The sequence below is a fragment of the Lissotriton helveticus genome, chromosome 4_1 (genome assembly GCF_964261635.1).
Source record: "Lissotriton helveticus chromosome 4_1, aLisHel1.1, whole genome shotgun sequence".
Taxonomy (NCBI): Eukaryota; Metazoa; Chordata; class Amphibia; order Caudata; family Salamandridae; genus Lissotriton; species Lissotriton helveticus.
In genome coordinates, this window is record NC_136063.1 from 3983670 (window position 1) to 4272027 (window position 288358).

Below are 288358 nucleotides of genomic sequence, written 5' to 3' on the forward strand. Positions count from 1 at the left end.
GGACAGGATCTTTGAATAACAAAAAGCGGAAAGAAGAGCAGCAAGAGTGGATACACATCAAGCCAATGCATCATCCAAGCAACAAGAGCAGCAACAAAGCAGACCAACAACACATGTAATGTAACCAGGACCTACAACAAAAGGCACACAAGAATCATCAACCACACCACCCCACAGCAAGTGAGTAAACGGAAATACTGCAAAATGCCCAATAAGAACATGACCTATATAAGTGTTACTTTTTCAGGTTATTTATCAAATAAATTATTTTTATTTTATATAAAAATACCTCTTTGTACATGTAATGCGCTCATCAGTTTAATAACCATGTGTATCAGAAATGTGCAAAAGTATTCAGCTCATGTCTGTCGCATATATTCATGCCCCAATTTAATAATCCACAGGTTTTCAGGCTTAGGGAACTTGTGGGAATGCTCAATACTCCTCAAAGGGACAATTCAGAATATCCACTTGTTGGCAGTTTATTAAAGGTTATCTTTCTGTTAATGGAATATTCTCCAAATTCTAAATTTCAGTTTTACTTTGCCACTGCCTGTGTCTATTTCTCCACATTCTTTTAGCAAGAATGCAGTCTTAAAGACTGCCCTAGATGGTGCCAATGTAAGCAACAACAATGGATGCAGTGTCCAGGAAGGCTATTGTAAAAATGTTATAATTTAATCTGAAATTGAATAATCATCTAATACGTTTTTTTGTGGAAAGAGAGATACCATTTATACTTTTGAAAACTGGTGTAGGAAATATTCAACACATATATAGGTTTGCTGATATATTTTGAAATTGAAGAATAAAAACTGACCACCTTATTACATATGCATGTCAGTGTTTTTATATATTATAAGTGTTATGTAATTGAGCAAATGTATTTTTCAATTTTGCTTATTATGTAGTATAATTCATTAGTTACAAATAATTCAAGTAAAATAAATAACTCATACTAAATACCAAAAACATAAGTACTTCCTTAAATATTTAATTCATATTATAAATACATTCTAAAAAGTTAGAATTGAAATACCTTCATGCTCTAGTGCCCTACAAAGCTAGCAGCCCCCTGGTTTATGTAAGTGTTTTATTGGTGAGTGAGTGGGTGTATGAGTGTCTGTTTGGGTCTGTGAGTGGATATGTTAGTGGCTGTATGGGTGACTGGGTGGCTGTGTTATGGGATGTATGGGTGAGTGGCTGTATGTTTAAGTGGCTGTATGGGTGACTGAGTGGCTGTTTGAGTGGGTGTTCGATTAACCGATTGGTTGTATGAGAGGCTGTATTGCAGTGTGAGTGTTTATGTGAGTGGCTGTATGGGTGAGGGAGTGCACATGTGAGTGCCTGTGTGGGTGTTTGAGTGGTAGTATGGGTGTGTGCTAGTGGGTGTATGAGTGGTTGAATGGGTATTTGAGCGGATGGGTGAGTGGTTCTGAGGATGACATCATCAGTGATTTCACCAGTTATGTCATTCGAGATGTCATCAGTGATGCCATGAGGGATGTAATATATGAGGCCATGAGCAGTGCATTGTGAGACGTTAGTTAAAGGTAGCTCAGCTAACTATAACTGAAGAATGTCACTGGTTTCATACGAGTATAATCTGTCCCTAACTATAATTTGCATCAGGTTCCCTCCTCAAGAGAGTCATCAGTAATGAAGAGCTACTTTTAAAAATAGGGATTCAAGTTACAAGGGTGGTACCTCACTGCTTCACAGCCACAATCTGCAACAACCACACTCATAAACAGGGTATAGTGAGAGGGAGAGTCGCTTGAGTGCTCATTTCAAAGTTGTGCAGTCTGATTAACAGCAGTTGAGACTTTGCAGTAAAAGGGACCAATGGTAGCAATCATATATTCAGAGTACATTAAGAAATCTATGTCAACACTGGGATTTTTTTTTACTAAGTGTGAAAGTTCCAGAGATAATGACTCGACGGATCTGTACTTTAGGTGGTAATAGTTTTAAAATATAGTTAATAAGCATGTGGTCATAGTTGCAAGGGAAACTAGTTTTTACATATAAAAGGAGAGCTTCCTACACTGTATTGGTCTGAAGCTCCCATCACTTAAGTGAACAACTGTGGGTCTGATTTATGGTTTGACGGACAGTACTCTGGTCATCCAGGAAGTAGAGGACATGATCTCAACAATCCTGCCACACTAGCATCTGTCACTTTCAGTGATGTTCACCAGCAGCTATAGAAACTCTGTACCTTGAAAGGTGCCACCTTCACATTGGTTTCGTCCAAGATACAAAATGTTTGGCAAATGGATGCACACCAAACTTTTTCAAAGTCTTTGTTTTTCAGAAACAAAACATGAATCTGGGAGTGTTTGGTGAATCTTGATGACTCCCAGGTGGAAGGGGTAATATTTGTTTTGTCCCTCACTGCCATGTTTTCTGTGGTTGTGAGGGACAAAAAAATACATTACATCATCTACACAAAATAGTGCTCATTAGTGTAACGTCCTCCCTTTGACTGCCTGCTATTGGTCACCTAGGATTCCCTCATTTATAAATAAGATCTGACAGACCAAGAGTCTGGCAGAGAACCCTGCCTGTCAATCAATAAATCCAACCCTATGGTTCTGTGTGAGTCCTGAGGTGCTCTACTTTCCCCACTGCCTTGATTTCAACTGTGTGCATGGAGTTTTGTCTCTATTATCCCATCCATTCTGCCTGTAATCACAGAGCAGCCCGGCGTTGAAGGTAATCTCACCCTTCTCTGAACCAAGAATACATTGCCTCATTTAGCTTTTTTGGTGTTTCCTCTCTGTTTATGTTTTATGCTGTACCAATTCTGAGCCTGTGTATCCCTTCTACCTGTTACCTGCTGTAGTTGTGAAACTTTTTGTTTGGTGCTCAGATTTCCACCATTCCTAAAATGCTACTGTGACCACATTAGGTTGTACCAAACCTTTATGCGGTGCATTGGTACATGTACACCTAAGAAACAAGACTATATCCAGGTGCATTCTCAAACTATTACGGACTGTTCAAGTCCAACCACACACATAAGGTCCATAACCTGTATCACAACATGCTATTACTGCACCCTGTAATATCACTGGCATTCCCTGTCACAAATACATACCAGTGTAAAAGCACAGAACAAAGGGGAACAGCATTTGAGAATCATTCACAGATGACCTTGCAATACTGGGAGTTTTTGTGGTATTTCTGGATTCTTGGCCCCAAATCCACAATGGCTGGTAAGAGGGTTGTTAATGCAACATGGTCAGGGTAATACTCTGAACAATGTTACACCCCTAATTCTTACCACCAGCTTGTAATGAGGTCCACGGTGTCAAGGCCCATATGGCCATTTTTGCAAAGGTAAACTTAGACTCACTACAACTGCAGATAGCTCTGCAAATATAAAGTTAGGACGGTGTCTGTAATTGTAAAGACATTACACGTAAAACGTCACTTGTAATTTGTGATTAGCAGATCAGTCCCGCTGAGAAGTGCCCACATGGTGCCACTTAGAAGACAACAGCTTTGCTAATAAGTGACTGGACAACCTGACCCATATTAAGTACATTGTGCGTTTTCATTCTTTGCACCAAGAGCATCTTTTAAATGGTGTGCCAAGCGCAAACAATGATAATGCACCCTATTAGGGGGAAAGTGCTGTGATAAACATTTAAAGGGGATGTCTGGAGGGTCCCTTTTACTCCCCTCCAGAGGGCTGCTCTAGGGGGCACACTCACAGTGTTGCACCTTCCAGGTGGTGCACTGTGAGTACACATCCTGAGAGCTTCTTTGCCTCTGCGCCTGTAATACGCTGTGGTGCAGCGGCACATGGATTCCCTCATTTGCATGGGGCAGGCCCCCATGCAACTGAGAGAATGCTCCCTGCAGATAGCACTGGCGCTTTATGTGCACCAGCACTATCATTATCACAGTCGGGTCCGCACAAGAGTCTGGGACCCCTTCGGTTATACCAAAGTGCCCCGGGGCACTTTCTGCAATATTGTTCCTGATGCTCCATGGACCCTTTAACAGCACAGATGTCTGGCAGCGATTTTGGAATATTACAATATCAATCCTTTATACGGACACCTGCCCTGAAGTGGTGGTACTGCCCAATCTAATGAACATTGCAGAAAAGTCATAGTTGTACATACATATCAGGAACCTAGCTAGTAGACATATCTTGGTATTTTGCCCTCTCTTCTCTGTTGGCCAAATAAAGTGCTAAAATCCCAATTCACGACACACAAATGTATCAGAAACACTGTTGACTAGTATTTGTATGAACCAGGTACTCAAAGAGCACATTAGCACTCATGAACATCTTTCTCTCAAAAAAAGTTTAAAAAAATAATCAGAGCTTGATAAAATCAAAACTATAAATGGAAACCTTGATGCCATATCCAAGATGGGGTTGCCATAAACCACAGTTGAGAGCAAACCAGCAGGGTTTGTGAGGACTATGCTGTGTTAGGTTTTTAAGGGTAAATCACTGTCATTGATGCTCTCAGAAGGATATGCACATATGAGATTTGGCCAGTGCTCAGTGCCTGGTGCCCCTCTCAGGTCAGTGATAGCTAATGTTTTAAGCTACCAAGATGCCATCCTCAACATGGCATTAGATAAAAGTGAAATTAATTATAAAGTTTTCCTTGTGGCTATCTACCCAGACTTCACTCAAAGCAATCAATCAATCAATCAGTGTACTTGTAAAGCGTGCTACTTACCCGTGAGGGTCTCAAGGCGCTGAGGGGGGGAGTGCTGCTACTGCTCAAAGAACCAGGTCTTTTAGGAGCCTCCTGAAGGTGAGCGGGTCTTGGGTCTGCCGTAGATGGGTGGGGAGGGTGTTCCAGGTCTTGGCAGTGAGGAAGGAGAAGGATCTGCCAAACAATCTTGGATGCCTGTCGCATATTCCTCCCAGTCAAAAATAAACTACAATCCATGGGAATAACATTTGCCATGTGGTGACTGGCTGGAGTGAAGTTCCAAATTGCTTTCTAACCTCATGTCATAGCTGACTCTCAGCTAGTAGCCTCATTGCTAAATAAACACCAGAATAAAAATCAAACCAAGAAGATGGACGACCACCAGACACAAACACAATCGAAGGATGAAGTAGAATAGCTGATCAATAACATCCACAGTATCCGGTGCAGGAGGAGCCACGGGTACCCACATTCAAATGTGTCTAACACAAGAACTGCAGGAGATTACTCTATACATTAAAAGTATGAAATATTATGTAACTTGTCTGCCACATCGGGACATAAAAAGGATAAAGCAGCAGTGTGAACCAGCAATGAGGCTTGGAATTGATTCACTGATGACACCCTCAGAAAACTATAATAATTAATGTATTGTATGCACCTCAAATGCAACAATGAGCACACAAGCTGTAGGGCAGTTTACCTATAACAGTTACAGTGTGCACAACGGGAAAAAAGGATATGTTCTCAAGTATAAAATAATAAGTTCGGGCCACCACCCCAGGTGCTTTGCTTGGTAGATGAGTTTATAATGCGGATCACCACTTGAGAGTTTGGGTCATATGTGGGGAGGGGCTGGAGGGTGTACAGCGTAAGCAACACAGATGATATTCACAAAACTCTCCCCTCCCTTTAAATTACTCCAATGCAGCATTGGGGGCATATTATCAAGCACGGCGTTAACATTATCGCTGCTGTAGCGGCAGAAACTGCCACTAAAGCGGAGATAATGAGCTTGATAATACACCCCTGTGAATTCCCATAGAAGCCCAGGTTCACACCAGAACATGGGCTTCTATGGGAATTCACAGGGGTGTATTATCAAGCCCATTATCACCGCTTTAGTGGCAGTTTTCTGCCCCTAAAGCAGCGATAATGTTAACGCTGTTTCTTGATAATATGCCATATAGTGTCTAATTAACTTGTGTAAAACTACATCTGCTAGTTCTCACCAAGTAGACAAATTGTTCCTTACAACAAAAATGCCTCTAAAACTACAGTGAAATGCGGGGCAGACAGATTCTTTTCTGCACATTCTACATACATAGAGTATTCGCTATTATATTAAAGAAAGGTGTATTGTTCAAACATTATACACTGATGTGACTCCTACAGTCAACCTATATAATACTAATGTATATGAATCAGGATGTTCCAGACTGCTTGTCTTGAGCAGTAAATAGAAATATTATTAAACTCTGCGCAAATAAATGAGGAGGTGATTATAATGGTACACTCCACCCCACCCTAGACCTAGATAGTTCAATTGACATATCCCAAAGACCCTTGAAAGCTAGAGAAATGCTGCACAGCGTCATGGGTCAATAAGCCCTCGTAGACACAATGCAACATATACTCCCTCACAAGAACACTTACATTCACCACACTCCCCTTTCATGCTAACAATATATGTTCTGGACGCGTGCATAATAGCGATGCCATGGAGAAGCTAGCCGTATAGGCTACCAGTTAGTGTCTTCAGTGACAAGATATGCCCGACCAGTCAGACATAGTTTGTCAATAACCAGAGCTCAGTGGTAGCATGACCCACACTCTAGCAAGTATTCAAATGAGTTGTGCAGGGGAAGTGCATTACTAGAGTCAATGAGTAGAAAGTGCCCTCTTTATATGGTCATTCCCACATTTTTTTCTAAAATGCTAATGGTTATGACTCTGAAAGTACACTGGAGCTTGCTAACCATGCCTCATTGCCAGTCCCCCTTATACGTCTCTGATAATGGTACAGGTCGTAGCCAGAGAATGGGAGTTAAAGGAGTTACCAGGGCATGAAGCACTGATTGTGCCACTCTGAGCGCTCCAAGTAAACATAAGACAGCAGGCCTGCAATTGCTGACTGCATGAGCAGTGCAAACTGCTCAAACTCAACTTTGCCTTCATCATGATTGGCAAGGTAACAGCACTATTTTTATGATATGCCAGTCAACTCTAATAGGTCTCTTGAGCCCAGGAGGCAGGATGCATTATTAAAGGTGTGCAAGCTTATATGTCCCTCTAGTGGCCTCTTTCCATTAAGGCCTACAATGAGTGTACAGGGGGCGAAAGGATCACAGGGGCTGTAACTTGGGCATCCCCAGGTTGCCAGCTCCATTATGGCCCCACTGAAGTCTGTCATTTTTGGTATCAAACACTTTTTCTCATCAAACCCAACAATTTACTAAAGTTGAATTGGATGTAACATTCACCCAGGTGGCTACATTAGAGGTTGCCCACCTGGGTGCATAGCGTTAATTGGCCCAGCCTTTCCTGTGGCCTGGCTGACAGCCTACAGCTGCTGCCCCCAAGACAAGAATCTGACCCGCACCAGGAGCTGTAAACTCTCTCAGGAGACAGAAACAAAGGGGTGCATTGGCAGGAAGTAGTACAACCCTCAATGACAAGATGGCTAGTGAAGTGCTCATCAAGGTGGTGAGCTTCAAAGCAACCACTAACACTAGTATCCAAGTAGGCTTCCTACGAGAGCTTCGAGGGATGCCAGAAGTTCTATAAGGAGCTGCTCTGGAGAGTGACCTCAACAATGTTCACAACCCTGCTCTCGATCGCTTGTCCACCACAGCGGCTGAGGTGCTGCAGCCAACTTCCCTTCCAACCTTCATGTGTAATGTATCCCTGCTTTATGTCTGGCAAGCACATCACCCAGCTGAGTGCTGTTATACTTTCTATTCCCAGACACACATGCCCACCTCTTGGTTTGATTATTTAATGCTTTGGATGGCAGAGACACATAAAATTCCAAATGCTCGCACCTTGGCGCAAGGCTTATCAAACCACTCCACTGTGCAAATTACATTTGCATGGAGGCCAAGGAGCATTGCAGTGGGATGGTACCTAAGTCGCTGGTGCCTTTAGGATAGGGACTTCTGAGAGGGCTGTAGTCATATGCGGAAAGGTATATAAAAGAAAGCAAAGGAGATGTGGGATCCCTGGAGGTCCTCTGCAAGGCCTTGAAGGCCCCCATGCATGGAGACATTATCAGCTATTATAGTGGCCAGAAACACTGGTTCCAAAAGACAATCACAGTTTTAGAAGACTGCATTAGCAAACTGGATTGGTGGTTCCTTGCAGAGGAGTAGCACAGATATAGCACAAGCATTTGACTCTTATTAAGGGTGACTGTAAAGTGTCCACTCCACGGGAAGGAGGGATGACCTCCTGTGCTTCACAGCTGATTTCCCAATAACAATTATAGATGGGGCAGTTAGGGAAATTCTGGAGGCACCATCACTGAAGAGGAAATGGAAGCATCCCTAGCACAGCTCTGGTTGGGCAAGGTGGGCAAGGTGCCATGTGGCCCTAAGTAGGCCCGCTGTTACTATGGACCTTCCAAGAGGCTTTGAATCTTGAAGCAGAAGACATTGCAGAGCTAGCAAAGCCGGGTCAAGTGGATACCCATTATGAGGAGTTTGGCTGATCTCATTGCTAAGCACACAGGTAAAAATCTAGGCTAAAGCGTTGACCAATTGGTTCCTTAGGGTGATCGGGAAGTTATTACACCCTGATCAGTCTGGTTTTATGCTCTGCAGGGTCACACAGTATCAGACCAGTCCACATTTCTATTGAGATGAGTGCCAGCCAGACTGGACATCAAACCCTTCTTAGGGTTGACTTCAAAATAGCTTCTGCATTTGTGGTCTGTGAATATCTCTTTGCACTATTTTCCCACCTACAACCTAGTCCCAAATTCTTTAGCTGTGTTTGACTACAATATGCACACCTCTACCCTAGGGTAAGACTGGAAGGAGTTGTGGTGGTACATATGGGGTGAGGCCATGTCAGAGCTGGAGGAATCCCAAGATTAGGGAACAGTGGAGTTGAAACTCTATTTAAAAAAACAGGTATTGAGGATTCTGTTCTTGAGGATTCTGTTCTTGAGGACGTACCTGAGCATTGTGATGCCAATAGCATCCCACTTGTTGACCATTGTAGTGCTACCACTAGGGACATTCCTATCCCCTAGCACAAGGGAGTCTAGTGTGTTTCTGCCTTCCCATCCTGCAGCCTTTGTGACTTCCAAGTAGCTAGCACCACTCTCCTAGGGCTAATCATTTTGCAAGGATCTTCACCACCATATAGCAGGAAGCTATTTTGCCCTATGACCCATCTTCCCACTGCTTATACCAGATATTCAAACTCCTCAAACCACCAATCATTGAGCACCAACAGGTATGCTTCCCTAAAATATAGCACTATGTCTGCAATGGCAAGGTGTAGGAGTTCCTGCAACCGATCATTTGCCCTCACAAAAAATTGGTTTGGTCATTCTGCATGTTTCAGACACCCATTTTCCCCATGCGAGCCTGTGTTCGTGTTACAGGCTCCAAAGTCAATGGAAGTACTATCAAACGGTGTGTGGAAGCATCTTAATCGGTCGTTAGGATCTGCCGACCCCATTCTGTTGGAAACGATTCCGAAACTGAGTTGTTCAAAAGAGTTTCCCACTAACATTGTAATTGGCCCCTTAGTTGTGTTTGTACCAGGACACAGTGGTCTCCTGTTTCCTGGTCAGTGTTGACAATTGTTGGCAGGAGAGCTGCGGACACCTTTTTTCTGACCATGGGTTAAGATTATTGGTCTGGGTCTCCTCGAAGATCACTCATAGTTCTAACAGTACCTTTCCCCTGTCCTTCTTCTGTCCTACGTATTTGGTGTGTATGTGTGCCCTCATTTGTTCGATTATGTTAATATCAGAGGTTCTCTTCTTTGGCCAGGGAAACAGGTGTGCCATGGTGTATGCATGCCACTGGTGGCAAAAGTTGTCTTGCTTTTTAAACTATGTTGGCAACCTGGTTTGCATGTGTTTTAGTGGTGATTACATGATAAGTTGGGTATATTTTAAGGGTCAGATACACCCTAGTTTTTTGTTTTTTTATAGAGAATTTTAAGTCCCTCTATGGTCATGGGGAAACATACACAGGGATTACTGGCTTAAACAACATACTATGAGATCAATGCTAGTAGCTGAGGCACCATCATGAACATTTCACAGACACAAATGTCTATGTCAGCTTTGGGGCAAAGAAAATGAATAACTCAAAGAACCACAGGCCCCTCTTGACAAAACCCATGCTACACCTGATCTCCTAGATCCAAATCTTTTTTTCCCCTAAAATCCAAATTGCATCCTATTTTACACCCTGTACAATCTGTGTCACACCCGATGACCCAGGAGAACAACGCCTCTCACTTTTTTCAAATACCAACAATGTTTAAGATCCTGGTAGCACTCAAAAAACCCTTTTAGATAAAAAAAAAGATTGAGGTGCCGGCCCTATATCACACCCAAGGACAATGTGTACCATCGATGTCATACCCAGGGGTCCAAGTGGTGCAGCATCAACCCTGTATCACTCCCAGGGGTCAAGCAGACCATCTACATCATGCCCAGCTGTCTAAGCAACAGCTAATTTCACCTTTCCTAGCATTCTACCTTCCCTATAGGCGACTGAAGCCTGGCAACACTCTTTACACGCTGCCTCTGACTACTGCGCTTCTCTTTTCTTTAGCACCTGAGGCGGAAGCCGGGTGACAGCTCACTTGTGTGATTTTAATATTCCACTGTTTAATTGTTTATTATTTGCGGCGTAATTTGTGTTTTAACCTGTTCTTGTGATACTCTTACCGCACTGTCAGCGCACGTTCTCCGTGCTCACAGACGATTAGGCTCTGTGGCAGGAGACGCGTCATTAGCCCCCGCTCGCTCTTCAGGTCCAAAGACTACAAGTCTCAGCACCCTTGCGCGATCAGAGGGACTACAAAGGGAGGGGTCATTCTTTGCTAGCGAGATACCTTTCCCCATAGTCCACTGAAGCCTGGCAACACTCTTTACACGCTGCCTCTGACTACAGCGCTTCTATTTTCTATAGCACCTGAGGCGGAAGCCGGGTGACAGCTCACTTGTGTGATTTTAATATTCCACTGTTTAATTGTTTATTATTTGCGGCGTAATTAGCGTTTTAACCTGTTCTTGTGATACTCTTACCGCACTGTCAGTGCGCGTTCTCGTGCTCACAGACGATTAGGCTCTGTGGCAGGAGACGCGTCATTAGCCCCCGCTCGCTCTTCAGGTCCAAAGACTACAAGTCCCAGTGCCCTTGTGCGATCAGAGGGACTACAAAGGAAGATGGCCAGCTCTTCGCGCAGCGAACGCGAACAGCGAACGCGCCAATGCTGCGCCGGAGTCGCGCCAGAGTCTAGCCCGTCTGCGCTCGTCTGCGTCTCGGAGGTGGACGGTGCGGCGGGGAGGGCTAGACCCAGACTTCGGTATTCGGCCTCTGATCTTCTTTTGTTGAGAGGTAGTTCGGCTGCATGTCATGTGGTCTTTCCTGGTCGCTGTAGAGGTAAAAGACGGTGTTCGGAATGTGGTTGGCTACCAGGTAACCTCCCGGCGCTTGGGCTCTCCAGCCCTAAGACCACTGATAACTATAGATGTCTTCTACTTAACACTCGCTCTTTGAGCAGGAATGCTCTCGATATCTTCGAGCTTCTTACGGTCGAAAAACCTGTGTGCCTAATGCTTACTGAAACATGGCTTGGAGATTCCTCTAACCCTGATATTACGTCTGCTATCCCTCCTGATTATGCGATTTTTAAGACATGATAGACTAATCGGGAGGGGTGGAGGGGTGGCGATTGTGGTACGGAGATCTGCCACATGTACGGTTATCCCTATGGAGCCCATTTCTGGCTGTGAATCTCTGGCCTTTTCGATAGCTCTATCCCCTCATCAATCTTTTTCCAGGCTCCTTGTCTATAGACCACCTGGTTAGCGGGGGTCCTTTTTTGAGGAGCTGCAGGTGTTAATTTCGTCACTGTGCCTAAAGACGGAACACTGTATTGTGCTTGGGGATTTTAACATACATATGGATGCAGTGTCGGATGGGGACACAATTACAATCAATGATGTTACTGCCCCCTTGGGCCTTACCCCCCACCTCTCTGTCCCGACCCATGACAAGGGCCACACCCTGGACCAGGTGTTTTCCACCTTTCCACTGGTTATGGCTAGTCCCGTACCTGTGCTTTGGTCGGACCATTTCCTGATTAGCTTTGAGATCTTGGGTATCAGCAAATCTCCCTGTGTAACATCATGCCACCGTAGGCAGACTAGCCGGGCATACCATTGGGTCACCCCTGAACTTTTGGCCCAGGCCTGTGTGGATCATCCCTGTCCTTACTCAGGCCACCTTGAGAGGGACCGTAACTCATTACAGAAGTGGCTAGTGGAGCGATTAGATGAATTAGCTCCGCCGATTGTTCCTCGGGCAACTGCCATGCGGACCTCAGCACCATGGTTTACGGACGCTCTCGCACTGTCTCGGCGCAACTGCAAGGCTGCAGAGAACCGCTAGCGCCATAAGAATGATTCCGAGGCCAAGGCTACATATAGAGCTTTAATCAAGGTCTATCATGCGGACATTTTGACCGAAAAGAAGAACTATTTCTCTGCAAGAATTGAGACTGCTTCAAGCTCCTGCAGGGAAATTTTCACTATTGTGAAGGAGTTTATTGCTCCTAAGGCAAATGCGTTGCACTATGAGTTTCCTGAGCCATGGGTGATCTCGCTGGCGAATTTTTTCACCACTAAGATCAAGTTGATTCAAGATTCTTTCTTTTCCATAGGCCCGAGTTGTGTCACCACCTCGAGGGACCAGCGGAATAGGACAACGGGTTTTGGACCCTCTCTCTCGGAGTTTCCATCCATTTCTATCTCCACCTCTCAGGACCTCCTGGCTAAATTCAAGTCTGGCTCACCGTCTGACCCTTGTCCTGCAAAATGTTTGGCCAGGGTATCGGAGTCTATAAATCTGCTGATCAATCCCATTCTTAATATGTCTCTGACTAGTGGTGTGGTCCCTGCGGTTTGGAAACAAGCTATGGTGGTGCCACTCCTTAAAAAGTCAGGCCTTGACCCCGAGCTCCATGCCAATTATAGGCCGATTTCCCTCCTGCCTGCTCTCGCTAAAATTGCAGAAAAGCATGTTCATACTGTGCTTTCCGCCTATCTCGAAACCCATAGTCTGCTGCACTCCACCCAGTCGGGTTTTCGATCCAATCTTAGTACCGAGACATCTCTTTTGGAGGTCAATGAGGCCATTAAGGAAGTGTTGGACGCAGGAGGAAGGGCCATGTTGGTTATGTTAGACCTGTCGGCGGCCTTCGACACCGTCCCTCATGAGGGCCTCCTCAGCAGACTCCATGAGATCGGTCTGAGAGGGACGGTGTTGAGTTGGTTTCGATCCTATTTAGCGGGTCGCCGACAGGTGGTCTGGGCCCCCCCTTACTCAGCCGTAGTACCACCACTGGAGGTCGGAGTCCCTCAGGGCTCGGTGTTGAGCCCGACTCTTTTTAATATCTTTATGACCCCTCTGGCGGTGCTGGCTGAGTCTTTTGGGGCTCAGATCATTTCATACGCCGATGATACCCAACTCCTTTTTACATGTCATAAGGGGGCAGAGTTTGACGGAGAGAGCATTCGGGGTTGTCTTGGGGCTGTTTTCGAATGGTTTCAACGAAGCAGCCTCAAGTGCAACCCTGATAAGTCAGAGGTGCTTTTCTTCGGGTGTCAGGCTGATCTGAGTTGGCAGGATTGGTGGCCTATAAACATGTTCCCTCCTGCGTCTTCTTCCCTAGCTGCTAAGAACCTGGGGGTCAAAATTGACAATGGCCTGTCACTTAAGTCCCAGATCCTGGGTCTGACTGGCACTTGCTACGTGATGTGCAGATCATCCTGGAAGACAGCTCTTTTGCCAAATACAACACCAGTAAAGCGGAGAAACTTGCATTAAAATCCTTGAGGGACAACATCGGAATAGTGGTTAAACCCGCCGACAAGGGTGGTGCAATTGTAATACAGGACCAAGACAACTATACCAATGAAATTCTACGACAGCTAAATGATGGGATCAGTTATAGACAATTGGGCGGTGATCCATCACAAAGTATAATGGCTGAAATCCTGAGGGTCACCCAAGATGGCCTACAACAAGGGTTCCTATCGGAACACGAATTCCAGTACCTGAATCAGAAGCACCCACGGCTTCCTACCATCTACACGTTACCCAAAGTCCACAAGGATCTCCAAAAGCCCCCGGGACGCCCTATTGTATCTGGATGCGGCTCCCTGCTGGAACCTCTCTGTAGGTATATAGACTTTTTTCTGAAACCGCTGGCGGAGGCTACAACCACATACCTAAGGGATACCACCCAAACTATCAACCTGATCGATGGACACCCTTTCGATTCCACACGAGACCTCCTGGTAACATGTGACATTGTGTCATTGTACACTAGCATACCCCAGGAGGAGGCCCTGGCCGCAATGTCGATTGCGCTTGACAAACGGGAGGCACCAGTTCAAGTACCAACATCATTCATTATTCTATTGCTCAAGATTGCAATGATGAGGAATTTCTTCATCTTTCGAAATTGCTTTTATCTCCAGATAAAGGGTGTGGCGATGGGGGCGGCCTTCGCTCCTGATCTGGCCATAATTTTCATGGCAATGTATGAAGACACCTTTATACTTACCAACGCCAATCCATTCAGATCCCGAATAAACCTATGGATGAGATACATAGACGACGTGGTCTGTATCTGGTCAGGTTCTGAGGAAGATATGAATAATTTCTTCACCTGGCTCAATGGAAGATCCCCTGACATAAAGTTCACAACAAAATTTGACAAGAAATCTATCGATTTCTTGGACCTAACAATTTTTGTGGAGAATGAGACCCTAAAAACCAACCTTTTTAGGAAAGCCACGGAGAGGAATTCCCTTCTTCTGTACTCCAGCCACCACCCAAGGGGCCTTCGGGATAACCTCCCCTTTGGCCAGTTTCTGCGGATTCGCCGTAATTGCAGCAGAAAGGAGGATTATATGGATCAATCTTCCATATTGATGGGCAGATTACTTGACCGGGGATACCCTAGACGCTTGGTAAAGAAAGCCATGAAGAGAGCATGGTTCAACCCCAGAGAGACTCTACTGGAACCAGGAGAAAGACAGAATAAGAATGATGATCGCATGATCTGTGTAACAACCTTTTCCACAAAGAGTAACAGGATAAAAAAAACTGTTAACAAATATTGGAATCTGGTATCTGAGGATCTTAATATCGTTTGCCCGCCCCTTCATGCATTTAAAAAGGCAAGGAATATCAGAGACCATGTGGTGCGCTCCTTTCTCCCTAACCCAACCACATCAACAATCACAACCATGTGGAATCTGCCGCCAATTGTGGGACATTTCCGGTGTGGGTCCTGCAAAGCCTGCCCGCTGACAATTCAGACTAAGATATTCACCCATAAACAACAGCAAGTACTGCTCAAGTCACATACCAATTGTAACTCCACAAATGTGGTGTATTGTATAATATGCCCTTGTGACCAGATATATGTGGGACAAACTCAACAGCGTGCGAAAGTTCGCTTTCTGCAACATTGCAGCCGGGTGAGATGCAAGGTCGTAGGAGCCCCGTTGGTTGAACACTGTAACACACACAATCACCTCCCTGAAAGCCTGAAGTGGACAATCTTGGAACAGGTCCGACTGGGCCCAAGGGGTGGCAACATCGCACCCATCCTCAATGTAAGGGAGATTAAATGGATCCGTTTCTTTGACTCAGTGACCAGGGGTTTGAATGAATCTGAAAGCAGTTTTGCGCAAATGGCCACCTTGTGATTTGGTTGTCTACACTAAACTATACTAGCCTGTAATACACCTAACTGATTTCTCTTTGCACCCTCTTCTGAGTGTTTCCAACCGATCCCAAGGCGTCTGACTACCATGCTTGGTTGGTCCACGCTTTGGCAGTACAGCCTTTTCAGACAAGTGAATCATGCATTTTTTTGATAATACAGTTTTAATAATGACCCTTAGACGTTTGACTACCATGTGTGGTTGGTCCACGCCTATGTAGGGCGTTAATGTGTCTCGAGGGCGTTTAACGGGTCACTACACTGCACTATACTATATTATGTTTGCCTTCTGGACCTATATGCCTAAATAATTGATTTTTCTACTGCATTCCATGCATTCATTGATATGAGTCAGGGACTCAGTATTGCAGACCTACAGTACACTTTTGAAATGTTTTGAAATGCTTTGATGATTTTGCATTTGCATTTGGGAGTGATGTGCGTTTGACCGCCATGTGTGGCAGGTCCATGCCCTCATCGTTATTCATATTTGGCAATTTGTACATCTAAAATGTCAATTGAATTATGCAGTTTTTTTGAGGAAACATCTGCTAATTGCCCTTTATGATTCGTCACATTTAGAAGCTTAATGCAATCAATATCTGCATCAACAACACTGCCCCCCCGTCGTCCAAAAAAACCTCCTGGGTCGGTATGTCTTCCCTTAGTTTGTCTCTCGGTAACCTAGCAACGCCTTCGAGTCTTTCTTCTAGGAGGTTACAAAAACGGGTTTGGTTACCAAGGTAACACTTCCCGGTTTGACACGCGCTGACGCTGGCTCATTCTCTGACCGACCACGGGTAAGTCCGTTTGTTGGAACCGCCGTTATACCTCTAAGACTATTTGCCCTTAGTACTCTTAACTCTCGGTAATCCGCTCTTTCAGACGGCGGTCCACGGTGCGCGATCCACGTGTTGGACGCGCTACGAAGCATACTATGATGCGAAGGTGATGTGCTGTGACTGCTCCTTCTTAGGTTTTGATGTACCAATCCCCTCGGGTGAGTCTTTGCACAAGAACAATGCGTGTGACACGTTTTGTCTGATCCCAATCTGCAATTTCTTGATGTTCCGTTTTTACTCGATTTTTTGTAGATAATCGCCCGTGTCCCGGTAAAAGCGGTTACATATTCATTTATCCTGTCCTGGCATCAAGACCAGGTGATTAAATCCCTCCCTTTTACTAAGGTTATGTTTCTAATGTCACTCTATTTCAGCTCAAATAATAGGCCAATGTGTGTCTTTTCAGTGGCCGATGCCACGGTACCGCCTTTTAATGAAATGATTTTTAGACGCAATGTGTATCATCTGGCATTATCCTCCGTAAAAAAAACCCACAGGGCAGCTGCCCGGGCTACCCATTTTTTCAAGTCCTCAGTGTAATTCAACCTCCTTTTATTTTGAAAATGTTTTTAATTGCTAATGTCTTGTCCTAACTGGCCCCTTGGCCCCTTGTTATCCAACTATGTCGGGACTCTTCTGAGACCGTTTGAAATAATTCAGCGCATTTCGTTTTTCTTACTTAGGGCACAGCCCCACCCTTCCTTCACCTCCCCCCACGTCCTGATGAAGACCCGCGAGTAAGGATCAAATATCCTACACCTAAGGGTCGAAACGTAGACCACCATCTACCTACAAGAACTCCTTAACCCAAGATTGATAATAATAATCATCACAGGAGTTTCTGTTCTATGTGACATGTTCTGCTGTTTAACATGTGTGTTTTCTTGATCTCCAAAGTATGGATCAATGATAATGTTTTTCAGCTTGTGTATTGGTGCTTAATGATTTTTTTGATTAGTGATGTTAACTAATTGAAACACACCCCTTTCCCCTGCACTCCCCCTCCCCTCCCCTTTTGTGGGCGCACTGAAATTTTGTATACTGCACCAGCAATCGCAAAAATAATATATGTTTTTTCTGGTACAGTGATAATAAAAACACTGTTTACCATCATTTGTGTTTTGTTTAAATAATTAAATAATATCTCTTAGTGTTGTATGTTTGGTCAGGGACCCCTTTACATATCATAACGTATTACCCAGGTCCCATTGACCACATGGGTCGAACCCCTCTATTCATAATATACTTCGAGCAGACGCTGGTCTGCGAGGTTCTCTTTCTTTCATACTTTGTATATCCATTCCTATTTCATTTCTGTTTCCTAAACGAATTTCTCAACCATCATGGTTGACAAGGAGGTTCTTTCGTATACTGAGGACTATATCAAACAATTTCTCTCAGACTCTGCTAATACTTTCCTGTCCTCAACCACACCTGTGATTGACTTTTCTCTTAATGACAAACTTAATCAGCTGGAGCGCCTAGAGAAAAAACTGATTAGAACCAAATTGCATGGACATTTTCTGGCACAGTGTCTACAATCCAATATTATCCCTGTAGGCTTACAGGTTAAAGTGGAACCCGCAATTTTTATCGACGTTCCTAAGTTCCGAGAAGGTTTCAGCTTTGTCGCGAACAATTGTTCGCGACATTGGATGGTCCTAGGCATTGAAACAGCCGGTGAACAAATTACCATTCTAACAAAGCAGATAGCTGACCTTAAAGCTGCGATCAGTGGGGACTCCACTCTCACTAACTCCAAAGAGGCATTGACTAAACTGGTGGCGACCCTCCAGGATTTCGAAACGACCACAATCAAAAAGAAACTTGAGAAATTAGCTCGCGACGTGAGGTCGTACGACAAAAAAAGAACTTATCCCTACCTGCAGGACGAATACTACAGACAGGATAACCAAGGGAGATTCACCAACCGGGGCCGAGGGGCCTATAGGGGCAGGAGAAACTTTACTACCTTCTCAGATTCCTCGTACAGTTCGGGTGAGGACACAGAATGTGCCGGTCCCAGTGGCACATACGGATATCAGGACTCCTACGGTCCTTCCTACCAACCCCCTTTTTTAGGACAGGGAGGATGGAGACCGCCACGGGGCAGAGGGAACAATTGGAGCAGGGGCCCTGGCAGGGGCCAATCCAATGCTGGCCAGGAGTGGGACTCCGCGAGAGGCAGAGGCACGAAGCAAGTGAGTTTCCCCCAGGAGGAACACGGGGAGAAGTCAACGCGCAGGAAAAACTACAGGTGGTAGAGGTGACTTCCCCTGTGATTAACATCTCGAACTACACCCTCCAGGAGAATGAAACGAAAGTATTAAGCCGTGGTTTATCCTTTGTTCCCACCTCCACACCTGATGCATTCAACACTATGGTCGAACTCCACAAGTTCTTCAGGAAAATAAGATTAAGATACTTCTTCAAGGATAAGCCCCACCAACAAGCCTCCTCAACCACCAACTTGAGGCCACCGTCGACTTTTGTACCATCGACGTATGCCATGACCCAACGCATCTTGGCGTATGAAAGTCTAGTACTACGTGATGTGCAGATCATCCTGGAAGACAGCTCTTTTGCCAAATACAACACCAGTAAAGCGGAGAAACTTGCATTAAAATCCTTGAGGGACAACATCGGAATAGTGGTTAAACCCGCCGACAAGGGTGGTGCAATTGTAATACAGGACCAAGACAACTATACCAATGAAATTCTACGACAGCTAAATGATGGGATCAGTTATAGACAATTGGGCGGTGATCCATCACAAAGTATAATGGCTGAAATCCTGAGGGTCACCCAAGATGGCCTACAACAAGGGTTCCTATCGGAACACGAATTCCAGTACCTGAATCAGAAGCACCCACGGCTTCCTACCATCTACACGTTACCCAAAGTCCACAAGGATCTCCAAAAGCCCCCGGGACGCCCTATTGTATCTGGATGCGGCTCCCTGCTGGAACCTCTCTGTAGGTATATAGACTTTTTTCTGAAACCGCTGGCGGAGGCTACAACCACATACCTAAGGGATACCACCCAAACTATCAACCTGATCGATGGACACCCTTTCGATTCCACACGAGACCTCCTGGTAACATGTGACATTGTGTCATTGTACACTAGCATACCCCAGGAGGAGGCCCTGGCCGCAATGTCGATTGCGCTTGACAAACGGGAGGCACCAGTTCAAGTACCAACATCATTCATTATTCTATTGCTCAAGATTGCAATGATGAGGAATTTCTTCATCTTTCGAAATTGCTTTTATCTCCAGATAAAGGGTGTGGCGATGGGGGCGGCCTTCGCTCCTGATCTGGCCATAATTTTCATGGCAATGTATGAAGACACCTTTATACTTACCAACGCCAATCCATTCAGATCCCGAATAAACCTATGGATGAGATACATAGACGACGTGGTCTGTATCTGGTCAGGTTCTGAGGAAGATATGAATAATTTCTTCACCTGGCTCAATGGAAGATCCCCTGACATAAAGTTCACAACAAAATTTGACAAGAAATCTATCGATTTCTTGGACCTAACAATTTTTGTGGAGAATGAGACCCTAAAAACCAACCTTTTTAGGAAAGCCACGGAGAGGAATTCCCTTCTTCTGTACTCCAGCCACCACCCAAGGGGCCTTCGGGATAACCTCCCCTTTGGCCAGTTTCTGCGGATTCGCAGTAATTGCAGCAGAAAGGAGGATTATATGGATCAATCTTCCATATTGATGGGCAGATTACTTGACCGGGGATACCCTAGACGCTTGGTAAAGAAAGCCATGAAGAGAGCATGGTTCAACCCCAGAGAGACTCTACTGGAACCAGGAGAAAGACAGAATAAGAATGATGATCGCATGATCTGTGTAACAACCTTTTCCACAAAGAGTAACAGGATATAAAAAAAACTGTTAACAAATATTGGAATCTGGTATCTGAGGATCTTAATATCGTTTGCCCGCCCCTTCATGCATTTAAAAAGGCAAGGAATATCAGAGACCATGTGGTGCGCTCCTTTCTCCCTAACCCAACCACATCAACAATCACAACCATGTGGAATCTGCCGCCAATTGTGGGACATTTCCGGTGTGGGTCCTGCAAAGCCTGCCCGCTGACAATTCAGACTAAGATATTCACCCATAAACAACAGCAAGTACTGCTCAAGTCACATACCAATTGTAACTCCACAAATGTGGTGTATTGTATAATATGCCCTTGTGACCAGATATATGTGGGACAAACTCAACAGCGTGCGAAAGTTCGCTTTCTGCAACATTGCAGCCGGGTGAGATGCAAGGTCGTAGGAGCCCCGTTGGTTGAACACTGTAACACACACAATCACCTCCCTGAAAGCCTGAAGTGGACAATCTTGGAACAGGTCCGACTGGGCCCAAGGGGTGGCAACATCGCACCCATCCTCAATGTAAGGGAGATTAAATGGATCCGTTTCTTTGACTCAGTGACCAGGGGTTTGAATGAATCTGAAAGCAGTTTTGCGCAAATGGCCACCTTGTGATTTGGTTGTCTACACTAAACTATACTAGCCTGTAATACACCTAACTGATTTCTCTTTGCACCCTCTTCTGAGTGTTTCCAACCGATCCCAAGGCGTCTGACTACCATGCTTGGTTGGTCCACGCTTTGGCAGTACAGCCTTTTCAGACAAGTGAATCATGCATTTTTTTGATAATACAGTTTTAATAATGACCCTTAGACGTTTGACTACCATGTGTGGTTGGTCCACGCCTATGTAGGGCGTTAATGTGTCTCGAGGGCGTTTAACGGGTCACTACACTGCACTATACTATATTATGTTTGCCTTCTGGACCTATATGCCTAAATAATTGATTTTTCTACTGCATTCCATGCATTCATTGATATGAGTCAGGGACTCAGTATTGCAGACCTACAGTACACTTTTGAAATGTTTTGAAATGCTTTGATGATTTTGCATTTGCATTTGGGAGTGATGTGCGTTTGACCGCCATGTGTGGCAGGTCCATGCCCTCATCGTTATTCATATTTGGCAATTTGTACATCTAAAATGTCAATTGAATTATGCAGTTTTTTTGAGGAAACATCTGCTAATTGCCCTTTATGATTCGTCACATTTAGAAGCTTAATGCAATCAATATCTGCATCAACAACACTGCCCCCCCGTCGTCCAAAAAAACCTCCTGGGTCGGTATGTCTTCCCTTAGTTTGTCTCTCGGTAACCTAGCAACGCCTTCGAGTCTTTCTTCTAGGAGGTTACAAAAACGGGTTTGGTTACCAAGGTAACACTTCCCGGTTTGACACGCGCTGACGCTGGCTCATTCTCTGACCGACCACGGGTAAGTCCGTTTGTTGGAACCGCCGTTATACCTCTAAGACTATTTGCCCTTAGTACTCTTAACTCTCGGTAATCCGCTCTTTCAGACGGCGGTCCACGGTGCGCGATCCACGTGTTGGACGCGCTACGAAGCATACTATGATGCGAAGGTGATGTGCTGTGACTGCTCCTTCTTAGGTTTTGATGTACCAATCCCCTCGGGTGAGTCTTTGCACAAGAACAATGCGTGTGACACGTTTTGTCTGATCCCAATCTGCAATTTCTTGATGTTACGTTTTTACTCGATTTTTTGTAGATAATCGCCCGTGTCCCGGTAAAAGCGGTTACATATTCATTTATCCTGTCCTGGCATCAAGACCAGGTGATTAAATCCCTCCCTTTTACTAAGGTTATGTTTCTAATGTCACTCTATTTCAGCTCAAATAATAGGCCAATGTGTGTCTTTTCAGTGGCCGATGCCACGGTACCGCCTTTTAATGAAATGATTTTTAGACGCAATGTGTATCATCTGGCATTATCCTCCGTAAAAAAACCCCACAGGGCAGCTGCCCGGGCTACCCATTTTTTCAAGTCCTCAGTGTAATTCAACCTCCTTTTATTTTGAAAATGTTTTTAATTGCTAATGTCTTGTCCTAACTGGCCCCTTGGCCCCTTGTTATCCAACTATGTCGGGACTCTTCTGAGACCGTTTGAAATAATTCAGCGCATTTCGTTTTTCTTACTTAGGGCACAGCCCCACCCTTCCTTCACCTCCCCCCACGTCCTGATGAAGACCCGCGAGTAAGGATCAAATATCCTACACCTAAGGGTCGAAACGTAGACCACCATCTACCTACAAGAACTCCTTAACCCAAGATTGATAATAATAATCATCACAGGAGTTTCTGTTCTATGTGACATGTTCTGCTGTTTAACATGTGTGTTTTCTTGATCTCCAAAGTATGGATCAATGATAATGTTTTTCAGCTTGTGTATTGGTGCTTAATGATTTTTTTGATTAGTGATGTTAACTAATTGAAACACACCCCTTTCCCCTGCACTCCCCCTCCCCTCCCCTTTTGTGGGCGCACTGAAATTTTGTATACTGCACCAGCAATCGCAAAAATAATATATGTTTTTTCTGGTACAGTCATAATAAAAACACTGTTTACCATCATTTGTGTTTTGTTTAAATAATTAAATAATATCTCTTAGTGTTGTATGTTTGGTCAGGGACCCCTTTACATATCATAACGTATTACCCAGGTCCCATTGACCACATGGGTCGAACCCCTCTATTCATAATATAATATGGCACTTGCTATGGCCTGCTCAAAATGCTACGCAAGTTTCTCCCCTTGCTCCCAATTGTGCATAGGAAAACTACTGTCCAGGCTCTTATTTGTTCTAGGCTGGACTACTCTAATGTTTTATATCTAGGTCTTCCGGATTATTTACTTCAAAGACTTCAGGTGGTCCAAAACTCAGCAGCACGGGTGATTTTTTGCCTCCCTCGCCAAGCTAGAGCTTCGGATCTTTTACACTCCTTACATTGGTTGCCTATTCGCAAGCGGATTGTTTTTAAAACACTGACACTGGCACATAAGGCACTCAATGCTACGGGAGCTGAATATATTCAGAAACGTCTGGCCTTCTATAGACCTACTAGATCCCTTAGGTCGGAATCCCTTTGTCTTGCCACTGTCCCTACTGTCAAGAAAGCTAGGATTGGGGGACGCTCTTTTAAACGCTTGGCTCCCCAGCTATGGAATAGCCTCCCTCTGTCACTCCGCTGTACTTCAAGTCTGCTGGCCTTTCGAAAGGGTTTGAAGACATGGCTGTATGGACAGTAACCTGTCTTTTCTTCTCCTTTTTGCCTGCTCTCTGTAGTCTGTTGTGGGTTAGAAAAAGCACCGGGACACTCCATGGAGTAGCTGAGCGCTATAGAAGACACCCATAACATTAACATTAACATTCTGACTGTAGAATAAAAGATGACCTCCATAGGAACACCTCAGAGGGCGCCTTGCATCTTCTCTGTTTGGACACATATAATAGATAACAGGTCAGATTTCTATCAGTGGCAGGACATTGAGGTTACATTTTTGAGCTTCTTCCCAGTTTGCTACTTGCCAAATGATGAGGCTAAGGATCAGACATGGTCTCTTACCCTCTGATGGCCGCTTCAGGACAGACCCTCTTCCCACAAATTCAGCATTTTATACAATTTTTGGGGTATCATAAAGTACTTCCTGAAAATCTTGTTATGTAAAAGAATGGGGGCCTTGTCTATGGAGTTATAAAAAAGGCCCCTGATGACAATTTCAGGTGAGCCTCGTCCTTGCTTGGACACATATGAACCAGTGGGGAACATGTCCATATGTCCGGTATGAGGGGCATGTGATCACTGCATGTACAGTGTGTGCTGTGGGTTGATTGACTGTGTGTTCCTTACTTCATGTGGCATCTGACTTTATGGTGCTTTGGGAATACATGGACCACACTGACCATAAGTGCCTTGTTGGGTCCAATTTCCTAGGACCATTGCGCTGTTGCTGCACTTTTCTGAGGGATGGACCTGAGTTTCCTGTTTGTGCATTTGTCTCATCGGTGCTTGTCACCCCAATTGTGACCTGTCGATCAGTATCCTCAGTTCCAGGTCACAGAAAATGACTGACCATATTTTTGGTGCAGACTTACTTACGACTCCCCTGGGCTTCTGTCAGCAGCAGCAGATGGAAATTATTGGTTTGACGATCCGAATGGCACGATAGAACAGAAATGGAAGTAAAATGAAGCACTGACTAGGGCACTAATTGTGGCATTGTTAATGAAAGTCCAAAGTAATTTAAAAGCGGCATGTATGTGTGTGTATGTCTGTGGGGTTGTGTGGACGGGTGATACAGTGAATGTATGGACGGAGTCAGTTTTATGATTTCTGCCCAAAGGAGGAGATGTCGAAATAGTATTCTAGGACACTTGATCGAGGAAAGTGTGGAAGGAAAACTTTGCCTTCACTTCAAACTCTTTCTGGCATCAAATGATAATTCTTTGCAGCTCCTTGAGACCATCACTGGCGAGTAGTGCGCTTTACAAATCCCTGATTCATTGATTGATTGATTTGTACCTAATTCTTGAAGAATGAAATTAGAGCATTAGTGACAGACATAATTTACATTTTATTTTTGGCAGTTTTATATAGAGTGATATCTACAGTGAATCTTTCACATAAGCGTGCTTCACAAAGGAACACAGACTCGATGTTGAATTTTTCAGCACAGAAGTTTTGTCAAGATTCAAAACTGCTTCCCTATGATCCATGGCCAGAAGTTGTAGCCACAAGGCCACATCACCACCCAGATTTTTAAGCGTTACCTACCCGCTCTCCAGTCTCCTGACAACGATGCCATTGTTGAGCTACAAGTCAAGCATGTTGTGATGAGCACCCTGTATGACGCCTAGGGCCCGATGTAGGTAAATGTAATTTACCAACACTAAAATACTGAATTTTACCGATTCGGTATTTTAGAATCGGTAAATGCTATGTAGGTAAAAAATCGTTATTTTTTACCTATTCGATAAAATTCGGTATCTGTCATTCGGAATTTACCGAATCGGTGTTTACCAAATCGGTATTTACCGAATCGGTATTTCCCATTTATTCCTATAGGCCTTTTGGCAAATAGGAATGAATGGGAAATACCGATTCGGGAAATACCGATTCGGTAAATACCGAATCGGAAAGCAAGTAAAACTATAACTGAATCAGGCAGCCAATCAGGTGCTACCACCCTCCCCCTCCCTAGCAGGAAGTGGCTACACAGGCAGCTGCAAGTAATTAGAAGGTTCTGGATAGTCAGTTGGAGCTGAGCTGAGTGCAGGAGCCACAGAAAGAATTTTGCACTTTTAAATTGTGAAAATGGCAAGCAGCAGTGAAAAGGAGCAGCCAGAGAGGAAGAGGAAACTAAAATTCAGCTCCATGGAGCAAAAAACAGGTCCTTGTGGAGGAGGTGGTGCAGGAACACCAGCATTTATTTTGCAAGCTGTCCCTGACTGTGCCTGAATCTGCCAAGAGAAAGATTTGGCTGCACATTTAAACAAAGGTTAATACTGTTGGAGTGACTCCAAGGGACATAGAGGACCTGAAGAAGAGGTGGTATGACCTCAGGAGCCTGACCAAGAAAAAACTCTCTGAAATACACAAACAGGCAAACAAAACTGAAGGAGGGAAGAACCGTGCACCCCCCCTGACTGACCTGGAAGAGCTGGTGGGGTCCACCATTGAACCTGAGAGCGTCTGTGGACTGGGAGATGCAGACAGCTCAGCCAGAGCTGCAACAAAAAAAGGTAAGATGCATGCACAGCAATCACCTCCACCCCATAAGCCTTCCCTTTTCCACAAGTGGCATAGTTAACCCCAGTCCAGTAGAGGTTGCACTATACAGGAGCAATGCATCATGGGACATGTAGTCAGTAATTGAAAGACCATGTCATTCAGCACAGCAAGCAAAAAGTCAGGCAAATCATGTCAGACATAATGAAGAGCAGGCAACATATAAAGTGTTTAAGTGTGAAAAATGTAATTGTAGTGATTGTGAGGCAGTAGCACTGAGCTAATGTTCATTTATATGTCCACAGGCGAGACATCTCGCAAGCACACCAGGGAGACGGAAGGCATGGCACCAGAGAGGAATGACAGCCAAGATCCAGGACCAAGTGCAGGGAATGTCACAGAGGACGCAGGTGCACCAACTACACAACCACCATCCCAAGACACAGAAATGGCTCCACAACTGCATGCGTCCCCAGAACGTTCAGGATCCCCTCTGCTACTGTCCTCACCTGAACTGCCTGCATCACTGCCTCTGACACAAAAGAGCAGGAGGCATGTAGTTGCCCCACTAGTTCAAATAGAGTCATCAGCAGGTGACATGGAGGGGGATGACACACCAACCATGGCAGGTGAAGGTAGCCCTGCAACACAGCAGTCCACTGCAGAGGTTGCCCGTACTGGTACCAGACGCCGCAGGCACAGAGAAAGCATTGTACCAGCACATGTTGAGGGTCCCAGTGTCTTCTGTGGCCTTGAGGGGAGCATGGTCAAAGTCCAGAGGATGCAGGGGAAGGCCATCCAGTCTGTGCAATGCCAGATGAGGAACCTAAACACACATATGGAAGGAATAGGGAAGGGCAGTCTGGCTGTCGTGTTCTGCAGCACCTGCAACTTAGACAGAACATTCACATTTAATGAGGCAAACAGTATGTAGTTTTTTCATAGTTCAACTGGAGCTCATTATTGCTCATCCAATTGCTGATGTCCAACATAAATTTTTTGAACTTACAACATTTTTCACTGTAGTCCGAATTGCAGGTGATGAGCAATTGGGTATCATCAGCATAACATACTGTATCAAAGACGTGCAATTTTATGATGTTTGATAGAGGGGTTAGGTACAAATTAAACAGTTAGAGACTTTAGATAGACCCTTGCGGGACCCCCACCTTAACAGGCCGTCTATTGGACGTTAGTGACTCCACCTGAACCGTATTAAACCGGTCCATAAGATAGTTTTCCAGCCATAGGAAAGCCTTGCCTCTGATACCTATCTCCCACAACCGATGTTTCAAAACTGGACCAGGACATGGCAGCTAGGCACAAGGAGAGGCAGCGTGCGCAGCAGCAAAATAAAGCTATTAACCGCCTGGCCACAGCCACCTCCCTGCTATGCAGAAGATGCATTAACATGCAGGATGGACTCACACACAACAGCAATGAGGTGTCTAGGGGCATTGCTAGTTTTACAAGTGCTGTAGAGGTGCTGATTAATTCTCAGACAGCACAAACTGCTGCTATGGATGCACCAGAAAGTGAGGAAAGCACCAGTAGAAGCATCATGACAAGCCCCCTTGTTGTGGAGACACGGAGGAGCAGCAGGCGCCATGGTGAACCAGCAGCCCAAACGCACAGTGAACAGAGCCAACCACTTACATCTGGCACTAGTAGGCGTGGGCGTAAATGACTTGTTCAGTTAATGGGGAAGTGACCCAGGACTACCATTATTGCCTGGATGACGTTTGTGTTGCACATTTGTGCTTTTGACCACTTGCGTAGTGACAAATATTAAACTACTTTGGGTGCATACTCCACCTGTCTGTGTCTCTTTACTAACTTAAAAGTAGTTGCGTGTGATCTCTTCCCGTCTGTGTCTGCCATCTGTTGGTGTTGCAACTCCAGCTGTGTTGGGTTCAGGCAGTGCTTGTTCGTCATCATGGTCCTCATAATCAGATAATTCCACCTCGGTGCCCATCTTCATGGCAAGGTTGTGCAACATTGCACAGGTTGCAATCATCTTGCAGCAGGTGACTGGTGTATACTGGCGTGCCCCTCCACTTTTGGGAAGGCAGCGGAATCTGCTTTTCCACAGCCCAAAGGTACGCTCCACAATGTTCCTGGTAGATTTGTGTTCCCTGTTATATCTCCTCTGGCTGGGGGTTGAAGGGTTGAGTTAGGGAGTAAGGATGAAAGACCGGACCCCATATGCACTATTCCCTATTTGTAAAAGAAAAAGACATTACTCACATGCACACCTATTGAAAAAACCTAATTTGGACCCCCTCACCCACTCTAATTTTAAACCGATTTCGTTACTCCCTGCTTTTGCTAAAATTGTGGAAAAACATGTCCACTCTACCCTCTCGAATTTCCTCGAAACCCATGATATTCTCCATCATACTCAATCTGGGTTTCGCTCGAACCTAAGCACGGAGACTGCGTTGCAGGAGGTTACTGAGTCTATAACAATAGAGGGAAGGCGATGTTGGTTCTACTCGATCTTTTGGTGGCTTTTGATACCGTCCCTCACAGCCGTCTACTTTCAAGACTCCAGGAGATTGGTCTGAGAGGGACGGTATTCAGTTGGTTTGAATCTTTTCTATCTGGTCGCCAACAATCGATTTGGGCCCCTCAATTCTCTGCTTCAGTTCCTCCACTAGAGGTGGTAGTCCCACAGGGATCGATTTTGAGCCCCACTCTTTTTAATATTTACATGTCTCCCTTGGCTGATTTGGTTGAATCTTATGGAGCCCGGATTGTTTGCTACGCCGACGATACGCAGCTTCTATTCACCTGCGATAACACAGACTTCGCCGGCGATATCATCATGAGCTGCCTTGAGGCTGTTTTCTCGTGGTTCCAACTGAACCAGCTTAGATGTAACTCGGATAAATCAGAGGTCCTTTTTATTCGGCTGCTCCCCTGACGCCAATTGGAAATCTTGGTGGCCCACCGATATGTATCCTCCATCGTCGGCTACTTCTATGGCGAAAAATTTGGGCGTGAAAATTGATAATGCCCTAACCCTTAAACCCCAGATTCTTAGTGTAGTTGGCAACTGCTTTGGCCTTCTAAGAACTCTTAGGAAATTTCTTCCCTTTTTGGCACTTGCCCACAGGAGGATTACAGTGCAGGCTCTGATCGGTTCACAGTTGGACTATGCCAACATACTCTATCTAGGCCTCCCGTAATATCTCCTTACCCGTCTCCAATCTGTTCAGAATTTGGCGGCAAGGGCCATTTTTGGTCTTGGCCGAAGGTCTAACACCTCTACTCTTCTAAATTCACTCCACTGGCTACCGGTGCGCAAACGCATTAATTTCAAGACTCTCATAAAGGCGTTTAAATCTCTTCATGGCACCGGCGCTTTCTATCTAAGGAGAAGAGTGCGGTTCTATTTTCCCACTAGATCTTTACGATACACCTCTCAAGCGCTGGCTATTGTTCCTGCAACCAAACAAGCGCGCATTGTAGGACGCTCATACAGACTGTTGGCACCTCAACTATGGAACAATCTGCCTCTTTCCCTCAGGAAACTAGACAACTTGCTCTCCTTTAGGTAAGGGGCTTAAAAACTGGTTGTTTGGACAGTAGTTCGCCTGTCTTTGGCCTACCCTCTGCAGGTCTTTATAGCGCCGGGACACTTTGCCCGAGTAGCCGAGCGCTTTATAAGACCACCATTAACATAACATAACATAACTTTTACTACAGACCTTCCAAGAGGCTTTGAAAAATGGTTGACTATCTAGGAATATTAAAGCAGCAGACATTGCAGAGCTCCCGAAGCTGGGTGAGCTGGGTACCCGTTGTGAGGAGTTTGGCCGATCTCTTTGTTAAGCACAGAGGTAAAAATCTTAGCGAAAGTGTTAACCAATAGCTTCCTGAGTGTGATCGGGAAGTTAATATACCCAGATCAGTCTGGTTTTATGCTCTGCAGGGTCATACAACATAATATCAGTCGGGTCCACAATGCTATTGGGATGAGTGCCAGCCGGCCTAGACATTACGTCCTTCTTATGGTTGATTTCAAAAAAGCTTTTGACTCCATGGACTGGGAATATCTCTTTGCACTTTTGTTCCATCTACAATTGGTCCCAAATTCTTTAGCTGCATTTGACTACAATATGCACAACTCTATGCTAGGGTAAGACTGGCAGGAGTTGTGGCAATACATATGGGGTGAGGCCGTGTCTGAGCTGGAGGTATCACACTATTTGGGAGCAGTGGATTTGAAACTCCAATTGCAATTCTAAACAGGTGCTAAGGAACCACTTCTTGAGGATGTACCCAAGTACTGTGATGCCAATAGCATCCCACTTGTTAAATCCTTGTAGTGCTGCCACTTGGGGCATACTTATCCCCCAGCACAACAAAGTCACCAGTGTCTTTCTGCCTTCCCATCCTGTAGCCTTTGTGACTTCCTTCCATGTAGCTAGCTGCACTCTCCTAGGGCTCATCATTTTGCAATGCTTTTTACCACCATACAGCAGGTGCGGGAAGCTATTGTGCCCTAAGACCCATCCTCCCACTGCTTATGGAGATATCCGAACACCTCAAACCACCGGTCATTGACCAACAACAGGTATGCTGCCCTACACTATAGCACTAAGTCTCCAGTGGCAACGCATAGGAGTTACTGCAACAGAGCATTGGTCCTCAAAAAGAATGGTATAGTCATTCTGCATGTTGCAGACGATGTGGGGTACACCAGATAACAAAAAGGGCTACTTTAGTGGGGCCTAATGGTGGCTAAAAAAAGTATCCCGAGGGCATGGGAGAGCGCTGATGCCCTACTAAGGAGAACATGGATTACTAAAAGGGCAGGAACACCTGATTTATCAAGCAAGGGGCTGCCCTCAAAAACACTTAAAAATATGGAAAGACTGGGCTGATCACAGAGGGATCAACATAGTACCTTGCTCATCTAAGCCTTGGCTCTTTAACAAAAAGTTGTGCTTCTACAGGCCTACATTGGGTTGGGCTTTGAGGGGGAGATGTCTTGTTGTTTCAGATCACAGCAGTCCTCTTGTCAACTGTGGGCGACAGGGACGGACTATTTTAACTTTTGGATAATCCATAAGTCCGGTTATACTAATTTGATCATCTTCATTTTATTGTATACATTTATATTAAAATCTGCTTTGATGTATTACTTTCGCAACATGTTAATTTCCCATAGTTCATGATGGCACTCTGAAACGCTTCAACACATGTTCCTCCAGTAATGCCAGACTGCTCTGTGCCACGCTACCAGGAAGGAGCGAGGGATGTATTAGCGTGAATCCAGAGGACCTACTTAGAGTAATGTGAGCCTATCACATAGTGAAGCCGAACCAGTCTCTCTGCATAACACTCTACTTTCCAACACCATGGCATATTGAAATGCATCTGTAGCAAACTCAAAATGTTAGAGACTGAGATACATACGCTTGAATATATCTATATGAATACCCATGATTGAAGGAACCCTGCATGACTGGGCATATCTGTTGCGTTTAGGGCACCACACTGAAGTGTACAAAAAAGTGATGAGTGGATAGATGAGAAACATTCAAAATTTTTGTAAAACAACCATTACAACACAGTCAGTAAAAGGCACAACCTTTACAATGCAGTCATTACAACGTAACTGTCTTTATATCACATGCCACTATTTGGGACCTTTTGAGCTTTAACTGGGCCAAGTCATCCATTATGTTGGACATAGTTGAGTTGTAGTGCTCTGTGAGATATATTTGGGGGGGGTGTAGGTCGTTCTCGCAGCGAGCAGTCAGCTTCTCGAGGTCAAGGCTCTTAGTGTCTTTAATCAGCATTTTGTTTTTACTGGATGTCCAGGTCATTTTATGTGGTATTCAGGTATTAGGAAGGTGATGGCATGGTGGTATGACAAGTCGCATGGATCTATTGAATTCAGCCTGACCGCCGATGCCTTAGTGATGATCCAATGCAATGTGGCGCATTACGACTGGGTTCTGAAAATCAAAGGTATGATTGACCGTTTTTTAACATCCTGCAATGCAGGAACTGAACAGTCAAATCCAGGTGTCAAACACTTGGCCTGGTAAGATCTAGGAATCCTGCAACTTGGTCATGTTATGAACAGTCTTCCATCCATAAAGTCAGGTTGTTCCGCACTAATGTACTTTTAGTTGGATCATCTTGTACTGCGTACTGTACCTGCTTAGACGTTTACACCTGAGGGGATGTGCATCATAAAATGTCCTATAAATGTTTTTTTTTCCAATCAATTCCATTGCAGTACCGGTTTGTGTTTGGACTGTACCCAGATGACCCATTAAGAACATTTACTAATACAGTAACAACTATAAACATTTTTATGATGTCTTATAAATGACCTGTGTGTCTTTTTCACATTTAAGGAGATATTTACTCAACTATAGCACAACAAACAGGTTGCTATGCTGCACTGATCAAGAAGGAGTGAGCAGGAGACCGCATATCTCCTCAGTGCTGGTAGCATCATGCATGTACATTAGCATTATATTGGAAAGGTGTTTTTGTAATTTCTTGCATTGGTTTTACTGGATGGTTACCGTTCCTTTACACAATACTATGCTAAAGCACACTTTAAGACTTTTAGCACATTGGATATGTGCTGTACAAAGCTGCTCACATTGAAACTGGGAGTATTTATAAGAAAAAAACATATTTTCGCAGTTAATGCCTGATTCAAGGTAGTGTTATTTTTAGCACAAATCCCTGTCTACAAATGTTATCACATTAATGTTTGCATCCAAAGCCATGGGTGGTAGTATGGGTAGGCCCATGTACCACCTGATGCAAATCCATGCAGATCAGTGCAAAGAACTATTAACTTTCCAAAGCAAAATACATTTTATAATAGAAAGTAAATAGGTGATAAAGACATTGAACAGGCTGCGTCATTTTGCGTGAGTTTTGAACTGGTGCAAATCTTGGATAAATTTACCCTTTAGTTTCAGGGTTATTCCTTGCTGAATTTGTAATTGCTCTTCAAATTAGTACTCATACCTTCCGGCCAAACTGTTCATTCAACATATTTTAAATCTGCATGGAATTCCAAAGACTTTAATTTCCGATCGGGCCGCAATTTGCGTCCCATTTTTGGAAATCTTTCTTCCAAAAAATGGGACGCTGGGAGTAGATTCACGTTTGTCCACCAGTTAACATCCTGAGATGGATGGACAAAGAGAGAGTGAATCAGGATCTTGAGCAGTATTTGTGTATTTACTTAATGGTTTAGGAGGTAGAGTGGCTAGTTTTGCATTGGACAGCTGAATTTGCCTATAACAATTCAGTGCACTCCTCTACAGGATACTCTCCATTTTACTTGAATTCAGGTAGACACCCCAACACGTTAGTAGGCAAAGTAAAGAGTGATGTCCCAGCAGCTGAAAAGGTCATTCATGATTTGCAGGGAGCCTATCAATTAGCTTCCCAAAATCTGGCAAAGGCTAAATATACCTATAAGAAACAGGCGGACAAAGGAAATCCCATTTTCCAGCCTAGAGAACAGGTTTGGATCTCTACTCAAAATATGCGGTTAAGAGATAATAGGAAGTTTCAACCACTTTACATAGGTCCCTATCTAGTTGAAAGGATGGTGAATCCTGTCAGTGTAAATATAAAACTCCCCAGTAAGTTCAAAGTACATTCAGTTTTTTATGTCTCCTTGATCAAAAGAAGCACCCCAGATGTAAGAAAGATTTTATCTCCAGCTACAATTCAAGTGCAATCTGAAGAAGAATTTGAGGTTCAAAGAATTATTTATTCAAGGGTCAGTAGAGGGAGATTATTTTATTTAATTGATTGGAAGGTTTTTGGTCCTGAAGAAAGATCCTAGGAACCTAGTACTAATGATCACGCCCCTAGGTTAGTTAAGAAATTCCACAAGTCTCATCCTTAAATGCCTAAAGAGGGAGGAGAAGGGGTTTTGTGGGGGATACAGTCAGGACTTATAATCTACATCCCTTAAGCATAGCTGTCCTGGGCCCTCATTTAGAGTAAAACTAGGGTATTCCTTTTTACATGCTCCAATTAAATGGAGCCAACTAGTGGCAAGACGTTTGTGGAATTATATTGATTCCTAGGTTTCCTCCTCTGCTCTGCAGTATTTTCAAGATGGTCGGTGCTGGGTTTAGGTTAGTGCTCTAGTGTTTTCCCCCATCAGTGAGGCTGGCGGTATCGTGCGCGAGCACCAGGAGTGCTTCGCACTTCAACCGTCTTTTCTGAAGCGGTGACGGAATTGCTGAAGCACTTCTAATTTTGACATTTAGAGCATTCTTAGCGAGGATTTATTTGCTCATATTTCTTTCGTTTGAATCAGCAGTACACCTGAAGGGGTCTGGTTGGACTTTTGCAGCGCGTCTGGACTTTGATGACAGAAATTCAGCAGAGCGCCTGGAGATTGGTGACAGTAATTCAACAGCGAGTCTAGAAGCAGGTGAAAGGAATTTCAACATCGTGTTTGGAGGTTTGTGAATGGAAATACAGCAAAGCTTTTGAGGTCTGTAAAGAGGAATTTATGTCATTATCCAATGGTTTGGTTCTGATGCTAAGAACTACTATTTGGAACTTCATTTGATAAGAGCTTTCATTACCTTGTCTGGAATATTATTTTTGGGGAGTCATTGTGCATAGACTGCCTATTTTTATTTATGCAGTTCCAGAGTGCTCCTTATTGGGTGGGAACGGTTCACTGTTGTCAGTGATTTTGTGAGGCACTTCCGAAGTAGTATGGGATAATAAAGTAGTAGAGGGGTGGTTAGGGACAGTATTAACTCAATACAGTCGTCACAAGGTGGTGGAAAGGGATGATGAAGGTAAACATTGTTTTTATATGTTGTTCCGCAGAGGAGGAAGGAATGACTGCCAAAACTTCTACTTTTAATGCTTCATAGCCAATGATCATTAAGCTTTGTAAGGTCCTGCTTGGAACATGTTACCCAATGAAATGTCCCTAATACTCCATGAAGAGGGAAGAAATAGTTGACAACACTTCTACTGTCAACAGTTTACAGCCAATCAACATTAGGCTTGGTAAAGTCCTCTTTGGAGCACGTCAGCAAATTAAATGTCCCTCCTACTCCGCAGAGTGGAAGCGAATGGCTGGCAACACTTTTACTTTCAATATTTCACAACCAACCAACATAAAGCTCAGGAAAGTCCTCCTTACAACATGTAAGCCAATTAGATGTCCTTGCTACTCTCCGGAGCAGAAGTGAATTGCTGAAAACACTTCTATTTTCAGTACTTTACACCCAATGAACGATAAGCTTGTTGTTGGAACACCTTAGCCAATTAAACATTAAATTTGTTCCACGCACACATACAGAACACAACGTCCTACATATTAATACATTTTCTGTAACAAAGTGACTCTATCCGTAAAAAAAAGTGAACACTGCCTAATAAATAAACATTATTCCACATTATATTAAAGAAAAGCTGCAATAAGCCCCATTGTTGTTTCCCCAATATAATTTACACAGCCTACTGCACCCCCCTCCCAACATGAGTGAATCCCCGGGACTGTGGGGTCCCCAGCAAACCCCTGCTATTATTTTTATTATATTTTCCACTGACTTCTTCTACGACTAACGGTTCCTATGGAAGACTTTTAAAACTCCAGCACAGTAACTGTTTCGATTAGCAACATAGTGTGGTGAACTTCTAACCTCTGTGCTCACTTAAGTGTTCCCTGAACTGTTACTTTGGTAGCAGGCAGTAAGCAGTTTGGGGGTAGGTTTGAAAGGTACTGGCTGTACAGAAACCGTTATATTTACGCAGGATCCTCTACATGACAGAGAGGAAAGCAAAGTAAGACAGAACACTGTGAAGCAGATTTACAAGCCCCTTGAGCCATTTCCGAGTCACTTTTCCCATCTTAGCAATGATGCAACAGTAACGCAATGAACTTGTAAATCTGACCTTATGCACATTAAAAGCAAAAGAAGTACACAACACAACTCTTTCAATTCTTTATCGATCACAATCAGACAGTGTTGCTTCACGATTCACAATGAACGGTGAAATCTGTTCTCACATTCAAAATTCAAACCAGACAACTTTTCCACATGCAAGTTAGCATCTCCCCATGAGGAAAAGCAATGCCGGCTCCCGAAGGACGCGGGTAGCCGGCTGGGACCGTGAGGGCAATTAGGCTCCCCCCACAGTCCCCAGCATTTTATGTAAGCCCCGGGGATGGGGTCCCCGAGGATATTAGAAATTACTGATAGGGGCTATTTTTTACGGTAAAATGAGAAATCGCGCACCCAGCATGGCGCTCAGTGCGGCCCCCTGGTGTGCACACGCTGGATGCACGATTCATAATCTGTAGGGTACACAACTTCAGCGCCTTAGCTGCACAACTTCTACGCTTTTGGGAGCCGGCTTTGGTATTCCACATGGTGAGCTAATAACATGCAGCTTCCCATGTGAAAAAGAAATCTGATTTAGATTTTGAAAGAGAGAACAGAGTTTCTTGCTATGGGAGTGTGGGATGGACAGCCAGGGTCACTGCAGGAGCCGGGCCACCCACATTACATAAAGCACCTGGGAGTGGTGTTCCCCGGGGTTTTGGAGACCTTGCAGCCCCCCTCAACCATTTTCTTTGTAGCCGCGGGGGGTTACGGGCCCTCTAGTGCTCCAGGAGGGGGCCACACAGTCCCCCTCCCACAATACATAAAGCCCCATGGGGTGGTGGTCCCCGTGGATTTTGGGATCTTGGACCCCTCCCCCCAACATTTTTATTTTGTAGCCTCAGGGGGTGATGATCTCGAGGGCTGGGGGCCTCTCTGGGCCCCCCATTAAATTTTATAATTATAATTTTGACACTGGTATTTAGCCCCTCTAGGGGCTAATTATAAAAAAAACTCCATTTTATTTATATATTTATTTTTCACGGCAGCACCCTACACGCACCTGCTGGGTATTTATAAAAAAATTGTGGGCCCTGGGGTTCCTTTTGGGACCCCCTAAGCAGGTCTGGAGGGTAAATGTATTTACGTGTCCACTGACTTCTTCAGCCTCGCTTCTACCGAGGCACAAAATGGCTGCCAACAGTTCCTGGTTTCGAATGTTGACAACCATTTGACAGCCAATTAGCATTCAGCGCATGATCGGAAGAGTGTGCTTACAATACACCCACGGTCCACTGATAGTCCGCGGATCCCCCACGCCAATCGATATATAAATGCTTATAACTGTAATTTTCTCAGAAACTACTGAACAGATTGACACCATTTAAGCAAAAGGCACAAGTCAGAACTGAGGATTACATATGTGCCAAATTTGGGGTAATTCCATTTAGCAGTTCGGGCTGTAGCTGTGGCTAAACGGCCTTTGGAAAATTGCATGTGGAAAACGAGTTTTGGGACCCCCCTTTTTTCTCGGCCCCTGCTTGACGAATCACTGTGAAACTTTCAGGTTAGGAGCTGACTGTAAATTTTGAAGATTTCGCTGAAGATTCGTCAACCGGCGCCAAAGTTATTCCAAATAGAATGTTGTGGATTTCCTATGGAAAATAGGTCCTAACTATAACTACCTCCTGGCGACCCGTTGTTCCCGGGGTTTGAGAGGCGTCATTGAGGCCCACATACTTTTGATTTTGTAGGGGGAGTCCTTGGACGCGAAAGTGGCGCAAGGGGGTTGTAAATCTGGTTCACAGTGTTTTGTTTTACTTTGCTTTCCTTTCTGTATTGTAGAGGATCCAGGGTAAATATAATGGTTTTTGTACAGCCAGTACCTTTTAACAATACCTCCAAACGGCTTTCTGCCTGTTACCATAGTACTTCAAATTAGAAATATTATTTCTATTGGGGACGGGGGGGCTGAAGCCCGGTGAGCCCAATGGGTGTTGCGCACCTGCTGCACACTACCCAATCTCTCCTTTCACAGATAACCTGTTCTTGTTTTGGAAACAAGCTTCTTTGCTCACCTTGTGCCATTGGTGTGATTCAAAGAGGGTGCACTACGTGTCGAAACAGGCTTCTTAGTTGTTGTTACAATGGCCGCGCATCATCGCAGAATACACAAACGTAGAGCTTTGTAGGTTTTTTGTGGGGGGGTGATGACAATTTGTGAAACACAACCTATAAGATGAAAAGGAAGTTAACATTGTGTGTAATTTTTTTATAAAAGGAGAGAGGAAGTGAGAAAGTGACTGCAAAGAATATTCGCAGCTCAACTTTTTGTCTTCAGTGTGTTTTTCACTACGTGCCGGGACATAATGCACCCTGAAGCTCTACATCTAAAAGATAGTAAAAAAGAAGATGGTATGATTGGTAATTGTTACTATCTTAATGTGGAGTTGAATAACATCGCCCTTTCGCACACGTTCCTTCTCATATTTAAAATAACTATTTGTATAGTTTATATTCCGGACGTTTGAGCGATTATAAAAACATTCCTGCTATTGGCAAAAAAATATATACTTGTAATTTGATACACTATATAGGACTGCATTCATCTAAATCGCTGCATCACTTTTTTGTATCCAGTCTGCTATACATTCCCATGCGCACCCAGGCCTCACTGCTCACCTTTTCGTGGACAGGACACCATCATGTAGTCCCGATCTGCCACCAAGAAATCTGATGTATGGTGCCGAGACTTGATATTGTTATGACTAACGACATACTCTTGCTCCCATCATCATCATCGAAGGTTCTTCACCTGCTCAGTGCTTCGGTACTACTAACTCAGTGACCAAAGAGGCCAGGCACGTCGTAGTGGGCCCCTTTGTTAGGTAGTTGGGGCCTACATGAGGTGTCTGAACCACTAGGACGGACCATCACAGCGGTGCGGATGGGAGCAACTCTAAAATGGCGTAGAGCACGTTCGCCTCATCTTATTTATAGGTAGGGTCACGTGTGTTGTGACGCATGTGCTGGATGGGTATGGTGTGGGTGTATACCAGCCATGAGGGAGTGTGTGTGTCATTCTGACAACTAGACCTGGAACTAAGAAATCACTACAATGGAAATCTGGGCCATGTAGTGTTGTTGTGTTTTCCTGGTAGCGTAAGTGGAGTGGGCTGGCCTGATGTACACTAGTACTGCGCAAGGCTCTGAAGCATGATTCCAGAGCTATGGGCATGATTCGGTCATGAGCTATATGAAAAATCAAGTGATTCGGGTGTAGTGCTGATGTCACCCGGGTCTTAAAAGTAAATGTGTCATTATATTTGTAAAGTTCTACAACCTGGCCAACATGGAAGGTACGAGGTATCACTGACTGTATATTCGTTTAAAGTTGCACACATAAAATATGGTAGACATGACGTATTTCTGCGATTATGAATGTTTATTGTACATTCAGTGGAGTGTTGTAGTTGTAGTAACATAGGGCTGTGAAAGGTTTAAGTTGTAGTTTTTGGCACATGAGGGCAGCTTATTTATATACGTATATTCTCATTCAGGTATAAGGTACACTGTACAACTTGATGCTGGAAATCAGTGTCCGAGTGTTGGAGTTGCATGCACATCCTGTTATTGTAGAGTAATCACATAATGTATGCGTACCCTGTGAAAAAGAAAAAAAAAAACGAAGCCCCTTTATTGCTAATTAGCCCCTGGGGGGCTAAATCTCGGGGGTAATGTACTTATTTAAAATGGGGGGTCCAGAGGGGCCCCTCTACCCCAGGTACCATTGCCCCCCAGGGCTTTGACATTATGTGTGCGGGAGGGCTCATGGCCCCCCACAGCCCCAGGGACCGCCACCCCCTGGGGCTTCTTTTTTTTACCCAGCCCCGGAGATCGCCACCCCCTGGGGCTTTGACATTATGTATGCGGGGGGCTCATGGCCCCCCTGAAGCCCCGGGGACCGTCACCCCCCCCGGGCTTCTTTTTAAAAAAAATAAAAAATACCTGTGTGTGGGGGGGGGGGTCAAGCCTCCCCACACACTCCAGGGACCGCCAACTCCCCGGGGAACTACATTTTTAAATTGGGAGTCCGTGACAGACCGCCCAGCTTCGGGGACCACCACCCCCTGGGGCTTTTAAATGTTGGGAGGGGGGGCCATGCGGCCCACCTCCTGGAGGTTTGTGGTGGCTCTGGGGACTTCTGATGTGCATGCATTGGGTACGCGTACCGTACCCCGTATTGTCGTGTATTTCTATAGGTTCTGAATCGATCCCCCTATTCCTGACCCTATTCTGGTTAAACTAACTATCAAGTTAACTAACAGTCAGCCCATGAGGCAAGAAAACCCCCATGATGCAGATACCGTTATCTGACGCAGTCACACTACGGCACAGGAACGTGTTATCTGATTAGGTCATAACGCTTGAGATCTAATTAGACAAGCGACATTCCTCCAGCCCCTGATAAGGCATACGACGTTCTCATAACAAATCAAACCTATGACAACCTGGAAAATCCGTGCGGCCATTGTTTTGATTTCACAGAGAACTTTAGTAAAGAATGTGCTAACGAGCAAGTCGTATGACATCTTTATTGACGTATCTATGTCCATCCTTACGTCAATCTCGGCACCTTTAAGGTATAAATATTGCCGACCTTGCCCTATGCAAACACACGCATGGTGACAAGACGGAGCAGCCATACTTGCCGAAGCCGAGAGCAGAAGCAGACCCCGCTGGCAGCAGCCCCGCCTTCCTGACGCGCTGAGAGACGCGCTGCTATCTCAAGCCGAGAGACCCAGCACCGGCGCTTTCGGGCAGCCCTCGCAGGCAGCCTGGAATATCGAGAGCAGAGAAAGAGATACTATTCCTCATCCATCCTAAATTCCAGGTACAGAACTGAATAACCCCTCACAGAGAATTCTTTAGTTATTCACTTGGCAAAAACAAACTTAACTTAAACTGTAACTTTCTATTCCCGCCCACGCATTAGACTTAGGTCAGGTATACGGGGTAGGCGTATTTAGAAACACCAGTTGAGTACGTTTAGTCAAATGTATATGTGTATGTAAATATATTTTAATCATTTTAAACATCATATGGCTCAGAAACCATATCAATGTTTTTACAGTATTATTTTATACTATTGCTTTTAATGTATGCACTTTACTTAACTATAAGTATTACAATAATATCGATCCATTTCTCATGTATGAGAAAAGAGACTGATCAATAAATAACACCTTTTTATTGAACACGCCCGTCTCTTCCTTTTCTCTACATTCTGATGAGACTAAGAATGCACGTACTGACTGAGTAAAATAATTGCCTTGTGCTCACACGACTCTCGAGATTGACTCTTGATTAGGGGAGAGCAAAGTTGTCATGTTCTATGGTTGTCAGAAACTAAATCCCTTCTTGTCTAATCAGGGAAGTTAATTCCTCCTTGAACATTCGAGAAAGTTTCTAGCGAACTCTGAGCTTAGCTGGCAAACCCAAAAATTAAGTCTAGTATCGACAGTAGTAGACCTAGTTAACGTCTGGCCTAGGCCTTTACTGCTGTAGGTACTATTCCAATGCGCAGAGCCTATTGGGAAAATAGGAGCTACACTACATGGCGCCCAACGCGTTTGGAAAGGGCGATAAAACTAACGTAAGACATTTAGAGTAACTCAGTCGTGCTTTCTCACTCAGACCCCTTTTCCCAAATACTCCAAAGACGTCTGGAGTGGGTGAAAGGTTATATCCTCCAAAACCTCGCAGGAGGGAACTCCTATGTATGGTTCTTGGTCAAGTCAACGTTGAAGGATAAACAGTTCCAAAATATTGTGCATCTAATCTTTGTTCCATAAAGAAACCTGATCTGCAAATAGACATAATACCATCCTGTCTGTAAAATGGGAGACAGTGATGAAGAAAGAGAGGCAGTTAGATTAGCTACTGAACTCGCAGATGCTGATGCTACCATGCAAGCAGCAGACCCGAATATAACACTCATTCCGGTCATTAAAAGGAGATCTATAACCTTAAAACTTATAGAAAATGGACTGACACCTAGAGGTGGCACAGTCATATTCGTAATTGAGGCACACGAATATCGGCAGACAGAGGTATACTATTCATGGATACATTTTCCAGCAGCAAATGCTGTAACAAAGTACTTCCACTATTACAAAGTAGAGGAACCTCCTGAAACATACACTCCTTTCGAGGAGGTGGAAGTACCACTCAAATTCCAAGAGCATTTGCTCTTATTTGATACAGCTAAAACAACTACTAAAAATTCATAGACAATTAGTTCAGTATGTAATGCGGACTTCAACAATTCAGCCAGCGATTAAACTTCCACAGCTGACCCCTCACCAGGGGAACACAAATAAAATCACACCACAGAACATCCAATCCTGCCTAGGTAAAGTTCCAGCTAAACGGGAACAAATACCATTCGGGTTGGCACAGAAAATCACCCAAATAGAGGCGGTGTTTCCTGACACCACCCCGCTGGAAAAACACAGGATTCTGACTATATGTCTCCCAATGGGAATCGCACCACACATTGAGGACTGTGACACTTGGGGTACAGTCTTTGCTTCCATCTATACAAAAACGCACGGTGTCCCATCCATTTCGGTAATACCAGATGTGCTAAAACAAATTCAAGATGAATACGGTCCAGAACCTGCTTTAACCCTTGGTATGAAATTACTAAAAGACTTCAAGCAGGTCTCGGCTATATTATTAGCCAACATAAAAGGTGAAGCAGCCAACGTGGCGATCCGCCAGAGGTTAAAAGAGACAGATATAGCAGACCAACCAGCTGAAATTGCCAGAATCATAGAAAAATCCTATGAGGAACTAGGCAGAGATAGCCTAGGTGGAATACCAGTAAAACCGCAACTGACTACAAGTCCAGAAAAAATATTTTTTAATAATAATAATTCACCAAAAAAGAACTGGGATGGAAACAAACAATCCAATCCTAAAGAAAAGAAATTCCAGTCCCGAGGAAGGTCTCCTAGGCGAAGAGAGAAATCTCCAAACCAAAGACAGAGGTCACCGCAGAGTGACCCCTCTGGGAATAGATATAACCTTAGAAATAGGGATAATATTAAAAAACCTGATAGATATCAAGACATTGATACACGTCCCTCTCAATCTTTTCAGACTTCCTCGCAGAAATCGGAAAGAAGAGGACGATCAGAAGAGCACGCCAAGTCCAAAGACAAGGAACCTGCTCAGCTAAAAAAGAAATTACAATTTCCAAAAAAGAAGGTAGCCAGTATCAAGGTAGTTAAAAATGCCGAGAATACTGAGGACACAACTGAAAAACGGAGAATGGGCTCAGACAATGCTAGACAGCGCAGCAGAGGTGAGCATAGCTCGCAAAGTCCTTATGAATCATCTGGAGACAGTGGACACGAATGAATACCTTCAAGTGGAAACTGCAGACACCAGAGTTAGCAAGCCCCACAAGATATACGAGATAACATTACGTATAGAGGGAGATAAGACTAGGAAAATAAGGGGACTATTTTGGGATAACCTCTCCAAAGGCTATGATATCCTTCTAGCTGAAAAAGACTGGCCACCAGAGTTTGTCAGGGAGTGCCCTCATGGCGAAGAAGTAATTATGCCTGCCTTCTCGAATCAAATCCCGATTCATAAAAAATACACACTTGCTAGAAAGTGGGCAGTGGCCTTAGCACCTGCTTTATATAAAAATCATGTAGGATGGGATGAGGATTCTCCTCCTCACAAAATCCAGTTAAAATCACAACCTACTGCACAAAGGCAGTACCCAATTAAGCAAGAAGCTAAAAAACAAGTAAATGAAATACTAGATCAGCTAGAATACCAGGGGGTGATTGAAACTTGCACCTCACAAATGAACAACCCTTTGTTTCCGGTCTCCAAACCAGACAATTCATATCGTCTAGTTTTGGATTACCGACACCTTAACACATGTTGCAAAACCTTTGCAGTGCAAAACTCACACAGTGCTGCACTAATGAATAACATAGTGCGCAAAAAATACAAAACAACCTTGGACATCTCCAATGGATTCTTTTGTCAAAACATAGCACCAGAGAGCAGATATTTAACTGCATTCTCAGTAAATGGCACTCAAAAACAATTCTGTCGGTTAGCCCAGGGGTACAAGAACAGCCCAGGGGTATTCTCAGCGAGAGTAACAGAATTACTACAACTATATGATGATGAAGCATTATCTTATGTCGATGACATTTTCTTAACAGATGATGACTTGGAGACTCACTTGAAAAGAGTGAACACCATAATACTTGGGTTCGCTGCAGAGGAATACAAATTCAACTTTAAAAAGTCCAGAATTGCCCATCTGACAGTCCTGTTCTTAGGATATGAGTTATCAAGTGAAGGTAAAAGCCTGGCAGACAATTTCCTAGAGAAATGTGCCGTAATCCAAGCTCCTAAAACACTAAAAAACCTACAGTCAATTCTAGGCTTCCTAAATTTCGGAAGAACTTACATTGCAAATTACGCAGAAAGGGTCAAACCCCTTTATGATCTAATTAAACCAGACTTTAAAAGATCCAATTGGACTCAAACACACACAGAAATTTTGAGATCCTTACAAACAGACATGCTAATTAAAACAAAATTAGAAACACGTGATAACACACGCAACCTTGTGATCCGAGTCATCCCAGGGAGATGCGGATTCACATACCTGACCTCTAATGAGGGAGAAAAGGTACCAATTGCATTCAAATCACACTTGTATACAGAAGCTGAACAGAAATTCAGTAATACAGAAAAAATAATTCGTGCAGTTCAAACCGCAATAGCTAGAGAAAAAGACATAGCTGACGGTAGACATATCACAGTCAGAACAGCAGAATCAGCCTTTGAGGCACTAACAACACCTTGTAATTTACCAACAACAACATTGAATCCGGAATGGATACAATGGGTGAATTCAATCACAACGGACAAAGTATACTACTACTTTGATCCAGAACTTGAAGAATTAAAAAATCTAAAATATGAAAAGACGTATCCTCTGCCAATCGACATTCTGCCTCTACGACATTACGCCTGTGTAATCTATACAGACGGACATGCTCAACCCTCCGTTTGGGGAGAACAAGCATACAACCCCACATGTGAGATTACAAAAGAAGTGTGGCGCGGAGGTAAACTAAGACCTCTATTAACAAAATCACACTCAGTAGAAACTAATTCAGAACTACAAACTGAAATAATAGCTTTGAAAATGGCGCTAGATAATGCGGATCGCGAATTCCCGACACTTATAGTGTCAGATTCATATTACTGCGTCAAAGCATATAACAAGGATTTGCAGACATGGATTCAGAACGGTTACAAAGATGACACAGATGCACCAATAAAGCAGAAACTGCTCTGGGAACAAGTAGCTCTTTTGAAAAAAGAACTACCAAAGACTCACGTGACACACTCACTGAGTCATCAGCGTGATGGCGTTCACGTTGTGGGGAATTCATTGGCTGAAGCAGCCGCAGCGGCAGCCACTAAACCGGCTCCCGTAGATCGAAAAAAACGTACATTAAAATACATTGACGGTGAAACAATGCTGGCAGTGAAAACGTCATCAAAAGGCGACTGCTCAGCGTTACCGATCAACTATCCACTCAATTATACATACATAATCGATGCAAACTCCGTCCCTTTTGCTCGAATCCCTGGAGTGGGGGATAGAGTGATTCCAAACATGGACAGGAGAAGCTTGTTAATCGCAGACGCACACATGGGCGAGGGTCTCAGACACCTCAAACTGAAAAATTCTCTGGAAGAATTACAATCACGGTACTGGTGGCCAGGCATGAGCCTGCACTACACCATGTTTGTAAAAAACTGCCCAAACTGCAACAGAGATCGCAGTGGGGAGAGAAACAGTTTAATACCTCGTCGTATCAAGGCAGATAATATTACCAGTAAAAAGAATGGCTTGCGATTAACATATACAGGCTAGTTTCCACTTATAATGTAGATCCTCAGCACTCGGCTGACGTCCGGACTGTTATACAAAGATTTGCGAGTCTAAATGGCATATACGCTAAGAGCATGTTACGTTTGACCATTGTTTTCACTTAGGCATACCAGCCTGGGGGGAAATATGGCCAAATGAGCACAGCCCAGCGGGAATCTTCTCACTTCCTTCCTGAGGGTACGGGATGGTGTAAAGAAAAAACCAAGGCAGAAAGCAATCTATAATAGAAAGGATATTAGGTTCGGGAGCTGGGTGGGTCAAACATCTAATAAGTGTCCAACGTAGTCTAAATAACTTGCCAAGAAATTCTCTGAAGGGATTCAGTCCGTACGAATTATTATTCGGAACTAGGATGTTGATCTCTGACCTTGATAGTCAGACTTCAGTGGTAATAGAAAAAACCTTTGATGTCAAAGACCGTTTGGCTATTTTGCAGGACTTAAACAAAACAAGAAAAGACCTGAGCAACATACAGTTGAAACAACAGCCAACAACCACTGAAGAATCACCACCTGTCCCAGCAAGACCTGTCTGGATTCCAAAAGTCGGGGATCTAGTCAGGGAGAAGATCGCGGTAAAGAAGGAATTTGGGCCTTCTTACAGAAAAGCAGTTCCTGTCTTGTCTGTCAACGGGACAAGATCAGTTGTACTACCGCCACTTGCTGGTAAAAAGGAGAACCGAGTTGTATCCATCGACCTGGTAAAACCACAAAATGTGGCCGATAACAAACAGTAGGCCAAGTGGACTCCCAATAAGTAGCAGAACACCAAGGTTTGCTACCAGTACAGAGGTCCTAACAAAAAGGCTCATCACATTCGAAACGCCTAAAGAAGAACAAGAAGGACTATGCAACAATGCAATAGAACTCAGACCTCTTAAAACCCAAATAAAGACATTTAGCAGAGACACACCAATCTACAATGAAGTGCCGAGTGACAATGCAAGAAACAAAAATCCTGAAGCAATTGGAACAATTGACAGAACTGCATCCGGGTACTTCATCAACTTCGATGATTCCTCTGAAAGCCTCAGTGAATCAAAGACGCAGCCATCATCAAAATCCTTTAAAGACAAAGCTAAGGAACTTTTGAAACATCTGAAAGAAACATATCTGGTTTCTCCATGGATTGAATTTTGGGTGGGTTTTGGTGCATTTATCCTCATACTTTGGCTCATCATGGTATTTACTTTGGGACGCTTCATTGAGGGAAAATATGCTAAAATGGACACAGCAAGTCAGAACATCAACTTGATCCTCAAACCACACACATCTTCACACGTCGAGAAAAGAGAACTCTCTTCAGAACTTTCTTCAGCCAACTTCACAGCCAATCCGATACCTGGTGGGGTAGCCTGGGACAACACTGACTATGAAATTTATGGTCCGGTCGAGATCCTGAAATATCCACACCAAATCAAGATCTCATTGAGTGATTTTGCAAAACCAAACTCATTTGCTGATGATTGGGACTTCGAAAGCATCAACAATATGATGTCTGACTTAGTAATGTCTGCTAAATTTACAAAACATGATTATTTGCAAGGTTCTACAAATTATGATAGTATGTATTGCTATAACCATTATGGTAACCATTTTTTGCATAAATCGGCACAACCTAGAAATGTTTTAAATTATAATCAATGGGAACATTGTGCTACACCTCCAAAAGGGAGCTCTAGAACCGTTTATGACAAATATTCATATTTTTCAGGTTTTAACATAAGTAATGCTGAAACATTTTATTTTAAATTGTCAAACAAGACAGGGATGAAAACCATGATAACCAACACAAAATTGATATATTCAGATTCATTCTTTGAAAAAATGAATACATTTGGATTTGATTATTGGGACAAAAATGTTGATTTGAAAAGTGTTTGGGGTACAAAAGAATGGCAAGTACAGGGTATAGAAGCTTTGTTTAGAGCCTGCATGATCCCAGAACAAATGATATTTTTAAATGACACTGTTCAACAAACCACCTGTCTTGGCTTAGCCAAAATCAAAGATTTAAATAATCCGTCTATTCCAAAGCCAACAATGTTTAGCAATAGCTCTGATACAGATGAAGAGATAGACGTAAACCATATACTAAACCAAAACAGAACACATCCTGATTGGAAACAATGGTTGATCTGGCCCACAGATACAAATCACTGTCAAGATAGATTCCTGAATAAAACACAGGGTTTCAAAATGACCAGGCCAGACCCTAGATATCCCCAAAGACATCACCCAGGGATAATAACAACCTACAGTGTGGGCAAATTATGCCTTCAATGGCTACAGACTTCCACACTGCCTGAAATTAAGCAACACCTAACTTTACTTACTGATGGTGCTGACTTGCGTGATTTCATACTGGGACCACGCAAACAGCGTCAAAAGCGTTTCATAGCAGCCTCTGTATATGCAGCATACAATGAGGCCTGGAAGGTTACTCAAATTGAGACAGCAGAAAGAATACGGGAAATTGACCGTATCAATTTGGAAAAATCACTTTCTGTAGTGGACAATGGGTTAATGACTCTGTCCTCCAGAATTTTTTCATTGGACAGCATTGTGTCGTCAGCAATCGATATATTATCGCAAGACTTACTGTTATTACAACATGGTCAGTCACAATTGCGTTCTATTGTACAGCTTGGCTGGACGTTACAAAATCTGCGTTCAGGCTATGTGCCTTGGCGTTTAATCAACACAACGTCACTATTCCAAATCTTTAACCTTACTGATAGACAAATCGGTATGGCGCAAAAGGGTGCTGATTATACAATCTTGAGCATTGAAAAACTAGAAAGATTACCGTTGACAATGTCAGAACGACCTGTCAGTGAATGGATAATCCACGGAATCATAAATATTCCAATCTCAACCTTCAGGTTTCAATACTGCCAAAAATATATACAGGCTGGCATGTACGAGAAATTGGGAAAGGGGTACCTTAAAACAACTTGGAACCTGCCCTATTCACATGCATGTGTCAGTAATAAAGGACAGAAAGTGTTTCTTAGTGGCAACAATTGTGCTATGTCACTAAGCGGCACGCTTCTGTGTAACGGAATTAGTTTGCATGGAGCCTGTGAAGGGAATTCATACAACCTTTCATGTCACCAGCAAGGCGCACCTGCAACTGAAATAGAACCATTCTTTCAAAGACTCTATAATGGGAGTTACATTCTTATTGTAGACCGCAGATGTTGCAGTCTTATGCCCGGGACTCCTTATCTAGTAACTACAACGGCGAAGGTCAAGTGCTGTGGACGTTCTTTATTCCCCAGCTCCTTTCCAGACAGGGAGGCAAGGGCATGGCCCAATTTGAAAATTACTTCTATTCGAATAGATACTTTAAGCAGAATGAAAACAGTGCTTCTTCAGACGCCTACAAGGCTCACGTCATCAAAAGAAACGTATGATCTACAAGTCGCAAGGACGACTGCAGAGATACATACATTATTATCAACTAATTCCCCCGTACATTTCGCGGAAATCCTAAGCGAAATCTTAAATATTTCTGATACCACTGGGGTCTCAAAGGTATTTAAGACAGTATTTTCGATGGCATTAACACCATTCAAAGCCATACTGGGTATTTTTCCAGATTTCGTCCATTCGATTTTTGGCGGACTTCCCCTGATCCTGGGACTGATTGCAGGAATCCTATTCCTAGTCCTTATTTTTCGTTATGGCAACCCATGTCACAGATCAAACTCTCGCGACAATGGAAGATACGATCCTAGCCATTGGATACCGGGACCGGATATCAAAAATCCTGGGACTCTCCCGGCTTAGAGACCTGAACATGACTTGGTTTCTATCATTTCGACCAATGTGGCAAAGGTGTGTTTTACCTGTACTAAGGTGTCTGCTATGCGGAGAAGAATGCGTGTTAGACACCTGTCTGACGCTACAATCGGATGCGCCAGTGGATGCAGATACACTGGTGGTTCCTACCAAGGTTCAAGCTTTGTGCTGCCCTCAAAGGCTGCCAATCCTGATGACGGCATTCCTGGAATCTTCACCACTACGATTGAAGAGTAGTGAAGTTCAAGGTGAAAGCAGCATCGAACAGGTACAACCTTCTGTCAGCAATGCGAATCAGAATGTCAATGGAGACAATCATGCGCACGAATGCATGGTTACCCCTATTTCCGACTTAGTGGAACTTTCCCATGAAGCTGTTGACAGTTTTTTCGAAAGCCTGAATGATATGATGTTCTCTCCAGAACAGAAATAGAGACTTTTTGAGTAAACTCGCACACGGCGTTCCCTGAATTCGGCCTTCAACTTTAAAAATAAAGTCACATGAACAATTTCACTCCAGCTCACGGACAGCAATATTTTTCAGCAAGCCCCTTAAAATATTTTTCTACATATTTTTTTCCCGGGACACTGATCTTCTGCTTAAAGTAAGAAACTATTCCTAGAGAACTAAAATTTCTATTTTTAGATACTTTATAGACTTTAGCTGCTCGCTGGGATGTTCACGAATATTTTATTATGTGATGAAATGGTCTCGAACTTCCTTTCTGTATAGCCATATTAAGAGCCATTTCATGTGTATTTCTCATATACCAATAAGCAATAATGCATAAAAATGCGTGTTTACTTTTGCGTTTAATTCATAGCTTAAGTGCATACAATATATATGACTGCAATTTTTTAGTATATTTGAAAATTTCGAAATGCATTTATGTATTTTGGGGTGGTAAGGTATACACTATACTCTATAGTATGTTGTACTATGTTATACTATGCATAGATTAGTAGATATGACCATAGTTAGCGTAGAGTGGGTGTCGTGTATTTCTATAGGTTCTGAATCGATCCCCCTATTCCTGACCCTATTCTGGTTAAACTAACTATCAAGTTAACTAACAGTCAGCCCATGAGGCAAGAAAACCCCCATGATGCAGATACCGTTATCTGACGCAGTCACACTACGGCACAGGAACGTGTTATCTGATTAGGTCATAACGCTTGAGATCTAATTAGACAAGCGACATTCCTCCAGCCCCTGATAAGGCATACAACGTTCTCATAACAAATCAAACCTATGACAACCTGGAAAATCCGTGCGGCCATTGTTTTGATTTCACAGAGAACTTTAGTAAAGAATGTGCTAACGAGCAAGTCGTATGACATCTTTATTGACATATCTATGTCCATCCTTACATCAATCTCGGCACCTTTAAGGTATAAATATTGCCGACCTTGCCCTATGCAAACACACGCGTGGTGACAAGACGGAGCAGCCATACTTGCCGAAGCCGAGAGCAGAAGCAGACCCCGCTGGCAGCAGCCCCGCCTTCCTGACGCGCTGAGAGACGCGCTGCTATCTCAAGCCGAGAGACCCAGCACCGGCGCTTTCGGGCAGCCCTCGCAGGCAGCCTGGAATATCGAGAGCAGAGAAAGAGATACTATTCCTCATCCATCCTAAATTCCAGGTACAGAACTGAATAACCCCTCACAGAGAATTCTTTAGTTATTCACTTGGCAAAAACAAACTTAACTTAAACTGTAACTTTCTATTCCCGCCCACGCATTAGACTTAGGTCAGGTACACGGGGTAGGCGTATTTAGAAACACCAGTTGAGTACGTTTAGTCAAATGTATATGTGTATGTAAATATATTTTAATCATTTTAAACATCATATGGCTCAGAAACCATATCAATGTTTTTACAGTATTATTTTATACTATTGCTTTTAATGTATGCACTATACTTAACTATAAGTATTGCAATAATATCGATCCATTTCTCATGTATGAGAAAAGAGACTGATCAATAAATAACACCTTTTTATTGAACACGCCCGTCTCTTCCTTTTCTCTACATTCTGATGAGACTAAGAATGCACGTACTGACTGAGTAAAATAATTGCCTTGTGCTCACACGACTCTCGAGATTGACTCTTGATTAGGGGAGAGCAAAGTTGTCATGTTCTATGGTTGTCAGAAACTAAATCCCTTCTTGTCTAATCAGGGAAGTTAATTCCTCCTTGAACATTCGAGAAAGTTTCTAGCGAACTCTGAGCTTAGCTGGCAAACCCAAAAATTAAGTCTAGTATCGACAGTAGTAGACCTAGTTAACGTCTGGCCTAGGCCTTTACTGCTGTAGGTACTATTCCAATGCGCAGAGCCTATTGGGAAAATAGGAGCTACACTACAGTATGCTACCTAGTTATAGGTCGTCCCGTAAGCATATGCAAGCAAGAAATAGAAAAATATTTTTCAGATATTTGTCAAGCTTATGTGTTTAGATGTTGAGTGGCTCTAAAAAGAGCTCTTGTGTTTATTGGGAGATTTTAGTACCTACAAGTAAGTAATGATGCAGAGTCTAACGTTCAAGAAGAAGACTCTGTTCCCTTCATCTGTAAAATGTACACCATCTCTCCTGTGGATGCCATGCATATTAAAACGCAGATTGTTGTGGCAAATGGACCCCATTCTATAGTCTCAGAGAAAAGCAGAAACAGATTTATTCACTTGTTTCCTAGCTTTCTCAAACTGTGGACAATATTGGTTGGACCAGTTCCATTTCTGCCTTTGGAATATATTAGAATAGACAAAGGCAGTTTGGGGGAAAAGTGCCATCAATTCTCCAAAGGTGTCCTTCATAAGCCTTTCCATACCTACCCCAGTCAAAGTGCCTAGGTCATTGCCACCACAGTGCACAATTATGAGGTCAGGGTGTTGGAGATGTAAAAAGGATATAACCAATGGTATCAATTGCTGCCATTTTAACCCTCTCTGTGCAATCCATTTAATGCCAACATTTGGTAAACCTAGGTCTTTGTGAATTCCTTTCTGTTCTGCGTACTTTTGGCTCCAGAAAATATAGCTGTGTCCCACAATCTACACTTTAAGCATGTTGACGAGAGGTCAAGATGCACTCAGATGGTCTCTGAAAATGAAATGGCAGTTTGAAAACTAAGATTTTTCTAAAATGGTGGATAAGATACAGTTTTGAAAAAAGATAAGAACTGATTGTTTGTTTGAGAAGGTGAACAGCCTTTACAACGAAACTTTTACAACGCACTACCATTACGACGCAACTTTTACAACGCAAACTATTACAACGCATAGCGCTTGGGGGCGCTCTAGGATAGGGAATAGGTTTAATGTACTATCCAACACCTTCCCTACTATCCACGGGGACTGGAGTTGGAATAGTAAATTAAACTATTCACTATCCAGCGCCCAAAAGCATTATGCGTTGTAATGGTATGTGTTGTAAAAAATGCGATGTAAAGGTAGGCGTTGTAAAAGTATGCGCTGTAACGTCATACATCCGTTTGAGAATATTCTACACTGAAAATTAGGGTGCATGTTTCTGTTTTTTAAAAGCATTTTTCTTATTGGTTAACAAAAACTGATTGAAAGGTACATTACATAAGATAAGCTAAGTTGAAAAGTCAAGCATACTTGCTGTTTTGATTAGTAACATTGTGTGATGAGCTTTTGACCTGTGTGCTCAGTAAAGTGTTTCTATGGTAACAGTCAGAAGGCAGAATGGGGGGAGGGTTCAAAGTTATGTCAGTTGGATAGGGTACAAAGTTCAACTAATAGAAATGTGTGTTTGCTTTTGAATTAGTGTGAGAAGAAATGTGATTTGTTATTTACATGTATATGTGAGTAGTATGAGAGGGAAACCTTGCCATTTTCTGGTTTTCTTAAGAACAGTGAAGTACAGAGATTCTGTATAAGAATATCTGCTGTGTGACTGACATTCTTCTTAATCTACAAATCAATTTGAAAGGTGAGTTGTTAACTTGTAAGGGATGTATGTGGTGCATTTTGTTTTTAATAAGACTAATGTGTTTATCGTTGTAAATTGCAAGGAGTAGTTTAGTTGCGTAGAATCACATTCTGAGTTTATCTGAATTTCGATAACCATTGTGATGAAAGTATTTGATAAGTTAATGCGTTTGGTAGGTCACATTTGTACAGTAAAGTGCAGTACTAAAAAATGTAGAATGTGTGCAGTTACTTTTCCAGTTGAAGGGTCGGTCAGCACCCTGCATCTTCTGGCTGGGCTATGCACTCATGTGCTTTCCTGGGCATAGTGTTTGTAACTTAGATGGGTCGTTCAGCACCCTGCATCTTCTGGCTGAATCTGGTTTAAATGCTCTGGTTTGTTTTGTTTGGCCTAAGGTTTTAGTTAGACATATAGGGTTACATTTCCTAAGTATTTTGGGCTATGGATTCATGTGCTTTGCTGGGCATAGTGTTTAATTGATGTTGTTACAGATCCATGGTGTAGTGGCCCGGTTGGCGGCAGTTGAAGCAGAGTCTAGCTACTTCTTTTACTCTTCTCAGCAGTGTCTAAATATCTTTCTTTGGAGCCCCATTACAACGCGGGACTGCAAGTGCTTGAGAGTGACAGATGATGCTGGATACATACGTTTACAGATGACAGATGTAGCGTGGATGAATGATGGATAGATGGATGTGTGAAAAGGTGGATGGATGATGGATGGATGGATGGAAGGGTGGTTGGGTGAATAATGGATGGATGGATGGAAGGGTGGTTGGGTGAATGATGGATGTATGGATGTATGGATGGAAGGATGAAAGGGTGGATGGATGAAGGAAATATGTAAGGATGAAGTATGAAAGGGTGGATGAATGTAGGATGGATGGATCGAAGGATGCAAGGGTGTATGGATGAAGGATGATGGATGTGTGAAAGGGTGGGTGGATAAATGATGAATGAAAGGGTGGAAGGATGAAGGATGTATGTATGGATGAAAGAGTGTATGGATGAAGTATCGATGTATGGATGGAAGGACGAAAGGGTGGATGGATGAAGGATGGATGGCTGGTGAAAGGGTGGGTGGATGAATGATAGATGGATGGAAAGATGAAAGGGTGGATGGATGAAGGATGGATGGATGTATGAAAGGGTGGGTGGATGAATGATAGATGGATAGATGGATGAAAGGGTGGATGGATGAAGAATGTATGTATGAATGGAAGGATGAAAGGGTGGCTGGATGAAGAATGGATGAAGGATGCAAGGGTGGATGGATGAAGGATGGATGAAAGGGTGGAAGGATGAAGGATGTATGTATGGATGAAAGAGTGTATGGATGAAGTATTGATGTATGGATGGAAGGATGAAAGGGTATATGGATGAAGTATCGATGTATGGATGGAAGGACGAAAGGGTGGATGGATGAAGGATGGATGGCTGGTGAAAGGGTGGGTGGATGAATGATAGATGGATGGAAGGATGAAAGGGTGGATGGATGAAGGATGGATGGATGTATGAAAGGGTGGGTGGATGAATGATAGATGGATAGATGGATGAAAGGGTGGATGGATGAAGAATGTATGTATGAATGGAAGGATGAAAGGGTGGCTGGATGAAGAATGGATGAAGGATGCAAGGGTGGATGGATGAAGGATGGATGTATAGATGAGGCATTGGATGGATGTAGGGATGACGCTATCTTAATGCACATTCAAATATTTGCACTGTGCGGGATAAGTCCCTCTTTATCAGTTTATAAGAAAAATTAAGTATTCATATAATCATATACACTGCGATCTTTTAGCTTTTCTGTGGCTATCCTCAAAAGGCTGTTTCTGAGTTGGGAAACATTATTTGTTGGAATCAAATCGTTGACTGCAAGAACTGCAACTGATTACATAGAGATGCCGCGTAACAGTGACAGATTGCCGCACACATTTTATCTCTGACGATTGCGCTGGGGAAGAGTTTAGTCAAGGACACTTTGCTGAAAGAGGCTGAAAATATCCATAAACTGTCACATGGAAATTATGGTAGCAAATGTATTTGCACACTTTCCTTCCTCACAAATCTCTTCCATTGGACCAGCTGAACAAATTATTTAACCTTCACTGTCCTTCGATGCTAGTATGACAGGTGCGTGCCGAAGATGTTTAATAGCACATGGAAATGTGCTGCTTTTCATTCCGACTGATCAAACAGCGAACACCTATCACTGCGGAGCGTGTCTTTTCGGGTTAAGGGTCAGATCAGGGGGCCGTAGTGTAAGGTACTAATTAAGGATTTCGGAATATGGGTTTAGGGGGACGGGCGTAGGGGGTGGTCTCGTGCTGGGGTTAGTGTGTTTTATTTTGGGGGGAAAAATGCGATGTTTAAGCATGCGGGGTGTTTGTGTGCCTAGTGGTTGTATTTTTTATGCATTTCAATCGTGGAGCGAAGTAATGGGTTGCGTTGTGTCAGCGTGCTTCTGTTTCAAATCTACAATTTCTCAGTCAGTATACATACACTGCTGCATACAGTCTGGGGCAGATTTACAAGCCTCTTGTGCCTCTTTGTGGTTGTATTGTGTCACTTTTTTGATGAAATGTTTGTGCCAATAATGCAGTAAATTAATTATGTATTTGCAAAATGAATCAGGATTGTATAGTAAAATGCAGCAGTCATATATATAGAATGTGTTTACTCACTTTACTGTTTCTAGATTATCAAATGTGTTTTGGTAAAATACAAAGCGCTGGGATGTCTCCGGATAGCCATGCGCTATACAAATGCGTAATTCATTCAAGGTCTAATATTTGTTGTCTAGAAGCTCTCTGGAATGTGTGCAGTCATATTAGTCCTTCAAGAGTAATTAATGGTGTTGTTTGTCTAGAATCAGACTTGTCTTTCAAATCTACAATTCTCCAGTCAGTATACAGACACTAACTATGGGCTGAAAATCCGTTCCGCTCGCAGAATTTGCAAATTTCTGGCAATTTCGCGGTCCACGAATCGCGCGGAATTGTCAAAGAATTCGCAATTGGCAAGCTGGCGGATTTTTTTGCTTGCTCGAGCTTCAAAAATACAATCTTGCGCGCACGGCGTTGACTTACCGTGATTCTGAGTTCGCCGAGTTGTTTTCCACCTGGTTTGCGTGCGCTGCGCCATTTTTGGATCTGGCTGCGTGATCGCGCAAGATTTTTCGACCACGAGTACGTCATAGCGGCCCGCCATCTTGCACTGCCAGAGTTTGAGAATGCGACCACATCATAAGGGCCCGCGATCACGCATCGTGAGAGTAAGCAATTGCGAATACGTAGATGTGACGCGCAGTTGACTTCCGACGGGAGATTTGAACAGCTCGCTTACCCGAACTTGCAAAAATTGCAATTATGCACAAGAAATCCACCACAGGCAGCATAAACATTCTGAAAATGATGATTAGGATCAAAATAACTCATTGACATTTGGCTGCACTTTTTTGTGGAAGGAGTCCATTTTTGGGGTGGTGGGAGGAAGGAAGTGCCCCAGAGTTTCCAACTTCCTGTTCCTGTCCAGCAGGCTCCTCCCAGTGCTTTGTCCATGTCCTGGTCACTTTATTTGGATCTGGAGCTGGAAGGATTACTCTTTGTGGCTGCTTCTGGATATTTGTATCTGAAGACTTTTTGTTTGGATCACTATTGAATTACTATTGGATTTGAGATTTTACAAGTAAGTTGGTGTTGTTTGTTTGGGGCATTGCAGTTGCTGCAACTACAATTTTTAAACTTTTTCACAACTTAAAAAAATATATATTGTGGGTAGCCACAGTAATCATTAGGCCCAGGGTTAGTCATGGGTACATGATACAACTGTTTCTGTGAGTTTTGATGAACTTAAATATCATTTTGACATGTCATGAATAGCTCACTGTTATTTATATGTGGATTTTATTTTTTATTTTGGGGTGCGTGTAAAGCCCCACTAGCCAGTAGGCCCAGGGGTAGTCAGTGGTGCATGGACCAAGGCTTCCTGTGTGTTCTCTTAATTTTAAACATCATTTAGGGCATGGATGGCATTGGATTGTGGTGATTTCTGTGTGTTTTTTCATTTTTTGGGGTGTTGTTGGGGCCTAGCAATGTGGGTGGGGGCCATTTTGAGGCCTTGTCCAGGCAGGGCCTGGCCGTGTGGGTGGGGGCCATTTTGAGGCCTGGTCCAGGCAGGGCCTGGCCATGTGGCTGGCGGTCAAGGGGCCATTTTGAACAGTAATTCTGAAGCATTTGTCGAGGTGATAGTAGAGCAGAGCAATGAGTAGGGGCTTGATTACGTAGTCTGAAATGCATTCTGGGACAAACAAGTAGTATAAAAGAATGAAAGCGGGACAAACACGTAGTATAAAAGAATGAAAGCGGGACAAACACGTAGTGTTTAACAGTTAGTAGTCCGTCTTTTGAACGTGGAGTGAAATGTGTACGATATAAATCACCTGCGGGGAAGGGGAGGAGTGTGTAAGCAATCAAGTTTATAAGTGAGCTCTGTTTACACTGTGTCACGTTATGGAGCAGAAAACACGAGGACCGGGAAGGAAATCACGTTCAGAGAACGTAAAGAAAGATTGAGATCGAGTCCTTTATTATGAAGCTAGCAGTTTTTATCACGGTGAGCCAACTGTGTGTGAATGAATAAGAGGGATGATAGTGATGAAACGTTTTCAGGCGTTTAGAAGGTTAACAACATAAGACGGGAGGTATCAATGGGAGGTATGTGCGAGTCCGTTTGGGAATTGGGCTTTAAACTGCGGTGTATCAATTATCAACACAAATAGCAGGTTAGAATCATGAAGGGATTTTTTACCTTGAAGAGTACATTACACAGAGGGTAAAGTAAACATGAATTTAAGTTGATGTTCAAGGTATACAATCATTTATGCTGACGGCAGTACATGTTTTAATCTTTTATTGTAGATACCCCTGACGAAGGGAAGATGGCTTCCCGAAATGCATTGGGTTATTTTAAAAATAAAGATGTGAGATGCGGAAAAACTTGGCGTCCTTCACGTTTATATGAAAAATCGCTACATGGTTATGGAATGAATATAAGAAATTGAAAAGGAAAACATGGATGAGAAGTAATATGGAAAAAAGTTGCGGAGTCAAATATGGTGTCAAAAGAAGACAAACTGTCAAATTTAATTAATTTGATTCATTCAGTCCTTAAAAAAATGGCTGTGCAGTTTGATCTGAACCAGAATAGGTTCCTTCGTGTTTCGTTAATACTGCAGCGCAGGAGGAGGAGCTTGGCGGGCATCCGAGATGGCCGCGTGAGCACAGCGCTCCCCGGACCCCTGCCACTCCCGGCATAATATCCTGAACAAATCCTGATTTTCCATGAGGATTTGTATAGAGGACGTTGGGCTGATCTACCTGGACCTTTCAGAAATTTATTTTGACACCGGGTGCCGGAGTTACGGTGATTCGAACTTTTGGGCTCCGCCCTTGAGGTGCGCCCGGGACTGGGTGAGGTTCAGTGGCCGTCTTGGAGTTGAACAACAACGGCAGGGGGATTGGACTTGTGGGTCCCCCTCTTAAGTTTCGGTTTCGATTCTGCCTCAGACTGAGACATCGGCTAGAGGGTCGGGCCAGAGCTGGGTCCAGGGCACGAGTCGGCTGTCGGGCCTTTGGCTGGACTATTCTCCTATTTGGCTGTCCCTATCCTAGCGGAAACTTTGTGGCGGTCCTTTGGTCCTGAGGCCTCCCTTTCTGGTGCCCGGTCCGTTGACCCTGGTGAATCTCCTTGTGACGCATCTCCAAAATGGCGGGCAGAGGGGACCGGGAGACACGGAAGACGAAGACACCTCTGCGTGGGGGTCCGGTCCAATCTAACGTCATGGACCGTTATACCCACTCTAAGGGGTCCACCGGAGCTGCCCTGCCCGGTTCCAGCGCATCTGAACACATCGTGGATGCGTCGACGGAGCCTTCCTTGCAGGACATCATGGGCGCCATTTCTGACATGAGGGAGTCGATAGGCCAACAATATGAAACCTTGGCCCACAAAATTGACACCGTGGCCATTGATGTGAACTTAATTCGAGCCGATCTTTCAAAAACCAATGAAAAGGTGAAATCGTTGGACATCAAATCCTCCAGCCTCACGACAGACGTCTCTGAGATACAGACGGAGATTGGCAACCTCCGTAGGGTGAACGATTTCATGACCCGGCGCTTGGAAGACTTTGAGAACAGGGCACGTCGCTGTAATGTTCGCGTGGTTGGTGTTCCGGAGAATCCAGAACCCCACTCGGTTGATCTCCTGGTTGAAGACCTGATCCAAAACCACCTCTCTCCATCTGGACTCAGTAAATTTTTCACAGTGGAGCGTGCACATCGTGTTCCGGGGGGCCTGGGTAAGCCAGGTGCCCCGCCGAGACCTATTGTTGCAAAACTTTTCCACTATAGGGATCGGGACGCTATCCTGCAAGCATCACGAGTGAAGGGCCCGGTGGCCTTTGAGAATGCCACGGTGAACTTTTATCCGGACTTTTCCCAACAGGTCCAGAAGCAGCGAATGGGATTTCGTGGTGCCAAGAAGCGTCTTAGGGACATGGGGATGCGCTATGCTATGCTTTTTCCGACCAGGCTGCGGGTTGAGTACAATGACCAAACTTTTTTCTTTGATCGGCCGGATGCTGTGAATGACTGGCTGGACTCCTTGCCTGACCGACCTCCTGAGACTGAGTCCGATGCCCACCCGGGCGGTGCTGAAGGTGGTGTAGAGAGCTGAACATTTCGTCTTCGCCTGGTGCCGTGTCTTGAATAACTTTTTCCAGGAGTGTATGCCTACGCTCCTCTATTGCTTATGTGATTTGATGTATGTTTTTTCTCGTTATTGGTCTTGATCGGGGTGGCGGGTGGGACGGAGCCTTTCCTCCTCCGGGGTCTTTGTGTAGAATGGGGGTTCTTGGGCGACAGGCACACTGCAGGTTGGGGTGGCTTTTTAGCTTTTTGCAGGGGTGCAGGGTGGGGGGTGTTCTCTTGTTAGTTGGGGGGTGAGCGGTTGGGAAGTTCGTTGTTTGTGTGTTCTGTTCTCAAGGCGACTCTATCCTGTATTTGATGATGTTTCTTGTGTCATGCTCATTGGTGGGGGGTTTTGGCGTTGTTGGGTGGGATGGGGGGTAGCGGGTTGAGATTTGTTTCGTGGAACGTTAACGGTCTGGGGGACCGTATCAAACGGAGTGTGGTGTTGAAATGCATACGACGTCTATCTCCAGATATTGTTTTCCTGCAGGAGACTCATTTGGTGGGCAATAGCTGTCATGCGATGAATAGGTGGGGCTATCGCCTCGTAGCACATTCGGGGTTTACCTCGGGTTCTAGGGGTGTGGGTATCCTTGTTCGGGCTTCCCTCCCCCTAGCTATTGATGATGTGATTCTGGATGATCGGGGGCGATATGCTGTCCTTGTGGGTTGCTATGAGGGTCGTGCCCTCTCCTTATTTACGGTTTACGTGCCCCCCGGCCTGCAGACTTCTACCTTTTCCGATTTGGGCCGTGTGTTGTTGGACCTCCCTAATAGTACTCTATTTATGGCTGGTGATTTTAATTCGGTGTTCTCCGGTCTACACGATCGCCACCCCCCTAGAGATACTCCTGCGGCCCAACAGTGGTTGGGTGGGTTTTTGGATACATTTGGCTTGGTGGATTGTTGGAGGCTTTTTCATCCTACTCAGCTTCAATACACCTTTCACTCTGGGGCCGATGGGAGTCTGTCTAGACTGGATTATTTCCTGATGCCTGCGGCTCAGTCGCCAGCGGTGCGTGAGATTGTACACCTACCCAGGGGCATTTCTGACCACTCTCCACTCTGGCTCCGTTTTGAGGTTGGAGTGGAGGCGGTGGGCCGGATGGCTCCTATCAACCCGTGGTACCTTACCTCCCCCGAGACCCGCAGCCTTTTGCTTAAGTCTTTGGACGCATATTTTCTGGATAACGAGGGGTCGGTTTCCTCTGCGGTGTCCCTGTGGGAGGCTTTTAAGATGGTGATTCGTGGGTAGGCCCTCTCCCTTATTGTGGAAACTAAGAAGGCGAGGAATCGGGAGGTGGTGGACCTTGAGGGGGAGGTTTCTGCATTGGAGGCTGCTTTGGAATCGGGGGTCACGTCTGCGAAACTCCACGCCCTGGGTCTGAAACAATTTGCCTATAAATCTATGGTCACGGATGCTGCTAAATTGATGTTTCGGGAGCAACAGGGTCGTTTGTATGATGTGGGGGACAAAGCGGGTAAATTGCTGGCATGGTTGGATAAGAAGGAGAGGGCTAATCGTGTGGTGCCCGTGATTCAGTCATCGAGTGGTGAGAGTGTGACGGACCCGATTGGAATAGTTGACTGTTTTGCTGAGTATTTTCGCGTGGTTTATACCCCTGTGTCTGTGAGGGATGTGGCTGACTCTCGCCTTCTGTTGCGTGATATAGCTCTGCCCTGTGTTTCCGACTTGGATCGTGTAGCGTTGGATTCCCCTTTTACTGTTGATGAGATAGCTACTGCCATCCGTTCACTCCGTTCGGGCAAAGCATTGGGCCCGAACGGGTTGCCTATTGAACTGTACAAGCTACGTCCCGACAGAGTGGCGCCATATCTTCGCGCCATGTTTCTGGAGTCCCGGGAACGGGGTATTCTCCCATATGATCAGCGTCTGGCCACGATAGTTGTCATCCCCAAGGATGGTAAACCGCGGGACCTTTGTTCATCCTATAGACCCATATCCCTGCTGAATGTTGAGCCCAAGGTATTGGCGAAACTCCTGGCGACCCGCCTTCTGACGGTCATTAGTGACTTGGTCCATCCAGATCAATCCGGATTTATCCCGCATCGCAACACGGCTCTTAACCTACGTCGTCTCCACGGTGCGATTGCGAGGGCGGGGCTTCTGACGGAGCCGGCCATTTTGGCGTCGTTGGATGCCTCGATGGCTTTTGACACTGTGGAATGGCCTTATCTTTGGGCGGCTCTTGAGAAATTTGGTTTCGGGCCTGAGTTTATTGGTTGGGTCAAGTTATTGTATGCTGAACCCCTAGCACAAGTAGTGGTAAACGGTAGAGTTTCGACCCCTTTCACCCTTGGCAGGGGAACCCGTCAGGGTTGCCCCTTGTCTCCGTTGCTTTTTGCACTTTCCTTGGAACCGTTAGCTGCATGGCTTCGGTGGGAGCCTTCGCTTAAAGGGATTCGCTGGTCACCGGACTTTGAGGACCGCGTCTCGCTTTACGCGGACGACATTCTTTTATATCTCACCTCCCCGCGTAAATCTCTGACTGTTTTATTTGATGTTCTTACTTCATTTGGAGCCAACTCAGGCCTTGTTATTAACTGGGCCAAGTCCTGCGTATATGTTCTTTCGGGTGTTTTACCCCCATTGCCGAGCAGACTTCCTATACAGGTGGTCCAGTCTGGCTTCAAATATTTAGGGATCTTCATTACGTTGGACTCCTCGCTCCGATTTGAGCGTAATCTCCTCCCCCCGTTGCTTAGATTGTGACTGGACGTGGCCCGTTGGCGTAAGCTCCCTTTGTCTCCTCTGGGCAGGGCGGCTCTGTTTAAAATGATGTCCTTGCCGCGGTTCCTCTATGCGCTCCAGAATTCCTATGACGACATCCCCAAGACCTACTTCCGAGAGATCGAGAGTCTTCAAAGGCAATTGATTTGGGACGGGCGTCCACGTATTGCTCTCGCGAAACTCACCATCCCTTGGTACGACGGGGGCATGGCGCTCCCCGACATCAAGAGATATTATTGGGCTTCCCAGTTGTCTGCTATTAATCACGTGATGTTTTCACCGGGTCGAAATCCTGCATTTGAGAGGGATAAACTCCAGCTGCCGGGTGGGGACTTTAATAGAGCGCTTTATTCTCGATCAGCCGGGCGCCATCTTGTGGGTCCGTCCAGGATTGCAGTCACTGTGTGGCGAGCCGCGAATGTGAGTTTGGGATGGGAGGATCGAATGACATTGGCGACGCCGCTTTATGCCTCTGAACGTTTGGGGTGCCTCTGGTCTACTAAGGGCTTTGACCGCTGGGATATGATTGGGATATGTAAGGTGGGTGATGTCTGTTCGAACGGTAGTGTGAAGTCGTTCCAGGCCCTCCAGGCGGAATACGGTTTGAATGGTAGAGAATTTTTTCGTTATCTGCAGGTCCGACACGCTCTCGCCTCAGTCCTGACTCCTGATGAGACCCTGCCCGAGTCTTCCCCCTCGAAGATCGTGTCCTTGATGGCTACCTGCCTGATTGCACTATTTCCCTGATCTATAAGAAGCTGATCAATAATCGGGCAGACTTATTGGTCCGACTTCGGGAGGTTTGGGTCGGCGATGGGTTGGAACTGGACGACGAGGATTGGCAATCGGCACTCTCTTCTCCGAAAGAAGTAGCCATCCCTGCCCGTCTCCGTTTGGTTCAACTTAAAATCCTTCATCGAGTGTATGTCACTGGTCCGCGTCTGGTGACAATGGGCTTTTCCCCTGATGGGTTATGTAAGCGTGGATGTGGGTCGAGTGCTACTTTTTTACATATTCTTTGGGAGTGCCCAGTGGTGGCGGCCTACTGGACTGCTGTGCTTGAGGTGATGACTGCTGTGACTGGTGTTGCCCTGCGGCCGGAGACACGACGGTGTCTGTTGAATGTGTGGGAACCCACTGACTACTCTGTAGCCCAGACCAGATGGGCTACCTTGGGTTACATGATTGCCAAACGGGATATTGCGCAACTCTGGGGCGCATCCAGACCCCCTGAGGTCTCGAAATGGGAGGACAACATGGACTGGTCCATGTTTCGTGAGAAAACTGTTTACGTGGCCAGGGGCAGACCCAGGGCGTGGACGAAGATTTGGGGCCAGTGGAATGAATATCGTGGGGATATCTGTACCCCTCCCCTTGTTGGCACTACTGATGTTACTCTATCTCCCTAGGCGAGCGTTCCCGGAACCTTTTCATACTGTCTTGTGCATTTCCGGTTCTCCCCGCTGCTTCCCCCCCCCCAACCTTATTAGAGTCTCAGGGCTCTTGTTATGTTCTCCTGATTGCTGACCATCCCCTCCGTTCTTTGGGCTGACCTTGATTACTATGCATTCGCATTTTTAGTGTTTGTTGTGTTTATGTATAAAACAGAAAATCAATATGCTCTGTGATATGTTTGGAGTACTGCTTGGTACTTGATTTGTGCCTGACCACGGGAGTACATTTCTATTTATTTCTTTGTGCCTTATTATTAGCGGCCAGCCCGTGAGGTTGTGGGCCCATTTTTGTATTTTTCTATGCTTGCTCAAATAAAGGTTTTGGAAAAAAAATAAAAAATACTGCAGCGCAGATGGGCGGCGCGCGGAGCAAACATGCACGCCTAAATAGCTCGAAAAGTCAAGCATGAATAAACACTTAGTACGCAGGTGTGCTTTTCCCAACCCCCTATGATGTTAATTGTAATAATAATAAATGCCTAGTTGCAAATATTAATTGAAGCACGAAATATGCAACATTTATTTAACTGATGTTCCTCTAGCTTCCTTTGCTTTTAGGTGCACAAAGAGAACCACGAATCATCCTCATCGTTCATCATCAGTGCCAGGAAGAAGTCCTGCTGTGGTGTGTGCACAACGTCACGTGACATCACATGTGGCCACATACAACTCTGCAACTCGTGCAACTGCGACCTGCTGTTCTGACATCTGAAGAAGATGGGCCCAAAGAAAGGTGACCGTAGCTCCACTGTCGTAATTTAGCAATGATTAGGTTAAGCATTAGCATTAGCAGAAGACATTGTGTATTTAGAGACGATCTTGTACGTTTACGGAATCCATTTTGTATTTCTGCGGGCCATTTTGTTTGCCATGTGCTCTGTCCTACCTTCCTGTTAACTGCTCTTGAAATCTGCCTAGAGACAAGATATATTTATCCTCTTCTGCTTTGCACATGCTCAGTTGAGCATGCAGATGTCTCCAATTTGTAACTGTCAAGATGTGTCCACCATAATTAGCTAACTGTCAGCCCTTCCCACTTGTTGCTAGCACACTCTCTCTATGACCTTATATGTATTTGAAACTCTGTGCCTTGTACCGCCTTCATTTCAGCCCCTGTGTGGGTATAAAAGGACCAAGCTCCTTCTAGTCAGTGTGCTATCTCATACTATACCGAAGGGTGTTGTGTGAATGTAGTTCCACCTCATGAGGTTTAATAAACTCTGTCTTTTCTATTCCAGTGTCTGTGCCAACTTCTTATTATTGGTCTGAGGACTCTAAGCAAAGACGGGTGAATCCCTTGCACTAGTAGGCCTGGCTGAGGCTTGCTACCACAAACTGGCGCCCAATGTGGGGCTCATTGGCGACTCAGATGCCCGAAGGACTGGTCGAGACGAAGGATTGGAATCCCGCTTTGGACGTGATCACTGCCGGAGGAGATCAGAGTCTTTGCATCCACGGCGTTTTCCCTTTCTTTCTGATCTGACCATCCAGGTGGCACCGGTCCTCGACTGAGATCTCTTCTGTTGATTCGCCGTGCAGTGACCATTTGGTCAATTTGAGAACTTGGCAGTAGAAACCTGGACACCATTTGATTGGTAAGAGCCGTTTTGCGGCACTTGCTGTAAGTTTGACGCCTTGGATTGGTAAGGTAGTTTAGAAAAGCTTACTGTGGCATTTGTATATGGAATTGGCCAAATATTGAACTCCTCCTATGAATTTGTATATATATGTGTTGCAATACATATAGGCAGGTAATGAGGAGATTTTTCTCTAGTTCAAAGAATATTTGAACGGCGCAACGTACAAAGAGTACTTTAAGCGCTACTTTTGATTATAATACTGCATATTTTGCACTATTTTTGGCATGCCTGTTTCTAGCACACTTCGTAAGATGTGTTACTTTTGTAGTGGTACCAATTTGAGAATCGATGAAGCACAACCGGCCCCCTCAGAGGGGACGCCTAATAGGGACATGTATATTAAATATGGTATTTCGTCCATATTGTACAGCACATTGTGGAATAAATACACCTGCAAGTATCCTGAGTTGCGTTGGCCTATGCATGGGTCATTTGATTTGCGATAGATTCAGTATGTGGAGCAACGGATGTTCAAGCGAAAGGCTAGGCAAGACATGTTTGACTGTGTGCAAAAGTGAGAGAAAGAAGTGCGTGAGCGAATGAAGGGTGAACAGGCCTTGATTGAAAAAGAACAGTGTAAAGGTGTGCATGCAATAGCATCAGAAATTAAAAATAAAGAGATTAAAGAAATTAAAGAAAGGGAAGATAGGGAGCGTCAAATACAGGTAAATGGCCAATACGCTATTCATAGGCCTCTTTATCCTATTCTTAATAAACCCCAAGATGATTCTCTCTTATTAGATCGTTGCCCACCTCCGTATACTCTTCCCTCTGCTCCTGATGAGTCAGATGAGGACTCTCCTACGGAGCAGGATAAAGCCCGAGACACTCGCTCAATGTTAAATACCGAACGTTCCTCTCAGATTAGATCTGCGGCGCGTAAAGCTGATCGTAGTACTAATACTGCTTCTGAAATCTTAGACACTATTCAGAATTGGTCGGAAAGGGAACACAAATATTTAACCAAGATATTTGCTGGAGAGGATCTTGAGCGATTTAGGAAATATTTGGTGGAAGTAGAACCACATGATATAGCAGCTGATTGTAAGCAATTACATGTAGGTTCTTTTGTCTTCTCCCAGGTGGCTGACACGATCAGGCGCTTGGTTAGACTACGTGATGAAGCAGTCCGTTTGCGGGAGGAGAAAAAGGCAGCGTGACGCAGCTGCACAAACATCTCGAATCAACATGGCACGAGCTCCAACGCTCGAAACAGATAAGAATGTTGTAAATGTGAAACCTATGCGGTAAGCCGCACCTTTATATGTTCCTCCTAAAGGAACAGGTACAAGCGATGGTAAGACTTCTATTGACGCGAAATGGTATTTTATTTATGATTGGGTTTACACTCCTTGGAATAGAGCAGATGTCATGGCTCTTAAAAATGCATTGCCTGATCCGCGAAAGAATCCAACAGCCTTTTGTGAGGAAATTGAAGGTGCCATTAGCTCTGTACTATGACTTTGTCTGACATTGTTTTTTTGGGGTGATTAATATTACCGCCTGATATGTGGAGAACTGTGCGTAAAGTTGATAATCCTGTGGTATTTGGGGCATTGTGGCTAGATATAGAACAATTAGATAAAGATCGGGAACCTGCATAAAAACTGTGTCAGCTAATTTTAGATCTTCCAGCAGCTATCTCGGTTAAATTAAAGACAATTATTCCCCCTAAAAAGATAGATTGGACTATGTTAGCATCTTGTAAGCAAAAGATAGATGAATCAGTTTCAGACTTCTTCACACGCTTTGAAGAAGCATTCAATGATTTTAGTGGCCAGTCATTGACAGATTACACGGGTAGGCATCTGTTTGTCGATAAATATGTCACAAACCTTTTGCCACAAATAGCTAGTCAAGGCGAGTGAAAGTTCATGGACTACCTCCTCTCCGGTTTCTCTCCTAACTATTGCTCAGTATTATGAACGACAAGAATTAGAAGCAAAAAGTAAGGAGGATAAAAAAATCTAAAGAGTTAAAAACAAAGGTTATGATGGCTCAAGCTTATGGCCCACCATCTAGAGGTAATAATAGAGGTGGACATGGATCTTATGGTTCGTCTTTTCCTCCCTAGCCTCGTGTAGATTTGTCTGTTGATCAGTATGTGTATTGCAGACAATTCAGGCATTGGATTTCTAATTGTCCAGTACTACATGCTCAGCAGGGTTCATTTCGTGGGGAACAAATGAGAAATTGTTCAGGATATCAAGGGCCTAGATGAAATACAAATGATCGTGCTAGGTTTGATGCTAATACACGTGGACAAGAGGGGGCTAATACTTTTGACAGATGGAACCAATATCAAATGTCCGACTATGAGCCGTCTAATTTGCAAGATTGTGCTTAGGCATAGGATTGCCTAGGATGGGGTAAGGAATCAGTTGAAGTTCCAGTAGCTCAGAAGGGTCCCTATGTTACAGCACATATTTTAGGTTTTACTGATCCATTTCTGGTTGATACAGGAGCTACTCGTAGCGCCTTGTCTAAACACTTTATTCCAAGGGCTCCCCTGTCTGGCTTTACTATTACCTCAATAGGTTTCGCTGGAACATCCACCCTTAGCCCATTGTCACAACCACTTGCACTCCATGTTGATAAGTTTACTGCTCCATGTCCATTTTTGTTTCTCTAAATACACCAGACAACATTGTGGGTCTTGACATGCTCAAATATTTCAAGGCCACGGTATGATGTTCTCCGGAAGGAGTACGGGTTATTTTAAATGACAACCACCCCATGATTGAGAGATCCTGTATTGTTAAAGAGGATATTGCACTAGCTACACTCCCTAGTACTTTGTGGGCTACTTCACACACCGATGTGGGACACATGATTATTCCACCAGTACATATTAGTGTCAAGGAGGGTGCTATGCTGCCGAGATTGTCTCAGTATAAAATTTCTCGAGAAGGAGAAGAAGCTCTTACACGTATTGTACAAGATTTGATTAAGGTGGCAGTGGTGGAAGAAGTTCCTAATAATGTCTGCAATAGTCCGATTTTTTTTTCTGCAGTTCTTGATCCTGTTGCTCGTGCGTTGCTTGGACGTTTTCGTTCAGTTGCAGCAACAACAGTGTCCATACGTTAGAGTGAAGGGATAGTTTTGTCACACAAACTGTTGGTGCTAGTACCCCATGCAGTAGATGCCCTTTTGAACCAGACTAAAACTCAGCATTCAACTAGTGCTCGCTTGACAGAATATGAATTGACATTGTTAGCACCTCATATTACATTGAAGAGGTGTGCTACACTAAACCCAGCCACTTTGTTGCCATATCCTGCGACTCAGTCTCAATCAAAGGAGCCTCTTGATTGCATATTCCTTACTGAGGAACAGACAAAGGGTCGCATTGATTTGCAAGATACGCCCCTTCCAGAAGTAGATGGGGAGCTGTGGGTTGATGGGTCCTGTTGAAAGTTACCGGATGGCACAATCTCTGCTGCATATGCAATCACCACACTTGAGACAGTAGTGGAAACTGCTCGCATACCACAGAAGTCAGCTCAAGCTGCAGAACTAATAGCCTTGACACGAGCATGTGAGCTTAGTACTGACTTATGTGTGAACATTTACACGGATAGTCGCTATGCTTTTGGAGTGGTTCATGATTTTGGCCTACTCTGTAAGTAAAGAGGCTTTCTTACATCCTACGGGATGCAGATAATGCACGGAGAATTAGTACATAATCTCTTGACTGCACTTACATATCCGAAGAAAGTTGCCATTATGAAGTGTAGCGCATACAAGAAGATCACTGACAAAATAGTCAAGTCAAGTCAAGTCAATTGATTTATATAGCGCGCTACATACCCAGAGGGTCTCAAGGCGCTAGAGGAAGGATGGGGGATTACATGTCAAATATCCAGGTTTTAAGTTGCTTTCTGAATGCTAGGTGGTTCTGAGTGAGGCGAAGGTGAATGGGAAGTGAGTTCCAGGTTTTAGCCGCCAGGTAGGAGAAAGATCTTCCTCCCATGGTGGTTTTGTTGATGCGAGGTACAGCAGCAAGGGCTTGGTTGGAAGAGCGTAGCTGGCGGGAGGGGGTGTAGAAGGAAAGTCGTGTGTTGAGGCATTCGGGTCCAAGTTCATAAAGTGCTTTGTGTGCGTGGGTTAGGAGGCGGAATGTTATCCTCTTATTGACGGGGAGCCAGTGGAGGTTTTTCAGGTGACCAGAAATGTGGTCTTTACGCGGGATGTCTAGTATGAGTCTGGCTGATGCGTTCTGGATGCGTTGGAGTTTTTTCTGAAGTTTTGTGGTGGTACCGGCGTATAGGGTGTTTCCGTAGTCCAAGCGGCTTGTAACCAGTGCGTGGGTGACCGTTTTCCTAGTTTCGGTGGGGATCCAGCGAAATGTTTTTTTGAGCATGCGAAGAATGTTAAAGCAAGATGATGAAACGGAGTTGACTTGTCTGGTCATCGAGAGTGAGGAGTCCAGGATGACGCCCAGGTTCCGTGCGTGGTCCGTCGGGATGGGTGCTTTACCAAGGGCCTCTGGCCACCAAGAGTCGTCCCAGGCGGAGGGGGAGGTACCTAAGATAAGGACTTCTGTTTTGTCTGAATTCAATTTCAGACGGCTGTGTTTCATCCACTCGGCTACTTCTTTCATTCCTTCATGTAGGTTGGTTTTGGCGGTGTTAGGGTCTTTGGTGAGTGAGAGGATCAGTTGAGTGTCATCAGCGTAGGAGATGATGTTGAGGTTGTGTTGGCGTGCGATGGCCGCGAGGGGGCTCATGTATACGTTGAAGAGGGTGGGGCTGAGTGAAGATCCTTGTGGCACGCCGCAAATGACTTCAGTGGCCTCTGACTTGAATGGTGGGAGGCGGACTCTCTGAGTTCTTCCGGAAAGGAACGAGGTGATCCATTCCAGTGCTTTTCCTTGGATTCCGATGATTCTGAGGCGTTGTAACAGGGTGCTATGACAGAATGTGTCGAAGGCTGCGGAGAGGTCGAGGAGGATGAGGGCGACTGTGTCTCCATTGTCCAGTAGAGTTCAAATGTCGTCTGTTGCTGCGATGAGTGCGGAAGCCGGACTGTGAGGAGTCGAGGGATTTGTAGGTTTAGAGGAAGGCGGCGAGCTGGTTGTTGACAGCTTTCTCGATGACTTTGTCCGAGATGGGGCGGTAGTTTTTGAGTTCGGTGGGGTTTGCTGTGAGTTTTTTCAGAAGGGCGCTGAGTTCGGCGTGTTTCCAGCTTTCCGGGAAGGTGGCAGAGTTGAGGGAGCAGTTGATGACGTCTCGGAGGTGTGGTGCTATGATGGAGTCTGCTTTGTTGAAGATGTGGTGAGGGCATGGGTCTGTTGGGGATCCTGAGTGGATGGAGTTCATCAGGCGGATGGTGTCCTCAGTGGAGATTGGGTTCCAGTCATTAAGGATGTTCAAGGGGGGTGTAGGTACTGTAGAAGGTTGGGTGGGTTGGTCTCCGGGTTGGTTGTCGAAGCTGTTGTGGATGTCTGCTATTTTGTCGTGGAAGAACGACGCTAGGGAGTCGCAAAGGGTTTGAGAGGGAGTGATGTCGTTGAAGTTGGCAGTGGGGTTGGTGAACTCTTTGACGATGTTGAATAATTCCTTGCTGTTGTGGGCGTTGTTGTCTAGTCTGTCTATGAATGCGGCTTTCTTGGCAGTCCGGATCAGTTGGTGGTGTATGCGGGTGGCGTTTTTGAAGGCGTCCCTGGTGCTGGTGTTTGGGTCTTTTTTCCAGGCCTTCTCAAGGGAGCGACAGAGTATCTTGAATTTCTTGAGATCATCGTTGAACCAGGGGGCGTTTTTGCTGCCTAGTTTGATTTGACGTTTTTTCAGAGGTGCTAGGTTGTCAGCGCTGTTGGTTAGCCATTGAGTGAGGTTAATGGCTGCTTGGTTGGGGTTCGAAGAGTGGGCAGGGGAGTTTTGAAGAAGCGATGAGGAGATCTGGTCGATGGTGATTTTGTTCCAGTTTCTTCGCAGAGTAGGTTGAGGATGGTTGTGGGTTGTGGTCTTTTTGTAGACAAAGTGAACGCAGCTGTGGTCCGTCCAATGGAGAGCTGTGGTGTGACTGAAGGAGATATGTTTGCTGGAGGTGAAGATAGGGTCGAATGTGTGACCTGCGTAGTGAGTGGGGGTATTAACAAGTTGTTTGAGTCCGAGGTTGGCGAGATTGTCCAGAAGGGTGGTGGTGTTGCTGTCATTGCTCTTTTCCAGGTGGAAATTGAGGTCTCCCAATAGAATGTAGTCCTCGGAGGGGAGGGCGTGTGGGGTGATAAAGTCAGTGATGTCTTCACCGAATTGTGCACGGGGTCCTGGTGGCCTGTAGAGGAGGGTGCCTCTGAGTGTGGTCTTGATGTCGGTGTGGATCTGAAAGTGAAGGTGTTCGGCGCTAGCGAGGTTGATGTCTGAGCTGGTTGAGATGCGGATGGAATTCTTATGGACGATAGCGATGCCTCCTCCTCTTTGGTCGGTGCGGTCTTTTCGGATGATTTTGTAGCCTTCCGGGATGGCAATGGTGATGTCTGGGGCTGAGGAGGCGTTCATCCATGTTTCTGTTAGGAAGGCGACGTCCGGAGAGATGGTGTCTAGTAGATTCCAAAGGTCGATGGCGTGTCTGTGGACCGAGCGGGTGCTGAGCAGGATGCATTCTAGGTGGTTGGGGTCAGATCTCTGTTTGGTGTGAGTGGATGAGGAGTTGGTCTTGGTGCCATCATACTTGCAGGAGTTGCATGTGAAGGGTCCATGGGTGTGTCCAGGAGCGGTTTGGGCGCAGTTGGGGAGTCGGCCGGGGTTTAGGGCTATGAGGGTGGAGGCGTCGTATGTAATGCGGGTGGGGCGGGTGGGGTGGATGGGGCGGGGGCCAGGGGGTCTGGCGCAGGGCGCGGTCCAGGCACAGACGGGCATAGACGGGCTTACCTTTGGCGCACCTTTGGCGCGGCCGTAGCGCGTGGACGCTGCGCGTTGAGACATCTGTCTTAAATGGACATTGGAGGGGGTGGAGCGTGGGAGGGGCAGCTGGGAGGCGGGGAGTCAGGTGGAGTGACGGTGTGGGAGGACGGCACTACAAACAAAATGGCGGCAACAGTAAACAAACAAATGTTGCAAGGCAGGACGAAGTTAGGTACCAGCTGTAAATATAGTGGATCGTTAATGGGGGAGGATAAAGCGCTACGAGGTATGGCAGTACTTGGGTAAAGTTCACTAAGCTGTCTAATTGTGCAGCCCGTAGGTCGAGGCTAGACTAATTCAGCAATGATAAAGTGTACTCGGTGATCAGTGAAACGCACCAAGCGCTGCAAAGCCCAGCAGTTCAATAGTATGAGCGCTACAAAGCCCTGCAGTTCAATGTTATGAGGACAAGGAAATGCCTTTGCAGATCGTGTAGCTCGTGAAACTGCAATACAGTGAAGCACTACACCTATGTACGTAGTAAAATCACAAGCTGATCCTTGGCATGATGCTAGAGAGGAAGTATTGGATATACAGAGATGTGCCTCTGTGGAAGAACTTGAGCAGTAGTCCAAAGAAGGAATGTTAGATGATGAGGGTTGTTGGTGTAACAAAGAAATGAATAAATGGAAATTGCCTGCAGCCTATTTACAACCTATGGTTCAAATGGCACATGGGCTGGCACATGTTGGAGCTCCAGCAATAACTAAATTGCTTACACAAGTCTGGGAGAATCCTGAAATTGCCAGCACAGCTAAAAGATTGGTACAGTCCTGTTTGATCTGTTGACAGTACAATCCTGGAAAAGGAACAAGAACTCCTACAGGAGGGTTTGCTACACCAACCGCACTTTTTGAAGTTTTGCAGATGGATTACATCCAACTTGAACACTGCAATAATCTAAAATATGTCCTAGTGGTGGTATGTGCATTCAGTAAATGGATAGAGGCATACCCTACAAAGGATAATACTGTTTTACCACAGCAAAGGTGCTTCTGAAGGAATTTTTTCCTAGGTATGGTGTCTGTAAAATTTTGTGGAGTGACATCGGACCTCATTTTATTGGACAAGTTGTTGATTATGTCATGAAAGGATTAGGGATCAAACAGAAATTCCATACAGTCTTCCAACCACAATCAGCAGGATTGGTGGAAATGTATAATGCAGTAGCATAAATTCAGGACCCCCTCTAATCTTACTTTATGACCAGGGAAAAGAGAGGACAACATCTATCAGAACAAAATAAAGTTCCCCCATGGCCTTAACATGCAAAAGTATGTTAAGGCCATGGGGGAACTTTATTTTGTTCGGATAGGTATAATGCTACCTTGAAATTGAAGCTGGCGAAAATACTGGCTTCCATGTCCCTAAAGTGGCCGGATGCATTGCCGTGGCACTGTTATCCATAAGATCAGTACCACACTCACGATCAGATCTTACACCGTATGAGGTAGTATTTGGAAGACCGATGAACATTTGGGGAGTTCCTTAGCCACGCCCCATACATGATGTACCTTGTGTTATGTTGAATTATTATTTGGCACAATTAACTGACAGTTTGACCTCTATTCATCAACAGGTTCGAGAAGCTCTTCCTGACAGATCTACAGGTGTGACCCATGACCTCTGTCCAGGTGATCACGTGATGATAAAAGCATTCGACAGATAGAACAGCTTGGAGCCGATGTGGCGATGCCCGGAGCTGTGCTGTTGGCTACAAGGACAGCGGTTCAAGTGACGAACAGAAAGAACTGGCTCCATACCATGCACTGCAAGCGCGTATTGCCCACCTTGGTGGAACCTGCTGTGCTGACCGACCATCAAGAAATTATAGAGACGGAGAAGGGTCAAGCTATCTCATCTGACGAGTCTATGGAAGTCTTCCCGGACCACACGATTCCTGGAACATCGCAATACAATTTGAGACCGAGGAAAGAATCTGCAGTTTTGAATGAGACTGGTTGAGCTACCGCCCTGGGTTTGTGAAATGGAGAGCCAATGATGCAAGGGGTGGATCAGCCCTGCATTAGTGTAGTGACACCCGTCTATGGCCCGTGGTCAAGAAATCAACGGCTACCCAAGGGAGAAGAGCTCCAACGATTGTTTTCGACAGGTTCTTAGAAAGATCGATCATCGCTGTCATTGAAATGAAAATTAGGAAAATGATTTGTGCTGTATGGTTTGTTGTTGCCCTAGTGGTTTTGGCAATAATCACTTGGTTCATTGAGAAAGCATTTCCTGCTCAACAGCTTTTTGTTGCAACTACTCCAGCTCCACTGGAACACTACTATTACAGTCTTCATTATCATGAGCAGAAACGTCGACAGTCCTATCTGAATAACACATTCATTCAGATGTTGCATCATACCCATAATGCTACAAATACTACCAATTGTTGGGTGTGTGGAATGATACCTGCACACCAGAAGAAAGGAGGAACACCTTTTATTCCTCTACCTTTTTCCCATAATGGTTCATGTCAAGTTTGGTATGCCCTTTTGTTTGCTTATGGAAAGCCTTCAGTAGGTGGAATCATTTTTTAATTAAATAAAGAATGTTACCAAGATGAAAATGGTTATTCTCAAGCTAAAGAGACTAAATGGGAATGGGATGAATACCAACCGGACAATATTTCAACACCATATGTCTTCACAAATGTGAGGAATATGAAGAACAGTGGACCCTTTGTGATTTCTGTAACCAGAGCAAAAGCAGATTTATGTATTGGCAGTATTGGGAGAATTCCCGTAGGACGATGTGAATGTATAACTACGCTGAACATTGAGGGTGTTAATAATAGTAGTTTTATATCGTTGCCCAACACCTACTTTGTGTGTGGTAATAAAGGATATTATCAATTACCTGTTGGATGGTCAGGGGTATGCTACATATGAGGGAGAGGTGTGGCGCCGCGGCCAGGGCGACTGACGCTGGAATCTGGGGATCAGGGTTCGATCTCCGGCGGCAGGTTAGCCCAGCACCATGTGACTCTGGGCAATAGCTCGCTTAATCTTCCCGACGGCCCCCAGCGCCTAGAGACCCTTACGGGTGATTGTGCGCTTTACAAATGTGGATTATATACATATCATTTTTGTTACCACCTGTGTTTTTAGCGCATGCATCATATCATCTTGACCTGAAACTGTACAATGATATTTCTAAGAATAGATATAAACGGACAACAAGTACTGATGAGATTGACCAGACAGACATCGCTCTGCAACAATATGTCGATTTCAATTTGGGTTTGTTTTTCTTTGTGGGTGCTGCATTGAATAGCAGAAAGATCAGACGATTGACTCGTGTAGTGGAAGCTGTCACCAATCAGACAGCTATGGCACTTGGGAACATTACAGAAGAACTGCAAATTGCACGAATTGTAGCACTCCAAAATAGGATGGTGCGCAACGTGATTTTGACTGATCGAGGTGGTGCATGCCGCATCATCGGTAGCAGTTGCTGCGTCTTTATACACCACTCACCTTCAGTTTATGACACAATCTCTAAGCTGCATAAGATTGCTGCAGACATTCACCCAGAGACTGGTACATGGACATTTTCAAACTGGATATGGACACTTTTTGTTACTTGGGGCTGGGAGCTACTGACTATTCTATGTATACTACTGGTGATACTATTTACATGCTGTACTTGTATACAATGCGGTCCTATGCTTTGCTCCATGTGCATCACTGCATGTACACCTGCCAAAAGAATTATTACAAAAGAACAACAAATGCTAAATAGTGAAGTTACTGCGATGATGAACATCAATGTACAGGATGCAGATCCAGATTACCCTAGACAGACGAATGTCTTCAGCAAATGCTGAAAGGGTCATCTGTCATAATTTAGCAATGATTAGGTTAAGCATTAGCAGAAGACATCTTGTATTTAGAGACTATCTTGTCCGTTTACGGAATCCATTTTGCATTTCTGGTGGGCATTTTGTTTGCCATGTGTTCTGTCCTACCTTCCTGTTAACTGCTCTTGAAATCTGCCTAGAGACAAGATATACATATCCTCTTCTGCTTTGCACATGCTCAGTTGAGCTTACAACTGTCGCCAACTTGTAACAGTCAAGATGTGTCCTCCAGAATTAGCTAACTGTAAGCCCTTCCCACTTGTTGCTAGCACACTCTCTGTATGACCTTATATGTATTTGAAACCAACACTCTGTGCCTTGTACCGCCCTCATTTCAGCCCCTGTGCGGGTATAAATGGACCAAGCTCCTTCTAGTCAGTGTGCTATCTCATACTATACCGAAGGGTGTTGTGTGAATGTAGTTCCACCTCATGAGGTTTAATAAACTCTGTCTTTTATATTCCAGTTTCTGTGCCAACTTCTTATTATTGGTCTAAGGACTCTAAGCAGAGAAGGGCGAATCCCTTTCACTAGTAGGCCTGCCTGAGGCTTGCTACCACAAATGTACCAATAAAGTTGCCCGTGCCACTGCCAGTAAGAAGGAGCAGAAGAAGCAAGTGGCGCCACTTACCAAGGAGACTGGTGTGCCCACAGACACTTTTTTTGGGGAAAAAAACTACACCTGCAGCAGCGGTGTCCGCCGGGGACCAAGCTGGGAGAAGCACCTCAGCTTCATTGGTCTCAGTGCCACCTCGCCAAGTTAGGGCCAAGGCCATGAGTGCTGCAGAGACAGCCACTTTATTCTCTCAATCACCATCGACCAGTGATGTTGGCATTCACTAATCGCAAGAAAGTAGCATCCAATCAATGCAGGGTGTAACTTATCTGATGAGTGTTCAACCACAGCCGCAACAACAACCACAGGTGCAACAAGGAGAGGTGCACGGAGAGGCGCAAGGAGAGGCGCAAGGAGAGGCGCAAGGAGTGGCGCAAGGAGTGGCGCAAGGAGTGGCGCAAGGAGTGGCGCAAGGTGTGGCGCAAGTAGAGGCGCAAGGAGTGGCGCAAGGAGAGGCGCAAGGAGAGGCGCAAGGAGTGGCGCAAGGAGTGGCGCATGCGCAAGGGGTGGCACAAGTAGAGGCGCAAGGAGTGGTGCTTGGAAGAGGCGCATGGAGAGGCGCATGGAGTGGCACATGGAGCAGGCGCATGGAGTGGCAGAACTGCTCAAAATGCTTGTTCCTCCAGAAGTAGGGGCACATCAGGAAATCGAGATTCAAGCTGAGGTATCATCCGAGGAAGCCACTCCTCCTGGTGAACATTTGTCTTCCAGATCCCCAGCAAGAAAAAGGTCAAAGAGGGCTAGTACAAGTTCTTCAAGCCCCCTTCCTTCTGATGATCTAGATGTTGATTGGAACCCACCATTGCAGTCTGAGAGGGAGGCACGCCATGAGCCGACAAAGGTAGCTAAGCCTAAAAGGAAGGTTCCCGCAAGGCTTTCAATTATGGATGATGACGACGAACAAGAAGTAGAAGTGGTGTATTCTGCTGCTGATGAACAGTCTGATGATGACGACCCAGTCATCACAGTCGTCACTCCAGCCCCAGCGGGCATGCAGCAGACAGAAATTTTTACCCTATCCTGAATTTCTGCTGAGCGGGATGTGAGCGGCGTGGCACTGGTACCACCACCAACACAGGTAACCGCTACACTAACACAACCTACCGTATTTTCTCTTCAGAAGGGCCGGCAGGGACCTCCATCCAGCTCGACCTCCGTTTTCTCAAGTAGTGGTGCTGTAACTGTAAGTGCACAACAGAGTCAAATTCGGCCACACCCATCCTTCACTACATCTGGCATTGAAAGTAGCACCTCCACCACCACCACCAGAAATCTCAACTCCCCAGTTTGGGACTTCTTTAGTATTAGCAAATAAGCAGAAAACCTAGTTATTTGTTCGATTTGTAAAAACTGTAGTTAGTCGGGGTAAGCTTAGTACCAGCTATGGTACCGGAGGCCAGAGAGGTCATCTCCAAAAACACCACACTATCCAGTGGGAGGCGCACCTATGTAAGATCTGGGCAGCCAAAAGTACAACATATCCAAATGTATCCATTGATATTGCATCTGATGATGATGAGGGGCTGATCGTGCAGGGGGGAGGTGAAAAAGCGATAGACATTTTTTCTGGTACACACAGTACCCCTGGCAGCAGCACTGCAGTGGTAGCGCCAACACCCTCTACCCCATCAACATCTATGAGGCAAACTAAGAGTCTGGGAGAGACACCAATGCGTAAAAGTACATCAATGAACCTAACTGGGTTGAAGAGGTCTGGATCCTCCTCATCACATATGAAAACGGTCCAGACCACGGTCCAGACCACCATTAAAAGCATGTTTTGGTTGGAGGCGCCATTTGAACGCTGGACCTTCTCTCTTTTTCTTTCATGGAAGGGGTGGGTTTTCGAGAATTTGTGGCAACAGTGTGCCCTAAATGGAAGGTTTCTAGCCGGTCCCATTTTGCCAGAGTTGCGGTTCCAGCACTACATCAAGATGTGCTGGAGGTGATTGGGGCAGCTTTTCAGAAGAGTGCTGTTCACACTATCCACCTGACAACAGACATGTGGACCAGTTGCCATTTTTGCCATGGAGAAATCTCATACTGCAGTAAACATTTTTGAGGAGTTTAACAGTAAGGTCTTTGAATGACTGGTGCCAAGAAAGCACATGATTGGTTATGTTCCAACGGATAATGGCAGTAAATTAGTTAAGCAATGCTGTGAGGAGCGCGAAAATCACGCTCTGAGAAACATGCTGTGCATACCACCACGTACATTGTTATACATAATTGCCCCAAACCTTGGTTTTGCACCCAAGATAAAAAGCTAAACTTGAATGATTGCTCCTACATATTTCACATATGGCGAGACAGCAATGTTTTTGGTAACAAGAGTGGACATCCGAGGATGTTGAAAAGAAGGAGTTAATTAGAATGGCTATGCTCGCATAATATGTAGAAATTAATTTTGTGTACACACACAAAGTCATAATTAGCGATGACTAGTACTGATCCCTACATGTGCGATCAAGTGTACTATGGGTATTGTAGTTGTTTGTAGGTCAGGTGATTAATTAGTTGACACGTATAGGGGAAAGCACGTGGGCTTAAAAGTGGGCTGTAACGGAAGGGTGGTTACACGAGATTAACAATAGCCTGAGGCGCACGCCAAGCGGTGAGATTACATAATGAGCAGGTACGCGCAGAGTTGGTTCATTTGAACTAAGGGGTACATGTAATGTACAAATGTTTTGCATACAAAGAGTGTTAGAGCATGTGAAAAGGTTTATTTGGCATCTCGTAGGGAGAGAAGTAAATGTGATGATTGTTTTAATTAGAAAGGCGGAGTACAATGGGATTTGGGAGACGGGTGCGGGAGGAAGTCGTAGGGAGTGTGGATAGAAGGACAGCTTTTACAATAAATGCAACGTAGGTCCATGCAATGCTGGTTATAAAGGTATTTCGTTCGAGGGACGAAAGAATAATGGTTAGAGGATCACGGGAGATCAGCATTTAGTGTTTTTCACTCCGCACATGTAATGTGTCACACTGATTTATGCGATTATTGTCGATAATGGTACATCCTAGTAATGTTGATATTGTTAACTTGCAGTTACCCCTGACGAAGGGCTTGAAATATGCCCGAAATGCATTGGGTTTTTAATAAAGACATGCTGCTCGCTCTGAAATACCTTGTGTATTTGGATCGTATTTACAAAAGAAGTCTGGATGGGCACACGTGAATATGAGAAGCATTCCTTATGCACCACGTCATATATGTAGATAAGAAAAAACAACAAGAAAAGTATATTTTGGACTATATTGGACTATTGTGAACAAGGTTTAACGGAGAACTATTTGTTGGATTTGCAATCCATTAACGCAGTGCGTTTGGGAGTGGAGCGTGATTTTCGCGCTCCCCACAGCATTGTATTGATTATAGTGTACTGAGGGCGATGCACAGCCTAGTTCCGCACGCAACTAGTAAAGTCCACCACTTTCATCATAGTAATATAGTTAAGGCCATGAATGATGGTGGCTATTTCAGAGTGCCGTGTTTGGCGCACAGTATTAACATTGTTGTTCAAGATTTCTTGAAAAAAGAAAACACAGTCAGCAAGTTACTGACCACCTGCCGAAGAATCTGCACACATTTGAACCATTCTTTTAAGGCACGGAAGCAGCTGAGGATCAGTCAACGTGACAGTAGAGTGCCAGTCAGCAGGGGTGTGGAAATTTTTAAAAAATCTACTTGGCCAAGGCACAAAATGTTACACAAATCTACTTGTCCTGGGAAGGTCACTGCTTGCCCCGCCTATTCCATAAATTACTAAGGGAGGTCTACACGAAGAGAACCTGCAATGCAATCAGTGCAACATATTATGCAATATATATTTCAAGTGCAAGACCAATGATGCAATGCATGGTCATGCACTCTTAAATGCAATGTTGTAGTGGGTGGTTGTACAGCATGCGTGCAGATGTGTCAGTGTGCACTTCACCCAATTATCAACTAATTTGCATGTAACACATTTTCATATGAAGAGAAGTAGTACTTAAAGGCAGTGTGCAGACTTATAATTGACTACATTTATTGAAGTTTTTTTGGCACAGACAAGACTTTGTCGAAAAATGAACCTGTAGGATAGAAGGGTGTTCTCCATCATAGGGCGAACTCCTAGCTGTCCAGCTTCAAAAATACTCGGATGTGATGCCCTGATAAACTTGTGAATGGGACTAGCTGCACTTCTTGGCAGAGTTTATGAACAGTTCATGGGGCAGCAAAATCGCGTAGCAGATGTGCTGTGGCTCACTGCGGCAGTATACGCAAGTACAAATACACAAGAGGCAGTAATAGGCAGTTAAATCAATCTATCCTTTTATACTTCTGGTCAGGTGTGGTGTGTTTATATTATTGTGCACTCACCTGTACATCTCTACATTCTTCTCCCACACAAAGAGCATATGCAGCACTGGCAGTAGCAGTACAGGGTTCTCTCTTGCATAGAGTAATGGCAGCAGCTGAATAATCTACCCTAACATGAAAAAGTGCAGCTCACCACTTGATGTTCAAGTTTGTCTCTCTTAGATATGTAGGACATGTAGCACCAGTGAAATCATTATACTCACACAGCTGGAAAGCAAACGTTAGTCTCATAGCGAAGGGAAGGAGTGTTACTTTGAAAAGACAGTAAATCAAGAAGTGCAGAGTGTAACTGGGGAGTTGGGAGCTGGGTAGGTATCTGTGTGTGAAGGGCATAAGGATGGTGGTTGGTAAAATGGTGGGGGCAGCCCCACTCTCTTTAAAATAAGGGGACTCTTTGCTCCCTTCACTCAGTCTGGAGTCTATGACAGGAGGCCCTCCACCTACCTCTTCTCCTGCCCTGCTCTCCAAACCCCATGGCAGCAAGTCCTGAATACTGTATTCAGAGGGCAGTGTGAGTGCAACAGTGGTAGCAGGCACAGCCTGCGAGCTGTCTGCTCAGTGGTTGAAGTGCATAAAAAAAAACATGGGAACTGTGATGCTACATGAAACTGAGGAGGCAGGGTTAGCGAGTCTGGGGCGGGGTCAAGGTAGTGGCTAAAAAAACAAATATTTTCTAACTTTTTGTGGTCTTTGACCTTCAGGTAACTACATGTATAATAATGGACAGCTTTAGTTGAAATTAAAGTTATGTTAATCAGTGTGATTTTTGTTTATTTTACAGAGTTTTATACAGCGTGAACTTGACCCGAATTGGGTATCAGGGCGCTTTACATAGCACCAGTTGCGTTACATGAGGACACATTAATTTTTGTCAGGCACGGGGAGATTGAGTGCTTTGCCCAGAATCACAGGATGTTCAGCGTCATTGCAGAGACTTGAACCCAGTTCCCCAGATTCGAGGTCGACCGCCCTGGCCGTTAGGCCAACTCCTCTCCCCAAATATTATGAAACCTCTATTAGTTCATGCACTGACCAACCCATTAACATTTAGCAGAGCAGGATAGAATCTCTGACAGACCGTCCTAGGCACTGGCACCCACATGTGCAGACTGCACATGCATCCCTGTGCAACGGTGACTGTGCAGGTTTTGCTGCAGAGTTCTGATGCTAGCCACAAGCCTCCATCTTGCAGGACACTCAACTCCACCAGAGACAAACTGTCAAAAGAGCCGGACCAGCCCTTGATTAATTGGGGTAGAGGTGGAGGCTGTGAGATGCATGTACACAGGGTCTCTGCTGAAGGAGTTTCTGGTCACCGCATGTGAAAGGGTAAATGAAACAGCTCTTTATCCGCAGGGGCCTGTCCTGGAGGCTTTGATGCCACCTAGTAGTGACACTGAACTAGTGACAATGTGGGGTTATGACCCTGAGATCCCCTGAAAAACATTTCTGTAGTCAGAATAAAAAAAGAATGTGGCTGGGCGAGTGCAAGCATCGAGAGTGATTTTGTGCTGGGCATGAGGTTCAGGGGCAGCAAGCAATAGGGGGGGGGACAACAGTCTAAACATTCGTAATGTACCTCTAACGTACCCAAGCATTCAGGGCTCTATGCCTAAAGATAGCTTGAGAAAATCTGATTGCATCAAAGGCAAACTGTGACACTTTCTGATAACAGCCTCCATTCCCGATAGGAGGGCAGCTAAGGAGGTTGAGAGTCTGCTGCAGTGATTGGTTTATAACCTACGTGCCATAGATATATATGAATATGGTAATTTGGTGGGCTTTTGAACCTGCTGTCACATACAAGGTAAAGAGACACCTGCAGTTCCCACATGCTCTGACCCCAGTGGGTTAGATCATCAGGGTCGGTGTTTTCTTCAGTGATCTGTTTGCAATGTGCCTGCCTCAGGCTCCAAAGCAAGTACGCTAGTTTGAAGAGTTGATGCACCTGCTGGAGAGGGAGAAGGGGAGGGGGAGAATGTGAGCAATATGACTGCATGTGAGCCTGTATTAGTGCAAGGAAGTGTGGAGTGGTTGGTATCTTTATTGCATGTTTTGTAGTTGATATAGTCTAACTCCCTGGGTCAACAGGAGGGATTAGAGAACATTTATATAACATCAGAAACACCCTACGTTGAGGTGCTTTAGCAAGAACCGAATTGTGTGCATGGAGTCTGTGAAAACGGTGCAGGGACTAGTAGTTAGTGGGGTATTACTGGGTTGTGCACTCATGCACAGTACATTTTTAATTTTTTTTATGATGCACACAGTCCGAGACCAGGGAGAGAGTCGTTTTAGAGCAGAATTGCACCTGCTAAAACCAGAATATAACTAAGGTTTGCGGGTTCCAAGACTGAAAGCAGTACATTTCACTATGCTACTCCAGAGTACTATCTTCACATTCACTAATCTTGCACATTCTGCATGCCTTCTGTGCGGCCCACAGAAAGAACATTCTGTGTCAGGTGAGTGTTAGGGGAACGTGCCCGATTTTCAATGCAATAACATGAATTACACCAATTCCGTCTTAGCTCGTAAATACACACAATTATCACAAATGACTTTAGGGCACTAGTTGGAAACTTTTTGTAGCCTCCTGGAAGAAAGCAGACAATGTGTTCCCATGAACACTCAACACGTAATGTGCACAAGGGGGAGGGGTGCCAGGCCTCCTCTGATCGGACTGAAGTGGTTTGAACAATACAAGTCAAACTGTTAAACTGCTAGTAATGAGGTGTGAGAAACAGTTTAGGAGGGGGATTTGGGGCGGAAGAGACAGGGCCGATGTGCTTGCAGCATGTGGCTGCAGGCAGCCCTTTCGATCCTCACGAACCAAGCATTTATTTTAAAATGAAGTTGAACAGACACATGTTCTGAAAAATAGCAGGAAAGAGAGAATGAAACCTCGGCCCGTGAGAGAAAAATAAGGCGAGGGAGTGTGAATGTGACTGATAGTGTTAACTCATGTCACAGAGTGTGCAATGTGAGGCGCACACTCTATTAGCCCACCAATTAATGAGTTTCTGAGATATGGGACTGATTCATAACACTGGAATTTCAACAGCTTTTCGTCTTTACATATATTATGTAACAGCATACAGCGGTTCACTGTTCACCACCTCAATTCTCATCCAGGCAAAAAGTAGCAGACTTCGATCAGGCACTTTACAGGTAACAGATAGCAGCTTCAGTCCCTAAAGGAAATGAATATAAATCACCCATCTGCCCTTTCACTTTTAAAATCCACCAGCTGTTACGGGCAGTACGAGATAAAACAAACATCTTGCTCATTTGCTTTAAAGCTATGTGTGGTGTAGCTGAGATACTGATCACGGGAATTTGAAATGTTTACAACCCGGTACAATTCTTTAACACCACATTTAGTATAAATGAGCCGCTGCATAGCAGAGCTCCACTTGCAGAACAGTCCGCTCCAAACCCCAAGTTAGCGTGCTCTGTTTTCTCTCGTGGAATCTGAACTGAGCAGTAGCATAATGCATTATTTTAACTGCAATCTGTTGAGCTCTGAGGAGAATCTTTGCATTTCTTCTTTCCTTCACGAGGAGAGAGGAAAAAGTTAACTGTACTCCTACGCCCCGCGCCTGGTACCGCAAGCTCACTTGGCAAGTGATAACATTAATGCCACCCTTTCTCCTCACCTCTGTCTCGGGTCGCGCCACCAGCACCGAGATATTTCTGCTACCCTCGTGTGTTAAAATTGAGACCGCTTCCTCGTGGTTCTGCACGTCCACCCCATTGAGCTTGAGAAAGCGAGACACCCGATTGCCGAGACTACCGCTTTCTGCGACTGACGACTGACGTTTTGGTCCCCCATCCAATCACTGGCTAGAGCCTAGTCATGGGCTGCTAGCCAATCACAGGCCTCAAAATCGTCTCGGCTCTCTGGCAGCCTTTCTGATTGGCTGCGAGTCCCAGAGTGCCCACAGCCTGTATTATGTATGCGGTTTAATGTCTAGTTGTCCATCGGACAAAATTGACATTAAATCTTCTTGCCCGTGGTCAAAATCAACATGGCTCGGGCGTCGGGCGATATGATTCCCCCACCCCTGCAGTCAAAAGACTCATCCAGGAGGTGGCAACACGTTGGAACTCAACCTTCTACATGCTTGAGCGTCTGTTTGAGCAGTGCTTGGTAATCAATGAGTATGTCTTTGCACTGGGTTCTTCTATGAAAGACATGAGGCTAGAGGTGGAGGAATGGGACCTAGTTAAAAGCCTGAAAGACGTGCTATGTCCTTTTGAGGTCTTCGAGCGTGAAGTCAGCAGGGAGGACTGTACTTTGGGCAAAGATATCCCAAAGCGGTGTCTTCAACGTTCAAAGATGATACTGACAAGCAAGACGCATATCAGTTGGCGGAGAGCTTATTAACCCACCTACTTGACAATGCAAGGCTTAAAGCAATACATTCAGAACAACATTACATTTGTGCCACTATTCTGGATCAACGGTACAAAAAGGCAGTGGCCAGCAATAGATTCATGCCTTTTAAAGAAGCAGATGTTTCAAAGTACAAATATTGGCTAGCTCTGTCAGCCACTCGGTTCGAAAAAGAGCAGCAGGATATTGAACAAAATGCCACAAGCACTACTGAATCAGCAGGCCATCCGGCGTCAAGGTCCACTTCTGTGGCCGAAGGCAGTCACTTTCCCTCAGAGCCGTTACCAATAGCAGCAACCGTATCATCATCATCCCCCTCACCTGCACCAGGCCCAGCCATAATATTGTCGGAAAGCAGATTGGATAACTCATCAAGGTTTTCCTCTTTCCAGTGCTGATGCAAAGGCCACAGATGGTATGCAAAGTGGAGCACCCCTGGAATCCCTGGATGGCCTTGAGTGGATGGTGCAGGCCTATCTGGATGACCCACAGAGGTCTACATTGATCACAACCCATTGATGTATTGGTTTGGGAAAAGGGGTCAATGGCCACTGATCACCAATCTGGCTCTAAATTATTTGTCTTGTCTGCTCACCAGCGTGTCTTCTGAACATGTTTTCAGTGCTGCTGGTGCCATTGTAACTTCAAAAAGGACCCGCCTCTCACCCAAAAATGTGGAGAGGTTAATAATGATCAAGATAAATCAGCAATTCATACCACCAGATTACAAAATATGTGAATCCATGCAGGAAGAAGAGGAGGACACCCACCTAGGTGGCCGAAGTTCTTCTCTTTTAGCTGACCTACTCCAGTTGAAGTCACAGAGTTTGAGGACGAGCTCTATTTCCCTGACACCTAGGTCTGAAATACTGACTTCCTTTTTTTTGTCCTTATTCACTTTTTATTCCTGTGTGTCTTTCTTTGTTCACAAGAAAACTCTAATCACAACAAATCCATCACCAGCACTGTCTTCATCTTATTTCCTTATTGAAGGTGCCGCTGTCTGCATTCCTGAAGTTCACAATTTCACAACTCAGTCATGCTCCTCTATCCTCCTCCTCCAGACTTCCCCTATCCATTTCCCTCAAGGCAGATGGCTGGATTATGCTGAATCAAGAAACTGTCACTTCTTAGACGAGTCCCCTCAAAAGAAGTGGGACTGGAATTACTGACTATATGCTGATTGCTGATGCTGACTGTTACTTCGGAAATAGACACTAGAGGGTGCCCTGTGGGGCTTAACTTTAAGAAGAAGATGCGGACAAAAAGTGGAACAGGTAATGAATAATAATGATGAGATGGCATGCACTGCAGTGGACAACACTGGCTGTCTGGCTCTGTTGAAAGCAATTGCTGTTTGTTTGTTGTGCATGAAATGAATCATAATTAATTAATTCAAATTGTGCTTCTACTGCAGGGGCCACTACGTTGCATTCTTTAATATGGAAAATGTCCTTGGACTCACTGTGTGTAGACTGTAACTGCATGAACAACATTGAGTTTGCCAATATACCATGATGATGATGAGTCTTGATGATCAAAGTTACATAATATCTTTATTCTTTACAGTCACTCACTGGAATGGATGCTGGATCATCTTCGTCGGTTTACGGAAGAACTATGGCTATTTCGTGAGTGGCAAACAGGTAAACAAGTCAACAACAACCACAGCAGAACTACATGTCTGTCTAGTCGTGGTATGGAGTGGTCGAGCCAGTGTAGTGTTGTTATGCCAGAGTCCAGACAGCAGTTCATGTAAAATTGTGGATATGTGGCTCGCTGCATACAATTAGATATGCTTTGTCTGTCAGTGTCAAAGAGGTATGCTACATGGAAGTTGGTTCACTAAGTGGTGCCTGCCTTGACCGTCTGCATGGCCCTGGCCTGCTGTATGCTAATTATATTACTATCCTTGAAAAGGAGACTGAGAGTACGCACTTTTGAAATGATGCTTGTTGTATGTAATACTGTTGCCTCTGGAACTGAAAGTGTTATTTTTGCACTACACAGCCTACCTAATATTTTTTCTCTGTGGTGGTTTTTAATATCACTTCCTGTTTTTCCCTCAACAATTACAGGCTGGCTTTTACCTGTTGCAATGGGAAAAACAATCATTAACTCAGGCTAACCATTAGCAATCCGCAATTCCGCATCTGCCAGCAGGCAGTGGACAGTGTGTCTGGTCACCAAGATTGATCAACGGAGCGTCAGATGGAATGGAGGAGTAACGCGAATAAGAGGACTGGCTGGAAGCATGCAACTTCCCAAATTGAACAGGACAACTACAACATACAGTTACAGTATCCTCTTCACTTCTCCTTATCTTTTAAATAATGTTATTGTTGTGAACTTCTATGAGTGTGACTCTGTGCGTTTGTTTGCTCTCTGCTTCAAATTAATCCCTCCAGCTATTTGATAAGTTTCTTTGCTATTTTTAAAACTAATTTAATGTACTAGTAAGTGTTTATTCTCTCTAAGGGCAGATAGGCAAGTGAAATTGCGTAATTACTGCAGCCCTGAACTGTCAAATTGTTTCTTCATAGTCAGTAAGTTGTATTAAGTAAGTACTACTTTGCAGTAACCTTACCATCCATTTGGCAAACAACTTCATGCATGCAGTAGTGTACTTCCTTTATGTCCCTTAAAAGATTTATGGATATCTTCGTATCCAAAGATTTGTTTTTCTTCATTTGTTGTTTGTCCATGCTGTGTTTTTTTCCTCTCTCCACAAAACTTTCCGAAAACCCCCCATTCCCATCCAGTTTTCAAACCCTAACCCTCTTCCCCCGGGCTGTGTGGTTTTCATTGAGGTGTGACTAAATGACAACAATATTTCCACACACTTGCTGGGGAGGATAAGGTCAAAGAAGCAGAGAATCAATTTCAAGGCTGGTGAAGGAATCCGAGGATATATTCTTATTCTGCTTGACACACACCCATGAGTAACTATTTGAAAATCAAATCAGAATTTCATGTGTGCCATCAGGTGGATTGATCATCAACAACATCCTCCTCCTACACGTGACGAATCGAATGATTACGCTGCTGTGTCCTTCACCTTCAGTATTATTTCTTGTAGTACCATAATCCACGCAACTAGTATTTATATTTTGAATACTTTAGCATTGCTTAGGCTACAATGGCACTGTTCTTGTGTACTGTACTATCTATCGTACTGTTCTAATGCTACGCTCAGGCCACTCAATGTTTCATTTCCTTTGTTTCATATGCTGCTACTGCCAGTGTGTACCACTACTACTACCACCACAACAATGCCATTTCATCCGTCCAGGCTTCCATTGCCAACCTTAATCGACATTTGCCATGCAGCCAGCCCTGTACCTAGCCCTATTCTCAAACACTAATGACAGGTAAGGTAAGCATTTTGTGGGAGGAAAGATAATGGAGTAGGAGGAGAGGAGAGACTGACGGTAGTACAAGTAAAGTAGTAGGACAATTGAATTCACTAACTCTGTCAGTGGCACTTTTGTAGAAATTTGGGAGATTACTTAGACAATTAGAATCAAGCAGCCAGTTAAGTTTCAGGAAAACAAACGTACAGTTGAGTTAACCCCACCCTGCCTCCCCCACAAAACATAAAGCGCATATGATATGTTTCAGTAGAAAATAAATAATAATTTTTTCCCTAACAAAAATAAACTATCCCGCAAGACTCAACCCACCCCCTCCCTAACCCCTACCAATGTCCATGAAATCAAATGTCCCAAAAGGCCAAAAACCCCAACGCCCAATTCCCAACCCCCCCCCAAAGTCTTTAAAAAAGGGGCAAGGGACAGTCTCTCTCCATCTACTTCCGCCGGCGGTGTCCTGTGGCCAGGTGCTCTTGACGGAATGCCTTGAGCTGGGCTTTCTGCCTCGACAGTTGGGCCACTCTCAGGGACAAACGGTGGATCCTTGCCTTGCAGGCACTATGGGGGGCACTGCTCGGCGGCGGCGGGTGGCTGCCAGACCACGGCACCGTACCGCTGCAGGATTGCGCTGACCGGATGACCCAGGGGGAGCGGAGGAGGATGTAGCTGTTGTCGATGTTGACTGTGATTCCTTCTCCTCCTGGGCCACCAGCCGCCGATATTCGGTGACAATTGCCTCCAGCTTCCGGCGCCTGGCCTGGATAGCCAACTACTTCCAAGATAGTTTAGAAGAAGGAGTATCTAGATGAAGAAAAAGAAAAATACTGTAACAAAGTCCAATACTCTTTAAGATTAACACAAAATAATTCAACAGAAAGTTGTGTCACAGTAGCATTAGCAACTTGCAAGCACAGTACGTAACATTTGTGTGGCATGTATCTATCGAACCTCCAACTTCGTCGGCCTCTGCTCTAACATTAGTGGGAGTTTCAAGAATTTTACTAGCACTATATGGACTCACTACATTAGACTTAGACAGTACACCAGTCTTCTTCTTCCCTCTTGTTTAGCGAAATTGGTATGTAAACTTGTGGAAGCCGGCATAATGCCAGCACAGTCAACTTGCACTCGAAAAAAACAGACGCAAGCCATGATGACACAGACTTGCGTTACTGTTACCAGTCCAGTACATGCAGGTGGTGAAGCTCTTACTTTTCTATTACGGGTGGCACTGGCCATTCTCTGTTACAAGGGCTACTGCTCAATTAATTTAACTTTCACCCTGCCCTGCCCCTGACTACTACAAATGGAAAATGAAGAAGATAATATGATCATCTATCCCTTCACAGGATATTTGCTTATGTAAGGGATGACTTTACGTGCTTTGTTTTTATTGATTGAGTAAACACCGATAGGCCACACATGAATGACAGAGTTGAAAAAAATTATTAACAGAGGTAGTGAGTGGTCCCCGTAATCGCAGGAGGACGGCACTTGTGACTTGACTTGATAATGTGAACTATACAATATAGATACACAATATATGCTGTGCTTGCAAACTACTGTTAGTCAAGGGAGTATTCTGAAAAATTACAACTTCTACTTTCCTCGGCTTTGCTACTCTGGCACGACCGTGCGGTGTTACATGCTCTACAAAGTAACACTCTTAGTCTTCATCCAGTGACCATCTACTCTGTCTACTCTACATACACCTAGGCTATCTATGAAGAAGATACCATCCAGACATAAATCCATTCAAAGTAAATGTCAATCATTCTTCTTAATGGACAACCCTTACTTTTTCCCACCAAAAAAACACCCTTTTTATTTGTTTTTTGAAAGCCGCCAGCAATGCATCTGTGCTTGACTTCCATTTGAATTTGCATCAAAGGATATATTGCGCACACATACATTTTCTGTTTCACCCACTCAGGCAGTCCTCTTTTATTTCTCCTTCCACCCATCCTTGCTTCAGCCTTCAACCGGCCATGCATCAGATTCACAGCCACCTGTGCCTGCATTCAAAAACACGTATCATTCTTTGCCAGTCGTTAATTTAACTCGCTCGTCCTTCCTTACACCCTTCTTTCCCTTTTCGTTCATCCCATCCATCAAGTTCATCTCTAGTCTGACTTGGCTTCTCGATAAAACTTTCACAGCAGAGTTGAAGTCAAATTTAGAGTAGGCCATAGGTTACTCGTCAACGCCTGCCGCTAATGCTAAAGTCAAGGGTGACTGTCTTCAGTTCTAAGTTCTACCTGGTTGACAAAAATTTACTTCTAAATTTGTAAGTCTTCTTAACAGTAAAGTGTACTTACTTGTACTGTACAACATATACACCCCTGCAGCGAGCCTACTCTGCATTCTCAATAAGGAAGGAATTTAATAGCTTAAGCTTACCACTGCCCCCCACCACCATGGCACCTCCCAAAGCAGTTCCTGCTCTCACCGCATCTGCCCCAGGAGTGACCACCTCTGCGCTGGCCCCGGCACTGGTGGTTTGGCTGTGCCGATGGTGTTATGCCAGAAAGAAAACAAGTTACTTACCTGTAACTGCAGTTCTCCAGTATTGGAAGCTTTCATAGATTCACATACATGAATCATTCCCCGTCGTCAAGATGGGAGTCTCTGGTATATAAAAAAGCAATGCTCAGTAGTATAGCAAACTGAAAAGAGGCCTAGGCCCATTTTCCTTTTGCAACCCATGACCTTCGTTATGTAAAAGAGACCAAACGTGTCCCTGAACCAATCAGAGCCCCTCACCCTCTAGAACACTCCTGAGAGAACCTTTTGCCCCTCAGATTTTCGTGCACTTGTGCCATAAACACCTTTTGTGCTAAATCCGAGGTGAGCCTCTCAGGGGAGGAGGGTGGGTGTATGTGAATCTATGAAAGCTTCCAATACTGGAGAACTACAGTTACAGGTAAGTAATGTGTTTTCTGACTCCAGTTTTGGAGCTTTCATAGATTCACATACCTGAATCAGAATAGCGAGAAGTAAATTATAGCACATTTTGTTTTGTCACCTACAACCCCAAAATAAGCAACATATGTCAGTCCACCATCGCAGTCACTGTCTATAAATACCCATAGACAGAGGTTTATAAATTACGTATAATACAGCATACGACAATAAAAATGTGCTTATCTTACCACAAAGGAAGGAGGGATGGAAAAGAGAGCTCACCGCTACTGGAAAAGGTTACTCAGTACTGCTTCCCACCACTGCCACATCCTATCTACAGGTGCATCAAGGCAGTAATGTCTGGTGAAGGTATGAGTACTCTTCCAGGTAGCAGTTCTGCAGATATCCTCGATAGGTACTCTTGCAAATAAAGCAGTGGAGGTGAACACTGCTCTTGTAGAATGTGCACGAACAGGTGCATTCCACGGCTTCCCCGCCGCCTGATGACAATATTGTATTGTCTTTGAAATCTATCGAGAAATTCCCCTTTTACAAGGGAAAAAAAACCTTCCTGGGGACACTATAAGCAGCCAATAGTTGGGAAGACTTGCAGAAAGGCCTTGTTCTTCGCCCGTAGAATTCCAGGCACTGTTGAACATCTAAGGAATGAAAAGCTTTTTCCACTGCTGTTGACCGTTGATGGTAAGACCACTTAAGAACCAGTGGATTGTTTAGATGGAAATCTGTTGACACTTTTGGAATAAATTTGAGATTAGTCCCGAGGGTCACCCTGTCCTTCTTTGAACTGCAAAAAACAGTTCTTGTATCGTGAGAGCCTGTAGCTCTCAAACTCTTCTGGCTGAAGTGAGAGCTCTAAGAAGAGCTAGTTTACCAGATAAGAATTTCTGGGTCGAAACAACCCCTTCATGAATTGTTTCATAATTCTTTCAGACTACAGTGATGAACTCAAGGAAGTTGTCTATATCGAGAAATTGCTGTCAGGTGTACTTTAATAGAAGCATGGGCCCAACCAGATTTTGCCAACATCAGAATATATGGAATAATTTGATGTGCCTCGGAGTTTAGAGGATGAATATTTTGTTCTTGGCACCACAGACTGAATCTCTTCCATTTCATCCTATAAGTTCGGTTTGTAGTATCCGCTCTGGCATGGGCTAGAATATCTCTGTAGTCTGCAGAAATATCTAGGATGCGGAATTCGCAATATTCAGGAGCCAGGCTGCTAAGCGCAGCTATTTCGGGTCCGAATGAAGCACTTGTCTCCGGGACATTGTCAAAAGTGATGATATTGGTTGTAGACGAATTGGGCGATCCTCCGATGGCAGGAGCGCCTCCGTGAACCAGTGTTGTCTGGGCCACCACGGAGCTATTAGTATTACTTTGCACTGTTCCTTCTTTATCTTTGTGAGAGCATGAGGCCGGAGGGGGATCAAAGAAAAGGCGTAGGCAAAGACGCCTGACCATGCTATCAAAAATGCATTCCCCCAGATTCCCCCTGGTGATGCCAACTTGCGAAGAACCAGCATTCTGTGTTCTGAGCTGCGGCAAACAGATCCACTGCTGGAACTCCCCCCTTGAGGAAGATGATCTGCAGTATGTCCCTGATATTGCCCGCTTTGACGTTCCTATTTCCTCGAAGGTGTTACTCCTTTAGAGATACTCCATGTTGGACAGCCCACTTCTATATCTTTTGTACTTTCCACCACAGGGAAAGGATCTTTTAAATGTAAATGTAAATGTAAAATGTAGCCAGTAGTGCCAAGCCTACCGCTCAGAGTCCAAGCCAGATGATGTGAAGCTGTTCTTGCAATATCCATTGACCGCTGACCTGCAGGTCCTGAAGGAATGCTCCCCATCCTTCCAGAGATGCATCAGTGGATAGACTCCCTGAGATTTTTTTTTTACTATGCCACTGCTTGCATCATAGCCAGGGTGACCTTCAATTTGTTGTCGAAGGATCCCTCTACCTGGTGCTCTCGGCAATCTAGTTTCTCCTGTCGGCATAAAGGACTCAGAGGAATGCAAAAGGACACTGCCCCTAGTAGCGACTTGTATATACGTACTGAAAGACACTTTTGTCCTCTCAAATTCCTCCCAGAAACGTGATCTTCTTTGACCGTTGAAGGGACAATTTCTCCATATTTAAAGTCAGTCCCAGTTCGGTGAACCACTGTATACATGCCGTAGTGGAAACCTGGGCTGAATTTTCTGATGGTGCTTTTACCAACCAGTCGTCCAGGTATGGAAATACTTGGTGTTTGTGCCTACTGAGAAGAAGCTGTCACTGGTGTCAGACACTTTGTAAAGATTCTCGGGGCTAATTTGCAAACAATTGGTAGTACTTTAAACTCAAAATGGTCCCCGGCTACTGCAAATCGAAGATACAGTCTAAGGGAAGGATGAAGGAGATGCGAAAATAGGCATCCTGTAAGTCTAGAGTGGTCATATGATCCCCTGGGTTTAAGAGTAGCCGAATGTCTAGGAGGGTCACCCTTTGGAAAAATTGCTTCTTAAGGTAAGTATTCAGAGATCTCAGGTCTAGAATAGGACGCCATTGGAGAGCATTCTTCCGGACTAGGAAGAAAACAGGAGTAAAAACCTTTTCGTTTTTGGAAGATCGGCACAGGTTCTATTGCTTCCTTTCGGAGCATTGTCCGAATCTCCAAACGCCTCTGAGATAGATGTTTAATCTCTTGATTTGTTGGCGGTGTTGAAGAAGGGAATTGAAGAAAACTCAAGAGTGTGCAAATTGTAGTATATTGAAAGCCCATCTGTCCGTTGTTATTTTCTGTCAATAATGTAGATGGGAAGCAACTCTCCCACCCATGGAACTCGTGGAGAAGAAGAGCAACATGTAGCCAGATCCAGGAGGTTGTCATTGTCTTTTACCATTGTTTTTCCTTTGACAACCTCCTCGTCCTCTAGGAGCCGACTTTGTATAGTTCCTTGTTTGTTTCCTACCCTATTGCTGACAATATGGTTATGATGATGAAGAATAAAAAGGGTTATCTTCCCTTGTTGATAAATACCTTTGTAGGATGACTGTCTCTTTCCCTGGCGCCTCGGAAAGGCACCTTACGGTATCGTAGTGTACCCAGGGTATTTGTAGTATCTGTATCTCTTTTGATACCTTGAAATGCCTCATCCAATTGTATCCCCATGAATCTGCTCCATTAAAGGGGAGATTCAGGATCTTAATTTTGGACTTCTGGTCTAAAGGCAGTCGACCTTAACCACACCTGACGCCTTAGCGCCGACGCTCGCCTCATTTCTAATGTCCTCTGGGAAGAGGTCCATGTTAGGCGCCATATCACACCACATATGCCTGTCTTATCTGCCCAGAATAGCAATGGCATTATCTGCTATACCTAAGAGACCAGACATGGATGAGAATCTCTGCCCCGCGTTGTCCAAGCATCTCCCCTCCTTGCCAGGAGGTGTTGATATAGGCACAGATGGATTCTTAGATTTCTGTTACGCCGCTTGCTAAAACACAAAACACGGAATCAGGTTATGGATGGGCAAGTAAACACGTTGGTGCGTCTAAAGGAGCTTTATATTGTTTCTCCAATCTAGCAAGCACAGGCGTAACTGTCGCCATTTAAATGGCTCCTGGAAATCGTATAAGAAGCATTCCGTTTGTATAGTCGACATAGGAAGCTAGAATCTCTCGCAGCTCTTTCCATTATATTATAGAACATGCGAATAATCCACCGGTCCTGGTGAGGGAGATGCCGGAGATGGATTCAAGAAATCATCCCATTTTTTGTTGGGATCTGTTATTTCTCCCTCTTCCTGGTCATCATCTTCCGTGGTGACCGGATTCTGGTGGTGTATTACTTGAGGAGTTGCTGGCCTAACTTCTTGTTGTGGCTCCCTGTTTCTAACTGGAGTAGTAGGGATGGGATTTCCTGAGAAGCTGGTGTCGGCGGAAATATCTATCCATAGTCTGCCAGCATAAACTGCAGATCTATCATCATGAACGATGGTGTACCAACCATTCCTTCCTGGTACTCATGGCGATAGTGCTGTTGCTGAGGATATTGGTACTCCCCATATCCCTCCTCGGTCCTTCTCCTCATACTTAACATGTAATTGTGAGGGACTACTAGTGTATCCAAAGGGTCCTCTTCCTATGAATCCTGCTCTTCAAGCAGGTGCTGATGATTTCTAATTTTGGAATTTTCCTCGATGAGCCGGTTGACGAGATCGCCGTCAACACCACTGTTGTCTATGCCATCGTCGACACTAGGCATAGAGAGCTATCCGTCGGCGACGACCACCATCGTAGACGACCACCGTCGTAGACGACCACCTTCGTAGACAACCACCTTCGGAGACGACCACCCTCGTTGACAACCGTCGTAGATGACCACCCGTCGTCGACCACTGTCGTCGACGACGGGACCACTGTCGTCGACGACGGGACCACTGTCGTCGACGACGGTACCACCGTCGCCATCGACCACCGTCGTCGACCACCGTCGTAGACGACGACCATTGTCATCGACCTCGTAGATGCCGCCGTCATAGACGAAGCCGTCGTAGACGCATTCGTAGACGGTGCCGCCGTAGAGTATGCCGTCGTCAACTGAGAGGTTGCAATAGGCAATGTTGGTTTCTTAGTCCTTACCTCAGAGGTATAGAAGACTGCTTCCTGAAGGGTTCTTTGACCAGAGGAGGTGAATTTGACAGCTCAGAAGTCGTCTTTGTAACATGATCTTTCCCCAAAAGCATGTCCTTTAGTCTTCTTTTCCATAGAGTGAGGAGGTTTTGAAGGACTGCGTCCAGAAGACCCATGAGTGGTCTTTTTTAGGGCCTTCTCAGGACGTTCCCATGAGGAATGAGTTTGAGGAGATTTTTTTCTCTTTTGAGATCTCCTAGATTTTGAGGACACCGCCTCATCACTGTCACTGGAGAAAACCTCCTTTCTGGCCTTAGCGTTTGACACCCTATTAAAAGGCCCCCCCAACGACCTCTCAGAACTTACTTGAGAAAATGCGACATACCTTGCGGTCTGTGGCCGGTGGGTATAGACAGTAAATGTAGTCAGTGTGAGGATCATCAGTGTAGAGCAACCTCTTGGAACAAGTTGTACAGGCTGTAAATGATCCTTTTTTCTCCTTTCCAGACATTCTTTGAAGAATGAATGTGAAGATAATCCATAGTAGAACAGAATCCAGAAGAATTCCTAAGAACAAAGTTCTTTAATGAAGTTAAAAAAACACTGAGTTTGAGCAGAGCTTAAAGGAGACTCCCTAGCACAACGTGCGGTAGAAGATCTGAGGGGCAAAAGGTTCTCTCAGGAGTGTTCTAGAGGGTGAGGGGCTCTGATTGGTTAAGGGGCAAGTTTGGTCTCTTTTACATAATGAAGGTTATGGGTTGCAAAAGGAAAATGGGCCTAGGCCTCTTTTCAGTTTTCTATACTACTAAGCATTGCTTTTTTTTATACCGGAGACTCCCGTGATATTTTTAGATGCCATACACCACTCCCTATTTTGTCTAGGAATTAAAAAATATGTTAGTAAACACATGTAATTATTTGTGACTCTCTAGTCTAAACTAAAAATTCTCCTTTCGGAAGGGTAGGGTGTTTTTTTTTTATGCTTAGCCATGATAAGAAGCTACACTTTTGGCACAACTGATGAATGCTTGCTTTTTAACATGCACCATTTTTCTCATAACAGACAGAAGCTTCCCTTCTACAAGTACTAACAAGAAGATGTTATTTGGAGTCGACTCGTCATCATCGCCACCAAGACTTTAAGTTCCAACCAGGTGAGGGGTCTCCCAAAATTAATGTGTAAAATAAATGAGCCACTGTTCAGTTTCAAAGACTTCACCGTTTAACTTATATGAATGAATTTAATTGTAATACATGTTTTTATATAATGCACAATTGAAATGTAATGTACTGACTACTGAGTACACACAGAGCTAGTTGTTTTACTTTTAATAAAGCTTTAAAACTTACATAAACTCTGTGGATGTTTAGTCATGAGTGAGTGAGCGAAACGGTTTGCAATTTGCAAGCATGAGTCCGTGGCTCAGAGAGGTCGGGACTCTGACTCCGTAGTCTTTTGTTCTGGGTTGTATAATCATTGGGGATCATCGCTGCATTCGGGAGCTAAATAAAGACTTTGACACACTAGCTAGTCTCAGTATAAGGAGATTGGGGGTTCAACTTCTGTTATGACTGAGGTATGTGGAAACTGGAAAGTCTAACTGTGCCTATTATCACCAATGCCCTATTTCTTGTCCATAGTTCTGTATGTGCAGAATAGTCCCTGCAACAGTAGTAGTATGTCCACCTATGAAATCAAAATGTAAAGTAGTATCTTATTCTTGGTGGCCACTGATATTTTATTGTTGGGAATTGTCGAAGCATAAACATTAGGAAGACTTCAATAGACATTATGGACAACCCAGAAGACTGCACTCAGTGCCTAAAGCTATTGCTGAATAGGAGTTTTGTTTAACACCTTTTGCCAACTGTGCAAGCTTAGCTAGCAACCCAGACAGACTAATAATAATAATCTAGTAGTAGCAGAGAGAGTCATGATAAGAATTTAGAAACAGTCTACAAGAAGATCAAAGACGATTTAGGAAAAAATAGAATTATGAGGAACGTTTGGAATAAATAGGTGTTGTAAAAGATAGGGAAGTATAGTTAATAATATTAACAGGAAAACTTACTGGGGCCAGCAGAGGAGCCCTCGGCGGACCTATCCTGGACTTCCTGTTGTTGTTCCTGCTCCGCCGGCGTCGCTACCTCCTCCTCTGTCCTCTTGCCCCTGGGGGGATCTGATGTACAACATGAAAGAAAGACACAAACATGGATGATTGTTGTCAGCCAAATCAAACATTTCAACAAAAACAATAACAAATTATTTCAGGGAAATAGACAACAATTGCACAAAATATATTGATCTATCTGATGTGGTCTACTAGGATATTAGTATTGCTGGATTCGTGGACCGTCTACTTGGAAAGTTATGTAACTCACTAAACCAACTACAAAAAGTTTCTACTAGGACTGGCAGGCAGCACTCCGCAGCACGCGAAGTGACAGACACAGTCTGTCATGATTGCGGGCCACTAAAAAGTTTCCTACTAAATAGTAAATAACTAGTCATAATATACTCAACCTATCAATCCACCACCACTATCTCTTCTTAGTGGCAGGAGTACAAAGGAAGGACTGGATTTGAGTCTCTAGTGTCTAGCATTACGCAGTTCTGTAAAGTACACTCATACATAATCACTCAGGCCAAACGAGCACTATATTGAAAACAAGTAAGCATAGTAGCACCGCCAGTGAGCAGGCGAGCACCTGCAATCACAGAAGCTTTTGAAACATAACTTACCTGCAATGTAATCTCTAGTGTCTAGCATTACGCACTTCTGTATAGTACACTCATACATAAATAATCACCCACGCCAAATGAGCACAAAATTGAAAACAAGTAAGCATAGTAGCACCGCCAGTGAGCAGGCGAGCACCAGCAATAACAGAAGCTTTTGAAACATAATTTACCTGCAATGTAATCGGCAGCATTATTGCTCTTCGGAAAAAACAAATATTTGCAATATCATAACACAGAGCAGGAGAAAACAAAGTAGAGATAAAATACTAGCTACTACTACTCACCAAGGCCCAGGATCTCGACTCCAAGCAGGTCTTCCTCCCGGTCCTGGATGTCGGACCACTCGTGAGTCGCCTGGTTGTATGTGCGCCAGACCCCAGACTCCCGATACATGGCCCGGCACACCTTCCCCCATAGCTGGCAACGCTTCCGGAGCTCGTACCCGGTACCGGGCTTGCCACCTGCCGCGACGGTCTTGGGGAGGTGGCGCTGTACAAAGAAAACCACTGCGGCCACCTCTACCACGCAGAAGACCTCCCGGGCAGTTACTGCCTCCACCCCTTAATTGCCAGCAAGGGAACCGGGTACGGGGTGCGGGACCCTTCTCCTTAAAGTTCTTTTCCGGCTCCCTTTGCCATGATCCTGGACAGCTGAAGAAAAAAAAATAGGTAAGAATAGGGAAAAAGTAAAGAAAAGAAAAGAGAGTTAAAAAAAGTAGTTTTAAAGTAACCAAAAGTAGAAAAAGAACCACAAAATATAGATGTACAAAAATAAAGAGATAGGTAATGAGTAAAAAAAAAGTTCAAAGAAACAAAGGATTGCAGAGATTAAGGGAGGATTGAAAAAGCATGCCCAGAACCATAGCAATGAATGAAAAACAAGATGGCCACGCCCATTGCGGCCACGTGGGTTTGTTTGTGCGATATTTCCCCCGCGAGCACGCAAAAATGGACACGAGCAAGCAATTGCAGCCCGCACATAGGAAATGCACAACGCGAGCATGCAACAGCTGCCCGGAAATAGAAATACGCAACGCGACCACTGAAAACAAGATGGCCGCGCTCATGTACAACCGCATGGGTAACTTCGCGGTCACCGCGCTGAAAAAAAACCAGCGAACACGAAGCACCCCACGAACACGCAAAAAAAATCCACAGATTCGCACATATTCGCGGATTATGCGTACCGCGAATTCGCTTTCGCGTGAATTTGCGTACCGCGAATTCGCAAATTTCGTCCATAGTTAACATACACTGCTGCAGACACTCTGGGGCAGATTTACAAGCCCCTTGCACCTCTGTGTGGTTGTATTGTGTCACTTTTATGATGTAATGTTGGTGCAAATAGTGCAGCAAATTGCTTATGTATTTGCAAAATGGGTTAGGGTTGTATACTTAAATGCAGTAGTTGGATATATATAGTAGGCCTTAGGACATGGACTGCTTCAAACTCCTATGCACTATGTATGCAGTCTTGTATCTACCTGCACACTTGTCATTCACACCTTCAATTCCCCAGTCTGTATCCTTGCACTTCCACTAAACACCCTGTCACTGCTGTTGCACTGTTGTAATAATAACAATAAAACAGCTTGTATAGCGCCTGGTTACACTAGGAAACAGTGTGTCCCCGCGCTGTGTAGACAATGAAGTGAGCCGTATCAGAGAAATTACAAGAGACTGGGGTCGGTCCGAGGGTTTTAAAATTTCGGAAAAAGATGTGTCTTTAGTTTTTTACGGAACCTTGTCTCCGATGGTTCCATGCGGAGTTCAATGGGTAGAGCATTCCATTGTTTGCTGGCCAGATATTTAAAGGACCTTCCCCCCTTACGCGCCCGGTAGATTCTGGGTACTCGGAAGAGAATACTACCCAGAGATCTCAAATGGCGCTTGGGTTGATACTTGGTCAGTAGTTTTTGGAGATAGATTGGCCCCTTCCCTTGCGCAATACGATGAGCCATACACATTGTTTTGAATACAATGCGCTCACGAATAGGCAGCCAGTGAAGGGTGGCTAAGGCCTGTTTCCCTGAGGACTTTCTAGATAAGTTTAGTGCCAGTCTGGCAGCTGCGTTCTGCACACACTGTAGACGATGGAGACCTTTTTTTCTCAAGCCCATGTACAGTGAGTTGCTGTAATTTATGTGGGGAGTCAAAAGGGTATGGATCAAAGTACTCCTACTGGTTGTAGGGAGGGAGTCCAGTGTTCTACGCAGGGTTTTCAGGATGCTGTAGAATTTACCTGCTACCCCTCTAGTGTGGTGTTCAAAGGACAGACTAGTGTCCAGTCTGACCCCTAGGTTTTTCACTTGCTCCGAGGGTATCGGGATGGAGCCTAGTTCCGGTGGCCACCTTGCGGAGGACCAGATGGATGGTGCTTTCCCCAACACAAGAAGCTCAGTTTTATTCGCATTGAGGCATAAGCAGTTATTATTCATCCAGCCAGCTAGTTTGCCTAGACAGGCCGAGAAGTTTGCTGAGGTTTCTTCGGAGGGCTGGGACAGTGTCACCACCAATTGGGTGTCATCAGCTTAGGACACTATATCCACCCCATAAGTCTCTACTATCTTGGCAAGTGGCTCCATATATAGATTAAATAATGTAGGGCTCAAGATCGAACCCTGCGGAACCCCGTGCCTGAGTGATCACACTTCCGACTTATAGGGGGGACAGTGTACTTGAAACTGTCTGTCTGCAAGAAATGAGAGCATCCATTCATGAGCCAGACCCTTAATCCCTGCTTCACTGAGACGGGAGAGCAGTATGGGGTGCGAGACAGTGTTGAATGCCGCGCTAAGATCTAATAGCAGTAGCGCGGCTGTCTTTCCCTCATCTACTCTTCCTCGTAGTTGTTCTGTGGAGAAGAGGAGGGCTGATTCTGTGGAATGGTGCGCTCTGAAGCCAGACTTCGAGGGGTGAAGACAATGGCCCTCTTCTATGTGTTTCATCAGCTGAGCATTAACTATCTTCTCCACTACTTTAGCACAGAAAGGCAAAAGTGAGATGGGACGAAAGTTGTCTAACTGGGCTACACTAAGATTGGCTTTTTTTTAATGGGGATGACCTCTGCTGTTTTCCAATCTTGTGGAACATTGCTCGTCTGAAAAGACAGTTTAGCCATGTGGCTTATATGATTTACAAGGAGTTCAGCCTGATTCCTAAAAATCTTAGGTCGAGCTACATCTTTGGGGGAGCCTGATTAAATGCTGCAGATGATTTTCAGCAACTCAGTGTTATTCGGCACTGTGAACTGATTAAGGCGGTAGGTATTTGTCAGTTCGGTAAGAGTAATGTGGTCTATGAGCGGACCTTCAGTTTCCTCTGGAAAGGTTTTGTAAATGGTCTCAACTTTTTGGACAAAAAAGTCCGCAATTGCCTCACAAGCTGCTATAGAGTGGGCATCTGGGGCTATGGTCCTCTCAATTGAGGTGAGTTCCTTATAAATAACAAAGAGTTCTTTGGAGGAATTCTCGGCGGATTCAATTATTTTATTTAAAAAGTTTCTTTTGGCCTTTCTGATCATCCTATGATAGTCTTTTATGTTATTTTTATATTCGAGTTTAGCTGTTTCCTCTTATTTTTTTCGCCAGCTACGCTCTAGCCCTTTGCACCTCGCTTTGGCCGCTCTTAGATGAGTGTCAAACCACTGTGCCGACTTAGAGCACCTAGCTGGCGCCTTAGTTGTCCACGGTGCAGCTCCACCCAGCGCTCCAGTTAACCAATTCTCATAGTCCATCCAAGCTTCATAGAGGTTTTCCTTCAATGGGGGGCTTCCTGCTCTTAAGGCAAGTTCTAAATCGGCCTGCTTAAGTTTCCCCCATTGCCTAAGCTTGACTGCCATTGGCTTAGTTCGTAGGGGCTTTTTGGACAATCCTGGAATAGTAAACTGAATCAGGCAATGATCTGACCACGCCACCTGGGTAGGGGCTGGACCACTACTCCCTACCAGTTGCCAAATATCGGATCAAGAAGGTGACCCGCCTTATGGGTGGGTGTTTGGGATTGAGGATCGGGTGCGATGTAGAGCCCAGCTGGCAGACCTGGTGGCCCGTCGACATGTTCCCACCATCCGGCTCCTCCCCTATGGCTAAAAACCTGGGGGTTAAGATGGATGTGGGGTTGACGATGAAGGCCCAGATTCTGGGGGTGACCGGCACCTGCTTTGGCCTATTAAAAATGCTGCGGAGGTTTTTGCCTCTTCTGTCTGAGGAGCACAGGAGGTTGACTGTGCAGGCTCTGATAGGCTCCAGGTTGGATTATGCCAACATTCTTTACCTGGGCCTACCAGAGTATCTGCTACAGCGGCTTCAAGTGGCGCAGAATGCGGCGGCCAGGGCCATTTTTGGTCTAAATAGACGCAGTAGCGTCTCTGGGCTACTGCTGGCGCTACATTGGCTACCCATCCGCAAGCAGATTGCCTTCAAGGCTATGACTTTGGCCTATAAGGCGCTCCATGCGGTGGGGGCGAAGTATCTCCAAAAGAGACTGGCCTTTTACCATCCGGCGCGGTCGTTGAGGTCTGAATCTCTACTCTTGGCGACGGTCCCTCGGGTTAAGAGGGCCCGCCTGGGTGGCCGTTCTTTTAGTTTATTGGCCCCACAGATGTGGAATTCGTTGCCGCTCCCACTTCGGGGGGCTACCTCTCTTTTTGAGTTTAGGAAAGGGCTTAAAACCCTGCTGTTCTCGCAGTAGGTTTCCAGGTTGTTTCTTTTTTATTGTCTGTGTGCTGTTCATTTCTTTTAATCTGTGTTATGTTATTCTGCATTACTTCCCCTTACCTAAAGCGCCGGGACACTCTTTTTGAGTAACCGTTGCGCTATACAAAACTACAAATAACAAACTACAAAAATAACATAACAGGTTTGAGATTGAACATTTCAAGGTATGCGAGCAGTCCCCGGGCTTCCCTATTATTTTCATCTTCAAAGTGAAGGTTCAGGTCCCCTAGGATAAGGAACTTGTTATATCGTAACGCAGGTTGGGCAGTCATCTCTATTAGACTATCTGCAAAGTTCATAGACCCACCAGGTGGACGATATATTAAATAGCCATTTATGGTAATTTTTGGCCCATATTTTATCAAGAAGAATCCTGCTTCGCTATCCCTGATAGTAACTGCTTCCAGGGTACATGCAAGCTCTAATTTATAGATCACTGCAATTCCCCCTCCCCTCTGTTTATCCCGATCAAGTTTTGATATGCCATATTCATGAGGGAGGGCCTCCAGGATATCAGGGGTGGATTCCTCATCTAACCAAATTTCCGTTAGAAAAAAATACTTCTGGTTGTTGGTCTATTAAAACATCATATATTTCTAGTTTATGTTTCCTTAAGGAACGGCAGCTGACCAAAATCATAGTCAGAATCTCAGCCTTGTACTCAGGCTCATTTCTGATCTTGGGATTGTACGAGCAAACCTTCAGCTTTGAGGCATCTTTTCCGCTCTCAATGTATGCCTACAAGCTATCTGAGTAGGCGGGCAAAGTCGTTCCAACTGTTCTTTAGAATATTTTATCTCTCTTGGGACTTCTGGGGAAATTTGAGTAGGGATTTGAGCCCCTAGCCCCGTACAGCCGCAGACGGGCACAGACGGGCTTGCCTTTGGCGCGCCTTCAGCGCGCCCGCTGCGCGGGTCAGCTGCGCTGCCGCTGTTCCCTATGCATTAAATAGGGGCAGTACGTCCAGAGGCTAGAGCGCTTACCCTCCTTCCTGGCGAAACTGGAAGTGGTGGGCTCCTCAACCCTCCGCTACAAACGCCCACAATGGACGCGGCGGAACAGGGCCGGACCCATTCAGCAGTATTTGCAAATCCATTTACTGCACTTAAACTCAAGCACTTATAAATTCAGTCAGGTACTGTCCTTGAAAAACTGTAATAATTCAGTCAGTACCCAAGTACTCATGCAGCGAAGTAGGCCTTAGGGCATGAAGTTCTTCAAACCGCTATGCACTATGCTTGTAGTCTTCAATCTACCTGCACACTTGTCTTTTATAACTTTAATTGAAATGAAATGAAATTAAATGAAAGGAGGATTTATAAAGCGCATGGCTGCCCGGGAGCGTCCCAGAGCTGGTGAGTGAGTAACGGAAATGTAAGAAGAAAGTTTATGGGAAGAGCCAGGTTTTTAGGAGCCTGTGGAAGGCAAGAAGGTTGGGTTCAGCGCGCAGAGTCAGGGGCAGAGAATTCTACAGGTTTGGGGCGTTGTAGGAGAAAAGGCGGCCCCATGTGCGAGCCCTTTTAATTCTAGGTATGGAGGCTAGATGAAGAAGTGCAGACCGCAGGTTTCTAGATGCTTTGTGGGGTCTGATCAGGTTTTTTAGAATGTGGGGTCCCTTGCCATGGAGGATTTTGTGGGTATTGCAAAGGGTTTTGAAGTGTACTCTTTCTTGAATAGGGAGCCAATGGAGCGATCTTAGGGCATGTTTTGCAGAGCTCCGACAGTTAGTGCCTGTTACGAGCCTGGCTGCGGAGTTTTGGACAGCATGCAGATTGGCAATGACTTTCTTAGGAGCCCCAAGATAAAGGGCATTGCCATAATCCAATCTGGATAGTAGGAGGCCCTGAATTAGGAGCTTCCTGGATTCCGGGGGAAGGATGGGAAGGATTTTACGGGTGGTCCGGAGGATGCCATAACAGGCCCCCGCAGTTTTCCTTGCTTGGGTGTTGAACGTGAGGTCCTGGTCAAGCCATATGCCCATGCTCTTAATGTTTTGTTTTGGGGATGGAGCGGGTCCCATATAGGGCGGCCAAAGAGATTTTGGTAGGAAGTGTGATTGGTTGCCCAGTACCAAAATCTCAGTTTTATCACTGTTGAGTTTAAGGTGTGAGCTGTCCATCCAGTGGGTTATGTCTTGAAGACAGGAGTGAAGTTTGTCGGGGAGGCGGTCCAGCTGGCTCAGAGAGACTACAAGCTGGGTGTCGTCAGTGTAGGTCACAAGTTTAACACCATGAGGAGTGACTATCTTCTCCAGGGGGACATGTAAACGTTAAAAAGAGTGGGGCTCAGGGAAGAGCCCTGAGGGACTCCGCAGTGTACAGGCGTTACGCGGGATCTGGAAGTTCCTTCAAGCACTTGAAAGGATTGGTTGTGGAGGAATGATTTCAGCCAGGAGAGCGTGGACCCAGAGATTCCCAATCTCTTGAGCCGGTGAATCAGGGTGAGATGGTTTACCGTGTCAAAGGCTGCACTCATATCCAGGAGGATCACTGCCACTGATCCTCCGGAATCGAGGATCTTTCTCGCCTCTTCCACCACCGCGATCATAGCGGTTTCCGTGCCCTGGCCCGGGCGGAAGCCCATCTGGGAGGAGTGTAAAAGTCCACTGGCTTCCAGGAAAGCTAAGAGTTGTTAATTGACAAATTTTTCGGCCAATTTGCTGACTCCGGTCAGCAAAGAAATGGGTCGAAAATTACACATCTCAGAAGGGTCGAGGTGGGGTTTCTTTAGGAGAGCTTTTAAGATGGCCTTTTTCCAGCTCGGGGGAATGATGCCTTGAGATAGGGAGGTGTTGATTAGTTTGACCATCGGGGGAATTATGGTGGAGGCAACTAATTTTAGGATACTTGGTGGAGCTGGATCCAGTGGAGAACCACTATTGATAGATAGAAAAATTGGAAGAAGAGTGTCCTCCGTAATGGGAGAGAATGAATTTAGGCAGAAATCACTTTGCGGATGTGTGACAGAGAGGGGTTCTGAAGGACATTCTAATTTATTGGGGGGGAGAAGCTTGAGAATGTTTTAAATGTTGTCATTAAAAAATTCGGCCAGCTCATTGCAGCGATTGCCTGAGGGGTCCATGGGGGGTCTGTATATCCTTACACTTCCACCAAGCAGTCTGTTACTACTGTTGCACTGTTGTAGTGACCCATTCAGCAGTTTGTTCTAATCCAGTCACTGCGCTAAAAGTCAAGCACTTATAAATTCAATCAGGCACTTTCCTTACAGGACTGTAGTCATTCAGTGAGTACCCAAGTACTCATGCAGTGAAGTAGGCCTTAGGACATGAACTGCTTCAAACCGCTATGCACTATGCTTGTAGTCTTCTATCTACCTGTACACTTGTCTTTTATACTTTCAATTCCCTAGTTTGTATCCTTACACTTACACCTAACACTCTGTCACTGCTGTTGAACTGTTATGGTGACCCATTCAGCAGTTTTTCTAATCCAGTCACAGCACTAAAACTCACGCACTTATAAATTCAGTCAAGCACTCTTCTTGCAGAACTGTAATCATTCAGTACCCAAGTACTGATGCAGTGAAGTAGGCCTTAGGGCATGGACTGCTTCAAACCCCTACACACTATGTATGCAGTCTTGTATCTACCTGCACACTTGTCTTTTATATCTTCAATTCCCCAGTTTGTATCCTTACACTTGCACCAAACCCTCTGTCACTGCTATTTCACTGTTGTAGTGACTCATTCAGCAGCATGTGCTTATCCATTTACTGTGTTAAAACTGAAACACTTATAAATTCAGTTAGTCACTCTCCTTGCAGAACTGTAATCATTCAGTCAGTACCCAATTCACCATACTACAAAGTAGGCTTTAGGGCATGGACTGCTTTAAATCGCTATGCACTATGCACGGAGTCTTGTATCTATCTGTACCCTTGTCTTTCACACCTTCAATTCCCCAGTCTGTATCCTTACACTGCCAGTAAACACTCTGTCATTACTCTTGCACTGTTGTAGTGAGCCATTTAGCGGTATGTACTGATTATTCAGTGTCTAAACACTTATACATTCACTCAGACACTCTCTTTACAGTACTGTAATTATTCATTCAGTACCCGAGTACTCAGGTAGCGAAGTAGGCATCAGGATAACGACTACTTCAAACCCTTATGCTGTATACATGCACTCTTCTATCCACATGCACATTTGTCTTTCACACCTAGAAATTTCCAGTTAGTTACCATGATGGTGCAGCAAATACTCTGTGTCTCCCCTTGTTCTGCGCCATTGATGCATTGAGCACCATGTACTAATCCATTCACTGTTCCAAAATCCAACCATTTATACATCAATTCAGGTACTCTTCTTGCAGATGTAGTTCTTGAAACTCATATGCAGTATGTATGCACTTCTGTTATCAGTTACACATTTGTTTTTTATACTTTGTCATTGTAGATTGTATTTGTTTAGTAATAGAATCGTATATTTTATAGATTTATTTTTATAACATTATATATATATATATATATATTTTATTACAGATTCTATTTATCAACACTAAAAGAAATTCATCATGCCTAGAAAAAGTGAAAAGAGGAAACAACGTAACGAAGCTTAATATTTCAAGAGAAGTCATACACAAGATTGACCTAAACAACAGTCTGTTGTGAAAAAGAAAAAATCTCCTGGTAAGAGAACTAAGGATTTTCTAAAAAAAAGCAATCAAAGACTAGGAATAGTGTGGATAATGTGAAAAATAAAAAGAATGTATCTGCAAAAAAAAAGAAAAAGAAGAGAAAAAACATAAATGATGGGATATCATATTCTAAAGAAACAATGTAAAGTAAAAGGAGAAAGTATCAATTTCAGGAAATTAGAAAAAGAATGTTTTACAATAGAATTGTTTTAAACTTAATGAAGGATATGAAGAAATGTAAAAGAACATCAGCATTTTACAAGAAGAAGAAACATATTGAAAGTATTGTTGAGAAAGCTTTTGAGTTAAAAAATAAATGATTCATTTTAATAATCAATAGAATTCAATCACTAGATAAACCAATCCATTTAATGAAGGCCAAAAGTAAGTGGAGAAGACTAATTAACAGAACTAATTTTTCTGATGTTTTTTTGGGTGAATGGAAACACAGTTATTTATTATTATTATTTAAAATCTTATATAGCGCGCAGCTACCCTTGGGCATCCCGGCGCTTTCCAGACAACATCCGATGGTAATGGGGACAAAGTTGACACATTATACAGGAAACAAAAAGGTTTTAAGACCTTTACGGAAACGCAGTGTGCAGGGCTCAGCGCGTAGTTTTAGAGGAAGCGAGTTCCAGAGCTTTGCCGTATTAAATGAGAATCTTCTCCCGCCCGTACGGGCCTTTTTAACTCTAGGAACTAGTAAAAGATGTTTCCCTTCTGATCGCAGCGTTCTGCTTGCTTTGTATGGGGTAACTAGGTTTTTTAGAATGAGGGGGCCTTTACCTGCGAGGATTTTATGGGCAGTACAAAGTGCCTTAAAGGTCACTCTCTCCCGCACAGGGAGCCAATGCAGCGCCTTCAATGCCGGTTTCGCTGATTGCGTCCTTGGAATGTCCATAAGCAGCCTTGCCGCTGCATTTTGGACCTGTTGAAGAGTCTTGAAGGTCGACTCAGGGGCGCCCAAAAAAATGGCGTTGCTATAATCGAGTCTAGATGTTATAAGACCCTGAATCAGCAGCTTCCTCGATGTTAACGGTAGGAGAGGAAAGATTTTACGTGCCGACCTAAGCAGGGCATAACACACTCCTGCTGTTTTCTTAGCTTGAGTGCGAAATGACAAGTCTGGTTCTAGCCAGACTCCAAGGCTCTTGATCGCTTCTTTGGGGGCCGGGGGATCACCCATACATCCCGGCCAGCTGAGCGACGGGAAAAGGGTGGTTTTACTTCCCAGCAGCAGTATTTCCGTCTTTGAGCCGTTTAACTTGAGGGAGGATTCTCCCATCCAAGTGTGAACATCTGCCAAGCAGAAGTTCAAGGTGTCCGGATTGTCGGCCAGGTGGGATAAGGAAACCACTAGCTGCGTGTCGTCAGCGTAGCTGACGATTTTGATGTCATATGGGGATACTACGTCCTCCAGGGGGGCCATATAAACATTAAATAATGTAGGGCTCAGCGACGAGCCCTGTGGCACTCCACACTGGAGGGGAATAGATTTGGACCTCTCAGAGCCATCCCAAACCTGGTAAGTTCGATTCGAGAGAAAAGATCTCAGCCACTGCAGGGCCACCCCAGACACCCCTACCTCAGCCAGCCGTCGAATCAACACCTGATGGCTCACGGTGTCAAACGCCGCGCTGAGGTCCAGGAGGATCACTGCCACTGACCCTCCTGAGTCCAGAATACGTCTCGCTTCATCAACGACCGCCAAGAGGGCCGTGTCTGTGCCCTGACCTGGGCGGAATCCAGTTTGTGATGGCCGAAGGAGTCCATTCGACTCCAAAAAGGCTGACAGCTGCTTGTTGACTAACCGCTCAGCAATTTTGCCGAGGCCCGGCAGCAACGAGATGGGCCTAAAGTTCGACAGGTCAGTGGGGTCCAAATTGTTTTTTTTTAAAAGAGCCTTAACAACAGCCATTTTCCAAGTGGGTGGCACCACACCCTGGATAAAAGAGGCATTCATTAGGTCTGTCACGGGAGCTGCAATGGACGCTGTTACCTGTTTGAGGAACTTCATGGGGACGGGGTCCATGGGGGAACCACTTCTAATCGACGCTAGGGTTTTGGTGACGTCGCTCACTGATACTGGGCCAAAGGTGTCGATATCGAAAGCGGTCTTTCTGGCCTGAGTTCCCACGACCTGCTTGCCATTGTCCTGAGATAGACCAGGCTGGTGCAGGGAGTTTAGGATCTTCTCGATTTTTGTGTGGAAGAACTCAGCTAGTTCCGTGCTTTTTTGTTTGTCATGCGTGACAGCCGGCTCCGGAACTTTAAGCAGTTCTTTAACCACTTTAAAGCTCTCCCTAGAAGAACTAGAGGCAGATTTGATGCGGTCTTCGAAGAATAGGGCTTTCGCGCGTCGCAAGGCGGACTTGTAGCCCCTCATTGCCGCACGATATTCTTCTTTCCTGGAGACTTCCCAGTTCTTCCTTCATAGCCTCTCCATCCTTTTACATCCCTTCCTAAGGGTGAGAAGATCTACGGAGTACCACGGAGCTGAGCCAACTCGTTTCTCCCTCTTTTGAACTCTCTTTTTAGGAATCAGAGCGTCCAAAGAAGCGGATAGCCAGTTGTTGATGTTCGCATCGGCCTTAACTGGGTCCGACTCGGGAAGAGGGGGCGTGTCTTCCAGTTTAGAGGTCCAGTTATCAACCGATAATCTGGACCAGGCTCTATCCACTAGGAATGCCTGTTTGGTACTTGTAGGTGGTAGGTCAATTTGCCAAAGTGCTGATACCAAAAAATGGTCTGACCATGGAAGGGGAAGGGCCGGCCTAGCTGTAAAGCGGGGAATGTTCGAAAACATCGGGTCGAGCAGGTGTCCCTTTTCGTGAGTGGGCCCGAAGTTAATTAGGTCCAACTCACACTCTTTTAAGTCGCTCTGGAGGTCCAGAGCCGTTTGGTCAGTGGGCTCGTTGAAGTGAAGATTGAAATCACCCAACACCATGAAATTGGCTGTAGATGCGGCCAGGACCGTCACTGATTCTACAAGGGAACTCACAAAATTACCCAGTGCGCCTGGGGGCCGATAGATCAGCAAACCTGATATTGACACTGTCGGGGATATCCTGAGAGCGAAGTGGCAGCTCTCACAGTCCGAGAGTTGGCCGTTCTGTGCCCTGCAAACAAACAGGCTCCTGTATATAATAGCAAGGCCGCCCCCTCGCCCCTCTGGTCTATCCACCTGACAGATAAGGTAGCCCGGCGGAAGAGCTTCCACAATGTCCGCCTCGGAACTAGGAGTTAACCAAGTTTCCGTTATAAACAAAAGATCTAGAGCAGAGTCCTGGATGAGTAGATTGACTTCTGTCGAATGATGTGGGAGGGATCTACAATTAAGTAGACCTACAACCAGGTCGTTCTTCCCTTTAATAGCGGAGTGATTCCTCTCTGGCCCCCCAACTGAAGGGGGAGATGAGCATTGCATAGAAGGATCATCGCTATGAGACAATGAGTGCCGAAGAGCCATGAGTTCTTCGCGCTCATAAGCGCGCCTCATGGGAATAGGTCTCGACAGAGTATCAGGCCCTAAGCCCGTCTGGGCCCGGACGGGCACAGACGGGCTGGACTCTGGCGTGACTCCGGCGCTGCGACGGCGCTTCCGCTGCGCGTCACCGCTGCGCGTTTTCATGGAAGCTTTAAGTAGGGGCCTCGCCTCCTGTGTCTCCAACTAGAGCGCTCGCGGAAGTGGCGCCTGTACAGAGTCCCTAAACTACCCCCAAGATGGCGGCGATGCAAATTACAAGACTAAAGACCCGCGAAAAGCGCGGTGAGGGGCCCAGTTTAAAATGCAAGTAAGTGCTACTCTCAAAATTATTATCTAAACAAGGATACAACAATTAAATGATTAAAACAATATCTTTGACGAAAAAACGGGCAGACGGTTAAAAAACGCGCTGCTAATTCCACGCGCTGTGCTGGCCTAGTGGGAAAGCTCCTACGCTCGAAAATGCAGGTGATTAGTGCTGTCCGCTAGGTAGGACGATGTCAAGGACAGTTCAAGTTCTCAGCCTTTTTTTTAATGAAGAGAGTTATCTTCAGAGTCATGATTTGTTGCATGCAGTTGACACTAGTGATGAGCTTATGAGGTGAGAAATGGTTGTCCTATTGAGAAAGAGAAAATTGTTCCAAGAAATACAGAAGAGGTGTTAGCTGATGAAGTTTTAGGGAGACGTACAATAGCTTCAGTGTTACTTGGAATTGCAGTAGTATTTGTAGTGTCCGACAGGAATCTATTTGATTTTTTATGCAATTTCCTATGTAACTATACGGAGAAAAGTGTTAAACAAAAGATTAAGATATTGCAAGGACTAAACCCTTGCAGAGTGAGAGAAAATACTGGTTTGCAAGGTCATTCTCTGGCTTGTCTTTCTAAAAAAGTATGTTGAAGTGTTAGCAGTACATCATATTCAAATGAGGAAATTAGTCTGGATTGTATTATGCAAAAAGTCCAGCAGTAATGTTAAAAAAGTTTAACAGTGCTCTTTTGCGTGGATCAGTATCCGATGTAATGAACGTTTGTGAAGAAATTGAGTTTAGTTACTTTGGTGGTGAGTAAGACAGTGCAGAAACTGATACATTAATAGAAGGAAATGTGGAGGAGAATGTACAACATTCTAGTACAAACAAATTTGAGCAAGAAATTACAAAGTTTAAGGTGATTTCAGGTGAAAGGCCAAATTATTCTTATATCTATTGTCGACGAACTCATTATAAAAATCAGACTCGGACTGTTGATCTGTATTTAAAAAGTGAAAAAGAAAATAATAATGAGTGGAAGGAATTTGAAATGTATTTGTTGGTAGAGAATTGTCTTGATCTGGGTTCTGATCAATGTATTTGAAAATATTGTTATAACAAATTAGACGAGAACAAAATGCCTGCTAGAGCTGTGCATAATAATTTTGAGTTGGTAAAAATTCCTTCTGAACTGATGGATTTAAATACCTATGAGTCTATTCTGATTCAATGTGTGCATCCATTTTAGGCTATTGTACGTATGGAGCCTAGGACAGGGAAATTGCCTCCTTCAGATTTACACAGAGGATTACAGGGAAGAGTTGTATATTTGCATCAATTGGTGTAGAAAATGTAGAAGATGAAACTCTAGTTATTTTAGTTAATGACGTTCCTACTAAGAGTAAGAAAATCTGGCAAGAATTAGTGGATGTTAGGAAAGTGAAAGTGAAAAAGGCAACGTTGTAGCTGGTAAAAAATAATCAGTACTATAAAAATGTGTATGTGGGAGAAGAAGATGTAACTTTAGAAGAAGATACTGACTCGTCAACTGGACAAATTGAAAAAGTGGATATGTGCAGAATTGAAGAAATCTATGAACATTACAGTGTTCATCCACTTCATTCCAAAGAAGTGATGGGGAATACTATTGAGTTATTCCAAATGAAAGAAGCAAAGGGAAGTCCCATAAGTGTATGGGAAGAAAGCTTGGAAGTTCGTTGCTTCCCTCAGTTGTTTCCAACAGGAAAAAGAGGACGATATGATGAACGACCTGTACAGATTCCTGCATCTGAATACCGGACATCAAGATTGTATGCAGAAGATCCAAGATTTCGACAATGTATTCAGTATTTGTTTCATATTTTGTTTGAGAGTGACTTGTCTGGACTTTCCTACGCAGTCAACCATATACTGAAAACATGTGTACATCTGCCAAATGTTTCGGCAAAGGAATTTATGGATAAAGTACACCAGAAAGATAATGTTTGGGAATCTCAGCTGATTAATCTCATGGCATGTCAGCATGATACTAATGAGTACTGGTACCGTCGTCATGGAGAACTTAAATGTATGCTAAGGAACTTAGGGGCATATTACCAAGCAATAGCGATAATTATCGCTATTGCTTGGTTAGAGACAACATTTTATCGCTGAGTTGCGGCGATTTTTATTGCAGATAAACCTTGGTATTACCAAGGTTTATCGCAAATGCGATAAAAAACGGCCGCAATGCATGAATATCGCTGAAAAGTCAGCAATATTCATGCATTACCGAGCTAATGCTCTTAGCCATGTTATCCACCTCCCATTGGATAACATGGCTAAGAACTGCTCAGGGCAGGTGTTAGCTTTTGGAGATATTCGCGCTTAGCGCGAATATCTCCAAAAGTTGGTAATAGGAGATAGCGATGTTAGCGACTGTTTCCAGTCGCTAACATCTTGGCACGCCCACTTTGCATGTCATTAGTGATAAATATCACTGACATGCAAAGTGGGGCCCAAGATGGTCGCTATCTCCTACTAGCTGTCTCTAACTGGTGTTAGGGACAGCTAGTTAATAGGGAGATAATTTTATCTCCGCTTTTTTGGCTTTTAAAGCCAAAAAAGCAGAGATAAACCCCCTTGATAATATGCCCCTTAGGAACTCCTACATGGTTCCTTACTCTAAGAGTACGCTTGGGATGATTTACTAGAATTTCTTCAAAGGCAAATCCAAATATAGTAAATATTGAATGAAAGACACCTGGAAAATTGTGTTCTTTGGATCCAGTTAATGTATGCAGATATTTCAATCATAGATTTAAAGCTATGATGTCTTTTTTAACCAATAAAAAAAATCTTCCTCTTGGAGAGGTTGTGGATTTCTTTTGGAGAAAGGAGTATTAAGCAAGAGGTGCTCCTCAAATTCATATGCTGATATGGATTAAAGATGCTCCCAAATTCGGAACAGATTCGGATGATACTGTGTTGTCTTTTATTGAAGAATATGCCACATGGGCTATATCCAAAAGCACAAAATGAAAGAACTTAAGACAACAAGTCTTACGATTCCAAAGTCATGGTTGTGGGAAATACTGTTGTCGAAAGTCAATGGAAAAATGTTATACCAAATGTTGTTTTGGTTTTCCACGTCCTGTAATATCCAAAGGAAGAGTAAACAGTTTTATGTCAGCTATGCGACATACCTTGACAAGAAAGTCTCCAAAGAATACCTATAATTTGAGAAGAAGTGAAGAGTCAAAATGTATAAATTATCATAATCCATGTTTTCTGTCCATGTGGAATGCTAACATGGATATTCAATACGTTGCGGACAATTCCATTGCTGTTGCTCAATATGTAACATCCTACATACCAAAATCAGAGAAGATGGAATTGAAGGAAATGTGGGAAGAGATTTCCCACGAGAAGAGTCTAAGTAAGAAATTATACAGGTACAGTTTGAAGATGTTATCTCAATGAGAAATAGGAGCGTATGAATGCTCAGATCGCTTATCATCTGCAAGTCTATACGCCAAATCTATAAGAATCATTTGGGTGAAGTTGTTCTCCAGTTGAAAGGTTAATCTGCTCGCATATAAGTCTATCTCTAGAGGGCCCCAGGTATTGTTTAGGGTACTGAACAATTGCTGTGATCTAATAGGAATCTTGAGTTCCAGTCTGCACAGGTGTTCGATTTCCTTGGAAGGTATTCCACTTTGAGAGCGATCTTGTGTTCCAGACAGAACATCCAAAGATTCTTTGCTAGATTAGAGAAGTCCACAGATTTGGTGCCTCCCAGATGATTTATATAGGCTACAGCTGACATGTGCTCACCTGTGTGCCTGTCAGTGGTACTGTGACCTGAGAGGAACTTGGCAGCATTTCCAGCAACCCCAGATGATTTTTCTTTGATCTCAAATACTGCTGCTCTCTACTGAAGATGGGTGCAACCCAGAAACACGTGTCTAGAGATATACAGCAATATCTGCACCAAATTTGGTGAAAAACTCCAGCTAATTTTGAAGTAAGTTTGAACTGTGTACTGCATTTACCAGGATGCAAAGGGGCGAACTGTGCTAGGATTGTGAGGAAGTGTGCCCCCAACCCCTGTCTGTTTAAAAGACTCCCTTGAGCCAGCAAGCTGACGAGCTTTGGAGATGCACCTGTGTGCCTGTGAGGGGTACTGTGACCTGAGAGGAACTTGGCAGCATTTCCAGCAACCCCAGATGATTTTTCTTTGCTCTCTAATACTGCTGCTCTCTACTGAAGACGGGCTCAACCCAGAAACACGTGTCTAGAGATATTCAGCAATGTCTGCACCAACTTTGGTGAAAAACTCCAGCTAATTTTGATGTAAGTTTGAACTGTGTACTGCATATACCAGGATGCAAAGGGGCCAACTGTGCTGGGACTGTGAGGCAGTGTGCTCCCAACCCCCTTTCTGTTTAAAAGGCTCCCTTGAGGCAGCAAGCTGACGAGCTTTGGAGATGCACCTGTGTGCCTGTGAGGGGTACTGTGGCCTTAGAGGATCTTGGCAGCATTTCCAGCAACCCAAGATGATTTTTCTTTGCTCTGTAATACTGCTGCTCTCTACTGAAGACGGGCGCAACCCAGAAACACGTGTCTGGAGATATACAGCAATGTCTGCACCAACTTTGGAGAAAAACTGCAGCTAATTCTGAAGTAAGTTTGAACTGTGTAGTGCATTTACCAGAATGCAAAGGGGCGAACCGTGCTAGGATTGTGAGGCAGTGGGCTCCCAATCCCCTTTCTGTTTAAAAGGCTCCCTTGAGCCAGCAAGCTGACAAGCTTTGGAGATGCACCTGTGTGCCTGTGAGTGGTACTGTGAGCTGAGAGAAACTTGGCAGCATTTCCAGCAACCCCAGATGATTTTTCTTTGCTCTCCAATACTGCTGCTCTCTACTGAAGATGGGCTCAACCCAGAAAAACGTGTCTAGAGATATACAGCAATGTCTGCACCAACTTTGGTGAAAAACGCCAGCTAATTTTGAAGTAAGTTTGAACTGTGTACTGCATTAAACAGGATGCAAAGAGCGCACTGTGCTGGGACTGTGAGGCAGTGTGCTCCCAACCCCCTTTCTGTTTAAAAGGCTCCCTTGAGCCAAAAGCTGACGAGCTTTGGAGATGCACCTGTGTGCCTGTGAATGGTACTGTGACCTGAGAGGAACTTGGCAGCATTTCCAGCAACCCCAGATGATTTTTCTTTGCTCTCTAATACTGCTGCTCTCTAATGAAGACGGGCGCAACACAGAAACACTCGTCTAGAGATATACAGCAATGTCTGCAACAACTTTGGTGAAAAACTCCAGCTCATTTTGAAGTAAGTTTGAACTGTGTACTGCATTTACCAGGATGCAAAGGGGCAAACTGTGCTGGGACTGTGAGGCAGTGTTTTCCCAACCCCCTTTCTGTTTAAAAGGCTCCCTTGAGCCAGCAAGCTGATGAGCTTTGTAGAAGCACCTGTGTGCCTGTGAGTGGTACTGTGACCTGAGAGGAACCTACCAGCATTTCCAGCAACCCCAGATGATTTTTCTTTGCTCTCTAATACTTCTGCTCTCTACTGAAGACTGGCGCAACACAGAAACACGTGTCTAGAGATATTCAGCAATGTCTGCACCAACTTTGGTGAAAAACTCCAGCTAATTCTGAAGTAAGTTTGAACTGTGTACTGCATTTACCAGGATGCAAAGGGACGAACTGTGCTGGGACTGTGAGGCAGTGTGCTCCCAACCCCCTCTCTGTTTAAAAGGCTACCTTGAGCCAGCAAGCTGATGACCTTTGGAGATGCACCTGTGTGCCTGTGAGTGGTACTGTGACCTGAGAGGAACTTGGCAGCATTTCCAGCAACCCCAGAAGATTTTTCATTGCTCTAATACTGCTGCTCTCTACTGAAGACGGGCGCAACCCAGAAACACATGTCTGAGATATTCAGCAATGTCTGCACCAACTTTGGTGAAAACCTCCAGCTAATTTTAATGTAAGTTTGAACTGTGTACTGCATATACCAGGATGCAAAGGGGCGAACTGTGCTGGGACTGTGAGCGAGTGTGCTCCTAACTCGCTTTCTGTGGTAGAGAGGTTGATAAGATGGCTGCGGGGTTGGAGTGGAGTGGTCTGCACAAAATGGCTGAGTACAAAGAAGCGGGAAGCCATATCATGAGTGTACATTCCCAGCAGGGAGAGGGCTGTCAAACCTGGATTGATTCCATTGCGGTTTTTAGTTCACCACCGTTTTAAAATAATCTCCTCTTCAAGAGATGTCCACCACTGAGACTCGCCATGCAGAAAAGAGAAAGTCCTCTGAAGGCAGGTAGGTCCTGGGTCTGTCGTAGGCTGGTAGGGAAAGTGTTCCAGGTCTTGGTGGTGAGGTAGGAGGAGGATCTGCCGCCGGCGGTGGTTTTCCGGACGCGTGGAACTGTGGCGAGGTTGAGGGTGGCAGAGCAGAGGCTGCAGGTGGGGGTGTGGAAGTTGAGTCAAGAAAGGGAAAAATTTACCTGGCCTTTGTCGACCTCAGTGCCGCATTCAATTCCGTATGTCATGAAAAATTATGGATACGCGACACTGGGTATGGGCTTCCAGACAGCAAGGCCAAACCCTGCCTAGTGTAAACTATAGAACAACTGCCAATGCTGCCAATACAAATCACAAGATTATTATTTGAATTACCATCACACGAATTAAACACTATGAGGGCGAAATTGATTTTTAGAATTAATCTTGAACTTTTAATTTCTATTTAGTTTGTCATTTTTTCATTTGTTTCAGCGGATTTTTTATACATTACAAACAAAGGAAAACATATTTACAAAAACATTGAATCAACACATATACCCCTAGTCAATACTATACCCCTTGGTATCAGTCATACACATTCACTCTCTACAAGTTCTTACATTCCACACATTCAAACTCGAATATTTTACCCGCAATAACCATTTTTATATACATTTCATATACAATTTGTACAGGAGCCATAGTATACTTTGCACACTAAATCCACTCAAATGCAAATATTATTGATATTTCCTTACAGTTCACAAAGAAATAAGGTCTACGCGTTTTGAACTCCCTTTTGTTATGGGGTTCTCATCAGGACCGTAAACTCTCTAGTGAAACTTCTGATTATGGGGTCTTTTAAATCACCACGACGCAGAACCACTTAAACTCTGTAGGACGCTTTCTCTACCGCTAGTTTAAAATCATGAGCACCTCTGGTGTAGACGTTTTTGTTTTGGGAATGCTTCTCCGGACACTTCCGCCGAGTGCCTTGTTTCGTCCTGCTTCGCGACTATCGTCCGATCCGATCTTTCAGTCCCGGGCCGACGTCTACACCAGAGGTGCTCATGATTTTAAACTAGCGGTAGAGAAAGCGTCCTACAGAGTTTAAGTGGTTCTGCGTCGTGGTGAGAGAGTAAAAGGTGGAAGCATCTACAACGTACCCCTATCTAGGAATCCTTATTGACCACAAGGGCTTGTCGCATCACGCCATTAAACCTAGGAAACTGCTCTTCATGAGAACAGCAGCACTGGAAAAGTTCTCACCAAAGCTAGGAAAGAGGCCCCCAGAACAGCTGATTTAAATCTATCAAGCCAAGTGCATTAGCACAGCTACCTATGGGGCCAGGATAAGGGGTTATTGTAACGTAATGAAAATCAGAGGGTAGGGAATGTATTTTTCAGGTACCTACCAGCCATCCCACTTTGTAAATCAACCTATATTTGCCACACTGAGTTGGGGCTACCATACATTACAGACATAATAAAGGTGCAACCTGCCCTAGTATGGCACCGGATCTGGACCTCGATAAAAACCACATTCAACCGGCACATGTTAAGTGATAGTCTTAAGTCAGAAAAGGCCTTAGAAATCAGGTGGTTGAAATATATAAAATAATTTATGAATCAATCAATCAATCAGGTCATTTATAGAGCGCACTACTCACCCGTAGGGAATGACCTGGGCCAGCCAGAATACTACCACCACCCTTCCACGATGGGCTCCATCACTAGAAAGGTTTTTAAAAAACAATGCATGACCCACATGGAGGCAAATAGATTCACCAGCGAGGCATAAAGGCCCACGGTTTAAATTAATCAACTGATGCGGTCTAACACCGATTTCCAATCATATTTATCTTACACTACACAAGGGTTCGACAGATTTGTTTTTACACGCCTCAGACTCGATGAATTCCTTCGTTTGGTAAGCTTCCCGACCATAAATGACTGGTCTAAAATCCTACCAAATTGACCTTCCAAAGGAGTCTCACCCCAAACAACAATTCATGTTATCCTGTTCTGTACATTTTATCTGTAACTGAGGAAGAGGTGGATCAAACCCATACTGAAAATATGGGGTATGAGGCAAGGTCCCACTTGTGGGACACCCCCGCGCCGCACGGCCACCAGCTGCTGAGTGTGCCCCTGCCCGCCCTCTGCCTCGCGCTGCCTCGTTTGCCGGCTGCCGCCGCTGCGAGTGTCTTTTTCCCTTGTTTTGCCTGTTCTTTGTGCTTGCTTTGTGATTCTCTGTGTAACTCTCTTTTTCCCCGTTTTTTTCGGTAATTTGTGCCTGTTTTTGCATTTATTTCCGTGTCAGCTCTCCTTCCTTGTTCTCCGCCTAACGCGCCGCCCCCCGCCCTCCCTTCCCGCCACCGCCGCTTGTCCCCGCCCCTTTTGTCTTCTGTATCCCTCCCCGCTCCCGCCTCCCAGCTGCCCCGCCCACCCGCGCACTTCGCCTTAAATGGCGACCGTGCGAACGCGCAGCGGTCACGCGCAGCGGGCGCGCCGATTGTGCGCCGAAGGCGCGCCAAAGGTAAGCCCGTCTGCGCCCGTCCGCGACCGGACCGCGACCAGCGCCAGGACCCCTGGCCCCCACCGACGGAAGCCGACCCGACGAACCTACAGCGCCGCCGACCTCACCGCACTCAACACCGGCCACATCCCAGGATGTCACCGAGCCGCCCCGAAGCACACCCACGGACCCTTCAGCTGCCTCGCCTGCAAGTTCTCCTGCATCCGGACCTTCCCTGCACCCGACAAACCGAACTCCAGCAGCACCCACCTCAAGTGCATCCTGCTCAACACCCGCTCCGTCCACAGACACGCCGTAGAACTCTGGAACCTGCTCGACACCACCGCCCCCGACGTTGCCTTCATCACCGAGACCTGGATGAACTCCTCCTCAGCCCCTGACATCGCCATCGCCATCCCAGAGGGCTACAAGATCACCCGGAGGGACCGCGACAACCAGACCGGAGGAGGCATCGCCATCATCCACAGAGACACCATCCGCATCACGACCAACACCGACGACACCCTCACCACCGCTGAACACCTGCACTTCCAGATCCACACCAACCCGAAGACCACCCTCAGAGGCACCCTGATCTACCGACCCCCGGGACCGCGCACACGATTCAGCGAGGACATCGCCGACTTCGTCAGCCCGCACGCTCTCCCCTCCGCCGACTACATCCTCCTGGGGGACCTCAACTTCCACCTGGAGAACAACAACGACCGCAACACCATCACCCTGCTCGACAACCTCGACAACCTCGGACTCAAGCAACTGGTGACCACCCCCACCCACCTCGCCGGACACACACTCGACGCCGTCTTCTCATCCAGCAAAGACGTCACCTTCAGCCACGCAACAGGACTCCACTGGACGGACCACAGCTGCGTCCACTTCACCTTCAGAAGAACGACGATCCACCACCTCCAGCAACAGGTTGCTCGAAGAAGCTGGAACAAGATCACAGCCGACCAGCTCACCGCCTCCCTGAGCCAGCACCCTCCCGCCAACTCAGCGAACCCCAGCCAGGCCGCCGACAACCTCACGAAGTGGATCAGCAACTGCGCGGACGAACTCGCCCCTCTAAGGACCCCGCCCAGCAGATCCTGCAGCAGAAAAACACCATGGTTCACCGACGAACTCAAGGGCTCCAAGAAGAACTGTCGAGCCCTCGAGAAAGCCTGGAGAAGGGAACCAACGACGGACAACATGACCACCCTCAAGCTCGCCACCCGGAAACACCACCAACTGATCCGCGCCACCAAGAAAAATGCATACAAGGACCGGCTGGACAACAACGCACACAACTGCAAGGAACTCTTCAACATCGTGAAAGAGCTCTCCAACCCCAACGCCGGAAACAACGACATCACACCGTCGCAAGACCTCTGCAACTCCCTCGCGTCCTACTTCCACAACAAGATCACGGACATACACAACAGCTTCAACAACCAACCAACGCAAGCCACAACCGCAACGACGCCACCATCCACCACCCTCCGCACCTGGACCCCGATCAGCACCGAAGACACCATCCGCACCATGAACTCCATCCATTCCGGATCTCCAACTGACCCCTGCCCTCACCACGTCTTCAACAAGGCCGACGCTGTCCTCGCACCCCACCTGCGGGACATCATCAACACCTCCTTCGACTCCGCCACCTTCCCTGAGAGCTGGAAGCACGCCGAACTCAGCGCTCTCCTCAAGAAACCCACAGCAGACCCCACCGACCTCAAGAACTACCGTCCCATCTCGCTCCTCCCGTTCCCGGCCAAAGTCATCGAGAAGACCGTCAACAAACAGCTGGCCGCCTTCCTCGAGACGAATGGATCCCTCGACCCCTCACAGTCCGGCTTCCGAGCGAACCACAGCACCGAGACCGCCCTCATCGCCGCCACCGACGACCTTCGAACTCTGATGGACAACGGAGAAACAGCGGCCCTCATCCTCCTGGACCTCTCCGCGGCTTTCGACACTGTCTGCCACCGCACCCTAGTACAGCGCCTCAGCAACATCGGAATCCAGGAGAAGGCACTGGAATGGATCACCTCCTTCCTCGACGGAAGAACACAAAGAGTCCGCCTACCACCGTACAAGTCAGAGGCCACCAAAGTCATCTGCGGCGTACCCCAAGGATCCTCGCTGAGCCCAACCCTCTTCAACGTCTACATGAGCCCCCTCGCGGCCATCGCACGCCAACACAACCTGAACATCATCTCCTACGCCGACGACACCCAGCTGATCCTCTCCCTGACCAACGACCCCGCCACCGCCAGAGCCAACCTGCACGAAGGGATGAGAGACGTAGCCGAATGGATGACGACCAGCCGCCTGAAACTGAACTCAGACAAGACGGAGGTACTCATCCTGGGCTCCACGCCCTCCGCCTGGGACGACTCCTGGTGGCCCCCCGCCCTGGGCACCGCACCCAAACCGACGGACCACGCACGCAACCTGGGCTTCATCCTGGACTCCTCCCTCTCCATGACCAGACAAGTCAACGCCGTCTCCTCGTCATGCTTCAACATCCTGCGCATGCTACGTAAGATCTTCCGGTGGATCCCCACCGAGACGAGGAAGACGGTCACCCAAGCCCTCGTCACCAGCCGACTGGACTACGGCAACGCCCTCTACGCCGGAACCACTGCCAAACTCCAGAAGAGACTCCAGCGGATCCAGAACGCCTCGGCGAGACTCATCCTCGACATCCCCCGACGCAGCCACATCTCCGGACACCTGAGAGATCTGCACTGGCTCCCGGTCAACAAGAGGATCACCTTCCGGCTCCTCACCCACGCGCACAAAGCCCTACACGACCAAGGCCCGAGCTACCTCAACAACCGGATCAACTTCTACACTCCCAAGCGCCTCCTCAGATCAACCAACCACGCCCTCGCCGCCGTCCCCCGCATCCGAAGAGCGACAACAGGAGGAAGATCCTTCTCCTACCTGGCCGCCAAGACCTGGAACTCACTTCCGACCAATCTGCGCCTGACCCAAGACCACCTCTCCTTCAGGAAGAAGCTCAAGACCTGGCTGTTCGAGCAGTAGCGGCACCCCCCCCCTCCCAGCGCCTTGAGACCCTACGGGTGAGTAGTGCGCTCTACAAATGACCTGATTGATTGATTGATTGAAGGTCGCCCGGCCTATCTTGCATTGCAGTATTTAGATAGCAAATGCTATATAAGAAACATTGCTCTATTCTTGAAGAGTACGATCAGACTTAGGAAACATCTTTGAACTTTCACCCTTTTTTAAAATAATATGCTTTTAAGTTTGAATTTTTAACTACTTTTTAACATGTATGTTGTTCTAAATTTTTATACTAACTCTTTTTACAATTACTGTAAAAAACTGTAATATGAAATGGTAAAATCGTCTTAACTTTTTTAATTAGATCTATTTACAAATAGGTTATAATAATTGTGATGTGTTATTGAAAAACTGCTTTTATCTTTTTTTGTGAGCCGAATAAAGCTAAATTACTTCATTCATTCACATCCTATCCAGGCCTAGAGGCTGCAAATCTTTGCAATTTGAAAAAAAGTATTGCATCGCACAATATTAACAATACTAAGGTGTTTGAGCAATAAAAGTTATTAATAAATGGAGAAGTGTGACTCACCGGTTAGAGGCGGCAGACCCAGAAGCTGAGGTCGGCCCGGGACCAGGGTTCAATTCCCGACGCGGCAGGGTATGGAACCAATGTCAGCGGGCTCGATAAATCTCGCCTCGGTGCCTCTCTAACCATGGGTCCCACGCTGCAACTCTGGGCAATAGCTTGCTTAATCTCCACAACGGCCCCCTCGCTGCTGGGGATGCCTGGCTTCACCTTGGGGATGCCCAACAGGGACCATCTCACAGGGAAAGCCAGGACGGGTTCCCCAGCGGCACACAGCGCCAAGAAACCATGCGGTGAACGTGCGCTCTACAAATTCAGACTAACATAACATAATAAATAAACCCAAATAAAAAGGCCCAGTGTGTGCCAGTGTGTGCCAAATAATTGGCACTACAAATGTAACTTTAGACAAATAAATCAGCATTCAGCTAATCACAGCTTTTTACCAAGAACCCTACTGAATTGAAGGGACAAGAGTGGGTGGTAGTCGACAGACAAAGACGATGGAAAATGTATTACATTTTCCCTTTTCGTCATCTTTCGAGTACCCCCACCCTGCCCCATTGCTGTTATCTGCACAGGCAGATCATGTGCACTGAGTGCCTAGTAGATTTGCTTTTCATCATTGCAGGTGTTGGCTGTGTGTTTTAGAGCCAGGGCTGATTGAAGGTGTAAATATGACAGCTCACAGAACATTTGGTTCCTTAGTTTTAATAATAATGTTTAGGCTAAGACACCTGGGGTGCTCGTAGCAAATATTATTGTGCCTCATATATATGTGCCAATGAAAACTAGCCATCACATTTCATCTACATAGAGATGGACGTCTTCAGGGCATAATATATTTCAGAATATGTTTGTCATTCAAGGTAATGGTCCTAGGTTTATCCAATATTATTTTCGGGTTAATATTAGAGCTCCCAAAATTGTCCATCCAATGAGAAGAATATGTAAAGAAAGTACAGTTAAAGAATATCCAATCTTTCATCCATGTTACACGTCTTCAGAAGCTGGTCTTTCTTTGAGGTAGTCAGAGCTATACATGAGTGCCCCTCTGGGAAATCTTCAGACCTAATGAGATCCCAATAGATTTATGCTAGCAATATGTAGACATGTTGGCTTCCATTGTGTCCTGAATGCGTATAGCAACTTCGCCAGCCCAATCTTGGTTGGAATCTATTATTGCCCCAGTCTAAAAACAGGGGATGGGATCTTCAAATGTCATGCACTGACATCCCTCATTGATTCCGTGGTGAAAGTGGTGTGAAATTCAGAGAAATTCCACTTGTGTCACAGCTAATAGTGGCTCTTATTATGATGGTGGTCCCAATCTGCCCGATTAGGATAGGACCGCCATGCTTTTATCTACTGCAGCTTGAGCTAAGGCCCTGGATCAGGGCTTCAATTCACAGTAGAAAAGGGCACATTGTGTATCGCCTAGTGGTGGCTGACACACGGAGCATGGATGTGTGTGTGGGGGGGGGGGGCAGATGTCTGGTAACCACCTTCACAGAGTTTTAATTTATTCATAACTGAGAATATACATGTAACTTCTATAAAGAATTCATTCACAGCTCTGAAACACCCCAGGTCTGAATGCTAGAAAGAGGTAAAACATGTGTTAGCTGTGCACTCCTAAGTATGTTTCTGAAGTTAATAAGGTGAGCAAGAAGCCAGAAAACAGGGAAGAAGATGAAATAGAAAAAAAAGAAACCCTACCATATAATTGTGATACACGTCTGTGTTATGCATGTTATCTGCATCTTCATGTTAATTGATTTAGTGAGCTTCAGGCTACAGATTGTAGAAATCCAATTTGCACATTTACTCAAAAGTATGAATTTATTAATGTGATAATATACAAAAAGAAGAATCTGCATATCTAGAAGAAAGCACAACAGATAGTATGATGGAATGGGATGAGGTATTTACCACACAAAATAATAACCATATAAAGATATCCAGGGTGCTGTACTTTCTGGGTGTGGTAAATACGTCTTTATCCTGGCGTTGGTACTTGTATTGTAGCCACACATGTAGACACAGTATTTATGAGCCCAAATTATTCATCTTTGCTTGTTCTTGGGACATTTTGTCTTGGAAAATTGGTAGAGGTGCAATAATTACCCTAAGCAAACAAAGCTACCACAGCCCTGATTGCAGCCACTGATGACATCAGGGCCCTCCTGGACCATGGTGAAATGGCAGCCCTCATAATCCTGGACCTGTTACTTACTTCTGACACCATCTCCCATCACATCCTGATCTCCAGACTCCACCATATTCGATCGCCTCATCCCTCATCAGAAAAATCCAGAGGATCCATCTCACAGCGTTCACATCGGAGCCCAAGAACGTCATCCGCAGAGTCCCCCAAGAATCATCTCTCAGTCCCACCCTCTTCCACACCTACATGACCCCGCTGGCCTATACCATCAGATTGCTCTGATTCAACATTACCTCCTACACTGACCACAACCAGCTCATCCCCTTACTGTCCTAAGACCCCTCCACCACCGGAGCCAGCTTCCACAGGTGCCCAAGAACGTTGCTGACAAGATGAAGAACAACTGTCTCAAACTCAACACAGACAAGACAGCAGTCCTCATCATTTGGAACAACACCTCGCCAAGGAGCAATGCATGGTGGCCCATGGAAGTCAACCCTCCCCTGCCCTGACAGACCAGGCCTGCATTCCTCTGCATCATACTGACAGAAAGCTATGAAGAAGCTGCAGTCTGATCCGCCTGCTTCCACACCCCTCTCATGCTCTGCATGATCTTCAGATGGCTCCCATTCGACACCAGAAGGACATTCACACAGGTGCTGGACTATGAAAATACGCTCAACGTAGGAATCACTGCACGTCTCCTCAAGAGACTTCAGGCAATGTAAATCTCAGTGGCAAGACTCATCCCCAGATGGCCCAAATCACACTCCACCTCAAGAATTTACACAGGCTCCTGATCAAGAAGAGATGCCAGTTCAAGATGCTGACCCACTCATACAAAGTGCTGTACAAAAAAGGACCAGCACACATCAAAAACATCAGACCTTCCACCAGACACACATATACCTTATATCTATTTTCCTGTTATTCGCAGACAGCCCCTGGATCTGCTGAAGTAATAACAGAGGACGCTCTTTATCTCACCTGGTAGTCAAGACATGGAAAATCCTTCCCTTGCACCTGAGGACCACTCCAGAAATTCAGAAAACAACTGGATGGGCAAATGAGCAACTCACAGGCAGCAGCCAATATCTCCAATGCCTCAAGACCCGTAGAGTTGATTTGCTGTACTTTATCAATGCCTGTTGTTTGATTGACTGATTGATTGATTGAGATAGAAAATACTGCACCACTTGGTAAATACCCCTAAGTAGATTATTTATAATTGTGACTCCTGCGCATATTTATATGTATATATATATATATATGTTTGTTGGATTGGAATTGAGCTCAGCACTTATAGTAATGGCCTCAGTTCAATTTGGTATTTACTCAACAAATCTGCCGTACATCATTTCCTACAGTTTATTTCTAAGGGATGACGCCAGGACCAGAGAAGTGCTCCTAGTCACACACAAAGAGTTCAGCCACATCCTGTGAACATAACTCAGGAGTCCTGTGCCCCACCCCTTCTCTGAGAGTGTAAAAGGCGTGCCCTGCGCATGAGATGTGCAGAAGACCCAGCAAGTGATCCAGGTCACAGACTCCATCCGCTCATCTTTACTCTGCTAGCACCATGAAGGCCTTTCTTGCAGCTGTGGTCATGCTCCAGGCACTGATAACTGGAGGTAAGATGGTCATAAACTTGTACAGTTTTGATTGTTGTGAGTATGCACTAAGGCGCACATAGATATTAAGAGAGTAATCATCAGGACCGAGCTTAATTCGCTCCAGAAATCTGCTGTAAGTTTAAATGTCCCCGGCTGTCTTTATCTTCTATCATATCATTGTCCTTTTTCCTTGTTCCTGTCTTTCCTTCTATTTTTCGTTCTTTAGCTCAGTTTTGGACAGCCTGTAAATGCAGGGACCGCTCCCTAAACAAAAACTATAGGAGGGCTATAGGTAAAATTAATTGGAATGACTTGTATTCTTTAGGGGGTATGGAACTGTACCTATGGTTCTGCGTGAGGTCCAGAAAGGCTGGCCCATGCTAAAGTTTTGAGTTCTGTACCTTGGGGCTGTCCTGCTAGCCTTCCTATGAAAGCGCAATCTAATGACCTAATAGAAACCGAGGACCTTTGGATTGCTTTAACCTCTTCGATGCTCATGACAAGGTCAGCTCGTCATGCAGTACACTGGAGCTGTTCTTATGACGAGTTGACCTTGTCATGAACAATGGGTATCTGAATAGTTCAGCACCCAGCGGGAAAACCCCTTAGCAGTCAAGGTGTTAATGGATGTTAAATATTATTAATATTATGGGGATTCTGTTTCCAATATTGATCATACACAATGTAAGAGGTGCATTGGAACAATGATCACCATCATCTTCAGGGTACCTGTTGTCATGGTGACCATTAGAAGATCACCAACATATTTTTGCCCGAAAGTTGACTCTAAGATGAAGGTTGTTTGCTGGCAACAGCGAAATAACTGAACCAGCAATGTCTCCAGACCCTCTTTCTACAGCGCTCTCTTTTGTCCTCAGTGTGTCTCAGAAGGAAATGCACAAGCACCTACAGTGCATTCTTTGAACCATGCTTCACCCACAGCTTCTCTGTAGAAGAAACATCTTCTAGAATTGACTTATTGCACCTCTGCACTATTGGGAGGCAGCTTAATTGATTAGCAACTGGTCAGAACAAGAGAGATGCTACCTTTCAACACAACATCTTGGAATAATCAGCTTTATTCTTTATAATATATTTTCATATTCACTTCATACCTTTCATTTCTTTTTAGAACTGTGAACGTGAGTCCTTAAAAACTGGAAATCTATACCAGTATTTAACTAGCTGCATGAGAGCAGATTTCAGATTTTTAGGAATTGGAAAATAAATGTCCAAGAATTCTGCTTGAATCCAGTGACAGTGACACGGTTCAAGTGTGACTTTCAATCTAACATGAGCTGATCTACACTCTCATCTGTGGTCATGAGAAAACACATTTCATGTTTTATTTTTAGTTTTTTTCCATGAAGAACACAACATAATTTTGAGATCCAACTTCTCCCAGGCTTCTCTAAAGCAAGTCAAGTGACATAGCAGAACAGTTTCAAAAGATCAAGCTGGTGTAAGATCTAGCTTCATCTGAGCCCCTAGTTCTCATATGGTAGCCACAGCATGCTCTTTACCAAGGACCTTTTATTATAAGCATTTAAAATGTCAAGGATGTAAGCATGCTTCACCAGCCGGACCTGGAGATATGTATGTATGAGTGGCAGCAAGTGGCTAGTGTGAATAGCCATTGGAGAGGCCATCTGTGCCCGCAGTGTCATTACACAGCTGGAAACAACTGTTTGCACAGTCATCTATCCCAGGAAGTTCTATCCTGGGAGTGGGTGTAATTAGTCAGTCATTGCTGATAATCTTGAATGAAGAAGAACTATACCAGTTTATGCATTAAACCAATGCTTACTGCATGAAGGCCAGTACTGTGGGCTGACAAACATTCACTAAAGGTTCCTGATTATAATGTATAGGTTCCAGCGTGTTTGGAACTGAGCGCATGGCATATGAGCGCTACGCTGGCTTTGTCCATATTTAGCATCACAATCAGCCTCCAAATAACCCAAATGATGTCCCACTTATTTTATTCACTTCAGATAATCACACAGAGTGATAGAAGAAATCGTATGTACCGCATGTCTTAGCGTGAATGTGTTCACCGATTGGGAATGACACACTAGTGATAGGGCCACTCAGTCCTGAAGAAAGCCACACTGAGTCTGTGGGCGCTTTATTAGATGGCTGAAACATGTAGACTGAGGATGTGGGAGTTCATCACCCCCTCATATATATCCAACTATGTTTTTAATCTTACCCAAAGTTTCCATTATTAAAATTGTCTTGAGCGGTGGGAAACCTTGATGTAATTTTAATCCTTTGATCCTGCAAAAGTCTGGAAAAACCTGCTGTCCTGACATTCAGGTGTCACAGCACACCCAGGAGCAGGAACTCTCTGACAGAGCATGCCACTAACTTGCGTAAGTGGGTGAGAGTTCTTTTAAACACATACAGGGTTTCTCAGCTTACTTGAGCGAGGGGGATCTCAAGATGTTTTGAAATTTGGTAGAGAGTTCATTTTCATTTGTTTGTTAGATTCGATTAGGGATGGAAAGTGAGTCTTTAATCTTTGTTATTCTTTGCACTCTTAAAATGACCATGCTGGACAGCCTCAGAATATTAATTACAATATAATAGATGTAACAAAACATGGAAACAATACACATGTACAAATGCTTAGCCACACTGAAACAAAAAATATATATAAACATGAAATTGAATAAAAGAAATGTGGAGCTGGTTCTTGGAGGTATCGACAACGCGTTTCGGCAACGGTGCAGCCTTCCTCAGGAAAACACATTAAAAAATAACATCAAGACCAAAAGAAACTGGAAGTAGATTGCTTCCTGAAGCTTTCTCAAGGACATGTAATAGTCCAAATGGGTGCCGAAATTGTGCAAAGGGACAGGATCATTTAGGGCCGAGTGAAGAAATCTAAAAGCGGTCCCTTATAATTAAAACTTTGGCTGGCGTGTATTGTGACTGTCTCCCTTGAATCAGACCTTTTCTATGATGTCACAAGTAAATTGATATGAGGATGGGACACTCAGTCGTCAAGTCTTGGATATGCTAGTCAAAGGTAACAATCGTGGAGCTAAAGCGGATACCTATTACTTGGTCACACAGAAAACCGTTGGAGGATATTCCAGAAGGCTCCACATTCAAATTTAGTTTTTATCTGGTAACAATTGCGGTGCTTCAAAGACAGAGGTCAAATGTCAGGCAATACATTCTGTCAAATGTCTGTTCATAAATAATGTTTGTATAGTGCAAAAGAAGCATCTTTCTTTGTAATTCTGAAGTGTGATGATGCAAGATGGTACTAGGATCATTTGTGTGGACAATGTGCCCCACCAGACACATACTGCACCCTTATTTCTGTCCTTATCTGCTCTGGGTGATGCTTGGAGTTTTCTCAATCCCTATGGCTTCAGTGATGTGACATTGGTGGCATCAGCTCATCTCTGAAAATTGTTCCTGCACTACTGCATGGAGTGTCTCTGACAAGTGTGCTTCACACACTCAGGGTCATGAGGCATGACCTTGGAGTACGGCCATGTTTATCAGCTATAGAGTCAGACACACAGAGGAGGAATACAAAGAAAAGAGAGGTGACAACCGGGGACTGACTTTTTTCTGCGCATGTTGTTCTAACTAAGAGACAAATGCTCCCTATGCTTTACTTAGAAGAACTGAAAGAAGATGCGTTTACTAAACTTTCATGTAACACAAGGCAGCAAGCAAAGCTGCACTGAGTGAGAGAGCAGAAAAGCTCCTTATTTACAAACACATTGCACATTTCTGTTCCTTCCTCTGGCACTGTGTGCCTCCTATATCTATGCAGGCTATGTAGGCACCCTTGCACCATAATGCAAGGACACTGCACTGCAGGCAGGACTGTTTTTGTGCAGGAAGGATAACCTTCTTGCACAAACACAACCTTTAGAGGCGTTTTCCTCTCTCTTTGTGTCCTGCAGAATGGTGTACATATGACAAGAGGAAATAACAAAGGGAAATATAAAGATATTTCTCCTCAATCTGCCTGGCTTAACAAGGTGTACGTTTTCAGCACAGTCCCAGGTTCACAACTCTTTCAATATCCGGAAATGCAGCAAAAAGCCAAGACAGACTGCATGGGAACGCCCATGCTCCACTCATGTAACGACTCCCAAGTGGAAATGTAACATAATGCAGCACAAGTGGCTGCCTTGCTTTACATTTCTATACAAATCCATGCACGGGCATGGAAATCCGGCTGAGTGTAGCTTTGTAAACATTACTGAAGCCTTTGCACTGTACGTGCATGTGTGCTCTAATGAACAATATTTTAAAGAATATGTGTAAGCACAGAATTTTGTAGTGGAAAGGTCCACTTCCAGTCCAAAACCCATGCGACACATCCCACAGACCTCTTTGCACTATAGTGCGTAGCACAAGGCAGACAAAAGTGCTCAAGCACAGACAGAGAGAAAAACACAATATCTTCAAAATTGTGTTGTTCTGTTCTCTCTTTGACACAACACAGCTCATTAAATTTGGTTCTCTAGTTCTTTCTATTTGTTCTTATCTTATTGGTCTTGTCTTTCTCTATGTGCCTGGGCCGTGCCATTGTTTTGTTTTTATCAGTCTCTTTCTGTCTCAGTCTGTTACAATCTTCATTCTGTCTCATTAGGTCTCGACTAGGCAGCGCATGCGCTGTCTCGTCGAGAGATGCTGTATACAGTATAGCGGGGAAGCTCCGCCCACTACCCTACCCATATTTTTATTGGCTTGTGTGTAAATGCTTGCTTTTGATTCATTATGAGGCTTCTTAGTCCCTCCTCAGTACGTCCATGTCATCATAGTATTCCTCCCATGGTTACTGGCCCCTTTACTAGATTGTTGCACCTGACCTGTTCTATTTTCTGTATTGAGTTTCTCCGAACTCAAGCCCGACGACATGCTTCGTTCAGCGGCCATGCCCACTTTCAAGGCTGTGGGACAGTGGCACCTTCCCAACCTCGCCACCGCTGGGTTTTTTTCTCATTAAAAATTAGGAGAGTAAGAGAGTTTCACTTGTGGTCCGAGTTTTTTCTGGTTGTATTACCTTAAAGTAATGCCGCCCATATTTTCTTTGGCTTGTGTGTAAATGCTTGCTTTTGATTCATTATGAGGCTTCTTAGCCCCTCTTCAGTACATCCATGTCGTCATTTTATTCCTCCCATGGCTATTGGCCCCTTTACTAGATTGTTGCACCGGACTTGTTTTATTTTCTGCATTGAGTTTCTTCGCGGGGATAGATTTTTTAGTTGCAGTGAGTCATGAGTGGGCTGCAAGCCCCCTCCTCAGACGTGAGCTGCAGAGGAGCAGGCGGGAGACAGCACATGAACGAAGCCCTTTATCTCGAGACAGAAAGTCTGTTTGTCTTTCACGCACCTTAATGCAATCCCAGTTGTTTGTTTTGGGGGGCTCCGCCGTGGAGAGACTGCCACCCTATTCAGAACGCGAGACACATCAGGACTGGGAGAACATCATGTCCCTGGTGATTCCAGCTCCTGCTGGGAGTGAGATGGACCTTTGTAAATGTAGGGACTGACAACCACAGTGCCTTGATGCTGTAGTATGTAGTCGTACTAGATGGAGTGTAGCAAACCAACACCGAGAGTGTTTTTAGAGGTCACAGCACAGGCAGCGAGAATGTCTCTTACTGGAATTGACTCGGTATTAGTTCGATACTAGACCAGAACAGTCAATTTCCAGAAAACGACTGACTATAACGATACAAATGTAATCAGTCTGACTTTCTCAGTTGTTTATTTTTTCAATCGCATATGTATTCTTGATTTGATTTGCGTGTATTTGTTTCACTCCCAGCTCCCCTCTGCACATCCTTTTGTTAGCCGCCCCCACACTTCCCAGCCGCAGAGGCGGGGCTTAGTAATGTTTCCCCTTTTCAACCCATGAGGTCCCGGCCCGACATGCAGACTGCTTGTCTGGTGCAGAGCAAGACATATTTTCATATGATTGGAGCTACGTCGATCGGCTTTCCATAATCATCAGGCACGATACTGTGTGTGTGGAGACACTTTGTATCCGTATTTACTCTACAATACAAGAGGGCAGTAATGGACTGCCATACCAGATTTACCAGAAACCTTTGTGTTTTTATGAGGGTGACTCCTTTGAGACACTGTGTTTCTCAAAGAGGCATCTTAAAGTAACATTCACATAATAGGGGCAATGACGCGGACCATTGGTGGTATACCCACTGTGCCATTATGTTTTCAGGAGTTTTAATTGCACTGGAACAAAACGTGTCACAATACAAGGAATTATCCAGTGGTAGAATCGAGTGCTTCGATAACATGAAGGGATTTTTTAACAATTCTCTTTCTGGATGACTCCAGTCTTGTGAGTAGCAGCTTCCAGAGAGTGGTACTAATATATATGGTGGTGCATGGGGGATGTCGGTTTTATTATGGCTGCTAGGAGCATGGAAGCTCTCACCTGTCACTGTACAGAGCATTTAGCTCGGGATCACACTATTGTCAGGGCTACAACTTAGATGAAAAAACTGTCGGGTCTCGCAAAGGGGCGTGGCTGATGTAATATGGGTGTTATGACTCTATTGAATTGTACTAAGTTTACTTATTTCTCAAGGACGGGTTAAGTTTCTAACTCGGACCTGTCTTTAAATAGTTGAAGTTTACTCTCCCAGTCCGCGTTTAATGCACTGGGCCGTAGCTTATTTTTGTGAAGAGGACATATACGTGGAGTGTTTTCACATTGTAAATGCACAAACCTCCAAAACATGACAAGAATGCTTGCATTTGACAGTACAATTACAGCTTACAGAGGCAACTTCCTGGAGATGATGGGTATGAATAAATTAGTAGATGGTGGTCAATAAAGAGCGAGGGCCTGGCTGTGCGTGGAGATGTTCTCCGAAGGGCTATGTGTCATTAATCATGTGGCTAGTATTTGAAATAAAAATGTGCACAAAGGAGTTTAAGATAACGCTGTCTATCATTCCTCTGTTCTCACAGTCGCTGAAAATGACGCAGATCGGTGACTGGTTTTGTTTCTTCAAAATAAAAAAAGTATGTATATGTCAAAGTCCATAGAATGAACTGCACCTAAGCAGTGCCACAGCCCTCTAAAGCATGTGGTGTAAATAGAGATATTTTTTCTTTAAGACATTGGCTATATATGTACTTGATTACACATCATCATCATATGTTGCAGAAGGTCCTCCTTCAAGCCTTTTCAACGCTCCTTTATGCTTCTTTTCTATGTGTACATAGGTACTGTGTATGGTGTAATGTCCTGCGGGACACATTCTGGTGTTCCGCAGGAAGCTGTAACCCCAGTCACTCCCTTGAGGGCTGGACACACTGCACCCCCACACCCATCCATCATGGGTGTCACGAGTGATGTGGCCCGGGTGGACGTGCTCGTGGCCGGTTACTATACTATACGAGCCGGTGTCTGTATCCATCATTCCCTCCCATGTGGGCCTAAGGCCCAACACTACATATGGCTTGCAATTTATTTGCGTAGCACCATATATCTTACTATAATTTATTCTATCCTATATGTCGCACAGTACATAAATGAATAAATAAATAACAGTGCCCTAGGCCAAAATGAGGAGCTTTTCATGAACCCCATTCACCCTTGGCGGGTAAAAAAGAAACAACTGGAATACAAAAGGGCCCCTCTCACGACTGGCCCACGGTGCCACTGTGCCTGATGAACTACTTGCAGCTGTTTACGTATCTGTTCACGCTGACATCCCCTCTAAGACTTCCCCTACACATCAGCCTCCCCGGTCCCAGCTTTTGAGAGGCCTTCCATGCAGCGTCAGGATGTATCTTTGAAAGGAACGGGGTGCGTAGCTTTTCTGACGCTGTCTGTCCCTGGAAGCCGCATATCACGTGGCACAAACATGCCAGCTTTGTTAATACTTAGAACGTCCCAAAGTCGAGACTGATTGCATTGCAAATGCTTGTTTTTTTCTAGTCTCTCCCTAAGCACCCTTTTGTGTTTACATTGCTTAATTTTCAACTCTCCAAACAACTGGAACTCTCTGATACATTATATATTTTCTGTTATATTTTGTACCACTGAGTCCAAGAACTTTCTTCTCTTCTCCTTATTCCTAAACAATTTCCACGTGAAGTGTGAACGGGCCCCGCTCTGAGACTAAAGCACCAGACTTGTTTCTTACATGTACTTCTCAATGCTTGAATGAAAATCACAATTTTGCTCAGATCTCTAGATTGTGTTTCTTTTTCCTGCAGATTGCCTACTTTGTGAGACGTGCCTTGCTTCCGGCACCAGCCAATGCTCTGGTATCTTCAAGCAATGTTCTCCTGACGTCACTCACTGCGTCAAAGGGCTGGAGAATGGCACGCTGGGTGAGTGTCACATGCCACATCTGTAACTCTGTCCTTAACATCTCCCAGTGCTTAATTTGTAAAATAATAGGTGCCAGGGCCCAAGATATTTCTTAGGAGGGCACTGCAGCTTGCACCACCTGTGGTCCTTGTCAACCCTGCCAGATACCTGTACCAATAGCACACCTACATGAATGAATGAATATATGAATGAATGAATGAATATATAAATGAATGAATGAATGAACAGTGAGATTTCTTGAGCTCATGGCTACTCCGAGGAGTGTTCAGGCACTGAGTGGAACGTAAGAAGGCAGAGGACGATGGGATTAGAGTGAAGAGCCTACATACCATTACAGTCCCAAAAGTATGACAGTTGGCACTAGACTAGGTGAAACAGAGCTGTAAAAAGGGTCTGAGCAAGCACCCTGGTGCTATTATTTTATGAATCCTATATTCAATTGTTGAACAGTCATCTCTTTTGCTTTTTAAAAATAGACCAACAGCCCCACCGTGTGGAGGGTTGTCATATATATGTGCTGCTGTTATGAAATAGGCCAGGTGTCAAGCACCAGAGAACACCAGCACAAATTAAGAACTAATTCTGGACGTTTACGGGTTGGTTGTAAGCTTCCTCTGTACCTCCAGAATGCCCTTCCGATGTAACGACATGAAAGCGACTGATTGTGTTACATGTGCTGGCTGGCATAAGTTCCTACCGGGGTCCCTTGCTCCTCTCAGTGCCGGAGGCCACTAAGCTAAGCTACAACTCACTAAAGAGGCCTAATAATGGTGTAACAGGTTTGTGGTGCTCGTGTTCCCTTCCGGGGATGGCCTTGCCTGGTAGCTTTAGATGGATTGTTCTCATGGGTATCAGGTCTGTACTGATTTGCATAAGACAGGCTTTTTTATCCAATGGCACAGTGGGCATAAAATGATGGGTTGGATACCTAACTGGAGCTATTGAAAGTGGTTTAGAATTGTGAAAAATGGTGTGGGAGGGGCAAAGTGTGACACCCCATTTATAACCAATTCAGGAGGGACATTCCCTCTACTTAAAAATGACATTTAGACGATAAACACTGAAATTATGCTATTTTAACACATTAAACCCTCACTTTTTCTTGGTTTGGTTGTTTCACTCAGACTCCTTCAAGGTATCCCAGTCTGCTCAGGAACTCATACTAAGATCTTTTTTTTCGTTTAATCAAACCATGCCTTTGTGCCAACAGGGGGTAATGTTATTCTAACTGTGTTCAAGGACTGTCTGGATCCCTCCCAACAAGTGGCCTGTGGAAGAGAGTTTCAATTCCAAAACTCTAGGTACTTTATCCAGATCAGTCGGACATGCTGTGACTCTGACTTCTGCAACAAAGGGGAGGTGGAAGGTATGTATGAGAGTGTGTATGGACCCTGACATCTGTTACACAGGTAATGTGCAGGGTAGAAGCAGTCTGTGACTCACACATCTGTAACAGAGAGTATGTAATTAGGAGATACAGTCTGTGACTCCCACACCTACTCCTTAGGGAGTGTGCAGGGTATGTTCTGTAACAGGGGGGCATGCAGGGCACATACAGTCTATAACTAACATCACTAGTACAGGGTATGCATAGGGTATGCACAGTCTGTGACTCCAAACTTCATTATAATCACAAAGAAGGGGCGAGGGTTAAGGACAATTTATACTCTGCCACCCCGAACCCCCCGAGAGAACACTAGTATACACATGAAAGGGGTGGGAAGAGTAAATAATAATACCATATGTACTAATGTGGTAAAAGATAGAGCCAGCCCCAATAGGGCAAATCACTCTATTTGGAAAAACTGCCCTCACTCACACACCGAGGTATGTGACATGCTTCATCATTGGGCCTGCTTACAATACGCCCTGGTGTACCCCACACAGGACGGAGCATAAGGGAGGGGGGAAAATAATAAATTCCACTTAACACAACATATAGTCAAACAAACTAAACAGACACAACACTTAACACATCCACTGTGGAGAAAATAGTGCAAACACCATGTGTTTCAAACCGAAAGGTGCGACAAAGAAATTGTGCAGTATGAGGAGTGATTTAAGACTGATTAAAGGTGTCAACTAGAAAACCAACTTTATTAAACGTTATTTGGCACCTCTACCAGGATTAAAAAGATGAAAGAACAGAGGATGGGAAAGTGCCTTCAGGAGATAATTAGGAACCTCAAGGCTTCCCTCCTACCACTGCCAGAGTCAACATGTTTCGACCGCTCTTGATGCGCCTGTATGGTCACTCCGGTCTTCGTCAGGACCGTCGCATTCTATCGGGGTCCCCCCGTGATCTGGGGGAAAGTTATTACCCCTACAGGGAGGTAGGTCCAAGAAATCCTTACCAATCCTGTGTAATCTATGGAGAGTGTCCTCCTAAGTGCGGGAAAACAATCACTGTGGCAAAGAAAGAAGAACAGAGGGGGCGGATAAGGACCCTTATGTATATCCACCCATTCCAACTTTCAAAAATATACTTAGTTTGATTTTTAGCCACTAAGTGGTGTGTCTGATAAGTTTTAGAAAGCCCCAGGTGCATTGTCGTGCATGGGCTACTTTAATAACAACCTTAAGAGTCCCTATGTAGTCTGAGAATCTTAGGCATGCATCCCTTATAATAAACCATTTATCTGTCTTGATGCAGACAGCAGTCCCAAGTACTTAGAAACACTATATACAGTCCAAAAACCGATTCCAACCAACAGTATCCAAAACTGTTGTAATGTACCCACTGTAGGTGTAACACACAGTCATTTCACTTACCGAGTTTATGTATTACAAACACTCGCACTGGTGTCCGGTGTACAGGAAGCCAGAGAACACAATCTGGAAATAAACATATAGAGGGAACAATGAGGTGAAAAGTATATGTCCCTCGTATATGTCAAAACACTCCCGTGTTCTATTCCACTATAGTTGTCCTCTTTTAACGAGTGGAGAAATCGCCTATGCCAGGAGCGATCCCCACTCACAAATTAGCGCTCAGATTGCCCTCGTCAAACCGTGAAAACCGCTTATGCCAGAAGCGTACACCCCTTCATAAACGTGCACTCAGAATTGCCCTCGTCAGTGAATAAGCAGCCGCTTATGCCTGAAGCGATTCTCCCCTTCCTACTAGTGAGGCCCCCAAGATACCGTTCTGAAGGATTGTCCTCCGCAATTCTGGTACAACTCGTGGCACCGCGTAGATGGAATACGCGGTGGTGCACCCGCCTACTTGTTCTTCTGGGATGCACTCGCGTCCCACGTGACCACGTCTAAGGACGTCATCGCGTCTCCCGTGTGTGACCCGAGGATCCTGGGAAGTGTGGTTTAACGCGCTCATAGCACACCGTCCCCAGGGTTCAAGGCTGCTGAGGGAACAAAAAATACCTTATTGTTAAAATAGCGTGATAGTATGGAAAAATTCCCTGATATTACCCTTAATAATATGGCATGATTATTCTCAGATAATATGATGTTGTTCACCAACATTCCCCAAATAATGGTGTATGAGATGTTAGAGAAAATACAAAATACTTGTAAGAAAATCAGGAAAAGTCAGAAAATTAACCAAATGAGTCCCTAAGGAAGAGGTTATAGTTATTGGGTGCACAATTAGTTAGGCGCACTTTATGTACCATATTCCTCCTTGAATACGCAAGAAGGCGAGTAACGTGGGGAAATGAACAAAAGGGATCAAAAAATTCCCCCTTAGTGGTAACCCATGCCTCCACACTTCATAGCATTGAGGTGTGCAGTGGAGTTAGAGTTAGAGTTCAAATTCTGCAGATGAGAGATTAAAAGACCTTTAAAAGAGGGGATGTTTAGAATATGTACAGTCTATGACACTGACACCTCTTTAGGAGGGGCTGTGCAGGGACATGCAGTCTGTGATTCTGTCATCTGTAAAGGAGGGGCTGTGCAGGGACATGCAGTCTGTGGTTCTGTCATCTGTATAGGAGGGGCTGTGCAGGGACATGCAGTCTGTGATTCTGTCATCTGTAAAGGAGGGGCTGTGCAGGGACATGCAGTCTGTGGTTCTGTCATCTGTATAGGAGGGGCTGTGCAGGGACATGCAGTCTGTGATTCTGTCATCTGTAAAGGAGGGGCTGTGCAGGGACATGCAGTCTGTGATCCTGTCATCTGTAAAGGAGGGGCTGTGCAGGGACATGCAGTCTATGACACTGATATCTTTAAAGGAGGGGCTGTGCAGGGACATGCAGTCTGTGATTCTGTCATCTGTGAAGGAGGGGCTGTGCAGGGACATGCAGTCTGTGTTTCTGTCAGCTGTAAAGGAGGGGCTGTGCAGGGACATGCAGTCTGTGATTCTGTCATCTGTAAAGGAGGGGCTGTGTAGGGACATGCAGTCTGTGATTCTGTCATCTTTACAGGAGGGGCTGTGCTGGGACATGCAGTCTGTGATTCTGATATCTGTATAGGAGGGGCTGTGCAGGGACATGCAGTCTGTGATTCTGTCATCTGTAAAGGAGGGGCTGTGCAGGGACATGCAGTCTGTGATTCTGTCATCTGTAAAGGAGGGGCTGTGCAGGGACATGCAATCTGTGATTCTGTCATCTGTAAAGGAGGGGCTGTGCAGGGACATGCAGTCTGTGATTCTGATATCTGTAAAGGAGGGGCTGTTCAGGGACATGCAGTCTGTGATTCTGTCATCTGTAAAGGAGGGGCTGTGCAGGGTCATGCAGTCTGTGATTCTGTCATCTGTAAGGAGGGGCTGTGCAGGGACATGCAGTCTGTGATTCTGTCATCTGTAAAGGAGGGGCTGTGCAGAGACATGCAGTCTGTGATTCTGTCATCTGTAAAGGAGGGGCTGTGTAGGGACATGCAGTCTGTGATTCTGATATCTGTAAAGGAGGGGCTGTGCAGGGACATGCAGTCTGTGATTCTGTCATCTGTAAAGGAGGAGCTGTGCAGGGACATGCAGTCTGTCATTCTGTCATCTGTAAAGGAGGGGCTCTGCAGGGACATGCACTCTGTGATTCTGTCATCTGTAAAGGAGGGGCTGTGCAGGGACATGCAGTCTGTCATTCTGTCATCTGTAAAGGAGGGGCTGTGCAGGGACATGCAGTCTGTGATTCTGATATCTGTAAAGGAGGGGCTGTGCAGGGACATACAGTCTGCGGTTCTGTGATATGTAAAGGAGGGGCTGTGCAGGAACATGCAGTCTGTGATTCTGTCATCTGTAAAGGAGGGGCTGTGCAGGGACATGCAGTCTGTGATTCTGTCATCTGTAAAGGAGGGGCTGTGTAGGGACATGCAGTCTGTGATTCTGTCAACTATAAACGAGGGGCTGTGCAGGGACATGCAGTCTGTGATTCTGTCATCTGTAAAGGAGGGGCTGTGCAGGGACATGCAGTCTGTGATTCTGATATCTGTAAAGGAGGGGCTGTGCAGGGACATGCAGTCTGTGATTCTGTCATCTGTATATATGAGGGGCTGTGCAGGGACATGCAGTCTGTGATTCTGTCATCTGTAAAGGAGGGGCTGTGCAGGGACATGCAGTCTGTGATTCTGTCATCTGTAAAGGAGGGGCTGTGCAGGGACATGCAGTCTGTGATTCTGATATATTTAAAGGAGGGGCTGTGCAGAGACATGCAGTCTGTGATTCTGTCATCTGTAAAGGAGGGGCTATGCATGGGACATGCAGTCTGTGATTCTGTCATCTGTAAAGGAGGGGCTGTGCAGGGACATGCAGTCTGTGATTCTGTCATCTGTAAAGGAGGGGCAGTGCAGGAACATGCAGTCTGTGATTCTGTCATCTGTAAAGGAGGGCTGTGCAGGGACAGGCAGTCTGTGATTCTGTCATCTGTAAAGGAGGGGCTGTGCAGGGACATGCAGTCTGTGATGCTATCATCTGTAAAGGAGGGGCTGTGCAGGGACATGCAGTCTGTGATGCTATCATCTGTAAAGGAGGGGCTGTGCAGGGACATGCAGTCTGTGATTCTGTCATCTGTAAAGGAGGGGCTGTGCAGGGACATGCAGTCTGTGATTCTGTCATCTGTAAAGGAGGGGCTGTGCAGGGACATGCAGTCTGTGATTCTGTCATCTGTAAAGGAGGGGCTGTGCAGGGACATGCAGTCTGTGATTCTGTCATCTGTAAAGGAGGGGCTATGCATGGGACATGCAGTCTGTGATTCTGTCATCTGTAAAGGAGGGGCTGTGCAGGAACATGCAGTCTGTGATTCTGTCATCTGTAAAGGAGGGCTGTGCAGGGACATGCAGTCTGTGATTCTGTCATCTGTAAAGGAGGGGCAGTGCAGGAACATGCAGTCTGTGATTCTGTCATCTGTAAAGGAGGGCTGTGCAGGGACACGCAGTCTGTGATTCTGTCATCTGTAAAGGAGGGGCTGTGCAGGGACATGCAGACTGTGATTCTGTCATCTGTAAAGGAGGGGCTGTGCAGGGACATGCAGCCTGTGATTCTGATATCTTTAAAGGAGGGGCTGTGCAGAGACATGCAGTCTGTGATTCTGTCATCTGTAAAGGAGGGGCTGTGCAGGGACATGCAGTCTGAGATTCTGATATCTATATATGAGGGGCTGTGCAGGGACATGCAGTCTGTGATTCTGTCATCTGTAAAGGAGGGGCTGTGCAGGTACATGCAGTCTAAGACACTGACATCTGTATAGGAAGGGCTGTGCAGGGACATGCAGTCTGTGATTCTGTCATCTGTAACTGATGGGATGGGCAGGGACATGCAGTGTGTGATTGACAGTTGTGACAGAAGGGGTTTGCAAGGTTCGTAGAGGGTGACCCTTCTGTGACATAGTGTGTGAGAGGTTGGCCTGGCATATGATGCCCACTTATGTAAGTGGGCACCCAGCATCAGTCCAGACAGCCCTTATGGTGTTTTAGAGGTCTTAGACAACCTTAAAAAGATCTCTAAGTGCAGCTGAGGAAAGCAGCATTAAGTCCAGAAGGAGTGTAAAGCAGCATGATCTACCAGAACATAATCTTATAAGTATAGATTAAATGAAAAAAGAACCACACAGTGTATTTATATATTTACTTTTAATTTAGAAAGTGCTCTGATACCTTTGTGTCAAGTGTGCACCATATAAAACTGATAAATAAATAAATCCTGGCAAGCAAGGTACTCAGAGTAAGTAGGATACAGGTTCCTGACAGTACATATTGTGCCAAGAGAGCGATAGCAGTGACTAAAGGAAAAGTATATATTAAAAGAATATTAATAAGGGGTGGAGCATATGGTGGTATAAAATGTAAAAGTACAGAAGCAACATAGAAAACACTTTATTTGTCGGAGGTCTGATCTCCACGCCATCAGAGGGGTTTCAGTGGTGATTGTGATTTGTCTCTGTGAGGGTGTGACTTATTAGGTTGGTTTGACTTTAACCTCATTGCTTGGTCATGTCCTCCAATCTCTTTTTCTCCCAGTCATTTTGGTTATGGGGTCATGTCCAGGTGTTGTGGATGGCATGTATTGTTGTTACAATGCCGGTAAGTAATCATGTTTATTCCTCTTATGAATTCAACCAGCCCTCCACTTGACTCGGGTCTTCAAAGTCTGATGTTCGGTCTTTGTTTATGATGAGCATGATAGATAGATCCAATAAAAGGTATCTAAATCCCAGTGTTATGACCCAGTGATCGCTCGTGGAGAAGGAGTCATGTTTCTGTGCAGTGTTCATAATGTAAGTATCATCTTGATGCCTAATAAAAGAGGCAATAATCTTTCAGGGGTTCTTCTTAGGTTGAGTGTTGCATGATCTCAGTCTGTGTGCTCTTTGGGTTTCCAATGGGAGGTAATATTCATGTTCAGAGGCTCCAGGAGAAGGTTTGTCAGGAGTACAATCATGTAATCTCTCTCCATTTTGTCAGGTATGCCAACAAAATGCTGACAATCTTGATAACTTCTGTACTCTAGGTCTGTGATCATCCTTTGAAGGAACCAGTGATCCGGTTCCCAGTCTATGTATTTCTCAATGTTCTGTTCTGCTAAGGGTAATCTATCTTCTGTATTGAGCAAGCATTTTTGGAATGGTGTAATGTCTGAGTGTATTCACAGGATCTCTGCTGTTTGTCATTATGATAATTTTACTAGTCACTGCCTAAGTGAAAAGCATACATGTAGCAAGGAGAAGTAGTGAAGGAACCAAAATATTACACTAATGGACTATACTCACCAATATCCCATATACCTTATTTATGAATAATAAGTCAGTCGGCAATGGAGAAGGTTCAATCGTTTATTCTGCAAATACAAGCCCTGACAGCGGAGCCTCAGTCTACACGACCCTCGGAGGTGCGCAGAGGAGACTGCCTACATGCAAGTGGTACAAAGCATATATACGTTTCACACACAGCACGATGACACCTTACTAGGAAAGATACAACTTGTCAGTGAGCCAGCAGGAAGACCCATATAAGGCACAATTGATTGCTAGTAGCTAGGCCCAAGGTATTCCGTGGCAGTTCAGTAAGGTGCCTCCCTTTCTATCTGTAGCTCGGGGAGTGCAAGAACGGGATCTGCTAGAATGTACGCATCCCACTAGAAGGGCTGGTGTGACCTTGGGTTTCCCTGAGCTACAAACTAGCGAGAAGCGCAGACAGCTAAGTCAGCCATCGTGGTTTCGTGCAGAAAGCTTAATCACGTGATTTCAGGGAAACGGTACTTGACACAGAGAAACGAAACAAGATGGCTCCGGTCACACCAATAGGTTTGACCAGCGACAGTGTGAATCGTTCCTAACTACAATAATACAATAAGAATATTGTAACACTAACATGCGGCTATAAGGTTATATTGTATATATTAGGCCAATAACATTTATTTATCGGATTTATATCCCATCAGACGGCCCTTTTGGCCTACTATAGCCAATATAACTAGATTTATTCTACAAACACTCCCTCATCGATCTGCATAAGATCTGAAACTTCTTTCTGAATCATTTGTTTTTCGACTTTGGTCTGACCAGAGATAGTCAAGGCAGACGTAATTCTAGCTGCAAAAAAGAACAACACGCCAGGCCACAGTAGAGACATAGGCAGCAAGTAAATATAACTCCAAAGGCTCCAGAAAGAATCATAAATATCTTCCAACCCCAGGTAGATAAAAGACCACAGAACCATCCACTAAGGGGCCAAGTAGCATTGTCGACATGTGCTTCACTAGCTAACCGGTGTAATTTCTGAATTGTAAGGTGTATGGTTAGGGCCAAATCAGGAATTAAAACACAACAAGAGCTGCCGATCACGCGGCAGGCACCTCCCTTATCTGCAAGGATGACCTCAATAACCATTCGGTTCTGAAGCAAAACAAGCCTCGTAGCCTGAAGCTCAACAGTACCATTGGTCAAAATCCCAGTTGTGGTCTGAACCACGTTTTCCACTATTCTTGACAGGCATTGTATACTACGGCTATTAAAAATTGGTTCCCTAAAAGGGGTAAGACCCTTGGCGAAATCTTCAAACTGTTGCAAGGAGGTATCAGTCTGATCAGTACTATCGGTACCGAAACTCCTGATACTCCGGTTAGATTCTATCTCTCTTCTAACTAATTGATGTGTCTTATGATAGTCAGATGGGGCAATATAAACTGGGGGGTAGAGGAATGAAAGGTAACACCGCCCTGCCCATCCCCGAGGAAGCCATGTATATGCGTTTTCACCGCACACAAAATATACATTGGGGGGAGTAATCACAGGAGGAGTGCTGTATGTCTGCAAGGTGTAAGTGTAATTACATCTACTGCTTCCTACCTTAATGTGACCTTGTCCCTGTATGCAAAAGGCAGAAGTACCATTTATAATGGGAATTGGCAAAGCTTTGTCGTTAGTGACATTTCGTTCTTTAAAGTGCTGCAAATACATGGTGGAGTTGAAAAGTTCAAAATCCTGCATTTCCTCTTCTAACCAGGTAGCATTTTTATATTCAGTTTATACATTCATAAAAGCATTTGGGTCCAAGGATCCCTCTCCTCCATTTCCTTCGGCATCAGATCCTTGATGCTGCTCTATGTACTTCAGAATGGCCTCGTAGTCTTTTTCGGTATATATCTTAGGTTCAGCTACATAGTGAGAAGACATCAGTGATAATAATTGAAACCAGGCTTCACAGCTAGCTAAGTGGAACAAGGGTAGGGAGATGAATAATTCATGCTGATGCATTACTGACGGGAGTAGCCCACAGACCCAACAGTTCGTCTTGTTGGTGGTGCTATGGGTCTGATGTAACATTTCAATAAAAACATTTTTCGCATAATTTTCTCTGTGTCTAGCCTTATGTGGAGGTAAGGAATAAAAGAGGTGTTCCTCCGGGGCAGGGGTAGTTCCTAGCAGTTTCTGTACAGGATGCTGGAATTCTAAATATACAAATACACACATCAAAATTACTGTGATTATAACAATAAAAGCAACAAATGCCACCTTCACTCTGGTGGGCCATCCTGAAAATGATTGCATATTATCAATATACCGTCGAGGGGCAAGTGATCGTTCATCTTCCATGGTAAATCGGGCAAAGGGAAACATACTCTCTATAAGTCCAAAGTCTAACTCGGTTCCTCTCTAAAAGTCCAAATCTAATCTTTCTATCCACAAAGCGCACACACCACCAGAGGGTTCTTCTCCCTGTGTCCCTTAGAGTCTCACAGGTAGACTCCTATCGTTCATCAAAAAAGAACAAACTTTTATATTCCAATAGTACGATTCCAGTAGCACGACCGCGGCCCTTAACTCAGTCTTTCTTTCTGAACAGAGCTATTTATCACAATGTTCCAAGCTCTCAACGGGTTCAGTCCAGTGTCTCACTCAGTACCCCAGTAAGACTATCCGATGTTCCTCAACTCAAGTCTCTGTCTAGCTCCTACCAGTGGAAGCTGGGGTACCGTGCTGTTTTCGGGGCCGCAGGTCGTATTTACAACGGCCAGGTTGTTCCTGGTCAGGAAACAATTCCGCTGCAAGGGCATCTGATGCATCCAAAGCCTGTGGTGCCCTGGGAATAACAGCTTCCGATGATTGGGCTGACGCACTTTCAACTGTGGGCAACACCTCACTCGGTTGCCCTATTTCTTGGGCGTCGGAAAGGGCACAAAACTTTGATTCAGCTCTCCCTCTTGGCTCGGAACTCCTTCTCGGTTCCGTAGATCAAACGGCAGAGGCAGTGGCAGCCGTTTCAGATGGGTGATGTGGATCCAGTGCTTTCTTCCATGCACTTTCACCGCCGTCCTCGTCACCAAGAGGATTTGATAGGGATCTGACCACCTCGGCTCCAAACTCGATTTCCGTTGGAAATTCTTCACCAGCACCCACTGGCCAGGTTCCAATCGATGTCCAGGACCCTCCGGTAGTGGTTGCAATGTGTCCGATACCTGTTGATGAATAGAACTCAAATCTTTAGTCAAAGCGTACAGATAATCTGTCATCAAAGGGTAATCAATATCCCTAAAGGATCGGGGTCTAGGGATTCCCCACACATTGGTGGGTCGACCAGAGATCACTTCATATGGGGACAATCCAGTTCTAGTGTGAGGGGTTGTCCTTAGGGACAGCAATGCCAATGGGAGTGCGTCAGGCCAATTTAGTCCAGTACTCTCACAGATTCTAGCCATTTTTAATTTCAAAGTGCCATTGTATTTTTCAACCAGACCAGCCGACTGAGGATGCCTGGCGGCATGGAACTTTTGTTTTATCTGCAGCCCTTCACAAACACTCTGTACTAGACGAGCATTAAAATGAGGGCCATTGTCCAAATGACCCGGGGCAAGCAATATTGGGGCAAGTACTCTTTAACCAGGGCTTTGGCAGTTGCAACTGCAGTAGCTTCTTTAGTGGGGTAGGCTTCCACCCATTTACTAAACGCGCATACCACCACTAGTACATACTTCAGATTATTTACTCTTTCCATCTGAAGGTAATCAATTTGTATTACCTCAAAAGGCAAAGTCGGTGGGGCAAAATTTCCACTCAATACAGATTCTCTACCTCCTGGATTATGACGTAAACACACGGGGCAATATTTCACTATGTGTGCTGCAGTTTTTGGGAAATGTTTGGGTTGTCATACTGGGTTTACCACTGCACGAATACCTTTCGCGCCTATGTGGGCCGGACCATGGGCCATGGTCACTTCAGCATATACCAATGCATTAGGTAGTAACCATCGCTGCTTCTCAGATAGATCTATCCAACAATCATTCTTATCTAGTTTTCCTACTTCCTGTTCCCATTTCTATACTTCATCTATTGTTGCTTCCTTTTGTAGTTCTCTCACACTTTCCATGGTGTTGTCAAAAAGGGATGTTTCTGTTACCCACCGGGCCGATGTGCTAGAAAACATGGGGCTCATTCTAGTCTGGGTTGTCTGTTTCACTACTGAATCAGCAAAAGCATTTCCCTTTCCAGTGGAGTTAATGATTTTCTTGTGGGCACTACACTTGATGATGGCCACTTTCTCTGGCAGTGTCAAAGCAAATAACAATCGGTCAATTCAAGGGCCATGTTGAATTTTCTGGCCATGTGTGGTAAAGAAACCCCTCTCCCGCCACAGCCTCCCAAAGCTATGGGCCACGCCAAAGGCGTACTGGCTGTCCGTAAAAATGTTCACCCTCAGCCCTTCACTCAATTCACATGCTCTTAACACAGCTATTAGTTCAGCTGCCTGGGCTGAGTGATGAGAAATCCTTGTGGTCTCCACCACCGTCTTTAATGTAGTAACAGCATATGCAGCTGTCGCAGTGCCATCTGGTAACTTAAAACAAGAGCTATACATACAACTCCCCTTGGGGTTCAGATAAAGGGGTGTCAGGGAGATCTACGCGTCCCTTTGTTTCCTCTTCTGTTCTAAATATACAGTCATGGACATCGTCCTTTTCATCATTTGAAGGGAGAGGCAGTAATGTGGCTGGGTTCAGATTGGCACATCTTTTAATTGTGATATGGGGTGCAAGCAAAGTTAGCTCATACCCTGTCAATCGAGCACTCGTAAGGTGCTGGGTCTTGGTTCTATTCAAAAGGATATCCAGAGCATGCGGTACTATGACTGTTATGTTATGTTATGTTATGTTATTTATGTTTTTTATATAGCGCAACGGATACTCAAAAAGCGTGTCCCGGCGCTTTGAGTAAGGGGAACAGATTCAGAATAACATAACACAATTAAAAAAAAAGGAAACACCACACACACAGAGAACAAGGAAAAGCGGCTAAGGAGGTCTGTGAGATCTGTATTCAAGACTATTCCTTCCAATTGCCTAATGGCCACCGCTACTGCAGCAGTGGCCCTCAGGCAACTCGGGAGGGCTCGTGCAACAATGTCCAGGACTGATGAAAAGAATGCACAGGGTCTTTGCTTTCTGCCAAAACCCTGTGTTAACACTGAAAGTGAGCAACCGTCCACCTCGTGCACATAAAGTGAAAAAGACTTTCGGTAATCTGGAGTACCCAAGACAGGTGCATAACAAAGAGCAGACTTTAAAGAATCAAAGGCTTCTTGACATTCATCCGTCCAGGGTAGTGGTTCATGCACATCTTTGGTTGTCAAATACAACAAGGGTTTAGAGAGAAGTGAATAGTTAGGAATCCACTGGTGACAGTAAGAGGTTATGCCAAGAAAAGCAAGAACATCACGTTGAGTACGAGTTTCAGACATGTTAGTTATTACAGATATTCGCTCTGGAGTCAATCGTCTCCCCGCTTTCGACAGTAAGTGGCCAAGGTAGGTCACTTCCTGTCGACAATATTGGAATTTAGAAAGAGACACTTTATTGCCCTTTGCAGCCAAATGGTTTAACAATTTAACCGTGGCCTCTTTACAGCCTCCCTTCGTATCAGAGGCCACCAAGAGGTCATCCAAATACTGGATGATCGTATTCCCCGCTGGCAGAATTAATTCATCGAGGACTGCCTTCTAGACTTGGCTATAAATGCTAGGACTCTCTGTATAGCCTTGAGGTGCACGAGTAAATCTTAAGCTTCGGCCAGCTAATGAGAATCTGAAGATATGTCTGCTATCAGGATGAATTGGGATACTAAAGAAAGCATTTTTTAGATCGATTACCGAAAAATACTGAGCAGTAGGGGCAATCATTGTCAGAATTGCAGTAATATCGGGTACCACTGGATATTGTGGGACCACAATTTTGTTGACCTCTCGGAGGTCAATTACAAAACGATATGTATTTTTATAATCCGGGGCACCATCAATCGGTGTTTTCTTTAAGATCGGTAAAATCGTGCTGTTACAAACGTTAGCAGCTGTCTTCTCTACCACTCCTCTCTGAATGAGGTCACGAATGATGTGCAACAAGGCCTGTTCACCTTCTGGTGAAATTTTATACTGAGGAATGCGGGGCAGCTGCGCATTAGGTTTCAAGGTTACTGACACAGGGGCTATTCGTAACAGACCTACATCGGTGTCTCCTGTAGCCCACAGTGTCCGAGGAATCGTAGAAAATTCAGGGGGAAGGCTTTAATTTTTGGAAAAATACTGAGCTGCATTTGGGGGTGGTTTCTGCATTGTTAAGTAGACACCATCGGGGAAACAATAAATCCATGCATTTAACTTTTTCAAAATGTCCAAACCCAAAAGATTTTATCCACAATTTAAAGTTAAAAGAAAATGTGAATGTATAGAAATGGGGCTTATGGTGAGAGGCAGAGGTTTAGAAACGGGGCTAACCACAGGTATTCCAGATAATCCCACTGATCCGTTATTTTGGCCAGACAGAGCAGCCCCTGGGACCAGTGTATGGGCAACTGAGCTATTCATTGCCCCAGTATCCACTAGAAATGTTCTCGATGTTCCCAACAGTTCCCCTTGTACATAAGGTCCCTCCTGCTCAACTGGTACTGTAAAGTGGCCCCGCTCTGTCCTTGGCTGTCTCATGCATAATCCTGTCCGTTATACCCATCATCCCTATAATTCTCGTTGTAGTACTGTCTAGTTTGGGGATTGTCAAAATAATTCTTTCGGGAATCCTCATGTTGCATCTCTTCTCGTCTCATGCTATTGCGGTCTATATTTCCTCGACCCCTTCCCTGTCCTCTATTAGGACCGTTCCTAGCCTGCAACAGAGGGCAATCTGCCCTCCAGTGACCTTCCTGTTTGCAATAGGAATATTGATTTATACCAATGTTCGGGGGACTTCTTCTACCTCTTCCCATCATCGAACCCTTTGGAAAGAGCCACGCCCTCCCCGTCCTGTATTCTGTCCTCTGCTAACTTGCTGCAACAGAACTCTAGTCTTTAAGTCCGTTGTCTTCTTTTCTGTCTTCTCTTTACTTTCGTTCTCTCGATGTTCATAATATTGAGCCATACTGAGAATTACTGATGGAGCAGCCATAGTCCACGTGCTCTCGGCTGCTTGGAGATGGGACATAACTTCGGGGAGCAAATTTGTAACAAACCTATTCACAAACAACCATACCCCACCTTCCGTGGATAGGTCCTGCCCACTAAAATCTATAAAGACCTTCTCAAATCTGGTAAAGAAATCCGACACGCTTTCATCCTTCTTCTGTTTACAGGCTGTTAATTTGTCCCAATCAACTTTTCTAGGAGGGAGGAGAGTCTACATATAAGTGATAATTTTGTCTGGTACTGCTAGTACTTCGTCTCTAGGTTTCTCTCCAGGCTTTCGTTCCTTGTCCCAGGTTCTTATTTGTTCCCCCGTCCCTCCTAATTCAGGAACATGGTCTGTGTCATGTATTTGTCTCCAAATGTCTACCGGGATCAATAGGCCAAAGAATAGCTCAATATCGGGTATCGTCATGATCGCAGAATTGGCAGCCTCCATTAATTCCTTATAATAAGCAGTGGGATTTTTACGGGCGTCGGGGAGCTGAGCTTTTAAAGTGAGGACCTCGCTTAGTTTCCAAGGGGTATAAACCCATTTTTCCTGAAGCCTAGCGTCCACGCGAGCCCTAGGTATTGTGTTATTGGAATCCCTTAATTCAGGTAGTTCTGGATAAAAGAGGGTGTGCACCTCTCTCATGGGGTGCTGCGCTCCCCAATCGGCACACTTTCGATGCATTCGTTCATGGTAAAGTACAAGAGTAGCTACGTTCTGATATACTTCATCAGCCTGTAATTGGAATTTAAAAGCTCGGTCTCTTATATCACGCAGTATTTGAGGAGGTATTCCCTCTTCGAAACACTGCTCCCACAATGAAATTAATCTGATCGCCATATTCTCTAAAGCCAGTTGCTGCGCAACTGGTTCAAAATCTTTCATAGTACTCCAAATGTCTTCCAAAGTATAAATTGGGATGCCTGGATTACTATGGCCTTTCTTTATTCCGTGCCCAACAGCGACCAAGTATAGACTCGTTGATCACTCAAGTCAAGTCTAAGGCGTTTGGGCGTGGTGTCTAGACAGGCCGTATATCGGGGATCTATGGCGGTCTGAGTCGGAGGGGAGAGAAATACAGGGTGTGAAGGAGTGGGAACAGCCGCGTCTGGCTGTAAAGATATTAAGGGTGAGGTAGTTGGTCGGAGAGTGGGAGGGGGAAGTAACGCACTCCGTACTGATCCGTCAGCAGGGGCGACCGTTCCTACCGGTGCTCCAGCGGCCAAGGCTGCTCCAAGTTGGTATGCTCGTACCAAAGGCACGGCTGGATATAATCCCTGTGGGGCATAAGGAGGAGGTGGTCGGGCTTCTAATAAGTCCTCTAATTCGTCTCCAGTGTCGGGTCGAGCCACATAACTTTTATCCGTCTCTAAATGGAACTGCCTATCCATTTGTACAATATTCTCTTCAACCTTCCCTTTATCATAAGCTATAGCGTTCTGGGTGACTGTCTGTCCTGATTTAAGCTTTCCCAATTTCTCTTCTCTTATCCGTCTTCGTTTTGCCTCCTACAACCATAGGTTCAAGGAATCAAACATCGACTGGCGACTTTTCTTCATAAATAGTTTGTTTTGGATGTAATTAATCTTTTTCTCGTCAAATGACCCTGTTAAAGGCCATTGCAAATCGGAATTGTCTTTAGTGTACTTGTGCCAAATCGTATTAAACAAAATCGGTGTAAGACCGTGTTTCACATACATATCAAAACTGGGGCTGCCCTCGGGGGTGCAGGCCGTCTTTCTTCCAGCCGTATATTTCGCCGACAGCAGCACCCAAAACATATTTTACTAAAACAAGGCATTATGATAATGTACACACAATTCTACTCACATACTCCAGAAACCATTCACATTCGGATGCGTCCTTCTCACCACTCACACTCTCGTATTCTTCTACTCTCTCACAATAAGTGCTGTAAAGTGTCGCAAGGTAATACGTATTCTATGCAAATGACGTCTTCAAAAACGAACAGAGCCCATCAACTCCTGTTCGGGAAATCGATTCAACAGAATTCCGGACCAACAAAATTCAACAACAAAAGAAACAGTCTGATATCACCTGGTAGGCGAACCACGAACCCTCTTACAGGCCATCCCATGGTCCTGTTCTGGTTGGGCCGAGCGTCCGGGCACGCAGCTCCAGAACCCTAGCTTACCCAGTTGCTCCCAGGGCTTTCCCGAAGAGGATTCGGCCGAGCGAGTAACTCCGTACACCGCTAAGGCACCAGGTGTGGTCTCAAGTTTCCACCAAACAAGTCCGTGAGGTATCTACCCGCACAGCCACTTCGCCGCAACGTCAGACCCCCAGATTTCCCTGTGGTCCGGATTCCCCGGTCACCAACAAAAAGCAGTTAACCGCTACCAAAGAGACACTTCCTCCAAGTGTTTCTCATCCAATGCAATCAAAATTCACTCACCCGGTGCACTCAGGTCGATTGCGATTTCTCTACCGCCGACTCCTAGACAGACCGGCAAAGTGTGTCTTTCTCTCGGGTTAAGCCCGTAGGACTCCGGCGCGGGTCTTCAGCAGCTGGGAGGGATACTGGGCTCGAGAGTGGAATTTCTTGTTTTTCGTACCACAAGCGGGTGTTTCAAATCAGGATCCACTTTCTGTCCACCCACACAGCCAGAACTCCTCCCTGTCCCTTCTACTCCTGTTTACAGGAGGGGACGACCCTATCGCGGAGTCCCGGCGGAGTCGCCAACTGAAGGAACCAAAATATTACACTAATGGACTATACTCACCAATAGCCCATATACCTTATTTATGAATAATAAGTTAGTCGGCAATGGAGAAGGTTCAATCGTTTATTCTGCAAATACAAGCCCTGACAGGGGAGCCTCAGCCTACACGACCCTCGGAGGTGCGCAGAGGAGACTGCCTACATGCAAGTGGTACAAAGCATATATACGTTTCACACATAGCATGATGACACCTTACTAGGAAAGATACAACTTGTCAGTGAGCCAGCAGGAAGACCCATATAAGGCACAATTGATTGCTAGTAGCTAGGCCCAAGCTATTCCGGGGGCAGGTCAGTAAGGTGCCTCCCTTTCTATCTGTAGCTCGGGGAGTGCAAGAACGGGATCTGCTAGAATGTGCGCATCCCACTAGAAGGGCAGGTGTGACCTTGGGTTTCCCTGAGCTACAAACTAGCAAGAAGCGCAGACAGCTAAGTCAGCCATCGTGGTTTCGGGCAGAAAGCTTAATCACATGATTTCAGGAAAATGGTACTTGACACAGAGAAACGAAACAAGATGGCTCCGGTCACACCACTAGGTTTGACCAGCGAGAGTGTGAATCGTTCCTAACTACAATAATACAATAAGAATATTGTAACACTAACATGCGGCTATAAGGTTATATTGTATATATTAGGCCAATAACATGTATTTATCGGATTTATATCCCATCAGTAGTGAAAGTGTAACTAACAAGTGGGTTATCTTATTCTAGGTGTAGTACCGTTGGGTGAGGGAGCTAGAGAGCCCTAGTGAAGGGGAGCTGTCCCATGACAAGGCATGTCCACCAGCTCCCCCAGAACACATGACATGTTTCATTGGTGTCTGTGGGTTGTGACTATAAAGAGAGCATGGAAAGCACTGCAGCCATTAGTAAAAATTATGCTCCCAGTCAGACCTTCCGCTAAATAAAGCTCCAGCAGTATAAGTTAGTGTGCCGGGTGTCTAAACTCATTGTGTCTCTCAGTGCTGTTTCCTGAGCTCCTGCTGTATTGGCAGTGTGCTGCTTGACATCACATCGCGTGATCATTCATTGTAGGCCAGTGCTCTGAATGGGACCTGTTTGGAGTCTTTGGAGCACGGAGACCTAATCAAAATATCCACCTGTATTCCTTTTTTGGTAACAACACACCCATATTGCTGACCTGCATTCCAATGGACTACCCTGCCCAACAGACCTCTGCCCCCATGTCGCGGAGGCTTCCCTGCCACTGGGCCACACCACAGCCCCCATCCCTTCCTCATTAAAAAGCCCCAGACTTAGTTGACCTCAGAGGGTTGGCACCTGCCATTTTGCTCACAAGGGATCTCAGGCATCCTGGCCTCTGCCTCTGATCCTCTCTTCATCTCCTCATATTGTCAAAGTGTCAACAAAAGAGTGGAAATTAAAAAAAAACACGATTCTTAATGGCATTGTTAATTTTTGAAAGTGAAATCAATACTCCATAATGATGCCTTCTATTGTCTGTTGGCTGAGGTGATGAGCCTACTTTGTCCATGCCCACAATTCCTCTGTCTGTTGTGGAACGTGGATGTGCATCAGTGTGAGTTCAAAAAACCCTCACCACATTGGCATAGACACTTTTTACTTGTTTTGATGAGACGTGTCCCATTCCACCAGTGAGGAACAAAATGCATCTGTGGCCCTGATTATCCAGGTTCTCAGTGGTTTCTCATTCCAACACCCTTAGTTGTGTGGGCATGAGGTTCCATGCTCTTGTTCCCAAAACTGCAACAGATGTTTCGACTTTGGTTTTATACATTAAGGTGGGAGGTTCTTTTTGGATGTGCAGCCAATGCAGAGTTTTGAGGTCTGTAGTGACCCATGACCGAGGTGGCATTTTCAGCACCAAATGGGCCGCTGCATTCTGTACAACCTGAAGCTTTTTTATTACTTGTTTGTTCGTTCCTGCGAAAAGGCTTACGCTATTGTAGTAGTCTAGTCTAGATAGGATAAGTGCTACAGCTACAGTCTTCCTTGTGGAGTAGGGAATAAATAGGAAAACCTTTTGATGGTTTTTATAATATTGAAGCACACTGTGGCCGAATCGAGAGAGAGACATCAAAGTTTACCCCCAAGTGTATTAGGTGGATCAGGTGCATCTTCTGTCCACCATTGGATCAGGTTGAAGGGATTGTCCTTCCCTACCAAAAGGATCTTGTTTTTTTCCGTATTGCATTTAATATGCTTGAGTCTCATCCACAGGATGGCCTCTGTCATACATTGCTTAAAATTAAGCTGTTTTAGTCGTGTCTTTGTCTAGGGCCAGAATCAATTGCGTATCATCTGCATATGAGGTTGTGTCAATGTTAAAAGAAGATATTAGCGAGATAAGCTGAGCCATATCGATGTTAAATAAATGAGGGCTGAGAGAAGAGCCCTGTGGAGTTGGCCTAGGGTCGCTGTTTGTCTAAGGTTGGTAAGAAAGGATTTTATCTAGGCCAAGGTGGTTGAGGAAATGCTTTGTTTGATTTTGGATGCCCAAAAGGATATCATATTTTCCTATGTCTGGAGTTAAGTTCAGTGTGCCTAATATTCCAGTAGTGCACACTCAGTTGAGTGTGTAGGTCAGAAGCCAGATTGGCTGGGGTGTAATCAAAGCAAATCAAATCAAATCAATACAAAATAAACTTTATTCGGCTGATCAGAGCCATAAAAGTGCAACAAAAAACAGCAAATCAGTATAAACATCATATACATCGAATAGCAATTCTTGTCTTGATGTGCTTAAAACCCATTAAAATGTTATACAAAAGAGGATAACAACCACATTCATGACTATAATGTTACATTGAGTGCAATAGACATGAACCTACTACCAACTTATTCAGAGAGGTTAACTCTGCGTCATCCCATTCCTATGTCTGAACGCCCCAATTAAGAAGCTTGCTGCCCCGACACAGATTATAGGTGAGCCTAGCATTTGTAAATAAACTAGGGCTGGCCTTACTTGCACAAAATGTTGGCATCTTACCAGGGCAAGAATGTACTTTCTCCACAGGGGGTCATAGTGAGTGCAAAAGAACATGTAATGTGTCTTGCTCTGAGAAGTTGTCACATGTGCACACATTTGCTGAGTCCGGTTTAAAATAGCCTCAAGGGAAGGGCAGTAACAGGGAACCATGTTCAATCGAAATCTTGTTACAACAAAGCGATGGTAAGCTTTGTTTACATATGTTAAATATGGTTGCATCTCCTGGCCCAGGCTCAATATAACATACTTTCTCACCGAGGGCTTAGTTAGGTCTTTTTCCTCCCTTAAACATTGACATGTATCTAAAAACTTCAATTTAACCGCTCTAACGGCAGACTTAGTCAGGGGAGTAGGGAACAAAAACAAGTCGGGGATCCAAGGTTCCCAGTCTGGGTTTTACTGTATTTGAGCCATGGAATATGTAATGCCTTTTCCGTGGTTAAGCAATCCTGAATGATCAGTTGGTTTAAGTTTGGAGTTGGCTGAGCCCAAATTCTCAGCCAGTGGAGAAGTGGAGCAACCCCCATCATGTCTGAAATATAGCTAACTCCCAACTCCTCGTGTAAATAAAAAATTGGGGTGGATGCCGGGAGGGAAAGAGGTTTATGCATAAAATTATTTTCTGCTCCTTGTATTTCTTTCACATCCTAATAGCCCCAGACATCACTGCCATTGTGGTGTAATTCCTATATTCCAATGCATTTCGGCTTTGGGCCTTCATCAGGGAAATCTATGAAACAAAAATTGAATCCATCACGATTTTGTTCAATAATGCAACCATATTTACAAAACATTCAGTTGAATCTAATAAATGACACTAACATTTGTTCTGTCACATTATTACCAAAAGTGCTTGATCATTGTTGTCAAATGATATCTTCCTTTCTATCCGTGTGGACACCCTGTGTTCGCGCTTTTATTGTGCGGTGTGTGTGTTTAGTCAAGCCGTCTATAACTGTTTGATTAAGCGCGTTGTTCACTATTCGAATCTGTATACTGCATCCATAGCTTTAACAAAACGGATGTGTTTGGAAGCAAAGAACTACAAATCTACGCGTGTAAAACGCGGTAGCATTTTACCCAAAATAATTGCGTCTACAAACTTCAAACTCAGAGGAGATATAGCGTAATGCTATTTCATCCTGTACCTGCTGAGGGTCGAGTAACTAGGCCTTTGGTGTATGTTAAACACATAACGGCAAAGCGCATTTAAGCAATATCATTAATCCGCTGGTATCTATTGCAAGCTTTTGTTCTTACCGGAATACGCTGCTACAAAGTATCAAGCTCGCGTTTGAAGCCGCCGTTCCTTCTGTTACAAAACTGGCGTGTGACGTGTGTAGGCTGGGTTGTTCCTTAAAACGGCGCGCACTGCTATTAAAGGGCCAGTGTCAACAAAGATAATCACTGCTGTGACTCTATATTTAACTGAACGGTATTCTAAGAAGTTACAACATACATGCGCAGTACAGCGGGTTTGCAAATTTAACCATGATATGCCAACATTTATAAATAAATGCTAAATTCAGTTCGTTCATTAATTCCATGTGGACGCAAGGTTTGCAAATGATAAATCCAGTGATTCTCGCGTTTCAACAAGGCTTTTCTATTGTCAATTTCCTCATTTCTTTCCACAATTTCTAGTATGCATGCCTTGATTTGATTAATCTGGTGTTTATGTTCGATAAAATGCATAGCAAGGGCTGATTTTACAACTTTAGTTCTTATGTTGCTTTTGTGTTCCGTTAACCTAACTTTGAGTTTACGTTCTGTCTGTCCAACATAGGCTTTGCCACATGGGCATTTTATCATATATATGATATTCTTGGTGTCACATGTCCCATTGACTTGTAGTCTAATTTTATTGCCTCTCATGGGGTGGGTAATGGTATTACCTTCCAAGATGTTGTTGCAGTTACTGCAATTTCTGCAAGGAATTGTGCCTTTATATGTTGCTTGTGGTTTTGTTACAGTAGGTTTCTTGATAATCTCTCCAATGTTTTTTGCTCTCGTGAACGCAAATATAGGTTCTTCTCTGAATATGTCATTAAAGTCAGGTTCAGATTGTAAGATACGCCAATGCTTTTTTATGGTTTTCTTGAATTGTGGACTAACCGTGGAGTATTTACTCACACATGTTGTTCTGTTCTCTTTTTTATGTGTTTGGGTTGTCAATAAAGTTTTTCTCTCCTTAGAATTGGACCTTTCAAGAGCTCCCTTTAGTACGTCATCTGGATATCCTCTTTTTTTGAATTTGTTCAGCATTGTTTGAGCTTGCGCCTTTGATTCTTCGGGGTCTGAGACAATTCTTTTTACCCGGAGCAATTGGGAGTACGGAAGGTGTTGTTTGAGTGGCATAGGGTGAAAGCTCTGATAAGCTAATAAGTTGTTCCGATCAGTGGTCTTAGTATGTAAGGTGGTCTCAATTTTGCCGTCTTTCATTTTGATGGTTACATCCAAATAGTTGATTTGACTGTCATGTATTGTATAAGTGAATTGGATTCTTTGATCAACCAAATTCAATTGTTGGATATTTGAAATTAGGTGTTCTTTCGTGTCACTCCATAAGATGAAAATATCATCAATGTATCTTAAATACAGGCGTAAACCTGATCGCCATTGTTCCTTTTGTAAGATGTGGTTGTTTTCATATTGTTGCATGACAATGTTAGCGTACGAAGGCGCTGCCGGATTTCCCATGGCGGTTCCTGACTTCTGTAAATACCATGTGTCTTCCCACTTAAAAAAGCTGTGCATTAAGGTAAAGTTGAGTAGTTCTAACAGGAATATTTTCATGTTTTCTTCATATTCCATGTGCAGTAATGCTTCTTCTACAGCTTCTATCCCTAATAGGTGAGGGATGGAGGTATACAATGCTTGAACATCGATTGTACACATGGTTAATACTTCATTAGGTGCAAGGTTTATGCTGTCAAGCTTAGTAAGAAAATCCGTGGTGTCCTTCACATATGAACTCATGGTGATGACATATGGTTGCAAATACTTGTCAATCAGTTTACCTACTGGTTCTTGTATACTACCGCAGGTAGATACTATGGGACGACATGGAGGTTTGACTAGATCTTTATGAATTTTGGGTGTCAAATAGAATTTTGGTGTTTTCGGATATTCTGTGGTGAGATATTTTCTCATTTTATCGTCTACACACCCTTTTGAGATGCCCTCTGCAATGATGGTTTGAAGGACCGTTTGTGTTTCCTTTGTGGGATTTACATTGAGACTCATGTATGTATTTTCATCTTGTAAATGTTCTCTGGCTTGTGCTTGGTAGTAATCCATATTCATTATAACTAAAGCGCCTCCCTTGTCCGCTCTCTGGCAAATGATGTTCGGGTTATCTGCTATGTTTTTCAAGATAGCGTATTCTTTTTGAGTGAGATTTTTAGTTTTGTGTTTCTTTCGATAATTGATTTTGTTCAAATCCTGTTTCACCAATTGTTCGAATAGATCCAAGGCTTTATGGCTTACTGGTGCCATATATGTGCTTTTGGTAGTTAAGCCTTTTAGCGAATCTTCTTTCTGTACTTGTTGTTCTCCTACTATGTTAGAGAAAAAATGGCGAAGTCTTAATTTTCTCATGAGTTTAAACAAGCTAATGTTGACCTCCAATTGGTTAGTCTGCGCTGTAGGAACAAATGATGTCCCTTTTTGCAGAATGTTCATTTGAAATCTAGTGATGTTAGTATCTGAAATATTGATTACCAAATTGTTTATCGATTCTTCTTCCGGTCTTTCTTGGTAGTTACATTCCGTGTTTGTGGGGGATCTTTCTCCTTCGCTTGTTCTGGGTTTTCTTCTTGACCTCCTGGGTCGTCTCTTGTATGGGGGCCTTCTCCTAAAAAAGACTGGCTAGATGTAGATGCGCTAGCTGCAGATGTTGATGCCGTCGGTCTTTTTCTCGATGTGTCTGTTGCACCATCAGTGTCTGAGGAAGAAGTGTCTGTCTGTTGTGTATAAGGGCGGTTTTGTCTTCTCCTTGCGTATACTTCGGCCCAATTATATACTTCATCCAGTTTGTAATCAATAGTATCTCGTCGATACTTTCGTAGTTTTCTTTCATTCACTTCTTCTGAATGTTTTGCCAATTGAGTCTTGATGTCCTCCAACGTTTTGTTTAATTCCTCAGATGTCATCATTTTATTTAAGTCTTCTTTCACTATGGTAATGTCTTTCTCCAATTCTTCCAGTATTTGGGACAATTCTTCTATGATCAACAGGATAAGATCTAATGAACACTTATTAAGAATTGCATACCATTTATCGGTGAATTTTTTAGAATTTTTACACAAAGATGGTTTTAATAGTATCCTCAGTCCCCTTGGGATTCTAGACGCTTTATGGTATCTAATCATTGTGCTGGCATGTAGTCGCTGGTTAATGATTTTACGTGATAGATACAAGAGTTGTTTCACTTGTTGGTCTTTTGATTTCGTTGTAGTATATTCAATGTGTTCTTCTTGGATAAGTGAGTATATTTTAGAAGATTCCTCATTGGTGTATGCAAATGTGTCGGCTTTAGTTTCCGTGAGTTTGGTGATCTCATCGTATTGCATTTTGATTTTTCGCGTGCTACGGTCAGTGGAGCAGGATTACTTCAAATGATAGAGAGGTGGCCGTGCACTGCGTTATGTTATTCTTGGTTCAGGCGTTTGCCGTGCTCCTATGGATACTCCCCGCTCGGGAGTATAGAAATATAACCTGAATAGCACTGGCACAGTGATGTGCAAGTGTCTCCTAGGGCACTGGTACTGGTGTGCTGAAAAATCACCAAAGATATCCTCAATAAAGTTTTTCTAAATAAAGTTTTTTTCACAAACTCAATGTTTTTCCTTTAGTATTTTATTCATACTTGTGAAGTTTTTCCATGATATATATTAGTTTCCTTTGCTTTGTTTGTATTCCATACATGCATCTATAGTATCCAAATCATTTTCTGAATAAACAAAACAATATATTCCAATGCATTTCGGCTTTGGGCCTTCATCAGGGAAATCTATGAAACAAAAATTGAATCCATCACGATTTTGTTCAATAATGCAACCATATTTACAAAACATTCAGTTGAATCTAATAAATGACACTAACATTTGTTCTGTCACATTATTACCAAAAGTGCTTGATCATTCTTGTCAAATGATATCTTCCTTTCTATCCGTGTGGACACCCTGTGTTCGCGCTTTTATTGTGCGGTGTGTGTGTTTAGTCAAGCCGTCTATAACTGTTTGATTAAGCGCGTTGTTCACTATTCGAATCTGTATACTGCATCCATAGCTTTAACAAAACGGATGTGTTTGGAAGCAAAGAACTACAAATCTACGCGTGTAAAACGCGGTAGCATTTTACCCAAAATAATGGCGTCTACAAACTTCAAACTCAGAGGAGATATAGCGTAATGCTATTTCATCCTGTACCTGCTGAGGGTCGAGTAACTAGGCCTTTGGTGTATGTTAAACACATAACGGCAAAGCGCATTTAAGCAATATCATTAATCCGCTGGTATCTATTGCAAGCTTTTGTTCTTACCGGAATACGCTGCTACAAAGTATCAAGCTCGCGTTTGAAACCGCCGTTCCTTCTGTTACAAAACTGGCGTGTGACGTGTGTAGGCTGGGTTGTTCCTTAAAACGGCGCACACTGCTATTAAAGGGCCAGTGTCAACAAAGATAATCACTGCTGTGACTCTATATTTAACTGAACGGTATTCTTGGTTAAATTTGCAAACCCACTGTACTGCGCATGTATGTTGTAACTTTTTAGAATACCGTTCAGTTAAATATAGAGTCACAGCAGTGATTATCTTTGTTGACACTGGCCCTTTAATAGCAGTGCGCGCCGTTTTAAGGAACAACCCAGCCTACACACGTCACACGCCAGTTTTGTAACAGAAGGAACGGCGGCTTCAAACGCGAGCTTGATACTTTGTAGCAGCGTATTCCGGTAAGAACAAAAGCTTGCAATAGATACCAGCGGATTAATGATATTGCTTAAATGCGCTTTGCCGTTATGTGTTTAACATACACCAAAGGCCTAGTTACTCGACCCTCAGCAGGTACAGGATGAAATAGCATTACGCTATATCTCCTCTGAGTTTGAAGTTTGTAGACGCCATTATTTTGGGTAAAATGCTACCGCGTTTTACACGCGTAGATTTGTAGTTCTTTGCTTCCAAACACATCCGTTTTGTTAAAGCTATGGATGCAGTATACAGATTCGAATAGTGAACAACGCGCTTAATCAAACAGTTATAGACGGCTTGACTAAACACACACACCGCACAATAAAAGCGCGAACACAGGGTGTCCACACGGATAGAAAGGAAGATATCATTTGACAACAATGATCAAGCACTTTTGGTAATAATGTGACAGAACAAATGTTAGTGTCATTTATTAGATTCAACTGAATGTTTTGTAAATATGGTTGCATTATTGAACAAAATCGTGATGGATTCAATTTTTGTTTCATAGATTTCCCTGATGAAGGCCCAAAGCCGAAATGCATTGGAATATATTGTTTTGTTTATTCAGAAAATGATTTGGATACTATAGATGCATGTATGGAATACAAACAAAGCAAAGCAAACTAATATATATCATGGAAAAACTTCACAAGTATGAATAAAATACTAAAGGAAAAACATTGAGTTTGTGAAAAAAACTTTATTTAGAAAAACTTTATTGAGGATATCTTTGCTGATTTTTCAGCACACCAGTACCAGTGCCCTAGGAGACACTTGCACATCACTGTGCCAGTGCTATTCAGGTTATATTTCTATACTCCCGAGCGGGGAGTATCCATAGGAGCACGGCAAACGCCTGAACCAAGAATAACATAACGCAGTGCACGGCCACCTCTCTATCATTTGAAGTAATTCCTATATTCCCAATAGGCTCTACGCATTGGAATAATAAATCCTGCAGTTTAGACGTAGGACTGAGGTCGACTAAGTCTCTACCAAATCTATTAGACTTAATTGTGAGTGTCAGCTAGCTCAGAGGTCACTAGAAACTTTCTCGAAGTAGCCATACAGTATTTGGTCTGCATAGGCTAATTCTAAATATGGTAATGATTGCTATGCCTTTATAAGGATAGGATAATCTATACCTTTATAAGGGCATGAATCGGGAAAAATGACACTAGAGTCCTAGATTCATTTACAACACAATAAGTGGTCATGGGGATGCACTTAGCGTTATACACCTTTAAAATCGCAGGGAACGGTTTAAAGCCTATTCTTTTAGCGAAATCTAGGGTTGCCCCTGGCTGGGGTGTAATATCGTGGCTTTCTCAAGGAAGTCGGTGAGCTGTCTGTTAAAAAGTCTTTCTGTGATTTTGCTGAGGATGGGTAGTAATGATATAGGACCAAGATTGGACAGTGTGTTAGGGTCTATGTTCTGTTCTTTCCTTTCGGTAGGAATTATTGCTGTAGTTTGCGATTAATTAATTATGTTGTTAATTACTGGATTAAAAATGTCTACAATCTTGTGAGGAACTTCAGGGGGGCATCCGTCAAACAGTTTCTCTGCTAATATATTATCGGTTATCGAAGTGCTAGTCTCAAAAATTCTTCAGTTCCATTCTACATTTAAGACACGTAAGTGGGCCTTTGATTTTATGGGGTATCAAATCACAGTTACATTTTGCATCCGTGTCAAGTGCTTTGAGGTCTGAGGGCATAGAGATACCTGGGGGAGATCGGGCAGCGTGCTTGGCGCTGGTCACGTTCCAGGGGTGGACAGCACAGACAGGGTGCCTTCTTGCATGCCTTCAAGGCACCAGCGGCATGTCAACCGTGTACCCGCTGCACGTCTGCAGTGGCATTATCATTAAATACTGGTGCCTGCCAACCACTAGAGCACTGCAGCACAAAGATGGCAGCTCAGAGTGGGCCTTCCTACTCCCGGAAGGGGAGGGGAAAAATGCAAAGTGCGAAATGAAATGAAGGAAGTAAAACCGAGCTTCTGCAATATGAGGACTCTGTGTGATGTGAGGGCAATAACTAGCTCAGATTCAAATTGAATGTAAGCAGTACATCTTCATAGTCATTTACCCCAAACAATGTTAAAAATGTAAAAGTTTGTTTCAAAGAACTAAGTCAATATTTAAAATCAAGAACCATGCAGTAGAGTTTGGAGCCAGCATACATGCTAAGGCATGCCGCCTACTCTTAGCTTCTTCCGCTAAGGGTACCCTTAAAACCCAAGGGTACACTGCATGCTGGTGCACGGCTGATATGCGTATGTGTTGTTGCCTCAAATCTCCCAGGCAGGGAGAATACAGGACTTTATTTACAAAGAATTGGCATAGGACAGCGGTGCAAGTCATTCTGCTGCTCTGCCCTATGCCAATTGGAAAGGGAATTAATCCATTGTATTTACACAATATGGCGCATTCCGCTCCTTTCGGCCAGTGTTGGTGCACAATTCGTAATCGAGTGCCACCACAGCACCCTTGCACCATGGTACAAGCATGGCTGTGTTGTTGGCATAATTGTTTTTATGCAGGAAGAGGCACCTTCCTCCACAAACGCCATCACAAGAGGCCTTTTGCTCTATGTTTGCTACAGAAGGCAGCGCATGTTGAAAGGGTGAAAAACACTCTGGGACGGCATTTTTGGAGCTGCACCAGGTTTACGTGATTTAGAAAATCTGCGGCAGCGTCAAATTCCATGGGTTTTGAGTGGGAACACCCACAGCAACACGCATGGAACGGCTCATTGATGTAAAGTAAGGCAAGGCAGTGCTTGGAGCTGCCTTACCTAACTCTATATCTATGAGGCCATGCAAAGCCACACCTCATAGATATGATTGAGAGGCCTGTGCCACCAGAGAGTCATGCAAAGCCACACCTCATAGATATGATTGAGAGGCCTGTGCCACCAGAGAGTCATGCAAAGCCACACCTCATAGATATGATTGAGAGGCCTGTGCCACCAGGGAGTCATGCAGAGCCACGCCTCATAGATATGATTGAGAGGCCTGTGACACCAGAGAGTCATGCAGAGCCAGGCCTCATAGATATGATTGAGAGGCCTGTGCCACCAGAGAGTCATGCAGAGCCAGGCCTCATAGATATGATTGAGAGGCCTGTGCCACCAGAGAGTCATGCAGAGCCAGGCCTCATAGATATGATTGAGAGGCCTCTGCCACCAGAGAGTCATGCAGAGCCACGCCTCATAGATATGATTGAGAGGCCTGTGCCACCAGAGAGTCATGCAGAGCCAGGCCTCATAGATATGATTGAGAGGCCTGTGCCACCAGAGAGTCATGCAGAGCCAGGCCTCATAGATATGATTGAGAGGCCTGTGCCACCACAGAGCCATGCAGAGCCAGGCCTCATAGATATGATTGAGAGGCCTGTGCCACCACAGAGCCATGCAGAGCCAGCCCTCATAGATATGATTGAGAGGCCTGTGCCACCAGAGAGTCAAGCAGAGCCAGGCCTCATAGATATGATTGAGAGGCCTGTGCCACCAGAGAGTCATGCAGAGCCACGCCTCATAGATATGATTGAGAGGCCTGTGCCATCAGAGAGTCATGCAAAGCCACACCTCATAGATATGATTGAGAGGCCTGTGCCACCAGAGAGTCATGCAGAGCCAGGCCTCATAGATATGATTGAGAGGCCTGTGCCACCAGAGAGTGATGCAGAGCCAGGCCTCATAGATATGATTGAGAGGCCTGTGCCACCAGAGAGTCATGCAGAGCCACGCCTCATAGATATGATTGAGAGGCCTGTGCCACCAGAGAGTCATGCAGAGCCACGCCTCAGAGATATGATTGAGAGGCCTGCGCCACCAGAGAGTCATGCAGATCCACGCCTCATAGATATGATTGAGAGGCCTGTGCCACCGAAGAGTCATGCAGAGCCACACCTCATAGATATGATTGAGAGGCCTGTGCCACCAGAGAGTCATGCAGAGCCAGGCCTCATAGATATGATTGAGAGGCCTGTGCCACCAGAGAGTCATGCAGAGCCAGGCCTCATAGATATGATTGAGAGGCCTGTGCCACCAGAGAGTCATGCAGAGCCACGCCTCATAGATATGATTGAGAGGCCTGTGCCACCAGAGAGTCATGCAAAGCCACGCCTCATAGATATGATTGAGAGGCCTGTGCCACCAGAGAGTCATGCAGAGCCACGCCTCATAGATATGATTGAGAGGCCTGTGCCACCAGAGAGTCATGCAGAGCCACGCCTCATAGATATGATTGAGAGGCCTGTGCCACCAGAGAGTCATGCAGAGCCACGCCTCATAGATATGATTGAGAGGCCTGTGCCACCAGAGAGTCATGCAGAGCCACGCCTCATAGATATGATTGCTAGGCCTGTGCCACCAGAGAGTCATGCAGAGCCAGGCCTCATAGATATGATTGAGAGGCCTGTGCCACCAGAGAGTCATGCAAAGCCACGTCTCATAGATATGATTGAGAGGCCTGTGCCACCAGAGAGTCATGCAAAGCCACGCCTCATAGATATGATTGAGAGGCCTGTGCCACCAGAGAGTCATGCAAAGCCACGCCTCATAGATATGATTGAGAGGCCTGTGCCACCAGAGAGTCATGCAGAGCCACACCTCATAGATATGATTGAGAGGCCTGTGCCACCAGAGAGCTATGCAGAGCCAGGCCTCATAGATATGATTGAGAGGCCTGTGCCACCAGAGAGTCATGCAGAGCCAGGCCTCATAGATATGATTGAGAGGCCTGTGCCACCAGAGAGCCATGCAGAGCCAGGCCTCATAGATATGATTGAGAGGCCTGTGCCACCAGAGAGTCATGCAGAGCCACACCTCATAGATATGATTTAGAGGCCTGTGCCACCAGAGAGTCATGCAGAGCCAGGCCTCATAGATATGATTGAGAGGCCTGTGCCACCAGAGAGTCATGCAGAGCCAGGCCTCATAGATGTGATTGAGAGGCCTGTGCCACCAGAGAGTCATGCAGAGCCACGCCTCATAGATATGATTGAGAGGCCTGTGCCACCAGAGAGTCATGCAGAGCCACGCCTCATAGATATGATTGAGAGGCCTGTGCCCCCAGAGAGTCATGCAGAGCCATGCCTCATAGATATGATTGAGAGGCCTGTGCCACCAGAGAGTCATGCAGAGCCAGGCCTCATAGATATGATTGAGAGGCCTGTGCCACCAGAGAGTCATGCAGAGTCACGCCTCATAGATATGATTGAGAGGCCTGTGCCACCACAGAGCCATGCAGAGCCAGCCCTCATAGATATGATTGAGAGGCCTGTGCCACCAGAGAGTCATGCAGAGCCAGGCCTCATAGATATGATTGAGAGGCCTGTGCCACCAGAGAGTCATGCACAGCCAGGCCTCATAGATATGATTGAGAGGCCTGTGCCACCAGAGAGTCATGCAGAGCCACGCCTCATAGATATGATTGAGAGGCCTGTGCCACCAGAGAGTCATGCAGAGCCAGGCCTCATAGATATGATTGAGAGGCCTGTGCCACCAGAGAGTCATGCAGAGCCACGCCTCATAGATATGATTGAGAGGCCTGTGCCACCAGAGAGTCATGCAGAGCCACGCCTCATAGATATGATTGAGAGGCCTGTGCCACCAGAGAGTCATGCAGAGCCAGGCCTCATAGATATGATTGAGAGGCCTCTGCCACCAGAGAGTCATGCAGAGCCACACCTCATAGATATGATTGAGAGGCCTGTGCCACCAGAGAGTCATGCACAGCCAGGCCTCATAGATATGATTGAGAGGCCTGTGCCACTAGAGAGTCATGCAGAGCCACGCCTCATAGATATGATTGAGAGGCCTGTGCCACCAGAGAGTCATGCAGAGCATTGCCTCATAGATATGATTGAGAGGCCTGTGCCACCAGAGAGTCATGCAGAGCCAGGCCTCATAGATATGATTGAGAGGCCTGTGCCACCAGAGAGTCATCCAGAGCCAGGCCTCATAGATATGATTGAGAGGCCTGTGCCACCAGAGAGTCATGCAGAGCCAGGCCTCATAGATATGATTGAGAGGCCTGTGCCACCAGAGAGTCATGCAGAGCCACGCCTCATAGATATGATTGAGAGGCCTGTGCCACCAGAGAGTCATGCAGAGCCAGGCCTCATAGATATGATTGAGAGGCCTGTGCCACCAGAGAGTCATGCAGAGCCAGGCCTCATAGATATGATTGAGAGGCCTGTGCCACCAGAGACTCATGCAGAGCCAGGCCTCATAGATATGATTGAGAGGCCTGTGCCACCAGAGAGTGATGCAGAGCCACGCCTCATAGATATGATTGAGAGGCCTGTGCCACCAGAGAGTCATGCAGAGCCACGCCTCATAGATATGATTGAGAGGCCTGTGCCACCAGAGAGTCATGCACAGCCAGGCCTCATAGATATGATTGAGAGGCCTGTGCCACTAGAGAGTCATGCAGAGCCACGCCTCATAGATATGATTGAGAGGCCTGTGCCACCAGAGAGTCATGCAGAGCATTGCCTCATAGATATGATTGAGAGGCCTGTGCCACCAGAGAGTCATGCAGAGCCAGGCCTCATAAATATGATTGAGAGGCCTGTGCCACCAGAGAGTGATGCAGAGCCACGCCTCATAGATATGATTGAGAGGCCTGTGCCACCAGAGAGTCATGCAGAGCCACGCCTCATAGATATGATTGAGAGGCCTGTGCCACCAGAGAGTCATGCAGGGCCAGGCCTCATAGATATGATTGAGAGGCCTGTGCCACCAGAGAGTCATGCAGAGCCACACCTCATAGATATGATTGAGAGGCCTGTGCCACCAGGGAGTCATGCAGAGCCATGCATCATAGATATGATTGAGAGGCCTGTGTCACCAGAGAGTCATGCAGAGCCACGCATCATAGATATGATTGAGAGGCCTGTGCCACCAGAGAGTCATGCAGAGCCACGCCTCATAGATATGATTGAGAGGCCTGTGCCACCAGAGAGTCATGCAGAGCATTGCCTCATAGATATAATTGAGAGGCCTGTGCTACCAGAGAGTCATGCAGAGCCACGCCTCATAGATATGATTGAGAGGCCTGTGCCACCAGAGAGTCATCCAGAGCCAGGCCTCATAGATATGATTGAGAGGCCTGTGCCACCAGAGAGTCATGCAGAGCCAGGCCTCATAGATATGATTGAGAGGCCTGTGCCACCAGAGAGTCATGCAGAGCCGCGCCTCATAGATATGATTGAGAGGCCTGTGCCACCAGAGAGTCATGCAGAGCCAGGCCTCATAGATATGATTGAGAGGCCTGTGCCACCAGAGAGTCATGCAGAGCCAGGCCTCATAGATATGATTGAAAGGCCTGTGCCACCAGAGAGTCATGCAGAGCCAGGCCTCATAGATATGATTGAGAGGCCTGTGCCACCAGAGGGCCATGCAGAGCCAGGCCTCATAGATATGATTGAGAGGCCTGTGCCACCAGAGAGTCATGCAGAGCCAGGCCTCATAGATATGATTGAGAGGCCTGTGCTAACAGAGAGTCATGCAGAGCCAGGCCTCATAGATATGATTGAGAGTCATGCAGAGCCACACCTCATAGATATGATTGAGAGGCCTGTGCCACCAGAGAGTCATGCAGAGCCAGGCCTCATAGATATGATTGAGAGGCCTGTGCCACCAGAGAGTCATGCAGAGCCACGCCTCATAGATATGATTGAGAGGCCTGTGCCACCAGAGAGTCATGCAGAGCCACGCCTCATAGATATGATTGAGAGGCCTGTGCCACCAGAGAGTCATGCAGAGCCACGCCTCATAGATATGATTGAGAGGCCTGTGCCACCAGAGAGTCATGCAGAGCCACGCCTCATAGATATGATTGCTAGGCCTGTGCCACCAGAGAGTCATGCAGAGCCAGGCCTCATAGATATGATTGAGAGGCCTGTGCCACCAGAGAGTCATGCAAAGCCACGTCTCATAGATATGATTGAGAGGCCTGTGCCACCAGAGAGTCATGCAAAGCCACGCCTCATAGATATGATTGAGAGGCCTGTGCCACCAGAGAGTCATGCAAAGCCACGCCTCATAGATATGATTGAGAGGCCTGTGCCACCAGAGAGTCATGCAGAGCCACACCTCATAGATATGATTGAGAGGCCTGTGCCACCAGAGAGTCATGCAAAGCCACGCCTCATAGATATGATTGAGAGGCCTGTGCCACCAGAGAGTCATGCAAAGCCACGCCTCATAGATATGATTGAGAGGCCTGTGCCACCAGAGAGTCATGCAGAGCCACGCCTCATAGATATGATTGAGAGGCCTGTGCCACCAGAGAGTCATGGAACGATACACTGCGGCAGTGTAGGCCTCTTGTAAATGAGTGACACAATGTACAGGTCTAGTGAGATACCAAAACACACACTATCCTACAGCAGTCAATGGGAAAGAATTTCTATTCTGTGCAAAAATGAAGTGAAAAAACTGTGCCTCGTGAGTTGAACATAACATTTATTTTATTTTCATGCAAAGTGTGGTGTTTAATGCTACTGTTGTTAGGGAGGAATAATTTAGCCATGACTTAGCACCCCATTTCAGAAGACATTAGGCTTCTCAATTCCTGTTCTGTGTTATTTCAGTGCCTGCTGTGGATCAGACACCGAATGGGTATATCTGTGACGAGTGTCTCACTCAGCAGTCCTCGGAAGCCTGCACGCCGACTGGACAAGCTCATTGCACCGGGAAGCAAAACACCTGCTCCTCCTTCTATGGAAGTGCACTTAGAACTGGTGAGATAAATTGATTTTCATAATTATGCGTTATATTTTCCACTGCACCAGTCTTCTTGGTATCTGGTTCTTTCTTTCAAACTAAATGCTGTTCACGCCAATTAATTCTCATTTATTTAATAGAATCCACCTGCATGTCTTCAGTAAACTCGGTTCCATCAAATACAATGTAGATATCATGTCCCATTGACCAAATATACCCTCATGATGTGGTATTTGTAAAACGCAAACCTAGACAAGAATGCAATGGAGTTCTGTACAGGGTCGGAGGCAAACTAACCCAACACTAAGATTTAGAGTGACCACACTGTTTACCTAATGGAATCTAATACAGTTGAGGCCAGATCTACAATTGGATTGCACTGCCCTTGCTTTATGCATAGTGTTAGAATGGGGGGTCTCTAGTTGGCAGAGGTAGGTACCTTTGTCCAAATAGAGACCCTTGGTTTTAGTCAGGGTAAGGGGGCTGCACTCCTAAATTACCTCTGCTCACCCCCTTAGTAGCTTGGCACGAGAAGGCAGGCTTATCTCAGAGGCAGTGTGTAAAGCTTTTGTCAACACATGCAGTAATACAGTGTAAACACTACAAATGGACCCCACACCAGTTTAGAAAATCTTTACCAGACTTAACACAAGACCAAACAAAAAAAAAACAATTCTGTAATCAAAAATAGTCTTTAAAATAGTAGAAATTTGCTTAGCTCAATGTAGATGGTAAATGTGACACTTTACTCTCAAAGTACCTTGGATGTGTCATGCAAAACAAACAAAAGGGTCGCAGTGAAGTTGATGCGTCGGTTCCTTACACTCGGGGGAGTGGATGCATCGGTGCCTTACTGCTGCCAAGGGGAGTTAATGCTCGCTTCCTTACTATATAGGGAGTTGATGCTTCGGTTTCTTACTGTGATCCGGTGCAATGTGTCAAGATGGCACCTCGATGTGATGATACGGTGCGATGTGACACAATGATGTCTTTGATGCGATGCGACAACATTGGATGTGATGCCTGCACGCCCAATGGTCGTGCGGCTCACTCTGTAACTTCTGGCCCTGAAACGCGCTTTTCCAGTGATGTGACTGCGACCTCTGCGATTGCGACGCGTTTCATCGGTGATGCAACAGCAACTGCTGCGGCGGCGACATGCTTCTCCTAGTTCCATCGCGCTTCCAGCTCCCAGCGACATACAGTCTTCTCCGAGGGCCCAAAAAACAGTAGGCACATTTATGCAGTTAGAATTCCCAGCAAGTGAATTCAGGGGCGCTGGTGGTGAAGTCTTGTAGTCCTGAGACTTCAGGAAGAAGGCAAGCACACTTCAAGCCTTTGGAGATTCTTCTTCAAAATTATGAAAAGTCCACAAAAGTCCTTTTCCCTTTTCCTTGGCAAATAAGGTAACCACTGCAGGCCATCCCCGGAAATAGCAAATCAGTACATGGGGCAGTCTCCTCCTTCAGCTTAATTGCTTCTTCGCTTTGGAAAAGGTCTGTCTTTATTCCCAGAAGTGATCTAAAGTTATGGGTTCTGGGCCCCAATATTTATACCAGTACATCCTTTGTCCTCTGAAGGCAGAGGGTGCCTGTGACCAGCCAAAACCAGTTCTGGGCAGTTTCCTGGCAGGAGGTGGAGACAGCATTGTCTGAGACCAGACCTGGCTCAGGTAAATGAAAGGAAATCGCCTCCCCCTACTCTCTATTCTATGAGGGTTCAGGTCAGTAAAAGGAAATCTCTGCCCCTCACTTTCTATTCAATGCAGGTCCTATTCAGCCCAGCCCTGACCCATTACACTGCTGGAGCCAAGACCCGCTCTAGCCTCTGGAGCCCCATGTCACTCACAAACCAGAAATGGAATACACAAACCTAGCAGAGGCATGCTGGATGGTTAGGCAAGAAAATACCTACTTTCTAAAAGTGGTATTTCCAAACACAGAATGTTAAAACCACCCTCACTAAATAATGCATTTTAACATTCTGAGTTCAAGCATACTAAACTCTGATTTCTACCTAGTTTCCTGGGTCAGTTAAGATTATAAGATTTTTTAATCAAACTGCCCATCTGGCCTATGGGGACAAAATTGGATATAGTTCACTATCAGAACATGCCACACGATGCACCCTGCCCATGGGGGTACCTTGGGCCTACCTTAGGGGTGACTAAAATGTAGAAAAGGGAAGATTTAGGTTCTGGCAATTTTGTGCACTTGCGAAGTCGATATGGCACTCCCAGACTGCACACAGGCAATGGCAGGCCTGAGCCATATTTGACAAGCTGCTTCTGTGTGTGGCACAACCAGTGCTGCAGGCCCACAGCAGCATTTATTTCTAGGCCCTTGGCACATATGGTGCGCTGTTCTAGTGTCTGGTAAGAAAATCAAATAAGCCAATCATGGAGTAACTAAACCATTACAACAATTTACAATAGGGAGTACTTGCACTTTGGCAGTGAATCGCAGTAGAAAAGTGCCCAAAGCATCTAGACCAGCAAACACATAGTAAAAACACAGGATGCAATAGAAAAAAAATTCTCTAAGCAACACAAGGCCACCTTGCATGGCCCTGCATTGATTGGTAAATATGGAGTAATGCGAGGGAATACAAGTGACTGGCTTGCATTACTCCGCCCTATGAAGGCATTGTATCTATCAATCAAGAATTTGTAGAGCGCATTACTTACCCGTCAGGGTCTCAAGGCGCTGGGGGAGAAAAAGGGGGAGGGTCGCTACTGGTTGAACATCCAGGTCTTGAGTAGTTTCCTGAATTCAGCAGGTCTTGGGTCTATCGTAAGCTCAGTGGGAGGATGTTCCAGGTCTTGGCGGCGAGGTGAGAGAAAGATCTTCCACCGGTGGTTGTTTTTCAGATGTGAGGGACGGTGGCAAGGGCAAGGTCAGCGGAACGGAGCTGGCGGTTGGGGATGTAGAGTAAGAGCCGTCTGTTGAGATAGGCTGGGACGGTCTTGTGGAGTGCGTTGTGTGCGTGGATGAGGAGCTTGAAAGAAATCCTCTTGTTGACAGGGAGCCCGTGCAGGTTTCTCAGGTGGGGGGTGATGTTGATGTGGCTTGATACGTTGAGGATCAGGCGTGCAGAGGTGTTTTGAATGCGTTGCTGTAGTTTGATGAGCTTAGCCGGGGCTCCTGCATAGAGGGCTCTTCCATAGTTGAGTTTGCTTCTGTCGAGGGCCTGGATGCCTGTTCTTCTTGTATCTGTCGGGATCTACCTGTAGATCTTGCGGAGCATGCTGAGGTTGTTGAAGCAGGAGGAGGAGACTGCATGGCTTCCTTGGTCATGGAGAGTGTTGAGTCGAGGATGACTCCCAGGTTGCGTGTGCGGTTGGTGGGTGTCGGGGCTGCTCCCAGTGCCGTAGGCCACCAGGAGTCATCCCAGGCTGAAGGGTTGGAGCCGAGGATGAGGACCTCCATCTTGTCCGTGTTCAGCTTCAGTTGGCTGATCTTCATCCAGTCGGCGGCAGCTTTTATTCTTTCGTGGAGGTTGGATTTGGCAGTGAGGGGGTCCGTAGTGAGGGAGAGGGTCACTTGAGTGTCGTCGGCGTAGGAGAATATGTTGGGGTTGTGCTGTCGGGCGACTTATGCGAGCGGGGCCATGTAGATTTTGAACAGTGTCGGGCTGAGGGATGAACCCTGGGGTACGCCGCAGATTATCTTGGAGGCTGAGGATTGGAATGGGGAAGACGGACGCTCTGGGTTCTGCCGGAGAGGAAGGAGGTGGTCCATTCCAGGGCCTTGTCTCGGATCCCTGCGTGATGGAGGTGTGTGCATAGTGTACGGTGGCTGACGGTGTCGATGGTGGCGGAGAGGTCTAGTAGGATGAGGGCCGCTGTCTCACCATTGTCCAGCTGGGTCCTGATGTCATCTGTGGTGGCGATGAGGGCAGTCTCGGTGCTGTGGTTGCTGCGGAACCCTGACTGGGATGGGTCCAGGATGCTGTTTTCTTCGAGGTATCGGGTTAGCTGTCTGTTGACGATCTTCTCGATGACCTTGGCTGGGAACAGAAGCAGGGAGATGGGCCGGAAGTTCTTGAGGTCTCTCGGGTCTGCCTTGGATGGATGGATGGGTTTTTATATAGCGCAATATCACCGCCAGGTCTCAAAGCGCTTTGCATTGGGATCCCGTCCTGGTTTTTCCCTGTGAGATAGCCCCTACTGGGTATCCCCAAGGTGAAAGCCAGGCATCCCGCCGCGGGGGGGCGTAGTGGAGATTAAGCAAGCTATTGCCCAGAGTTGCAAAGTGTGAACCTGTGATTCGAGTAGGCACCGAAGCTAGAATTACCGAGTCCGTGGACATTTTGGGCTCAAGACCCTGCCGCGTCGGGAATTGAACCCTGGTCCCGGGTCTGATCTCAGCGTCCGGGTCTGCCTCCTCTAACCAGTGAGCCACACTTCTCCACGCCTTGCATTTTTTGAGTAGGGCGTTGATCTCGGCGTGCTTCCAGTTCTCTGGGAAGGTCGTTGTCTCGAAGGAGAGATTAATGACGTTGCGCAGGTGGGGAGCGATGGAGCTGCTGGCTTTGTTGAAAGATGTGGTTCGGGAGTGGGTCTGATGGGGAGCTGGAGTGGATTGTGCTCATGGTCTTGATGGTGTCATCTATGTTCACGTTGGCCCAGGCTGGCAGGGGTCATGGTCAATGGTGTGTGGGGTGTCTGGACTGTCGATGTCTGTTGGGGCTGCCTGGGCATTGAAGCTGTCGTGGATGTCAGCGATCTTGCGATGGAGGAAGGTGGCGAGGGAGTCGCACAGGGCTTGCGATGGCGGGATGTTGTTGGTGTTGGAGCTGGGGTTGGAGAGTTCATTTACGATGTTGAAGAGCTCCTTGCTGTTGTGTGCATTGTTGTCGAGGCGGTCTTTAAAGGAGGTCCTCTTGGCAGACCTGATGAGGTGATGGTGTTTGCGGAAGGCGTCCTTGTGGGCTGCGAGGCTGTCCGATGTCTTTTCTTCTCTAGTTTCCGGCAGGTGCGCTTGGAGGCTAGGAGTTCTAGGGTGAACCACCTAGCTCTCTTGCTAGTATCTCTGTTGGTGGGTTACTTCAGCAGGGTAAGAGTGTTGGCGCCCATTCTTGTGAATGTGGTGGTTCATCCCGACCCACAGGTGCTGTCAAGTTCTGATATTGGTGTGCTGAATGAGACCTACCCAGAAACCAGGGCCATGAGAACTTGCAGAACACTGTCTCAAAGGGTGAATGGGAAACAAGATAAGTCTAAAAAAAAGGATGGTAAGGCAACTATCAGCTCTGTTATACCAACCCTTTTTGTATTCAAGGGCACTAATAACGATGGTAATGGTAATGGTGCAATTATAACTCCTGACTTCCTAGCTTCACTTATAAAAAACTTAGAAGTTTCCTTAACAGCAAAAATGGAGGAGCTTATTAAACCATTAACCAATAAGATAGATAACCTAGCCAAGGAAGTGACAAGGCTGGGTGGTCTGTTATCGTTACAGAAAAATGTCACATCTAGTGGAAATGTACATTCTGGGGGGAAAGGGAGTGAAATTGCTGAAGTCAATGATACACGAAATAAAGGGAGGGAGAATGTTGTTGTTGCAGTGGCCTCAGGGCCTGAAACTTCTATATCCCTGTGACAGCTGCTCCGCTGCAACAACCATCTACAAACCCACAAAGCAGTAGAGCTCCCAGACCCCCGAGGTACAATCGCTATCTTAATTTACCACCAGATAGTGCTCCGTTTGTGGCAGTTCTGACTAATGTGCCCCCTTGTGGCACCGATCCCGCATCTCCTTTTGACGAATCTCAAACCTCTTTGAAAAATAAAACAGTGTCATGGCTCAACAAAAACTGTGGTTTCCCCGTCTCATATTCTGACCAAATTATGACAGTTAGGCGTGTAAACTGGGTAGGGCCGTCTAAAAAGACTGGGTTAGGGGACTGTATAGTTGTAAATTTCAAACACCCCCAGCATGTGGCAACTATTCTTTTGAGGGCTTCTGCTCTGGTATATAATATGAATAGTATCTGTGTATGCCCCCTGGGTTACTTTTATGCGCATTTGTGCAAACCTCTACCACAACAGAGTTTAACCAGGCGGGGGCTTGAACCGTATACTCCTGTGCAAGAGTCTCAATTTCTTTATAATGTCACTAATTCCTGTGGGTCAGGTGGACCCATTGGAACTTATAACAGGAGTCCCAGTGCCGGTCACTATCAATATGGGTCGAATTTAAACACACAGAACAGGTATGAAGTGTTATCCGGTCTTGAGCAGTGTGATTGACTGGGGGCACCTGCGGCTCAGGAGACCAGGGCTTCAGGGGAATCTATAAATTCTGTTAACCCGGTGGGTAAAATGTCAGGATATCTTGCTGTCTCTTGGAATATTGCTGGTCTTGCGGCCAAAATGTCTGATGTAAATTGGGTTACCTACATAAAGCAATTCTCTATTATCTGTTTGCAAGAGACTTGGGAGCTGGGCTGTAACCTCTTCTTAGAAGGGTATAAGGCCTTCTTTGTGCCAGCCTTGCCATCATTGCGGGGAAGGCCCAAGGGGGGTCTTATAATCTTTGTCTCCATATTAATACCATGTGAAGTACAAAGAATTGAAGTACAACACACAGGGGTTATGGGCTTAATTCTATCTGGAGGTAATGTCCTTGTGGGCCTGGTGAATTTTTATAATGCTGCTTTTGATAGTGCGGGTAGGAATCACATTCATGTACTTAATTCTTTTGTCTCTAATTTTATGAAAAATGTGGGCCATAACCTCATGATTATGGGGGATTTTAATTTGCATCCTTGTATAGATCCATTGCTCAAGTGCTTACCAGAAATGACCTGTGCTCGTGCGGACTGTCTTCATATGGAGCACACTAAGGAGGGGGAAATGTGCAATGACCTAATGAATGACTTTGACCTCTTTTTGGCTATGTCACTAAAGGACCCGTCATATCGTTTTGATACCCCTACCTTTAAGGGGCATGGAAGGGGTACTTTTATAGACCATATTCTTGTCTCGAGGACGATGCAACCTTTTTTAGATTCTTTTTGCATCCTCCTTAGCGAATTCAGTGACCATAACCCTGTAACAATCTATCTGAATTGTCCCTGGGTAAAAAAAGGCAAGAAGAGTATTGATCAAGGTAGACTGGGCACAACAGCATGGTCTCTGCGGATATCCTTTATAAGAACATCTCTGAAGGGTGTGCAGAGGACATTAATGTTTATATTAACGGGGGGTGATCCTAGGCTGGTCCTAGAGGCTTATCAAAATATTTCGGAGAAGGTGTCAGCGTTTCTATCGGTCCCTAATAAAACACAGGCTAATGTAGGCCCGAGATGGTTTAGCCATGACTGTACTGTAGCTGCTCGCAAACTGAGGCTTGCATTGTCAGCTTCCCCGAGGAATCGGGAGGTTGTAAAACTCTGTAGAAAGGAATTTAAGGCTATTACCATCGCCCGTAAGGAGCTACTGAGGAAAGAGGCCTGGGAGGAACTGCTTGACCCCTCTACCCTGAATAGCAGCACCAAATTCTGGGCTCTGGTTAAAAAACATTTTTTGACCGAGGACCCTGGAGATGGAATTGTCTGCTGTATAACTAAAGAGGAATGGGAAGGTCATTTTAAAAGTCTGTACTATTCTGAAATTCCTGGATCCATGGCTGTTGTCCCCTATGATAGGGACAGCCCCATTATTTTTGACAAAAGTGAGGTCTTGGCCGCCATAATCGGCCTCACTGCTAATAAAGCACCAGGTCCTGACGGAATACCACCGGATCTTTACAAATCTGATCCAGTTTTTTGGGCGCCCATTCTGGTTGCTGTATTTAATGCTGCGGCCACTGTGGGTTGTCCGGAAACGTGGGGACTATCAACTATAGTCCCTGTCTTTAAGAAGGGAGATAGGGGAAGTGCACTTTGTTATCAACCAATATCCCTAATTGATTCAATGGTTAAGATTATGGGGAGAGTTATACTTCAACGCTTAACAAGCTGGTCGAATGAAAATAACATCATGTCGATTTCTCAATATGGCTTTTGTGAGGGGCGCTCTACCATAACTCAGTGTCTCAACTTGTTTCTTATTCTGAATAAATATACTGATGTACAGAAAGGAGCAATTCACCTTGCCTTCATGGATCTGTCCTCAGCCTTCGACTGTGTCAACAGGGGGAGGCTGTGGCAGACCATGAGGGACAAGGGAATTGATGGGGGGATCGTGGAGTTCCTAGCGGATCTGCATAATGACACAAGAGCCAATGTGAGGTTCTCATCGACTGGGGAAACCACGGGTTGTTTTACTATTAATAAAGGTGTACGTCAGGGGTGCATCCTGGCCCCTTTTCTTTTTAATTTTTATATAAATGACTTAGAGGCAGAACTACAAGAGGTAAAATCAGATTGTCCCAGAGCTGGTGCGAGGGGTATTCCTTTGCTTTTATATGCCGACGATGCGGTTTTAATTTCACGAACAGAATTAGGTCTCCAGGCACTTTTGAATGCTTTTAATAATTTTATGTCTGATAGGGACCTTATGGTCAACAATTCTAAATCTTTTATAATGCATGTTGGCCGTCAACCTAAAAAGAAGTTCAATTTTAAATTGAATGATGTTCTGATTCCTATCACCCAGACGTTCTCATACTTGGGTGTTTTATTCGATACGAAGCTTTGTTGGGCCCCACATTTGGCCAAGAAAAAGGGGGAAATGACTAGAGTAAATGCCTCCATCTTCAACTTTGCCTCTAAATTTGGGAAAAAGCCAAATGTGGCTATGATGAAATTATACAACGCTAAATCCATAGCCACTGCAGTATACGGAAGCGAGATATGGGGCTACACAAGTGGCGAACAACTACAAATAGTTGAAAATAATTTTCTAAAGCGCCTGTTGTGTGTCCCTGGTAGTACACCGAATTTAGCTGTTCATGAAGAACTTGGTTGTCTGCATCTATCCGACATTGTTGGATTGAAACCACTGTTGTGCTGGGTAAAATTATGGTTAAGTGATGAAATTCCTTTAACCCACCAGATAGTGGAAGATCTTGTATCACTCGATCATGCAATGTGTGTACCTTGGCTTAAATATTTGAAGTCCCAATTTTTGAAGCTTGGCCGCCTGAACTTGTTTGATAACCCGAGGGATATAGTTAAGGGTGATGTTGTAGCAATCAAGAGAGCCTTTTTCTTGAATTGTAATGCTCTAAGAGATGAAGTTGAGCTCTCGAAACCTAATGTTAGAAAGTATATCATGTTAAGAACTTGTGATTCTATGGAAATGTATCTAACATGCTCCTTCACCTCCCATGAGAAATTTTTGCTGACTCGGTTCAGGTTTAACATCTTTCATCATCTTTTAAATAGACCTAAGTCGGACATTTTTAAGAAACCTGCAGCTCCCTGTGGCTGCCACAGGATATGCTGCATTTTATATTTTTATGTACATTTTATGAATATCCCCGTAGGCGGTATCTGGTTACTCTTTTAAAGAAATTTAATTTTAATCAAATCAGACCCGCCCTTATGTACCTACAGCTGCTGCACTCTGACAGTGTTCTCCAGGTGTTAGAATTTTTAAAATTAACCATGAGACTAAGAAAATGTTTGGATGAGTAATTGTGTATTAACTGCAGCCAAAGCACTATTGCACTTTTTTCTGTATATGGATATTACTTGCACTTTTTCTTGTACTGATTTTGTCTACGCACTCTTTTAAGAAATATTTGTGTTGTATGTAATCTAGATTGACTTTGTGATTATTGTGATGTTTTTAATATGAACTGTTTAATGTGTGTACTTTTATGGATTGCAATATATCCGAAATAAAGTCAATTTGAATTTGAGTGTTGGCGCAATCGTTGATCCAGCGTCTGAGGTTGCAGACAGCATCGTTGATGTTGGAGGAGTCGGTGTGTGGGATGAGAGTGAGGTTTCCGTGTAGTTGGTCTTACGTGATTTTGCTCCAGCAGTGACTGGGGATCTGTTGGGTGCGGTGGTGTGTGGTGGGTTTCTGGAAGGTGAAGTGCATGCAGCAGTGGTTGATCCAGAGGAGTTTGGTGGTGTATCTGAAGGCAATGTGGGAGCTTGAGGAGAAGACAGGGTCCAGAGTGTGGCCGGCGGAATGGGTAGGCATTGTGACATGCTGTGTCAGTCCAAGGTAGGCGAGGTTGTCGATCAGGGTGGTGGAGTTGCTGTCGTTGTTCTCAAGGTGAAAGTTCAGGTCTCCGAGGAGGATGGAGTCCCTGAATTGGGGTCGGGGTCCGGGGAAGTCTGTAGATGAGGGTACCTAGGAGGGTGGTATTGGGGTCTGTGTGGATCTGGAAGTGCATGTGTTCAGCGGTGCTGACAGAGTCGACAGTGTTGGTCAAGACCCTGACGCTGTTCTTGTGAACAATGGCGATTTCTCCACCGACTCTGTTGGTGTGGTCTCTGCGGGTGATCATGTAGCCGTCTGGGATGGCTATGGCGGTGTCGGGTGCAGAGGAGTAGTTCATCCAAGTCTCTGTCAGAAAGGCGAATTCAGGGGATGATGTGATGAGCCGGTCCCAGAGCTCAACGGCATGCTTGCGTGCTGAGCGGGTGTTCAGTAGGATGCATCAGAGGTGGTTGAGGTTTTTCTTGACAGGTGGTTCGGTGACTATGAGGCTTGTGTAGCTGCAGTTCTAGCAGGTGAAGGGACCATGTGTGCGTTTCGGTGCGGCCTTGATGCAGGTGTAGATCCATTCAGAGTTGGGGGCTTGCAGTATGCTGGCATCGTAGCAGCAGTGGTCATCGTGGCGAGTGCGGGGTCAAGGTTTCTGGTGCTGGGCGCGGTCCCGGCATGGATGGGGACACATGGGCTTGCCTTAGGGCCGCCTTCAGCACGCCAGCGGCACGGACGCGCAGCAGCCGCCATATATGGGTACGTAAGAAGAAGGAGCAGCTCGGAGGCGGGAGGCGGGGGCAGCGAATGGGCAGTCAAGGGGGTGGGGAAGCGCAGGACAAAGCGGCGGGACAGAAGCAAGGGCACAGAATCCCAGGGGCAACGGAGGGGACAGAAGAAGAAAAAGGCACAAAATCATGGGGGCAGCGAAGGGGACAGAAGAAGAAGAAGGCACAGAATCATGGGGGCAGCGAAGGGGACAGGAGGAGAAAAAGGCACAGAGTCATGGGGGCAGCGAAGGGGACAGAAGGAGAAAGGCACAGAATCACGGGGACAGCGAAGGGGACAGAAGGAGAAAAAGGAACAGAATCATGGGGCAGTGAAGGGGACAGAAAGAGAAAAAGGCACAGAATCACAGGTGCAGCGAAGGGGACAGAAGGAGGAAAAAGGCACAGAATCACAGGGGCAGCGAAGGGGACAGAAGGAGAAAGGCACAGAATCACGGGGGCAGCGAAGGGGACAGAAGGAAAAAACAGGCACAGAATCACGGGGGCAGTGAAGGGGGGTCAGACAACAGCAGTCACAAACACCAAGAGAGTCCAATACAATGGAATGACAAATGACAAACAAACCTAAGACATACCACTGGCCACCAGGGATGAGATGCAGGTGGTAGCCTGCGGGTGGTGGATAGCCTCGAACTTCATCAGAAGTGGGACTGCATCCAGTCCCCAGCGAAATGCACAGCGAATTGCCACATTTGGCTTTTCTTTTCTCCTCATTTTAGTCACATAAATCCATTTTATCAATTTTTATCATGTTTTATCCTATTTTATCCACTTTTCTGAAGACGGGACCACACGCTCCGTGTACATGTAATTTTCAATTTTCTACTGCTCAAATGGTGTCTCTTCAGACTTTTTACCAGGAACATGATTGACACATGAATTCTTCCAACGCAGTGTTTATTCAGATAAAATCACCCAATGCATTTCGGGCTGTTATGCCACCTATTCTGTGTGTCCGTTGTTAATCAGTACGGAAGGTATGTGATACCCGAGGGAGTAGTATAAATGGAGGGTGATATTTGTAACGAATGTTGGAAGGTTTTTAGACCGCCAGCAGAAAAATGTGTAAATTAAATGGATCACCGCATGAGGTTTCCGTTTTGTTTATGAGGGGAAAGAATTCCTGAGGAAGTATAATGTTGTATAAACAAAGAAATTTAGAGCCATGCAGCAAACACGCCGGCAAAGAACACCGACAAGAACGGGGAGGCATAGCATATTTCCTAGGTTGGGAAGAGCGGGGTTTTGAAAAAGAGGGTAATAATGAGGGTACATTGTGTTGGTTACATTGTGTTGGTTCATTAGATAATTATAACACGGTAATTATTTTTGGGCAATGGGCATAATATGTTTTTATAACAGTAGATTATATCGAGAAACGTGAAAGTTGTGCATGTACAGTCGTGTAATTGCATTGTTTTGTGATTAATTACAGTAACCCCCGAAGAAGGGCATAACAGCCCGAAATGCATTGGGTGATTTTATCTGAATAAACACTGCGTTGGAAGAATTCATGTGTCAATCATGTTCCTGGTAAAAAGTCTGAAGAGACACCATTTGAGCAGTAGAAAATTGAAAATTACATGTACACGGAGCGTGTGGTCCCGTCTTCAGAAAAGTGGATAAAATAGGATAAAACATGATAAAAATGGATAAAATGGATTTATGTGACTAAAATGAGGAGAAAAGAAAAGCCAAATGTGGCAATTCGCTGTGCATTTCGCTGGGGACTGGATGCAGTCCCACTTCTGATGTTGTTAGTACCCGGTGCCCTTGGGCGGGGCACTCAGCAAATCGCACGCATGCAAAGATAAAAGGATGGATAAAATGAAACACAATTGAAATACATTCAGAAAACTAAAGGAGTGCGTCCTGACTCTGGAAAACGTAGCCTCGAACTTCCTCAGCAGGGGCAGCTGAGGCAGGGGACACACAGGCAGTGCTGTGCGGAGGGGGAGTGACCTACCTAGTGGGGTCAAAGGTCACTGGAGAGTAGATGTTACAACGCATACACCCATGGATTTATTTTCATTCCCACATTTACCAAGTCTGGTAAACCAGCGAATGCTTCAAAAGTCTACGGTACGGTACAATAAGAATAAATATCTTTATGTTCCCTCATTATTTCATCTGTTAGCATTCTGCAGCACACTTACAAAGCTTTGCTCCTCCTACGCGTGTGCTTGGCAGATCTCAAGTTCCGTAAGCCACTTTCTGTATGGCGAATGTTCATTTCCTACTGCCAGAAGGCCACCAATTGTTACAGTCTTATTGGGAAAAATCCTCACCCAATACAATATGGGATTTGCGGAGTTCAATGATGGGGCTGTTGAGGTGGGAGAGAATGGCGGACATGTCACGTTTAGGAGAGTAGACATACCCCACGTTGGACACCATATTGCCAGTCCAGAGCTTGCAAACACATATTGTCCCTCATCGTCTGACCAGTTTTCTACAAAATTACATGGAAAGAATTTGCGAATGAGAATGGCCACCCCATATTTTTTGTAGCTAGTCATGGTGTCACTGAATACGGTAGGGGCACGACTGGTTGATGTCCGGCAGCTTGGGAGGACTCATCCCACCCGTTCAATGAGTTTCTCTGCCTCCCTTGCTAAAAGCTGTGTCTCTTGGAAAAGGGCTAATGTCAGTGCTCAGATCTTTTCCTGTTTAATATGAGTCCAGCACATTAACTTTGAGCGTGATGAAAGAAAGGGGGTGGTGGGCTATGGTAGTGGCCATTAGCGAGTGAAGCTGATGAAGTATACGGCTGCTGTGGGTGCACAGGAATGGTGCAGGTGAAGGGGAGCCTGAACCCCAACATTATCTAAGGGCATGTGCGGAGGTAGGCAGATTAGGGGGATTTGGCACAGGGAGGTTAAGCCAATAAGGAGGCAGACCAGACAAAGTAAAAAGGGTGGTAAGGATATGAGTAGTAAATGTATGCTCAGGTGGTGTTAAGTGTATGTTTCTTGTGTGTCGACACCCCTCTTGGAGACATAGGATGGCATGGGGTACTCATGATGGTCATTCTCTTAAGAGATAAGTATATTCAGGGTGCCAAGACTGGGGGAGAGAGGAGAGAAAATAATACAGTGGGTACCAAGGGGACAGTGGTGGCTCACACAGGTAAACACAGTGAGGCGGTGCGGTGAGGCAGGGTGTGGAGGGGTAGGGGATAATGGAATTCAACATGCAACAGGATAGTGAGAAGTAAATCGTTAGATGAATAAATAAAACCACATACCTTGTCGGCGAGCACAAGGTAAGTGGTTGTATTTTTACTATCCCATTGTATTCCACTACACTCCACACCACTCCATCCCTGCCTCGCTTCACCGTCCAACTGTGCTCACCTGTACGAGCAATGACAGCAAGGGGGCATTAGCAAATTAGTTTATTAGCAACTCCAGGTCAACTGGACTGATAGCAGATCAGACACTGTCAATGTATGATGATGTATAGAGGCCATTCGTAAAGATGGTGAAGAGAGAAGTGCTTCCAACCCGAGGTAGGTAAACAAGTGCAACAACAGAGACGTGAGTGAGTATAGCAACTTTACCAGAACCGTGGCCATAATCCTGTATAATAAGAATGGTTTGGGCATGATATAGAAAATAGGCTAAGGAAGTCTGGTGGAGCATACAGTAGAGAAGTAAGTAGTATAAGACCAAATGCTATGTGCCCTCTGAATTTCCAGTTTGGGTTAAAGGACAGACCAGTGATGCATGGGATAAGATCCAAGAGGAACGTGTTGGTGTCATTGTGTTCTAGACATTCTGGTATTCCATAATAGCAGATGTGCAGGTGGAACAACCAGTCTTCAAGGTCAACTTATATTTGTTGGATTGTTGTCCAGTCTCAGGTGACCCATTCACTCTGCTGCGTTGACTTGCTTCCTGCCCACTATTTCCTCTCGGGCTTGAAAAAAGATGATGGTGTCCTATATGGTCTTGACTTCTTTATAAGATCGGTTATCTTGAGGTCTATGAAAGACAGCTGTAGGAGGTAAGTTTCTTGAGGATGGCGTCTAGAGGCTTTTCCAGTGATGGTGATGCAGAGGCCAACTTCTTCCCCCTCCCCCAATACACCCTTGAAGAGCAGCTGGTGAGAGGATTTATATGAGAATATGGTGTTAGGAGCCGGGTTCAGTAAAAGATGTAAAGAAGGCAAGGCCCAGGTGCACAGTGAGGGAAGGCAGGTGAGAGAAAGAAATCACTGTCCAGTCAAGTTGGGTTTAGATAGTGTAGCTGCCCAGCTGGCCGCCACTGCAGGAAAGTGTGAATCGGCCAAGCCAAGACATGTAGTGCAGTAGCGTCAATAAATAAAGGTGCATCATCTCAGGTCCTGAAACTCTAGGCGTTTGGCCTCTACAAGAAGGGCAGGGAGGAGATCAACAGTGGGCTGGGCTGAATCCCTTCCATGAGCAAGGGAACCAGTCTGTGTTGATAGTGTCCAGGGTCCAACTGTCTCTGGAAGGTGTGGGGCAAACCTGTAGACCAGGATAGAGGTAGTAGAAAGATCTTTTCAAGAGATGCCCAAAAATGGTGGGGGGATGGGCCTGGCTTCAACAAGGCCCAGAGAAATCCAGGTTACACCATGGTTCTGATATTAGAGCAGCTCCGTTGTGGTGAAAAGAATTGTATCCCCAAAGGAGCCCCTTGCATTGACTTGTATGGTTCACCTGTGACAGACAATGCTGAAGCCAAAGGACCCAGTTCAGCAGTGATGGGCCGTGGAGACACTAGTCCTGCCAGCTCCAGTCAGCATTATGGGATGCTGGTAAGAGGCACCGGGAGCAGTTATAGATGCCCAGCAGGCAGCAGACTCTGTCCAAGCAGGAGAAAGCAGAGCCGGATGGGGAGAAGCGGCAGTAGTGCCCTCCAGTGCTTCAAGGCCTCAGGGCCACAGTGGCTGAGGAGGTTGTCAGAGCCTGTGATATGGCTCAAAGCATGCACAGATGTCCGCAAGGCATGTTCCCACTGGGGGAGTTAGCAAGGGCGCCTGGGTGTAGAAGAAAGGACCATGTTGTTCTCCGAATCAACCAGCACCACGCAGAGAGGAGCAATCTACAACTGTAAACCGACTGAGTCCCACCGAATCAAAAAGAATCCAGAGAAATGCTTTCCATAATATTTTTTGTCATCCTGCCTGTTGGGGAATGAGGTGATTCAAAAGGAGATGGAAAACTATATAATTCTTTCTGTCCCTGCAATTCCTACCTTTCTGATGTGACTAATTGTCCACCAATACAGCACACCCCAAGGGGATACACCACACAAGATCAATACTCTTCAAAATAATTGGGATGCTACAGTCTATATGTGGTGGTGAGCTTAGCAAGGCCTACCAGTGCAAGGGATTCACCCTTCTCTGCACAGAGTCCTCAGACCAATAGGAAGAAGTTGGCACAGAAACTGGAATAGAAAATACAGAGTTTATTAAACCTCATGAGGTGGAACTACATTCACACAACACCCTTCGGTAGTGTATGAGGTAGCACACTGACTGGAAGGAGCTTGGTCCTTTTATACCCACACAGAGGCTCAAATGAAGGCGGTACAAGTACAAAATGCTGGTTTTGGGGACATGTAAGGTCATACAGAAAATGCACAGTCAACAAGTGGGAGGAGCTAACAGTTGCTAATTCTGGTGAACACATCCTGACATTTAATAACTACAACAGCTGCATGGACAGCTGCAAGCTCAACAGAGCATGTGCGAAGGTGGAAGATGCTAAATATAGTCAGTTTGTAGGCAGATTTCAAGAGCAGTTAACAGAAAGGAAGGACAGAGCACATGGCGAGCACATGGTGTCATGGTGATTGCCTTTGCCTTTATATTGTGTTAAGTTAGCATGAGCTTGTTAGAAGTTTAAACGCCATTTTCTCCTTTCTGTTGCTTTTGCACACAGCACATGATATTATAAATGTTTAGAGTTTAGCAGAATATTTTGCTTCACACGAGAATAATATGTTTTTCCTATAGAATCAGTCTGGCTTGGTAAGCGATGTCTGAACAGTGAGTGTCGAGGCCCTCAAGGTTACTTCAACACAGTAGTTGTTATTCGGTCTGATCAGCGCATGTCTTAGACATAACACATATGCAGCTGTGGGTGCCTCGAGTTTTCAGCCCGTTTAATATTGCACTGCGCAGAGCATGCAGACACAGTTTGACGAACCTTCGCTTGCAGAGAGCTGGTGTAGAATATGACGTGATCTCATTCTACTAGAACCTAAGGTATGGCGCCGCCCTTGTAAATCCAAGAGACCTTCTATAGATATCCTATATTATACTAGCAAGGGAGGGTAGGATTTAGGTGCTATTTAGCATTCTTCCCTATAGCATTTTAACATGCTTTCTCCCTTTATATTTTATGGAATTGTAGCTATGCTGATAACCTTGTTTCTTATAATATGTTTGCTTGTATGAGCTAAGATACTGTACTTGAGAACACAGTAATAGAAATAAATATTTCAAACTTGCACGTGTCCTCATTTACTCCTTGTTTTGGACTGATCAGTGAGTAGAACGAAAGAATGTTTATGTGTTCCACGTTTCCTGAGGTGTTCTAAGTTCATGTTCTGGGTTGTCTAATTATTGGGGATTTGTAAGAACCAATAAGACACTGATTGCTAGTCTAGTAGGGGATTTTGGGTACTAAGGTGAGTTTTTGGCACACCCAAACCCATCCAAGGTTCCAAGTCTTTGCGCACTGTTCTGTGTAGAAGCAGAATCCCTGCGACATGGCGCCCTAACGATGGTGGTCTTATTACATGACACTTGGGTAGTACTTCTATCAGTCCTTAACCCCTTCACTATTGTTTCCAGATAATAGTAGTGTCGGTGAAACCTACCTATTGTTACATAGGTCTTTCAAGCTTGAATCTTTTCAAACGGTTTTTCTTTTGAATTCCTACCCAGTTGTGCTACAAAGTTTTTGTTGTACCTCTTTCTTCCTGTGTCGCTATGTCTGGCGTTGATATACCGCAACATAGTCGAATTGCGGTTCGCAATCATCTGCAGACTTTTGGGATCGGGTTAGAGGGCATGGCAGTTATTTTAGTAGTGAGCGCGGAAGTGGCTTTCCCTTATAAAATTTTCTATTCGTGGGTGACCTTCCCTGGAGTGAATGCAAATACTGGTGTGTTTGACACTTATACTCTAGTGTCGTGCCACAGGAGTATGTTCCCTATAGGACACAGGAAGTTCCGATTAATGCTTGGCAGCACCGAGTTTGGTTAAATGGCGCCCTACCCCGCTCCTTATTAGGCTCCAGGTTAGGTCCTTTGTCCATTCCAGGCGCTACTTGGCCTGTTTTGGCTGGATTTACGCCGCATCACTGGCATGGAGCTGTCCCCGTTGCAGAGTTGTGACCGTTGCATACAGTCGCAATTAGTGTATTTAGGTCGTTAGTGCAATACATTTCCCGCAATCTCCCGGGCGGGGCCCCGGGGGCTGCCGCGCTTCCAGCCGGACCGAGCAGTATGAAGCTTAGTCCTGTTTGGTTAATGCTGTGATGGGTAGGCGCCCCCAGGATAGGGATGAATTTCCATTCTGGCTTGCCGAGAAATTTGACCAGCTGGAAGCAGTTTTTCCAAACACGTCTCCTGTAGAAAAGCACAGGATTCTCACAATTAGTTTGCCTAAGGACTTGACCCCAGAGTTTGGAGACTGTGAGACTTGGGGCAAAATCTTTGCGTCAGTTTATGCAAGGGCTTTGGCACCCCATCAATGACTGTCCTGCCGACGGTCATTAAACGTGTTCAGGATGAGCACGGATCTGAGGCAGCGGTTGAATTGGGAATGCGACTTTGCGGAAGTTTTGATGTGGTTGCCGATCTAGTACTTGCGAATGTCAAGGGAGATGCGGTTAACTTTCAGGTGTCTAATGCTTTGCTAGCCGTTCCCGATGCCGACAAACCCCGCCAGTTACCTAGAATTATTACGGTGGCTTATAAGACTGTGGGCTGTAATAGTTTGGGGCTCAAGTCCTTCTCTGCGAGAGAGAAGAAGCAACCCCAAGGTGAGAAGTCGGAGACTGATGACCAGTCTAAGGCTAAGAAACAGAATTGGCCGAAAAAGAAAGGTCAGGGAAAACAACAGCAGCAGAAACAGGAGTCCCGTCCCCCATTACCGGTGCCTGCGTCTACTGAACGCATATATGATTTGCGCGACCGCACTACGATTAAGTCGCCTGATAGGTTTCAGGTTCCTGATCAACGCTCTCCTCGTTCTTTACAGGTCACATCGGTTCGATTGACCGGTGGTGGAGGTGGCGGCAAAGGCTGGGGTGGCCAGCATACTCGTGTCCAGCCCTGCCCAAAAGACGTCAAAGGCAAACAGGATGATTCAACACTGAAAAGACCCCAGTTTCAGAAGAAAAAGGTTGCCGCTTTTACAGCGAGATATGCCACAGATAGTGAGAACGCAGCTTCGGAATCTGACATGGGCTCTGACCCTGCTGGACAGCGCGGCGTAGATTACCATTGTGCGAGAGGCCTTGCGTCCACTACTGAAGGTGGCAGCAACTGACCGTTATGTTGTTGTGGAGACAGCTGATACCAGAGTAGCTCCCCCTGATAGACTTTATGAAATTGTCCTTTTGATAGAGGGTGACATACAACGTACCATAAAAGGGGTATTTTGGTAGAATGTTTCGACTACCTATGACATTTTGTTAGCGGAGGCTGACTGGCCCCCACCTTTTGTTCTCGCAACTCCGAGAGGGGAGGAGGTAATTCTCCCTAGTTTCGCGCACACAGTCTCAGAGGAGCATGCGCAGAATTTTGCAGAAGAGTGGGCTAAGTACCTTGCACCTGCTTTGTACCATACACACTGTGGTTGGGATAAATGTTCACCCCACCACGAGATTCCTTTGTGGTCTATGCCACAGCCTCAACCCCAATATCACATCCGACGTGAAGCTAAAGCTTCCGTGGCGTAAATCCTTGTACAACTGGAATAGCAGGGTGTAATTGAAACTTGTGTGTCACCGATAAATAACCCTCTTTTTACTGTGACCAAGCCTGACGGAACGTACTGTTTGGTATTGGATTCCTGGCATTTGAACTTGCATTGCCGTACCTGCGCAGTACAGAATACCCATGGCTCTGCCTTAGTGGATAGTCTTGAGCGTAAACGGTTTAAAACCACACTTGACATATCCAACGTTTTTTTTGCCCACCATTTGGATGGCCTGAGCTCCCAATGGACCAGTTTTACAATCGGCAGCAAACAGCGTCAGTTTAAACGCCTCCCAATGGGCTATAAGAATAGTCCAGGCGTGTTTGCAGCCCGCATTGTCTCTCTCTTAGAGAGGGTAGACCCGAATGCGTGTTTGTATGTGGATGACATTTATCTCACAGACGACAAATTGTGGGAGCATCTGTGTCGCGTTGACCGCATAATTTGTTGCTTTGGGGACTTCGGTTACAAATTTAATTTTGCTAAATCCCACATTGCAGAGTTTACAGTGTTGTTTCTGGGCTACGAGCTCAACAATGAAGGTAGAGGGTTGGCCCCTCACTTCTTGGAGAAATGCACACAACTGCGTGCTCCTACAGCCCTGAAGAAACCACAATCTTTACTGGGCTTCTTGAATTTCGGGCGTACTTATATTCCCGAATATGCCCAGCGTATCAAGCCCTTGTATGCTTTGATACTACCAACTTTTACCAAATCTTGCTGGCTGCCGGAACATTCAGCTATTTTACAATCTTTGCAGGCTGACCTTTTTGAATCTAAATTCTTACTGACTCGTGATAACCACACCAACCTGGTGATAAGAATCATCCCTGGGGCGGTGGGTTTCACTTACCTGACTTTTAACGAAGGAGACACATTACCTATTGCTTACAAGTCACACTTGTACACTTCGGCTGAAATGCGATTTTCCTCTGTGGAGAAAATTTTGACAGCAGTGCAGATGGCGATTCTGAAAGAACGTGCACTGTCACAGGGAAAATGCATGTTGGATGTAACCCCGTATCCTGCACTAGAGGCAGTGACGAGAGCCAGTGTACCAAATTCTAAAGCTTTGCACCCTCGGTGGATTCAGTGGGCAGCGTCTTTGACGTCTTCGGATGTCACGTTTATTTTTGATGCCTCCTTGCAGTCACAGGAGTTTTTGCAGTATGAATTTGTTCATCCTGCGCCATTGACTACGCGGCCTTTGGAGGATTTCCACTGTATCATTTAAACTGATGGGTCAGCGCAGGTTGCGCATGGGTCTAAACACGCATACGTTTCCGCTTGCGCTATTGTGGTGAGTACCATAATGAATGATGAATTCAAGTCCGAAGTCGTGAACACGCAGACTTTAGGGGACTGTACCGCACAATTGGCAGAGCTCCGTGCTCTGATGCTTGCATTAGAGTACGTAGATCCTGGTGTGACGACTCTTATTGTGAGTGATTCTTACTACTGTGTCCAGTCTTACAATGAGAACCTAAATTTTGGGATTTGGAATGATTTTCGTGAATCCAAAGGTAGCACAATAAAACATAAAATGATCTGGGTCCGACTGGCTGAGCTTAAAGAGCGGTTGCCTCTCGTGTATGTTATTCACACTCTCGGTCATCACCGCGTAGGAGTACACGCTGTCGTGAATTCTTTGGCTGATGAAGCCGCAAAAACAGCAGTATCTACATGTTTGGTTGCAGCAGTTACGCGTTCCAAAAGTAAGATTGATGACATCTTAGCAGCTGTGGCTGCCACTGAGAAGGGAAGTAAATATCCTAAGGGGTTCCATTCGAAGTATACTTATCACTTAAGTCCTGATAAAGTCCCTTATATGAAAACACCTGATGTTGGTGAACGGTTGATTCCCAACACAGACCGCAGGCCCACACTGATTACAGCTGCCCATGAAGGTGTAGCATCTGCGCATGCGGGCGTTTTGGCTACTGTTTCTCAGTTGCAATGATGTTTCTGGTGGCAGGGACTGTACACACAGACGCGTGATTATGTCCGCCATTGTGACATTTGCCAGCACATTAAGCCTACAACTGATGCGCGTCCGCCCCAGACACAGTTGTACATTTCTAATAGACCACTTGGTTGTGTTTATGTAGATCACTGCGGTCCCTTTTCTTCTGATACTGCGGTCCCTTTTCTTCTGATACTGCGTATAAGTACATCTTAGTAGCAGTTGATTCATGCACATGCTTTGTGTGGGTGTGGCCCCACCACAGCGCTGATTTACGAACTGTCATAAGAGACTTGCACGTCTTTGTGGGGATTTTTGCCTGTGGCATCTTCCATTCGGACCATGGTCTTGCCTTCGTCTCTAAGGCGTATAAGGATGCTATGGCTTCGTTGGGGGTCCAAGTCAAGTTTTCGTCTCCATACAGGTCTGAGGGTAATAGTGTTGTGGAACGGATGAACTGAAACTTAAAGCAGTCTTTGACAGCTAGAGTTATAGGCACTGGCAAGAACTGGCTAGCCCACCTCAATAGTGTGCAGCGTTCTCTAAATGATCTCCCTAGAAGGTCTCTGGGTGGGCGGACCCCATACGAAATGCTCTTTGGTATCAAGATGTTCGTCCCGGACCTTGACGGTCTATACTCGGTGGCTGTTGCTGCCTCCTTTGACGTAGATGAACATTGCAATGTTTTACAGGATCTACAAAAGACGAGGGACGGTCTTGCAAGGGAACATTTGCCCTACACATCAGAAGCTGAGTTGCAGATTCCGGTAGTTGGCTGGCTACCACAAGTCGGAGAACTGGTTCGAGAGAAGATCGAAAACAAAAAAGAATTTGGTCCTTCATATAGAGTGCTTGGCGTGAAGGGCACAAGAACAGTCGTTTTACCTCCACTTCCAGGTCGTAAAGAAAAGAGGTATATCTCAATTGACAATGTCAAACTACACAGAGAGGCCGATTCTTCTTAGTATGACTACGGCAGTCTCATGTCCAGCGATTTTGAGAAATTCTGTTTTGGCCCCGGCTTCTGATCCCAGGCCTGATGTTGCCCTTGAGTTGCCCGCAGTTTCAAGTCCTTTATGAAGTTCACTGCCGGGTACTCGCCATGATGAAACTGACTATACTTACCCCACTGACTTATCGATGCCTGATTTACAGACTCGCTTGGCTACAGAATCCAGATTTTCTTTTGACACTGACTCTCACACAACGAAGACACCTTCAAAAATTTCTGTTTTGGCAAAGCTTTTTAAAAAACATTTTTTGATTCCACCTTGGACCTACATTTGGGTGGTGCTTTTTCCGATATACTTGTTCATGTCAATTGGCTTTGTGGTGTATTTTTTTCGCCTTGTCAACGGACACTATGTCGAGGAGAGAACTTACATTCGCCCCATTAATGGAAAATTGGCTCCAAATTCCTCATCACATCGTTTGAAGAATGACCTGTCTTATGTTAACATCACTGCTTGGCCTGTTAAGTTTCAAATTCATGGACCCACTGAAGTTATAAATGTCCCTAATGTGCTTAGAGTTTCTATGGGGGATGTGGTTAAACAAAATCTACGTTCTGATGATTGGGATGTTCAGGACGTAGAGGCATTTTTTTCTGATTTGAAATATTATGCTGCCTTTGATGCTGAAGATTTGTATTTAGAATCTGCTAATTATGGTGATTTGTATTGTTTCTAACATTTTGGCAATCACTTCCTACATTAAGATAATACCAGGAGGAATACTGTTAACTATACACAATGGGAACATTGTCCAGCTCCTGCGCAAGGCAGTTCTGCTTCTTTTTTGAAGAGATTCACTTATTTCACTGATTTTAATCAGTCAAATCCCAATGCATTTTATTTTAAAATGACTGAGAAGTCCACATCCAAGGTTAGACTTACCGACACAAAATTATTGTATTTGAAGTCCTTTCTTAACCAATTGGCTGTTGGGGGCTACTGTGGAAGGATACTATTGACCTTAAATCTTTTTGGGGTTCCCAAAGCTGGCAAGTACAAGGCACTGAGGCTTTGCACCGTGCATGTCTCATCCCAAACCACATGTTGTTTTTTGTATTCGACTATTCCACAGACAACTTGCTTTAGATTGGCTACTGTTAAAAAATTAAATGCTCCTTCATTCCCTGAATTTGAAGAATACTCCGGTTAGAATAATGTCACTAAGTTCTCAATCAGAGATTTGCAAACTATGTTGCTTAATTCTTCCTTTAACATATCCAGTTTGGATCCTGAGGGTTGTTTGATTTGGCACCGGAGTGCTGATTTGTGTCAGCATCGTTTTCTGGGTTTCACCCCTGGATATAAACAGGTCAGAGTGGATCCCCGTTTTGAAAGTGGCCATTCGGTAACTACCTATTCTGGAGGCAAATTATATCAGAATTGGCTCAAACATTCCACTTTGGCGTCAGTTAAGCTAAATTTATCTAAACTGACTGATGATGTTGATCTGAATGATTTTGTGAAAGGCCCGGCTAACGGCAGATCGAATAGATGAATATATGCTTTTTACAACAAAGTCTGGAAAATGTCCCAGATTGAGGCGGCTACCTGCATTAGAGCTATAGATCAAGCTAATTTAGAAAAAGTGCTAGCAGTTGTAGATAACAGTATTAACACATTGTCCTCTCGCATTTACACATTAGACAATATTGTTTCATCTGTTGTTGATATTGTACAGGATGATATGTCTGCTTTGTTTCATGGCCAGAATCAATTGCGTTCTATTATGCAGTTTGCTTGGACATTACAGACTCTAAAAGCTGGCAAAGTGCCATGGCATTACATGAATACCTCGTCCTTATTTGCACCATTTAATTTGACTGACAAGCAGCGTTTAATGTCAATGAAAGATGCCACTTTTTCCATGTTACACATTGAACGGTTGGAAACTTTACCATTTTCAGTGGCGAAAGTCAATGCAGCAACGTGGCTTATCCATGGGTTAATTTCTATGTTCAACTTCGAAAATTGCATGAAGTACTATGTCATTGGTAGTTATGAGCCTCTAGGCACTGGTTATCTCCGTGAAGCTTGGTCGCTTCCGTTTACTTACAGATGCATTCGGGAGGGTAAAGAGGTTTTCTTGAATGGTGAAGAATGCACCGACACTCCGGATCATTCATTATTGTGCAGACACATCCAGTTGCATGGCTCTTGTAATCAAGAAGAGCCGAATTTAGCGTGTGTTTTGAAAGGTACACCCGTTCCCGCTATTGTGCCCACATTTACTTTACTGGCAAACGGGAGTTATTTACTTTTAAATAATGAAGATTGTTGTGGGTTGATAGCCGGAATTAGTTATGTAGTTACAGTCAGTGAGCGTGTCGTTTGCTGTAAGAATGTAATGTATCCACCCCACATGGGAAACTGGATGTTTCCATCTGGCCCACGATTCCGACCTTGAAAGCGGAGTTCAATAAGATGAGTCGCTTTAGAGCTCTATTGTCCCAGAAAGAAGTTGCCCTAACATCTGCTCGTGAGACATTCGTCCTTCTGTGGAAAAGTAAATTTAGCCATGTTATATGTGCCTACGTGTTCCCCATATTATGCTATATGTGCATGATCGATATGCATGTATTCCCCTATGATCGATTAAAGACGCAATTATAGTTGTGTCCATCTCTAGTATGCCAGTTTCCAGTTCTCGTGAAAGCAACGAGTATTAGGCCTATGTTGCCACATTTTACAGTGTGCACGTTAAATTCATTGAATTGTCCCCGTTTCTAGGCCTCAAAAGGGCCCGGACATCAGATTCAGCTCCAATCTCCTGAACCCTCTCCGAGGAACGATACAGCCCCCACCTGCATCCCTGACCCTTCACTTACTTCCTGCCTCACAGTGCCCGGCCCGGCCTGGCTCTGCCTCCCAGTCTGCCAAGAGTATGTTATGCTTCTAGTTATCAGTCCAGCCCTCCTTCTCTGCATTCCTAAGCTACTGAATCGTATCAATAGTTTCAGCCATGGTCTAGCCTTCCTGTCTCCATGTAAGAGAAATACTGTATTAATATTCATAGGATATTCCTAGCACATGCAATACATGTAGAATTATGCACGCACCAGTCTTAGTGTCAAGTAGCCTTTGCCCTGATAACTTTTGGATTCTATCAATATGTACTCCAAACACCAGATACCAGATATGCCTTAGGTACATGTCGCTCTGACACTACAGACTTTAGTCTCCTCTTCTAGCGCAGAAGTCATAGCCCCCAGTTCCTCCTGGTAACACGTCATTGCCCGTTTGCGCGCACCACTAGGTTAAAGGTCCCAGCTGCTCAGGTAGCCCCCTCCATGTTTCCGCCCCATTTATGACATTTCCATGACGTTTACATCACATGTCTATGTATACGCCCTGTACACGACTTCTTGTTACACCCATTTTACTCTTATCTTCCGCGACTGCTACGAGTCACGCCTATTGCTACGCCTACTGTATTGAATGTAATGCAATTGTTTTGATATATACTATGAACTGTTACAAAAAGTTACCCAGTTTTCCCTTGTCCCTTCCCTGGCAGCTGCCATCCCGTACTATTGCAGGCTGTCCTGTTCCTGTCCTTTATGCCTGATTAAAGCCTGTAGACTCAAGATACCTCGAATCCTGTTTCTTATTTATTGAGCTATCTGTTTTATTCACTGTATTCAAAAATAGTACCGGTAATTAATTATTTATTTACCACATAATGGCGCCCGAACAGGTACTTGCCCTTTCCCCACGCGCCGGTGAAGTCACGCAGGCCCCCTGATCCTCTGCAGCCGTGACGGAACCATACCGTGCACGTGCAGATATTTCTGCTTCAAGTATCCCTCAGGCCCACGGAGGAGACGGAGGTTGCGGTCCAGCATCCAGACGAGGCGGTGAGGAACGCGGCGAGTCCCGACCAGAGCCCAAGCCGAGAATACAAGGTCCGAGGTATCCGGAGGCCCACCTGTAACTGAAGTCCGAAGTTCGTAGTCCGACGTCGTAGCAGTCCAGTCCAGTCCGAGGCCTTCCGTTCTTGCTGCCCGGTGAGTACCGTTGCTGGGGTAGTATCTAGACAGGGTCAATTAATTTGTCTCTGGTCCAGTGGGTTTGGGTACGCAGATCCAACACGAAGTGTTCACCTAGGTGGACGCGGGTCCTGACGTGTCTCTTTATGGGACCGGTAAGTTTCGCGCTGTTATAGCAGTGCATCTAGTCATTCTAGTAAGTTCTGTTCTCGAGAAATTCATGTGTTCTGTCCAAACTGTTATTCTAAATGTTATTCAATGTGTTTTCAATGTCGTGGTATGAGTGATTTGTTGTTCCAGTCATTATTGTGTTTATCGAGTATTGTATTGTGTTCGGATTCCAGCCTAGAGAATGCCTCTATTCTCCAAGTTACGTCAGTTAAAAACCAGAAAAGGGTTATTAGAGGAAGCAGTTCCTGTCCCGCCTAGGGACAGTCCAGATCATTTTATGTATCATAAGCATGGCTTAAGTGCCATATTATATCTAGACTTATGGGTGGATTACACCAAGGAATTAGACGAGAAATATAGATGGCCCATATCGGGTACATGGGATGCCGAGTGCATCATGCGAGTAGAAGAAGCATTATGGAAAAAGAAAGCCAGACAGTCCCAGAAAGATGCCATCGAGTTATGGCGCAAAGAATCTCATAGAAGAACCGAAAAAGAGATCAGAAAAACAGAATTAAGTAGGGAATCCTCAGAAAGAGCCCAAGAAAGGGAATTGATCGAAGTAGGTGAACAAGTTAAAGCAGAACAGTCAGACCGACAGAGAAATGCCCTTATTAAGGGTATGTATCCTCTTCTTGCCGAGGGCTTGCCAAAAGCAACCCCGGAAGCACCATGTAATTGTCCGCCGCCATTGGTTCCGATTAAGCTACGTCACAAACCGACCGCAGCTGATATTTTTCTCTCGTCCTATTTGGACGATACAGTCCCAGAATATGCAAATCCTGTTCCGTCTGCTCCTGTAAATAATGTAATTCCTGTTCCTCCAGCCACCGGGGCCGTGGGTACAGTTCACGTTACCGCACCCGTTGCAGCATCTGTTACGGCACCCCCGGTCCAGCCCACAGTACATGTACCCGCTACATCAGTCACTCTCCCAGCACGTACAATACCCATCGACGATTCTAGTTTAGGAGCCGCGGGGGGAAGTCCTCCTGGAACCCCGCCTCAACACAGACGTATGACGCTACTTGAGCTACATGAACGAGCGTTACAGCGTACGCCAAAAATTCAAACATTTACAGATATCAAGCGAGCACTTACCGAATGTCGTTATGATCCAGTTCCAGGCGATGGTACTATGGTCATATATTCATTACGTTTAAGACGGGTGACCGACTATTTGGACACCCTGCCCGATATGAGAGAATATCTAGACAGAATATATCGTTTTATCCGTACAGGAGTGGATCCAGAAAGTATTCGCGACGCCATGGCTCAAAGAAAAGTTGAGACTCAGCTCATGCTTTTAAAGTTTTTAATTAATTGTTTAATAAGAGAACAAGATTATCCGGATAAAGATCCAGAAGAAATGAAGGTCCTGACCAGGTGGAGTGACCATATAGCCGAGGGAAAACACAAGACACAAAACTGTATAGAGAGTATGTACAAGAAAATTCGTAGGGAAATAATAAAGTTACACGAGAAACGAGAAGCAACACAAGCAACCGAGAAAGAAGACGACTCCCCTACCGAAGAGGTAGATGACGAGAATCCCTCCAGAATAGCGTATGTAGGTAGAACTAGACTTCCCGACCGACATTCACGCCTAGATCGCAAGAAAGTTTTCCCTCTTCCAGCACCAGAACAAGGTTCTCTTGAGCAAGTATTCCAAGCTACCGATCACATTCTGAGATCACGAATCGGTTATAGTGAACTTAGTACAATGCGTGAACAAGAACTAGCCCGATCAGCAGTCCGGTGGACCACTGATTCTACCACTTTTCCAGATGAAATAGTGGCACAAATGTTTCTGAAACTGCCTCCAGCCGAGCAGCGACTGGTGGGTATGTATATGATCCAGCACCTCATTACATTGTATGAGGGACAGCATTCTGATCCAGGTCCGTTACATGATGTTTTGAACGAGTTACTCCAGTATAGATGGAGAGGTCTAGGTACTGATTTAATTAGTATCATTCTAGAACAACGCCACAAACATCGAACGTTTTTAAATCCTCATTTTGTTCACGTCTCACCCCCAGAAAGTAAATCATTTTACATAGATAGACAGAATCCGTTACGAGAAGTACACCCAGTTAGGACAACGGGTGGTGACCTAGAACGAGTATTTGTTTACACCCCCATCACAAAAATGGAACTCTTAGAGATGAAAAAGTTAATTCCCTGTCACGACAAAGATCCAGCAGGGTTCCATCGAGAATTAAAAGACATGCTCCGTATGGGAGAATACACTTATCCTGATATCATTAAAATGTTAAAGGTCCTGTTGCCCGCAGGGGTATATGAGAAACTCAAGGAAAAAGAATGGGAGGTGGGAGAGAAAAAGATCGATTGGACAGCTCTAGAAGCTGAAGATAATACACGAGTACCAGGTACCGGTCTCGGGGAAAAAGCTAAAGGTTTCCCCGAGTTATTGATACAAGTTTTGCCAAGATTACTAGCCACGAGAAAGGAAGATTGGGATGCCATTTCAGCTTGTAAACAGAAACAAGACGAAGATACTAGTGATTTTTATTCTAGATTTGAAAAATGTTTTATTATTAACAGTGGTCTGAAAACAAGTAGTGAATCGTACCCTCATCTTTTTGTTACCAAACTAGTCGAGAATTCAAGTCCACAAGTTAAAAATAGAGTATTGAAAGTCGAAAGTACCTGGCAAGCTAATACTCCGTCACAGATGTTACAAATGCTCCAGTATCACCAGAACAGAATCAGGGAAGAGCAGGAACACGAAAGAAGACGTATGAAAGACACGAAGATGAAAGTATTAGTTGCACAATCTGTTCCACAAGACAGTCAGAAGAGGGGTCCGAATCAAGCCAGTCATCCTGCAGCTCCCGTTAAAGGGACCTGCAATTACTGTAAACAGCCAGGTCATTTTATAAACGAGTGTGCAGTTCTGAAACACAACATAGCTACTGGTAAAACTAAAGAAAGACCACGTCCGCTTAGACAAGGACAAGTTTCACAGACTTCTCAGCCACCACAGAATGCACAACAGACAGTTCCAGCACCGCAGCCTATCGCTGCAACACAGCACGTTACACAGCAGATGTACCAGTATGCACAGACAGAGTATCCAGATTATCAGCCGTATTCATGAAACAGCCTAGAGAGGGAGGTAGGCTTGCCTCTCATCGAGATACCTGTAGATCAAGAGGGTCCCTATGTACACAGTCAAGTATTAGGGAAAGACAGAAAGTTTTTGATTGATACAGGGGCAAGTAGGACTACCATCAGTCATGACGAGGTTCCAGGGGCTCCGCTCTCAGGCTCTAGAAACGTTTCCCTTGGATTTTCAGGAAAGCCTATTGTTAATGAAATATCGAAACCAGTTACTCTAGAAGTCGGTCCATTGTCCCGAACTACTGATCTGTTACTCACGAAATCTTGTCCAGAAAATTTGTTAGGCATTAAAACATTGAAAGAATTAGGAGCAGTTATTTGCTGTTCCCCAGAAGGGGTCCGATTGTTTTTGAGAGACTTTAAAGGTCATTATGTATTACGTGATTTTGATCCAAGATTATTGAATGTACCACAGCATTTATGGGCGCAAGGTCCAACTGATGTAGGTTGTATGCATATCACACCCCATCGTGTGACTCTAAAGCAAGGTGTAGTTTTGCCACAAATCAGACAGTACAAATTGCCACCTGAGGCTGTAGCAGCCTTATCCAAAATTATTGACGAACTTATTGCCCAAGGAGTGGTTGTAGAAACTGACTCCAATGTATGTAATTCTCCTATCATTCCAGTTCTGAAACGTACTGATCCAAATGCACCTCCAGTATATCGATTAGTGATTGATCTTCGAGAACTCAATAAATGTATCATACCCCAGTACCCAGTAGTCCCAGATATTTCATCCCTCTTGACAGCCATTGATTCTGAAGCTACGTTCTTCACAGTTATCGATCTCAAGAACGCATTCTTCAGTGTCCCCATTCATCCAGACATCCAGTACCTTTTCGGTTTTTGTTTAAATGGAAGAAGCTATAAATTCACACGAGCTCCTCAAGGTTTTACAGAAAGTCCTAGTATTTACAGTCAAGCACTTAAGAGACAACTAGACAATATTCACATGCCAACTGACACTGCCCTGTTCCAGTATGTCGATGATCTACTGATCACAGCCCGTTCTGAACGTGGCTGCGAGCGAGCGTCACTTACAGTTCTGTATTTTCTGGCTGAGATGGGGCACAAGATGTCCCCTTCCAAATTACAATTCTGTGTCCAGCAAGTGGTATACTTGGGACACTTACTGTCCAAGTGGGGTAGGCAGTTGACACCTGACCGTATCCAGTTAATAGCATGTCTTCCACAGCCAAGGACACAGAAGGAGGTACGAGCTTTTATCGGCCTCACTTCTTACTGCAGACAATGGATTCCTCAATATGCATTTCTAGCCAAGCCACTGATACAGTTAACGACACAGGAGGCAGCCGTATCGACTGTCCTCCCTTGGACCCAGGAACATACACTTGTTTTTAATGAGTTAAAGAAAGCCTTATGCCAAGCACCTGTTCTAGCAATACCGAACTACAGTAAGCCTTTTACACTTTGTGTCACAGAACGTGATGGTACTGCATTATCTGTTCTCACACAAGATCAAGCAGGACAATACAAGCCCTGTGCTTATTTCTCAAGCACATTAGATCCAGTGGCCCAGGCTCTGCCTGCGTGCCTCAAGTCAGTTGCAGCCACAGCTCTAGCCATCAGACAAAGTGATTCCATAGTGTTAGGACACTCCCTGACAGTACAAGTTCCACACTCCGTGGAAGTTCTTTTAAACTGAACACAAACTCAGCACTTGACAATTGCACGTTTAACAGGTTATGAACTGACACTGTTTCAGCCACACATAGAAATCAGACGCTGCAACATTTTAAATCCAGCTACACTGTTACCGTCAGTCACTTCCAATCCTGCCACACATGACTGTGTGGAAGTTGTTAACACTATGACAAAGCCAAGACAAGATCTGACAGATATTGCATTACCTGACCCGGACCTGACAATGTATGTGGATGGTTCATGTATGAGAACAAGTACAGGAGAACTAGTAGCCGCGTATGCAGTGACTACTGAAACCGAAGTTATAGAAACACACCGTATTGACACCCTGTCTGCTCAAGCAGCAGAGCTAGTCGCTCTGACCCAAGCCTGCATACGAGCTAAGAACCTGAAAGTTAACATATACACAGATTCACGTTATGCATTCGGAGTCGTACACGACTTTGGAGTGCTCTGGCAAGAACGAGGTTTTATGACTTCTCATGGAACCAAGATTCAGCATGGTCTCCTCATTCAAGCTCTGTTAGATGCAATACATTTACCGACAGCTATTGCTATCATGAAGTGCAAGGCACATACGAAAGTCACTGACATCATTTCCCAAGGTAACGATCTAGCAGATCGAACAGCCAAGCTCACAGCTCAGACTCCAGACATTCCAGTTAACACGACACAGACACTCACTCCAGATCAGACTACTTGTATGACAGTTAAGGACCCTACACAAGATGTCATAGACATACAGTTACATGCTACTCCCGAAGAAATCAAGAAATGGTCCGAACAAGGAGGGGTCCAGACAGATCAAGGATGGTTGACGAAGGGAAAAGCCACTTGGTTTCTCCCCGACTCTATGGTTCAAGTCATTATTAATACCGCACATAGTCCAGCACATCTAGGAGAAAAAGCTATGTTAGACAGTATTCAGAACCTTTGGTTCAACAAGCATTTACGAGCAGCAGCCAAGCAGAAAGTCCGTACCTGTATGATATGTTGTCAGTTCAATCCAGGTAAAAGTGTCCCGGTGGAACAAGGTGGATTCCAACCTCCTGACCACCCTTTTGAAGTCCTCCAGATGGATTATATTCAGATGGAGAGATGTCGAGGTTTCAAGTATGTCCTCGTAGTTGTATGCGCTTTGTCCAGGTGGACAGAAGCATATCCAGTTCCAGATTACACAGCTGCGACCACTGCCAGGCAGTTGGTTCGTGAGTATTTTCCCCGCTTTGGATTGCCTAGGGTCGTGTATTCAGATAACGGCCAGCCATTCTCATCCGAGCTCATGAAACATGTTTCCCTTCTGTTAGGGTACCAGTGGAAGTTCCATTGTGTACGCCATCCTGAAGCAGCCGGTCTCGTAGAGAGACATAACCAGACTTTGAAAATCCGCATTGCTAAAGTATGTACAGAGAAAGGTGTAGATTGGTTAGTGGCTCTGCCAGTTTCTCTATTCTATATGAGAATGGTTGCACATTCCAGATCAGGTCTGTCCCCGTATGAGGTCGTATTCGGCCGCCCTCCAAACATGTGGGGTACACCTAGACCCCGCAGTATTACAGATGTTTCCAGTAATATGCTGACAGATTACCTAGCTTCCTTGATGTCTGCCCTACACTCTTGTCGTTCACAGGTTGCCGCTGCATTTCCAGACAACACTGAGGTGAAACCGCATGAAGTCGTTCCGGGAGAATATGTCCCGGTGCGCAATTTCGATCGTTCAAGGCCGCTCTAGCCCCGTTGGAAGGAGCCCCAAATGGTGTTATTAACAACAAGGACCGCTGTCAAGCTAGAAGGCCGGAAGGGATGGGTCCATATCAGTCATATCAAGAAGTTCCATGGATTACGACAAAAGACATTAATTAAAGACTGCCTTATTCCTAAAGACTGCCTAAAAACAGACTCTGAGTTCAAAATTCCCCTGTTAGAGAAAACTCCGCAACAGGAGTATAAAACGAAGCTCTGGTCTAGTAAAATAAGTCAGCCAGTTTAATTGTCTAAGTCCCTCTCGGGTGAAACGGTTAGACAGGTTCCTGACATGTATGAGACAGACCCACACAGTGAGAGAGTTAGTCAAAACTCTAAAAGATGTATTATCGTTCTATTCTTCTTGTTATTTTTGAGTCTTATGGTTACATGCATAAGTTATGCTTTACATTTATGTTTTCCAATTTCACATGTACATATGTTTTCTAATGCTACAGTAGAGCACACTTTTAGTGATCTACCTCCTCATGAGCTATCCTATCGTCTTGCTATGCGTAACAACACATTCATCCGAATGTTGCACTATTCACACCAGACCAGCAATGCCACTAATTGTTGGGTGTGTGGTCGACTCCCCCCTTTCCAGACACCGAAGGGAGTTCTGCCCCTTTTTCCTTACCCGTTTTCACATAATGGTTCGTGTGGAGCATGGTCCACGTTAACATCATCCTCAACTGATATGTCTCTTCTGAATCGAATATGTTTCCCAGACAAGCAAGGTCTTCCCCATAGAACAGGGTTAGATCTAGAAAATGAAGTATATGATTTAGGTAATTATTCTTCGAATTTCATGGTCCTGAATGTTCAGTCCGATACTACTCCAGATTTGCCTGCTATTTCAGTACTACCAGTCAAAGGCGAATTATGTGTCAGAAAGAATGGTTCCGCACATGTAGGACATAGTGATTGTACTACTACTGTCGAGTATAGTGACAGTGGGAAATCTATTTTCAAAGCCTCACGTCATTCTTATTTTGTTTGTGGTCAGACCGCATATGTTCGTCTGCCCCTCGATTGGGATGGAACATGTTACATTGCCTTCCTACTGCCACCAGTTTTTCTAGCCCCATCCGATTATCACAGAAACACACATCTAGTACACGTTAGACATAGAAGGGAGACCGAGTCCCCAATTGTCGATCAAACTGAAACTGCTCTAGAACAATATCAAGACTTCAATAAAGGTTTCTTCTTCTTTATAGGACCTGTCCAGAATAGTAAGTTAATACGTAGGTTAACCAGAACCCTTGAAGCAGTAGTGAATGAGACTACTTCTGCTCTAGGTAATTTAACAGAAGAGCAATCTGCTATGCGTTTTGTTGTGCTCCAAAATCGTCTCGTTCTTGACGTCATACTGGCCGATAGAGGAGGAGCATGTAGAGTCATCGGATCTAGTTGCTGTATTTTCATTCCTAATAACGCGCCGTCTGTTTATTCAGCTATAACCAGACTTCATAAAATTGCCCATCAGTTACACCAGAATCCAGGCACCTGGACATGGTCCGGTTGGCTCTGGAGTATTATATCTGCCTGGGGATGGAAAGTATTGTCATTCCTAGGTATAGCAGTAATGATCGTATTCAGTTGCTGCCTCTGTATACAATGTGGCCCTGCGATTTGCGGCATGTGTGCTACCTCTTGTATTCCTAGTCCTAAGTGCCATTCCAAGACAATTCGAGACGAGCAAATGATGCTATATGAACAGATAGATGATATCATGAATATTGATGTTTCCTGATGGAAACGTAGGGCACAAGGAGGGAATGTGGAAAAGTAAATTTTGCCATGTTATATGTGCCTACGTGTTCCCCATATTATGCTATATGTGCATGATCGATATGCATGTATTCCCCTATGATCGATTAAAGACGCAATTATAGTTGTGTCCATCTCTAGTATGCCAGTTTCCAGTTCTCGTGAAAGCAACGAGTATTAGGCCTATGTTGCCACATTTTACAGTGTGCACGTTAAATTCATTGAATTGTCCCCGTTTCTAGGCCTCAAAAGGGCCCGGACATCAGATTCAGCTCCAATCTCCTGAACCCTCTCCGAGGAACGATACAGCCCCCACCTGCATCCCTGACCCTTCACTTACTTCCTGCCTCACAGTGCCCGGCCCGGCCTGGCTCTGCCTCCCAGTCTGCCAAGAGTATGTTATGCTTCTAGTTATCAGTCCAGCCCTCCTTCTCTGCATTCCTAAGCTACTGAATCGTATCAATAGTTTCAGCCATGGTCTAGCCTTCCTGTCTCCATGTAAGAGAAATACTGTATTAATATTCATAGGATATTCCTAGCACATGCAATACATGTAGAATTATGCACGCACCAGTCTTAGTGTCAAGTAGCCTTTGCCCTGATAACTTTTGGATTCTATCAATATGTACTCCAAACACCAGATACCAGATATGCCTTAGGTACATGTCGCTCTGAAACTACAGACTTTAGTCTCCTCTTCTAGCGCAGAAGTCATAGCCCCCAGTTCCTCCTGGTAACACGTCATTGCCCGTTTGCGCGCACCACTAGGTTAAAGGTCCCAGCTGCTCAGGTAGCCCCCTCCATGTTTCCGCCCCATTTATGACATTTCCATGACGTTTACATCACATGTCTATGTATACGCCCTGTACACGCCTTCTTGTTACACCCATTTTACTCTTATCTTCCGCGACTGCTACGAGTCACGCCTATTGCTACGCCTACTGTATTGAATGTAATGCAATTGTTTTGATATATATACTATGAACTGTTACAAAAAGTTACCCAGTTTTCCCTTGTCCCTTCCCTGGCAGCTGCCATCCCGTACTATTGCAGGCTGTCCTGTTCCTGTCCTTTATGCCTGATTAAAGCCTGTAGACTCAAGATACCTCGAATCCTGTTTCTTATTTATTGAGCTATCTGTTTTATTCACTGTATTCAAAAATAGTACCGGTAATTAATTATTTATTTACCACACTTCACGTGGCAAACACCCGCACAGAGGTGCATGCTTTATTAAATACTGATTTGCCCTTACATTTTGGTGAATTGGTTCCCACAATCTTTAACGCATCCTCCACCACGGGCCTGGCACACTTTTTTAAAGTATTAAGCGTGGGCCTTGTAACTTCCTTTCAAGCTATTTTTGGCGTCATCCCTGCTATTTTTCATTCCATTTTTTCCATCCTGTTTAGAGGGTTTCCCTTAATGCTGGCCCTGGTCACAGGCGTCTTGCTTCTATTTTGTTCAAAAATGGATGCCCCTCCTGTGCAACACGAAGAGGTGTTGCAGCTGACAATGCTTCGTAATAAGATGCTTAAGTTTTATGGAACGCTGCCTCCAGCTAAATTGAGTGTGGCATATGGATTATCCTTTCGATTTTCCTACTTCACATGTGTCCAACCGGTGTTTCATTGCCTGAGTTGCGATTTCGACGGGGCCCTGGATTTGTGTATCTGCAATTCGGTGTCTCCCGATGTGGATTATAATCAGCTTATGAGCCCCTTAGTTGCCCTTAGTTGCTCACGACCTGCTTTGTTCTGGTGGAGGTGATAAGGCCTTTGCAGTGATGCATGGAGTCCTGGGTCATTGGAATGTGTTCGCAGCGGCACAAGATTTCTTGGCACACAGCTTTATTGAAGCTCCACCGAGTTGTCCTCTGATGGTGCTAGAGGCTCCGGTGATGAGATATATTATAATATACTAGCAAGGGAGGGTAAGATTTAGGTGCTATTTAGCATTCTTCCCTTCAGCATTTTAACATGCTTTCTCCCTTTGTATTTTACGGAATGTAGCTATGTTGATAACCTTGTTTCTTATAATCTGTTTGCTTGTATGAGCTAAGATACTGTACTTGAGAACACAGTAATAGAAATAAATATTTCAAACTTGCACGTGTCCTCATTCTCTCCTTGTTTTGGACTGATCAGTGAGTATAACGAAGAAGTGTTTATGTGTTTCACGTTTCCTGAGGTGTACTAAGTTCATGTTCTGGGTTGTCTAATTATTGGGGATTTGTAAGAACCAATAAGACACTGATTGCTAGTCTGGTAGGGGATTCTGGGTACTAAGGTGAGTTTTTGGCACACCCTAATTCACCAAGTTTCCAAGTCTTTGCGACATGGCGCCCTAACGATGGTGGTCTTATTACATGACACTTGAATAGTACTTCTATCAGTCCTTAACCCCTTCACTATTGTTTCCGGATAATAGTAGTGTCGGTCAAACCTACCTAGTGTTACATAGGTCTTTCAAGCTTGAATCTTTTCAAACGGTTTTCCTTTTGAATTCCTACCCAGTTGTGCTACAAAGTTTTTGTTGTACCTCTTTCTTCCTGTGTCGCTATGGCTGGCGTTGATATACCGCAACATAGTCGAATTGCAGTTCACAATCATCTGCAGACTTTTGGCGTCGGGTTAGAGGGCATGGCAGTTATTTTAGTAGTGAGCGCGAAAGTGGCTTTCCCGTACAAACCTTTCTATTCGTGGGTGACCTTCCCTGGAGTGAATGCAAATACTGGTGTGTTTGACACTTATACTGCTACTGTCGTGCCACAGGAGTATGTTCCCTATAGGACACAGGAAGTTCCGATTAACGCTTGGCAGCACCGAGTTTGGTTTAATGGCGCCCTACCCCACTCCTTATTAGGCTCCAGGTTAGGTCCTTTGTCCATTCCAGGCGCTACTTGGCCTGTTTTGGCTGGATTTACGCCACATCACCGGCATGAAGCTGTCCCCGTTGCAGAGTTGAGACCATTGCATACAGTCGCAATTAGTGTAATTAGGTCGTTAGTGCAATACATTTCCCGCAATCTCCCGGGCGGGGCCCCGGGGGCTGCCGCGCTTCCAGCCGGACTGAGCAGTATGAAGCTTAGTCCTGTTATGGTTAATGCTGTGATGGGTAGGCGCCCGCAGGATAGGGATGAATTTCCTTTCTGGCTTGCCGAGAAATTTGACCAGCTGGAAGCAGTTTTTACTAACACGTCTCCTGTAGAAAAGCACAGGATTCTCACAATTAGTTTGCCTAAGGACTTGACCCCAGAGTTTGGTGACTGTGAGACTTGGGGCAAAATCTTTGCGTCAGTTTATGCGAGGTGCTTTGGCACCCCATCAATGACTGTCCTGCCGACGGTCATTAAACGTGTTCAGGATGAGCACGGATCTGAGGCAGCGGTTGAATTGGGAATGCGACTTTGCGGAAGTTTTGATGTGGTTGCCGATCTAGTACTTGCGAATGTCAAGGGAGATGCGGTTAACTTTCAGGTGTCTAATGCTTTGCTAGCCGTTCCCGATGCCGACAAACCCCGCCAGTTACCTAGAATTATTACGGCGGCTTATAAGACTGTGGGCCGTAATAGTTTGGGGCTCAAGTCCTTCTCTGCGAGAGAGAAGAAGCAACCCCAAGGTGAGAAGTCGGAGACTGATGACCAGTCTAAGGCTAAGAAACAGAATTGGCCGAAAAAGAAAGGTCAGGGAAAACAACAGCAGCAGAAACAGGAGTCCCGTCCCCCATTACCGGTGCCTGCGTCTACTGAACGCATATATGATTTGTGCGACCGCACTACGATTAAGTCGCCTGATAGGTTTCAGGTTCCTGATCAACGCTCTCCTCGTTCTTTACAGGTCACATCGGTTCGATTGACCGGTGGTGGAGGTGGCGGCAAAGGCTGGGGTGGCCAGCATACTCGTGTCCAGCCCTGCCCAAAAGACGGCAAAGGCAAACAGGATGATTCAACACTGAAAAGACCCCAGTTTCAGAAGAAAAAGGTCACCGCTTTTACAGCGAGATATGCCACAGATAGTGAGAACGCAGCTTCGGAATCTGACATGGGCTCTGACCCTGCTGGACAGCGCGGCGTAGATTACCATTGTGCGAGAGGCCTTGCGTCCACTACTGAAGGTGACAGCAACTGACCGTTATGTTGTTGTGGAGACAGCTGATACCAGAGTAGCTCCCCCTGATAGACTTTATGAAATTGTGAAATATGAAATATCGCAGGTTGCGCATGGGTCTAAACACGCATACGTTTCCGCTTGCGCTATTGTGGTGAGTACCATAATGAATGATGAATTCAAGTCCGACGTCGTGAACACGCAGACTTTAGGGGACTGTACCGCACAATTGGCAGAGCTCCGTGCTCTGATGCTTGCATTAGAGTACGTAGATCCTGGTGTGACGACTCTTATTGTGAGTGATTCTTACTACTGTGTCCAGTCTTACAATGAGAACCTAAATTTTTGGATTTGGAATGATTTTCGTGAATCCAAAGGTAGCACAATAAAACATAAAATGATCTGGGTCCGACTGGCTGAGCTTAAAGAGCGGTTGCCTCTCGTGTATGTTATTCACACTCTCGGTCATCACCGCGTAGGAGTACACGCTGTCGTGAATTCTTTGGCTGATGAAGCCGCAAAAACAGCAGTATCTACATGTTTGGTTGCAGCAGTTACGCGTTCCAAAAGTAAGATTGATGACATCTTAGCAGCTGTGGCTGCCACTGAGAAGGGAAGTAAATATCCTAAGGGGTTCCATTCGAAGTATACTTATCACTTAAGTCCTGATAAAGTCCCTTATATGAAAACACCTGATGTTGGTGAACGGTTGATTCCCAACACAGACCGCAGGCCCACATTGATTACAGCTGCCCATGAAGGTGTAGCATCTGCGCATGCGGGCGTTTTGGCTACTGTTTCTCAGTTGCAATGACGTTTCTGGTGGCGGGGACTGTACACACAGACGCGTGATTATGTCCTCCATTGTGACATTTGCCAGCACATTAAGCCTACAACTGATGCGCGTCCGCCCCAGACACAGTTGTACATTTCTAATAGACCTCTTGGTTGTGTTTATGTAGATCACTGCGGTCCCTTTTCTTCTGATACTGTGGTACATCTTAGTAGAAGTTGATTCATGCACATGCTTTGTGTGGGTGTGGCCCCACCACAGCGCTGATTTACGAACTGTCATAAGAGACTTGCACGTCTTTGTGGGGATTTTTGCCTGTGGCATCTTCCATTCGGACCATGGTCTTGCCTTCGTCTCTAAGGCGTATAAGGATGCTATGGCTTCGTTGGGGGTCCAAGTCAAGTTTTCGTCTCCATACAGGTCTGAGGGTAATAGTGTTGAGGAACGGATGAACTGAGACTTAAAGCAGTCTTTGACAGCTAGAGTTATAGGCACTGGCAAGAACTGGCTAGCCCACCTCAATAGTGTGCAGCGTGCTCTAAATGATCTCCCTAGAAGGTCTCTGGGTGGGCGGACCCCATACGAAATGCTCTTTGGTATCAAGATGTTCGTCCCGGACCTTGACGGTCTATACTCGGTGGCTGTTGCTGCCTCCTTTGACGTAGATGAACATTGCAATGTTTTACAGGATCTACAAAAGACGAGGGACGGTCTTGCAAGGGAACATTTGCCCTACACATCAGAAGCTGATTTGCAGATTTCGGTAGTTGGCTGGCTACCACAAGTCGGAGAACTGGTTCGAGAGAAGATCGAAAACAAAAAAGAATTTGGTCCTTCATATAGAGTGCTTGGAGTGAAGGGCACAAGAACAGTCGTTTTACCTCCACTTCCAGGTCGTAAAGAAAAGAGGTATATCTCAATTGACAATGTCAAACTACACAGAGAGGCCGATTCTTCTTAGTATGACTACGGCAGTCTCATGTCCAGCGATTTTGAGAAATTCTGTTTTGGCCCCGGCTTCTGATCCCAGGCCTGATGTTGCCCTTGAGTTGCCCGCAGTTTCAAGTCCTTTATGAAGTTCACTGCCGGGTACTCGCCATGATGAAACTGACTATACTTACCCCACTGACTTATCGATGACTGATTTACAGACTCGCTTGGCTACAGAATCCAGATTTTCTTTTGACACTGACTCTCACACAACGAAGACACCTTCAAAAATTTCTGTTTTGGCAACGCTTTTTAAAAAACATTTTTTGATTCCACCTTGGACCTACATTTGGGTGGTGCTTTTTTCGATATACTTGTTCATGTCAATTGGCTTTGTGGTGTATTTTTTTCGCCTTGTCAACGGACACTACGTCGAGGAGAGAACTTACATTCGCCCCATTAATGGAAAATTGGCTCCAAATTCCTCATCACATCGTTTGAAGAATGACCTGTCTTATGTTAACATCACTGCTTGGCCTGTTAAGTTTCAAATTCATGGACCCACTGAAGTTATAAATGTCCCTGATGTGCTTAGAGTTTCTATGGGGGATGTGGTTAAACAAAATCTACGTTCTGATGATTGGGATGTTCAGGACGTAGAGGCATTTTTTTCTGATTTGAAATATTATGCTGCCTTTGATGCTGAAGATTTGTATTTAGAATCTGCTAATTATGGTGATTTGTATTGTTTCTAACATTTTGGCAATCACTTCCTACATTAAGATAATACCAGGAGGAATACTGTTAACTATACACAATGGGAACATTGTCCAGCTCCTGCGCAAGGCAGTTCTGCTTCTTTTTTGAAGAGATTCACTTATTTCACTGATTTTAATCAGTCAAATCCCAATGCATTTTATTTTAAAATGACTGAGAAGTCCACATCCAAGGTTAGACTTACCGACACAAAATTATTGTATTTGAAGTCCTTTCTTGACCAATTGGCTGTTGGGGGCTACTGTGGAAGGATACTATTGACTTTAAATCTTTTTGGGGTTCTCAAAGCTGGCAAGTACAAGGCACTGAGGCTTTGCACCGTGCATGTCTCATCCCAAACCACATGTTGTTTTTTGTATTCGACTATTTCACAGACAACTTGCTTTAGATTGGCTACTGTTAAAAAATTAAATGCTCCTTCATTCCCTGAATTTGAAGAATACTCCGGTTAGAATAATGTCACTAAGTTCTCAATCAGAGATTTGCTAACTATGTTGCTTAATTCTTCCTTTATTATATCCAATTTGGATCCTGAGGGTTGGTTGATTTGGCACCGGAGTGCTGATTTGTGTCAGCATCGTTTTCTGGGTTTCACCCCTGGATATAGACATGTCAGAGTCGATCCCCGTTTTGAAAGTGGCCATTCGGTAACTACCTATTCTGGAGGCAAATTATATCAGAATTGGCTCAAACATTCCACTTTGGCGTCAGTTAAGCTAAATTTATCTAAACTGACTGATGATGTTGATCTGAATGATTTTGTGAAAGGCCCGGCTAACGGCAGATCGAATAGATGAATATATGCTTTTTACAACAAAGTCTGGAAAATGTCCCAGATTGAGGCGGCTACTCGCATTAGAGCTATAGATCAAGCTAATTTAGAAAAAGTGCTAGCAGTTATAGATAACAGTATTAACACATTGTCCTCTCGCATTTACACATTAGACAATATTGTTTCATCTGTTGTTGATATTGTACAGGATGATATGTGTGCTTTGTTTCATGGCCAGAATCAATTGCGTTCTATTATGCAGTTTGCTTGGACATTACAGACTCTAAAAGCTGGCAAAGTGCCATGGCATTACATGAATACCTCGTCCTTATTTGCACCATTTAATTTGACTGACAAGCAGCGTTTAATGTCAATGAAAGATGCCACTTTTTCCATGTTACACATTGAACGGTTTGAAACTTTACCATTTTCTGTGGCGAAAGCCAATGCAGCAACGTGGCTTATCCATGGGTTAATTTCTCTGTTCAAGTTCGAAAATTGCATGAAGTACTATGCCATTGGTAGATATGAGCCTCTAGGCACTGCTTATCTCCGTGAAGCTTGGTCGCTTCCGTTTACTTATAGATGCATTCGGGAGGGTAAAGAGGTTTTCTTGAATGGTGAAGAATGCACTGACACTCCGGATCATTCATTATTGTGCAGACACATCCAGTTGCATGGCTCTTGTAATCAAGAAGAGCCGAATTTAGCGTGTGTTTTGAAAGGTGCACCCGTTCCCGCTATTGTGCCCACATTTACTTTACTGGCAAACGGGAGTTATTTACTTTTACATAATGAAGATTGTTGTGGGTTGATAGCCGGAATTAGTTATGTAGTTACAGTCAGTGAGCGTGTCGTTTGCTGTAAGAATGTAATGTATCCACCCCACATGGGAAACTGGATGTTTCCATCTGGCCCACGATTCCGACCTTGAAAGCGGAGTTCAATAAGATGAGTCGCTTTAGAGCTCTATTGTCCCAGAAAGAAGTTGCCCTAACATCTGCTCGTGAGACATTCGTCCTTCACATGGCAAACACCCTCACAGAGGTGCATGCTTTATTAAATACTGATTTGCCCTTACATTTCGGTGAAATGGTTCCCACAATCTTTAACCCATCCTCCACCATGGGCCTGGCACACTTTTTTAAAGTATTAAGCGTGGGCCTTGTAACTTCCTTTCAAGCTATTTTTGGTCATCTCTTTCCCTGCTGCTCAGCTTGTGTGTGTGTGATGTCATTAGAATGTTTGTGTATGCATGGTTTGAATGTGTGGTTAGTTTGAGTGAGTGGGGCTGAGCAGCTGGATGCTGCTCCTAGTGGGGCCTTCCTTACTACCAACTATTTTTAATAAACCAACTTAAGTATACCTATGATTATTGGATCTACTTATTTTACAATGTACTTTTAACTTTGTAACATGTGTCATCACTTATCTCTCTTCCATGACGGAGTTCGCAAATTGGACATCGGATTTTTTTTATATGGAGTTATTTTTTTCGAGAATTATGATTTTTTTCTTCTGCCCAGACGTATTGGCTTTCCAATATAAATGTTCGAATTTTGGAAATTTTCTTGGTTTTTCTGAACTGTTTTTCTCAGCAGTGCAAATTTAGGACTGATTCTGACTGTCATTCTTGAACTCTGCTTTCCGAAATGTGCCCCTTATCTTATCGTATCTTATCCGTGCTTGGATCTAGGGAGGGTGTCATGGTGATTGCCTTTGCCTTTATATTGTGTTAAGTTAGCATGATCTTGTTAGAAGTTTAAACACCATTTTCTCCTTTCTGTTGCTTTTGCACACGGCACATGATATTATAAATGCTTAGCGCTTAGCAGAATATTTTGCTTCACACGAGAATAATATATTTTTCCTATAGTACCAGTCTGACTTGGTAAGCTATGTCTGAACAGTGAGTGTTGAGGCCCTCAAGGTTACTTCAACACAGAAGTTGTTATTCGGTCTGATCAGCGCACGTCCTAGACATAACTCATATGCGGTTGTGAGTGCCTCGAGTTTTCAGCGCGTTTAATATTGCACTGCCCAGAGCATGTAGACACAGTTTGACAAAACTTCACATGCAGAGAGCTGGTGTAGAATATGATGTGATCTCATTCTACTAGAACCTAAGGTATGGGGCTGCCCTTGTAAATCCAAGAGACCTTCTATAGATATCCTATAATATACTAGCAAGGGAGGGTAAGATTTAGGTGCTATTTAGCATTCTTCCCTTTAGCATTTTAACATGCTTTCTCCCTTTGTATTTAACGGAATTGTAGCTATGTTGATAACCTTGTTTCTTATAATATGTTTGCTTGTATGAGCTAAGATACTGTACTTGAGAACACAGCAATAGAAATAAATATTTCAAACTTGCACGTGTCCTCATTCTCTCCTTGTTTTGGACTGATCAGTGAGTAGAACGAAAGAGTGTTTATGTGTTCCACGTTTCCTGAGGTGTACTAAGTTCATGTTCTGGGTTGTCTAATTATTGGGGATTTGTAAGAACCAATACGATACTGATTGCTAGCCTGGTAGGAGATTTTGGGTACTAAGTTGAGTTTTTGGCACACCCTAACTCACCAAGTTTCCAAGTCTTTGCGCACAGTTCTGCCTAGAAGCAGAATCCCTGCGACTATGGTAGCACATGGCAAACAAAATGGCTGACAGAAATACAAAATGGATTCCATGAAACGGACAAGATAGTCTCCAAATGCAGGATGGCGCCCGGTAATGCTAACCTAATCGCTGCCAATTTACAACAGCAACCCTTTTAGCATTAGCTGAAGACATTTGTTTATCTGGGGTAATCTAGATATGCATCCTGTATATTGATGCTCATACTCTCAACTACTTCTTTATTTAACACTTGTTGTTCTTTTATTTCTGCAATATTTCTTTTGGCAGGTGTACAAGCAGTGATACACATGAAGCAAAGCATAGGACCACATTGTATACAAGTACAGCATGTAAATACTATCACCAGTAGTACACATAGAATAGTCAGTAGCTTACAGCCCCAAGTAATAAATAGTGTCCATATCCAGTTAAAAAATGTCATTGTACTAGTCTCCTGGTGAATTTCTGCATCAATTTAATGCAGTTTTGATATTGCGTTGTATACTGAAGGTGAGTGATCTGGTATAAATACACAGCAACTGCTACCGATGATGCGACATGCACCACCTCGATCAGCCAAATTCACATCAAGCACCATTTTGTTTTGGAGTGCTACAATCCTTGCAATTTGCAGTTCATCTGTAATGTTCTCAAATGCAGCACCCACAAAGAAGAACAAACCCAAATTGAAATTGACATATTGTTGAAAAGTTGTATCAGTCTGATCAACCTCATCTGTACTTATTGTTCGTTTGTATCTATTCTTGGAAATGTCGTTATATAACTTTAAATCCAGGTGATATGATGGAGGGGCCGAGAACACAGGTGGTAACAAAAATAATATGTAACATACCCCAGACCCCCCAACAAGTAATTGATAGTATCCTTCATTACCACACACAAAATGGGTATTGTGCGACGATGTGAAACTACTATTATTAGCACCTTGGAATTGGAATTCTCCCAACACTGCTTATACACAAATCTGCTTTAGCTCTGGTCCCAGAAATTACAAAGGGTCCATTGTTCTTAATAGTTCTCATATTCGTGAAGACAATGGTGTCGAAATATTGTCAGGTTGATACTCTTCCCATTCCCATTTAGTCCCTTTAGCTTGAGGATAACCATCTTTATCTTGATAGCATACTTTATTCAGACGAAAGTTAATTCCACCTACTGAAGGCTTTCCGGAAGCAAACAAAAGTGCATACCAAGCTTGACATGAACCATTATGAGAAAACGGTAGAGGAATAAAAGGTATTCCTCCTTTCTTTTGGTGTGCAGGTATCATCCCACACACCCAACAGTTGGTAGTATTCGTGGCAGTTATGCGTATGATGCAACATCTGGATGAATGTGTTATTTAGGTAGGATTGTCGATGCTTCTGCTCATTGTAGGGAAGCGTGAAGTAGTGCTGTTCCACTGGCACTGGAGTAGTGGCAATAAAAAGCTATCGAACAGGAGCCACTTTCTTAACAAACCAGGTGATTATTACCATAACTACCAGAGCAACAACACACCCTACAGCACAAATGATTCTTTTGTTATGCATTTTATCAACAGCGATAATTGATCTTTCTAAAAACTCATTGAAAAAATCGTTGGAGCTCTTATCCCTGGCCAGCCATTGATTTCTTCACCACGGGCCAAGGCAGGTGTTACTACACTACGCAGGGCTGATCCCCCCTCGCCACATCGGCTCTCCGTTTCACTAACCCAGGGCGGTAGCTCAACCAGTCTTTTACAGCACTGCAGATTCTTTCCTCGGTCTCAAGTGGTATTGCGATGCTCGAGGAATCGTGTGGTCCAGGAAGTCTTCCGCAGATTTGTTGGGTGAGATAGCTTGACCTTTCTCCATCTCCAGAATCTCTCGATGGTCGGTCAATACAGCAGGTTCCACCAAGGCAGGCGACACACGCTTGCAGTGTGTGCTGTGGACCCAGTTCTTCTTGTTCTTCACTCGAACTGCTGTCCTTGTAGCCGGAGCACCTGCTCCGGACCCCACCACCTCTGCTCCAAGCTGTTCGATCTGTCAAAGACCTTGACCATCATGTGGTCGCTAGGATGGAGTTCATGGGCCTCACCTGTAGATCTATCAGGAAGCGCTTCTTGAACCTGTTGATGAATATATATTAAACTGTCGGTTAACTGTGCAAAATAATCATTCAACAGAACACAAGGAACATCATGTATGGGGCATGGCTTTTGAATCCCCCAAATGTTCATTAGCTTTCCAAATACTACCTCATACGGTGTAAGCCCAGATCATGAGTGTGGCACCGATCTTATGGACAACAATGCCATAGGTAGTGCATCTGGCGACTTTAAAGATGTGGAAGCCAGTAATTTCACCAACTTCAATTTTAAAGTAGCGTTGTACCTTTCCACTAATCCTGCTGATTGCGGGTGGAAGACTGTATGCAATTTCTGTTCATGCCTAATCCTTTCAGGACATGCTCAACAACTTGCCCAATAAAATGACGTCCGTTGTCACTCCATAAAAGCTTACAAACACCATATCTAGGGAAAAACTCCTTTAGAAGCACCTTCGCTGTGGTGAGAGCAGTATTATCCTTTGTAGGGTATGCCTCTATCCATTTGAGGAAGGCACATACCACCACTAGGACATATTTCAGATTATTGCAGCATTCGAGTTGGATGTAATCCATCTGCAAAACTTCAAAAGGTACGCAGAACCACCGCCGGAGGAAGATCCTTCTCCAACCTGGCGGCCAAGACATGGAACTCAATCCCCATCCACCTTCGGCTGACCCGGGACCATCTTTCCTTTAGGAAGCAACTCAAGACCTGGCTGTTCGAGCAGTAGCGTCTCCACCTCCTCCCAGCGCCTTGAGACCATAGCGGGTGAGTTGCGCGCTTTACAAATTTTGTTGTTTGATTGATTGATTGGTGTAGAAAACCCTCCTGTAGGAGTCCGTGTCCCTTTTCCAGAATTATACTGCCAACAGATCAAACAGAACTGTACTGCTCTTTTAGCTGTCCTGGCAATTTCAGGATGCTCCCAAACTTGTGTAAACAATTTATTTATTGCTAGAGCTCCAACATGTGCTGGCCCATGTGCCATTTAAACCATAGGTTGTAAATAGGCTGCAGGCAATTTCCATTTATCCGTGTCTTTGTTGTGCCAACAACCCTCACCGTCCAATATTCCTTCTTTAGAGCATTGTTCAAGTTCTTTCACAGAGGCATATCTTAGTATATCCAATTCTTCCTCTCTAGCGTCATGCCAACGCTCAGCTTGTGATTTCACTACGTACATGAATGTAGTACTTTGCTGCATCGCAGTCTCACGGGCTACACGATCTGCAAGGGCATTGCCTTGTCCTATTTTCTCAATGATTTTCTTGTGTGCGCCACACTTCGTAATAGCAACTTTCTTTGGGTATGTAAGTGCAGTCAAGAGAATATGCACTAATTATCCATGCATTATCTACATCCTGTGGGATGTAAGAAAGCCTCTTTCCTTCCAGAGTAGGCCAAAATCATGTACCACTCCGAAAGCATAGCGGATATCTGTGTAGATGTTCACACACAAGTCAGTGCTAAGTTCACACGCTCGTGTCAAAGCTATTAATTCAGCTGCTTGAGCCGACTTCTGTGGTATGCGAGCTGTCTCCACTACTGTCTCAAGTGTCGTGATTGCATATGCAGCTGAAGTCGTGCCATCTGGTAACTTCAAACAGGACCCATCAACCCACAGATCCCCATCTACTTCTGGAAGGGGCGTACCTTGCAAATCGATGCGACCCTTTGTCTGTTCCTCAGTAAGGAATATACAATCGTGAGGCTCCTTTGACAGAGACTGAGTCGTAGGATATGGCAACAAAGTGGCTGGGTTCAGTGTTGCGCACCTCTTCAAGGTAATATGAGGTGTCCGTTCGTATCCTGTCAGGCGAGCACTAGTTCAGTGTTGCGTCTTGGTCTGATTCAAAAGGGCATCTACTGCATGAGGTACTAGTACCAACAGTTTGTGTGACAAAACTATCCCTGCACTCTGACATATGGCCACAGATGTTGCTGCAACTGAACGGAAGCAACCAGGCAATGCACAAGCAACAGGATCAAGAACGGCTGAAAAATATGCACAGGGGCGCTGCTTATCACCGTGTCTCTGTTCTAAAACTGACAATGCACACCCATCTTTCTCGTGTACATAGAGTGGAAAAGCCTTCATATAATCTGGTGTGCCTAACACTGGTGCAGAGCAAAGAGCTTGTCTTAACTGACGAAACGCATTTTGGCATTCATCTGTCCATGGAAGGGGAATCGGAGTGTTTTTAGTCAAAAGTGTCAGCAGGGGTTTAACAATGTGTGAAAAACCCAATATCCATTGCCTACAAAACGAAGTCAAAACCAATGAAGGCACAGACATCTTTCTGTGTGGAAGGTACTGGTGTGTCTAAAATTGCTTGAATGCGATCTGGTGTCAGTGCACGGCCTTCCTTAGACAGAAGGTGACCTAAGTAGGTTAACTTCGGTCGACAATATTGCAATTTCTTCCATGACACTTTATGGTTGTGTGTAGCAAGAAAAGAAAGCAAAGACAAAGTACATTTTTCACACTGCTCAGGTGTATCAGCTGCCAACAAGATGTCATCGACATATTGTATGAGAGCCACTCCTTCAGACAAAGTAAAGGAATTGAGTTGTCGTAAGGCTTGACTATAAATACTCAGACTCTTAGTGTACCCTTGAGGATCTCTAAAAAATCTGTATGATCTATTATTCAAAGTGAAACCGAACAGATATCGGCTATCAGGATGAATAGGAATCGAGAAGAAAGCATTCTTCAAATCGATTACAGAAAACGTAGTTGCTGTTGGAGGGACCAGGTTAAGCAATGTCGTTATGTCAGAAACCATAGGGTACTGCGGTACTACAATCTTGTTAACTTCTCTCAAATCAATGATGAATCTGTAAATCCTGGTGTCAGTATCTTTTTTCAAAATGGGAAGAATCGGACTATTACAAACATTGTAAAAAACGTATTCCACAACCCCACTTTAATCAAATCATGTACAATGCGTGTGAGTGCTTCTTTTCCTTCTCGAGACATTTTATACTGAGGTGGTCTTGGCAATGAAGCGCCCTCCTTGACACTAATATGCACTGGCGGAATAACCATTTGCACCACAACTGTGTCTGAAGTAGCCCACAAAGTACTAGGGAGTGAAACTAATGCAATGTCCTCTTTAACAATACAGGATCTCTCAATCATGGGGTGGTTGTCATTCAAAATAACTCATAGTCCTTCCAGAGAACATTGTATCGTAGCCCTGAAGTATTTGAGCATATCAAGACCCACAATATTATCTGGTGTGTTTGGAGAAAGCAAAGACGGTAATCGAGCAGTAAACTTATCCACATGGAATGCAAGTGGTTGTGACAGTGGGCTAAGGGAAGGTGTTCCATTGAAACCTATTGATGTAACAGTTAAGCTGGACAGGGGAGCCCTAGGAACCAAGCGTTTAGACAAGGAGCTACGAGTAGCTCCTCTATCAACCAGCAACTGATCAGTAGAACCCAAAACATGTGCTGTAACATAGGGACCCCTCTGATCTACTGGAACTTCAACTGATTCCTTACCCCATCCTAGGCAATCCTATGCATAAGCAGGATCTTGAAACTCAGACAGCACATAGTCAGACATTTGATATTGGTTCCGTCTATCAAAAGTGTTAAACCCATCCAGTCCATGTGCATTAGCATCAAACTTAGCACAATCATTTGTGCTTCCTCTAGGCCCTGAATATCCTGAATGATTTCTCATTTGTCCCCGACCACGTGGACACTGCTGAGCACGCTGTACTGGACAATCAGAAAGCCAATGTCCAAATTTCTTGCAGTGCGCACACTGATCAACAGACCAATTCAAATGAGTATAGAAAGGAAAGGACGAACCATAAGATCCACGTCCACCTCTATCATTACCTTTAGAAGGCGGACCATAAGCCTGAGCCAACATAACCTTTGTTTTCAACTCTTTAGTCTTTTTATCCTCATTACCCTTCACTTCTAATTCCTGGCGCTCATAATACTGAAAGGGTATGGCAGCCGTCTTGCACTCAGTGAACCAATTTCTAAATAGTTAGCAATTCAACTATGATTATACAAAGATTAAACAATGCGTGCAGCGGGAAAATAGGCTCTGCGGGACTATTGGAAATCAAAACTAAGGAATACCAGATGGGGATCTAGTAGTCCCGGTGCACTGCTACAAGTCACTCATACAGAGTGTACTAAGCTACACAATAAATTCAATTGTATTTCAAAACATTCTGGTTAGAGTTTCAGTTTTCACAAGAAACATTTCAAACAGTAAAACAAAACAAAATGTGATCCTTGAAGTTTGAATTGGAAGTCTTTATGTTGAATCAAAAGCATTCAGAGTCCAAATTCAAAAGATGAAGTCCAAAGAGATCCATGTTGAGTTTCAAATTATCAATCACAATGCATTTCGGGCAGAAACAACAAGCCCTTCGTCAGGGGAATCTAAACAAGATAATGTGTATATGTCATACTAATGTTTACAAAGGCAACAGGCAAGGTAACAGTAAGTGCGACTCTCAATTGGAAAAATATGGTGAAAACATAGCATGGTGACACGTGGGGCATTTCCTTATTAAAAAAATGAGAAGGAAGGAGTGAAATAACTGATGTGAAAAGAATGTTGTGAAAAGAAAATATGCTTTAGCATCCAGTAAGTGCCATATAGCGATACATGAAGTGAAAGCATGCAAGTTAGACTAGCGCAGGACATAGAATAGTGACAGTAAGTGGACGATTATTATACAGGGTGGGCGAGTTCTTACCGGTGCACTCAACGTGATTATCAAGGCAAAAACCGAACTTCTAGTTCAATGTTAGCGATGAGGCTATAGAGAAAAACGCGCGTTTGAAAGGCTATTAGTGAATTACAACATTGGTGGTTAGCTTATCTGTATATACACAAAGCGAGATAGCTTACCAAACGTGAGTCTTTAATGTAGATTAATGAAAAAATAAAGAGGTGGTCCGGTCATTCTGCGAGGAAAGAAACAGGCTTTAATTGCCGATCTCTGAGAAGTGCACGGAACGCTTAGAAAGAGCCATGTGTATTTTACTCACCGCCAGAGTTAGTGAACAATACTCCAAATTTTCAGACGCTAGCGACAGCGATTTCGGTGTGAAGGCGCGAGAGGATGTGAGCATTCATAGACAGCATGCAAAATAGTAGAAGGACTAAGTACAAGTGTGTAAATAAAAACGGTGGCGGCCATCTTAGGTTAGTTACGTGAATGTGTCAGGAAAGGGAAAACGAAACAAAACAATAGAAGGGGAGGGGAAGCCAGGAAGAGACGGTGTCACAGGAGGATATTTCCAGCAATATTCTTTACATAATTGCAATCAAAAAATATAAATAAAAATTCTATTGTTTTACATTGTATTTCACTGTAACTGTGGAAACTCTCTTCCTGTGATGTTTATTTAAATTCATTTGCAGCCCTCTATTTCGACATTATATGAGCATATTTTATGTTTGGCACTTGTATTATATATTTTGATAGAATTTTTATTTATATTTTTTGATTGCAATTATGTAATGAATATTGCTGGAAATATCCTCCTGTGACACCGTCTCTTCCTGGCTTCCCCTCCCCTTCTATTGTTTTGTTTCGTTTTCCCTTTCCTGACACATTCACGTAACTAACCTAAGATGGCCGCCACGGTTTTTATTTACACACTTGTACTTAGTCCTTCTACTATTTTGCATGCTGTCTATGAATGCTCACTTCCTCTCGCGCCTTCACACCGAAATCGCTGTCGCTAGCGTCTGAAAATTTGGAGTATTGTTCACTAACTCTGGCGGTGAGTAAAATAGACATGGCTCTTTCTAAGCGTTTCGTGCACTTCTCAGAGATCGGCAATTAAAGCCTGTTTCTTTCCTCGCAGAATGACCGGACCACCTCTTTATTTTTTCATTAATCTACATTAAAGACTCACGTTTGGTAAGCTATCTCGCTTTGTGTATATACAGATAAGCTAACCACCAATGTTGTAATTCACTAATAGCCTTTCAAACGCGCGTTTTTCTCTATAGCCTCATCGCTAACATTGAACTAGAAGTTCGGTTTTTGCCTTGATAATCACGTTGAGTGCACCGGTAAGAACTCGACCACCCTGTATAATAATCGTCCACTTACTGTCACTATTCTATGTCCTGCGCTAGTCTAACTTGCATGCTTTCACTTCATGTATCGCTATATGGCACTTACTGGATGCTAAAGCATATTTTCTTTTCACAACATTCTTTTCACATAAGTTATTTCACTCCTTCCTTCTCATTTTTTTAATAAGGAAATGCCCCACGTGTCACCATGCTATGTTTTCACCATATTTTTCCAATTGAGAGTCGCACTTACTGTTACCTTGCCTGTTGCCTTTGTAAACATTAGTATGACATATACACATTATCTTGTTTAGATTCCCCTGACGAAGGGCTTGTTGTTTCTGCCCGAAATGCATTGGGATTGATAATTTGAAACTCAACATGGATCTCTTTGGACTTCATCTTTTGAATTTGGACTCTGAATGCTTTTGATTCAACATAAAGACTTTCGATTCAAACTTCAAGGATCACATTTTGTTTTGTTTTACTGTTTGAAATGTTTCTTGTGAAAACTGAAACTCTAACCAGAATGTTTTGAAATACAATTGAATTTATTGTGTAGCTTAGTACACTCTGTATGAGTAACTTGTAGCAGTGCACCGGGACTACTAGATCCCCATCTGGTATTCCTTAGCTCATAATACTGAGCCATAGTTAGGAGAGAAACCAGAGAAGAGGTAGTCCATGAACTTACACTCGCCTTTAGGCGACTAGCTATTCCTGGCAACAAGTTTGCAACATATTTATCGATGAACAGATGCCTGCCCGTATCATCTGTCACAGACAGGCCACTAAAATCATGGAATGCCTCTTCAAAGCGTGTAAAGAAGTCAGAAACTGATTCATATACCTTTTGCTTGCAAGACGCTTACACTGTCCAAGCTATCTTTTTAGGGGGGATAATCGTCTGTAACTTAACTAATATAGCTGCCGGAAGATTTAAAATTAACTGACACGGTTTCTGGGCAGGTTCTCTATCTTCATCTAACTGCTCTAAATCTTTCCACAATGCTCCAAATGTTGCACGATCATCAACTTTACGCACAGTTCTCCACATATCAGGCGGTAATATTGGTCCAAAAAACATGTAAATATCAGGCAAAGTCATAGTACAAGAGCTAATAGCACCCTCAACTTCTTCATAAAAGGCTGCTGGATTCTTTCGTGGATCAGGCAATGCATTTTTAAGGGCCATAACATCAGCTCTATTCCAAGGAGTGTAAACCCAATTATGAATAAAATATCCTTTTGCATCTGTAGAAGTCTTATCATCACTTGTACATATTCCCTTAGGAGGAACATATAAAGGCGCGGCTTCCTGCATGGGTTTCATACTAATTACAACATTCTTATCTGTGTCAGGAGTAGAAGTTCGTGCCATTCTGATTTGGGATGTTGGTGCAGCTGCGTCTGCTGCCTTTTTCTCCTCTCGCAAACGGGCTGCGTCAACACCAGTTTAAACAAGCTTCTGATCGTGTCAGCCACCTGGGAAAAGACAAAAAGACCTTCACGTAGTTGTTTAGAATCAGTTGCTACATCATCGGACTCCATTTCAACCGAATATTTCCTGTACCGTTCAATAACCTCTGCGGCAAATGTATCGGTAAAACATATTTGCTCCCTTTCCTGACAATCTTTTATACTATCTAAAAGATCAGAAGCAGCTTTAGTACTAAGAACAGCTTTACGGGGAGCAGATCTAATCTGAGACGCACGCTCAGCAGATAAAATTGAGCGATTTTCTCGAGGTTTGTCCTGGTCTGTAGAAGAGTCCTCATCTGACTCATGAGGAGCAGAAGGAAGAGTATACAGAGGTGGACAACGATCTAATAAGAGAGAATCATCTTGGGGTTTATTAAGAATCGGATAAAGAGGTCTACGAACAGCGTATTGGCCAGTTACCTGCAAATGACGCTCCCTATCTTCCCTCTCTTTAATTTCTTTAATTTCCCTATTTTTCATTTCCAATGCTTTCGCATGAATGCTCTTACGTTGTTCTTTTTCCATCATGGCTTGCTCACGCTTCACACGCTCACACACTTCTTTCTCCCACATTTGCATACAGTCAGACATATCTTGCCTAGCCTTTCGCTTAAACATACGTTGTTCCACATACTGAATCTTTTGCAAATCAAATGACCCATGCATAGGCCAACGCAACTCAGGATATTTACGAGTGTATTTGTTCCATAACATGCTGTACATTATGGAAAAAATACCATACTTAATATACATGTCCCTATTAGTCGTCCCCTCCGGGGGGGGGCTGGTTGTGCTTCATCGAGTTACAAACTGGTACCTCTACAAAAGCATCACATCCTACGAAGTGTGCTGGAAACAGGCATGCCAAAAATAGAAGCAGAATATGCAGAATTATATTCATAGTAGCGCTTAAGGTACTGTTTGTACGTTGCGACGTTCAAACAAATTCAAATAGAGAACAATTACGTGCCTATATACATTGCAGATCATATATAATTTTCAAACATATACTAATATTGGCCAATCCTTCAAACAAAAGCTGCGGTAAGTGTTACTAAACTACCTTACCAATCCAAAGCATCAAAAACCAACACAAGTGCCGCAGAACGACTCTTATCAATCAAATGGTGTCCAGGTTCCAACTGTCAAGATCTCAAATCAACCAACTGGTCACTGCACGGCGAATCAACAGAAGAGATTTCAGTCGAGGACCAGCACCACCTGGATGGTCAGATCAGAAAGAAAGGAAAAATGCCGTGGTTGCCTAGACTCAGGTCTCCTCAGGCAACGATCGCGTCCAAAGCGAGATTCCAATCCTTCGTCTCGACCACTCCTTCGGGCATCTGAGTTGCCGATGACCCTCACGTTGAGTGACAATTTGTGGTGGTGAGCTTAGCAAGGCCTACCAGTGCAAGGGATTCGACTTTCTCTGCACAGAGACCTCAGACCAATAGGAAGAAGTTGGCACAGAAACTGGAATAGAAAATACAGAGTTTATTAAACCTCATGAGGTGGAACTATATTCACACAACACCCTTCGGTAGTGCATGAAGTAGCACACTGAATGGAAGGAGCTTGGTTCTTTTATACCCACACAGAGGCTCAAATGAAGGCGGTTTTTAGGTACATCTAAGGTCATACAGAAAATGCACAGTCAACAAGTGGGAGGAGATAACGGTTGCTAATTCTGGTGAACACATCCTGACATTTACAAACTATAACAGCTGCATGGACAGCTGCAAGCTCAACAGAGCATTTGTGAAGGTGGAAGATGCTAAATATAGTCAGTTTCTAGGCAGAAATCAAGAGCAGTTAACAGAAAGGAAGGACAGAGCACATGGCGAGCACATGGTAGCACATTGCAAACAAAATGGCTGACAGAAATACAAAATGGATTCCATGAAACAGACAAGAAAGTCTCTAAATGCAGGATGGCTTCCCCTAATGCTAACCTAATCACTGCCAAATTACAACATATAGGAAGTGGCAGGTGGTCAGGATGGGGATTAAACAGTGTTCCTAATACCAGTGGGACACTTTTGTGAGTCCAGCGAGCTACATACTCACCATGGCAGGTTCTGTAATTCACCACTGGACACTGACTCAACAGACAGCCAGCAACAATACCAAGAAAATAACTAATACTTACATTGTCATTATGTGTGAGTCCCAGCTGTTTTAGAGGACTGGTCCTCCCAGGTGATTCCATAAATATAGGGAAGGCTGTGCTACTTCTCTAGGGTGCAAAGTCCAGAAGGTCTCCACCAAATTTCAAGTTAGAGCCACAGGGCCCTCAGGAGTGCGTTGCTCTTGCTGTACCCCCTGCAGAAAGAAAGATGGTTCATATTTATTCGTACTTTGTACACTGGCAGCCTAGAGGACAGCAGTATAATGAAGCAAAAGGATGGATTTCTTTTGTGAACCCACACTGATGGGCTCATCACCAGGGTGAGGTAGCAGAAAAAAATATAAAAATAAAAGAGTTTTATTTTCTTTCATGAATGTGGTACAGATCATTATAACATTTGCGCAAAAACAAGTGAGCATTCTTGGGTTTTGGAAATCAGTTGAATTAACATGTAAAGTGTTCAAGATTAAGCGTAAAAGAAAAAAGAAATCAAAGATTTCAAAAACATTAAACAAATAAAATGATTCATTAGATAATCTCGCTAAAATAAGGTGGGTGATTGATATTTATTGTTGACACTGTACAGTTGAAATGATTACCTCTCCGTCAGGCCGACAGTGCCCTTTTCCATGCAGTGCTCTTAGGGGCATATTACCAACAACTAGCAATAATTTTTGTCTCTAACTTGTTTAGAGACAAAAATTATCGCCGCACATCGGCGATTTTTATCGCAGATAAACCTTGCTATTAGCAAGGTTTATCGCAAATGCGATAAAAAACGGCCGCAATGCATGAATATCGCTGAAAAGTCAGCGATATTCATGCATTATCGAGCAAATGCTCTTAGCCATGTTATCCACCTCCCATTGGATAACATGGCGAAGAACTGCTCAGGGCAGGTGTTAGCTTTTGGAGATATTCGCGCTTAGCGCGAATATCTCCAAAAGTTGGTAATAGGAGATAGCGATGTTAGCGACTGTTTCCAGTCGCTAACATCTTGGCACGCCCACTTTGCATGTCATTAGTGATAAATATCACTGACATGCAAAGCGGAGCCCAAGATGGTCGCTATCTCCTATTAGCTGTCACTAACTGGTGTTAGCGACAGCTTGGTAATAGGGAGATAATTTTATCTCCGCTTTCTTGGCTTTTAAAGCCAAAAAAGCGGAGATAAACCCCCTTGATAATATGCCCCTTAATTCCTACCATACACACATGTATAAACCTTTTGTGACAGTTTTCAATAACTACCAGTGTGTGTATTAGTGGCCGATCTGAGATCTTGGAAACCTTAGACCAGGAGGGGCATGATTTCTGTCTTAGATGGAGAAAAGGTTTATGTATCAGCTTTGCTAATGAGTGATTATTGTCTTTGTGTTTTTTCCACAGGTGGAACTTTGCGTTCGTATAGCATGAAAGCATGTGCTACTCAAGATTCCTGTGACTTATACTTTCCAGTGGCTACCGTATTCTATGGTTATCACTCACAGTGTGTACCTGCCCAGAAGCTGTGAGACCATTATTCACACCTCTGCTGCCGCCTCACGCCGCCTTAGTAGTAGTCAGTAGAAACATTCCTAGAGCTCTACCAGTACCTGCCATGAAGAGGAACACTGTAAGAAAGAAGCAGAAGAACTCATGTCAGCCTCCCTGGGACACCGAATACAAGGAAGCAAAGTGCGTTGCTCTGTTTATGCCGCCATGCTGTTTATGTACTACCGGCCTTTATATTCAGCCATATATAGCACCTGGGCGCCTCAGAGGGAATCTTCTCCTTGGTGCATTGAGCGACTGTAGCCCTGCCACTGCAACCAACCGAAGATACTGGCTTGGGATCAGATAAGATGCTCCTTCTGATGGGATACTAATGCTGACTTAATTTGTAACCACGGAGGAAACTGAATTCAACTCTTATCTCTCGATTTGAAATAACATCACCTGAATTATGATGGTTTTGTCAATGCATATCCTGCCGATAAATATAAATGCAGATATCAACTCCCTGTCTTGACTTGTGATACACAAAGAGTTTAACTTACTGGTGCATGCTCAAACAGTGGCTGATTTGTGAATGTCTGACTCCTTCAGATTATAACTTTCTTTCCTCCACTCAGCGATATTGATAATCAGCCTCTGGCGACTGTCCTTGAGTTCATCCTTCTTCTTCTTCTCCACATTGAAGGCCCTCGGTGACCACTCTCAGGAGGCTCCCAACTATCTAACCAGCTTCTGAAAGTGAGACCAGACCAGGTGCACCCGGACACTCCTGCTTTGTTCCTCTTTCTTAACCTTGGAGGTGACCACCTCTTTGAACATCAGATCATTGAAAATATCTACCACATTGCGTTGATGTCAAAACAGAAGAACGCAGAGTTATGAGTTCATATCCTCAATTTTAATGTAAACCTGTAAACTTGGGGATTTATAGAGCGCAATTGTTGCCCGAAGGCGTCCAAGCGCTAGGATAATCGTAACCTCCAGAGAACAGGGGAGGGGGGAGAAGACACCGGTTTATGCACTCTGTAATCCTGGGATTGATCTGCTTTGGGGTGTAGCAACCCCCATAGCATAAACATGTACACCAGCTTTATACTTTACATTGAACAAATGAATAAACTGTAGTTGACACTCCTGCGTCTACTATGGGTCTGTGTTTCTTGGATTGCTGTTGGCTGAGTTTTCAATGAGAGAGTTGATGTATAAAGAACTAAGGTAAATAGACATCTATATAGAAGAGTTTGTGTTAAAGACAGGATGAAACATGAATGCTATTAATGCTATGCCCGCAATAGAATGAAGACCCAGAGTCTTATATACGAGACCACAGATGGAACGCTAATTGACATTAAACCACAATGGATGCCATGACTGCCATCAATGCGAAGCCAATAGAGGATGGGTCGCAACAAAGTGAAGTTCAAGACGGTCTCTCAAGTGAATGGTGGACTTTAGGTTTGCCATGAACTTGACTCCATGACAGTGTTAGCAATCCTTGGAGTTTGCAACAAGTGAGTCCCAGTTTTGAAATCTAGGTGTACCGTTAGCTGATTAAGCCTTTGCGCTGGGATGCCTCGTCGCTGAGGCAGCCATGTGCATTATAAATCCTGTAATAAATAAATAAATAAATACATTTTGAAGCTGGTTCCCTAATTAAGGGCCAATTAGTATGGCAGTAAATCTGCATCATCCGGGCCGGCGGAAGCCACCGCCGGCCTGGAGGAAGCGGATTTACCGCCGCGGCCACAGAAAACACCCACCGCCAGATTAGGTTGGCGGTGGGATTGCGGTGGGACCAGCGGCGGACAGCAGGTCCGTCCGCCGCTGATCCGCGGGGTATGGAGGGCTATTTAGTGGCGGTGTATGCAAGACACCATCAGCCAAATTACGATGTGCATTCAAGTTCAAGTTCAGGGATTTATATAGCGCACTACTCACCCAGTGGGTCTCAAGGCGCTTGGGGAAGGGGGGTTCAATTTTTGTCGAATAGCCAGGTTTTGAGTTCTTTTCTGAAGGAGGTGTGGTTTTGAGTAAGGCGGAGGTGAGTGGGGAGGGAGTTCCAGGTCTTGGCCGCAAGGAAGGAGAAGGATCTGCCACCCATGGTGGATTTGCGGATGCGCGGTACTGCGGCGAGGGCTTGATTGGACGATCTAAGTTGGCGGGTGGGTGTGCAGAAGGACAGTCGAGTGTTGAGGCATTCGGGTCCTAGTTTGTAGAGGGCCGTGTGTGCGTGTGTGAGGAGGCAGAAAGTAATTCTATTGTTGACGGGAAGCCAGTGGAGGTCTTTTAGGTGTCCGGTGATGTGATCTTGGCGAGGGATGTCCAGTATGAGTCTCGCTGATGCGTTTTGTATGCGTTGGAGTTTTTTCTGTAATTTTGCTGTGATTCCGGCGTATAGTGTGTTACCATAATCCAGTCGACTCGTGACCAGAGCATGGGTGACAGTCTTTCTTGTTTCGAGGGGGATCCAGCGGAAGATCTTTTTGAGAATACGAAGTACGTTGAAGCAGGAGGATGAAACTGCGTTGACTTCTCTGGACATCGAGAGAGAGGAGTCCAGGATGAAGCCCAGGTTGCGTGCATGGTCTGTGGGTGTGGGTGCTGTGCCTAGAGTGGATGGCCACCAAGAGTCGTCCCAGGCAGAGGGGGAGGATCCTAGGATGAGCACCTCCGTTTTGTCTGAGTTGACTTTTAGGCGGCTATGTTTCATCCATTCGGCTACTTCTTTCATGCCTTCGTGAAGATTGGTTTTGGCGGTGTTAGGGTCTTTGGTGAGGGAAAGGATTAACTGGGTGTCGTCGGTGTAGGAGATGATGTTAAGCCTGTGTTGACGCGCGATGGAGGCGAGTGGACTCATGTAAACGTTGAAGAGGGTGGGACTGAGTGAAGATCCTTGTGGTACTCCGCAGATGACTTCAGTGGCCTCTGAGTTGAATGGGGGAAGTCGGACTCTTTGAGTTCTCCCGGCGAGGAATGAGATGATCCAGTCCAGGGCTTTTCCTTGTATGCCGATGTTGCTGAGGCGTTGTATAAGGGTGCTGTGGCAGACTGTGTCGAAGGCGACGGAGAGGTCGAGTAGGATGAGGGCCACTGTTTCTCCGTTGTCCAGTAGCGTTCGGATGTCGTCTGTAGCTGCGATGAGGGCGGTTTCGGTGCTGTGTTTGGCTCGGAAGCCGGTCTGTGTGGGGTCGAGGGAGTTGTTGGATTCAAGGAAGGCGGCGAGCTGGTTGTTGACGGCTTTCTCAATGACTTTTGCGGGGAAGGGGAGGAGGGATATGGGTCGGTAGTTTTTAAGTTCAGAGGGGTCTGCTGTGGGTTTCTTCAAGAGGGCGCTGAGTTCGGCGTGTTTCCAGCTTTCTGGGAAGGTGGCAGAGTTGAACGAGCAGTTTATGACATCACGGAGGTGGGGTGCGATGATGGAGTCAGCTTTGTTGAAGATGTGGTGGGGGCAGGGGTCGGTTGGCGAGCCAGAGTGGATTGAGTTCATTAGGCGGATGGTGTCTTCGGTGGTGATTGGGTTCCAGGCGTTGAGGTTGTTAGTTGGCGGTGTGGGATCTGAGGGGGGTGGGGAGGGATGTTCGCAGGGAGTGTTCTCGAAGCTGTTGTGAATGTTGGCAATTTTGTTGTAGAAGAAGGAGGATAACGCATCGCAAAGGTCTTGGGAGGGAGTGATGTCGTTAGATGCTGCGGCGGGGTTGGTGGATTCTTTGACGATGTTGAAAAGTTTCTTGCTGTTGTGGGCGTTGTTGTCGAGACGGTCTTTGAAAGCTGATTTCTTGGTGGATTGGATCAATTGGTGGTGTTTGCGGGTGGCCGCCTTGAGGGTGGCCATGTTGTCGGTGGTTGGGTTTTTTCTCCATGTTTTCTCTAGGGTGCGGCATAGCTTCTTGGATTTTTTAAGGTCATCATTGAACCAGGGGCCTTTTTGCTGCCTGAATTGATCTGGTGCTTTTTCAGGGGTGCTAATTCGTCAGCGCTGTGGGTGATCCATTGCTTGAGGTTGGTGGCCGCTTGGTTTGGGTCTAATGAGAGGGTGGGAGGGTTTTGGTTGAGTGATGTGAGGAGTTGGTCGGAGGTGATTTTGTTCCAGTTTCTTCGAGGAATAGGTTGTGGGCGGTTGTGGGTCAAGGTGGTTTTGTAGCTGAAGTGAATACAACTGTGGTCCGTACAATGGAGAGCTGTGGTGCGGTCGAAGGAGATGTGCTTGCTGGAGGTGAAGATAGGGTCGAGCGTGTGTCCGGCTACATGGGTGGGGGTGTCCACAAGTTGTTTGAGTCCGAGATTGGCCAGGTTGTCCAGAAGGGAGTTGGTGTTGCTGTCATGTTTGTTGTCAAGGTGGAAGTTGAGGTCTCCTAATAGAATGTAGTTCTCGGAGGCGAGGGCATGTGGGCTGACGAAGTCGGTGATGTCATCGTTGAATTGAGTGCGGGTTCCTGGAGGCCTGTAGATGAGGGTGCCTCTGAGTGTGGACCTAGGGTCGGTGTGGATCTGGAAGTGGAGATGTTCGGTGGTTGTAAGATTGTCGTCGGAGCTGGTCGTTATTTTGATGGTGTTCTTATGGACGATGGCGATGCCTCCTCCTGTTGGACGGTGCGGTCTTTTCGGATGATCTTGTAGGCATCCGGTATGGCTATGGCGATGTCGGGTGCTGATGATGCGTTCATCCATGTTTCTGTAAGGAAGGCGATGTCCGGTGATGCAGTGTCGAGTAGGTCCCAGAGTTCAGTGGAGTGTCTGTGGATCGAGCGGGTGTTTAGTAGGATGCACTTCAGGTGGTTAGAGTCGGAGCTATGTTTGGAGGAAGTGGATTTGGAGGGGGTCCTGAAGCAGGAGAACTTGCAGGTGTGACAGGCGAATGGGCGGTGGGTACGTCCTGGGGTGGCTTCGCAGCATTGTGGTGTGCGTCCGGGGTTGAGGGCGAGGAGAGTTGCAGCATCATATGTGAGTTTAGTGGGCTGGGTACGGCGGGGGCCAGGGGGTCTGGCGCTGGGCGCGGTCCAGGCGCGGACGGGCGTAGACGGGCTTACCTTTGGCGCACCTTCGGCGCGCATGGGGCGCGACCGCTGCGCGTGAACGCTGCGCGTAGGTGCATCAGACATAAGTGGAGAAGTGGAGGGGGGGCGGAGCGTGGGAGGGGGAGCTGGGAGGCGGGAGCGTAGGGGGAGGGACGGGCTGCAGGCACAACAAAATGGTCGAAACAACAACAGGACAACAGGACGCTATGGGCGCAATTAGGCAGCGATTGTGCTCAGGAGCCAATGCAGGTAAAGCGAACTCGCGGTGGAGCACACGGGCACCATTTCAATAAAATAAAATATCAAAGCAATGCAGAGCGTTCACAATTTAAATATACTAAACAATCAGAGCAATGCGGAGCGCTACGCAACAGACCAGATGCAAATTCAGATAAATTAAATTAAAGGTATGGCAGTGGGGGGGGGCAGCGCTACGATACCAGTATCAGCGCTACGGGGACAGGAGGAAGGGTGGAGCGACCGCTTCACAAGGAGTCAGGCTGGTCACAGAGAATCCCCAGCCCGGCCGTTTCTGGTGTCTAGTGGGTGGGAGGGGGAGCTGGGAGGCGGGAGCATAGGGGGAGGGACGGGCTGCAGGCACAACAAAATGGTCGAAACAACAACAGGACAACAGGACGCTATGGGCGCAATCAGGCAGCGATTGTGCTCAGGAGGCAATGCGGGTAATGCGAACTCGCGGTGGAGCACACGGGCACAATTTCAATAAAATAAAATATCAAAGCAATGCGGAGCGTTCACAATTTAAATATACTAAAGAATCAGAGCAATGCGGAGCGCTACGCAACAGACCAGATGCAAATTCAGATAAATTAAATTAAAGGTATAGCAGTGGGGGGGGAGCAGCGCTACGATACCAGTATCAGCGCTACGGGGACAGGAGGAAGGGTGGAGCGACCGCTTCACAAGGAGTCAGGCTGGTCACAGAGAATCCCCAGCCGGGCCGTTTCTGGTGTCTAGTGGGTGGGAGGGGGAGCTGGGAGGCGGGAGCGTATGGGGAGGGACGGGCTGCAGGCACAACAAAATGGTCGAAACAACAACAGGACAACAGGACGCTATGGGCGCAATCAGGCAGCGATTGTGCTCAGAAGGCAATGCGGGTAATGCGAACGCGCGGTGGAGCACACGGGCACAATTTCAATAAAATAAAATATCAAAGCAATGCGGAGCGTTCACAATTTAAATATACTAAACAATCAGAGCAATGCGGAGCGCTACGCAACAGACCAGATGCAAATTCAGATAAATTAAATTAAAGGTATGGCAGTGGGGGGGGGGAGCAGCGCTGCGATACCAGTATCAGCGCTACGGGGACAGGAGGAAGGGTGGAGCGACCGCTTCACAAGGAGTCAGGCTGGTCACCTCCAGTCAGGCTGCATTGAAACATGCTTTTCCACGGCGGCTTTTTTGCCATGGAAAAGCATGTGGTCTTTGGTGGTTGGGGGCCCGTTGCGGGCCCCCAGGGTGTTGGGGGGTGGGGGTGCACATGGGGGGGTACCTATGGTACCCCCCAGCATTTACATGCAGAAAGCGGTAGGCACCGCGCGATGCCTGCCGCTTTGTGCATGTAAAAACCTTGCGGCGGGTGCTGCTTCAAGCAGCACCCGCCGCAATGTTAAAGATACGGGATGTGACTGCCAGGGTGGCGGTCACATCCTAATTGCACCGGAGGGACCGCCGCTGCCCCTGCGGACGGTCCCTCCACCTTGGGGGTGGCGGACGGATGCAGGTCCGTCCGCCATCCTAATAGGCCCCTAAGTCTTTAAAACATATCTTAAATCTCCTCATCATGATTCAGGATAAAACAAGAATTTACTAGGTCTGATGGTGACCCAGATGTCTCATAACAACGTTCTCATATACATTTGGTCAGGAGCCTCCCTTAGGCTTCAGAAACTTCAAATAACAGGAAGGTGGGAAAATAATTCCAAATATAAGTGGCGTAAGAATATCAACTAACCCTTGCAAGCTATACCACTCTGACCTCTAGCTGACCTTTGATACTGTTGATGAACTTTTCTTCGCACATTGTCATTTGCATAACGGAAATCCTCATCTCCTTTCTACCCAATCTGCATCAATGCATTCAAATGGACTCTTAAGATTACCAGTCCTCACTGTCAGATATGGAGCACTCCTAGGGCTACATTAACCCACAATGGCAATTAATCTGATCATGGAGGCCTTAGGAGTATTACTGTCCATCATATTATTTGTACCCTTATATGATGCAATCATAGCTCAAATGAACATCAGCAGCTGATATAAGATATTACCTGGGCCATTGTCTCATCATGGATATACAGTTTATTACAACTTTATACCAACTCTGAGACATCATTTATGGAAAAGCAGCAACACCTTGAAGACTTTCTAAACTACACGCAGCAATAGCCTTTCCTCCCCACAAGTGTCAGGTCCCTTGGTCTGTGTATCTCACCAAGAATCTGCAGGAAGAAGAGAATAAGATGCTCCAGACTGTGTTATGTCAATGGTCTCATGCACTACATCAAATCTATCTTCTCAATCTCATGCACGCTGGTTTCTTGCCCCCACATTTACTAATCTAAAATATGTCTTCAACATGGAGACCTTGATGATAACCCTCCCCTAGCCCCTCACACACTTGGCAATCCACACTGGTTCCATTCATGATGTGCATAAAATGTGCATCTCTCTGTCTTTTCTCATCCTTACAAACTAACACAACTTCCTGGCTGAAAAAAGGCACCTTGTGTAGCAGAATCCTATCCACCTGCAGCACACCCTGCTTCTACTGGAGATTCACAACGCAAATACAGAGGAAGATAGTTCTATTCCCTTTGCTGTTGTTCTTTTTCCTATGTTTTTTGGAGGTGAATAGATTGATCTATACCATTGGTGTCCTATACCTCATTTCAACTCACAGATCCCGGAAGTCAGATTCTGGTCTTTCAGCTTGAAAATCTCCTGCAGTCCGTTATGTCAAACCTGAGAAGGAGGGCGTTAGCATACCTGGGGAGACCACCGAGAGCTTTCTCACTTGTACATCTCTAAATAAATCCAAAGTGAGTATATAGTACAGTATTATAATAGTCATAACAACTACACATGATCGATGGGTGAACTGCATCACCAGATCTTGTATCTTTTGATATTGTTCCAGCTCATGAAGCTCCACAGCTGGAGAGGACTAGGGTGGAATTTACACCAGGTCCCCCTCAAGACAAGCATCAGGTACTGTTAAAATCAGGGATCAGAGTGATGAGGATGGAACCTCTTTGCTTTGCAACTATACCCTGCAACGGTATACACCTGTTACAACGCATTTTTTACTCCGCACTACCATTACAACGCGACCATTACTCCGCATACCATTACAACGCATTGCGCTGGGGGGCGCTCTAGGATAGGTAATAAGTATAATTTACTATCCAACACCTTCCCTAGGGTCCACGGGGACTGGAGTTAGAATAGTAAATTATACTTACCACTATCCAGCGCCCCAAGGCGCTATGCGTTGTAACGGTATGCGGAGTAAAAGTCGCGTTGTAATGGTCTGCGGAGTAAAAGTATGCGTTGTAACGTCATACATCCCCCTGCAACTCATAGACTGGCAGAGGAAGTGAGGGAGGAATGTTTTTGCTTGAATTCGAAGATTACAATTGTTTAATTAGACAAAGGTGATTGATGTAGCAGTAGAATATAAAAGTGAACAGGGGTAAAAATCAATCAATCAATTCTTTCTTCATTCATCCTTCCGAAGACAGGTCATACAAAACACACATAATAACAAACATCATTAAGATCAGACTCATCACAGGAAGCTGCAATCATATTTTTCATTTACAAAAAGTACAACCTCAGGCAAAACAGTAATTTGCTCATAAATAAAGGGACGTTGCAGATAGACTGAATCCGTAAATAGCAACAAATATTATCCAATAGCATTAAATATTAAAATCAGTCATATAAAGGAGTTAGCAGCAGCAATAAATATTTTAGCAGCAATACAAATACAATATATACAGAAACTTTTAAAATGCATTTATATTAAAACAGCATTCTCCTTCTCTTTGCTAAAGTGCATTTAAAAATACTCGCAACGGCAAAGCAAACATCACGATCATTGAGTTGCTGGAGAAAATACAAAGCTGCTTTACACTTAGAAAATGTGTGCCTCAGCAAAAGAAGTATTAAAATTTCCTAGTAATTGGAAGATAAAATAGACAGAAAAATACAAAATGTAAAATAGTTTGGCTGAAATGTTCATCACAAGGCCAAATGTTAATAGATTTAGGAGAATACTGGCCCAGGGGGAAGCAGATCAACCAGCAAAATGACCCCAGCCTAAATCTAGTCAACACATTCCTCTCATGCACATTATTTACATATAAAAGATACAGGGCAATGGAGTAAGGTTCTAGGATAAGGCAAAATCCCTGACAGTGGGTTTGGATACTTCAGACAATTCCCTGGACAGTTCTTTGTGCTTTGGGAAGCTATCCAAAACTCTCTGTTGGTCCCCTTTACTGGTTGAATCTGGGTGCTCAAACAATGAGGCACAACCAAGTTCCGGGAGGAAGGTTTTAATATATTGGAGCCAGGGGATAGAGAGGCAACTTAAATAGTGAGCTTCTTCATTTGTCCAGATAGAACACCAGATGGCTAGAGGTGCAGCATTGAGGACATCATCAAGGCCTTACTCCAGATGGAGGGAGGAGTGCAGCGAGGTAGCAAGTACGCCCCTGCTTCCCCAAATGCACATGCCATATGTTTAGATTGGTAAGCAAATGAAATATAGCTTTATTCGATTTTTTTCTAATGAAAAACCATAAAAGCACAATAAAAAACATAATTATACATTTCTATAGGATAACACAACTATATCTTTTTCAACCTTATCCCCATACTGACATTAAAAATAAACATTTTCATTAATAAATATTCATAAAAAACATTATAAGTCGCAACATTATATTATCACTTAATCAGAACTTATAATATATATCCCATTTAATTTATATAATCTCAATAGTATTGTCAGTGTCAACAGTTTTCTAATTATGTCACCCTAATTTATTCGAGTAACAATTTCCCTGCATTGTATTTCTAGATCTTATTACGTTTTTTAGATATGACACCACCACGCTAATACACATCTCGCTATCCATGCTTTGAAGGTACATAAAGGCATTATTGCACTGTCTTAATCTAATATGTTTTAAAAAGGGATGTAAAAATCTTCTCCTCGGATTAGTTTAAAATTTACAAAAAAAGGTGACATGAATAGTTGATTGTTTAGAGGTGTCTTCACAGGGACAGGGGGTTAGATCATGCGACCAGTCATTAATTTCAAGGCTAAATATTACACCCAGTCGAAACCGGGTAACCAGCGTACGGTCAAAGCTTCCCCTCAGTTGGAATAAGTTGCGCTAGAGGCCCAGACCTGTTTGCAGCAGATAGTTGGCCATAACAGTCTGCTTCCCTCTCTCTACAGACCATCTTTTATCATCCAGGTGTATCATATATTCCTTTTTTAGTTGTTTCCTGGAGATTGAGTTCAGGGTTTCTGGGTCATCAAAATATTCGGGGTGTCCAATCTCACTAGCCACAGCTCTGATATGACTTAGCCAGGCGATACGTACAGCCCCGTCCAATGTCATACAATCCATGATGGCTGTACGATTGATTACCGCCTCTTATGTCACCCAAAGCTTATGTCACAGTAAAAGAGAATACGTCCTTATAATATCCTCTATATAAGAAAGACCCAGCTCAAGGTGTTATTATTGCTAATTCATTTTTCTGATCTCCTATGTTGTTCGGGGGTGTTTTTTTCCCCATACCTGGATTCACGTTGCCATCAGTTTTTTTCACCCCCCTGCCTATGGCTTTTCTTCTTTTAACAGGCACTGGACCATTTATTGCTGTACTATTTATGGGATTTTTTGGTCGCTTAGGTGGTGGTTGGTTCTCCGGGTCTAAGTTATACACCTCAATTTAATCAGAAACAGATTGTACACACCCGTTTGCATCCACTTCAGTAACCTCATCCTTTTTTGGGCTCACTGTTTTTGTGGATTTAATGAGTGCATCGGTGTTAGCTGCGGAAATACTCTACTGGCCGGTATACAACCTTTACCACGCAACTTTTACCACGACCTACCTTTACCACGCAACTTTTACAACGCAGGACCCTTTACCACGCATACCATTACAACGCTGGTATTTACAACGCAGGTACCTTTACAACGCATACCATTACAACGTAAGTATTGGTAAGTATATAATTTTATTTAAAATATTTTAGGTTTGGGTTTTGGGTAAATGGGTATTTTTAGGGTTCAGGGTCAGTTTTCAGTTTTTGGGTAAAGGGGTATTTTTAGGGTTCAGGGTCAGTTTTCAGTTTTTGGGGTACAGGGGTATTTTTAGGGTTCAGGGTCAGTTTTCAGTTTTTAGGGTGCAGGGGTATTTTTAGGGTTCAGGGTCAGTTTTCAGTTTTTGGGGTACAGGGGTATTTTTAGGGTTCAGGGTCAGTTTTCAGTTTTTGGGGTACAGGGGTATTTTTAGGGTTCAGGGTCAGTTTTCAGTTTTTGGGGTGCAGGGGTATTTTTAGGGTTCATGGTCAGTTTTCAGTTTTTGGGGTACAGGGGTATTTTTAGGGTTCAGGGCTGGGTTTGGGTTTTGGGGTTCAGGGGTATTTTTAGGTTTTAGGGCTGGGTTTGGGTTTTGGGGTACAGGGGTATTTGTAACATATATATTTAAAAATTAATAAATAAATAGTAATATAAATAATTAAAATATTAAATATTAAAATAATAATTTATTAATTTAAAAAAATATTATTAATAATTAAATTATTTTACCATATTATTTACTTACCTATAATTACGTTGTAATGGTATGCGTTGTAATAGTACCTGCGTTGTAAATACCAGCGTTGTAATGGTCTGCGTGGTAAAGGATCCTGCGTTGTAAAAAATGCGTGGTAATGGTCTGCGTGGTAAAAGACCGCGTGGGAACGTCATATATCCCTACTGGCCATGTGAGATGCTTTCCTCCACTGAGCTTATTTGTTCTTCAATCTCCCCCATAGCTTTAGTGAGGTAGATTAGGTTTTCAAGGATTGTTGCCCACCCAATCCAGGACTCGGTCCCACTTTGCTAGTTGATTCAGCCTTCCTTTTACCCATATTTCCCTACTGTAAGACCTGCCCCTATATCTCAATCTCACTCTTTATAGCAAAGGAAAAATCGCATAAACAATATATATACAATACAGGCAATAATAGGAGTTCCGACTAGTCAATAGATGCAAAAATCACAAGACAGATCAATTGCAATATAACGTCCATAAATTATTTTATCGCCTGATGATAATGAGTCATATAGGCTTCAAGCCCTTTAGTTCTCCAAGTCAATCGATTATTGTGCCTTTATATATTATTTGTAAGTTACCTTGTCTAACCTTATGTGCCCTGTTTGGTACACGAAAGGGATATGGCCCAGCCCAGCCTCCTCCGGCCGTTGACGGGTGCAGGACCGGCCTGCCCTTGGCCCGGGCTTGTACGTCCCGCGAGCCGGGAGCCCGCGCGCATCCCGCAGAATTTATGGCCTTCCCCCTCCTCCTCACGCGAGACCGCGCCGCGCTGCCTCCTGGATGATGAAGTCCGGCAGCCGGCGGTCCGCGTCTGGTACGGGGCAGGGTCTAAGGGGCAGCAACAGTCTTCACCCACACTGGTCGCAGCTACGAGCAGCAAAGGAATCCAGGCGATTATTCACAGGGCAGCAACAGGTAAGGGCATTTATGCTTATAAATCTCCAAGATTGGGGCTATGGGCTTTTTACCTATGGACATTGCAAGGGCATAAGTAGTAGGAACTGCACCCGTAAATCGTGTTATTCTGTTTTTCATGCCGGAATGCAACGTACAACCTTCATCAAATTCCAGGCCTAGAAGCAGGAAGGAACTCAACCTTTCCTGCTTTTTGCCCTCTATATTTGGACTTTGGTATTTAGTATGTTTAGGGCCGCAAATCATTTCAAATGTGTTCTTATAATGTGGCTCCAGCCCCAGCTCCTTTATAAATCTAACATAGCTGGCAATGAGTTTATTTAGGCCATTTGCAGATCTTGCCAAAAGGACTACGTCGTCCGCATAAACTAGCGCTAGCAAGGCCTATTTCTCAACTTGCAGAACGTCAGCCCAACCAAAACGAAAGTATTCTCCGAATCGTTGATATAAAGGAGGATTCTGATTCTGATGTCATGTAGGCAGTGAATGAGGATGGGCTGGGAGATAAATGCTAGGGAGAGGCCCAGAAGGATGAAGGTCACAATATGCCCTCTGCTCCTAATTATCACAGGCACCAATGAGGGCTGCTTGTGTGCTCTGGGTCAGTCTAAAACCAGACTGAGTGGTGTCAGATAGTTGGTGGTTATTGAGGTATTTGGTGAGTTGTCTTTTTATGATTATTTATAAGACCTTGGTCAGGAATTTTAGCCGGGAGATCGGTCTGGATTTGGCCAAAGAGGGTTTCTTTGGCAAGTGGTGGATAGTTGCATGTTTCCAAGCATCTGGGAAGCGTCTGTAAGATTACAGAAGAAATGTACCATACCATATCAAGCAATTTATAGAGCGCTCGGCTACCACCAACGGCAGTGTCCGGGCGCTGAGTGGTCAGAAAGGGAGGGAAGGAATACACTGGGGCATTTCAAACATCCATGTTTTCAACGCCTTCCAATAGATAGGTTCTGATGCTGCGTTGCGCAGATGGTAAGATATAGCATTCCAGAAAACAGCAGTTCCTACTGCAAAGTCTCACCCACAGATCCTAGCTTTAGAGAAACGAGGGATATGGAGAAGCATCTGAGAGTTAGAACGCAAGGTCCCGGACTGATGGTATTTCTGAAGTCTCTGTTTCAGATATCCTGGCCCTCTATCTCTTGAGGCTCTAAAAGCAAGAGACAATGCCTTAAATTCAATTCTCCTTTCCACTGGGAGCCAGTGAAGGTTCCGCAGATGAGGAGAGATGTGGTGTCGAAGGGGCTCATTTCTGATTAACCTTGCTGTGGCGTTCTGGACTGTCTGCAGCCTGTGGATAAGATAAGCTGAAAAACCTAAGTATAAGCTGTTAGCATAGTTGAGCTGAGAAGTAATAAGGAGATGGACTATAGAGGCCGGACAGCCCATCGGCAACAAATGAAGAAATCTTTGCAAGGTTTTGAGTTTCCAGAAACATGCTCTGGAAATTTGACCGACAATTTTGAGTCGGATTTGAAACCTAAATTCCTGACTGATGAGACAGCGGTGGGAGGGGGATTCAGCTGCGTCGGCCACCAGAGATCAGCTGATAGGGGTGAAGGTTGATTAAAAAACATTATCTCTGTTTTGTCAGTATTTAATTTGAGGCAATTGTCCGTCATCCAGGAGGTGATCTTAGTAAGACAATGCCTGAAGCTGTCAAACGCAGTCTTAGCAGTGTCTTTAAAGGAAAACACAAGCTGCGTATCATCAGCGTAAGAGATTATTCTCACTCCACAGTGTGTTACACAAATGATGCCAAAGGAGCCATATAGGCATTTAACAGGGTGGGGCTAAGTGCCGAGCCCTGCGGGACTCCCCATACCATGGAGCAAGAGAAAGAGACATGAGGGCGCAGAAAATCCTGCTGATACGGCTCCTCCAGAAAGGAGCGGAACTAGTTTAAGATTGTCCCCGAGATACCCAACTGTGCCAGTCGGTCTATAAGAATAGAGTACAAGACCGTAACAAAGTCTGCGGACAAGCCCCGTAGCACAAGCATGGCACAGCAGCCCTGGTCCATGGATTCTCGGATGGTTTCTGCCACCTCCAGCAGCGAAGTGTCAGTACTATAGCCCGCCCTGATACCGGACTGGAATCATGAAGACGGGTATTGGATTCCAGATAATTGGAGAGCTGTCTCTGAACTTCCTTCTCCAGTATTTTTGCAGGAGCAGGCAGAAGGGAGATGGGCCTATAGTTCTTGAGTATGCCAGGATCTGCGTCTTGCTTTTTCAGAACAGGCAGAACAAAAGCTTTTTTCCAAGCATACCGATAACTACCTGACATCAGCGATGCGTTTCAAATAGCAGTTCGATGTGGATTAATAAAGGAGGTCAGCTGGTTGAAACAAATGGCAGGGCAAGGATCAGGAGGCGAGCCAGACTTAGTTCTTGCTAGGTCTAGCAGGGACACGGTGAGACAGAAAGGAAGAAGAAGTTAGACAGATCTCTACATACATCAACTGATGGCATTATCGTGCTCATGGTGGCTTGAGGTTTCATACAATCTTGCACGATCTTAAACACTTCCCTAAATGAATTATCCAACTCTTTTATTTGCTTAGCTAGGAAATTCATAATTGCCAGGCGTTTGAGGGCATGACACTTTTTTAGTGCACTTTTGTATATGCTCTTCAGCTCCAGAATGAATATATGTCTTTCACCAGTTGCGCTCCAACATTCTTTACAGGCGCTTTTCTCTAGGCAAAGCTCCGAGGAAAACCAAGGGGTGGGAGGCTTTTTCCTTGCCAGTTTGACCATTTTCAAGGGAGCAATCGCATCTAGGGAGGATGCAACTCACTCATTGAAGGAGGGTGCAGCCGTGATGGGAACCCCTGTCAGCAGAAGTGGGGTGTTGGGCAGAATGGGACCTAAGGACTCGGAGGAAACCCTCTTCCAATTTCTCTTCTTCATCAACTTTGGTCTCATGCTTTGTTTCCCGCCACTTCTTAGTAGGCTGAACCGAACCAGCCAATGGTCTGACCATATTAAAGGCAGAGGAGCCTCGACCTTTACAGTGGGATTGTTTAATAAAATAAGGTCCAAAGTGTGACCCGCCCGATGAGTGGGGGCCGTGACCAGCTGGAAGCATTCAGAATAGGTGAAAGGATGACATTGATGGTTGGCAGTACTCTAGAGTAGGCTTGGTTGGGCAATACAATGTAACACAAAGAGGGTCCCTGAATAGATGTTATATAAGGAGGGAAAGGGAGGGCAAAAACGAACAACAACAACGAAAGAAACCTCTCCTTAACATTGATTTGTTACCTGGGTATTACCAACAACATAAATAAATACATTGTCCGGTTAGTGCATTTGATTATTCGTCTTTTTTTATTTTTCACGAAATGTTTTATATTTTATATTTTTTTTATATATATATGACATTCTACTACTGAACTCCTGAGGCGGAAAGCCAGGAGCAACGTGCTTCATTTTTAAATATTGATATCTCTTGTTGTTTTATTTGAATACTGTTTTAATTACCGCACTTGCACTTTGGCTCTTACCCTCTGCCTTCTGCCGCACTGTCCTTGCCGCTCATTTCCGAAACAGCCGATTAGGTGCTGTCTTCGGGTGCGACAGGGGGTCCGCCATCTTGGGGATAGCCCAGGGTTGGCGTTGCAGCTTCCTCACGCCCGACCCTGAGCACATCATAAATGTGTATCCCCTTCCGGCCGCGCAGTGGACGCGCCGATGGCAAGGCCGTCTGCGCCCGTCCGCGACAGACCAGGACCAGGGGCCACCCCCCTTTTGTCCTCCTTGATTTACTCTTCGAAGGATTTGCTGCACCTTCGTAGCACTGCCAGTGCCCTTAGTCCTTCCATGGCCAGACATCTTTCCCTATTGAGTATCTATCAGCCCCCACTTACTATACTTTACGGGCTTTCTCCACCCAGCCGACCAAAAGCCAACACTGTACAACATCTATCTATCTGCTACCTCAACACTAGATCGCTTGTAAAACATCAAATGGATATTTTCCTCTTTCTAGCAGACCAAAAAACTGACATTCTCTTCCTTACAGAGACGTGACTTAACACGGACTCCTCTCCTAATATTTTGGCAGCACTCCCCGAGAGCTACTATATTTTTCAGGTGGACCGTGTCCCGGGCAAAAGGGGTGGTGGAGTTGCGGCCATTATAAAAAAAACAGCTAGTATTCACCAAATTGACGTCACTCGACTTCCCAGCAGTCGACAATTTGGTGATTAGGTTCGATGCTGGACCAGACACTTTTCTATGCATATTAATGTATAGACCCCCCCAAAGTATGCCCTCCTTCCCTCTCTCCTTCTGCGATCAGTTGGCCATGTTAGTTACTGATTACACCAAGATCCTGCTGGTTGGTGATTTCAATTACTGGCTGGATAAGAAGTCCGAAGACCCGGCAGCATATGAATTTGGGGATCTTCTCACAGGACTTAATTTCAGCCATCATATTGATGTGGCGACACATATTAAAGGACACACGCTGGATCAGATTTGGAGCTCTAACCTCAGCGTCTCATCTCCTACGATTACACCGTGTATAGGATGTATGACGTTACAACGCATACTTTTACAACGCATACCGTTACAACGAATTTTTTACAACGCAAAAACTTTTACAACGCATACCATTACAAAGCATGCCATTACAACGTAAGTATTGGTAAGTATATAATATTTTTTTTATTTTAAATTAATTGTAATTAATATAATTTAATTTAATTTAATTTAATTAATTTAATTTTTTTTTACCCTGTACCCCTGTACCCCAAAAAAACCCAAATTAACCCAGAACCCTAAAAATACCCCTGTACCCCAAAAACCCAAAACTGTCCCTGAACCCTAAAAATACCCCTGTACCCCAAAAACCCCAAACTGTCCCTGAACCCTAAAAATACCCCTGTACCCCAAAAACCCAAAACTAACCCTGAACCCTAAAAATACCCCTTTACCCAAAAACTGAAAACTGACCCTGAACCCTAAAAATACCCCTTTACCCAAAAACTGAAAACTGACCCTGAACCCTAAAAATACCCCTTTACCCAAAAACTGAAAACTGACCCTGAACCCTAAAAATACCCCTTTACCCAAAAACTGAAAACTGACCCTGAACCTTAAAAATACCCCTTTACCCAAAAACCCTAAAAATACCCCTTTACCCAAAAACTGAAAACTGACCCTGAACCCTAAAAATACCCCTTTACCCAAAAACTGAAAACTGACCCTGAACCTTAAAAATACCCCTTTACCCAAACACTGAAAACTGACCCTGAACCCTAAAAATACCCCTTTACCCAAAAACTGAAAACTGACCCTGAACCCTAAAAATACCCCTTTACCCAAAAACTGAAAACTTAAAAAAAAAACAAACATATAAAATATAATTATATACTTACCAATACTTACGTTGTAATGGCATGCGTTGTAAAAGTACTTGCGTTGTAAAAACATGCGTTGTAATGGTATGCGTTGTAAAAGTTTTTGCGTTGTAAAAGTTTCGTTGTAATGGTAGTGCGTTGTAAAAGTTGCGTTGTAAAGGTTGTTTCCCCGTGTATATGGTCTGATCACTTTTTGATCCAATTCCATACATCCATCCCTAGGCCCTCTATTAACATTGCAATTAAAAGCCGCATGATGAGGAAGTGGGGCTCTTTGGATACTTCTGCTTTCCTTGATAGTCTGCAGAATACCATTCCCGCCAAGCATGATAACCTTAACCAATCTGCAGCTGACATCTCTGAATGGCTTGTCAAAGCCAGCAATATACATCCCCCTTTAAAAATGTCGAAAACTCTACGTCACGCTGACACCCACAAATGGTTCTCCCCAGACCTCAGGGCCAAAAAACGTATTGTCCGCCAGAAAGAACACGAGTGGAGACAACATTATGATCCATCTGTGAAAACCCAATATTTGGTAGCCCGTTCCAACTATATGAAGGCCATTCTCTCAGCTAAAGCTGATTTCTTCTCTGTAATTATTGAAAGCTCCTCCAGTAGGTCGAAGGACATTTTCGCTATTGTCGACAAACTCACTAACCCGGCAAGAACCTTGCCCAAGCCTAAAGCTACCCAAGAATTCTGTGACACCCTCAACAAATACTTTCAAGATAAGATTAGGCCTATTAAGTCTAGCATTCCAGTTACCCCCCTCATTCCCCACGACATCAGTTTTCCCTCCAATACTTCTTTCTTTGACTCCTTCCCTCTGCTAGATGTCATGTCTTTGCACACTTTGACAGCCAGGGTCAAGTCAGGTTCCCCTCATGATTGTTGTCCCCCCCAGATTCTAAAGAAGGTGATTACTGTCCTTCCTCTGCCTATATTGAGTCTTCTTAACAACTCTTTAGCATCAGGAGTGATGCCCAACTCTTTTAAAGAAGCTGTGGTGGTGCCCCTGCAAAAGAAGCCAGGCTTGGATCCCACCATGCTTTCTAATTATAGGCCTATTTCTCTTTTACCTCAGGTTTCAGGTTTTTAAGTCTTTATTTCGATATCAAAATCATAAAAGACAATATTTAAAACACATTTCATTATAATAACAATTTTCCTTTTAAAAATAGCAACACCATTATCATAAAAAGTTATTAAACATACAGAAATACAAAGACTAACCTGAACGTGGCATGTTAAAAGTTATAACACAAACAAAAGTATACAAAAAACATACCTCATACTATATACAAATTTTTCCTGAATTTGGTTAGAAGAGGCATGGGCAAGCCTTTATGAGCGGATTAAGAGGCCCTGATGAAGGTTTTGTCTGCTTCTTGCCCTAATGGCCCAGGCCCACCCTAGGAATTTAGCTGTACTCACCACAATCAACTCTGAGGTATTGGTTTTTAAAACCTGAATAGCCTCCGAAGACCTTCTAAAAGGGAGGTGCTGGAACAAAGGTTTTAACCATTTTGTTCGAGGCACAGAGTAGATCGGGCAGGCAAACAGGAAATGACCCTCAGTTTCTTTATGACTTGTGCACCAACTGCAAAATCCAGTTACTCCATTAACCCATTTTTTTGTGAAGGAATTCAATGGCAGTGATCCTACCCGGAACTGTTGGTAAAGTTTCTTGTCCAGCGGTTTGGTGATGATATCCCAGTAGGTCTCGCGGGAGGGATCCAACTTAATGGTCAGAAACCTTCCCGTACGACCAACAGAGCTGGAGGCCGTTATTAACAATAAACGGACCGAGGCCCTGTATAATGCCTTGAAGTCCTGTTTGGATGGAAAAGCGTTGGTGCTTGGAGATATCCACAGATGTTCTAGTCCCATTTCAATCAGAATGGTTTTTACGCTTTTTAACCAAGGGATTCTCCCTGATCCCCCAATTGACCTAACTTCTGTCAATTCCTTAGCAAAAAGGGTGAGGTCAGGGGATGTCCATATGCGCCTCCAAAGGGCCACCAGTCTAAATCTTGCCATCTCATTGATTGGGTAACATCCCATATCCAAACATAGGGGTATGGAAGGTGATGATTGGGGTAGCCCAATCAAGCTCCTTAAGAGCTTACACTGAGTTCTGAATAGGCAGGGATCAGCACCATATAAAATTGCGGTGTTGATCTTGGTGTCATAGATTTTTAACGCCGGGGTAACCCGTTTAGTAATTGATCTCCTTTGCTCACTCAGAAGGCAACCAGTGAGTCGGGCAAGTTTAAGCTGTTGGGCACCAACCTGATCTTTCCATCCCAAGCGACGATCCAAGGTGACCCCCAAGTACGTCATGGTTTCAACCTGTTCCAAGTTGACTCCACTCAAACTGACGGAGCTACGGACAAGGTGCCTCCTATTGAGAACCATGAACTTGGTTTTACCAACGTTTACCTTAAGGTCGTTGGTGGCACAGAACTCCTCAAAGCGGTCCAGTGCCCGTGTGGTAAATAAATAAATAATACCCTATTTTTGACTGGATATAATAATAACAGATAGCTCAATAAATAAGAGTCAAGATTCGAGGTAGTAGGAGTTTGCAGGTTTAATACAGCATAAAGGACAGGAACAGGACAACCTGCACGGAAATAGGATGGCAGCGCTGCACACCTTTTAATAACAAATGCACAAGTATATATACTAAAACAATTGCATTACAGTACATACAATAGGCGGAGCAGTGGGTGGGGTGCGTAGCAGTCGCGAAAGATAAGGGTGAAAATGGGTGTAACAGGAGGTGTGGACATAGACATGTGATGTAAACGTAACAGAATATGTCATAAATGGGGCGGAAACATGGAGGGGGCTACCTAAGGAGCCGGGACCTCTAACCTACTGGTGCGCGCAAACTGGCAATGACGTGTTACTAGGGAGAAGCTGGGGGCTATGACTTCTGCGCTAGAGGGAGAGACTGAAGTCTGGAGAGTCAGAGCGACATGTACCTAAACACTATCTAGTATCTGATGTTTAGAGAACATGTTGATAGAATCCAAAAGTTAACGGGGTAAAGGCTAACAGATTCTAAGACTGGTGCATGAATTATTCTACATGTAGTGCGTGTTGAGGAATATTAAATGATCATTAATACAGTATTTCTCTTACATGGAGACGTAAAGGCTAGACCATGACGGAAACTATTGATGCGATTCAGTAGCTTAGGAATGCAGAGAAGGAGGGCTGGACTGATAACTAGAATCATAACATACTCTTGGCAGACTGGCAGGCAGAGCCAGGCCGAGCCGGGCACTGTGAGGCAGGAAGTAAGTGAAGGGTCAGGAATACAGGTGGGGGCTGTATCGCTCCTCAGCGAGGGCTCAGGAGACAGGAGCTGAATCTGGTGTCCGGGCCCTTTTGAGGCCTAGAAACGGGGACTTTTCGATGAAATAACGTGCACACTGAGAAACGTGGCAACGTAACTTTTACATAGACCTAATACTCGTTGTATTCACGAGAACTGGAACTGGCATACTAGAGATGGACACAACTGTAATTGCGTCTTTAATCGATCATGGGGAATACATATGCATATTAATCATGCACACATAACATAAGATGGGGAACACGTAGGGACACAGAACATGGCAAAATTTACTTTTCCACATTCCCTCCTTGTTACTACGTTTCCATCAGGAAACATCAATATTCATGATACCATCTATCATTTCATATAGTATCATTTGCTCGTCTCGAATTGTCTTGGAACGGGATTTAGGACGGGACTTGGAACTAGGAATACAAGAGGTAGCACAAATGCCGCAAATCGCAGGGCCACATTGTATACAGAGGCAGCAACTGAATATGATCGTTACTGCAATACCTAGAAAGGACAATACTTTCCATCCCCAGGCGGAAATTATACTCCAGAACCAACCGGACCATGTCCAGGTGCCTGGATATTGGTGTAACAGATGGGCAATTTAATGAAGTCTGGTTATAGCTGAATAAACAGACGGCGCGTTATTAGGAATGAAAATGCAGCAACTAGATCCGATGACTCTACATGCTCCTCCTCTATCGGCTAGTATGACGTCAAGAACGAGACGATTTTGGAGCACGACAACTCTCATAGCAGATTGCTCTTCGGTTAGGTTACCTAGAGCAGAAGTAGTTTCAGTCACTACCGCTTCAAGGGTTCTGGTTAATCTACGTATCAGTTTACTATTCGAGACAGTACCTAAGTAGGGAAAGAAACCTTTATTGAGATCTATATATTGTTCTAGAGCAGTTTCAGTATAATCAACAATCGGGAGTCCTCTCTTGTGTCTAGTATGTACTAGGTGGGAGTTCCTATGATAGTCAGGTGGGGCTAGAAAAACTGGTGGCAGTAGGAATGCAATGTAACAAGTTCCCTCCCAATCGAGGGGCAAACGAACATATGCGGTCTGACCACAAATAAAATAAGAATGACGTGAAGCTTTGAAAATAGATTTCCCACTGTCACTATACTTGACAATAGTAGTACAATCACTATGTCCTACATGTACGGAACCATTATTTCTGACACATAATTCACCTTTGACTGGTAATACTGACATGGCAGGTAAGTCTGGAGTAGAATCAGACTGGACATTCAGGACCATGAAATTCGAGGAATAATTACCCAAATTGTAAACTTCATTTTCTAGATCTAACCCTGTTCTGTGGGGAAGACCTTGCTTGTCTGGAAAACATGTACTGTTCAGAAAGGACATATCAGTTGAGGATGACGTTAACGTGGACCATGCTCCACATGAACCGTTATGTGAAAATGGATAAGGAAACAGTGGCAGAACTCCCTTCGGTGTCTGGAAAGGGGGGAGTCGACCACACACCCAACAATTGGTGGCATTGCTGGTCTGGTGTGAATAATGTAACATGCGGATAAATGAATTGTTTCGCATAGCAAGACGATAAGATAGTTCATGAGGAGGCAGATCACTAAACGTGTGTTCTACTGTAGCATTAGAAGACTTATCTACATGAGAAATTGGAAAACATAAATGAAATGCATAACTCGTGCAGGTAACCATCAGGCTGAGAAACAGTATAAAACTTAGAAAAACGATACATCGGATTGAGTTTTGACTAACTCTCTCACTATGGGGGTCTATTTCATACATGTCAGATACCTGTCTAACCGTTTCACCTAGGGGAGGACTTAGACAATTAAACTGGCTGACTTTATTTACTAGACCGGAGTTTCAGCTTATACTCCTGTTGCGGAGTTTTCTCTAACAGGGGAGGCTTGTATCAATGTCATTTGCGGGACAGTCCTTGAGAATAGTATTTTGGCAGTCTTTAGGTAAAATGCAGTCCTTGGCAAAAGTTTTAGGTTTTAGTCCGTGAAACTTCTTAACGTGAGACAGATGGACCCACCCCTTACGGCCCTCCAACTTCACGGCCGTACGGGTGGTCAGAAGGACTTGCTTCGGTTCCTTCCAACGAGGCTCCAGCGGACTTGAACGATCAAAATTCCTGACGAGAACCAAAGAGCCAGGAAGGATCTCGTGTGGCTTGACTTCAGTATTGTCGGGAAATGCAGCGGCAACCTGTGAACGACAAGAGTGTAGGGCAGACATCAAGGAAGCTAGGTAATCTGTCAGCATATTACTGGAAACATCTGTAATACTTCGGGGTCTAGGTGTACCCCACATATTTGGGGGGCGGCCGAATACGACCTCGTACGGGGACAGACCTGATCTGGAGTGTGCGACCATGCGCATATAAAATAAAGCGACTGGCAGAGCAACTAACCAGTCTACACCTTTTTCTTGACAGACTTTGGCAATGCGGATTTTCAAGGTTTGATTATGTCTCTCTACGAGACCGGCTGCTTCTGGATGGCGTACACAATGGAACTTCCACTGGTACCCTAACAACAGGGAAACGTGTTTCATCAGTTCAGATGAGAATGGCTGGCCGTTATCAGAATATACGACCCTAGGGAGTCCATAACGGGGGAAATATTCACGAACCAACTGCTTGGCAGTGGTCGCGGCTGTGTAATCTGGGACTGGATATGCTTCTGTCCACCTGGACAAAGCGCATACAATTACAAGGACATACTTGAAACCTCGACATCGCTCCATCTGAATATAATCCATCTGAAGGACTTCAAAAGGGTGGTCAGGGGGCTGGAATCCACCTTGTTCCACCGGGACACTTTTACCTGGATTAAACTGGCAACATATCATACAGGTACGGACTTTCTGCTTGGCTGCAGCTCGTAAGTGCTTGTTAAACCAAATGTTCTGGATACTGTCTAACATGGCTTTTTCTCCTAGGTGTGCTGGACTATGTGCGGTATTGACAATGACTTGAACCATAGAGTCGGGGAGAAACCATGTGGCTCTACCCTTCGTTAACCATCCCTGATCTGTCTGGACCCCTCCTTGTTCGGACCATTTCTTGATTTCTTCGGGAGTAGCATGTAACTGGATATCTATGACATCTTGAGTAGGGTCCTTAACTGTCATACAGGTAGTCTGTTCTAGAGTGGATGTCGGTGTCTTGTTAACTGGTATATCTGGTGTCTGAGCTGTAAGCTTGGCTGTTCGATCTGCTAGATCATTACCTTGGGAAATAATATCAGTAACTTTCGTATGTGCTTTGCATTTCATGATAGCAATAGATGTCGGTAAATGGATTGCATCTAACAGAGCTTGAATAAGGAGACCATGCTGAATCTTGGTTCCATGAGAAGTCATGAAACCTCTCTCCTGCCAGAGCACTCCGAAGTCGTGTACAACTCCGAATGCGTAGCGTGAATCTGTGTAAACATTAACTTTCAGGTTCTTGGCGTGTATGCAGGCTTGTGTCAGAGCAACTAGCTCTGCTGCTTGAGCAGACAGGGTGTCAATACGGTGTGTTTCGATAACTTCAGTGTCAGTAGTCACTGCATGTTGGACTTTGGCCCTTAGGGCAGGTTCACCCCGAGACTTTTTGCTTGAAATGGTGACCTGGAGATGGTGATTTTTGGATTCTGCGCACTTTCACTGTGTCCCAGTGGAAAGTGCGTGCGCACTCTGAGTGCATGTGCTGAGCTAGGCCTGCCCGCCCATAGGAATGCATGGAGAATGTATGTGTCCCTGGTAGTTCCTGATGCGTGGGGTGTACAGGCTTGAGTCTGGTATGTGTGAACTCGTGAGAGTGAATGCTGCGAGATGGTGTATGCAGCATGTATGTGTCTAGTAGCGAAGCGCCATTTCTAGACATGGCTGTACGTGTGCTGTGAGGGTGCTGGCGTGTGATTGGCTGGAGCTGGCTGGCATGCCAGGCTCCAGGAAGTCTGGATGGGTCTGCCCGGTGGTGAGTGGGAGATTAGAATGAGTGATGTGTGGGAGGAGTGTACCTGTGTCCTGGATGGGCTGGGTTTTCCCCACACAATGCTGGCTCCGCCCCCCTGTGGTGTGTCTAATGACCCAAGCCCTGCCAGTGAATAGAGAGGGTGGCTGAGGTAAACAGAGTACTCAAGAACCAGCTGCGACTGGTTCCGCCCCCACTCTGCACCCTCAGACAAAGGAATGCACTGTATAAAAATGGGGCTGTGTCCCCACTGAAGTTGTTCTCTTCCAGGATCCTGAGGGGGCTGTTGCTGCTGTCGCTGGGCCAGAGGACCGCCACTTGGGGTGTCTCCCTGCCTGGAGACCCAGTGTGCTGGCTCTGGGCCCAGCCTTGTCCCCCCTGCCTACCTAAGGACTTTGCCTGGACTTTGCTAGCTTCCAGCGCCTGGAAGCACTGCATTTTGTGCTCTCTAGCGCTTGAGAGCGCTTTATTTCGTCCTAGCGCTAGGAGCGCTGTGGTTTGTGCTCACTAGCGCTTGAGAGCGCTTTATATTGATCAGCAGCGCCTGGGAGCGCTTTTGTAAGGCAGGTGCCCACCCTGCATTTTGCTGCTCTAGCGGCTGCCCACGCCGCATATTTGCGTGATTTATTTTATTATCGGGAGCTCACCCCGTGTTTAAATCACCGCCGCAGCCCAGGAGACCCGGGCCGCCGCGCTGCCTACGGCGACCCGGAAGTCCCGCCTCCACACCCCCGGGGCCGCGCTGCCATTGGCGGCCTCGAAGCAGGAAGTCAGGCGGGCCTCCGGGACAACCGGAACCGGAAGAGGGAGGGCGGGAGCCTACCCCGCCTCCCACAGAGAAGCTGCGGCAGTTTTGAAGCACCGGAGCAGGCAGGAGCCTACCCTGCGCCCCGGTGCAGTCACTGAGAGGAACAGGGCGGCTGCAGAGGCAGGCGGGGCTCCGGTGCCGGAAGGAGAGCCCCGCGCTGCACACAGAGGAGTGCAGGAGAGAGAGGAGAACTGCAGCGCCAGAACCCGGTGAGTGCTGGTGCTTTGGAAAGGAGAGGGGGGCGTCGGGACACATTGCCGGTGTCCGCCCCGCCCCCTCTCATTAGCGCGACCTCTGGGGGCATTGCAGGGTCGCTTGAGCCCCGAGAGGCTCCACTCGGGCTGCATTCTTTCAAAGAGCCTGCGAGGCTCGGGGCATCAGTTGTTGTGAAGAGCCCAGAGAGGCTCGTGAGCCCCACTATTGTGTTTTGAGCCCAGAGAGGCTCAAGAAGGGCACTTGGTGTTCGTTGAGCCTAGTGAGAGGCTCGAGGCACCCCCAGTGTTCCCGGGTCCCCCGTAAGGGACCCCCACAGCCCAGTGAGGCTGCATTTGTGCTTTCAGCGCCCAGAGGGGGTGCATTGATTTACTTGGAGCCCTGAGAGGCTCAGAGGGCCAATTTATTTCTTGAGAGCCCAGCGAGGCTCCCACATTGGCCCCATTGTTGCTTTGGAGCCCGGAGGGGCTTAGGGGGCACAAGTGATTTCTGCAGAGCCTGCAAGGCTCCAACATTGGCCCCATCATTGTGCTACCCAGTTGCCCAGCACTTTGTGGGCAACTGCCACGTTTAGGCCCTGACATTGGGACACATGGACAGTCACAGGTGGTGACTTGTGAGTTTGGCGCAATTGTTATTGTTCTATGCACCTCTGAATGTATTGTTTATGCGTCATGTGCCCTTACACCTCTGAATGAATGTCATGCATTGCATCATGTGTTTTCCCCTTACACCCCTACAGGTATTGTGATACATAGGTGGTTGTTTTCTCCCTAGTACAGGTGGTGCTAGTGAGATCCTGGTTACCAGTAATTACTGGTTGTGCGCTCTATTGTTATATTTTGTGCTATATTCTATGTACTAAGTGCTATTTCTGAAAGTGCTACTTCTGATTCCTGACAGTGGTCCAGGTGGCCCTGTCTTGTAAATAATCCCTTGTAAATTCTGCCCGTGCCTCTGGCACATTGTAAAGTGTGTGTTTTATCTAATGTGTTTTGGTGTAATACAAAGGCTATTTTTTATATAACCTTGTGTGGAGTTTCCTTTGTGGTGGGCCTTTGGTTGTTGTTGCTGGGGTGCGTGCGCAAATACTTAACCTACATCGCCTCCAAGTTTAGCCTTGCTGCTCGCGCCACGTTACCTAGAGGGTGAGTAGGGGTTATCTTGGCGTGTAACTCCCTTGCCCTGACTTGGGTGTGGTGGTCTCTGACTGACTTTGGCGAAAGCCCTGGTCAGCCGGGGATCCCATTTCCAACATTGGCGGCAAGCGGTGGGATAAGGATTTGTGTTTGCGTTGTACCTTAGTAGTAACTGGCCATACCACAAAACTCTGCATTTAGATGACCACATTTTAGGGGATTGTTTTTTTGGAAGTTTCATATTTACTTCTCCTGAAGGTATCATTGTGCAATTGTGTCCAGTGCATTTGTTCCCCTGCCCCGCGCCCAGAGTCTGGTACCTGTGTCACTTGTGGTCAGGTTGAGAAGTCAGGGGTGGTAGAAACTGCCTTACTAGTCCGAGGGGGGGGTTGTGTGTGGATGAATGGTGTTTGGCACTAGGCAAGTGAGTGGAGTTCTCTGGGATAGAGAGCTTGCTGATACCTTGTGAATTGTGTACTCCTGTGTTAGCTCAGACCCCTAGGTTCCCTGTGTGATCTCTTCTCTAGAACGTCTGCCAGAATGGAGCCTGCTTTTGATGTCTGTGATCTGTTTAGATACAGTATGGGAGAGTTGGTAAGGTTCTGTGAAGAGAGAGACATAGGGGTGGATGAGTTAGACACTCAGTCCGAACTTAGGAGCAGCCTGATCCTATGGCAAAAGTGTCAGTGGGACCTTGAGCGCAGTGAGGAAAGGGCCCGGGCTTCACACCAGGAGGGTGGTGGGTCTGTGGGGAGCCCTGAAGATTCAGAAGAGGAGGAAGAAAATGATAGCACAGGGACGCCAGCAGACAGTGAGGACCCCATAGATAGGGAGTCCCTTGCTGGGTCCAGCATAGGAGGCAGCGCCTCATCCCTTTCCCTGTCCCCAGAGGAGCTGGAAGATAGGAGGAGAGAAAGGGAGCACCAGCTGGCTTTAGAGAGGCTCAGGTTGGAGCATGCCCAGGCTATGGCACAGCTGGGCATTAGAAAGCAACAGCTAGAGACCGAGAGGGTCTTAGCGCAGGAAAGGATAGAGGAGGCTGAGAGGGCCTCCACCAGAGGCGAAGTAGCTCTGGAGGGTAGACTATCCCCTGCGCGCAGTGTTGAGTTTCTGGATCCCCCAGGGAGGGTTGGGTCCAGTGGTGGCAGCTATTTAAATCTCAGTCTAGAAAGTCCCAGTTCCCAGAGTATGGTTCCTGTTTCCCCAGAGGAGGAGAATAGGTTGAGGTTTAGGAACCTTAGGAAACCGTCTCATCAGTCTTGGGAAGACTTTGAGGATGACTGTTGTGAAGCCCTGTGTGATTGGGTACGGGAGCCCACGAAATGTGATTGGGACCTATTGTTCGATATGCTTCTCAGAGAGCAGTTGCTCAGTTGTTGTTCACCAGGGTTGCGCCAACACCTGTTAGGGTGTGGATTGTCTGAACCATGTGAGCTGGCAGAGGAAGCAGACCGCTGGGAAGGGACCAGAGGTTCTGTAGAGTCATTGGTGAGTGACTCCAAAAGTAGTGGGTCAGGGATCTTCCAGCCCAGCGTGGTGGAAGAGGCTCAGTGTAGCCCAGCTAGGTCCCTGGTTAGTGAGAAGGGTGTAGGGGCTGACTGCCTGGCTCAGTGGAGCAGGAGTCAGTGGGTGGCTGAGAGCCCCCAGAGGCCCGAAGCCCTGTCTCAGAACCTGGGTGGTTTCTTGAGGGAACACCAGGTTGGGGACCTAGGCTGTCCTGTTAGTCCACTTGAGGAAGATCTCCTAGTGAGTAGAGGACCTGGAGTGTCTGTAAACAGAGCTCCTGTGGTTCTAGAGTCTGGCAGTACCGCTCCGGTAGGGAGGGTACAGGAGTCCAGAGTGAGGAGTGATTGGGGGAGTTCCCCAGTGGAAGGACCAGTGGGTCAGGGACTACCCAGTTGGGCTAGGTTCCCGTGTAGTGACCATGGTAACACCACTTCTGGTCTGGGGGATCGTCACGCACTGTCAGGTGGACAGAGGGCGGGAGATCTGCGCCAGACAGACAGTCACGCAACAGATGTGACATTTGTTAGCCTCAGGGGGATTGCGTGTGAATCCCCAGAAGTCCTGGAGTGCCAGGCAATTGTTCCACCGAAGGTTCTAGACCAGAGGTTGGGAGGCCAGGTTCAGGATCAGCCTGACCTGAAGGGTAGGACGACTGTAACCAGTGTCCTGACCGGTTCTCCTTCCAGAGGAACTTCTCCAGGTGGGAGAGGGCAGACCTCTGGAAGGGGGTGCAGAGGGTGGGAGAGCCCACCTCTGACCCCGGTGCAACCTGAGTGGATAAGTCCTGGGTTGGAATGGCGTTCTAGGGGTACCCCTCGCAGAGGGAGGAGGAACCCTAGAAGAAGAGGTAGGGGGAGGAGAGCCTTCCCTGAGACTCCTGGTCCGCCTGAGGTTGTAGGCCCTAGGCTGGAGTACCAGTGGCAGTCTAGTCCTGTCTTGCAGACAGGAAGAGTGGAGAATGGCTCCTATGTGCCAGGGGTTACTACCCCCCGCTCTGCGAATTGGCATGGACCAGTGGCACCTGGGTGGCCCAGGGCCTGGTCCTGGCCGCGGACAACTTGGGAGTACCAGTGGGGTAGCCCAGTTGGTCCAGACAGTGTGTTTAGAAGGAATCCCATGGGTTCACCGTGGCATAGAACAGGAGGGTGTCCCTGCAGTTGCGGGCCCGCGTCCGTGTTCTATCGCCCCAAGCAGGGAAGTCCATCACGGTGGTGATCGGTCTACCCTGCGTTTTGGCTGGAAGGGGGTTATGTTGGACTTTGGCCCTTAGGGCAGGTTCACCCCGAGACTTTTTGCTTGAAATGGTGACCTGGAGATGGTGATTTTTGGATTCTGCGCACTTTCACTGTGTCCCAGTGGAAAGTGCGTGCGCACTCTGAGTGCATGTGCTGAGCTAGGCCTGCCCGCCCATAGGAATGCATGGGGAATGTATGTGTCCCTGGTAGTTCCTGATGCGTGGGGTGTACAGGCTTGAGTCTGGTATGTGTAAACTCGTGAGAGTGAATGCTGCGAGATGGTGTATGCAGCATGTATGTGTCTAGTAGCGAAGCGCCATTTCTAGACATGGCTGTACGTGTGCTGTGAGGGTGCTGGCGTGTGATTGGCTGGAGCTGGCTGGCATGCCAGGCTCCAGGAAGTCTGGATGGGTCTGCCCGGTGGTGAGTGGGAGATTAGCATGAGTGATGTGTGGGAGGAGTGTACCTGTGTCCTGGATGGGCTGGGTTTTCCCCACACAATGCTGGCTCCGCCCCCCTGTGGTGTGTCTAATGACCCAAGCCCTGCCAGTGAATAGAGAGGGTGGCTGAGGTAAACAGAGTACTCAAGAACCAGCTGCGACTGGTTCCGCCCCCACTCTGCACCCTCAGACAAAGGAATGCACTGTATAAAAATGGGGCTGTGTCCCCACTGAAGTTGTTCTCTTCCAGGATCCTGAGGGGGCTGTTGCTGCTGTCGCTGGGCCAGAGGACCGCCACTTGGGGTGTCTCCCTGCCTGGAGACCCAGTGTGCTGGCTCTGGGCCCAGCCTTGTCCCCCCTGCCTACCTAAGGACTTTGCCTGGACTTTGCTAGCTTCCAGCGCCTGGAAGCACTGCATTTTGTGCTCTCTAGCGCTTGAGAGCGCTTTATTTCGTCCTAGCGCTAGGAGCGCTGTGGTTTGTGCTCACTAGCGCTTGAGAGCGCTTTATATTGATCAGCAGCGCCTGGGAGCGCTTTTGTAAGGCAGGTGCCCACCCTGCATTTTGCTGCTCTAGCGGCTGCCCACGCCGCATATTTGCGTGATTTATTTTATTATCGGGAGCTCACCCCGTGTTTAAATCACCGCCGCAGCCCAGGAGACCCGGGCCGCCGCGCTGCCTACGGCGACCCGGAAGTCCCGCCTCCACACCCCCGGGGCCGCGCTGCCATTGGCGGCCTCGAAGCAGGAAGTCAGGCGGGCCTCCGGGACAACCGGAACCGGAAGAGGGAGGGCGGGAGCCTACCCCGCCTCCCACAGAGAAGCTGCGGCAGTTTTGAAGCACCGGAGCAGGCAGGAGCCTACCCTGCGCCCCGGTGCAGTCACTGAGAGGAACAGGGCGGCTGCAGAGGCAGGCGGGGCTCCGGTGCCGGAAGGAGAGCCCCGCGCTGCACACAGAGGAGTGCAGGAGAGAGAGGAGAACTGCAGCGCCAGAACCCGGTGAGTGCTGGTGCTTTGGAAAGGAGAGGGGGGCGTCGGGACACATTGCCGGTGTCCGCCCCGCCCCCTCTCATTAGCGCGACCTCTGGGGGCATTGCAGGGTCGCTTGAGCCCCGAGAGGCTCCACTCGGGCTGCATTCTTTCAAAGAGCCTGCGAGGCTCGGGGCATCAGTTGTTGTGAAGAGCCCAGAGAGGCTCGTGAGCCCCACTATTGTGTTTTGAGCCCAGAGAGGCTCAAGAAGGGCACTTGGTGTTCGTTGAGCCTAGTGAGAGGCTCGAGGCACCCCCAGTGTTCCCGGGTCCCCCGTAAGGGACCCCCACAGCCCAGTGAGGCTGCATTTGTGCTTTCAGCGCCCAGAGGGGGTGCATTGATTTACTTGGAGCCCTGAGAGGCTCAGAGGGCCAATTTATTTCTTGAGAGCCCAGCGAGGCTCCCACATTGGCCCCATTGTTGCTTTGGAGCCCGGAGGGGCTTAGGGGGCACAAGTGATTTCTGCAGAGCCTGCAAGGCTCCAACATTGGCCCCATCATTGTGCTACCCAGTTGCCCAGCACTTTGTGGGCAACTGCCACGTTTAGGCCCTGACATTGGGACACATGGACAGTCACAGGTGGTGACTTGTGAGTTTGGCGCAATTGTTATTGTTCTATGCACCTCTGAATGTATTGTTTATGCGTCATGTGCCCTTACACCTCTGAATGAATGTCATGCATTGCATCATGTGTTTTCCCCTTACACCCCTACAGGTATTGTGATACATAGGTGGTTGTTTTCTCCCTAGTACAGGTGGTGCTAGTGAGATCCTGGTTACCAGTAATTACTGGTTGTGCGCTCTATTGTTATATTTTGTGCTATATTCTATGTACTAAGTGCTATTTCTGAAAGTGCTACTTCTGATTCCTGACAGTGGTCCAGGTGGCCCTGTCTTGTAAATAATCCCTTGTAAATTCTGCCCGTGCCTCTGGCACATTGTAAAGTGTGTGTTTTATCTAATGTGTTTTGGTGTAATACAAAGGCTATTTTTTATATAACCTTGTGTGGAGTTTCCTTTGTGGTGGGCCTTTGGTTGTTGTTGCTGGGGTGCGTGCGCAAATACTTAACCTACATCGCCTCCAAGTTTAGCCTTGCTGCTCGCGCCACGTTACCTAGAGGGTGAGTAGGGGTTATCTTGGCGTGTAACTCCCTTGCCCTGACTTGGGTGTGGTGGTCTCTGACTGACTTTGGCGAAAGCCCTGGTCAGCCGGGGATCCCATTTCCAACACTGCATATGCGGCTACTAGTTCTCCTGTACTTGTTCTCATACATGAACCATCCACATAAAGTGTCAGATCGGGATCTGGTAATGGGATATCTGTCAGATCTTGTCTTGGCTTAGTCATAATGTTAACTACTTCCACACAGTCATGTGTGGCAGGATTTGAATTAACTGACGGTAACAGTGTAGCAGGATTTAGAACGTTGCAGCGTCTGATTTCTATGTGTGGCTGGAACAGTGTCAGTTCATAACCTGTCAAACGTGCAATTGTCAAGTGCTGAGTCTGTGTTCGGTTTAAAAGAACTTCCACGGAGTGTGGAACTTGTACTGTCAGGGAGTGTCCTAATACTATGGAATCACTTTGTCTGATAGCTAGTGCTGTGGCTGCAACTGACTTGAGGCACGCAGGCAAAGCCTGGGCTACTGGATCTAATGTGCTCGAAAAATAAGCACAGGGCTTGTATTGTCCTGCTTGATCTTGTGTGAGAACAGATAATGCTGTACCATCACGTTCTGTGACAAAAAGTGTAAAAGGCTTACTGTAGTTCGTGTAGCTAGAACAGGAGCTTGACATAGAGCTTTCTTTAACTCATTGAAACTAAGTGTATGTTCAGATGTCCAAGGGAGAACAGTCGGTACGGCTGCCTCCTGTGTCGTTAACTGTATCAGTGGCTTGGCTAGAAATGCATACTGAGGAATCCATTGCCTGCAATAAGAAGTAAGGCCGATAAAAGCACGCACCTCCTTCTGTGTCTTGGGCTGAGGAAGACTCGCTATTAACTGGATACGGTCGGGTGTCAACTGCCTACCCCACTTGGACAGTAAGTGGCCTAAGTAGATCACTTGCTGGACACAGAACTGAAGCTTTGAAGGGGACACCTTGTGCCCCATCTCGGCTAGGAAATACAGAACTGTAAGTGATGCTCGCTCGCAAGCACGTTCAGAACGGGCTGTGATCAATAGATCATCGACATACTGGAGCAGGGCAGTGTCAGCTGGCATGTGAATGCTGTCTAGTTGTCTCTTAAGTGCTTGACTGTAAATACTAGGACTTTCTGTGAAACCTTGAGGAGCTCGTGTGAATTTATAGCTCCTTCCATTTAAACAAAAACCGAAAAGGAACTGGCTATCTGGATGAATTGGAACACTGAAAAATGCGTTCTTGAGGTCGATTACGGTAAAGAATATTGCCTCAGAATCAATGGCTGTCAATAGGGATGAAATATCTGGAACTACTGGATACTGAGGAATAATACATTTATTGAGTTCTCGAAGGTCAATCACTAATCGATATACTGGGGGTGCATTTGGATCAGTACGCTTCATAACTGGAATGATCGGAGAATTACATACATTGGAGTCAGTTTCTACAACTACTCCTTGAGCCATGAGCTCGTCAATAATTTTGGATAAGGCTGCTACAGCCTCAGGTGGCAATCTGTACTGTTTGATTCGTGGCAGGACTATACCTTGCTTGAGAGTCACACGATGGGGTGTGATTTGCATGAAGCCAACATCAGTTGGACCTTGCGCCCATAGATGCTGCGGAACATTAGACAATCTCGGATCAAAATCTCGTAATACATAGTGACCCTTGAAGTCACGTAAAAACAAACGTATTCCCTCCGGGGAACAGCAAATGACTGCACCTAGTTCTTTCAGTGTCTTAATACCTAACAAATTTTCTGGACATGATTTCGTAAGCAATAGATCAGTAGTTCGGGACAATGGACCTACTTCTAAAGTAACTGGTTTAGAAATCTCGTTTACAATAGGCTTTCCTGAAAATCCAAGGGAAACATTTCTTGAGCCTGAGAGCGGAGCCCCTGGAACCTCGTCGTGACTTATGGTAGTCCTACTTGCCCCTGTATCGATCAGAAACTTTCTGTCTTTCCCTAATACTTGACTATGAACATAGGGACCTTCTTGATCTACAGGAATCTCGATGAGAGGCAAGCCTACCTCGCTCTCTAGGCTGTTTCATGAATACTGTTGATACTCTGGATACTCAGACTGGGCATACTGGTACATTTGCTGTGTAACATGCTGTGTTGCAGCAATAGGCTGCGGTGCTGGAACTGTCTGTTGTGCATTCTGTGGCTGAGAAGTCTGTGAAACTTGTTCTTGTCTAGGCGGACGTGGTCTTTCTTTAGTTTTACCAGTAGCTATATTGTGTTTCAGAACTGCACACTCGTTTATAAAATGACCTGGCTGTTTACAATAATTGCATGTCCCTTTAACGGGAGCTGCAGGATGACTGGCTTGATTCGGACCCCTCTTCTGACTGTCTTGTGGAACAGATTGTGCAACTAGTACTTTCATTTTCGTGTCTTTCATACGCTTCCTCTCGTGTTCTTGCTCTTCTCTGATTCTATTCTGGTGATATTGGAGCATCTGTAACATCTGGGACGGGGTACTAGCTTGCCATGTACTTTCGACTTTCAAAACTCGATTCTTAACTTTTGGACTTGAATTCTCGACTAATTTAGTAACAAAAAGATGAGGGTATGACTCACTACTCGTCTTCAAGCCACTGTTTATTATGAAACATTTTTCAAATCTAGAATAAAAATCACTAGTGTCTTCGTCTTGTTTCTGTTTACAGGCTGAGATTGCATCCCAGTCTTCCTTTTTAGTGGCCAATAATCTAGGTAAAACTTGTATTAACAGTTCTGGTAATTCTTTACATTTGTCCCCAAGACCGGTACCTGGTACTCGTATCTTATCTTCAGCTTCTAGAGCTGCCCAATCGATCTTTTTCTCTCCCACCTCCCAATCTTTTTCTTTGAGTTTTTCGTATATGCCCGCAGGCAACAGGACTTTTAACATTTTAATAATATCTGGATACGTGTATTCTCCCATACGGAGCATGTCTTTTAATTCTCGGTGGAACCCTGCTGGATCTTTGTCATGACAGGGAATTAATTTCTTTATTTCTAAGAGTTCCATCTTGGTAACTGGGGTGTAAACAAATACTCGTTGCATCTCACCAGCCGCTGTCCTAACTGGGTGTACTTCTCGTAGCGGATGCTGTCTGTCTATGTAAAACGGTTTACTTTCTGGAGGTGAGACATGAACAAAATGCGGGTTCAAAAACGTACTATATTTGTGGCGCTGTTCTAGAATGACACTAATTAAATCGGTACCTAAGCCTTTCCATCTATACTGGAGTAACTCGTTCAGGACATCATGTAACGGACCTGGATCAGAATGTTGACCCTCATACAATGTAATGAGGTGCTGGATCATATACATACCCACCAGTCGCTGCTCGGCTGGGGGCAGTTTCAGAAACATTTGTGCCACTATTTTGTCTGGAAAAGTGGTAGAATCAGTAACCCATCGGACTGCTGATCGGACTAGTTCTTGTTCATGCATGGTACTTAATTCACTATAACCGATTCGTGATTTCAGAATGTGATCGGTAGCTTGAAATACTTGTTCTAGAGAGCCTTGTTCCGGTGCTGGAAGATGAAAGACTTTCTTGTGTTCTAGGCGTAAATGTCGGTCTGGAAATCTAGATTTACCTACATACGCTATTCTGGCGGGATTCTCGTCCTCTACCTCTTCAGTAAAAGAGTCATTTTCTTTCTCGCTTCCTAGAGCTTCATTGCGTTGTTCGTGTAACCTTATTATTTCTTTACGAATTTTCTTGTACATATGCTCTATACTATTGAGTGTCTTGTGCTTACCCTCGGCTATATTATCACTCCATTTTGTCAGGATTCTCATTTCGGTCGGATCTTTAGTCGGGGAATCTTGTTCCCGTATTAAACAATTGATCAGGAACTTTAATAGCATAAACTGGGTCTCGGATTTCCTGTGAGACATGACGTCAGCAATACTTTCTGGATCTTGTCCTGTACGAATGAAACAATACATTCTGTCTAGATCTTCTTTCATGTCCGGTAGGGTGACCAAATACTCGGACACCTGTCTTATACGTATGGAATATATAACCATGCTATCCTCGCCTGGGACTGGATCATAACAGCATTCAGTAAGAGCTCGCCTGATTTCTGCAACGGACTTAAATTTGGGCGTACGCTGTAACGCACGTTCATGTAATTCTACTGCTCCTAAACGCCTACTTGGCGGCGGGGTACCAGGAGGACCTCCTCCTGCGGCCCCTATACTGGAATCATCGACCGATACTCTTCGTGCTGGCAGAGTGACTGACGTGGCGGGAAGTTATACTACGGGCTGAACCGGGGGTACCGTAGCAGGTACTGCAAAAGGTGCCCCGGTGTCTGGAGGAGCGGGAAGTACATGATTTACAGGAACTGGCGGCACAGGATTTGCATATTCTGGGACTGTGTCGTCCAAATAGGACGAAATAAAAATATCAGCTGCGGTCGGTTTGTGACGTAGCTTGGTCGGAACTAAAGGTGGCGGAAAATTACTGGATGCTTCCGGGGTCGCTTTTGGCAAGCCCTCGGCAAGAAGAGGATACATACCCTTAATGAGGGCATTCCTCTGTCTGTCTGACTGTTCGGTTTTAACTCGTTCACCTATTTCGATTAATTCCCTTTCTTGGGCTCTTTCTAAGGATTCTCTACTTAATTCTGACTTTCTGATTTCTTTTTCGGTTCTTTTATGAGATTCTTTGCGCCATAACTCGATGGCATCTTTCTGTGACTGTCTGGCTTTCTTTTTCCATAATGCTTCTTCTACTCGCATGATGCACTCGGCATCCCACGTACCTGATACGGGCCATCTATACTTTTCTTCTAACTCTTTGGTGTACTCCACCCATAAATCTAGATATAATATGGCACTTATGCCATGCTTCTGATACATAAAATGACCTGGACTGTCCCTAGGCGGGACAGGAACTGCTTCTTCTAACAGACCTTTTCTAGTTTTTAACTGACGTAGTTTGGAAAACAGAGGCATGACTGAACTGTAATCTAGACACAATACAATACACAATAAAACACGATAATTACACCACTTTCATACCACGACATTAAAATACATGAATGACATTTAAAATAACAGTTCTGACAGAATACTACCTGGAATACTGAAAACAGAATACATGAATCTCTCGAGAACAGAACGGACTAGAACAGAAACTAGATGCACTGCTAAAACAGTACGAACTTACCGGTCTCATAAAGAGACACGTCAGGACCCGCATCCACCTAAGTGGACACTTCGTGTTGGATCTGTGTACCCCAAACCCACGGACCAGAGACAATTAGATTGACCCTGTCTAGATACTACCCCAGCGACGGTACTCACCGGGCAGCAAGAACGGAAGGCCTCGGACTGGACTGGACTGCTTCGACGCCGGATGGACACGAACTTCGGACTTCTGTTACGGGTGGGCCTCCGGATACCTCGGACCTTGGACTCTCGGCTTGGGCTCTGGTCGGGACTCACCGCGTTCCTCCATCGCCTCGTCTGGATGCTGGACAGCAACCTCCATCTCCTCCGTGGGCCTGAGGGATACTTGAAGCAGAAATATCTGCACGTGGCCGGTATGGTTCCGTCAAGGCTGCAGAGGGTCAGGGGGCTTGCGTGGCTTCACCGGCGCGTGGGGAAAGGGCAAGTCCCTATTCGGGCGCCATTATGTGGTAAATAAATAAATAATACCCTATTTTTGACTGGATATAATAATAACAGATAGCTCAATAAATAAGAGTCAAGATTCGAGGTAGTAGGAGTTTGCAGGTTTAATACAGCATAAAGGACAGGAACAGGACAACCTGCACGGAAATATGATGGCAGCGCTGCACACCTTTTAATAACAAATGCACAAGTATATATACTAAAACAATTGCATTACAGTACATACAATAGGCGGAGCAGTGGGTGGGGTGCGTAGCAGTCGCGAAAGATAAGGGTGAAAATGGGTGTAACAGGAGGTGTGGACATAGACATGTGATGTAAACGTAACAGAATATGTCATAAATGGGGCGGAAACATGGAGGGGGCTACCTAAGGAGCCGGGACCTCTAACCTACTGGTGCGCGCAAACTGGCAATGACGTGTTACTAGGGAGAAGCTGGGGGCTATGACTTCTGCGCTAGAGGGAGAGACTGAAGTCTGGAGAGTCAGAGCGACATGTACCTAAACACTATCTAGTATCTGATGTTTAGAGAACATGTTGATAGAATCCAAAAGTTAACGGGGTAAAGGCTAACAGATTCTAAGACTGGTGCATGAATTATTCTACATGTAGTGCGTGTTGAGGAATATTAAATGATCACTAATACAGTATTTCTCTTACATGGAGACGTAAAGGCTAGACCATGACGGAAACTATTGATGCGATTCAGTAGCTTAGGAATGCAGAGAAGGAGGGCTGGACTGATAACTAGAATCATAACATACTCTTGGCAGACTGGCAGGCAGAGCCAGGCCGAGCCGGGCACTGTGAGGCAGGAAGTAGGTGAAGGGTCAGGAATACAGGTGGGGGCTGTATCGCTCCTCAGCGAGGGCTCAGGAGACAGGAGCTGAATCTGGTGTCCGGGCCCTTTTGAGGCCTAGAAACGGGGACTTTTCGATGAAATAACGTGCACACTGAGAAACGTGGCAACGTAACTTTTACATAGACCTAATACTCGTTGTATTCACGAGAACTGGAACTGGCATACTAGAGATGGACACAACTGTAATTGCGTCTTTAATCGATCATGGGGAATACATATGCATATTAATCATGCACACATAACATAAGATGGGGAACACGTAGGGACACAGAACATGGCAAAATTTACTTTTCCACACCCGCTGCAAACCTCTGCGTGTTTTTGAGAGGAGTAGGGTGTCGTCAGCAAAGATAAGCATCGGAAATCTTGTCCCTGCCAACAAGGGGGCATCAGTGGGGGTGTCCGCAAAGAATTTGACCACTTGATCAATGAATAGCAGGAAGAGTGTTGGGGCCAGGACACAACCCTGACGAACACCACGGGTCACAGGGAAGGATTTTGACACTTGTCCCTGGCTTCCCCACCTCACCCTTGCGTAATTGTCCTCGTGCATTTTAACTATCAGATCAAGTAGTTCCCTAGGTAGGCCCAAGTCCCTCAGGACACACCACAATTTATCCCTCGGCACAAGATCGAAAGCAGACTTCAGATCAATAAATGCAGCAAAGATGGTACCACCGCCGAGCAGAACCACCTTCCAGTAGATCAGACAAAATCTGAACACCTGATTGATGGTGCTCGTTCCAGATCTGAAGCCTGCTTGCATGGGAGATAAAATATCCTCTTGTTCAATCCAGCCTTGAACTCTACTCAAAACCATGCGTGCAATAATTTTTTGGAGGGAGTCGATGAGGCTAATCGGGCGATAGTTGCCCGGATTAGACCTGTCGCCTTTTTTGTGGATTGGGAGTATCTCCGCGCCCTTCCACGACCTAGGGATTCTTGCCCCTTTAGCTATTGCATTAGCGATCTTTGTTATGTAGGGTACCCAAAAAGCGGGGTTGGCTTTAAACAGGTCAACAGGGATTACGTCCATCCCTGGTGCTTTTCCCCGCTGAGTCAGGCCAAGTGCTAGCTCTACCTCAGTTTCTGAGAAGATACGTTTCTCCCCTTGGATGGATGGGGTGCCTCGTCCAGTTTAAAGGGGGGTTCAGATGTTTCAGCACTAAATTGAGCCGAGTAATGGGTCACCCAAACTTCGGGAGAAACATGGTTTGTGGGGGTACGTGAGTCAGGGTCCTTGCCCCATTTCACTAAATTCCAGAACTTGAGCTGGTTGTTTGAGGTGGAGGCGTCCAGAAGATCGGACCAATACATATCCTCCCACTCCCGTTTGGCTTCCCACTGGGCTTTCTTATATCGCACCCTTGCTGTCTTAACCGCACTCGTGTTCCGGGACTTAACCACATTAACAAGATGTCTGTGGGCCTCCCTGCACTTTTTATTATACCATTTCTGGCGGGTTGCATTCTGTTTAACAGTACCCTTCTGACCTGGTAGAGAGAGAAGGAGTTTGAGCTCATTAAAACAGCGCTCATGAAGGTCAATAACAATGTTTACAGAGCCACCCCCCTGTAATTCCTCACGCGTAATTTCATTAAACATGTTTGAGACCACGATCTCAACGCTCTCCTGGAAGATCTCATCCCCCGCTAGCCTGGACCATTTTAGCCTCCTGCGATCATTGGTCAGAAGAACGTCCCCTGCCCGGGGGGTGTCAGGTTCTTTTAGTCTCTTCAAACCTGGTAACCTTAAATTAAGTGCCAGAGGGTTATGGTCGCTTTCTGGGCGGGGTACCACTTCCATATCTACCAGCAATGGCCAGTATTCCAGCTTTAACAAAAAATAGTCAATCCGGCTTTTCCTTAATCCGTTGTCAAAGGTGTAATTTGCACCCAAATCCGATCTTGACCGACCATTTATTGCCCTTAGCCCCTGGGTAAGACACAGAGCCATCCAGTTCAACGCGGCCTCAGTAGCTTTAACAGTTTTATTTAGCAACAAGTCTGGGATGTTCCAAGCTGCATCTTCTGCAGAGCCCCAACTGTCTCCGGCTGCATATAACGGCTCAAAAGTGCAGTTTAAATCACCTGCCAGGAGGATAAGGTCTTCTCTGACCTGTCCTACGAGAAGGTGGTCCAATACATCCAACACAACAGGGCAGCGGCCCCCTGGGAGCCCTCGTGCATATACATTAATAACAATCACGTCCCGATGGCCCTCTTTGCTCAGTTTGATTACCAGGAGGTCCGGATTGTCTACAGGTATCTCAGATGGGTGATATCCAGATGACTGCTTCACCCAAATCAGCAGACCCCCTGAGGCTCGCCCTTTACCACCCCTTATAGCTGGTTTGAAAAAAATTATGAAACCTACTCTATGAACTGGGTCAGATGCCCAAGTTTCCTGTAGCAGGATAATATCAAATTTGTCCACAAACTCCAACCAGTCTTCTGAATTCATGTTTCCCCTGACCCCTGCAACATTCCAGGACAGTATGTTAAATATTTCCGATGGGGGAATTGCTAGGGGGATCGTTAGTACTGGCGCAACAGGGGGCGGTAATATACATCCCCTTAGCCCAGCTGTGTCACGGGAAACCACCATGGGCGAATTCACTAAATCTCTAAAAGGTGTTACCTCTGATAAGCCTGCATATTCAACCCTGGTCTCAACGAAGCCAATTACAGGTTTTGGGACGAATTGTGGGCCTTCCAAGGGTGTATCACTAACAACATATGTTTCAGGTGGATTAGAGATGGTGAGCCTAATTGCAGGACTTGGAACAGGACGTGCTCCTTCAATGGGAGCAACATTTTCTACACAAACTTCTGGAGGGGTAGAGGCAGAAAACACAGGGATAGGGATGGAATCAGGATTATAAGCTGGGACATTAGCCCTCCAAAGTCAATCGACCTCATCCAGACAACCAAACCTATTCGAAGTGGGAACCCCTTCCCACCAGCCCTTATGACCCTGCCAACCTTCCCTTCGTCCACCCCGCGTAGTATTATGGACTATGGACCAGTTCCCTCCTAAGTTTGTGTGTGGTCGTGGGGGGTAAAAGAAGGTAAGTGGCTTAACAATAATACCAGAGTTATCGCCACATACATCCCATAAGCATAGATGGCGAGCTGTCCTTGGATCTGCAAAGGAAATAACAATGCAATCACCCGAGATAGACTTAGGTGAAGGGCCTACCCAAGGTACCCTGCGAACCATTAAGATGTTACTTCTAAGGTGGTTCGGTAGTTGTCCATTTGCATTAAGCCAATAAATAACCTTGTTCTTTAGTGACCAATGATCTTCTTGGGACTGTGGCTCCAAAGCAGGCACACCTGCCAACACTACAACAAAAGGCCTGGCATCTGGTGGTAAGTCAATATAGCCCCCATGAAAGTTATGTCTGTTTCCATTTCTAGATTCCTGGAAGTATGAACGTGGGTTTCCGCTCTTATTTGGTTGTTGGACAATAACCTGAGAACCCATTTTTATAGGTGCTTTATCTTGTGGAGGGCAGGGGATTGGGACAATGGATAGGGGCTTAGTGACTAAAGGGTTGCAATCCTTAGTGCGAGGTTTAGGTATAGGTTTAGGGTTAGGCGGGGGCGGGGCCGATGTAGGTACAGCTGGGGCCTGTGGGATGCTCTCAACGCCCTGTAGGGTGTTTGCCTCCATCTGCTTTAGGCTAAGACTAGCTAGAGTGACAATTGTCTTATCCATTTCTAATAGATTATTTTCAATGCGTGAGAGTCGAAGTTCCAAGGGGGAAAGAAGCCTCTTCAATGTGTCCCATACAATTTTAAGAAAATCTTCATCACCCCCCTGTAACTTACCAGACTCACCTAGCAATACCTCAGGGGCTCCCTCAACAAAATTTGGGAGTGATTCTCCCATTTTTGTATCTAAATCTGTACTATCTATACTGATACCAATGTCCACACCAGTAAGGCAGGTATTGGCCAGCGAAACACTAGTACCTGCTTTATTTGGGGCCAGGAGACGACGATTATTGAAGAAATGTGCCCTCGCAATTTTGGCCTTTTTCCGGGCATAAGCTGATCTGGCAAGACGTTTTCTTATATGTGCAGCATCCCTTTTATTAACACTAGCTGGCTGCTTTAGCATGTCGAATTGTTTGGGGATACCTAAGTTTGCGCCTTGGGTTTTAGACAACAAAATCTGGGTGGGCTTAGAAGATATCAACAGAGGAATAGATGGTAGCTCCGGTGAAGGGGTAGATGAGGAGTGATGGATGTCTGCCTTTACTATCAAGGGCTGGGGGCCTGACAGGCGTTCAGGAGTTTTGGCCGAGGCAATGTTGCCTAAGGATGATTTTTTAGAAAATACTAAATCCTGAGATAGTCTTCGCTCTGCCTCTAACTCCAAAGACACTCTATGTTGCATTTTAGAGATTTCATTGTCAATGGCTATATTAGTCTTGACAATGAAATCATCGAGTGTCCCATTAGGTTTTAGCCCTCCCTTAGCAGTTTTGCTACAAGTCCCCCGTGAGCATATGATAAATATCAGAATAAAATACAGTTAAAACCTGTACATGTGATTACAATTTAAACAAGGCGGGTGGCCCAGTCCAGTCCTCTCAGTCCTCGAACGCCCTCAAACGGCCCGCTCTTTGCCCGGTCTTCGCCCCGGGCGCTCCCGCGCAGCGGTACTGAGAGACACTGATGAGGAAATAGTGAGGCTGGGGCGGGGCAGGCAGGGAGAGCGACCCAGGTGTTACGGGTCTAGACCTCACGCAGGGACTCCTGGTACTTTGAGTCCCTGAGGGTCAGCTCGCAGCCCTGCGGTATTTCCCACCTCACACACAGCAATTGGCAGTTCCAGGCCCCTCCGGTGATGGTTCGCTCGCCCCAACAGGTGAGGAGCTGCGGCGGTCCGCTGAGGAAAAACAGCCGAGCACGCAGAGGATCAGTCAGTGGGTCCAGGGGTCACAGCATGCACAGAAGGATTCCGACGAGGATTGCAGTCACCAGGTATTTCAATGCTTAGGCTGGGGCGGGGCAGGCACGGAGAGCGACCCAGGTGTTACGGGTCTAGACCTCACGCAGGGACTCCTGGTACTTTGAGTCCCTGCGGGTCAGCTCGCAGCCCTGTGGTATTTCCCACCTCACACACAGCAATTGGCAGTTCCAGGCCCCTCCGGTGATGGTTCGCTCACCCCAACAGGCGAAGCAGGACCCGCGCAGCGGGTCCAGCGAGGAGCTGCGGCGGTCCGCTGAGGAAAAACAGCCGAGCACGCAGAGGATCAGTCAGTGGGTCCAGGGGTCACAGCATGCACAGAGGGATACCTCAGCGGTTCTGCGATGCTCTACACATCAGAAGTGGCGAATCCCCAGTCCTGGGAATCCACGGCTCCGTAGAATGTCAGGAAATATACCTCCGAAGAAAGCACAGAGGATTCCCTCTGACTCCACAGACGAGGAAAGACCTGAGAGGGAACCCCGCACACGATGGTAAGAATTAAGCTGGCGCACGTCCGCGCACCAGCTTCAGATAATAAGACCCTCAAAGCAATCTTCCCGTTGCAGCCGCAAGCGGGAGGGTCCAGGGCAAAATGTAACCAGAGTGCTCGTATTATGAGCGATAGATCAGGCACAGAAGTTCTTCTCCACAAGGTAATCTGGAGAGAACACCCCCGCATCCACCAGGCACAGAACGGGTCGTGTCACCGACAACGGAGCACAGAACGGGTCGTGTCACCGACAACGGACACGAAAGGGCAAGTTAAATCACAAACCAAATCCGAAGGCAGGCAGAGCAGCCGCTCTGCACAAGAACTCCCCGATACAACAAGAATAACCTTCTCTTTTACCTTATCTGGCGAAAGTTTTGGAAGCTCATGTCACCACTCATCTTTCTAATTTCATGGAGCAGTCGGACTTTCTGGACCCTGCTCAGGCGGGATTTCGTCCAGCCCACTCTACTGAAGCGGTGCTCACAGCAGTCCTGGACTCATTACGTTACAATGCTGACTTAGGCATTCCCCAGGGCCTGGTTCTGCTTGACCTGTTAGCCGCGTTTGACACGGTCGACCATGACATTCTTCTCGACCGTGTCAAACTGGCCGGCCTACGTGGCCTCGCCCATGACTGGGTCAGGTCTTTCCTTGGCTCTCGCTCTCAATCAGTAGGTCTCCCTCCCTTTTCCTCCTCAAAATTGTACACCACCTGCGGAGTTCCACAAGGATCCCCCCTGTCACCGATTTTGTTCAATATTTACATGTCTCCTCTGTTGAAACTGCTAAAATCTTTCAAAGTCAATACTTTCAACTACGCAGACGACCTACAACTCACTTTTACCATCGATGATATCCCTGAATCTGCTCTTCAATTTCAATCCATCATGCTTTTCATAGGCCAGTGGATGGACAGTAACCAGCTTAAGCTGAACCCTGGAAAGACAGAATTGGTCCTTTTCGGTAAGAGTAAGCTTTTCTGGGGTCCACACTACTGGCCATCCAAACTTGGTCTCCCCCTATTCCATCTAAATCTGTGAAAAGCTTGGGGGTACTAATAGACGATGAGTTATCGTTGAGACCTCAGGTTAATGCTGTGGTGTCCTCATGTTTCTTTCAGCTTCGGAAAATAAAGAAGATAAGCCGACTGTTCACCCAATCCGTTCTGACCCAGGTTGTAATGGCCCTGGTGCTGTCGCATTTGGACTTTTCCAATGCTATTTACCTCGGCCTCCCGGTATCTCTCAGCAAACGTCTGCAGCTGGCTCAAAATCAAGCCGCCAGACTCATCTTCCGTCTCCCGCGCTAGCAGTCTGCTAGACCGCTACTTAGGCAACTCCATTGGTTACCTGTTGTACAACGCATTCGCTTTAAAGCTGCCTGCCTGACGTTTAAAGCTTTTATTGCTCGCAGCCCCAAGTTCATTCAGGATCTTCTACCCAAATATGTTCCTTTGCGCAATCTCCGGTCTGCCTCTCAATCTCTTTTGATTGTCCCCCGCTTCAAATTCCAACGCAAAGGAGGACGCAGGTTTGCCACGCTTGCTTCCAAGCTCGGGAACACTCTCACCCTGGAGATTCGTTCTTCTACTTCTCTTATCAAGTTTAGGCAGCTGCTTAAGACGTGGCTCTTTGTGCATACATCGGCGTAACTCCTCTACTTTCTATACTCCCTGGATTTAGTCTCCAGTATTGTCAGTTAGCGCCATGAAACCTTCGGGTGTACGTGCGCTGTATAAATTCTGGATAAGATAAGATACATGGTCGACTTGGTCTTTGGGCTCCATTAAAAGAATTTTTGCACCAGTCAAGGGGTTGTCTCGTCTATTTCAGGATTGCTTTTGAAGACGTTGTATGATATATATATATATATATATATATATATATATATATATATATATATATATATATATATGCAGCTCAAGAATCCTCGCCCAATCCAGTGGCAAAAATATACCGCACTCACACGGGGGAACGTTTCAGGTACTAGCTTCTTTTAATGGTAGGTAAACAGACGCGTTTCGGCTGAAAGCCTTCGTCGGTGTTTACTACACCCGGAAATTGCATCATAGAAATAGTGTTAGTGCATTCAAGGACACAAAGAAGGGACTACCGCCCCTGAAAAATACGACTGACATATTGAAGTTCGTATTATGCTAAGCATTCTACCCAATGTAGACAAAATAGCATGCACAGGGTCAAATTAACATTACAGCCGTGTATCGGCACTGCTCCCAGTAATTGCCCACTGGGAGTTCCCCGCATCAGATTTTTATGCGCAAAACGCATATATTGCACTAATCGTTTTGCGTTAGCCGACTAATTCAGCTTTAAAACCTACATAGCAGGAGTTGTACATTTAGCCGTGTATCGGCAGACGTCCCTTCTACTTGTAATTTATCCCCCACTGTACCATTTCACAGTCTATGCAAAAAACATACACAACCTATTACACAGCCAATTCTTAAGAGCTACCATTATATCAATTTCATAAAGGTTACTTCAATGTCTTATATACAGTAGCTAAGGTAAGGTACCATACCAAGTTCTACCTTAGGGAAGCCTCCCATATTTCATTTCACATAAAGCATTTCATATGGACTGATACCATTACCATTCGCAAAATTACAGAGTCAAAGATCAAACTTTTAACACGTTTCAGAATAACAGGAGCCACTGAGGTCGGCAGTTCCATAAATTAATTGCAGTTTATACTAATCAGTACACATGATAGCTATCCTCTACCATCATTCCGCCCTTTTAGTTTCGTGCACTTATGTTTATTTGCCTAGATGGACCAGCTGATCCTCCCCACTGTTCATGCCACCCGGGTGTTTAGTTCTTAAATCAATTATATACCTCGATTCGAGGCGGCGTAATTTGCGGAGCCTGTCCCCTCCCCTGATGCTGAACGGGATAAAATCCAGTCCAAAAAACATCAGTTTGGTTCTATCCTTTCGATGTTGCTCGGCAAAATGCCTCGCTACCGGATAGGCCGGATCTACCCTGTCTATGGCTCTCATGTGCTCAAGTACACGGATTTTCAGTTCGTGTACTGTGCTCCCCACGTACCTGAGCCCGCATGGGCATACCAGGCAGTAGACAGCAAACGGGGTACTGCAAGTAAGGAATTTGCCAATAGTTCTACTTTTCCCTGTATCTGGAATAGTATAAGATAGGACACGCTTGCTGCCCGCACAGGCTTTGCATTTCCCGCATGGGAAAAAGCCTCTCATATCCTTCAGTGTGCTGACTTTTGGGGGGATCTTTTCCAAGTGACTCCTCACTAGTAGATCCTTCAATGATCTTGACTTTTTAAACGTTATGAGAGGAAATGGTGGCAGATCCTCATTAATGACGGCATCCGTTTTTAAAATGTGCCAATTTTTTCGCAGAATCCTTCTCAGTTCATTGGACTCTGACGAAAATGGTGTGACCATTCTAAATTTCCCTTCCATCTTTTTTGTTGCACTAACATCCTTTTCCTGTAGCAGTTTGAGTCTGGGAATTGTTCTCACTTTTGCTAGAGTCTTTTCTAGATTCCCTTGATCATAACCCCTCCTTCTGAATCTTTTTATGCTTTCAGTTGCTGCTAATTCAAAGTCACGCTCCGTGGAGCTATTCCTTCGCAGCCGCAAAAGCTCTCCATACGGTATACTCTGTACCAACTTAGGTGGATGACTACTGCTGGCACATAAGATGGAGTTCCCTGCAGTGGGCTTACGGAAGAGGGCAGTCTGAATCACTCCTTCTTCAATGAAGACCTTTAGGTCCAAGTAGTCCGCTGCCACCGGACTAATTGTTCCCGAAAATTGAAGGCCATAATCATTGTCATTCAGGACATCCACATATCGACCTGCCTCCTCCACCGTCCCCTGCCACACGATGAAGAGGTCGTCGATATATCGATGCCACTGAATTACCCTACCTCCATAAGGCGTCTGTCCCGTTCTGGGCACCCGCTCCTCCCACCAGCCCACGAAAAGATTCGCGAAGCTGGGAGCAAAGCAGGTGCCCATCGCGGTCCCAGACGTCTGTCTGTAGAACTGCTCCTCGAACAAAAATATATTGTTCGTGAGGCAGGATTCTGCGAACTCCATGATCATCTCATTATGTTTCGAGAACCGTAGTTGGCGCTGCTCTAGAAAGTGTTTCATAGCTAGTAAACCATGCTCATGCTTGATGATAGTGTACAGACTGGTGATATCTAGTACCATGAGCACATAGCTTGGATCCCAACTGATTGTAGTGATTTTATTCAGGAAATCTTTTGAATCCTTCACATAGGACTGCAACTGTACAACAAAGGGGAAAAGAAAATGGTCCACAAACATCGATAAATGTTCAGTCAGTCCATTTACCGAGGAGACAATGGGTCTGCCTGGTGGTTCCTTACTGTTTTTATGAAGCTTGGGGAGGTGGTAGAAAGTGGGAATAGTTGGATTCGTACTCCGCAAGAACAAAAATTCATCGGTCCCCAGCATACCAATGTCATACCACCTTCGTATCATACTTTCATATAGAGTGACACTGTGATTATAGGCATCAACTGTTGTTGGTTGGTAATACTTTTGGTCCGATAGTTGTCGTACTGCTTCTTGTCGGTAATACTCCCTTGACAAAAGGACCACATTACCGCCCTTGTCCGACGGTTTAATTACGATTTTGGAGTCATTCGCTAGACCTTGTATAGCGCTTCTTTCTGCCACCGTAACATTACTTCGTGGTTTCCTCCCACCCTGTTTCATCCGAAATTTCAGGAGATCACTCACTACAGCCTCTGAAAATGCATCTATTGAGTCTTTAGGCATTTGGGGATTGAAGGTGGAAGAAGGTCTAAAAGCGCTTTCCTCCCTGTCTTGTTCTATTTGTTGGTTCAAAGCTCTCTGCGCTGTAGATACGCTTGAATCCTGTGAAGTGTCCACCTCATTTCTTAGTTCTTCCAAGGTCTCCACGCCTTTCAGATCTTTCCCCGACAGTGCATCTGTAGCTGTAATTCTTTTGCCTTGTGATGTTTTAGGCTTGTGATGTTTTAGGCTTTACCTGCGGTCTAAGACCGCAGGTAAAGCCTAAAACATCACAAGGCAAAAGAATTACAGCTACAGATGCACTGTCGGGGAAAGATCTGAAAGGCGTGGAGACCTTGGAAGAACTAAGAAATGAGGTGGACACTTCACAGGATTCAAGCGTATCTACAGCGCAGAGAGCTTTGAACCAACAAATAGAACAAGACAGGGAGGAAAGCGCTTTTAGACCTTCTTCCACCTTCAATCCCCAAATGCCTAAAGACTCAATAGATGCATTTTCAGAGGCTGTAGTGAGTGATCTCCTGAAATTTCGGATGAAACAGGGTGGGAGGAAACCACGACGTAATGTTACGGTGGCAGAAAGAAGCGCTATACAAGGTCTAGCGAATGACTCCAAAATCGTAATTAAACCGTCGGACAAGGGCGGTAATGTGGTCCTTTTGTCAAGGGAGTATTACCGACAAGAAGCAGTACGACAACTATCGGACCAAAAGTATTACCAACCAACAACAGTTGATGCCTATAATCACAGTGTCACTCTATATGAAAGTATGATACGAAGGTGGTATGACATTGGTATGCTGGGGACTGATGAATTTTTGTTCTTGCGGAGTACGAATCCAACTATTCCCACTTTCTACCACCTCCCCAAGCTTCATAAAAACAGTAAGGAACCACCAGGCAGACCCATTGTCTCCTCGGTAAATGGACTGACTGAACATTTATCGATGTTTGTGGACCATTTTCTTTTCCCCTTTGTTGTACAGTTGCAGTCCTATGTGAAGGATTCAAAAGATTTCCTGAATAAAATCACTACAATCAGTTGGGATCCAAGCTATGTGCTCATGGTACTAGATATCACCAGTCTGTACACTATCATCAAGCATGAGCATGGTTTACTAGCTATGAAACACTTTCTAGAGCAGCGCCAACTACGGTTCTCGAAACATAATGAGATGATCATGGAGTTCGCAGAATTCTGCCTCACAAACAATATATTTTTGTTCGAGGAGCAGTTCTACAGACAGACGTCTGGGACCGCGATGGGCACCTGCTTTGCTCCCAGCTTCGCGAATCTTTTCGTGGGCTGGTGGGAGGAGCGGGTGCCCAGAACGGGACAGACGCCTTATGGAGGTAGGGTAATTCAGTGGCATCGATTTATCGATGACCTCTTCATCATGTGGCAGGGGACGGTGGAGGAGGCAGGTCGATATGTGGATGTCCTGAATGACAATGATTATGGCCTTCAATTTTCGGGAACAATTAGTCCGGTGGCAGCGGACTACTTGGACCTAAAGGTCTTCATTGAAGAAGGAGTGATTCAGACTGCCCTCTTCCGTAAGCCCACTGCAGGGAACTCCATCTTATGTGCCAGCAGTAGTCATCCACCTAAGTTGGTACAGAGTATACCGTATGGAGAGCTTTTGCGGCTGCGAAGGAATAGCTCCACGGAGCGTGACTTTGAATTAGCAGCAACTGAAAGCATAAAAAGATTCAGAAGGAGGGGTTATGATCAAGGGAATCTAGAAAAGACTCTAGCAAAAGTGAGAACAATTCCCAGACTCAAACTGCTACAGGAAAAGGATGTTAGTGCAACAAAAAAGATGGAAGGGAAATTTAGAATGGTCACACCATTTTCGTCAGAGTCCAATGAACTGAGAAGGATTCTGCGAAAAAATTGGCACATTTTAAAAACGGATGCCGTCATTAATGAGGATCTGCCACCATTTCCTCTCATAACGTTTAAAAAGTCAAGATCATTGAAGGATCTACTAGTGAGGAGTCACTTGGAAAAGATCCCCCCAAAAGTCAGCACACTGAAGGATATGAGAGGCTTTTTCCCATGCGGGAAATGCAAAGCCTGTGCGGGCAGCAAGCGTGTCCTATCTTATACTATTCCAGATACAGGGAAAAGTAGAACTATTGGCAAATTCCTTACTTGCAGTACCCCGTTTGCTGTCTACTGCCTGGTATGCCCATGCGGGCTCAGGTACGTGGGGAGCACAGTACACGAACTGAAAATCCGTGTACTTGAGCACATGAGAGCCATAGACAGGGTAGATCCGGCCTATCCGGTAGCGAGGCATTTTGCCGAGCAACATCGAAAGGATAGAACCAAACTGATGTTTTTTGGACTGGATTTTATCCCGTTCAGCATCAGGGGAGGGGACAGGCTCCGCAAATTACGCCGCCTCGAATCGAGGTATATAATTGATTTAAGAACTAAACACCCGGGTGGCATGAACAGTGGGGAGGATCAGCTGGTCCATCTAGGCAAATAAACATAAGTGCACGAAACTAAATGGGCGGAATGATGGTAGAGGATAGCTATCATGTGTACTGATTAGTATAAACTGCAATTAATTTATGGAACTGCCGACCTCAGTGGCTCCTGTTATTCTGAAACGTGTTAAAAGTTTGATCTTTGACTCTGTAATTTTGCGAATGGTAATGGTATCAGTCCATATGAAATGCTTTATGTGAAATGAAATATGGGAGGCTTCCCTAAGGTAGAACTTGGTATGGTACCTTACCTTAGCTACTGTATATAAGACATTGAAGTAACCTTTATGAAATTGATATAATGGTAGCTCTTAAGAATTGGCTGTGTAATAGGTTGTGTATGTTTTTTGCATAGACTGTGAAATGGTACAGTGGGGGATAAATTACAAGTAGAAGGGACGTCTGCCGATACACGGCTAAATGTACAACTCCTGCTATGTAGGTTTTAAAGCTGAATTAGTCGGCTAACGCAAAACGATTAGTGCAATATATGCGTTTTGCGCATAAAAATCTGATGCGGGGAACTCCCAGTGGGCAATTACTGGGAGCAGTGCCGATACACGGCTGTAATGTTAATTTGACCCTGTGCATGCTATTTTGTCTACATTGGGTAGAATGCTTAGCATAATACGAACTTCAATATGTCAGTCGTATTTTTCAGGGGCGGTAGTCCCTTCTTTGTGTCCTTGAATGCACTAACACTATTTCTATGATGCAATTTGCGGGTGTAGTAAACACCGACGAAGGCTTCCAGCCGAAACGCGTCTGTTTACCTACCATTAAAAGAAGCTAGTACCTGAAACGTTCCCCCGTGTGAGTGCGGTATATTTTTGCCACTGGATTGGGCGAGGATTCTTGAGCTGCATATGTTAGCGGACTCCCACAGCCGCTTGCCGCACCCGCCGAAGAGTGCTCTGAACGAAGGTGGGAAGTGAGCGGATATATATATATATATATATATATATATATATATATATATATATATATAAATAATTTTAATAATTTTAGATTTGCATAGCCATTAAATCAAACACAATATCTTAATAACATATATTATTGAGCCCAAAAACAAAATACATGAAAAGAATATCTCACATGTACACTTGATCCTCACCAAACATACGATATACAGTCGTACAACAACACACTCATATTTAAAAATAGAGCTTAACATTTATACACACATTACAAAAATATTTCATAGATCATTACAATGATATAGACACCAAAAACAATGAAGTATTAGTGCTGACGCGCATTTCAGAGTGTAAACCAAGTAGTAGACTTGGTTAGGGGCAAGTGTTTAAGTGGGTCCCTGAGTTGTCAAACTTCATGGTTGCAATGGTTTTTCTTAAGCTGATGATGGGCCATGTGTAGTTATTATTGGTTCTTTGGATTAGTTTGGGAGGCATTTGGCGAGTTCTGTTCAGTTTAGTTGAAGGCTGACATTTCTGCAAGTGGCAGTCATTTTGTTGCTGGAGAATTGAGAGATTGTTTCACAGATTGCTGTGAAGGAGTGATTGGGTTGATGGCTGCCAATGGTGAGGTTAAATATGATTCAATTTATTTTGTCAGTGCTGGCTTTGGTATGTTCTGACGGAGTGGTACTTTTGGCGGTCTGTATCATTTGGTGGAAACATCTTAAGGCGGAATTCGAATGTGCTCCTATTTGCATTGCCCTGACTCATACTCCATTTGCACTCCAGTTTTTTGCAGGACCGTTTCCTCAATCTGATTTTTTTTTTGCAGAGTTTTATACAGCGCAAACTAGACCCGAACCAAATCGGGTATCGGAGCGCTTTACATAGCACCAGTTATGTTACGTTACATGAGGACGGACACATATTTATTTTAAGCACAGAGAGATTAAGTGATTTGCCCAGAATCACAGGAGGTTTTTGGCATCGTTACCGAGTCTCGAACCCAGATCCCAGGTCCGCAATCGAGCGCCCTAGCCGTTAGGCCACCTCTGAGTATCAACTGGCTGTGGGTTGTATTTAACTAGTTGTGTTTTTTTTGTATTGCTGTGTTTGAGGGGGGGTCATGGAGTCAACAGAGGAGGTGATCCAAGTAATGAAATTCTTGGTGGCTGTGCGGACGTTGTTGCTGTGTTTAGATAGGTGGGTGTTAAGTGCAGTGATCCAGCCTTCATCAGTGACGCTGTTCCAGATTCAGTGGGATTGGTTGGCAGAGGTGCATCTGTGTTGGGCCTTGATGGGGATACTGACCTTGACTTGTGTGTGGTCTGTCCAGGGAACTGGTGTGGGCTTGTTGACTCCGAAATTTCAGATGCTGGTGAGAATTTAGCACAGCAACAAGGGTATGCCCCATAACTGTTTGAGTGAGGCCCTGGCTTCCAAGGACTTTAATTAGTGCTCTATTGTTGGGGCTGGTGAGGTCTTTCAGTTGGAAGTTCAGGTTTTCAAGCAGGATGTTGTAGCTACCATTGAAGGAGAGTAGTGTCACTAAGCCTGTGATGGTGTTGATGATAATGGTGCATGGTCCGGGTGATCTGTACAGTGCCACTTAGCGTGAAATTAGCTGTGATGTGGAGCTTGCATAACAGGTGTTTCATGTTGAAGGACAACATGCCTGTGGATGTGGTACAGCTTATGGTGTTCTTTGGATGATCACGATTCCACCTCTGGGCTCATGTAGTCTGTATTTTCTGGCAGTCTTACTGCTGAGGGGATTGCTGTGGCAATGTCAGGTGCTGATGTAGGACTCAGCCTAGTTTGCATGAAAAAAGATGGCCAGGGGCATTATCGTGCTGCAGGTACCAGATATATGTGGCATATTTGGTGAGTGAACACGCATGCAAGTGTGGACTGTTGTCTGGGTGTTTGCAGAATTGTGTGAGTGTCACAGAGTGGGGTGTTGGTTGATGTTGTTACAATGAGTGTCAGGTGTGGGTAAGAGGATACAAAATTGCAGGAAGAACAAGAAAATGCTCTCTTTGGGTCATGTGGAGCACCAGCCAGGGATGAGGGTACACAGGGTTACAGCATGGTCGAGGCTGGAGGTGGAGGACCACGTTCCTGGCAGTTCCCAGTTCAGGCATGGACACGCACAGATGGGCTTGCCGTTGGCATTCCAGGTGCACATCCACTGCTTTTCCACCATGTGGCAACCAATATATAGATCCTGGGAGGGATTGTTGAATGCAAACTTTGTAATGGAATAGCAACAAATACTCTCATGGGGGAGCAGCATGTTAAAACATCTGGGAACTATACACCATTGACAGCTGGCGAGAGCCGAGATCCAAAGAGATGAGCCGAGGATCCTGCTGCTTTAACTGCAAGCAATCCTGCAGTGATGCCCAACATTCTGAAAATCATATCTTATTGTACACTGTAAGAAAATAAATTTCTAAAAACTCAAAGAAAATTGCACCAGTTTGGTTTAATGAAAGAACAGTTAGATATTATATATTTGGTTATTAATGTCTGAGCAACTGCTTCCATATGTCTACTGTTGGACTTGGCCCATTTTGCAAGGTCATCCCTGAACTTTTTGCCTTCCTCCTGTATTTTGTCTGAACTGTTTTTGTTGGTTTAATGACTCTGGGCACTTTACTATTGCTGATAAGTCCTAAAGTGCATATGCTCTCCCTATTGTAAACTGATGTATTAATTAGTGATTCCATGATTAGCTGGTTTGGTTTACCTGTCGGCCCCTAGTACAGTGCACTAGAAGTGCCCATGGAGCATAAACCAAATGCTGCTGGTTGGCTTG

General features: G+C 45.2%; 1 protein-coding gene and 1 long non-coding RNA gene across 3 annotated transcripts; one reads left to right on the forward strand and one right to left on the reverse strand.

Annotated features, from left to right (window-relative positions):
• Window positions 1-2578: 2578 nt before the first annotated feature.
• LOC144828274 (phospholipase A2 inhibitor and Ly6/PLAUR domain-containing protein-like) lies at window positions 2579-233409 on the forward strand. 2 transcript variants are annotated; one of them, XM_078686353.1, is made up of 7 exons: window positions 2579-2718; window positions 34504-34650; window positions 129301-129564; window positions 137784-137900; window positions 139112-139267; window positions 173529-173678; window positions 232168-233409. In XM_078686353.1, the coding sequence occupies exons 3-7, from the start codon at window positions 129513-129515 to the stop codon at window positions 232290-232292; spliced, it is 600 nt and encodes a 199-aa protein (XP_078542479.1). In that variant the 5' UTR covers window positions 2579-2718; window positions 34504-34650; window positions 129301-129512; the 3' UTR covers window positions 232293-233409. The 2 variants fall into 2 exon arrangements, with proteins under 2 accessions (XP_078542479.1, XP_078542481.1); XM_078686355.1 differs by having other exon boundaries at window positions 34507-34650.
• On the reverse strand, window positions 26483-129291 carry LOC144828276 (uncharacterized). The gene is made up of 3 exons (XR_013610410.1): window positions 128921-129291; window positions 38116-38269; window positions 26483-27062 (listed from the first exon to the last, which is right to left on the reverse strand). It is a non-coding gene; the product is annotated as an uncharacterized LOC144828276 (long non-coding RNA).
• Window positions 233410-288358: the final 54949 nt, after the last annotated feature.

Bases quoted from the DNA above. Each gene is read 5' to 3' on its own strand.
- LOC144828274 (XM_078686353.1), top strand. From the start codon at position 129,513: ATGAAGGCCTTTCTTGCAGCTGTGGTCATGCTCCAGGCACTGATAACT. The intron at 129,565-137,783 runs GTAAGATGGTCA...TTTTTCCTGCAG, and splicing joins CCAGGCACTGATAACTGGAG to ATTGCCTACTTTGTGAGACG. The intron at 137,901-139,111 runs GTGAGTGTCACA...TTGTGCCAACAG, and splicing joins GCTGGAGAATGGCACGCTGG to GGGGTAATGTTATTCTAACT.